This window comes from Mercenaria mercenaria, chromosome 10 (genome assembly GCF_021730395.1).
Source record: "Mercenaria mercenaria strain notata chromosome 10, MADL_Memer_1, whole genome shotgun sequence".
Classification (NCBI taxonomy): Eukaryota; Metazoa; Mollusca; class Bivalvia; order Venerida; family Veneridae; genus Mercenaria; species Mercenaria mercenaria.
In genome coordinates this window covers 28,954,404-29,242,761 of record NC_069370.1, presented here as the reverse complement: position 1 = coordinate 29,242,761, position 288,358 = coordinate 28,954,404, and the positions used below count along the sequence as shown (strand labels likewise).

The following is a 288,358-nucleotide window of genomic DNA, read 5'->3' as shown; positions in this document are numbered from 1 at the left end:
ACAATCATATTTTTGTGTTCTGAATTGAAATTTGACATTGATTTTTACCTTGTACCTACTTTCACATTTCTCAAGCTGAAGCCTCCAGATCTGAAGCACATGCATAGTTTTGTATACCGAAATCAACTTTGACATTGAAATTGATCTTCTGACCTACTTTCACATTTCTCAAGCTACAGCTTTCAAATTTGGACCACATGCACAGTGTTTTGTACTGAAATGAAATTTGACCTTGAGCTAGTCTTGAAATTTGGAACATTCAAAAATGGCTCAATGGTGGGCGCAAAGATCACTGTGATCTCTTGTTGAAGGTACAGGCTTCAAATTTGGACCACAGGCATAGTTTTGTGTTCATAAATGAAATTACCTTGACATTGACCTAGTGACATACTTTCACATTTTTGATGGTACAGGCTTCAAATTTGGACCGCATGCGTAGTTTTGTGTTCTGAAATGAAATTTGACCTTGATTTCAATCTAGTGACCTACTTTCACATTTCTCAAACTACAGCCTTCAGATTTGGACCACATGCATAGTTTTATGTACCAAAATGAACTTTGACCTTGAGATTGACCTAGTGACCTACTTCCACATTTCTCAAGCTACAGTCTTCAAATTTGGACCACATGCATAGTTTTGTGTACCAAAATGCATTTTTGACCTTGAAATTGATGTAGTGACCTACTTTCACATTTCTCAAGCTACAGTCTTCAAATTTAGACCACATGCATAGTTTTGTGTACCAAAATGAACTTTTGACCTTGAAATTGATCTAGTGACCTACTTCCACATTTCTCAAGCTACAGCTTTCAAATCTGGACCACATGCACAGTTTTGTGTACCTAAATGAACTTTGATCTTGATTTTGACTTTGAGCTAGTCTTGAAATTTGGAACATTCAAAAATGGCTCAATGGTGGGTGCCAAGATCACTCTGTGATCTCTTGTTATGATATGAACTTGTGCACCTCCTATTTTTTGTTTGCCTCTGCCCCTTATTTTCAGAGTTATGGCCCCTGAAAATGACAAAAATGCACATTTTCACCCTGTGACGCATCTAACTCAAAAAGTAGTTCATATCAATTGATTAAGCCTTGCATGAGTCTTTATTATGATATGAACTTGGGCACCTCCTATTTTTTGTTTGCCTCTGCCCCCTTATTTTCAGAGTTGTTGCCCCTGAAAATAGTCAAAACTGCACATTTTCACCTTGTGACCCACCTAACTCAAAAAGTATTACATATTAATTGTTTAAACCTTGAATGAGTCTTTATCATGATATGAACTTGCGCACCTCCCATTTTCAGAGTTATGGCTCCTGAAATAGTCAAAAAATGAACATTTTCACCTAATTATGTGTCTAGTTCAAAAAGATTTTGATGTAAATTCATGAAACCTTGCTCGAGTCTTTATTATGATGTGCACTTGGCATTCTTCTTGAGAATCTTAGTGCTTATTACAGAGTTACGGCCCTTGAAATAGCCAAAATAGTGGATTTTTTGTTTGTGATGCTCAGCTGAAAAAGTATATGGCCTAGAAAAATGAATCCTTTTTATAAATGTTTTTTGAGGCTATACCCCTTTAAGACTGCAAACATTTGAATTATTTCCCCTTATTTGTGACAAATGTAACAGTGGGGGGGGGCACACCCTGTGTCCTACAGACACATTCTAGTTCATCTGAATCCGCCCCCTATTTTCAGAGTTACAGTCTTGAAGTAGTAAAATACTCAGGTGAGTTGTGATCGCTGGATGTCAGTCATCTGTCTGTCAACATTTAGCTTGTGTTTGCGATAGAGGCTGTATTTTTCAATTGATCTTCGTGAAATTTGGTCAGAATGACTGCCTTGATGAAATCTAGGCCGATTTCAAATATGGGTCATCTGGGGTCAAAAACTAGGTCAAGTCAAAGAAAACCCTTGTGTATGCGAAAGAAATCAATTGATCTTAATGAATTCCGATCGGAATGATTGCCTTGATGAAATTTAGGTCAAGTTCGAATATGGGTCATATGGGGTCAAAATCTAGGTCACTAGGTCAAATCAAAGGAAAACTTTGTGTATGCAATAGGGACTGCATTTTACACCGGATTTTCATGACTTTTGGTCAGAATGATTGCCTTGATAAAATTTAGGCCAAGTTCAAATATGGGTTATATTGGATTAAAAACTAGGTCAAATCAAAGAAAAACCTTGTGTATGCAGTAGGGACTGCATTTTACACTGGATATTAATAAAATTTAGTTGGAATGGCTGCCTTTGTGAAATCTAGGTCAAGTTGAATATGGGTAATCTGTGGTCAAAAACAGGTCGCAAGGTCAAATCAAAGAAAAACCTTGTCTATGCTTAGTTTTACACTGGATCTTCATGAAGTTTGATAAGAATGTCTTGATGACTTCTAGATCCGTTTTGAAACTGGGTCAAAAACTAGTCATCCAGTCAAATCAAAGGAAAAGCTTGATAACACTAGAGGCCACATTTATTACCATATCTTCATGAAATTTGATCAAAAAATTTATATTGATGATTAAAGTCTTGGATAATTTCGAATGTGGGTCGCCTCGGAATGTTTGTCTTGATGACTTCTAGATAAGTTTTGAATCTGGGTTATGTTTGGTCAAAAACTAGGTCTGTAGGTCAAATTAAAGGAAAAGCTTGTATACACTAGAGGTCACTTTTTTCATTCTTCCTGAAACTGTCGGAATGTTTGTTTTTTTATGGAATCTTGGACAAGCATGAATCTGGGTCATGTGGGGTCAAAAACTAGGTCACTAGGTCAAATCAAAGAAAATGTTTGTTTACCCTGAAGATTTTTGGTCCAATCTAATGCAAATTGGTCAGGATATTTGTTTCTTTGAAATCACTTAGTCTATGGTGTGTTTCTCAGGTGAATGACCTAGGGCCAGCTTGGCTCTCTTGTTTGTACTTTTGTCACTTGATCATTTACACTGGTCAAGATTTTCAGCTCACCTGAGCAGAAAGTGCTATAAAAGGCGGGCTATTATGATCACCCTATTTCTGTCATGCCTTTTCAACAATAAGACTTGAAAACTTGGTTACACCGGGGTAGGTGGTCAAAAACTAGGTCACTGTCAAATCACAGAAAAACATGCTCTAGAGGTCACATTTTTGGTTTGATTTTTGAACTTTATCAGAATGTTTGTCCTTATGGAATCTTGATCAATTTACCAGAGGTCAGAATCTTAGGTCACCAGGTCAAATCGTAGAAAAAGCCATGTTGACACTCTGGAAGTCACATATTCTGTTTAATCTTTTATATTATATCAGATTGTTTCTATGAAATCATAGCAAAAAAAAGCACTCGAAAGGTCGCCTGATCTTCATGAAACTAGGTGGGAATGTTTGTCAAAACCTTGGACATATTTGTAACTGGGTCATGAGGGAAAAACTAGGTCAGATTGTAGAAATATTATGTTAACACTGTAGAGCCGAGGCCAGACTTGATCATCTCTGTCTGTATGAAATCTAGATCAAGTTCAAAAGAGGACACCCCGGGTCAAAAACTGTTGCACAGTCAAATAATTGAAAAACTTGGTTGATGATCTACTTGATTTACATAAAATATGATCAAAAGGTTTGTCTCTTTGAAATCTGGGCCAAATTAAATACTATGTTATCTGGGGTAAGAACTAAGGTGAGGGATACGGGCCCAAAGGGTCCTCTTGTAATTTAGTTCCAAGTGCATAGACCAAGAGAGATAACTCTCAATTTGTCAGACTTTCATTTACCAAAAGCCCCATGTGGTTCTGGGACGATCTATGTATGAAAAGAATTGGAACCACTGCCTTACTCTTGCATGATCGTAAGAGGCGACTAATAGGGTCTTAACACTTGGATTTGCTGTAACTCTGTGATTCCAGCAGGTATGCAAATTTTGATTCCATACCTCATGTTTTTATTTGGATGTAAATGAGATGTGAAACCAAAATTTGTAGTCCTGTTTGGCGCCATATAACCTATACCGTGTTGGTGCGCCGTAAAACCCAAATAAATAAATAAATTCATTTACCAAAAAAAAATGGAATCTTTGGTCCACTTTTTAGCTCACATACCTGTGCTCTTAATATTTTTTTTTTTTTTGAGAAAACATGACGTGTTATGATGGCGCATGTCTGTCCATCATAATTTGTGTCCGGAGCGTAACTTTATAACCATTAAAGGTATTGACTTTAAACTTGGCATATAGGTAGGTGGCAATGAGACGATGTGCAGTGTATGAACCGGCTCTGTAGGCCAAGGTCACAAATTGAGTTAAAAGGTCAAAAATGTCCATCATATTTTGTGTCCAGAGTATAATTAAATAACCATGCTAGATATTTACTTCAAACTTGACATGCAGTTAGGTTGTGTCGAGACACTGTGTAGAGTGCATTGAACCAGGGTGTTAGATCAAAGGTCAAAGTCAAAGCATATTTCTTGTCCAGAGCATATCTTAAAATATATTTGTCTGCCGTATTGTTAGCCATTGTGATCGGTCACCGTCCGTCCGTCTACACTTTTCTTTAAGCAGCATCTCCTCCTAAACCATCAGGCCAATTTTGATGAAACTTCACAGGGATGTTCCTTGGATGGTCTTCTTTAAAAATTGTTCAAAGAATTTAATTCCATATAGAACTCTGGTTGCCATGTCAACCGAAAGGAAAGACTTTAAAAATCTTGTCCAAAACCACAGGTCATAGGGCTTTATATTTGGTATGTAGCATCATCTAGTGGTCCTCTACCAAGTTTGTTCAAATTATTCCCCTAGGGTCAAATATGGCCCCGCCCTGGGGTCACATGGTTTACATAGACTTTATATAGGGAAAAGTTTGAAAATCTTCTTGTCAAAAACCCCAAGGCATAGAGCCTAAAAATTTGGCATGTGACATCATCTAATGGTCTTCTATAAAGATTCAAATTCAAAAGTTCAAATTATGCCCCTGGGGTGAAAAGAGGCCCCGTCCCGTGGGTCCCAAGTTTTACATAAACTTATATAGTAAAAAAACAAATTTAAAAAATCTTCGTGTCTGAAACCAAAAGACCTAGGCCTTTGATATTTGGTATGTAACGTTGCCTTTTGGTTCCCTACCAAAATTTTTCTAATTATGCCCCTGGGGTGAAAAAGAGGCCCTGCCCCGGAGGTCTCAAGTTTTACATAGACTTAAATAGGAATTAAAAAAAAAAGTTTCTTGTCTGAAACCACAAGACCTATGCCTTTGATGTTTGGTTTGTAGCATTGCCTCGTGTTCTCTACCAAGATTGTTCAAATTATGCCCCTGGGGTGAAAAGAGGCCCCGCCCCGGGGGTCTCAAATTTTACATAGACTTACATAGGAAAAAAAATCTTGTCTGAAACTGCAAGGCCTAGGCTTTTAAGCTCACCTGTCACATAGTGACAGGGTGAGCTTTTGTGATCGCCTTTCGTCCGTCCGTCGTCCGTCCACAATTTCCTTGTGAACACGATAGAGACCACATTTTGTACTTGATTTTTATCAAACTTGCACACAACTTGTATGGGCATAATATCTCGGTTCCTTTCGAAACCTGACCAGATCCCATCATGGATTCCAGAGTCATGACCCCTTAAAGGGCCAAAATTTGCTATTTTTGGTTTGTGAACACGATAGAGACCACATAATATCAAATCTGCATAATATATATTGTCATGTCCACAGCTTTTACCACGCTTACATGTCTGTAGAGCCTTTTCATCATTTACCGGTGTAACAATAGGGGTGTGCCCGTTAAAGGGCGTATTATAAGAGTTCTTTGTATGGGAAGCTACGTAATGTTCCACATGGCACTTCCATTCAGCATCAAATTAGGGATCTACCCTTGCGGGTATACAGGTGCATAAAGTATTTTTTCTATTCATTTGTTATGGATTCTGCATCTACGTACGTCTCGCCATTGAATACGATTTAAGATCCGGGGCTTGTGCTTGAAGTTTTATGGCGATTATTCACGATTCGCCAAAATCGTTGATTATCAAGTTCCGTCGTTTTATCGATTTCTTCATCTTGTTCATTCAGATATTTTATCACACGATGCTGTTTAATTTGCTTGTGTAATGTAGTGAGTTGTGGTGTCCAGTATGGTTTAAGGTAGTTTTTAAATTTTCATGGAGGGAAGCAAGAGTGGGAAATATTACCAAGTGTCTCTACCGTGCATGCATATAAACTATCTATTGTCTTTGGACATTGAATGTTTGTTTGATCAATAGAACAGAGCTCTTGGGAAGCATCTACGCACCTTTTATATTCAAGCATTTCACTATCCTTTTCTCCAATTGATAAAAGTATTACTATTATCTTGATTGCTTAAGTTGAAATCATCAGCTGCATGTTCAATGTTCAGGGAACAAACTATAGGTCTATGCCTTGACACATTAAGACAGTGGTCATCAACAATTACTACGTGTTCTGCACAATACATCTATTCAACAGGTGACATTATATAGTCAATTAAGGACTTATGTTTATCATCATAAGATACAAAGGATGTATTTGCACCAATACATTTATCAAGCGTATTGATTGCCACATAACCAATATCACTCAAAAATTGTGATAAATACAAATCTCTACCATGTAATATACTTTTCATACAGTTCGCATTGAGGTCACCAAGAAAGATTATAGTACCACTGTGAATAATATCTCAATAAGTTATACAACTTGTCAATGTAATCTCTATAATACTGTACCGGATAAATACTGCAGGGTTGATAAACTTGGAAAATGAATAAGAGCTGTCCGTAAGACAGCGCGCTCGACTTTTCTCAGTGCTTGACTCTGAATTAGAGCTTTGCCAGTAAAAATATTCTAAGTTAAAACGGGACATAACTCTGTCAAAATTACAATCAGAGTTATGGGAATTGTGTCTCCTGGTGTAGACTTTGATAGTAAATAACTATTTAGAGTTTCAAGTCAGAAGCTTTAATAGTAACAGAAATATTTGACTTTTAACAAAAAAATCTAAGTTAAAAAGGGGCATAATTCTGAAAAAATTCAAATCAGAGTTATGGGGATTGTGTCTCCTGGTGTAGACTGTGATGTTAAATAAGTATTTTGAGTTTCAAGTCAAAAGCTTTGATAGTAACAGAGATATTTGACTTTATCGAAATCTTTAACCAAAAATACTAAGTTAAAAAGTGGCATAATTCTGTCAAAATTCAAATCAGAGTTATGGGAATTGTGTCTCCTGGTGTAGACTTTGATTGTTAACAACTATTTTGAGTTTCAAATAAAAAGCTTTAATAGTAACAGAGATATTTGATTTTATCAACAAAAAAAATCTAAGTTAAAAAGGGGTATAATTCTGTCAAAATCCAAATCAGAGTTATGGGGATTGTTTCTCCTGGTGTAGACTTTGATGGTAAATAAGTATTTTAAGTTTCAAGTCAATAGCTTTGATAGTAACAGAGATATTTGACTTTATCAAAAACTTTAACCAAAATTTCTCAGTTAAAAAGGGGCATAATTCTGTCAAAATTCAAAATAGAGTTATGGGGATTGTTTCTCCTGGTGTAGACTTTGATAGTAGTTTCAAGGCAATAGCTTTGATAGTAACAGAGATATTTGACTTTATCAAAAACTTTAAACAACGGCGACGCCGACGCCGGGGCGAGTGCAATAGCTCTACTTTTTCTTCGAAAAATTGAAATTGGACACCAATAATCTTATCATCGTCTATATTTAACGTTGTGACAAATTTATCGTGTTTCATATGCCACATTAAGGCCACGCCCCTTTTACCAACACGCTTACTGCTAGGCAATTTTAAAGTCTTGTCACATACACCAAACCCTTTATAACTGGTATTAACAGAATTAAGAAAGAACATGTTATGCTTATATAGCCAGTGTTCTGAAATGCCGCAAAAGTCAATGTTCCTCTCATTCAGCGTATCATACAAATAACTACAACTAGACAGAAGACCTGTAACATTCCAACTTAAACAATTTAACTTAATATGCATACTTGAAATATGGAGTACAAGCTGTTACGTGCAATATCTGTTAAACACGTATCAACAGTAGTCTGAACCACTGAGGTTATTTGTTATAATCGGAAAATGACTTTGGTTTCTCATTCCACCAAGTGTTTTCTGACGTTGAATGACTGTTCTGAATATAATTCTCAGCTCTGCGTCTAAGTAGCATATCACGTGATACATTGTCCTACCAAAATGACCTTTGTTCAACTATTAAAGTCACAATTTTCATCAACTTCTAAGTTCAGCCGAATAATTACATTATCTGGTGACCTTTTCGACGGACTATCCGAACCATGGTAACTTCAGGGCCTCGTTTTGAAACGTAAGAGTAAATTTTTGATTGGGTGATCGTGTTTTGAAACCATTAACACAATATCGTCTAGTCTTTTTTCTTACGTATACGCTAAAATCATCCGAATATGAATCAGATGAACGCTGAGACTGTTCACGACTAGTAATACGAACAGGTATTCCATGACGCTTGGGAGACTTCGGTGTTCCAATGTCTGAAATAATATCAGCGAAAGTCACAGATTTATTAGAGTTTGTCGAGTTTGTTACGCCTCCTGGGACCACGATTTCTGTGCTTCGTTTTATGCCTATCAAATGAATCTTAACGGCTTCCGTTCTGCATGGATGAAGCGGTGTAACGATCTGGCGTAGTGTCAACGGGACCGGGATCTCTCTTGATTGACGCTAGGATCTGCTGTATTTTGCTTGACACATAATATATCACACTGAATTCCTACATTTGCAGTGGTGTCAGTAGTAGCTGTTCCCTCAGACATTGAGCTTAAACTCTGGTTTAGCTCGGACTGTGATGGAGAAGGCCGATAGGAAGAGTTCCATTTCAATGTGGAGTCCCGTTGCCTGCTGCGAACACGGGATGTGCTCAACATGTCTTTCATTAAAGAATAATCTTTTCCTTCAATGATAGACAAAAGTGTATGAATGTCACTGCCTGAAGACCATAGGGAAAGTCAACCCCTTCACGTGAATTTTACGAACAACATTGTTCTAGTCTTCAATTTTCGTCTCACATGATGCATAGTCTCTCAGCAGCCTTGTAACAAAAAGATCACTGTGCATATCGCTGTAGAGAGACCGCAAACGGTTGTATTCGATCATTTCTGGGTCAATGTTTTCTTCCCCTATCGGACAAAGTGTATTGACGGGATCTACTCGTGCCGACACCTCTGTATTGTCGTTTAATTGACATGGCTCAAATTCTGTTGAAAGTAATTCGTTAGCGCTGCAGGCCATTGCAATCAAACACTGATCTTTAATCTGTATTAATGTCTAATCGTTCTATCACTTTGAGAGATGTGATATAAGAATATCCCGGGGGCAATAATACAAACCAATATCCAGTGAAAAAAATATGGCGTCACAAAGGAATTTAATGTTTGTGATTGCTCTAAATCTATTGTCAACAATTTTACTCCAAATTTGAATTAATTAACACGAAAAACACAAATCTGAATCAACAAGTAGAAGCACGACAATATTATCTGTCATATGATATAAATATATATCCTCAAATATCCATTAAAGTATATATAATCCACATTTTAAGCGGAGGAGAATTTCACATATCTTCACACTTACATTTATATGTTTTATCAATCTTCTTTAAAAATCTTCTTGTCTAAAGCCTTAGGTATTTGGCATGTAGCTTTGTGTAGTGTCCTTCACCAAGTTCATTCAAATCGTGCCTCTGGGGCCATGGTGGTCACTTGGTCTACATTGACTTACTTAAGGAAAACTGATAATGCAAGTATAGTCATATGTTGTATACTGCTTAAAATTATTCACATTTGTGTTTCATATATCGTGTGCTAAAACCACTGAACGAATTATTACACAGCATGTACCCATGTCAGGTGAGTGATATAGGGCCGTTATGGCCCTCTTGTCTTAAATACTCCAGGAAATATAGCTTTGAAAGTTTATACTCTTGTTCATTATCATTAGATTAGAAAGTAAGTCAATAATAATAGCTTAGCTCTACTTACATTTGTTCAGGGCAAGCTATATGATCAATTGTCCTGCGTCTACATTTTTACTTGAACATCTCTGAAACTAATTGGTTCAGATTACAATAGTATACTGGCATGAGGTTATGTTACTGGCATGGACTGCTCTCAAGGTTGTTCAAATGGTTTAGCTGGGCCTCGTGGGGACTGCCAGAGCTGAAAAAAATCATGAACCACCTAATGGATCTTCACAAGATTTGGTCTGTAGAATCCTTGAAAGGTCCCGACTCAATTTTATTTCAAAATTGCGCTTGGCACCTTTTAGGGACAGCCACACTAAAACAATATCCTTTTTAGGTCCTCTGATATTTGAAAAAAATGTCTACGAGGTATTGGCACTTGATCATTGGCGTTTGTTAAAATTTTTGTTTAGGTCCGCATTTTCTCGAAAACTTTCTAAGAGCTACAGCTTTGAAACTTTGCACACTTGTTTATCATCATTAGATAACTACCTTGGTCAAGAACCATAACTCTGATATACATTTTGTCAGAATTATGGCCCTTTTTTACTTAGAAAATTTGAGTTTCTTCGTTAAAATATTTATTTAGGTCCACTTTTTCCCAAAACCATAAGAGGTACAGCTTTGAAACTTTGCACACTTATTTATCATCAATAAATAAGTAAGTAGACCTAGAACCATAACTGTGACCTGCATTTTTCAGAATATTGGCCCTTTTTATACTTAGATAATCAGAACTGTAACTCTTTTCTTACATATTGTCCAGCACTTGCAGACGAGCGATGGCACCCATAGGCAATGCTCTTGTAAATGACTTCTCGTGAAGCAGACTATGGATCTCTACCAGACATTTATGGTCCTTAAATTTCTTGGCCCTATAATATTAAGGGCTGCCGGAGCTTAATCTAGAAAAAAAAACACTACTTCTCATGAACCACTTGACTGATCTTCACCAAACATGGTCTGTATCATTCGCGTAAGGTTCAAATGGTTCCGCTTGGTCCTTTTTCAAATGAATCTACTTAGCCGCTTTTAAAGACCGCCAGAGCCCAAAATTGAAAAATATTTAAACTAAGTGTGAACTGCTTGATAGATCATTACAAAACTTGGTTTATAGCATCTGTGTATGGTCTTCCTTCAGTTTCATTCAGAGCAAAAGTGGTTAAAGTTTCAACTGACATCTCATGAAACAACTGATGGATTTTCACCATACTTGATCTGTAGCATATGTGTGTGGTCTTTTTAGCTCACCTGAACAATGCTCATGGTGAGCTAATGTAATTACGCGTGCGTCCGTCCGTTGTCAACAATTGTGTTTAAAAGACATCTCCTCCATAACCACTGAACAGATTTTGAGGAAATTTGGCATGGATGTTTCTTCAGCATTATTGGCGAAGTACAGCCAAGGCATCGGGGATATACCTATATGGTAGTTTAATGCTACATGTGATAGCATATAGGCGCTGAGCATCCAGGAGCCAGGGCTATCATATAGAGCTGAGAGGACAGAGGCCGAGCATCTATGCGATTGGACTCGTATGTTGTTGATTCAAAGACATTGTCTGACGGGAACTTCAACAAAAAGACCAGTCAAGTATAGAGTCTCCAGCCTATAGGAGTTTGAGCTAATTGAAAATTGTTAGTTTGAAACATTTAGTAATTTGCCTGATCCTGAAATTGTTTAGCTCATAATTAAATCATTTAAGAATCATTGGTACACGAATCATCTAGGCAAGGTAGCCAGAGGAAAATTCTATACATATGAGATATTTGGTCTCACCAGCTATACGTTTTAACAAAGGACATTCTATTTCGTTTGTCAGCTAGTCTAAGACATAGTCACCTTAGGGATAGGACCCGTTCATTGTTCAAAATACTAAAGGCGTAGGCACTTCCCTGGGTCATATAACCAGTATCCTGACAATTTGGGGGCTCGTCCGGGATCTATATCCAAGGAGGTACAGAGACTAGTGGTTTTAACGTTCTGTTGGAGTAAGGGGGTCTGAGCTACATTGAATCTTGTTCCAGATAGTTCCAGCCTAAAGCTTAAAGATGGACTATGATAAATGGGTTTCGATGGGAGAACGAATGGGCTTTTCAGGCTCTGAGCTTAGTGATTATGTTCATAGAAAAGAGAACGAGTATACTGAACGTGAGGAACGTATGATGAGACGGGACGACGAGAGACAGAGACGAGCTGAGGAAAGGCGGCGTTATGATGAAGAACAACGTAGGTTTGAGGCTCAAGAAACTGAGAAGAAACGACTGTTTGAGCTTGAACAGGCCGAGAAGTTACGGCATTATGAGGAACAACATGCAGAAAAGAAAAGATTGTATGAGTTGGAACGTTTGGAAAAGGAAAGAACTTTAAAGGAGCAAGACTTAGCTTTGAAGGAGCATGAGCTGGAAGTACTTAAAATAAAAGTTGAGGCTGGGGCCTTAGGTGTTGATAAAGGTGCTGAGCAGTAAAACATTGCGGCCAAGGCTACCGAAATTCGAGGAAAGTAAAGATGATATGGATGCATACCTTGAACGATACGAACGATTTGCAAAAAGCCAGGGATGGAAAGAAGAGACATGGTCTGTGAGTCTCAGCTCATTACTCACAGGAAAAGGCCTGGACGTATACACAAGCATGCCTCCAGACCAAGCCAATGACTATACGGCATTGAAGAAAGCAGTTCTGAAGCGTTATCAGTTAACAGAAGAAGGTTTTAGATTGAAGTTCAGGGAATGCAAGCCAGAGCGTGGTAAAACTGTTTTTCAGTTTATGGCAAGGCTGGACAGGTATTTCAGCCGATGGACAGAAGTTGATAATACGTTTGAAATGCTGAAAGACCTTATGATCAGAGAACAATTCATCCAAACATGTTCCACAGACCTTGCTTTGTTATTAAAGGAAAGAGTTGCAAAATCGAGAGCTGAGATCACGCAGTTAGCAGAACAGTACATTGAAGCGCATGATGGTACTATAACCTCAAACAGGGTTTTGAAAAATAATTCCTCATCCAACAGGCCACCACAACGTCTAAGTATGACACCTTCATCTCAGCCCCAACAAAGAGAAAGGCCAGCTTTTAAAAAGCCTGTATGTTTTATATGCAACAAGGAAGGTCATGTAGCTAGAGAATGCAGAGACCTCCCCAAGAGAAAAATAAGCGGTGCTGCTTTAGCTAGTAGGGGATCCTATGAGGAAAGACAGAGAAACAGGCATGGAATGTAAGATTCTACACCTATAGATTGGAGAAAGGAAGGCCAAGCGCAGAAAGACAGACAGTCGGATGACAGAAAAGTTGCAGCCTCAGTTATAGCAATATCATTAGATGATGAACGGTTAAAAGACTGCATAGAAGATGGACGACTTATGTTAGCACATGGAAAATCCATTTTGTTCAAGATACTAAAGACGTAGGCACTTCCCTGGGTCATATAACCAGTATCCTGACAGACAGAGTTCTTTACGCAGATCTCAAACTTTATAGAATGATTGCCCTCGCACAGCGGATAGAGACGTTTTAACTTTTTTTATAAGGGGAAGTTACGAATAATATTAAAATTAGTATTTTAAGTAGGAATTGTTTCCCTTGGCATATGCGTACTCCTAAGACACATTTCCGTCTAATACTATCTTAATGCCGTTTTAAGAAGTAACCATTATTGAAGCCCTCGGGAATAATTAAAATGAACTGATCTGAAGTGATGTTCTTGAAACACGTTACACCTAAGTTTTAACTTTGCCCTAATTAGGCTTCGTGAAACGGGACCTAGTTAAGTACATTTGAGTTTGTCAAGTATTATGTAAAAGGCAAGAAATACCGTTTGTGTAGTCCTTAAAGTGTAGTATATTTGTATCCGAACATACGAATTAACAAGTTACGGATAGAAATATGTGGATTTTCACATTTAGGAAACGCAATAATCTAGTTATGTGATCGTTCTAGCTTTATTGTTATTAATTTTAAAAACGACAATTCGAAGAATATGTATACTCGCCCAATCGTCGACGTCGGCATTCCGATTTGGTTGAGTCTTTGTAAACGTGTATTTCAGAAACCGATTGTGGAAATGGATTGAAAATTCACGCGATGAATTAACATGTAGTAAACATGGTCCATAACTGTTATTTTGCCCCTTTTCGACATAGCAACATTTGGTTGTTTTCGTATGTAAGCTGGTATCTCAGTACCCACTAATGGGAGGTGGATTGAAACTTCATATATTTGTTCACTGTGATGACCTGGCATGCACTGCTCAAGTTCTGTAACTTTATTTTGCATTTTTACAAATTATGCCCCCTTTTCGACTTAGCATTTTTGATTAAGTTTGTGCATATATAAGCTGGTTCCTCAGTAGGCAATCACGGGAATGGACTGAAACTTCACTTTCTTGTTCATTGTGATGATCTGAATTGCATTGTACAGGTTCCACAACTCTGTTCTGTTTTTATTTTACAAATTATGCCCCCTTTTCGACTTTAATATCGAATAATTTTATTTATTTTATTGACAAGGCTGGCAGCTCTTGTTATTACAATAAATCAATTTAATACACATACAAGCAAATTGACGTTTTATCTTGATTTATTTTCATCAGATCTTGATCATTTCAGAGACTGAACAAAATATCTCCGGTTATTTTTACTTTCCCATTATTTTTCATCATGATAATCATATTAAAGTGAACAATGGGAGAGATGCTGCAGACGATATCTTTACCGTTAACAACAAAACCTCCCATACGCTAGGGAACAGGTACAATTTAATTACCAAGACATAAAACAAAATACTCCGTACATGCGCCCAAAGTGGTTAATTTAATTTCACGGAAAAATTGTCGCGGTGTGCGTGCGGCGCGACAGATTTCACACATCTGGAGATGTTTGATGTTGGAACAAGTTCAAAGATTTGGTCAGTTTTAGAGCTGAATTAAAAACAAACAAATGTCCCGTTGTAAGAGTCACGAAAGAGCATACAAGGTGATGTGAAATAAAGAACGAGGCATGTCCTCCTTCACACTCTAGGTGATTACGTCCTGTTTACTCAGTGGTACTCTACCCAACCTTGTTTCCGTGCAGAAAAGAAGAAGAAAGACCAAAGTCATGCACATTTTAACATGAACTTATTTTAAGCGTACTGAAATTATCTCTCCTCAAAAAGACATGTATAAGAAATAAAATGCAGACATACTGTGAATCATTAAAATTTTCTTGCCAAATCCTAGTATAGACCTACATCATTTTTCCTTGGTATAAACAACTGCAACTAATTTTCATAATGTTCTTGATGAAAAGACACAAATTGAACACTTATACACTGATGTAACACTGATGTACTGCATTTTTCCTGTAAACTCTCATCAATCATGAATCATGACTGAATAAAAAAAACTGGAAAAAAAAGAAATAGAAAATAAGTGTTATCTAAAATTCATGAATAAGTATTGATCTTTTCTGGCAACATTCTGACAAAAGACAACACAAGTTTTAGATTTCATCGTCCTTTCATGTTAAAATGGACGAAACTTAAAATCCCCTCTTAATCGTAAATCATAATTATATGAATGATAATTTAATATTTCGCAAATATAGATTGAAATGCTTAAGGCTAATTATAAGAGAATTAGCATGTTAAGGTACCCGCTGGGCCCTAACAGCGCTCTCCCAGACACCTGGAAAACATCAAAAGACGTTTTATATAATTAGGAATTCAATATTACTTCAGTTAAATATAGAAGCATGATCTCCTAGGACAGGACATCTGTCCATACATTTCCTGAATATTCAAGAATTCTGTATTGTTTAACAGTATCTGCATTTTCCTTTTGTAGAAGTAAAGTCTTATATAAAATAGAATATTTCTCTTCTTCAACAGTTATTTTAACAATTGAATTATGTTCGACAGTTACATGAAATTACAGCTTTATGAAAATGGAGCTTTCTCTTTCATGCAGAAACATTTTAGAGAATCAGTTGAAAAGTAACAATTTATACGGAACTGTAACATATATAATTATAACACACAAGAAATACGTTTTCTTAAAAAATATATATTAACTAAAATTACTTAACTACCGCTCACACCAACTCAGATATAAATAAAAATGTAACGGATAAAATTTTAGCAAATACGAAATAGCCACTTTTATTATAAATCAAAAATGAAAATGACACTGTAATAAAAATTCATTTTACAATTATTGAGGGCACATTTGCCTTAATGGAGCAACATTTTACTTATTGAAGCAGCAGTCACCTAACTGAAGCAACATTTTACTTATTGAAGCAACATTTTACTCACTGAAGTAACATTTACCTTATTGAAGCAACATTTTACTTATTGGAGCAACATTTACCTTATTGAAGTAACATTTACCTTATTGAAGTAACATTTACCTTATTGAAGCAACATTTTACTTATTGAAGCAACATTTTACTTATTGAAGCAACATTTTACTCACTGAAGTAACATTTACCTTATTGAAGCAACATTTTACTTATTGGAGCAACATTTACCTTATTGAAGTAACATTTACCTCATTGAAGTAACATTTACCTTATTGAAGCAACATTTTTCTTATTGAAGCAACATATTACTTAACCTTTTAGAAGCAACATTTTACTTATTGAAGTAACATTTACCTTATTGAAGTAACATTTACCTTATTGAAGTACCTTATTGGTGCAACATTTTACTTATTGAAGTAACAATTACCTTATTGAATACCTTATTGAAGCAACATTTTACTTATTGGAGCAACATTTACCTTATTGAAGTAACATTTACCTTATTGAAGTACCTTATTGAAGCAACAGCTTACTTAACCTTATTGAAGCCATATTTACTTATTGAAGCAACATTTTACTTATTGAAGCAACATTTACCTTATTGAAGCAACATTTTATTTATTGAAGCAACATTTTAACTTATTGAAACGGGCAACATTTTACTTATTGATGCAACATTTAACATATTGAAGCAACGTTTACCTTACTGAAGAAACATTTAACTGTTTACCGCCCTGAAGCAGCATTCACTTTATTGAAGCAACATTATTGAAGCACTGTTTTCTTTATTGAAGCAACATTTAATTTATTGAAGCAACATTTAACTGTTTACTTAATTGAAGCAGCATTTACTTTATTGAAGCAAGATTCAGTTTATTAAAGCAACCTTTAATTTATTGAAACAACATTTAACTTATTGAAGCAACGTTTACTTTATTGAAGCAACATTTGACTTTTTAACTCACTGAAGCAACATTCAGTTTATTAAAGCAACCTTTAATTTATTGAAACAACATTTAACTTATTGAAGCAACATTTACTTTATTGAAGCAACATTCAATTTACTGAAGCAACATTTAACTTATTGAAGCAACGTTTACTTTATTAAAGCAACACTTAATTTATTGAAACAAATTTAACTTATTGAAGCAACGTTTACTTTATTAAAGCAACGTAAAATTTATTGAAACAACATTTAACTTATTGAAGCAATGTTTACTTTATTTTAACAACATTTAACTTATTGAAGCAACAGTTACCTTATTGAAGCAACATTTAACTTTTTGCCTCATTTAAGCAGCATTTACTTTATTGAAGCAACGTTTAACTTTTTGCCTCATTTAAGCAGCATTTACTTTATTGAAGCAACGTTTAACTTATTGAAGCATGTACGCGAAGGTATTAGCAGTTCTAGGAGTGTAAGCAATAGGTAATGGTCGGAAACGTGGGACAACGTCAGTGACGTTGCAATTCTCTTTCTCGAATTCAAAATTATGCAATAATCAAATATCTTATATTGAATTAATGTCAGACACAAGTGATGACTTTTTGTTAGACAATATTTTCTTTTTAAATTATGTATTTATTCTTGAAATGTTTCATATTTTAAAAAAGGTCATACTCATGTCACCAATACTTTTCAGATAATACATTCTTGTGTCGTTTTTTATTATTTTTTTGTATCCACGTGATATTAGAATTATTCATGTCCTATTTCTTTGGTTATAGTTCTAGTAAAAAGTTAGTGACTGCAAACATTGGCATCGCAAATACAAAGCTGTAAAACGCAATGTAACGTAGATTTTGTCACAATATAGACCTAAATGTAACGGCTATATATAAATATAACCATAACTGTCAAATACCGGCTAAATATAAAGTAACGTAGATGTCGTCGTGCAAAAAATTTCGGTAACGGTAATAGCTATCAGTTCTAACTTGATTATATTTGTCTGTCGGTTAAACACAGAACAGAGTCAAGCTTTGTATTTTTGCAATAAACAACGTCTGGCGCTCTAACCGGTGAAAGGACCTTGTGTCGTTAACCATGACGTCAAAGGCCGTGTTGCGATCGAAGTAAAATACAACAGAATTACCCAGAATTTGTTATATGCCGCGTAGCCAGACATATAATCTCTTCGTCGTATTTAAAAATGGTTCTGCTACATGTCTCTAATATAACGTAGATACCGTCATATGTCAGATAGCGGCTATATATAAATGTAACTCAGATGCCGTAATAAGTAAAATGTTACGGTATATATGAAAACCGTATTTTTTTCCTATGTATGACGCTTTTCTTCACGTGAGTCATATTTTACAGAGCTGTGTATGTGACAAATTTAAGCCAGGCACTGTGTTCCTATTGTCTCCGGTTAATTGTCCGGTTAATCAAAGTATCGGTGGACAATGGTCAGCTGTAATTAGTTTTCTCCGCGTGACCAGGTGGCTGAAGATCGATAACTGACAACCTCTGACCGATAACTGGACTGGGTAAAGTCAGTGGCCAGAAGTTTGTACTCCTGGGAAATATTGTTTTCTGTTATTTCTAGCTTCGAATGTTCCATTAAAGACTCAAAATTCTTTATTAGGTAACGTAAACATATAAACGTTTATTTTTACATGATACAATAATTTGCTAAACGTAACATACAAACATGACAAATATGTACAAGGACATGGAAAACTACATACAATAACATCTATACATGTATTATTAAACATGCACATGAGGATGGACTGAGTACAATCCTAAGGTTACATGCTATTATGGCTTGTAATGATAAAATAGAAATATTGTATTGCAATTTGTAGCCAACCATTTCAGATAAAAGGACCTGTAAAGGTATGATGTACACTTTTAATCCTCCCTTTAAATACAACGGTATATTTCTACCAAATTTTAAAGAGCATGAAGGACACAGCTATTTTCTAGGAAACTTCTCACCGTACCTTTTTCATAAAAAAGTATTTCTGCCCGCATTGTGTATCTTAAGGCGGTGTTTTAAGAAAAGGTAAATGTACCACATTAGTGTTAGAATACACGAGAATTATAAACATAGCAAGTCATTATCTTAAATGTCGTATCGTAAAAATAGTCAACTAAAGTTCGTGCACATCAATTTATCATATCGTAAATTAGCTACTTGATGATTTTCTTTTGCAAAGGAAAAGTTCAATTCTGTTTACCACAGCATTGTAAATTACATTTTTGTACTCGATATTAGTGATACATGGTAAATATACTCCGACATCGTGTATCCAAATAATTCACACCAATTTGCATACAAGTTTGGTGTAACAAAATACTCTTTTTACCGTTTAGAGATACTCTCAGTTATTCTTGACTGACCCTCGTACTACCAACTGTTACAGTTAATAAATTTACAAACACAAATGATACACTGAACTAGATGAACTAAAAGGGTGACCAAATTCTCCCGTTTTAGTCTTCTACATAAATGTATATAAATGTCACCGAATTACTTAAAGTAATATGCAAATTTACGCAACGTTCATACGAACATAATATATTCAACATAAGTCATATTCTTATGAATATAAGCTTGTGAGAATGCCACTTGATTTCAGGAATCTGGGAATTTTTTTTCATTACAAGATAACGGATATATTACTGGGACAAAAGTAGATAAAACTTTATACGTATTTTTATTCCATCTGAAAAGTTTCAAGAGTACTTATTTTTAAATACGGAAGCACATGTTCCGTGTGCAACACAAGTCCTATTACTCTTTCGATTTTGGCTTTGTTCTTATACAAGTAGCATCCTGGTTCCTAAAAATCCTGTTGTCTATTCGTTTTTTCTTTGAGTTTTGTGTTGTATCATTTAACACCATTTTGTTAAGTGACAACACTTAGCAAACATTAATCTATTGATATAATCAAGGATAAACTTCTTAAGGTAGCTTTCTACTTCATCTTTCCACTTAATTTAAGACTGACCGTTAAGGTATTACAATAAATCCGATTGACTGTGTCCGTGTTTACCGGAAGCAAATGACACGCACGCGACATTATGCAAATTTATTTCAAGCACGTGAGATTATTTGCATAACGGCTTCTGTCCAAATGTAGAAGTGAAGGTCCATTGTTCTTTCTTATTTGATTCGGGAATTAGAAAGAATTATTTCTGAGTGAGCAAACACGTATCTCTTAAGAACGTTTCTGTACTGAAGTATTTTAAATTAATTTGAAAGCGGGCTGACACGGGAGGTTTTAACGAATATAGGGGATATTATTGTTGTAAACGTATATATTTCATTATAAAAAACGTTGTTTTTTTACATTTAAGTGTTATTTTTACGTTTGTCATGTTAATTATAATGGCCCATGGCCAGAATGCACATTATGATAAAAAAAATCGGGTTAATTCAGAATAAAACAATGGCTATATTAGCTGCTTATGTTTATTTTTATTTTTTTTATTGAAGTTCAAAATTTAAGCCATTGCCAAGATACGAACACAATTTTGTATCATGTTGTAATAAATGGGAAAAAATTAATGAGACGATTTTGAATAATCGTATCAAAACTTTTGGGAATCATTCGACCACCTTATATATAAGAATACAGGGAGAACGTATTATAAACTTTTCTACCCAATGGTAGAATAATATATATCAAACCGTGGCTTGAATTCTCTAGAACAAGTGGCTAAATCTCATCTTACGAATAAATTCTATACAAGTTCCACCACATTTCTGCCATAGTAAACATGAGGCACGCTCTAGTAATAATAACAGACAAATCTTATATGAAATTAGTGACCACTTAAATAACGAATGAATGTAAATTAGATGTTTGACTCTTTAAGTTCTCATACAATTTATGCAGCTGATATTTAAGGCAACCCATAATACCTTAGTTAATTGCTTATGATTAATATCCTGGAAATGAAATTGATCAGAAAATGGCAGCAAATTACTACCGTGAAACTCGTGCACGACCGCTTAGGAAATGATTCTGAAAATGTCAAGCGATTACAAGCAATAACTTCCCTGCTTTGTTATAAATACTACCGAGAAAAGGTGTAACTATAGTAAAACAACACGGACTTGTCTTCTTCATAGCGATCAGTATGGGCGTGGAAAAATTTGATACCTTGAAGTTTTCTTTAAAATAATCCGTTAAATGAAGAGCTTGTTCCATTGTTAAATAAATGTTTATGTTCTTGGCGAAAGTTATTGTGGAAGGTTTATTTTCAAATAAAGCGCGCGATCGCCTTTTGTAGCCCGGTGTGCGACAAGGTTTCATTTTGAACAATTACGGGAGATTTATAGCCTTCTATGGACGGCCAAATGTTAACGGCACGACAGTTAATCATAGTAACACGTGAAATTCTTTAAGAGGTAGTATTTAGTTAGAAATAAATGACAATTTCAAGGTTTGTACGGAAGAAGTGATAAAGAAATGTCGTGAAATGATCGCAGTACCCGACATATTTTCTATTTTATTTATTGTAATTATCAGTAAAAATTTAAATGCGACTGTTATTTCAGTTCATTGAATATATCATTATATACTATGATTTATGAATACACAAAAACAAAAAATGTAAACACTGAAAGCATTTCTAGTTTCTGGTAGTTCGGCTTGTTTTTTTTTTTTTTTTTTTTTTTTTTTTCTTTTTTTTTTTTGTTTTTTTTTTCGTTTTGTTTCGTTTTTGCCAAACCTATATGACACTTTTAATGAAGTTTATGTAGTCTGATCATTTGGTGCAGTTGCTTTAACATGGTAACTAAAACATTGTTTAGTAGAAGTGTTAATTGTCCAAACTCCTACACCTATATTTTATTACGAATATACAGATTTAACTCCTTTGCGCAGCGTGACTTTTCGTTTCATTAGGTCTTGTTCAAAACATACAAATATTACACATCGCATTTGATGGATTCTTTTGCATTAATAACATTTCATAAAATATCTGTCTTGTTTGTCCGTGATGAACCTGAAACTCAATCAAAATACCAGCTTCATCGATTGCCAAAATACTGATACCGAAGATTCGTCAGGCATTAATTTCGACAATATTTACATGCGTAAAGAAGACGGGCATCACCCTTAAAACTGTTCACTAGCATCCGGGTTCTTTGTGTCATACTGCGATGTGAGTCACGTGGCAGAATTAAGACGATTGTTTGGAACTCTTTCAGAAATTGACAAATTTATTATTTATTTCACATTTCTATTTTTTTGTCTCTAAGAAGGCTTAATGAGTAGTTTAATCAATAGATTATTGTACGATAGTTGAGCTAATCGTAAGCTTTAGTTTCAGGCTATATATCTTAATAGGATATTTTATTTCTAATAATCTATAAATGAATCGCATCATGTTATACATTACTACATACGGCATACACATATTAGTCCCCTACTGGTTTAAAACCAGTTTCGGGGACTATAGGATTGCGCTTTTCCGTCCGTACGTCATTCCGTCGCAATTTCGTTTCTGGTCCATAACTCTGTCCTAAGACCTGTCGTGCGCAAAACCCGGGCCCCTAGCTGAAAGTTTTAGGTCACACTTAGCGGTCAAAGGTCAACAGGGCTTTTTTCCTGTCCGATATGTAACTCAGTAGTCCATAAAGATATTTTAATATGTACAATATTGTTTATACATCATTGACAGATATCAGATCATTGTTGTCTTCCAGTAGGGGACTATGTATTGCATATATACTTACGAATTTTCTGACCGAAATACAGCTATATTTCACTTATGAATACAAAACCTTGTACTCAACTCCCACCGGATACGGAAACCTATTCAGTGGTCGGAGTATTTGTTTTAGTTCCGACGTTCCGTGTGGCAAAATGCTCATCATTAAACGAGTTAATTAAACACCGCACCACACTTGGCGAATGCACATCGCAGGATCCACTCCAGCCAAATACAACATTGCAGAGCAAGCTACTGTTAAAATAGCCCTACTGTATATACTAAATGCCCCCCACGATCAATAGTCAAAACCACTGCCCAAGGTGTATATATTATTATCATATGTGACCAAAATCTGATGAAATCACTTTTAAGAAGAACAACATGTTTCTGTTTTTATGTTTACTAAGTATTTTCCTTGTTAGACTTATCAAATGAATGAATATTTGGGAAAGCCTCGACTTCTGCTGCGTGGGTTCTTTCATTTTTTATAGATGCTAATGAGCTGCTTCAAGAAGAAGCGCGCAGTAAGCCGTGAAATTATTTCTGCAATTAAAAGATATCCGTCACGTTTCTTAAACGAAAAATTCTTTGTTTTTTCCTCACAAAAATCAAAATCTCACGGGATTAGCCTAGTAATGCAAATTATTGCAGGTTTAAGTGATTATTTTTCCCTTGAAATGATGTGTCTTTTTTCTCATGCTGAAAGAGCTAGAAATGTGACTTAATTGTATATAATATGTCATAAATTTGACTTCACTGTACTGTAGTGAGTTTGGTATAGGTCGCACAATTTTAATACATTTAACTCTTCACTGCGGGTTCGAGAATTCTTTCATTATCTGGATTGAGGGGCGTCCGTGGTTTCTCCTTGTGTTCTCATAGCACTTAAGCTGTCACCTACATATTAACCTGCTTGTATATAATGTAATAACTACGGTGTTCCGTAAGGGCCCTCGCCACCTCTTATTTCGCAGTTTTGCTATCTTGGTCTCACGCTTCGCAATCGCGGACTCACGCTTCGTGTCTGGGAATTGTGATCTCGCGCTTCTTGTTTCATTTTCTCTAGCTATACACAAAGCGCGATATTCCCATGAATTTTAATAGCTATTTCATGCTCCCCCGTAGTGATCTCGTGCTTCGCGTATCGCCTTATAGCAAAGCGCAGGATCACGAATGAGAAGCATGAAATCACAATGGCGAAACGTGAAATAACGAAATTTTCCCAATGTCTTGCTTTGCCATCATGATTTCGCACTTCACCATAGTGATTTCGCGCTTCGCCTTCATGATCTTGCGTTTCGCGTCTCGCCTTGCATGACAGCGAGGCACAAGATCCCGATGGCGAAGCGTAAAATCGCAATGGCAAAGTAATAATTTTTTTAAGCCTTCACGCTTTGCCATCGTGATTTCATGCTTCGCCGTTAACTTATGATCTTGTACTTTGTATGACGAAGCACGAAGAACGAAATCACGATGTCGAATTGCGCGATTAAGAAATGTTCTCACTTTCGCGCTTCAAAGTGATGTCCCGCTTCGCCATTGTGATTTTACTCTTCGCCATTGTTAGTGTACTTTGCCATCATGCAAAGGCGAGATGCGAAGTGGGAGATCACGATGGCGAAGTGCAAGCGAAGCACAAAGCGTGAGATTTCAATTGCCAGACGCGAAGAGCAAGACTGCTATAGATCACGATGGCGGAATTGTGTAATAATTTCACGTTTCACCATTATGATCTCTGGCTTTGCCATCGTGGTCTCGAGCTTCTTCATCGTGACCTCGCGCATCGTCAGCGTGATTTTGCGCTTTGAGCAGAGGAGGCGACCGCCCTTACGTAACAGCGTAAGTTGCTTAGTAATTGTAAGCTAGTTATCCCTTTTGGTTGCGGGTTTATCCCGCTACTAAAGTTAAAGTGTATTTCTGACAATCATAGCATCTTTATTTTATTCCGAATCATATCCAAATGATGTTCATGTGCTACACAAAATAGTCCCATTCATGAACAATGCGGATGAATTGTCAATGAACAAGCAGTTCTTATTCAACCTGTATCCACTTAGATTATATAAGATCTATCAATGATAAGGTATTCCAGCCAATGGTTACATATCACAAGCTGGGTCATGCAGAGTTCGTCTTAGATATGAGGCACATTAAATTTGTATTTGTTTCTCATTCATGTATATTCAGACTGGCATTTAAACAGAAATTAAATCTACCAAAAACACGCAACCATCAGACATTTCAATGCTTTGATTTTACATGCTATACAAGTCGGTTATAAGTCTAGAAACTTTTGAATTTAGTGTTAGACTTTAGTGTTTTGGTATTCTGCCTATGTTTAAAATTTGTTGTACAACGGCCATACTTCAGGCTGTATTATATGCCAATGCACAGTACTCATTTAAAAAGTGCTTTTGCTTATTTCAGTTTGAATTACTGTCAAAGAACAGATATTTTAAAAACAATGATGATTCCCGGGATTCAGAATTTGTCCGTGATAGATCTTATTGTTCCAGTGATTGTTAAGATGGTCTGCCAACAACCTTTCAACAACATTCTTGCATATACTTGAGACCATCCATCCAGACAGACATTTCGATATTTTGATCTGCTTGCATTATAAGCCGAGTCTTAAATACTTTTTGTTATATTTGTTATTCAAAAATTATTATCAATCGAGTTATTCTATACAGAGTCTATCACAAGTCCATCCACTCTTCCGGCGAAAATGATCAGTAATTGACAGGTGTTTGAATACGTCATTAATATGACGTCATAACTTGAGAACGTGCTTTTTGAAAAAATGGCCGACAGAGAACCTACGTACCTAGAAGGTGTGTACATCAAGGTGTTCAGCTGCATTTGTAAAAGTATTTCAATTGATTTTATTATATGTGTATCGGCACGCGCTTTAAACCTGGGCTTGATGTCAGCGCATGACATTGATACCTTGTCTGATTTTTTCTTTGGTTTAGAGACTGGGTACAGTAACTTGTATCGTGTTGCCACAGTATTGTCAGTAAACAATCACTCCCACAAATGGTCACAAACAGCTAAACCAGTTGTAGAAGTGGGTACTTTTACACTTAATTCACAGTTGGTTTTGCTAAAAAAAAACATGTTCGTAAAATGCCTTTAACTTACAATATTTAAGAATTTCTCAGGGGAGAACCCAACCCCTACCTGCACTTCAATTATCAAGGCTAGTGTATGTTTCTACTTTTGAACCGGGCTTGTTCAGATTTTGACGGTTGAAATGGCTTTAAAAATATTTCTGCATACATATAGACTTTCAAACTTTCTCAGGAAGGACCTCACATTCACAACCTAAATTACTACCTGTACACCAATTATCCAAGGTAGTAGTATACTTTTTAACCATAGTTACTCAAATGGCTTAAAATGCACAATTCTTCATGCAGAATTTCAAAATTTCTAGAACCCAACCCCTATCTGTAGATCTACTTTAAATAACTTATTTGCCACGATCTTTGGCTGAAATCGCTCTAAACTCCAGTATTTTGTCTTGTAGAATCTCAAATATCAAGAGGACACTCAATGTTTTAAGATCTGGGCATGGAGACATATGCCCATGAATATAAAGTTGACTTGTCAATCTAAGTTTGTACCTAAGCCCCTGTATTTATTATACCACATTTATATATAACACTCTTCATGCACATGCACACGTCAAAAGTGCTTTACAGAATAAATTGCAAACAATACAAATTAAATACACATTCAACACAAACAAAAAATGCATTATTTATTAATGTAAAACATATAGATAAAACAAGACAAACATATAGACATATTTAAAAGTATCTAAGATAAAATATTATTCTACGCTGTGATATAAAAAAGAAAAGAATGTATTGGTCAGTTTACGAAATGTTGTACAAAGAAGTGGGTTTTAACCAGGCTTTTGAAAGCAGCAAGCGAGTCAGCTTCCCTGATCTTGACAGGAAGGGAGTTCCAAAGCTTGGGAACAGTGACCGAAAAGCTTTGATTGCCATACATCACGGCTTTAGTCATTGGCATAACCAGTGACAGCGATCTTAGGTTTCTGACCGGTTTATACACTTCTAGCATTTCCTTAGGGCTCAACTTTAACTCTGCAGAGCACTTGCCCATAGGGCAACTTCAACTACTAGTATATTTTTACTTGCCCAAACCCAATTTTTGATTGCCCAAATGTAACATGGTGATGTGCTGAGAAACTGCAGTGCAGTATAGCCACAAAAACAATAGTACATGATTTTTTTAGAAGTATTTCTTGGGATCTTTTATACATTTCATTTGTCCAACGGGCAACTAAGTGTGATATTTTGCCTGCCCGCACTCCACTTTTATTTTACAAGGGCAATAGGGTAGTCTTAAAGGTCGAACCCTGTCTTATATAGGCAGGGGACTGATCATAAAGAGCCTTAAAGGTGTGGATCAAAACCTTGTACTGCACCCTGTATTTCACTGGCAACCATTGAAGCTTCTTCAGAACCGGTGTTATATGACTGCGACGGGGCGTCTTAGTGATAACGCGAGCCGCCGTGTTCTGGACATGTTGCAACTTGTCAAGTGTGCTGTTTTGAATACCACTTGACAAGGCATTACAATAGTCTAACCGGGAGGTAACAAGGCTGTTGACAAGGGTATTTGTGGCATCACTGGTAAGATACCGCCTGATGCGACCTATTCTGCGTAGTTGTGCATATCAAGCCCGGCACACAGAGTTGACTTGTTGTTCCATATCCATGTATTGTAAAATACTGCACCAAGATTCCTAACAAATTTTGTGAATTTATCACAGAGTCACCGACCATGAGACGTCCTCGATGTTTTTGGAGTTATGTTTTGATGGGAATAACATTACCTCCGTTTTACAAGCATTCAGCTTGAGCATGTTGCCATGCATTCACGAGACAATTTCGGTCAGTGCATCCACGAGACAATTTCAGCAAGTGCATCAACGAGACAATTTCAGCCAGTACATCCACGAGACAATTTCAGCCAGTGCATCCACGAGACAATTTTAGCCAGTGCCTCCACGAAACAATTTCAGCCAGTGCATCCACGAGACAATTGCAGCCAGACAAACTCTCAATGCGGCGCAAAGCCTTACTTCTTAGTAGCTCCAGATTTAATTCTAATTAAAAAAGACTATCGGCTTAAGGACAAGCATAATTGAGAGTCATCGGCGTAGAAATGATGAAGCAGTCCATGACGTCTGCATATGGCACCCACGGGTTTAGTGTATATGATATAATTCTTTGGACCAAGCACTGATCCCTGGGGCACACTGTTTCATCAACATAGACGTCGACAACTCACCATCAACGCACACAGTTTGATAGCGGTCACTTAGATATGATGACATCCATGCATGGGCTTTGTCTATGACTCCGAAATGATGTTCGAGTCGGTGTAACAGTATTTGGTGGTCAGTCGTGTCGAAAGCTGCAGACAGATCGAGTAGTACGACGACTGTTGGCTGCAGAATTTTGGTCGAGAGATGCGAAGATGCCATTCCGTACCTTGATCAAAGTCGACTCAGTTGAATGAAACTTTCTGTACGCAGACTGCAGTCCCTCGTGTAGTTTTTATCTTTCATTCAAGTGTCGCTCATGACGCGCATCTACTACCTTTTCCAAGATATTTGAAATGAACGGAACATTAGACACAGGCCTGTAGTTTTTGAGAATATTTTGTTCAAGACCTGGTTTCCTATCCTCGCTCTTTTAAACTCTTTTGGTACATAACCTAATTCCATCAATGTATTTATGATATTAGTTATCAACGGCAAGAGCTCATCAAGGCATTTCTTCAAAAGTCATGTTGGTAAATGGTCAAGTTCACAGGATTTGTTTAGAGATGTATGCATCCCTATCCCGAGACTCCCCACCCTGAAGAAAAACAAACTGCCTCGGTGTTTTCAGGTCTTAAGTTACAGCAGTGTTTGTTACTGGTAGCATATTTGTGTACCTGCGTATATTTTACCATGCACAAAATGAGTAGAACCTCTTTCAGTGATCCCATATTTTTTCTAATGATATAATGCGTATGTAAGAATGTTTCTTTGTGAGAATGTTTGTTTGTATGAAATCGAGGTCAAGTTCAAAAGTGGGATACCTGAAGTCAAAAACTATGCCACTATGTCAAATCATTGAAAACATTGGTTAATGATCTACCAGATTTGTATAAAACATGGTCAAAATATATTTGTGTGTGAAATCAAGGCCAAATTAGAAGCTGGGCTATCTGGGGTAAAAACTAGGTCAGTTGAGCGATACAGGGCCTTTCATGACCCTCTTGTTTCTATTGCGCCTTAAAAATTAAATGAGTTGCGCCTTAAAAATTAAATGAAAGTTTGCAGTTAATCACTGATCATTATTTTTATGAAGTTTGAAGAATAGGTCATTCATGGAATTTCCGGCATTCTGTCAAGTGACATCTTTTGTTTATGTGGTGGTGTTAAACAGATAACAAAACTCTAGTCACTAATTTAAAAGTGCAACTGGTGGGTACAATACTGGAGTTAGGGGTAAAATGGCGTAAAGAAAATTCAGTAAAGTACTACGTAATATACGAGAGCAAGGCATACATAGTTATTTAACGCATATTATCTGTATTTTGTGACTAGGAGGAAGGAATTGTGGCGAAAAAACAGTAATGGTGAATTATGGAAGTCACTGAAACAGGTCAGTCATCAAAGATAAGTGTGGTGCTAGGAAAAAAATGAGTTCTTTCATTTTCCATAGCCTGATAACATAGGTCATTCTGTTTTTATGGCATCAGAAAGTTTCAGATAAATGAATTACTAATAATTGCCTAGACTAGTGGATTGACCCAAAAGATATCATTTGTCCCTCCCCCATTTCTACACTGGGGATGCACAGGGGACTAAGTGACGCAGATAGCAGATTGGACCTCAGTGCTAGCGATCTTGTTTCAGTTCCAGCTGCAATGCAACTGACCATGGTGACTGACTTTGTGAGCGCAGTGCGCAGTGTATGTCGTAAATGACGAATTTTTCCTTTCAATTTGAAAAATTTCAAATTTTTATTTTTAATGTCTGATCTGGTCCATAATAATGGCATCAGATACGAGAATAATAAGTTTCACTAGAAAAAATGAAGCAGGAAAGAAATCAAAGACCAGAAAGGAAAGCAGTTTGTGTCTGATACCATGTGGAAAATTCCTTTCGTTTTCAGTTTGATGATTGCGCCAGAAAGGAGGTTACCCTTTTCTTGTGTAATAATTTTATTTTTCATTTTATTTTAAATATTTATTTATTATATTGTAGGCATTGTTATTTACCATATTTATTTCATATGATAGGGGCTATAGGCCTTTTTTCTAACCGAAATTCCGGACACTGCTTTGTAAGGTTAATTAATGCTAATTTAAACCCACTGTATTGTGCTACTTTTATTGGAATGTTTATAAATAAGTTTTATTCTACAATTTCTGTAAAAGCATTTGTTACGGATTGTTGTCCATTTGTTAAAGATTGTTGTATATCGTGTTGTGACTATATCTACTCTTTAGCTCCTTAAAGGAATAAGGCTCTCTCATCTTAATGTAGGCATGGCTATGCCCATTTCTGTTTCGGTAATCAACACCAAACTTTTACACAGAACGTACGTCTGGAACAAACATCCATAATCAGTGTCTTATATTACTAGTTTTATACTTTGATTTTTTTAAGTTAAGTATTTATGTGTGTAATGTTTGATATGCATATACAACTGGAAAATAGTACCTCAGTCACTTCCGGGTTGCGACTTAAGCTCGACTACCCACGATAAATACATGTAGCAATATTTAACATTGCAATTACTTACTATGAAGTAAAACTATTCATGAAATATGTGGCGTGCACACTGTTTGAAGTACATGCTGTACAACTGGACCTATATCATATATAAAACTATACTCAGATCAACAGTATGTCTTTTGAAAGCCTGTTTCTTCTGCGAAAGTAATCCAGTAAAGGTCGACCCAGAGGTAGGCCTATAAGGTGATCTCTTTACATCCGTTGTGGGAATATTACGGGATGACGAGTGATATATAAGTTACATCTTGTTCTGTGTGTTAGGAGTTTAGCGCTGACTTTCAACAGTACTCCAGTTGTGTAACGATAGGCAGGAAGACATTCCAGGATTCTGTCTCAGACTAACCTGTTCTCTGCAATTAAGTGCAAACTTTTCCACATGAATCATTTTATCAAATCGTCATGCAGAACATACGCCTCGCCCGGAGATCAAACTCACGAGCATACTATAAAGGTCCTGCAAAATGAAATCGTAGATCGCGAAAAAAAAACATATTACGGATTTGATCGACCTACCTTTTGAGATACAGGGGCGTAAATAAGAGACGGTTCTTTATAAATAGATGACAGCGTCTGCTGTAAGATATCGTGTTTTTTGTTTTTGTTTTTTTTTTTGTTTTTTTTTCAGTGAATGTACAACATGAGCAGAATCTCCAAGAACCCCGTATACACACAGCTAATATGAAGATTTGTCATTGTTTTAAGGTAGTAGACCCGTAATAACAATCGGCAATTTCCGTTCGTTTACGTAATCTCCGTATGTGATTTTGGCATTCTCCGTATGTGAGTTCGGTATTCTCCGTATGTGATTTTTGCATTCTCCGTATGTGAGTTCGGTATTCTCCGTATGTGATTTTTGCATTCTCCGTATGTGATTTTGGCATTCTCCGTATGTGAGTTCGGTATTCTCCGTATGTGATTTTTGCATTCTCCGTATGTGATTTCGGTTTTCTCCGGTTATGAAAAATGATTTTTTGTTATGGCCGAAGGATGCCAAAATCGTATACGAAAGAAACTTAGTCGCACAGAAATTGCCGAATGCCATTGGGCTTATAGGGTAAGTTATCTCCGTTGCATGGTTTCTTTTATACCATTTCCTGCTAAATGCGATGTTACATTTACTCAGAAAAGAAACCGTTTTCTTTGAAAGGTGGCTTTTCAGATTTTGGTCAAGTAACGGAATTATTACACATATTTGCGTCCACCGAGTGCTTAATTCATAGTATTTGAATTTCATTTTCCTATACTAGTTCCCCATCCAAGATAAGAGTTATTTTATAGTGAGTATTAATTTAATAAACAAACTCTGTTTATATGAGAACTGATATGAATATATAACTATTGTATTACATTTACCAAAGATTTACGTTTAGCAGAAATAATTCTATTATTACCTCCCTTTGTCTGTCTTGGTTGCGCTCGAAAATGCAGGAACTCGGAAGCTACGCGCTTTTTTTAAACTTGCTTTTGGGTCATATTGTTGAAATATCTTAATATCCATTAAAAGCAAATGTAAAACAAAAAATGAAAAATGTCATTTAATGTTGCTTAAAAGGGGTTGACCACTTTTAATTCTTTAAAAACCATATATCAATATTTAGTTATAATGTGATTTTAACAGTCCGGGTTATCCTATATGCGCACGTACAAAATCATATAGCACTCGTGTTGGCCAGACTAGAACGGCATTGCCAGCCATTTATTCCCAAGTATTTAGTTTATTCTACATTTCTAACCAGTTTGTGCACCCAGTTTCACAAATTAAGTTAATATCACCTGAGTAAGCTTCCACAAAATTGTGAAGGCTTGCAAAGCTTGGTAACCCCTTTCTTCAGTCACCGCGTGCATCGAAATTTCACTTGCGTGACGGTACGGAATCTACCTGTCACCATACCTTGCAATAACGAGCCGATAAGAATCCATTATTTGCCAATCTAGCTCCATTAAATGATCAACCTTTCTAGTCAATTGCATTAATGGTAATTGGCTCGTGTGAGCGTAGAAAATTAGCTTTAAAGGATAACCAGATCACGTTAATTAAAAAGCTGCACACCTTTTTCACCTTCGAGGGACAAGACTGATTATGCTAGATAAATCAATTGTCTTACGAGAGTTTGTTATCAAATATATTGATACGGCGACTGCCAAAATATTCGAGCCGTCTTAGGTGACCCCGTACCACAAACAAATAAAATTAATACAACATCTCTCTAATAGGCACCTGGCGGCTGAATAACTACACAATACATGAGTGTCACTCTAACAATACAAGCTTAACTGTTGTTTACGGGATGTTATTGAAATACTTTACAAGGATGCTGAACAGAGCGATTTACAAATAACCTTTTGAGATTTTGATACAGACATACATATATATGTTAAGGTAAAATTTTGTTATGATTAAAAAGTGACATTTAAAAACGTTTAGCGGAAGCTGTCGCCCAGTACTGTAGTGTCATGCGCAATGATATCAGCTCAGGTCGGAATATTTCTCAATTCAATTGAAATGATGGAGGGAGGCAGGTGCGGACGGCGAAAACAGAGGAATCCGAGGAGGAAAAATGGTCAGTAAACTTTCTTTTACTTTCTTTTTATTCCATATATGTCATTTCATATGTCTGTCTTTTAAAATTACCATTTAAGGGCATTTTGTAGCGGTGACGGTAATTTTACGTGGAGTTTACCTACGGCTACCTGCTCGGTACGTCACAAACAATATTTGCTGATGATGCTGTATTATCACGATTTATGGCGGGAAATATTGTCTCTGATATCACTGCACGTATTTTTTTCGATTTTACGCCAGTAATTTCCATTAATTTTCGTTAAACACGTTAAAGGTAAGCCTGGATTAAAGCAAAAATAAATATAGCCTCATTTGGACGTAAACCAAGTTTAGCATTTATGTTAAGTTTTCTCAATGGCGGACGGATGCTGGCTCGTTGAGCGTTTCGCTTAATTCAGGTTATATACTCGAGACCACTGTTGTATACAATTAATAAAAAGTGATTATGAACAAAGAAAGAGTAAAGCTTTATCTGGTGAAGATTAAAGGTTGAAAAAAAAGTGATTGCGGAGTGGCGTAGAGAAAATTGTCCTAATACACTTGCCACTGTTTTATGAAATAATTAACTCCTCGGAATGTGGGACTCGCCGCAAATTAGACATGTAATAATGTTTTATCGTAGACTCATGTGAAATAACAGGTTTTAGCCTGCTTACCTAAGCACAGAGCTAGGTACACATGATTTGACAATTTAGAATTTCTAAAAATTTACAGCATTTACTTTGATTGAAGCCATATGTTGTGGTAGTTTATATTAAATTTCACTTAGACAAGGTTGTAGAAATGTGGGGGCCATTGTGGGTACTTAGAAAGGTGTTCACATTCACCTTGATAATATATCAGTAATATATTTCCATAGTTTATGTAAATAAGCTGTAAGATAGGACATTTGGGCAACCAGAAATTAAGTCAAAGTGGTTTGATTATTTTTTTCTTAAAAGGTCATATTATTTAATAATTATGTTCATCTACCTATATTTTCTTTTTAAGTTTTTGGGTCTTTTTCCATAATGGAATGGACATAAAGATGTTATGCAAATGAAGTGTGTATTGATTTTGTTTATGGTTGTGTTGAGGAATGGAAGATATTATGATAATTTGATGCTTGCCTGGCAGTTTCTCTAGCCAATAACATGGCTGTGGAGTTGCAGGGAAACTTAACAGTGGTATTCATGCTAGCTTTTCATGATTCTATCTTGTATTTATTGTCAGAATGATAAACATATATTTATTGATTATAAAACTAGGGAAAATGGATAATGATTGGGTGACATGATGTTCATTATTGCTTAAATTAGAAGAAAAACTTAGAAGTCCTAAAGGTTGTGTTCATTGACATAATATTGATATAAAAATGATTTTTCATTTCATTGTTTTTATGTGAAAGATCAATAAAAACTGAAAAATCTTCCTGGTTCAACCCAAATGAGAAAGTGTTATTTCCCATAAAACTGTGCAAAACAAAGTACATATAAGGTAGATATTTCAACCTTTGTATGATTGTTCATGATCACGTGAGGCGAGGCTTAAGTGGTTGTATTTCCTGAGTTTAGCTTGTTTTATAAACCATGTAATACTGATGAAAAATGACAAAGTACCTTTTCAAGTATTTCCTATCATTTGATCATTATTAATATTATAATTGCTGTTCTGATGCAAGTTTATATTTAAAAATTACTTTTGAGGAATCCAGTTAATAGTGACTGAATAAAAGTGTGTGACCATCCTTAAATATCAATTTAATTTTAGGTGGAAAAAATCTAGAAGAAATAGATCTATATAACGGACAAGCCTGTATCTGATTTCTGATCTCTGTCTTGGGGGCTTTGTCTCACTCTGTCCCTCTGGTCAGATCGCTCTGTGTCTGTACTAGTAGAGGATGAATTAACCGCCCTGTGTGGCTGCAAAGCGCCTTTGAACGTGAAATTGATCATGAAAAGGGCGCTATATAAATCTGGTATAATAATAATAAAGCTACTGCCTTTTTTCCCAAAGTTGTTTATATTTAAAGAAGAAATGAATACTGATAGTTTTCTTACTTTTATATGGTAACTGTATAGATATTTTAACAATGAAGTAAATGTGTGATCACCTTCATCATCAGCATCATCAGGAGCAGTAGCAACAACATAACCTTAGCTATATATGACTGTTTAGTACTGGATGATTTGAAACTGTGAAATATCCTTACTTTTTGCAGTAATTATAATATCACATATATTTGATTTTACTAAAATATTAATCATTTAACATTTACCACATGTAATATTTCAATACAAAACTGTTATTATTTTATTACATATTCAGCATTTGAACTGTATTTGTTAGAAAAAAAACTATAATATAATAAAATGGTTTAGTCATAATACTATGAATTTTTTGTACCTATTAAACATATCTTTGAAAACTCTAAAAAATTCATAATTTTAACACATCAGCAGTTTTTAAGATTGTAAATTTATGGTATGTTGAAAGCATTTTTCAGGAGAAAATAGTCAATTTCCAGTCCGGTATTTGTAAAAGTGTATTATCTGATTTTTACAGAAGACAATTAGAGTAAAGTGATCTCGTGCATTAAGCACTTTCTGTCCCAATGTAATTATTACAGGGACTGACTCATATCAAGATATTTTGATGGGGTTGTTTTAATGATTTTCATTTCAGAAGTATTTGATAGCATGATTGGATAGTGTGATAAATTATCTTCAGTACTCATTCCATGAATTCACTGGACAGATGTTTAATTTTTCACCACCAACAGCTCTCCACTGTCTGACATTGTCTTCAACAGAAAAAAAGGAAATCAGTGTTTTAGTAAGAATTATTTGGTGGCAACAATGTTTCAGTTTCGAAGATGTTTTAATTCAAAGATTTGATGAAATGATAATTTAAGCTTGATCAATATTTTAGGTGTATGTCTAGTTTATTCCAAGAGAGTGTATGATATGGGATATATATCCATTATTACCTGACATTAATTTGTTTAATTGGATTATATACTTAAACTTAACAACATTGATAATTCCAAGAATCAAGATATTATTCAAAGCATTATATAAATCAGCCTGCATTTAGTAATCTTTTCTATTTTCTAGTGCTTTGAAAAATTCACTTTTGCTTTCGTTCTTTCTGCCCTAACCCCACCCCACTCATAACTTGATGTAATTATACATACAGTTGTTGTTGCTGTCCTGTATTGTGGAGTTATAAAAAAGAATAATTACAGAATGATGATTTATTGACTTAAACAACTGTATAAACTCACCTCAGCTGTTAGGGCACCGGGGCACCAGGAATACCCTGCTGGGCCTTAATGTTTTGTGTCAACCTTGTAATTACCTGTTAATTTTAGTTACTGATGATTGAAGATACCGTCAGTCCGAGTATATTCACCTTATTTATTCTAAAAACATCTCTGATTCAGGGCAGGCATTTTCTAAAATTGATTAGACATACAAACAAATGAAAACAGATTTATTCTTTTTCTCTTGAATATATATATATTTATTGATGTTTAAAGAGATAGAGGGAGTATTGCTATTGTTAAAGAAATGAATTTTTTTTTTTTGGAAGTTCATGTGAAATGAACGACAGAATAGGATCGGCAAATCAACATGAATTGCTGGTTCATTTTGCATGAACTCTGAAAAAAATTTCTTATACATTATATTTCCTTTCCATTTGTAAACAAGATTTTATTATAAATGATACCCATTTTGTTGCATTTAACATCAAAATCAGCTTCAGACAGAACAACTGCGACATACGTCATCGAAGAAAGTTCTCCCTCCGACTATACGCGGACGTTGTCAAAACAGCGAGTGGCTCATTATCACTAAGCAGTGTTGTCGTAACTTTGGCACCTGTCCTTTTGCTGTTCATACAAAAGCGAACATCATAATTTTCAATGGAAAAGAATAGGGTTAATAAGTATTTTTTAGTATAAAAGAAAGGGGCTTCAGCCTGTAAGAAAAAGGGCATTAATTATGATGAATGTATATGCAGGTAAGGAAAAAATATATATGAGTATGATATTATAAAAAAGAATTATGTTATTCATGTGATTAATTCAGATGATGCAAACTTATAATACTGTGAAAAAAATACCTTAGCTGTTTTACATAGAATTAACAAGCCATTTATGTAAGAATTTGTACTCTTAATATAAATTAACAACCAAATTTTCTATGCTATATTTTAGCCCTTCAGGGGCCCCAGCAGTCACCTGTTCTGTACCTGAGTAAACAGTAGATGATAGACAGATCTTGACAGGATAAGGATGTGTTATAGCCCTGATAAGCCTATCTGGCTTTCACATTTGACTCCTGACACAATAGCACATTTGAGTTCATACAGGTAGTCATAACACCTGCAAAATGACTTGTGTTGAAATTATAGGTTTTTATCTTTTCATAATTTCCTTGCAGAAGTAAATCAGATTTGATGTTTGTGGGTGAGGCAACATTTTGATACAGGTATAATTTCTGTGTTAAATAAAGACAAAGATTTGAAAAAGTCTAAAATATTTGAGTTAAGCCATGTCATAAAACCTCGAGAGGGAATTACTATTTTTATATATTAACTACTGTTAAATGGTGGTCAATTGGATTTTGATCATAACAGCCTTTGCCAAATGAACCATTAAAGTTCATGAACTATTCATGATTTGTTCATTGCAAGTTCACATGCACAATTTGTCAAAAATCGTGAAAAATTCATCATTGCTAAATGAGAAAAATCTTGACTTGTTCTTAAAAATAGCCATTCATGAACTGTACAAGAACTGTGATCATGAACTTTTCAAGAACATTTTTTGTCTGAAATAATCTCAAATATTCCTCAACAGTTCATGAACTAGTCAGGCACAACATTTTATGAACAGTTCATTACCTATTCTTGAACTTGTTGTCCTTGAATAGTTCATGAATTTCTTGCTATGTAATTGTATATTCTCATTTAGCAATCATGAACATTCTGAAAAATGTTCTTCAACAGTTCATGAACTAGTCAAGCAAAACTTTTTATATCTACTTCAAGGGCTATTCTTGAACTGGATATATGTTAGTGATTCCATGCTTGTGTCAATCCCAAAAATAAGATTCCACAAAATGTATAAAGGTTCCATTCTTTCAAAAGCTAAAACTTAATGTAGGATTTCACTCAGTGACAAGCTGTTTTAAAATCCTCAGTGTCCATTTATAACATAAGAATAAATTTTGAAAACCTTAGTAACCCATAATGAATGAAATAAATAAATTTAGCATTATAATATTTTTATTTACATCATAATTTTGTCAAACATTTGCAATGAAAAATTTATAAAATTTACAAAGCAGCAATTCAGGAGAAATGTTATAATTATCTCCCTTGTGTTTAAATTGGTTGCACACTCTTATCTTTTGTAGTGCAGGCAAGGTAAATAGAATTCTGAAGCTTACCCTATAATGCAGTATTAGAAAAAGTATTAATATTTGTATTAGCCTAATGCTAATATCTATGGAAGAGTATTAGTGCCAGGTGCATTTTATTTATTAACTCGAAATTTCGAGATAGAAACTCGAAATTTTGAGTTACTAAATTTCGAGTTTAAGTAAGTCGAAATTAAACTTAGTAATACTATCTTGAAATTGTGGGTTAGAACAGACCGACCGGCAGATCCACAGACCGACTGACAAGCTCACTCCTATATACCCACTCTAAAACTTTTTTATAAAGATGGTAAAACATATAATCCTGATGGAATCTTAGCTGACTCTGTGTAAAAGGCCCATTTATTCATTAAATTAGTCTATAAAACTTAAATAGCAGGAATTTTAAATACTAGTTGATTCAGTAGTATTGGCCATTTAATTACTAACAGCTTTAAGCATGCAATCACTGGTAATATCACATGTCCAGGAAAGAGCTGCTTGTTGATAGAAATTATACCTGTAGAGATTTTCAGAGGCTCCTGTGTATGTCAAATGCGAAAAAGGTAGTAAACATGAATGAAAAGGTAGTAAACATGAAAGCTGAAATTAAAACATACAGTAGATAAATAAATTTTCTCTGCTTTTATTTTCATCCTTCATTAAAAACTCATAAAACAGAACTTTTTTTAAATGACAGCATGGAGAAAGTTTTATTTACAGCCAGGAGCCTCTCTGAGAAAAAAGTCTGCTGCTACTGATGAGCACCTGTACTGATAAGGTGTACTTGGTTTTGTAGGTAAACCATTCTTTTAGAATATATTACCTGTGTACTGTTTTCTTGAGATATTCCAGATTCTTAAAGCAATTTATCAGAAATATAACTGTTAAAAAGTGATGTATAATCTAAGAAATAGAAAAACGAGGAAGTTGACAAAACGCTGTGGATATGGATGTAGCTGTGGGGAAATTGGGAAACAAAAACATTCAGGTAAAAATATGCATGCTGCAAAAGCTTGTGTGAGTAATGTGAACAAATCAAAATGGCTACCTGTAATAAATAGAACATAATTTCTTATACAGGCATTTTCGTGTACCTTGAACAACTCTCCTGAAAAAGAAAGCATTTCAACTGTCTGCAGTAGTAGATATATTTTTAGTAACAGAACTGAATGTTTTAACAAGAACATATAATTTATGTCTTGGGATTAGGAGTATGGTGTACTTTTGTTGACAAAATTGACTTGATTACTGTCGAGAACTGTACTTGACATCATTTACCTCTACACTACAGCAGCTTTTATTCAAAACTATTTTTTCGAAACCTAAAATGTGTCTTTTGTGCTTGCTTTTAAATGTTTTCAAGTTCTTTGTTGCATTCACTAGATGGCACCACCAACTAGTGAGTTCTATGTTGCCAACACAAGGACTGACTTATTTAAATTTTATATTACATTGAAGATTAACGGTATTCAAACAAACACAAAATTTATGGTTGTATGGAAACAAAATCACTTCCCTTCAAAAGGCTCAATGGGAAATATTTATAATGGTGTCTAGTGTCTGTGAACCAGTGTTAACTGGTAGCCTTTTATTTATCAGCCAATTTCAACCAGATTTTATGTAACTATATAATTATAACTAAATATATCCTTACTTGGTCAGAAACAGCATTCTTACATTGTTATTTGGAGTCATCATTGTTTTTTTTTTTATGTGAATACGTATTTAAAGACAAGAAAGAACTTAATTACCACTGAGAATGTATATCATTTATGAAATAAATAACTGTCTTGCAAGATTAAGGAGGTATAAGTTTGACTGTGCAATATTTTGCCCCAATTATAAAGTAAATATAATGAGGTCATTTTGTTATTCCAACTTACACTGCTATGTAGAAATGATTCCAGAACTTGGTACATGTAGCCATCACAGAAATAACATTATCTATATAATACATAATTCCTGGAAAACATCCATTTGGGTTATGGTTAATTATACCCGTATTAAAGTAGTAACTCATTGTCTAGATAGTTTAAAAGGTGGTTAATCACATTTTGGTCAACTTACAGATTTTTTTGAAACTTTACTGATCATTTCCCCTGTGAAAAAGGTTCATGAACTTCATGAATTTATTCATGAATTTGTAAGAATTCATGAATTATTTCATGAATTATCAAAAAAAAAACACAAAAAAACCGGTTCATGAACTACAAGGAAAAGTTCACTAACTTAAATTCATGAAGTCTCAAGTTCAAGAATATTACTTTCATTTCATGAACTTGTAAATGTAGTTCATGAACATTTCAGAAAATCCATTAAATAATTTAAGAAATTCATGAACTTGAAAATGAAATTCAGATAATGATTGAAATTGTGATTCAGGAACTACAGGGTAATGACCCTGTAAAAAATGTTCTAGAACTAGTATTAAGTTCTTGAACATTCAAGAACTTCTGAAACTTAAACTGTTCTTGAACCAGCATAACAGTTCTTAGACTGTGTTTCTAGAACAATGATAGTTCTTGAACTTTGGTACAAAAACTGCAAAAGTTCAAGAACTTATAGAACTTTACCAGTTCCTGAACAGTTACTGTTGGTCTAGACTAAGACTAAAAACCAAAATTGTTCATGAACACAGGTTCATTAAAAGTACTAAAATTCAAAACCTTTTTCTAGTTCAGTGTAACCAGTTCTTGAACCCAATTGTGAGTTTCTGAACTGTTCATTCATAATAAACATAAAACTTAGGTTTATTACCTTTTACAATAAATGAATAAATTCATAATGTCACATGATCAGTTTCCATTATTTTGTTGCATGCTGGGAAATTTTTTGCACATGTGATTCAGCAATTTTTTAGAAGTTTGTGCAGCAAATAAGAAGGAAATAAAGATACTACCATTAGGAATGGTTTAAAAGGAACATGAGTATTCTATACTGAAAATCAAATAAGTAATTATGGTGTTGTCATAAATTGTTCATTTAAAAAAAATAAAATCCTTTTAAAATGTCACAAGTTTTCACGACCCTGAAGCAAAGCTGAATTTCAATCTTGAGATTAAAGTAAATTATACATTGTTTAACTTAAAGTTTTTTATGCCCCCAAAGGGAGGCATATTAGTTTTCAACTGTCCGTTCGTTAATTCGTTCGTTCGTCACAATGTTAACTTTTTGCATGAAGGCACTTTACTCGCGAACCACTGCACCCAGGACCTTCAGACTTCACGTGCTGATATTACTTATTGAGTACACGACCCTTACTGACTTTGGGGTCACCAGATCAAATGTGAAGGTCACTAGGTCAAAGGTCAACGTGCCGCGGGGGCATTTGTCACCATTAGTGACAGCTCTTGTTTATTTTATACAGCAATTGTTTACTTCTTATTATGCTCCCAATCCCACTCTAGTTTACTGTTTTACTCAACAATTATGTTTCATGAATTTCAATATTCATGAATTTGTTCATGAATTAAAATTCGTTAATAAATATTCATGAGAATCAAAATTTATGTTTCATGAATTTCAATATTCATGAACTTGTTCATGTATTATTTTTAATTCATGAACAAGTTCATGAATTTCGAAATTCATGAAACATAAATTTTGATTCTCATGAATATTTATTCATGAACTTGTTCATTAACCTTTTTCACAGGGGCTACACTTATGTGTGTTCATCAAGTTCTTAAAACACATCAGATTTTCACTGGAAGAACTTTTAAACTTTGATTTTCCTATCCTGGTTGCCCAACCAAGACAGCATTATTTTAGCATAAGTAATTTAAAAATTTAATGTTTGAGTCAAGGAACAAATTAATTATAAGTAATGTGTGTCTTTTTTTGTGTAGTTTTGGAGTTTTCTCTTACTTGGTTGGAAAAGCTGATTTTACCCAAAGAGTCTTGAGAAACACTAGATAATTTTATTTCAACATTAAAAATGTGCACAAATATTATTTATGGCAGCTATTCTGCAGAAAATACAACAATGTTGTTAATTCAGGTTACCTGCTTTTTGTCTGACATGGTTGCATGAATAAAATATAAAATCATTTTGAAAATACAATTTGTACAGAAATTGTTCATTAAATCACATCATTAAAACATAATTCTGTTAATATCGCATCTTACTTGATATTTTAACAGGAAAGGGGGATAATTACAGAATGCAATATGTCACTAAAATACATTTCTGATAGCAATATATCTCTTTAATAAACCATAAAATTTCATCAATTTATCTCAACATCATGTAGGAAAACAACAAAATGTGAAAAATATTACTGAACATGATTCATCATCTTCAAAGGTTTCAAACCTGCAAACTGGTTAAGGGCCTAGTGAAGTACATGTTTCTCCGTAGCTTGATACAACACAATAGAACACCATTTTGGATGCACTGAGTATAATAATGGAAAGCAATAAAATCAGTTAACATTTGAAAATGCATTGTGGGATTTTTATCTACATCTTCGATCTTTTAAACATTTTGTTATCATGAATTGGCAACATAAGGCAGTTATATAATAATTTTAAAATGAGTGATAATTAAATTAATAATTCTAATTTTTGCAGTATTCTTTAAAAAGCATGCTCTCCTTTGGAAAGGGCAAAAGTTTAACAGTCATGAAATATCACCCTATTTATATTTATTTTCTGCCTATGAAAGTACTGGTGCAATTTGCAACATTTGTGGTATGATATCAGCTTAATCTTAAATGTCGGGTGTTCCAGCCACCTGTCATAATATTTTCTCTATTGTCCTGAAGGTATTATAGCACCTTAATTTGATAACCTTTAAAAGGAATCATTGGGCCTTTTATGGAGAGATGTGGGTTTACTCCAGGGAGCTGTTCTCTTCCCTGTAGTCTGATGATAGTAATCAGGGGAGGTACAGTTAGAAATGTCAACATTTATGTCTCATTAGCAACTGTCTGGGTAATTGTGTGGAAAATGGTCATACACTGCTAAACAAGTCCAAAATACAGATATAACTTCTTGAATAGGGACAAAGTCATAAGCAGACAAAAATGTCTGGTGATCAATTTTTACTGATGCAAACAATGCTAGTCACATTATTAACAAAAGAAAATCACTGTTATATAGCTGGTTATTTTTGGAATCTTCATAGGTCTTCATTAAGTCTTTTCAATTTTTTTTTATTAGCAAAGGGTTTTTGCTTGTTACATAGAATCAAATTTCTATGAGAATTTTATGTTTTATGGAATTTAATCAATTTATGTTATTACCTCCTGTTTAGGTGAATGTTTGGAAATTGGAACTCTTAGTTCTTTTTTTTTCTTCAAATTTTCAGTTTCTTTATTCCATTTGCAAATGATTTGGCAAGTGCAACAATCTGCATTCATAAAAAAATTTGTTATTGTTTTTTGCTTCACACTCAACTGTTGAATTATATTGATAGATAAAAGGGAGGTAAGCAATTTTTTCAAAGTTTTATTCCTTTTTATAAATGTTTCTTTTTGATATCTTCCATTACCCAAAAGTTCAGGGAAATTTGAATGATTTTATAATATTTTCTCACAAAACTATCACATGTCCAAAATATTAGTGACTAAAGTACCTCTAAAGTAACCAGTGGTCTGAGTCTGCATAGACATAATATCAGAGTCAGTCAAAAACAGAAGGAAAGCGATATGATGGTTTCATCAGAAATAAAAATGAAAATGGCGTGTCAAAATACTTATAAAGCAAAAAACTTAAGAAAACAATTTTTACTACTTTTGTTACTTTTTTAAATAAAATAATCTAAATGACATTTTTGTACCAGTAAAACTGCATATATTTCATTCTGTTTTAAACACAATGATAGAAACACTTGAAATTACCCCACCTGGATTCCCATTTTACATGCCTTTATATTTTCTCTTTTTATATTTTCTTCCAAATTGATTTTGTAGACAATGTTCAAAAGGTTGAAGCAGATTTTCTTTCTTTCCAGCACAAATCAAGCAGATTGGCCATTCAAAACGTTTTCATTAAAACGTTTATTTGCATAATTCGGACACAAATTTAAGATGCTACGGTAATTGTTGTTTTAGCATAACAAAAGATTTTTCTGATTTTATTATTGTACCGTTTATTTGAGGTGTGCATGGCTAGAGTGGCGTGTGCACAAATTCTGCGCGCCTCAACTGCATTAGGCTGTCCTCTTGTGATTTATAGAATATTTATTGAGAGGCTGAATTTCTAAAGATGTACAGGGTGCAATTACCACGTTTTAAAGTTTTTGTTCGTAAATGACCCTTAAACCATTTTGTGTCAATAGAAATTATTACAGTAACACTTTAAAACCCTCCTTAATAGTCCAGGGTTGTCCATGGAAGATGAAAGAATATAGGAAACACATTCTGGGTCGCAAATTTGCAAATTCTTAAAAGGCTTTTCAAGCTGCAGGGATTAATTATTCAGAAAAAAAAAGAAGAGGAAAAATCTGCATACTACAGAAGTGTGACAGCTATTATCACTCAGGTATCATTACTTTACAGACATCTTTGAACAATCAAGCTTTGGTAGTGTCTGAAAAAAAATATCTGCTTTTCTCAGCAAGTTGATAATCATAGGAATATTTGAATAATAAATGTTTAATTTTTAATTTTGTCTGAATCTCAGGGTGTGATCTTTTTATTATTTCATGCACTTGAAAGCCAGGAGACTTTCAGACTCCCTGTCTTAATATACGCTAATTGCAAGGAAATCTGAAAAAGGGAAAAGTGATTATAACTGATGATGATAGAATCTGTACCTTATTGCAGATCTAATAACAATTTATTTGTAATATCAGTGAACACCTGTAAGTTGTATAACAAATACATTTACACATAAATTGAATGAATAGGCATAAAAAAATTGTTCCTGGTATCCTGACCTGCCCTTAATTGTTGGCCCGACCCTAAATGTTTTTATGGCCTTGGAGAAATTTTTTTTAACAAAAAGTTGCAAAACTGCACTTTTTATGCTTCAAATATGGTCAGAGATGTTATAAATCTGAACTTATTGATGCTCTAAAGGCATAACCCCCTCATTTGTACTCATTTTTTGACACAAAAATAATTTACAAAAAGTCCCACTTAATAAAAAAAAATAAAAAAAATTTACCAACCTACCTACCCTAATTTTTTTTAGCATGTTACCGGAAACAAATATTTTTTTTATGCCATCGAATTAACTCTGTAATGTATTACATTCTAATACACACAGTTTTACTTAATCAGATTTTCACCTGAAACTGACAGGTAATTACAGTGTCAACACTGTACCATTGATTTAGTGACAGAATCACTTGTCTCTGTGTCTAAACTTTACCTGCACGATTTTTCCCACCTTCTTCAAAAGGTATTGGTTTTGACAGTTCTGCAGAAAGTCAGCAAACTTCTTCAGTTATTTTGGTGATGTGTGGAAATTTTGCTGTAAATAATGACTCAATCTGACTGAAGTACTTGATCTTCTAAACGAAGATCTGAGAACGACCCATTCACATACGTCTTCTGTATATTTTGGATTTCCAGTATTGCTATTTTTATTTTAACCAATCAGACGACTTGTTCGAATGCCAAACAGTAAGAAAAATATGCGGTTATTTCAAGGCTCGAACCCGGGACCCCTCGCTTACAAAGCAAGTGGCCAACCGACTGAGCTAACCGGTCATCTGACACAATACGACATCAGAATTGTAAATATTAAAAGTCAAGGCTACAGGTAGATTTGCAAAATGTTGTAAGCTAGGCTCTGATTGGCTAGCGAAAGGGTCGTCAGAACGAGGCCATGAATAGGTCGTTCTCAGATCCTATGCGTAGCGTAATAGGATATGTACTTTAGTCAGATTGAATAATGACTTTGAATATTTCAGTTTTCACTAATAATAAACTCTCATACAAAAATCATATATAAAATCATATGGACACATAAAGATAAGTTACATGTCATAAATTCCTGTCACTCTTTGATGTACATATATCATAAGCAAAAGGTGCCTGCAAATAACTTCTAGGGTGTCCAGGTGTGCACCAGGAAGTAGCCAATACGCAGAACCCCTACAGAGTCCCATGTTGTGACACTAATCTGTTAATTGGCTCCTGTGACTTACTTTATGCAAATAAGTTATCTACCAATCAGAGAAGACTACCCATTACAGAAGCCTCTTCTTAAATAAAAGTAAAAATGGTTTGATGTCATTTAATTAACTTAAGATAGAGGGGTTCAGTTCTTTAATGAAAGTTATTCATATAAAAGGCAATGGATTACAAGTGCACAATTCCACATTGTACAATAAGCAGCTTCAGTTTAGATGACAACTTACATGTTGTTAGAAGTGATTGCAGAACTCCAAGTTTCTTCATTGAAAATTTATGTGAGTATATACATAATATATATATATATAGAGAGAGAGAGAATTCTGAGGGTGTACTGTTAATAAAAAATAATCACATATTTAACATACTGGCAAATACTACTCCAATGTTTGGAATTTTATCAGTTTAGTACAAAATCAGGTAACAGCATCTACCTTTACAAAATTGTGCAACAAAAAATCTTAATTATTAAAATAAAATATATTTACTAAATTTGAAAACAACAAAAACAACACAGTTAATTGATTTTCTTACATTTAAGAGTTGTTCTGGTACAACATTAGTACTATGTTCAGTGCAAAATGTATGTGTCTGATTTACCTATAATCTTTTCTATCATTCTTAAGTAGAAATAGAAATGTGCAATAACATAATATCTTACATATGGAAATGAATTGCTTTTTGAAATCTATATATATTAACATTAATTCTGTTAGAAAATTCTAGGTGGGCAGGATTTATATACATTCTGTTTACTGACAAATGATTTAATGACTCATAGGTGTACCTCAAATTGTGAAATATTACTGGGACATTTCATAAAGAAATGTTAAAAAGTAATTTAAACAGCACATGTGTGCATGTCATGTTAGCAGTTTCTCAGAATTCCTTGTCTGAATCATAGACCCCAAACACCTAGCTCACAGCAGACAAACAAAGAGAAACTCCCGCCAATCGCTTACATACACCTTTATTCCATCTCCTTGTAGCATTTCATTCTCAAAGTTTGCAGTGAAAGACAATTTTTTGAATCGTGAGAAAATGCTACTGTAAGGTAACCTGACACTATATCGGTAGCAGACAAAAACAGGTGTTAAGGTGCTTCCACACAAATTATCCTTGTGTGAGTAAAGCTAATACCTATTCTAAGAAACTTTTAGTAAAGTTGCATTGCAATGCATGAAGTTGTAGATATCTGTACTTTAAATTAATAACTGATTACATACCGAAGTATTTTAGAAAGTTTGTTTGTAATGAAACAATAAAGAAATTGAGTTCAAAGTGATGCTAATTTCTGTCACTTAATGTAAATATTGTGTATAATTTTGAGAAATCTATGATGCAATGATCTCAGATAATGACAGTTTTATAAATCTTAAAAGTTGGATATGCATGTAAGTCTATTGAAAGAATTGTTTTGGCATGTGACTGTAGTATACAAAAAAGGCAGTGGCTAGGTAGCTGGTTCCGGCTACCTAGACCTTTAGTCTACGTAGCCGGTCTAGGTAGCCGGCTCTATATATACATATCGTATATGAAACATGTAAGTAAAGGCTTTAATAAACTACATATCTATAAAGGATTTTAAGGATCATTATATTAGTTAAACGCACTCATATCATATCGACGGACATTTTATGTTAGAATGTACACGATACATATTCGAGATACAGTGATTCAATCTTAAAAGAAAACAAAACAAACAGTTAAGAAAAGATTAAACAAGGAGCATCATCGTACAGAAAATGATGCGGCTCTACTGAACATAACGGCATTTGATCATTTCCTATGCCTTTTTTAAGTGAAAGTTTTAAGTAATCATCTCTTTCGCACTTCTATATGCGTCTTTAATTAATTAACTAATTACTTATTAATTTCTTCGCCGATTTGTCTATAAGTCAATGATCTTGATTGGTTCTAATTATTTGTTTGAACATTTATTCTAAGGTAGCGTGATAAATGTGAAATGTAAAATTACATGTACATGTTATCAAAGGCATTATCAAAGACTAAATTCTAAAGGATCGCCAGTATCGGCCGATATTATACGAGTGCGTAAATACGGCGAAATAAACAGGTAAATCACAAATTTTTAGTAAATAATAAGTCACAAAAATGTAATTTATTTAACTTATATAATGATCCTTTATAACAAAGTTTATTAAAGCCGGCTACCTTGACTTCCGTGTTCATATATGATGTGTAAATATATAGAACCGGCTACGTAGACCTTTAGTCTAGGTAGCCGGAACCGGCTACGTAGACCTTTGGTCTAGGTAGCAGGAACCGGCTACCTAGCCACTGCCTACAAAAAAATGTAACAGGAGTTGGTTTTGGACACAGCAGAAAAACAGCAGTATGTGCAGAGATACCTTAAAGGGTCCTGTGACTAGGTAGCTTGGGAAGGTAAAGTGTCTACCTAGAGAAAGTGTGAAACTCTGTTTATCAACAAAAATCAGGGACTTATGACAGGTTGCTATGGTAACTCAAATAAGTGCCACTGGGAATTTATGATTTTGAAAAACTTTATATAAGTTTCTTTGTTGATAGAAGTTTCCCTCATTGTGCAAACATGTGTTAGGTAAAAGGGTCTGTGAAAGTTTTTCAAGGAATATAGATTTGAATATGGATGTGTTAAGAAGTTTTGACTATGCTTTACAGCGGTTGTTTGGACGAGAGGGTTTTGAATGTTGGAGCCATTTGGAGAAATTTGAATGTATGTTAATTAGAATTTACTAATTTTTACTCAGTTAATAATTAATAGGATATGGTATAATTTGATACAGGTGTCTTGTTACAAATGTTGCAATGACGGTAAAAGTATTTTTAGATTCATTTTTCATAATGAATACATTTAAATGTGGCAACTTTTTACTGGACACCTGTCCTGAGAAAATAACATTATCTTTGTGCAGAAGCAAAAAAAACAAAAATATCTGATTTTATAATGAAAGGATTGTTTATTTCTGGTATTCATTGAGTGAAATGTTTTCGTATAATAATGTAAAGAGTTAATTCTTTGTATGTATTGATATTACACATGTATATATGTTATACTTCTCTATTTCTGTACTGACAGTATAAGCGCCGGGTAACAGTGAACAGTGGTCAATCAGATTTTGCTGGTATAATTATGATGATGGATTTGAATGTTAATGAATGATCATTTACATTTATTTGTATCTGCAACACATTAATTCATACTGGTAATATTGACTTAAGGAATTTTTGAAATATGATTTTTTTTTAAGCATAAAGTTGATAAACACACTGCCTTAGGAATGTTGCATAATGATATAAGCTTAAGAACAAATTATATTACTTTTGTCAATGATTTGTGTTGATAATTTTTTATGTTTAGCCTAAAATCTTTACAAACACAAGCTTGTTAAATTACTATTATCTCCCTTTTGCTTATATTTGATTGGAAATAAACCAATTACTTAGCTACGCACTAAAACTTGACATTTGGTTTAAATTGCTGAAATATCCCAAAATCTTTCAAATGGAGATGTAAAAACAGAAATTAAAGTAACATCAAAAGAAACACTCAGCTTTTTAACTACTTTCATACTAAAAGGGCGTAATTATATCATTTCATGAAAGTCAATAAATATACATTTTAACACCTATTTCTTTTCACAGAAAACAAGTTAGATAATCGCTGGAAGTATTTTTGAATATGATTTTCTAACCAGGTTGCCCAAGATAAAAGGCTTTAATTTCTTTATTATATACTTGCATGAGAAATTATACAAAATTTAATATTTTATTATATAGTGGCTTTAAAATTTTATGAAAATCACATTTATATAGCAGCAGTTCTACAGAATTACAAGTTTCTAAATTATGTTTATCTCCCTTTTGTTTGTTTTACATATTCAATTCTAAAATTTGTCCATTGTTGAAAAAGTACCATCAAATGGAAATGTGGAACAGGAAATTCTTTCGAAGTCACTGCTGATATTAGAAGTTCACCATAAAGGGAGGTAATTACAAAATAAAATAAACAAACAAAACGGAACATACTTTTCTGACATGGATCATTTAGCTCTAAAATTGCTCTCTAAATCAGCATTAATGAAAAGTGTAAAAAGTCATTAAATGTTGCTGATCTTGAGAGTTCATCATGATCTAAGGTGATAAGCTTAAAGCTTTGACTGTTGATGGCAGGGTACTGAATAAGAACTATGATGGCCGGAGCATAATTATTCACTTCATCTTGACTAAACACAGGAACTTTTCATTGAAATATATGAAGAGAAAACATACAAGTTGTCTAGGATATTGATTGCAATTGTGAATTCAGGGAAAATATATTCAGTTACATTCTGATATACTTCTCTATTTTGATGGTTCATTTGAATCATGGTAGGCCAGCTTTTTGTTGTTATATTTGCGTGTGAGTTGGTTATTAATTTTAGTATTGAATAAAGCCAAGAACATGTTCCAAATTATTATCCTGCACTAACCAGGTCTAATGGCTGAGAGATTTTCATATTACTCTTAGGAATTGCCAGATATGGTAAAAAATTGTGTGTACAGGCATGTAGCTGATCGTTACCATAGTAACAATTCATTACTGTTGTCAGGTAATTTCTTGAAGTATTAGATTGTGTCAGTGTTCTTTAACCATGTTTATTCATAAGGACATGGAAAAATCTTAGGGAAATAAGGCGTTGATTGAATTACCTGAAAATCTGTCTTGTCAATAAAACCGAACATAATTCATTTACATCTTTAAGAACAATTTTAGCCCTTGCAATGCCTAATACTGATATATTTGTAAACCTGGGACTCACTGAGTTCCATTAATTTGGAATTATTTCCATTCATTAAAAAATTTTGTTAAAAACGTATTTTGAAGATGTTGTGCTTTGAAAGACTAGGGCACTAATGTATAATTCAGGGAAACCTAAAGCTATCATACCCAAACTTTTTATCTTTTTAACCCTCAAAAAATTTAACCTGGACTGTTGGTTTTTTTACCACAGGCATTTAAATAATACCAGTAAGTTAGAGAAACAGGATCTCTCAATAACAAAGGATAAATTTGAGAATGTTACAATTTATGAAGAATATGCAGTAAGTACAGCAAAACCCTTTGTTACATCCTAAGTAGTAAGTGTTTCAGTGACACATCCTTGTTAAAGGTTTACCATGCACTTCAAAAGTTTATTTACCTTAAAGATTACTACCATGTCTGATGAAATAAGAGGATTTCACCAAAATCTTTTAACTGACTGTTTTCTGTTGTGTATGAGCAAAAAAAGTCAATTTGATTGCTGTAAAATAAACTAATGATGATTATTAAGTTTTTCTTTTTTTATAATTACATATAGACCTTATGTTTGACATGGGGTAATTTTACTGTTATAAATGACCAGAATCAGGACAAGCAGTGTTTTAAGACAGTCAGAGCAGCAGCGAAAAATATTGTATGAAAAGAATGACAGAGCAAAACAGGGACAAGGTTCACAGCCAGAAAACAACATTTTACCAGATTTTTACTATAAATGATCATTCTTAAAATTGAAGTTTGGTCATATTATGAACACGAGAACATGAGTTTTGTTTCTATTAACTATCTTAAAGATGCCTAATCAAGAAAAAAAACATGCCCGAGTCAGGAATCGATATAAAAGTTTTTCTGCGTTCTTGACCAGTAAACGAAAAAGAAATACATAATTATTTATACACTTAATGGTGGTTGATATAAAGCTTTATAATTCAGGCAGTTTATTTACCTCATGTACCCTGTTTCAAAGGCTTTTCAATTTTAAGTGGAAAAATTAGTTAAAAAAACTAATTCTTATGGTTTCCATAACATATAATCTGTCAGTAACTAAGTTTCAAAGCCTTCTAAAGAAATAAAGCAATAATTTTCAAATTTCTAAAAAAAAATTGTTTAGTTGTGGTAGGAGATCTGGAGTACAATATGTATATGAAAAGACACAAAACAGTAAAAATTCAAGGTAATGAAAAGCTACTTATGAAATATTTATTAACAAAAAGCAACAGAGAGCATTAAATATCTCATTCAGTAACATTTATTAACAAACATCATTATCAATTAGTGACATTATTCCGTACTCAAGCTAAAAGCCACTTAGGGCACTTGAAATGTTTGAGGTAACTTAAAACAAAGTTCATGTACACAGATTTAGATTTATTTTGTCTTGAAAACTTTGTTGTTAAACCATTAATAACACATCTGTGAGTAGTGCTTGTTGTTTGCATTTCATAAGTGCTTATTAATGTAATTCTTGCTATCATAGATTACACATGGGGGACTTATTTCCCAGTTTGTGTCATGTGACATTTTACAGAATCCTGACATGAAACAAAGGCTGTCACTTTGTTGATGCCAATGTCCTTTATAGATTGTCAGGATTATAAGTTTCTGAAAAGAAATAATATAACAATGCTATTGTATAACAAGTTAAATATAGCACAATGTAAATAAAGCAATTACTGATTTAAAGCATTCCCTATAAGCCATCACTTGAGTTGTTCATACATGATCTTGGAAGTGCTAGATTTTTGATATGTATACACAAGTTATTTTTTATAACAGCAAACAAGAGTACTTTGACTGAGTGATATTTAATTTGATGTCCTGTCTTTGTCATTGCCTCTTAAGATGATGGTGGTACATCAACCCCCACCCCCAAGCCCGCCACCTCCCAAACCCAAACCCTACTCACACAGCTCTTACAAATGGTAATTTTTCAATACACAGCATTTTCAGTATATACTGGTGTGTCCAAACATTTTGAGTTTTTTTTTGTTTCATTACAAATTCATGTTATTCTCTTTTTTTCTCATACAAAGTGTTTCCGATTGTTTCTGTGGGATGTACAGTTTTCCATTGATTATTAGTTCAAGACAAAGAGTGGAATTTTTGGAAACCTCTTAAGAATATGAAGAGATCCCTAAAATGGATCAATAGCTGATCCCTACGGTGCCCTTTGTCAGCTTATTTGTGAGATTTTGACATGAATCATCATAGCTTTGTTAAAGTTTATTTGTCTTAATGAATTAAACATTCTATTCTAACTGCTCGTCAACCCAACCAACCAACACTACTGTAGGAAACGAAAACTGTCTAATGAGGGAAATTGTCTGCAGAGAAAAGTTAAATTGAAAAAAATAATAATGGTACATTAAATTTTTACCAGTTTTACATATTTCTTACTTTTATAAGGATCATTTATTTTACTCTGTTAGTATTCACATCAGTGGATGGTTGTTTTTATACTCGTTCAGCATACATACAATTTTGAATTATTCATTTTTTACATTATAAATTGTCTGCTATAGGTCTTGCATTAAAAATTACGAAAGAAAGACGTTTATTTTAATTTTTGATATTATTGTATGTAACTTCATTCAACTTTAACATGTAGTACTGGAAATTATTCGGTATTTCATCTTTTTTAATGGTAAATGCGTAATTCATTTTCATAGAAAGTTTCACTATTAATACTTAGACAGTGAAGCTTGCAGTATTTTTTGTCATCTTTAAGGCATGATATTTGACTGTGGTATTAGAGACTATGTTGATACAGAGACCAATCATATTTGAAGCTCCAGCTTCAGAGAGCTCTATCTGCTGAAGAAATTCTCAGAGAAATCAATAGTACAGATTGTTTGTTTGATAATAACTCTGGATATCTCTCTCCGCTTGTATTCTTTCAACTCTTCATGATGGAGTTCTCACCTAAACATGGGCAAAAATCAATATTTGTCGATACAAGCTCTGCGCGTAAGGTGATAGGTTGTTGCCAGGGAGTGGTGATTAAGCTCCGCCTACGTAAACGCAGGTAATCTCTACTGTCAACTTTGATTTCTCCAGGTAAATTACCTTATTGGATAGGTGAGACGGACCAATGAAATGAATTGAAGATGTTTAATATAATTGGATGACATTTAACGGTCAATAGAGATGATACAGGGATAAAAAGGACTACCTGTGAATGATCAGCATCATTTGTGGTTAAACATTTGTCAATTACCGGAAAATGTCACACAAATTACTGTTTGAATAAGACACGTTTGTGGAAAGACTTTTCTTCAAGCAGTGGAAAGATGTTTTTAAATTTTGAAATTTAAATAAATAGGAAAAATAGTTAAGATGTTGAAATATAATAAAAAGATAAGATTTGATAGAAAACAATGTTTGCTTTTTGTTGGAAAGATACGCGAGGATTTGTTACAAGGTAAGAGCCATAAAGTCTTCTTACAAAAAACATGCCTTAAAAATCTTTATATTAAACGAAAGGTAGAATTGTAGATGAATTCAAAAGTTAAAGTTAATTATGTTTCGGGGGTCTGTTATCATTCAAAATACCAGAGTAATACAGGTATAAGCATTTTAAATGAGGTTTAAATTAGATCAGATACCTTCCTTTGTTGAATATAATTTGCATTATTACCTTACAGACTTTTGACCCATTTCTTTCTTTATTCTTTCATTTGTTAAGGTGGTTTTGTTTAAAACATCAAAGTACTTGACATACTCGAGTGTGGGAAATGGAAAACATAGAAGTATAGGAGAGAAATAAATCACAAACCAAGTTCAGTGTAATTCAGATCAGTTCACCTATAGGCTATGGTGAATATAAGAGATATTTCAATATTAGCAAAATTTAATAAAATAATGAAGACCTCACTAAGAAAAAGAATCATATTTTTTAGATCCATTGATTGATGTGACTGTTATTATGTAATTCAGTGTTTATCGTCCCAGTTGTAGAAATGAAAAGTTTATTTTGTATCACTGTAGTTGTTAATAAATGGATACAAACTGCATGTTGTTTCTTTTGTTTCATGAGCTGTTGAGTGGTTTATTTTAGAGGACATTTAGAGGATCTAGTAGGAATAGTTCTTGACAACATTACCAGCAGATTAAACAGAACTTTTAGAACTTGGAAAGGACCTTTGTGGAACCAGAATGGAAACTATAAGAAACACCGGAAACACTGAAAATCTTCACTAATCTTGTTAACATGATTATCTTCAAGGAAAGGTTAAACATGTAATGTAATTGTTGTTGACAAAAAATACAATCTAGGAAGTTCACAGGAAGAAGTTGTTTTAAGGTTTTTTTAAGAATAGTCCCTGTAATGATGTGTGTTTATTAAGTTGATGTGTATATTTTCAGTGGAGAATGGTGATGAGGGTGATGAAGCAGAGGAGGGAGGTCTGGATGACAACAAGAACAAAATAGAGCAATCTGTCCCCACCACCACTGACAGTAATGATGAGGTGGAGTCATCACGATGTTATGAAGTCACAGAGGGTCATATCCAAATGCCCCAATCAACCAGTAAGCCAACAACACCAGAAGAAAAAGTTGCTGCCATCTTAAGAGGTTGGTGGAGAAAATTAACTTTTTATGTAAATTTTTAAATAGGAAGAGCTTCTAACAACTAGTACCAAGATAATAAATTCTGTTTAAGATTTCTGGGTATGGCATTATATTCTTTGAAATATTAACTATGCTTGTCCAGCTATAACTTATTGGTGTTTGGAAGTTGTGAGTTACTTGTGGGGAACAGTTTAGTATAGTTATGAAACAGTGAAGCAACCACCAAACAAAGATAATGTTAGTTGCGAGTTATATGTTATGTTTTATATATGCTTACATTAAATTCACATAATTGATTTCCCTACATTTCTATAGGTTATAATTCTAAATATTGCAGAAATACAGTCTGCAGCACCAGACTCCACATCTGATGGCCAGAAGATTGGATCTCCTTCAGTAACCTCCCTTACCACACTCGATAAACATCCCATTAAACAAAACGAGGATGCGAGAATTGCCGAGTTACTCAACCGTGGTGACACTGCTGTTATATACCCAGAACCTGTCAGTGACAGTGAAGAGCAGCAAAATGGAGATGGTAATGTTCATTTCATTCTACAGATTTTTTCAACAGAATTTCAATGTGGTCAGTTGGTTTTCAGCCATTTTGCTTGGTTACAAATTTACTACAGAGTGTTGCAAGGTGAATGACTGGAGATGATGTCGTATGTCAAACCAACACTAGGAAACCAGCATCTGACTGTTGATTAGTTATCCTAAAGTTCTCCATGTCTAGCTCCGACAAGTTGATGATGATAATTGTGTATTAACACATCAAAGCATTCAATGAATGTAACATATTGTCACTTTGTAGAAAATCATTTGAAAGAATATAAACTAATATTAAGCTCATTTTTTGAGGAAAGCGTAACAACTTTTGCCTATTGTGTTCATCTTAAACGTCTCCTTCATTCTGTTGCAAAGTTCTCAAAATTCCAAGGGCCCATCATGTTTCAGCAAATGAAACTGGTCTATAATGAGGAATTAATTTTTTAGCTCACCTGAACCAAGTTTCAGGTTGAGCTATTAGCATAGATGGATGGTCGGGCTTTCATCTTCAGTCATCTACAATTAACATAAACGTCTTCTTCTCTGAAACTACTGGGTAGAATTATCCCAAACTTGGTCAGTAGCAAGACCTGGCAAGGTCCTCTGTCAATTTGTTCAAATGGTTCCGCTTGACCCTCTTAAATGGGCAGCTAGAGCTAAAATAGAAAAATCTTAAAACAACTTCTTCCTATGAACCCTTTAGTGGGTCTTAATCAAACTTGGTCGATTGTTTTAAGTTCCTCTCTCAGTTTCGTTTAAATTAGGGTTCTTGGCCCCTTCAAGGTAATTCTAAAGTTAAAAACATTTAAACATTAAACATTAAACTTTGTCTGTTGATAATTAATGTTTTCCAAATTTTCTTCGTTGGGGGCACTTAGCCCCTTTTAGGGGCCACTAGAGTTAAATATAGAAGTAACTTTGAACGACACCTTCTCTTGAACAGCTTGAAGGATTTTCATCAACATTAGTCTGTAGCATTAATGTAACGTCCTCTCCCAAATATGATCAAATGGTGGCACTTGGCCTGTTTAAGGGCTGCTAGTGTATAAAAACAAAAACAAAGTTATTATTGTTCATGACTTAGTGTATCATACATAAAGGTCAGGTGAGTGACTTAGGCCCACTTGATGTGGTTTAAGAAAAGTTATATCTACAGACATTTGTTTGATATTATTGTAATAATAGTTTTATTAATGGTATTCAGTTTCTAAAATTCAGAAATATTTAATGTTACAGAAGCTGCAAGTGAAGAGGAAGAAATTGTCCTCAAATGTATGCACTGTCCACAAACATTCCTCCGAGCCATAGTTCTTCGTGACCATATGAGAGAGATGCACTCTGACAAACCACTCAAATTCATGTGCCCAAAATGTGATGAAACATTCCACCAGAAATCCCAGTTAGATAAACATCTAACATTACATTCTCCAACCTCCCAGATATGTAACGTCTGCAACAAAACTTTCGCAAATGTCTACCGTCTGCAGCGCCATATGATCAGTCATAATGAAAGTACAGATCTACGTAAGTTCAAATGTCCTGAATGTGGCAAGGCATTTAAGTTTAAGCACCACCTCAAAGAGCATGTTCGAATTCACAGTGGTGAAAAACCTTTCGTCTGCAACAATTGTGGAAAAAGATTTTCGCACTCTGGGTCATTTAGCAGTCACACAACTTCAAAAAAATGCTGGGGTCTGTCTGCAACTAATCGTGGTCGGGTGGGCAGTGATGCTGCTCAGGGTATGAACCAAAGTTTGAACCAGGCAGGTCAACCAGGGCAAAAGATGGCAGTGTCGTTCCCAAACAGCAATATGAGTCCGTTTTCACGATCACCTCTACAGTCAGTACCTGTTACCATTCAGCATCAGCAGCAGTTCTTGACTCATCCATTTAACCAACAGAAAGCCATACCACCATTTTATTATCCACCGCAGATGTTTGCAACACCTGATGGATTCCTACATCCTATGTATTCGGCACATCTTCCCACTAGTTTGGCCATAGCAAATCTGACAGGTGTTAAACATGCTAATGAGCAACATAGAGACAGGTCTAGCAATTCCCCACACCCCTCACAGTCCAGTATGTCATCTGCTGGAAGATCAACGAGAAGCATGTCACCTCATAGCCAGTCAACGCGCAGTTTCTCTCCACACAGTTATTCAGGGAGAAGTGTATCACCGTCTAGTGTATTTAGCATGTCTTCACCACCAAACACCCCATTACGTAGAAGCACTACTCCTCTTGTGCAGCCAAAGAGAGAAAATGAAACTCCTGGCAGAGACTGCCCATCCAGCAGTAGTCCAGTATCTGACCAAATCTCACCTGATGTAAATTCTAACACTAAACTGCTGCATAGTAGGGAAAGTGACAAAAACAATGAAATTGATTCCAGCAAAAACTGTATGGAAAAAGAAGTGGAATCAAGAGACAGTGAAGCTGATGCAAATGAGAATGTAGGAAGCATAGAAGTTCAAGAAAAGTGTGATGTTACATCGTGTCAATATTGTGGTGAAGTTTTTGACAGCCCTGTTTCCCAGCATCAACATGAACGATATCTATGTAAACATAATAAAGAGATTGTACATCATCGCACAATGTCCGACACCTGTCAGTCACCTCACAGCACAGTCTCTGACCTAAGTCATGTGGAGTCAACTACTAATGGAAGTGTTGGAAGTGATGAAGAAGATGTTGAAGAGATGTATAGAGACAATGACAGCACTGTAGATGAAAAGAGTATGAGAATACGTACACAGTTCACAGAGGAGCAGCAGAACTATTTGAAAGCTCAGTATCTAATTAACCCTCGCCCCCGAAAGTTTGAACTGATCAGAATGGGTAATAAAATTGGCTTCTCAAAACGAGTAGTGCAAGTGTGGTTCCAGAATATGCGTGCTAGGGAAAGGAAATACGGAAGAGAACCAGCCTTCAGTGTTAATACAGTGCGTCTAGATATCCAAGAAAGAGACACCTCTAAATCCCCAACTTACATTCCAAATGTTCCAAAACCGTTCCCAAACTTTAGGAGTATGATAAACCTTGGAAAGACGGGACAGTCAAATCAGCAAAGTAAACCATGTGCTGGAGAATCACCACTTGATTTAACTGTTCGTAAAACTCCACCGTTAGCTCATGGGGGGAGCGTATCTCGTCATTCAACACCGGAAAGTTCTCATGATAGTGAAGTTCTCAATCTTAGCATCAAGAAAGATAGTTCAGAAGAACGTGAACAGTCAATCGAAAAAGACTCTCCCTCTGAATCAACTGAACGTGAACGGACAATTAACTCTGCAAAGTCTTTCCAAGACTCTCCTATTTTCAAGTATATGCAACAAGAGGGGATGTTTGTGAACAAACAACTTTCGCCAAGTTTAGCTCTCACCATGCAGAATCAGCTTCTGAATACGGTTCTCAAGATGCCGTCGTATAAACCCAATGCAGAACTTAATGTGCCTGAACCAAGTTGTAACTCCAGTATTCTGTTTGAGAATGCTAGCAATGTGTCTGATTGTTTATCCAGTTCTAACAGCCTCCATAGTCAACACCCAGTTTATACATTTAGTCAGTCTTCCAGTAACATGGCTCTCGTCCACAATCAGGTTTCCACCAGTAGCAGGCTACATGAAGATACTCACAACCTGGCTACCCACAACCTCGCAACACTGGCAGAGGCAGCACAACAGGCAGCAGCCTCTATTTTAACGGGCAAACCAAAACGAATGCGCAAGAAGACGTGGAGACAGGTAGATTGCTATGTTCGTATCAGGCTGGTTTTTTCTACTTATTTACACTTACAATATAATGGGAAAATCTCAGTGTCACTAACAATTCAATTATATAAATGGGGTTCACTTGGATACTCCTCCTTCCTAAAGAATAAATCCAGCTATATATATTTATTCCTGATTCTGTACTGTTTTTTTGGGTGAGGAGTGGGAAACAAACAATTTGTATTTATTATGTTCCGAATACACTGAGATGCTCTCTTCATAATCATCTTTCCACATATTCTATAAAAATATTCAAATTCACCATCAAAACTAAATTTATTTAGAGACACTTGCTGCAGTTTCTTGTATGAGAGATGGGGCAAAAATTTCCCAATAATAGAATTTGTTCAACTTTGTATATGAACACAGTTTCATGCTAGAAACCGAAAAATGCAAAAACAATTGTAGGTCACCGTGCTTGTTTAGGAGTTATCTGCCCATAAAACTGGATTTTTCTTCAAATTTGCATATTCAAGGGCAGATAACTCCTGAACAAGCATGGTGACCTTCGATTTTTCATAATTCTGTTTCTAACTTGACACTGTGTTCATATACAAAGTTTGAACAAATTCTATTATTGAGAAATTTTTACACAAAACTGCCGCATGCATCTTTAAGTAAAAAATATAATTCATAGAAATTTAGCTGACTGCTATACTACCTCAAAATTCATCATTTAAAAACAATAAATGGTATTCATTATTAACAGAATAGAAAGTAAAAACAATACTGGTGATCCTGTAGCACATTTCTGAGAAAGATATGTGGAAAGATATTGCTTGATTTTGTTTGACAATGTTACAATGATATTGACTAAACCAGATGATAGGGACTTTTTTGTCATTTTGCTCGAAATTAATAACTCTTTGTTACACTTAAAGAGAATATTACAGAAAAAAAAATCATATAAAAATGTTTGTGTATAAGCACAAAGAATCCTTTTTCATCTGGTTAGTGTTTGTCCGTTTGTTGGTTTGCTTTTGTGTGTTCAGTTCTCCAGTCATTTCCACTTTAAAGTAAATCAAAATACTAATATATAAGGAAATGTCAAAAATATATGTTTTAGAAATATAACAAAATTTAATTCAGATAGTTGAAAGTTCCTGTAATTTGCAAAGCTATACATTAAAAGAATCTGGAATTAAAAACAGTAACATACAATGAACTGCATAAGTGTCTTGATGATATTCAGAAACTATCTTGACTCTTACGTTAGCTTTGGAGTTCTTAAACACAAATTCAGAAATGTTTCTAATATGGTTATAATCCACTATGTTTAGCAGTGAGTTTTTTTAAGTGCATTTAGACATTAATTTAAAATTCTAGTGACTATTTAGTAATAACGTAAAAATTGAAAACGGGAAAATTACTTGCACCATTCACCTCCCCATATTTGTTGTATAAAATGCTTTTTACCTTACAAACCCATCACTTTGTAGTGAAACAACTTTTTACCCATTGCATATTGCTAACCCTTCGTATGACCAAATTCATGGCACCTCTAGTTGAATGTCAGCTCACTTTATAGATGCAAACACACAGATTTTCGCATGGTTATTGTTAAAACAGAATAACACAAAAACGCATTGTTTGTACAATGTGGCCAGCCTATTTGAAAAGTTGCAGTATGTGAGTAGTGTAGAAGAAACATTTGATGTAGTTTGCACCTAAAATATTTTACTAACTCATTGTTCTGTCATCACTAAGGCAATATGGTTAACATTTTAAGTTAGCAGACAGGAGGATTTTACCTTCACAATCTACTAAAACTAGCATACAGTTTCTTTAAATTTTGATATTATGTTCACCTTGGTACGCACCTTGTTTCAATTCCTGGGTCACATATTTACACTTACTTTAAAGTAATGTGAAGCTACTTTAGAAAATTCCTTTACAGGCAACATTCTTCTTTAAGGTAGCTCTGCACTTTCAGATCAAAATTTTTTCTACATTGTAGAATTTGATTAAATCCTGATTTTTCAAAATTTCAGAATATATTTAGAAAAAAGATACAGTTATGTATTTGATTTTTTGCTAGACTGATTTGAAAAATTTGGACCTCACACAATTTTTCATAAGTGGAGTCTATTGGAAAATCGTAAATTTCATAACATTTTTGCGAATAGAAATTTTTCTAAAATGTAGATTTTAATGAAACAGTTGTAAATAAACATATGGCCTATATATGGTAAAATAAAATGTATAGGTCTGTATGCTTATTTTTGAGATATTTGACCATGATTAAATTTCATGCTAATTTTAAGACATTATTTTGAATTATTTAACATGTTAGATGTTTTATTATCATATTTTAACTTTAGAAAGATAGTAACAGTGCCAGTGTAATATTTTACTCACTAGTTGCCATTAATTCATTAAATGATTTTCATTTCCGGTTTATCAAACGTGCAGAACTACCTTAATGTTATTGCGATTGTCCTGAAGTTACTTTGAAAAGGAAAGAGAAAAATACAACAGCAATTTTATGTGGGTCACAATGTTCAGTTTGTAGTCATATTAAAGATATTGTGAGTAATGCTTCACTTAAAACTGTAAAATCTATATTTATGTACAAAACATTCTCTGATCAATATAACTTGTAACATCCTTGATAAATATTGAAATTTGTCAAAAACGGTTGCCATGGAAATCGTGCTATTGATTTACCTCTTGCAGTAATGGTGTATTTACGTAGATGATTTATAACATGTTCAGGACAGCTCTCACTCAAAATGGGCATATTTGTTTCATTTCATGTCCCAGACAATGAAAGATACATTCCTGGTAATTGATTTGGACTAACTAATGGGGGAACCTAAAAAACAGAAAGCCATGATTTCTGGGATATGATAATACCCATAGTTCCATTTTGGTATTTGAATTAGATGATCACAAAACTTTTGTACTGTTTCCTCACTAGGGAAAAGATATGATCCAATTGATTAATGGTTTTCCATTGAGCTGCTGTGCTAACTTGAAACAGTTGATGTAATCTTCTCAAATATGGTTGTGGGAGAGGCAAAAAATAAACCTGAAAAGAAATTGCTGTCAACAGAATTTCTCAATACAGAGCCCACATACAAGTGCATTATTTCAAAAAGATTTAAAGATTTTATGAAAGATTGGATGGTTCCATAACAGAGTTTTGAAATGAAAAAAAAGGCTACAAAATAATCAAATTGAATTAATCAAGAAGTTCAATGTGAAGCGTGATCAGATTTGTTAGTGTTTTTTTTCTTACTTCAGTTTACCAAAGAATTGCTGTTCTAATGAAATAAATCCTAATCTGAGAGTTTACTGGAAATTATGTGTCAGGACTAAATGTAAATGCACTCCCGACATACTTAAAAGTTTATACTTACAGGATATAATATATATTTTGGCTGTCACATTTACATGTTAGCAATACAAGGGCTTACACATGCTAGCAGTAACAAAAATATGACATGTTAGTAATAAAAGTGCAAACACATGCTAGCAGTAACAGAATTTTCATGTAAGCAATAAAAGAACAAACACATGTTAGCAGTATACATGTTAGCGATAAAAGTGCTAACACATGCCAGCATAACAGAATTTAAATGCTACAACTCAATTGTAAATGTTTTAAATGCTAGAAATAAGAATGTGAAAGAGTACAGTTATTTTGAAATGCTGGCAATTGAGGTACTGCAGGGTTCTCCCCAGGTCCTTTCAGTTGGGTGCTGCGCCCGGCTTTAATATCTTGGCGCCCAGCTATAAATTTCAATATATAAATTTTTATGTATACATTTTATCACCTGTAAACAGAACCAGTCAATAATTACCTGTTTTGATCATGCCCGGAAGCAAAATCGATACTGGTATAGTCACGGAACGTCGTCACAGACAGTGTTACAAACAATTGGCTTATTTTACCACCAACTGTCAAATTGTACTCTCGTTTTCGTGCACGACAATTTTTGCAAACCACATTTTATTTTTAGTGGAAATACATCGGGTTCTAAATACTTGTATATATCAAACAAATTTTGATATTTCATGATTGTAATCAATTTTGACATGATATAGAATGAAACCAGCCGGCAGAAATTGATGAATCTGTTCAGTTGCAACCAAATAAAATGGACGCTGGTAGAACATGCCAGACCAATAATATTGTATTTTACATATCAAGCAAGTAATAGCTAGGCTATTTTGATAAAAACTACCCGCAAAACTTGCAAAAGGGAAAAATCTGGAAAAATTAATCATACCTGAAACTGCAGAGTATTTCAGATGACACAAATTCGGATAAGTCAATACATAGTGTTACAAAAGGTAGAAAACATCAATAGTTTGATTAAATTACTTTTTCTTTAAAATTCTTTCATGAAATGAGCTGCCGATTCAACTAAAACACGAAACACAATATTACTGGTTTGTTTAAAAGATAGATTGTGCTTTACAATGTAAAGGACCAAATAGATCAGCATTATTTCCTCTAAAAACTGCCATGTTTCTGTAAAAACCTAATCAATGCAAGAAAAAAGTCACAATGCATATTTTCTTTAAATCCCAACTTTAAAGAAAATCAAGTAGAAAATATTAAATAATGATTCTTGCATTGAATTATTTACTTAAGCTACCTTTGATAAATATGTTAATATATGTTACAGTTTCAGAAGCTGTTCCATATCATTCTTATAACGTAAATGAATAATATTTTTGCAATAAACCGCTAAAAAGTTTACCTGCATGGCCATAATTCCAGAGCCCGACTATAACAAAATCCTGGGGAGAACCCTGATTGGAAACTTAACATGGTTGAAACATAAAATATTTACATGCTGGCAGTTAAAATTTTAACTTTGAAGAATTTACATGCAAAATATGATAATGTGCCTGTATGCTAAAAAAATGATAATTTACGTACTAGCTTATGATTGTTCACATGCTAGTAGTAAAACACTAAAATGTGTATTAAAGCTGGCAAAATGGTTATGATGATCTGCAGGAGAGTCTGTGTTAAAATTTGCATATTTGCTAAAATGTAGAAAACTTTATGTTGATTTCAGATGGAAGCTGAAGAAGTACAGCTAGATTTTGATGATTCGGTCTCGACTGATGATGATCAGCCATCGAAGAAGAAGCGTAAATGTTGGAAAGCTCACAGGGTTGATCGTGATGAGGGAACATATGCATGTGATCAGTGTAACAAAGTTTTCAGCAAACAGTCGTCTCTTGCCCGCCACAAATATGAACATTCGGGTATGTTGATATGAGTTAAATATGATTTGGTTGCATTATGACAGAGGATCTTCTAACAATTTTCATTATAACAGAACCTCGATAAATTGAAATCTATTAGATTTCACACCTGTTGGGCTACGTAAACAATTGCACTATATTTACCTTTGAATACAAAGTATAAATTCAAACACTAAACACTATAGTATTCATTCTGAGCTGCATTAGCTCTCCATTTTGGAAATGTTAGTAATTTGTGGTAAGTAATTGTAACAAAAATTGTTCCAATGTCCGGTTTGCACAGTTGTATATTTTTGCACCTGAAATGATTAAGTCATTTTCTTAAAATACATGTCTGAATGATAAATAAATACCGTCAATAAAATAAGAATGTATTACAGGTGCACGTCCATTTTCCTGTGACAAGTGTTCCAAGTCGTTCAAGCATAAACACCATTTGACTGAGCACAAAAGACTTCATAGTGGCGAAAAACCGTTCCAGTGCAAAAAGTGTGGTAAAAGATTTTCTCATTCCGGATCATTCTCACAACACATGAACCATCGATACAACTTTTGCTCTCCGAATAAAACTAGTGATGGTGATGGAGAACTAAGTTCACAGGAATCTCCGTAATTATACGTTATAAACACAAGACTCATGTTTTTTCTGAGACAATTAATAGTTGAAACAGATAATGGGCAAGTGATGAACCTTGTTTCATACCACATACTGCTGTTTTATGTATTGTGAGGGCTAGAAAATGTTCTATTTTTGAAAGCTGAAAGTTTGTAGTGCTTTACGCATTGATGTGCTGCACATAGTGCTGTGTTATGTCTAGTCTAGTTTGAAGTGCTTCTTGTCACTACTCTTTACAATAATAAATTTTCTATTTTCTACAATCTTCTTACAGAGTAAATTTTGTTGTTATTAAACAGATCATTTCAAAATAAAAGTTTAACCTAATGAAATATAGTAAGAAGTCATTCATTTCAGTACAAACTTAAAACTAATATTAAAATATGTAAACACAGAAAAATTAATGGCAACTTTTTTTTTTGTTTACTTTATTTTGCATACATTCCTTCAACAATCTATTCCTGTTTATTTTAAAAGTTACCTGTAATGTTTCTTTTGATTCCTTCCTTAAGTAGTTTATAAACATGGAAGAGGAAAAGAAATTGTTCTTCTAGCAAACACTGCTTACAGTTAGATGTTGTTCAAAAGGGACCATTGGCGTTTAATAAGACAGGAATATATGTATGTTACATCATGTATATGTTATTTGTGGCACTATGTTTTTTAATGTTTGATGTATATAATTGAAGTCTTGATTTACAGGTTATATGTATATAAGTTAATATTGATACAATGTTTTTGTTTTAAAAAAAGAATGCCTTAGAATTAGTAACAAAAAGACCTGATGCCAAATACTCAGTTGATATACCATAGGGTTTTAGATTAGAAAATAGAAGTACTAATTAGTTATACTTTGTCTGTTGTATCTTGTTTTTGAAAATGGATTTGAGAGGGACATCAGTAAATTTCAATGAACGAGCAGTCCATGACAGACAGCTATAATTGTATGTTGTGTGATAAGTTTCATTTTAAAAACAAGATTTCTTAAATGTCTTCAGTGTACTAAAGCAATAATTAAAGATTTTTTGTTGGTATTTACTTTTGTAAGTACTTCGTTTTTACATTTAATGTCTAGTCCATACCTTGCAATACCATAGTGCATTCAAGTTCTAGTCTTAAGTTAGACAGCTTAGTGCTTAATTATTTACTAAAGGAACCTAGTCTTTTGATGTTTAAGTTATTGTTTGTTGACATGTGCTTTTTGACATAATTCAATAGTGTTTCACTCATTGTTAAGGGACATGTATATTTTTGACAAAATTTGGTAGTGTTAGTATTACTAAACTAAAAACAAGTGTGTTTATCAATGATCCAAGTGCAAAATTTAAACATAAACTTCAAAGATATAAAAATAATCCAAAAGTCATAATTATTTCTTATATGGTTTAACATATTTTTACAAAACTTTGTCAGAATATAGCTTTTTGCCTTTGATTTCCTAGCAAAATTTTAGGAGTGCAGGGACATCATATGTCCAGTTGCAGCAAAATGAATATATTAATATATTTGAGTTTATATCTTCATATTGGAACATTGATGACTGCATCATTTTATATATTTTTTGTACATTTTCATCTTAATTAATCTCTGTGCAAAAGTCTTTTACAAGTCATGCTTTCAATACCAACCATTGTTTTTTCTGAGTATTTGTTACAGTTAATTGTTACATTTTCAGTATTATATTGTTAAAAGTTCATATTTCTAAACAACATGTTCACTGTAGAAAACACAAAAAGAAAACATTTATGTTAAAATGAAACAGACAGTGTACTGGTACCAGACCACAACAACAGTGTACTGGTACCGGACCACAACAACAGTGTACTGGTACCGGGCCACAACAAGGGAAAGTTTTTCACTGACAACAGTAGTCATCAGTTCATTCATTTCTTTTTTTGCTACTCACATCACATTTCAACTAAATTTGCAACATTTTTGATGTGCCTTAGTGAACATGTTGTTTAGTTTATGATGTGCACATTTTATTATAAGAATCTCATCTGACGCGAAGGTTTATGCTCACGTGTAACAGATGAACAACAAAACCCGTTCTTCCAAAACAATCTGTACAGAGCTTCCATTGATGTAGTACTATCTGTTTGTATGCGTAGATTTAGCTTATGGTTTACTGGTGCCATTTCAGTATTTTTACCATATTTCCCTTGTGCCAATTCAGGAACCATGATATTACTTAATATGTTTCTTAATGCCTTTTGAAAACCAAATTTTTTTGTGATGTACAGAACTTGTATTTTGTTATAAGACAGAGATTAGAGTTGGCTTTGCAGAAATTTGCAAACACCATCTCAGAAAGTTGTATTTCCACAGAGTATTATATTCAGAAATCCTTGGGTTTTTAGCTGACCTGAGCACGAAGTTCTCATGGTGAGCTTTTAGGATTGCTGGATGTCTGTCATCCGTCTATCCATCATCTGTTTGTCCACAATTTCTTTAAAGAACATCTCCTTAACTACTATGCCAATTTCAACTAAACTTCACTTGAATGTTCCTTGGATGGTCCCCTTTCAGATTCCTTCAAGAATGGGTTTTCAAATGCTGACTTGATTTGAAAATTATTTCACAGAAATGATCCTTGTGTGACCCTTTACTTGGTTTCTTTTAAAAGTCCTTTATGTCAGAAAACACTGGCCCTGTTTACATATAATTTCACAGTAATTTTCCTCAAGTGACCATCTACCAACTCTGTTCAAGCAAGCTGTTTAACTCATGTGAGTGATCTAGGGCCATCTTGGCCCTCTTGTTTTAATTTTGATATCAGTATTTTCCTTCAGTGCCAACCGCATTTTTGCCAAGAGAACATAAGTCTTCCACCACAATGATCTGTTGTTGCCCCTCCCACACATTATCACTTCTTTGTCTGCCAAATTAAACTACTTCCTATAAAAACTGAATGGTTTGCTGCAAATAGTTTATACATAGTCAAAACTAAAAGATAAGTTTTGATTTTAACATTGTTTTTAGAAGTTATAAAGATGCCAAATTGGAAGTGTCTTCTATTTTGATAATAGAAGTTGAATATTCATCTATAAAAACATATGAAAACATCACTTTTTATGTATTTCAATGAGGAAATAATAAGATAAAATAGAATACAGTAAAGCTAACACCTTTTAGATAAACTTCTGGTGTTGAATTGTGGGTAAATGATCATTTGTTTATACCAGTATATTTAGTTTATCAGATTACCTTTCAGCTGACAGTGATTACTTTGTACATGCACTTTCTGAAATTTCAACTGCAGTTATTTACAATACTGGATCTTCAGCTTATTTACATTTTTAAACTAATATAAAGATGAGTGACTGAAAATTTCTGATCCTATATTTATTACACAGATATGCAATCTCTTAACTTGAATCTTTTTAATGACTATATATTGTATGAAATGCTCATATTTTATCAGACCGTTTTAATACTCAAATGTTACAGCATAATATTTTTACCATAGAAACATACATGTCTGATGTGCCAATTAGTTAGTCTTTGTTTTTATAATTAGAAGTAATTTCATATGTCAAAGGTAACTTTATCATTGTATGTATATATATATATATATATATTTTTTTTTTTTTGTTGTGTATTGTTTGCTTGACCACTTGCTATAGAAATGTGTTCTAAATCTGTCTCTTGCAATAACTAAATATTGTCTATACAATAGTTCTTTCCACACAGGGTTTGTATTCTACACCAATGCTCAACAAATTCATTCAGTTATACAAAACAATTTAATCAGCAATTTTCTACGGTGATGAAATATATTGAAGAGAAAACTAACTTTTTCTTAAGTCACATTAATATTTTGCTTTTCAGCAGAAAAAATTATAGTATACAAATAATTTAAAACCAATAGTTACTAATTTCCGTGTTTATATGCATGAATCTTAAATAAAGACAGCTGAAAGAATGATTTGATTTTGAACACAATAGCATGAAGCTTTTGGGCAACTATAATCAAAAGGCATGATGTTAGAGTAGAATTGATATTCATTTAGATTATAACTTGTAGACACCAAATTAGTAGTTATATCTAAAAACTGAATTTGTGACAATTTTCAGTTTTGAACACACCTAATACACAGGCAGTTTTGTGCTGTGGTGATTTGCCAGTCATATGGCTTTTAAAATCTGAAATCATGCAAATTTTCAACTTGTGTTCTTAAAAGTGTGAAAAAAGAAAATGTCACATTTACAGTCCCTAGTTCATGTATTATATGTTCCAAGTACTCAGATTATTCCAATGTGCCAAAGTACTATCAGTATTCGTATAAACCTGTCCAGGTGAATTCTGTATGTGCCAAACTATGTATATGTGTTGTTTTTTTTCACTTTTAATGTACACTGGTCTGGTTCTCATGTTTTATAAATGAGGATTTTATTTTTCATAGAAGTTTGGATTAACAGTCTGGAGTACCCTGGTTTACATCAGTCATGAAACAAATTTAAGTCTTAACTAATTTCTGGGGGGGGGGGGGGGGGGGGGGGGGGGGATATTGTATTCATTTCATTACAATCTAATTATGACTAGTCCACCTATTTCAAATAATGTTTACCTTTACCTGTTCTACCCAAACTAAAGTTGGAGTGTACAGTCTTGAGTTGTTAATTTTTGTAGCTCTAGAAATAATGGAAAATGTTGAAACTCTTGAGAAAGGAGATGAACTTGACCATGCCAGTGTGCAGTCCTTTCACATGCATGATACTACCGGTATGTAATTTTTGTCTTGTACCATAATATATTATGTAGATCTTTGTCTATTTATTTGTGTATAATTCTTGTCTTTTATTCTTGATAACTGCCTTTTGACATATGAAATAACACATCTGTTTGTTCAGTAGAATTTATTACAATCCTAGATATATTTGAAAGCACTTGAACAAAGTTATCTATTTAGAGACAAATAATTATGAAAATAGTAACTAAATTCCAGGAAAACTAGCCCATCTGATGTCATCAGTGATGTCACGAAAATGTAAATAATGGAACTTGTGAATGTTGTTGGGAATTAGGAAACTTATTTTCCTGGAATTTAGTTGATATGTTGCATGTGTTCACAAATGTCATTTTGTACATATCAATGAAACTGTTTTTCGGTGAAAATGATTTAATCAGATGGTGCAATAGGTTTGTGTGTAAGTAAAATGACTACCAACTATGATGACTGAACTATGAAATTATGCAAGACACCTAGATGTCATGAAATACATTAACACAGCTGCTTTTGTATATTTTTGCAAATTTGATGAAAAGGATTGATTTGAGTGTGACTTCTAGTCATAACTTAGTATGCAATATGATGTGTATAATAGTATATGACATTTGCATTTACATTTTATTCTTTTAAACTTGTAGTTTCTAAGAAAATCTGAATTTTAAGTTTAAACAGTTTATTATTTTTTTTTTTTAAGAAAAATGTTATTAAACTTCTTGCAATTAGTTTATGTAGACTACAGGATGCAGTTAGTTTATGATAAATCATAAAAATAGTTGCTGATCCAAACTGATAAAAAGTTAACATAGTTCAATTATCTTATGTAAATATTAGGAACAAATTCTATATTTTGAAGCTGAAAAAATCCGGTTGACTCCCTTTTGATCTTGTTATCTTGTTATTACTGTGTAGGGACAGGATAGGATTATATGATTGTAAAAGTATTTCATCTGGCATGAGGTATTCAGGCAGACAGAAAACAAATTAGAGAATTTGTTTATAAGTTTGTTACAAGGACCAGAATTTAGAAAGAAAAAATTCAGAATTTTGATTAATAAAAAGGAACATCTCTTAAACCAACTATCACCTATTCTTTCATATTTTTTATGCCAGTATGTTTTTTTACTGTGGAAAGTTCCTCTCCCCATGTTTTTGTTCATACTCAGTTTTGATGTTGTTGCAGGCTATTTAGATATGAAATGATATTTTGGCTGTAGATATTGTGTGAGCTTCCTTTGAAATTTAAATAGTTTTCTCAAGAGTTACAAGGACCAATTTCATATTATAATTCCAACAGTGTTTGTACATATATGTAGATTATTATTTGTTTTAAACAGATAGCTATATAAGGATATTTGTTTTATTAGTGACAAATAATGTGTGTGTATGTGGACATGTCATGTTAAAATGTACCCTCTAGCAGTTGAATATTTCAAGACATTTGACATTTAAAGAAGTAAAGAACAGTATTTTTTTACACTTGTACTTAACTCAATCTGTTTTACAGCATTTTTGTCTCCTTTTTAATCTCAGATTACACATAAGAGCTTTATTGTCTTTAACTAAACATTCTATTTTCAGCATAGCCAAAATTTTGAAATTTGAAAAATTAAAATAAAAAGTTAAACAAGATGGTATATTTTACTGTGACAGCTCACATGTATATCAGCTAATGTCAGATTTCTTGCCAGTTTCTAGTATTTATTATGTTTTATATTAAGATGGTAAGTGCATGCATCACTTGTTAGATCCCTCACTGTGCTTCTTTTATCATGTTTTATGTAGTTTATATAGTGTTCTATTATTTAATGAAAAAAAGCTTCTTTGTTTTGTTGCCCCCTTTTAATTTTGCTCAGATCATTTTAGATATATGTATATTACTATAGAAGAATATGATACAAATAATTTTTATCTTGATGAAAAAAGGTTGATATAGGTCTATTTATATGTGTATTTAGAAATCCATACATGCAGAAGTGACATAGACTGAATCTATAACTTCTGTATTGTTGATTCTGCGAAACAAGTCACTTGTGTAAATTTTTTCATTGATCAGTAACTGATCTGTTAAAATTGACATCAACATTCTTATGGTTATTGTCATAAAATTCCCTGATTGTGAAATAGGCCAATTTCAACCTATAGTATATTTGCTATATGTGTGAATGTGTATGTGAACAGTATAGATATATTTTCATCCATAAGTCTATGCTTCTCATAAGTCTATGTCACTGATAATTCTATAGTGTATATGTGTAAAGAAAGTCTAGTTGAATCAACAGTTTAATATTTTGGCACAATTTGTCTGTTAGTCTAGATAACAGTTTTTAAACCTTTCATAAGAGACATATACAGACTTATGAGTGAAAATATTCGTTAGTGTGCTATGTAACTGGTAAAGTGATGGGACTTTCTGTCTCCAGACATCTAAATAAAGTATTATCGTGTAATATATGACCATCATTTTCTCTCCTATATGTTGTACAAGTGAAATACGTGTTGAATATATCTTGTTAAGATATGTTTTGAGCGTTTACAAAACATGTTATATATGTTGTAGAAGATTTTGACAAAAAAGACAATTATTTCCATTCAGTTTTTAAGTATACAAAATATAGTTGTGTTTTTATTTTGATAATTAGACAAGGACATTTGATAAATAGAAGTAAAGTCTGGATAAAAGAATTGTTCTTGTTGCAAAATACTGTTGGAGAGTTTAAAGTATCAGGAAGATATATAATTATTTCTGTTAAGATTTAGCTACAGCAGCAAGTTTAAAGATGATACATTTAAGTAGAATATTAATTTTAAAAGCTGTTGAAAGATAGATATGAAATATAGGATACAGTAATTAGAACACAAATATTCAAATCAAGAGTGATTTGGTTTTCCTTTTGGTTCATTTGTTGACAAAGTTATATCACTGTAGTTTTGTTTGACATATTATGGCCTAGTATTGTGGTCTAAACATTTGTACACTGAAATGAATGTGAAATATAAATCAAAATGTCAGTTATATGAAATCAATAAACGTATGTGTATTAAAATGTATTGTTTGTTGTCCTTGTAACATGTCATCACCAGAGAATGAACAAAAACTGAAAAAGTATTTCAAGCTGAACCCTCCGCATTACTTCAGTCATTTAACTAGAAAATCCAATCCTTGGAAACGTTTCAGTCATGTTGACATTACTTGGTATAAATAGTCAACACAATGAGACCCTGTCCGTGAACAATTTACATCCGTGCGTACAGACCAGAGCTGTACAGGGACGGGTACCGAACGTCTTGGACAGTACATTAAATTTAATATCGCTCACCCCTTTGGACAGTGTTAGTCAAGATTAGTTGGCTGACAGACAAAGGTTTCCAGGTATAGCTTTCAATATACTTTGTGTGTGAAATAACATTCTAAATTATGAACAATACCACACAGTTGAATTTCCATTAAAGATATTGTTCAAGGTAAAACCTGAAACGTCTCTTTCTGATATAAGCACATGTACACGGCAGTTTGAAGGATATGGTGTCTATATTAAACAGTATATATGCAATCTCAGAAACCCTGTTATCTCTCATACGAACGGAGAAAAGTTCTGTTAGGTTCAATTAAGTTTGACTTAAGAGCAGGGCGCCTAATTTGACAGTAAGGCAATTAAATACGTTTCTATGTGCTAGTTTTAATTCTTGTCTGATTAAACTCCTGCATGTCAAAGACAGACGAACACGAAACACTTGAAATAGTTTTCGAGTACTTAAACAGTTTCCTTATTTGGACGTCTCTGAAATCCTCCAGCAAAAGCGTTTAGTTTGCAAATGTCAGAACGCGCATGTATGCGCGTGACTTCACAGGTCGAACACCGTGCTACTCTATTGTTGTTCCAACCTTATAAATGTTCAATTAATTCCGACTGATCGAGTCGATAATGTTACAATACCTCCATGCCATCTGGGCGATTTTCATTAAAATCTGTGATCATTTTATACCTTTGATACAAAATTGATAATTTATACCGTTTATGATAAAGGCCGCAAAATGGATAATACCGTATCAAATTGAAGAACCAGTAATTAACGTAGAAATTTCCTCTCTATTCCGTGAAAATGGAGATAAAATTATGTCAGGTTTCTATGTGGGTCCATAATTCAGTGCTGGGCTTTTAGCACCTTAGGCATACCAGGTCTGTTCCGACACATGGTTGGCTTTGAGTAATCAGTTGACTAGAGTTACAGCTTTCTTTTTATGCTAAATACGTTACTGTTGAAAGTTTTCTATAACGTAAGTTACTTTTGAGAGTTTCATTTGATTTACAGAATTGTTTACTTTCAGTCTTTTCAACGCATGTTCTGCTTTATTATAACAAATGTTAGAACAAAGAATGGTTTGTTAAGTGTCTTGATTCTTTGTGACATATAAAATGATTAAAAAAAGTTTAAAAATTATATCTACCTATCAGATAAGTCAACTATTTTAGTCGTTCTGTGTGAAATATAAATTGTAATTTCTCCGTTTTTAGGTCATTTACATAATATTATTATTCCCGTATGCAAAATGACAAGTTAAGAAAACGCTACTTGTATGTGTACTTACCAAAATTGCTATTCTTAAAATAGACAAAATCGACATCACACTCACTCAGATGTGCTTATGCCTGTTTTAACGAATTGTTTATATTTTAAGGAAATTACAGAGCATTTAAATTTGTTTATACTTTTGCAATCAGTCGCCGCTTACTTTCCCCGATTTATCGTCTTTGACAGCATAACGAAAATGATTGAAATTCCTGGTTTCATTACCTAGCTAAACGATCTCCAAGATTCCATGGACATGGCCATGACGTTACCTAGCTACACGATCTCCCAGATTTCATGGACATGACCATGACGTTACCTAGCTACACGATCTCCCAGATTCCATGGACATGGTCATGACGTTACCTAACTACACTATCTCCCAGATTCCATGGACATGACCATGACATTCCCTAGCTACACGACCTCCCAGATTCCATGGCCATGACCATCACGTTACCTAGTTACACGATCTCCCAAATTCCATGGACATGACCATGAGATTAATGACTTTGCCTGCTGTTTTTGTAAATAAGCTTTGTATTCCATTCTATTTGCTGCTAACTAACATAGCAAAGACTAGCATGTATCGTTGCAGAAAGCCAGTGATTTTTTGTCTTTATACAAAATAATTAATTTGCAGTATCTAAAATCGTCTGCGTGCAGGGGTACAGTCTGACAGAATATTTAATAAAATTATGTTTCGTTTTTTTTTTTCAAAAAGCTTTCTTCATAATTGACTTCCTATGAAAATTTTGTTAAGACAAATCAAGTTATCTTTCCAAATAGCTTGTCTTCCCTATTTCAAATCAAGAGTAGCGCGTGTCCAAGCCCATTTAGTAATAAACCACATTGTGAACATTTAATGCATGTTACATATCTTCTAAAGGCACAGAAACTACAAAAAAACTAAAGACGACAGATTTTCTCGACCATAAATTGACATATTTTTGTACATCATTTATAATTATCACACGCGAAGCTCGTGCGCGGCAGCACGACCGCATGCTGGTCTGATTTTTGTAGCGGCGGGCGAACAGGTTGTATTGTGACGATAACATTTAAGATAACATTTCCAACTTTCGCTTAAATGATAATTTAGACCTTTATCATCATTCACGGCGGATCATTCAATTTGTATTGGACATGCTGTAGAAACTGAATCATTTTACAGTATAATGTATCATGAAATATTAAATAACCAGGCGAACAAATGCTACCGTATTAGAAACGATCGGTACTAATGCGGTTATACGCTTGCGTCTGTTAATGGCCGATACGTTAAATGATAACTCTCAACAATAAATGTCAATGAATATTCAATAGTTTCACATCGTACAAAAAGAGAAGAAAAAAAAAACTCAACGAACGATGTAGCATTTCTCACTAAAATTGCTTTGGAAACATTAAAAAATACAATGCCACGCATTAAAATTATTTTGTAAACGTTGTGTTCAAATAGACAAACTATACATTTTATTTCAACGTACATGAAAGTATTCATTTTCTATCTTAAATTTATATTCAAAAAAGGAAAACAGAATGATAATAAAACCCGTGAATACGTAACAATTCACGTATTAGCTATTGATTGAAATTATAGTTGCACAAAATATTAAAAATTTGTCGTCTATTGACCTTTAAGCTTATGTATAATATATATATGATATATGATAAATTGTGTGTATAATGTTACGCGCTTCAACTTTCGAAAATTACCGCGATAAGCGGCTTGAAAAGAAAATGCCTTATCATTATTGTAAGATGCTCATAATAACAACAAAAATGACAGTGTCACCAGAAACCATAGTATTCTAGAAGACAGCCCTTGAATCGGTGTTATGTGGCAAAGGTCCCGTTGGAAAATGGTCCTAGACCTGAAGGTCAGCGCTTCGGAAGAAAAGCTCTGTCTAATACCTGATTTTTCATGCAAATTACACACCATTATCATTCACGCGAAGCAATTAAAAGTAACGTTTTCTCCAGATATTATTTAGTTCCTGTGAAAACTTCTGTTCAAACCCAGTCCTACGTGTGATCGCATTACCATTACAAATACTCTCCTTCAAAAAATACTAACATTTTAAACAATGGACAGGTGTGACGGTCCTTTTTACGAGTCATTTCCAATTTTAGGCCCGTATTTCAGCAAAGAGAACTGGTGTTTCGATTTCAACAATAGAATTACATTTCTTAGACAAAGTACTACATGTTTGTCACCGAAAAGGTGAGCGCCGATCGTCATAAGCAGTTTGCTCTCTACAATTAATGAGAACTTAATGACAGATCCCGCTATCTCCTATAAAAGAATATTTCCAGGTGCCCTGTCAGACACCGGGAGAGGGTATTATCCTATGTCGCATAATGTAAGTGTCAAAGTTTTTCTTAAATTTCGGTTTATTTCAGAACATGGACTGTATTCAGAATACATGTAATTACAATAGAGGATGGCAATTTGGCAACGTATGACAAATATTCTAAAGCTCGAACATAGAGTACATGCTGGAAGTATGTGAATATGTATGCTGCAGACACTAAATGTAAATTTATAGCTACTTGGACAATTATTATCTATCATGATCAGGTCTAATGTAATTTTCATCAGGATTAGTTGGGTTTTTTTTTTTAAAAAAATGTTGATCTTTTAGAATTCCAGACTTTTGGGATGTCTGTTTGTGATTTTCCTATCATGTAGTAATTATTTTTCTATATTTATAATTCTATAATTATATTATTATTATTTATAAATTTATATTACTAGTATCCACTAGTAATTTCCCCTCGTGCACTAGACGTGGAGGACAAAGTACTTTGATGCTAAAAACATTAAGCTGGTCAGAGGTTCGAATCCACAGTCCGAGACAGATGGTTTATTGTACGCTAATGGTTACGGCATATTTACATCAGTAATTTAAATGAACGTACTTGGTGGCATAGAAAGTAGTGCAATCAATGGAAATGAACATTCTAATCACATTAACAAATTTATTGTTTGATGTTATCTCTAGTTACCTTTATAGCTGTCATATTGTTTCATTGTCACGTGCGCATCCTCACGTGCAAACATGCTATTTTATAGCCAGGTATCGTCTTGGGAAGTGTTCGAAGAGAATTTTATTACTACGAAAATAAAAAAAAAAAACCATTTTATTCATGAAAGTCTGTGATGATTGTTTGCTTCTGTTAGATAAATTACAGATATAAATACACGTGCAACAAACACTGCTGCAAAAGAAAGTGTCCGGAGTAGTTTTCCCCCAAAGCTCTTTAAAATCAAATTATATCATGTTTGGTATACAATTTTGAAGCTTTTTGTCTTGCAGACTGTAGAATATTTTTGTTATTTCGATATGCAATAATATGATTTTATAATAAAACATCAAAATATGTCGGTGCCGTGAATCGTCGATTGATTTATCCCATGCATCATGCTGCTCGCTATGTCTGCAACAACTACACAGACAGAAGCCCAGGTATTGTCACATCAGTGGTCAACAGTCTTGGCTGGGAATCGCTTCAGCACCGTCGTAGATTCTTACGCCTGACCATGCTATTCAAGATAACACACGGCTTGGTTGAAATCCCTGATGTATCACAGCTTATAAAGTCCAACGGGTAGTCAGAGGCTATTCCTCCCATACACCATGCAATATCACGGTCTACAAGCAGTCTTCATCCGCACGATACAGGACTGGAATAGATTACCAACCTCTGTCACCACTCATCAAGGCTGCTCTCCACGCCACAACAGCAGTCCCGCCTCTATCTTCAGGGTGTATAGGCCTACATATTTTTAACATATACATATTTACTTTAGGACGTTTTAACTGTACAGTCTTGTGAGAGTTGGCTGTGTTGCCCCTCACTCACCGTGGACAATTTACATTCCTATTTGGATTCCTGTCCTGTATACGGATGAAGATGTGTCCGGTGCACAGATTGTCTCGAAAAGTACAAAAAAAACACGCCACATTTACTGTTTTACAATTTTTTTATATAGAGTATGAAATAAGTGTTTTTCCCCATAAATTGCTGAAAAATGCTGTTCTTTTTCTGCAGACATTTTTGATATTCAGAGGACTTTTTGCTTCGCCTTTTAGAAAGATTCTCTACGCCTTTGTCGCTTTTGTATCCTTTGCACGCGACTTCCACGTGCCGATCAATTTCCGGTCTCACGTCATTGGAATTTGAAGAAGACTTCAAGTAAGAAAACCTCACGATCTTAATCTTAAGACATTGTACACTCTGAAAGTTAGAAACGCCTACCAATTTAGGCGTCAATGTCACTTTATAAATCATGACTGTACTCATGCAGGACAAAGAAAACAGTTGAAAACCTCCGATTTTTTGTATTGATTAAGAGAAAAAGGCCCTCGCCACACACTTCAATTTTCTTTCCCAGGGTAGTAAGTAGAGAATTTATTTCTGGTGCGAGTAATGTTTTGATATTTTGCAACTTAGGAGGCTCCCGAATTTTACAGTTTACTTATGTAGTAAATTCCGTCTTCTTTTTGAAAAAAAAAAAAAAAAAAACGTGCGTGTAATATAATGAATTTATCAAAGTTGATAAGAATATGTGCATAACTTTGAACTGTTAAAGTATAGCAGAAATAAGGAAACTCCACAGATCGCCCGCACCCAACAAAACAAAAATGAAAATGTGGCAGGCTTAGTTTGATTGAGCCTGTTCACGGACGGTAGTAGAAGTGCATGTTACCGGCCACGCCATCTGGCCCTTGCTTACTGAGCCTGTTCACGGACGGTAGTGGAGGTGCATGTTACCGGCCACGCCCTCTGGCCCTTGCTGATAGAGCCTGTTCACGGACGGTAGTGGAGGTGCATGTTACCAGCCACGCCATCTGGCCCTTGCTTATTGAGCCTGTTCACGGACGGTAGTGGAGGTGCATGTTACCAGCCACGCCATCTGGCCCTTGCTTATTGAGCCTGTTCACGGACGGTAGTGGAGGTGCATGTTACCTGTCACGCCCTCTGGCCCTTGCTTATTGAGCCTGTTCACGGACGGTAGTGGAGGTGCATGTTACCGGCCACGCCCTCTGGCCCTTGCTTATTGAGGCTGTTCACGGACGGTAGTGGAAGTGCATGTTACCGGCCACGCCCTCTGGCCCTTGCTTATTGAGCCTGTCCACGGACGGTAGTGGAAGTGTATGTTACCGGCCACGCCCTCTGGCCCTTGCTTATTGAGCCTGTTCACGGACGGTAGTGGAAGTGCATGTTACCGGCCACGCCCTCTGGCCCGTGCTTAAGCAGAACTCGACATTTTACACGTAGACGTCGGCAGATGTGTTCAAACGGCGGTGTACATGGAATTTTCAATGAAACACAGAATGCAATGCCATGAAATGCGGCGTATGAACATTATCTTCAAAGAATAGTATATGATACAGACAACGTGCATGCAGATTGCATGGTCCTAAACAGAAGAAGTGATAATGCTTGGAGCAAAGAAATGGATCATCTTAATTAATCAGAGACTGCCCTCTACTTGCCTTTTCATTTCACGTATCTCGAAATCATTTTACAGTGAGTTTGATTAATTTCAACGGTATGTGGTTACTTTTTATTATTAGTTGATGAAGAAGTGCATTGCTTATCGGTAGAAGCTCATGATCTTTAAAAGCGTATACGTGATGTATAGAATACGTGTATGATCTTGATGTATAGAATACGTGTATGATCCTGATGTTTAGAATACGTGTATGATCTTGAACAGTTGCGGACTGAAGATAGGAAGATGTTCATACACATGCAGAAAATATCAGCGAGGTATTTCATTTTAAAATGTGCATACTCCCGAGTAAAAGATGCGCGGAAGTTAACAAGCAAAACGCATCATCTTAAATATTTTGTGCTTGAACTAACGATGTATATATGTCCATTAGCTTATGTACGTAATTCTTTAACTTAATACGTTAACAGACGATGTACATTCCTGAAAAGTTTAAGTACGGAATGAGGCTCAGACCGGTATCCATCTGCATTGCCTTTATACGTTTTCAAACGAACCCGAATAATTCTATGAAAGTGCACATGCTTTTTTCTTAAGAAGTAGCCATTTGAATATGGAGTGTTTCAATAATTACTTGATCATTACTTCTTATTTTTGAGCCGATTTTATTTCTTTTACTTTTAGAATATCTCGCAGACAGAATTATCATGAAAACAGCAATGCTTTTCCTTTAAAGATGCGGGGCAGAACGGTTAACTATCGGGTTGAGCGACCGACACCATTGCCACTTGTAAATACATATTACCTAAAAATTTCTGAGATTCTTTTTAGATGTAGAAGAGAAATTAATGTTCTGAACGTAATTAAGTTCAGCTACAACGTTCAGTTATTAATATAGCGATTTCGACTTACTAATCAGCCGAAATTTGAACCGAATGAGCGGCTACTGTTCACGCGCAAGTCTCGCGCACAAAATTTATTGTCATGCAAGTAAAGGCGACTTCTTCTATTTGGTTAAAAACGCGCGATTAAAAACAAACGAGAAAAAAAAAATTGCAAGGGATTTGTCATTCCGTCTGTCCGGATTAAATCTAGGGATTTGGCACAAATTAAATAAATCTGTCACTAAAAAGTGAACCTGCACATGTTATTGAGACATAACTATTCCATGCCCGGCCATGGCCCCTAAACTTTTTACCGCATGTTGTATATAGAATAATAATAATTTATGCCCTGTCAATATAACTCCTACAGTTTTCAAGGAACTGGACTGAATTAACTATATCACTATGAAGTGAGCTTGTCTATATTGTCAGAGCCCGGTTTAGCAGTTATGGCCCTTTGAAGTTTTACATACCAATACAGTTATCCTTTGCTAATAACTCCTGTAACAGTTTCAGGGGACCAATTCAAAACGAAAAGAAATACATTGCAATGAAGTGAACTAGCGCGTTTTCTCGGGTTATTAATATACTACCGTATACCTCAATATAAACACTCCCTCTAATAAAAGCCATATTTGCCATTACCTTGCATGTTGTCAAGATATACATGTACCGCCATATACTACTGGGTCAGTCACACTACACCGTATAGCGTTAACGGACTCCCAACGTATAGAAAAATTGCGGCAAAATGTTATCCGGTGACGAAAGGCATCCCCCGCTGTTGCTCGTTGCTCTCACGATCGGTGTATGAGGCGCATAAAACGGACAAAACGCACAATGACCGCAAGATCAACGTACATATACAGGACGAACAACGTTCAAATAACGGACATCACCGTACTAGTAACGGACTTGTACCGCGTAAATCGTAAGCACAACGCATGAGGAACTGACAAAACGTTCGAACTTTTGACGAATGTATTGTCAGTTATCGTCCGTTGAACATACGTTACATCCGTTGCATGTCGGGTAGTAGTCCGGCCGTGAATTAGGTCCACCGGACAAGAACGGATGCGAACCGGACAACTACAGAATAAGGAACGCACGAATAACGAACAAAACGCATTCCATCACACTGCTACCGTACATCTAACGGACAACTTTGTCCGGTGGTGTACGTTCCAAATTTTGAACATGCTCAAAACCTTCCACCGGATGGAACGAACATCGCCGGACAAGGAGCGCATGCGCCGCATGAGAAACGGAAAAGAAACGCATGCGAACGGACACGAACGGATTGAAAATTTTGTTATACGTTGGACGTCCGTTAACGTTATACGGTGTAGTGTGACTGACCCATACAGTATAAACTTCCCCGTCAGAAAAAATGCATGTAGTCAAGATAGATATAAATAAAACATGATGTAATGATAGATGCTTAGATCAAAAACCATAACATGCTATCATGTTTATTGGTTATCATTCAATCAAGTCCAGTATGCAAATACTGGCAGACGGATGTGTTTTGGGGAGCATACATAGCTCACTGATACATCTTGTTTGATACAGGAAATTCGCGAGTTGGTGGAGTCCTCAATATAATTATATTCTAGCTTTTTACCAGTTCTAACACAGTTCTCTAAAATGATGAGTAATTCGGTTCCTTTTTTGACTGTGGGGAGAAAAGTTTGCTATCATGCTTATTATCAAAAGAAAAAGAAAAGAGAACAGTGTGTACAGTTCTCTGAGTCTGACACCCGTTCCAAATGTGCCATTTGGTGACTTCAGTCAGGTTTCATTCAGGTATGATAGAAGAATGTAGAAATAGCTATATGTGCATCCTCTTTGAGAAGTATAGATAGATCGATTGATCATATTTCTAATTACATTAGTTTGATTAGGCTAATTCATTACCTGTCTCGATAACCTTATATCCCAGGTGAAATGAAAACAATAGACGTGTCACTTTGATATAAACATTAATCAACGAATACATCGCTCATGTCATTGACACACGAGTTCCACCATGGGAATACTGTTCAGTTTTACTTCTCGAATAGTTAGGTGACAGGAAAATGGCAGAAAAAACGTAAAAACGTAAATGAATGTAAATTAGCATACGATTACATATTAATCAAACGAATTAAGTAATGCGTAATGTATTCAGCATAAAACAATAGTTTGACTTTGAATTTGCTGTCAAAAGGCTTTTATATAGTACACTGTAGTATATGAAAAGAATCAAAGGTTGAATACTCTTCACAAATCCTCTAACTTGCCAATATCTTTAAAATAATGGATATCAAACGTTAACGGCACTGACCGGCAGATCGTACGACAACATAAAAGAAGAAAACTTTTAGATATCAGAAAATTATTGATATATTTCTTAAGATGGCTTTGAAACTTAGTTACTGACAGATTATGTGTGATGAAAACACATAAGAATTAGTTATTTTTACTAATTTTACCCAATCAAAAATGAAAAGCGTTTGTAACGGGGTATCGGAGGTAAACTGTCTTCATTATAAAGTTCGCTACCTAGAACGTAGGAAAAACGTATTGTCAAGGCGGCCCGAGTTCGGTTCCCGACTCGGTCATGTTTTTGTTTTTTACCTTGATTTGGTATTTTTAAGATAGACAATTTAGAAAGATAGATACTTTAGAAACAAAATCTCATTTTCTTTTGTTCATAATATGACCAAACTTCATTTTTAAATAAAGATCATTTTTAGCCAAAAGCCCTTAACCATTACCCTGCTAAACTTCTATAATGAACTTGTCTATCTTTCAATTTGGACAGAACCAGTAACTGTTAAAAAGGGTTGCTTACCAAAAAGATACTGACTGAATGGCAAACAGTGCAGGTCTTGGTCAGCCTGCAAGGATAATGCAGGCTGATTTTGGTCTGCACTGGTCGCAAAGGCAGAATCACTTGCCGCCAGCAGGCTAAAGTAACAGTAAAGTCAAATGATGGAATCATATACATTAACATGTTAATTCATAATATTCTGAGCATTCATAGGAGGAAAAGCTAAATAGGGATTTTGTTGAAGAAAAGAAGACTGCATGTTGAGATGTTGTCGCTACCTAATTGTATTTTGCTTCTTTCTGTTGTTCGCTTTTGTCACTCAGATTTTAGGTTTTATGAAAACTGTTGAATGAAAAGTTATGTTGTAGAGCTTACTGTCCCTAAAAAGATTCAGTCATAATAAGGTTTATGTAATTTCTTTCAGTTGTAAACAGTACTGTTTTCATTATAAGTCGTTTTATTCAATCATTTTACATCTGCGGTTACATGTAGCCCCATGTCTGCTTCATTCCAGTTATATAATCTGCCTCGGCCTTCTGCTTTGTTTCTTTTTTGTCAGACAGCCTGTCGCTTCTGTCGGTTGTATGTAAGTTGTGCCAATTTTGATTATGTCGTATAACTACAGTGTCTCAATGAGATTTAAACTACAGTTACACTGAAGCCATTGCAGATACCTCAATTACGCATTGATAGTTACTACCAATGATGCAAAGTCCAAAGTCTGTAAAACATACATACTATCACTGTTGTCTCTGTCTCGGCACGCGAATAGCAGCAGTCCACAGTGTTATAACATACGATTGAATACTTAAATACACGCTGAAATGTCGTCGGTGCATTTACGTTCTCTCGCTTTATTTTGTTGGTATGCTTTCGTCTGGTATTTTAACATGAGTTGCTTACCCAATGTTACTTTCGTCGGGTATATTAACATGAGTTTCTTGCAGCGTTTATTTTCCCTTGCTTATATCGACATTCCTTCCTGAAACTCTCTACGATAGTAAATTTCTGCTTGTCATACAATCCCTGTACATGTGGGTTATACATCATTAACTGTCTCCGGTTGCTGCCCCGTATTATAGAACTGAGCAATGTAATATGGCGTATCGTTTCAATGCCGGAGACATTATGATCATGTAAAGGTAGAATCAATTACAGCCTGAATTACCTGTGGTGAGTAGCAATTACAATAACAAGCTTTTATTGTAATTAAAGTTGTGTCATGCCGCTTTCTTTATTGCATGCGGTAGAAAATACCTTTTACAGTCGCGTTGTAACTGTCCTCGAGAGATTTGTAACAATGTACACACCAATATAATCAAAAATTTCAAAGACTCTGTAGGTAGAAACTGTAGAATCCATGTGTGACCATGAGTCATCTGTTAACACTATCCAGGAAGAGATTGAACCACATATGCTATCCAATTTACATGGAGACTATAAAACTCACGGTGGGGAAACCACGTGACTAAATCGGATAACGTGCACGCAAAAGTGCTAAAAATAGGCCCGCTTCAGGTATGTTTTTTCACTATAACCTTTTTGATCCGCAATTGTTTTAAACGAGATAACGTGCATAAACCCCGCAATAAAAAGCTCTTTCAGCGGATATATGTAACTTGATGAAACCCCCTCCCGTTTTTACGTAATCCTTGCCCAACCGATTCGAAAGATGCAAAATATTTTGGTAACGTACACGTCTGTTCACAAGTTACGCATCTAGGACAGATTCTGCAGAGAATTTTTGCTGGAATGTAGGTTTAGAATAAAGCTTGTCATTGTCCAAAGTCCTGTACCAAATATTTAACATGACTATTCATGAATATTGAAGATATCGTAAGACAAAGGGTGCGGTAATGTACACGTTGCGGTTTTCAGGAGGTAACGTACACGTCATTTTCCCCAGAGGATAACGTACACGTCAAAGACTATTTATCATGCATGTAGAACATATTTGTCTTTAAATGATTGAACTGTAAACATTTTGATATTGTTAAAAAAAGATGCAGATGCTGGAAATAGGCTGTTTTTCTTTCGATAGGTTAATATATACACAAAAATGCTACAGTGAAAATGAGCAGCGTCATTCCTCACCCTAACTTGGAAATAATTATACGTTTACTGCTCTTTAAACGTTTCTTGTATACCACTTTGTAGCAGGCGACACAAAAACTGTCTAAGTTATCTGTACTTGTTTAAAAATACTCACATTTTTATAAAATCGCAATCCAATACAGCTTAGTTTAGTTTAATAGTTAATTATAATCTCTTTAATGTTTATACATGTACAATAAATTAGGAAAAAAATGAAATAATTATCAATACATATAAGATATTTGATTTTGTGACTTAACCGAGTCTGTTATTTTAAAGCTTTGAATGTAATTGACGCATTTATAGATCTATATTATCAGAATATGTCAGCATTTATAACTTAATCAATCAAGGAATGGCTATAGTCTTTAGATATGCTAAATTTAGGTCAATACTGATATGTTGTTTCAGTAAGGAGGTCTAAATGAATATCTAGCTGACCAGCAAAATGATATGTCACTAACCTCCAGAAAGAATAACATATTACTCCCGCACGATAGTTTAAACGACAACGTGTTTATATTATTGGTTGATTGTTATGGTCCCATGCATAACTGAACTGAAAAATGTTGTCAGTGATACAAATAAAGTGCATGCTGTCATATTATACAAAAAGATTTTCTGTATTGAAATGTTTTAATGAAGAAAATCATGGTTATCAAACATGTTATTCGTTCGAGTTATCGGTCGGAATTTATACTAATTCCAGCATCTTTTAACAATACCAAAAAATGTTTACAGTTCAACGGGTCATCAAAAAGATTTGAACACATGGATTTGATTAAACACCGCTGACAGACAAAACTATATGGTTTATTCCCAGAAACCTAATCGACTTTTGATATTTGGAAAGAAAACAAGTTGACATTTAAAATGGAAACTGCTAACAATGTCTACTTGTCAAAATTACATACACGTTTAGACCATAAAATTCCAACTGCTGCTCATTTTCACTGTAGCATTTCTGTATATAATAGCCTATCGAAAGAAAAACATAAAATTCCAACTGCTTCTCATTTTCACTGTAGCATTTCTGTATATAATAGCCTATCGAAAGAAAAACAGCCTATTCCCAGCATCTGCATCTTTTTAACAATATCAAAATGTTTACAATTCAGTCATTTAAAAACAAAGATGTTCTACATGCGTGATAAATAGTCTTTGACGTGTACGTTACCCTCTGGGGAAAAATGACGTGTACGTTACCTCCTGAAAACCGCAACGTGTACGTTACCGCACCCTTTGTCTTACGATATCTTCAATATTCATGAATAGTCATGTTAAATATTTGGTACAGGACTTTGGACAATGACAAGCTTTATTCTAAACCTACATTCCAGCGAAAATTCTCTGCATAATATGTCCTAGATGCGTAACTTGTGAACAGACGTGTTCGTTACCAAAATATTTTGCATCTTTCGAATCGGTTGGGCAAGGATTACGTAAAAACGGGAGGGGGTTTCATCAAGTTACATATATCCGCTGAAAGAACTTCTTATTGCGGGGTTTATGCACGTTATCTCGTTTAAAACAATTCCGTATCAAAAAAGTTATAGTGAAAAAACATACCTGAAGCGGGCCTATTTTTAGCACTTTTGCGTGCACGTTATCCGATTTAGTCACGTGGTTTCCCCACCGTGTTAACAGGTAATAGGGTAAGGGTTGGTTTTTTTGTTAGGTTTAGCGATAACTTTTAAACGGTTATTAATAAAACCCGGACCGGCCCGGCCCGGCCCATACCACGGAAATAGCCGATTCCGATTGTACGGAAACCACCGGAAATTTACGGACGGAAGGCTAATATAATTACGAATGGTGATACCGTCATCTTAATCAAGGCAAATTTATGTGTATTTTATTTTATTATTACAAAAGTAGAAGCAAAGTATTTAATATTGATGATACGTATGTTTGATGAAGTATTGCACTTGACATAAGCAAAGACCTAAAATAACAAGATATTTGAATCACATTCAATCAAAGAAGTAATACGTTCGGCAGTCGGAACCGTACAGACACGAGATAGCAGTTTGCAGGATACTTTCACTCAACAGAACTTGACAGGCTAGTTAATGGTGCGGCGTTATTTCACACCTAACGATGTGACACTAGGTTGTTTAGTACAGCGAAAGGGTCTATACCGTGCACTGAAAGTATTTATGAAATTTGTTTGCCCGACCAAGATAGCGTTTTAGCATATTAAGTATTAATTTTATAAAAATATATTGCCTTAGGGAACAGATGAATATAAACACTCTTATTTTAAGGTTGTCAAAGATTTGCATTGATAAGTACACATTTTGCGAAAATTAATTAGAAATGTAAGTTTATGAAATTATTATTTTACTCCTTTTGCCTATCTCGGACCAAGATAGATCGAAAATAGATGAACTTCGAAGCTATGCGCTGTTTTCATACTTGCCATTTGTTTCAGGTTGTTGAAGTATTCAAATTTGAATATAAAACTATAAATTATATCAAAAGCTAAAAAAATAGTCCACTTTATATATGTTTTCATATTAAAGGGAGACAATTACAAAATTTCATAAAAAGTATCAAAGTAAACATTTCCAGAAGAGGTATAACTCTATGTAATAGGTCTTTGTTCCTGAAATACAAGAAAACTGAAAAAAATATCATAAAATGTTGCTAAAATGATAAATCATATGATTTAGCTTTAAACAAAACCGGGTGATATGTATGGAGATGATACCCGGAGTTACAGTAAGTTGTAGAAATGAATGAACTGGAGTATAGAATATGAAAGATCGGTCGCAAAGTTTCAAACCCGGACCCCCACCCCCACCCCCTCCACCACGAAACATGCCCGCTCAGTCTGTTTAAAACACAGCAATAAAAAAAGAGGTAAATATGTAATATGGAAATGGGAGGGTAGTGATAGCAATGAACTTTCGTGTTTTAACAATTTACTGCTGACGTTTTTGTTTTGTTTTTAGGTTATTTAATTTTTGATTTCTTTCTTTTATATTTGAAATAATACTAGCATATCTTTTTAACACAGAATTAAAAAGAAAACCCGGTCTGGTCGGACTACGAACTATTTCAGTCTATGCTTATACAACTATTCACATAATGTTAACTTTTTTGTTTTTTAAAATGAACATTTCAAAGCATGGATTACAAATGTGTGCAATTCAGATGTTAAAGTATTATACCCCACACAATGTCCAATGCAATTTTCCCATTAGTTTAACTTGAATAATATATCTTATTTACAAGCGTTTTTATATCTCGTGCGCAAAATCGTTATTTTCAATTTCTGCGCATGTGATATTATACAATAATTGCCTTTTGGTGAGGTCGATATGAGCCGCGCCATGAGAAAACCAACATCCGCGCAGTCTGGTCAGGATCCATGCTGTTTGCTAACGGTTTCTCTAATCGCAATTCACAATGCTGGTTTTCTCATGGCGTGGTTCATATGTGGATTTATCGGCCTGATAAAAGCAACATCAACCTCGGGCGAATTTATCGACTTGATATCGCTTTAACAGGTCGATAAATCCACATATCTACCACACATAGAAGGCGACAATTATTTTATTATTAAATCCAGCCTACTCATAAGTATAAACATTAGATACAAATGTCTGCAATCTTAGGTCATCTTTCGTGGTTAATTGTATCCGACGTCGCATTGTTTTAACGTAATAACGTGTGGACGTCACAGCTGGAGGTCAATACGTGTGTTTGGCTCCGCCTCCGAGAAAATACGACTTTTTATCGTTGAACATGTGACTACATCTAGAACAATGGAAAGAACTATAAATATAGATTTAATGATAAAAAACAATAATTTCATATCGCATGCGCAACAACGCTATTTTGTTTTTCTGCGCATGTGACATTACATTTTCATGTCTCCCTATGTGAAATCGATACTTTCGTACTGATTAAAAGACGATGCGCTTTTTTATACATAGGATTATATTACTTTATCTTGTGTTCATACATGTGTGAACCCGGCCTATTTTTCTTTTCTGCTTTTGAATGATTTGTTCTACATGCAACATTTTGAAAACAATTTTTCATCAAATATTAAACTGAAACTATCATCATCAGATTGGAAATTAACTAACTACTAAATACTAAGAAAATAAGTGCTCTCATTATATGTTCCGTAGTTATTGCCGTTTTTCGAATGTTACTGCTGCTGATTTTCTTGAAGTATACCCATAAATACAGCGTTATGTAACCTCAAGACTATATCTATCAAAAAGTATGTTTATACAGCAAAGTCGCGACAATTTCTAAGTGCTTACTAGTAAAGCCTCCTTAATTCTGTCTTCATTATTTGGTAAGTAATAACTTTTTTAATGTTAAATGAATCATTTCATTATTTTTTCGGTATAATAAAATAAATAATGTATTCCTGAGAGGGTGATCCCTCGAAATAACTCTATCCGTGACTAATGTTTTTCAATGCGACAATTGTAAGTTACTGCAGAGAAAGAGTTTAGTATTTAAAATGTAAATGTATAATAAAATGTTGACGAAAATGGGCTTAAAATCCTAAAAGGCCACAACAGGAAATAATTCTTCCCGGCTAATTCTGACTTTTAAGTTGGTCGGGACTTTGATATGCACAGTCAAAATTTTCCTAGCACCGCAGCATGAAAATGAACCTGGTTGTCATTTTAAAATTTTATTTCATCCAAAAACATTTCAGGAACATTTTCAGAAAATAAAAGATACATACTGAGTGGCGAACGATCAGTAAAATGTTTAATAAAAAGTATTATATTATGTTTTTCATTACGCCGCTTTTGTGTGTAACATGTATTCAGGTATACGCGGGTAACAATAAAGATCGGAAAGAAATCGAAAATGTCTAACAAAATAAGAATATAATTAAAATGAAATTTATGCTGTTGTAAACTTTTTTTGGTGATTAACTTATTTTTCCCTTAGATACAAGCATTTGTATGTAAAATTTGAATGTGCAATAGCTGCGCGTGAAAATAGGGTAAGAGAAGATTAAGACAATACCGCGAAATCGAAGAAGGAGACCCCTGTTTATTTTTCGCTCATATTACAATTCATTTTTTTATCATAATTGTATTTGTGAAAAAAGAACACACTACTTAGTCATTCCGTTTGAAAACATATAGGTTTCAATGGGCCTGGTATACCAAATGAAACATAATTACTTATTGGATATAATGGACAACCCAAAACATAAATTTATCTTAAAAGCAGAAACGTCACAACTATATATATTTAGGGTTGAGCGAAAATGTGATTTCTCCACGCGATTTGCGTAAGAAGTACGAATTTTATCTTTTCAATGCAATGTAATATCGGGTGAAGATCAACTTTTACTATTATTTAAACAAGTTATGAAGGATGCAACTTGTTTTTGGAAAATCCCGCTCATTACACTTTCTTTACCGTAAAGTTGAAAAAGTATGTCGTCATATGAGCGCAAAAACTGGATAACTGACATTTTTTTCAAAAATCACTTTTTTGCATATTTTAGTCCAAAATGATGTCATACATATGCCCACCATTTATCTTTTCAAGTTTTTATTTAAAAAACCCTTTTTTCAGAAGTTTGCAAAAACCTGCTATCTGCAAACCAAGTTTTGATGAGAGCAAAAACAGGACAAGTGCACTTGGGTTGTTTTTGCACTAATAAAATATCATATACGTGCATATATTTTAAATGCAAAAACAAGCTAAGTGCACTTAACTTGTTTTAGCATCAATAATTTGTTTAAAGACAATATAACAGATTGGCAAACAAAATATAAAATTTGCATTTTATTATGATTTTAACATTAAGTGAGTTTGAACACCAATCTGTACTGCTTACTGATCATAATTTGTTTTTTTTTTTTAGCTCAAAATAGTTTTGTTATATAAATATTATTCAAAACTAACAAACGTGATAAAGACGTACATTCTGTATATTGAGTAATTTGCCTAAGTACAAATAAAATAGCTAATTGCAAGTCTCTTTGATTAAAGCATGGTAGTAAACTTCTCTGAGCAAAAAGGATAAAAAAATGATTTTCAGTTTATTTGAATAATAATTGCCTTCCATATACAAGGCACTAGCAGTCTAATGGGTAGAGAAAGGGTGATGAAGCGAAATATCTTGTATAAACTAGAGGACAGTATGTCTGTTTTCTTCACTCTCCTGGATTTCAGCATAATTTATTTTTACTGATACCCGATTTGTGAGTGTAACCAACAGAATTTTCTAAAGAATTGCTCTGGGATCTGAATTCTATGCTTTAAAACATGTATGCTTGCAGCTTTTAGGAACACTGATGCATTGGGGGCATCCCTGACTCAAATGGTATATACACAGTAATATAATTATATGTATACTGAGGTGTAGCAGGGATGGGGAAACTTCTCATTGGGGGACCCCATCCTGCAATATTTTTGTACTTTAAACACAAAATCCTATATTCTGCTGAGTTTTTAAGAGAAACATTTCTGTCATTTATAGAAGTTTCACAGAATTACTGTTTCACTTGAGAAAAGTTTGTATTCTAATGAAATTTTAATCATTAAACAAAGAAAAAATCAAAACAATGTTGGGTGCTGATGATGTTGGAGTGCTAAACGTATTAGACCGTAACAGAGTAACTCCTTTTTGAAGTCAAGAGTATTCAATTCCTACCATATTGACTGCAATTTTCGCGGGGTTGGAGGGAGGGGGGGTGTAGGTTCAAGCCAAAGGGGTACATCACATAAAGTTTTTGGGATGGTCTGGAGTATAGTAACCACTATTCACATAAAGGTTTTGGGATGGTCTATTTATAGTCTATAAATAAGGGTTACTATACCCCAGACCACCCCAAAACTTAAAATTATGTGATGTAGTAGTTCCCTTTGGTTCAAGCCCCACAGGGAGCAAAATTAATATTTTTTTCCTTATTTTCATTTTTTTTTCTTGTAAGTTTTTACTTCTTTCAAGACTTATTATTGATTAATTGTACATATTAATATTTATTGTACTCTGAAATAGAAAGGGAGGAGTTAGACATCTTTAAAAATTTTGAGTTAAATGCGGTAAAAGTTCTCTATTTTACGTTCACTCTTTAGATTGTATATTGTGGAAGAAATATAGCTATATAGTTTTACTTCTGCCTAAAGGCTATTTTTGAATGTAGTGAGCAAAATTCAAAACAAGACCTGCAGGATTCAACTTTAATTTTTCGATGTTGGAGTTAGAATTATGTCTCGTTAACTTCATTTACTTAAGGCACCCTAGGAAAAAGATACGTTGTCAGTTTTATTTTGTGTTTTATACTTCTTAATCAACAGTTTGATGTTTCTTTTCTTTTATCGAAATTAATGGTAAAATGAATTCTCTGCGAACATTTTGGATAGTGGCCATCATTTTGAAATTTGACTCTTAACTTGAGCTTGAGGAAAAATCATGAATTATATAATTGTTTAAAAATTTCATCACAGTGCAAAACACGATCAACTTTAAGAATATACCAAGCAAATGCCATTCTTTCAACAATCAACATTACTATTAGGGGTCCAATACCTTAAGGTCTTGAGTTCTGCTTTGTTCAACAGTGAGAGATATTTTCAGCTACTGCCAGTTCTTGATGACACGTCAGTTAAGATTATTTTCAACTTATTTCCAATGACAACAAATGACAGAATGTTGTAGTTCATAATTTACAGTTCTAAAGCTAATGAAATTTTACACAGAGTTTATAATCAGTTCATCATAGTCTGAGATGAACTACATGTATGTTGTAATTATAAATACTGTTATTCAAATTATTTAGTCTGTATTTGAGGGCTATTCTTAACAAAAGCTGTCCTTGCAAAAGCTCGACTATTTGAATTGTGGAATATTACCATGAATGTTAAAATATCTATATAGTTTCAATCCTGTATCTGCATTAGTTAACTTGAATGCAAAACTTTTAACCAGGATTTTCTTTATGTCCAAAAGGCGGGCATAATTTGGCAAAAATGCATGTGAGAGTTCTGGGACTTGTGCTTTCACCTACATTTATTAGCCTGAAGCCACAAGTGAGGCTTCAATTCAATATATACATTAGTTTTGGAGACAGGAACTTGCATGTAAAATTTTAACTAGGTTTTTCTAAGTCCAAAAGGGGGCACAGTTTGGTCAAAAGCTCTATAAATTATATAATAATTATACTAACCTTATTATGTAATTATAAATTATTAAATCTAATTGCGTTGCAGTTGACACTATCAACCACATTAAATTTTATCAGTCAGGGGTGTAACTGTTTCAAGTTATGTAACCTATTTCAGTTACTTTTTCAAGCTTTTTATAACCTGTATTAGTTATAAAGTATAGTTAACTTAGGTAAGTTATTCAAAAAGTCTTTTTGCTGTTCTCACCAAGTGACCTTTAAAGTGAAATTAGTAGCAAACTGTGGTCAATCAAATTCTCTTTTAGTCTGATTATGACCTGATAAGCATAATGGGATGTTAAGAGTTTTATAGCCTTAACATTTTTGTGTAAGACTTTATCAAATTTTTTATTGCATAGCTGGAAAGATAAAAGTTCAAGGATTCAGGGAATAATTGCATTAGTCTCATTCAAAATGAGGAATTGGCACACGAGGGCTTTGTAATATTTTATGATAACTGAAACAAGTTATGAAAATATAAGCAATAACTCACATGGGTTATAAAAAGCGATAACTTGAAACAGTTACACCCCTGACTGTTTATTTAACTGTAGTCCTGACAGGTAAAATAAAACATTTGCATGTTGATTATGAATAATTTAGAAAATGACAATTACCATCATTCTATTTAACAACTTTTCTGTTGGAGACTGTATTTGTGCTATACTTTAAATTATTGGAGGAATAAAATTATCTATCTATATTATGTTGCAAAGGGGTCCAGCACATGAGTTTTGTGACTTATTATTGTGTCCTAAAGCGCTGCGCCATAATTATATCCTAGGGAGTAGTCATATTAGTACGTTTTGTTTTTTTATACCCTCTAGGACACAAAAATAAGTCACATCACTCAATCCACTCATGTGCTGGACCCCTTTGTTATATTGCGTTAGATTGTTAATTAAGATTATAATATTGAGATTAATAAATAATCAATTTCAGTCACTGGCTTACACTAGTTTTCTACATTTTAAAGTCATTAACATATTAAGTAATTATAATAATTACCGGTAACACCAATTGTAACTGAATGTGGTAAAGTTAACATATCCCACAATACAACACAGCATCTTTAATCATGCAGGTACTCTTTAAACATACTAGTCATGAGTATGAGTCAACTTTGAAATCTATTCTTCTTATTATCTAAGCATATACAAAGCTTTATTTTGAAGTTGGTTGTGCAAATATGCATTAGAAAGTGCACATAGTTACTTTTTGCACACACAAAAATGATGCAAAAGCCAGTTATGAGCATTTAACCTGTTTTTGCACAAAACAATTTCGGAACAAAATCAAGCTATATGCATATTTAACAAAAAACTCTTTTAAAATAATGATTTTATGAAAAATACATCTAAGGTATAAATTCATGCATTTTCAACTGTTGGAAAGTTATACACATATAAAAGGAGCTCAAATTAAAATAGGAGTTATTAGTTTTTTGGCTCTCCTGAAAAATTATGAAAATGTCAGTTATCCAGTTTTTGCGCTCACATGACGATGTAATGTTAAAACTTTTCTGAGATGCTTTATGGATTTGGCCACACATGGGCAGTTTAACAACCCATTTTAGCTGGAGAATTACACTCAGATCCTTCGTAAAAAAACTTCAAACTATCGTACAGTTTCTCTGTATATAAAAAAGCAACAGTTTAATTTGCATAGTTACAATAGGCTTGGTTCTACCAATGAAAAACTCACAAAACGTAGGGTCTCAGAATGCGACAGCATTAAAGCTGCTCAATATAGATCCAAGTACAGTTCACTTCCGGTGTGGTCACGTGACCATAGTAAAGTAAGCAATGTTAGAATAAATCGTCTGCAGTACACTGTGATATTGATAAATTTACAAAAAAAATCTTAATGAAGAAATTTGTGAGATTTGAAGAAACAACATCCATTCAAAGTTTTCTTTTTCTTTTTCCAGACTTATTTGTAAATTATGATTAGCGGGCTCAAACGATTCTTCTGTTGTTATGTATCAAAAATGCCGAGCACTAGCAAACTGACTGAAAGGGTATTCTGTATACAATAATATATCAAATCAACCTAAATAAATTGCAAAGTTTTGCAAGATATGGCTAACCATTGAAGTTTTATCTTGAAGTATCTAAATGCATAATCTGAAAGTGTAGAGCATTGGTAAATATCCAAACGAACCTTAACAAGTTTTTACTTGGTCTTTTTTCACGAAACATTGTGAATCGTTCTATATATTGAGTGCAGTTAAATGGTAATTTTGTTCCCATTTAAAAGATTTCTTCTTCGCGTCGAGTTTTGGTTCACAAACTTATGTGAAATACACTCGATGACTGCTTCCTGGGCACTAACCAGTACTCGCACCGAAAGAAGGGACTGTTGGAGTCACGGTCAAAATCCGCTGACAGGATCCGACCCCGCGACCTCCGGATTACGAGACATCTGTACAAAAATGAAAAAATGGTAAACTTTGTATCTCGATTCTACTCTATATAGTTTTGAACTAATCTGAATATAACTTAAGTAAGTCAGTTTATTCAGAGATTACTTGCAAACTTGAAAAAAAAAAGATGTTAAAACATCATAGCAACCTGCCGAATATGAAATCGAATATTGAAAGTACAAAGACTATGCCAAAAACTGCAGTGTACCACAATATATTCAATGTGTGACTTTCATCGTACGTCAATTCAGTCGACTAAGTTCAAGAGATACTCAGAATACTGCGTGAACAAACCTATCTCAGCATTTGTTTCTATATATTTTTGTTTGTTTGTTTGTTTTGGGTTTAACGCCGTTTTTCAACAGTATTTCAGTCATGTAACGGCGGGCAGTTAACCTAACCTGTGTTCCTGGATTCTGTACCAGTACAAACCTGTTCTCCGCAAGTAACTGCCAACTTCCCCACATGAATCAGAGGTGGAGGACTGATGATTTTAGACACAATGTCGTTTATCAAATAGTCACGGAGAACATACGCCCCACCAGAGGATCGAACTCACGACCCCGCGATCCGTAGACCAACGCTCTTACCTACTGAGCTCTATATATTTATACAGGAATATTTTAAAAATATATTAAGACGTTTTTGCAACCAGAAAGAACACAGTCTTAACCCATTCATCAAAAAAGTTCCTCGCGGGCATTATAAAGTTCTGTGTTTTTTTTTACTAAATTCTAAATATGTAAGTTGATATGGACACGATATCATTCGTAATTATATTAGCCTTCCGTCCGTAAGTTTCCGGTGGTTTCCGTACAATCAGAATCGGCTATTTCCGTGGTTTGGGCCGGGCTGGGCCGGGCCGGGTTTTATTAATAACCGCCCATTTTCCACTGCTTAAATTCGTCAGTTAGTACTGCATGGCCTGCTGCTCTCGGAGAGATCATTACAGTTTACACTATACCAATTCAGTTCCTTCTTTATTTCATATAAACAATGAAATCTTGAGAACTCATTTTCAGTACTTTAGAGCATTTCAATGACATGAAAACCATATACAGTCATTTAGTATAACATGTCTTCTTACCAAAAAATAACAAATATTGAGATGTTTTATTACATATAAGAAAAACACTCTGTTCTGAAAAACACCATCCTCTGAAAACGCTCCCATGAAAATTGCCGTGTGGCGTATGTAGACATTTTCTAAGTGAATAATAAAACCTGGAAATTCACAATGAAAATGGTCCAGATCTTTTCTCAATGTAATCTGAGAATTCACAATGAAATGGTCTAGATCTTTTCTCAATACAATAAGCAATAAAACTAAGCCAAAACTATAACTGCCACGTTCTCAAATGACTCATTATACCAGATTTCATCAACATCTGGCGACAAAACTCATTAGAGAATATGGTAAAACAGCTAAAAATTGTATTTTGTGCAGGCCGTTCTTTCTATGTTTTTACCTATTACTATAGACCTATACTCTGTTCTCACTTCTTACGTAACTGACTGAAATACTTTCATTCAAGTCTCATTGTACATGAAAATATTCATTGCCGGGTTTAATTTTTATTCTTACTCTTCATACTAACATTTCCGACGTGCATTTTGTTCTGCCTGTAACATTGGCGTGAGTGGTTGGTTGTATACATGATAAGTTTTGTGATTTATACAGCCTCTTGAAAGAGTACTTTTACTCTCAGTTGAGTTTTTAGTATATGAAATTTATATCTTGGTCCAGCACATTTTGGTACCAGCAGTTGTGTAACATGACGAATAATCTTGCGAAAGCGAGGGGATATTTAACATAATTAAGAAAAGTTCTACACTTGGAACGAAAAATATTTGTTACGAAAAGAAATGAGAACGAAGCAGTAAAAAGTTAGAACTATCCTTTCCGGTAGTACAGGAAGTAGGAAGTTTTAACCAAGGAATTTCATGAAGCTCAATTGCAAAAGCTGGGTATCTGTAACATTTCGCATCTTTAACGACCATTTCTTTAGGCGTTCTTGAAGTATTTGTTTAATTGCTTTACATGCGTGTTCAGTTCATTACCTAGAACCGATCGTTGTCACCGTAGGCAGGTTGTTGACTACAAAGGATAGTCACAAAAATTTCTGCAGCTTAGTTTCGACTAAGTAAGTGAGTATACCTATTCACAGAACTTTAATTTCTGTTTCATCATAATATAACTAGATTATAGTAGATCTACCAATAAGCTAGGCGCATATAAACAGGTAGATTTAAGGCAATGGCCTAGTCAAAATGATTCCATGTTCAGATTGTTTTATGGAAGTATCTAGGGGTACGGATCCGTACCTCTAGAATCTGAGTCTAGAGGTACGGACCTCTAGACAAGTCTATTAGGGGTTTTCTAGGGGTACAGACCTCCTTTTTCTAGAGATCTATCTATCTATCTATCTATCTATATTCCATATAGTCAAACCCCTGCTGGGGACCTAGACTTTGCGCATGAACTAGCAAGAATGTTAAACGAGTAAAAAAGTAGTAGTAAAAAGCAAGAAGAAGAATGGTTAAAAACAGGGCAGGTGTATTTAAGGTGAGATGTGCTCAATCTGGCTTACAGCCTGACTGAACACTGGCCCAGACGAGTTGACAACATCTGAAGGCAAGGCATTCCAATGATATACTGTACGAGGGAAGAATGAAAATTTATGATAGTTGGATGAGGGTGAAATTCGAACGATTGCCTGGGAATGAGTGGTTCTGGTTCTGGAAGATCTAGTGTTGGGTGTTAGGTAGTCTGGTAGTGGGATGGCGACCTGGTTATGCAAAATGTTATAAAACATAACCAGGCGCTGGTCAATGCGATGCAATGCAAGGCGTCACCAATTTAGGGAAGTCAGCATGTTGTCTACACTGGATGTACGGCCGTAATCACGCTTGGCCCAGCGCGCAGCTCTGCGCTGCTCAGACTCAAGCTGATCAATTAGAGTATCAGAGTGGGGGGACCACACAGTGGAACTGTACTCTAGCTGGGGCCATACAAGTGTTTTGTATGCTTGTGATTTTAACCCTTCTGAGTGCACTTTGATGTTATGTCTTAGGAAACCAAAAATGGTTATTTATATGTTAATCTTTGTTGAAAATGAAATAAGAAATAAGACTTAACCAGTCTTCACTTTAAACTTGGATCTAATTGGTTTACAGATACTAGCTTCCACCCGATTGTGTACCTTCTCTTTCAAAACCGAAATAACCGAGGAACTCCAAATGAATACACTGTTCCGAGCCAATTAGTTCGTAAAATAAATTGTCAATAACAGCTGGATTAATGAATGAATCTATCCTTAAAATAATGAATTCTATTTGAAATTCGGCATAAATAAATAATAAATTAGGCATAATAATACGCACCTATTTATTGTGTTATTTCACAAGGTATAATGATAATCGGCACGGAACTGATTGTTTAATAATCGACGAAGCGACAATAAGTAAAAGAAACTATTTGTGAAAATGTCGCTTGTATCACGTAACGGCTACCAAATGTGTGAAAAATATAACTGCACTAACGGTTATTTGTCAATTAAAATATTTTTTCCCAACATATTTAACATTATTTTGTTGAATCTTTATATCTTTTTTACTGCCAGTTCGAATCTTCGTGATTTATTTGGTGTTCCTCGGTTATTTACATTCTGAAAGAAATACGGGTAACAAATCAGATGAACGTTATCTGTAAACCATTTAGATCGAAGTTTAAGGTAAGTTCTGATAAAGTGATATTTCTTATTTAATTTCAACAAAATTTGAAATGTAAATGACCCTTAATCTCTAGAAAACGGAGGTCCGTACGAATAGAAAACTCCTAACAGGCTTATTGTCGCTTCGTCGATTATTAAAAAATCAGTTCCATGCCAATTATCATTATACCTTGTTGAATAAGACAATAAATAGGTGCGTATTATTATGCCTGCCCTAATTTATTATTTATTTATGCCGAATTTCAAATAGAATTCATTTATTTTAAGGATAGATTCATGCATTAATCTAGCTGTTATTGAAAGTTTATTTTACAAACTAATTGGCACGGAACAGTGTATTCATTTGGAGTTCCTCGGTTATTTCGGTTTTGAAGGAGAAGGTAAACAATCGGGTGAACGTTGGTATCTGTAAACCAATAAGATCCAAGTTTAAAGTGAAGACTGGTTAAGTCTTATTTCTTATTTCATTTTCAACAAAGATTAACATATAAATAACCCTAAATCTCTAGAAAAAGGAGGTCCATACCCCTAGAAAACCCCTAACAGGCTTGTCTAGAGGTACGGATCCGTACCCCTAGACACTTCCTTGTTTTATATTTGTGACAGGGCAATCTAAATGTCAAAACTTTGAAGGACCAAAATAATGGAGGATAAATCACAGTACACAATCATGTAAAGTTATTGGTTTTATCGCTTGCGCATATTGGCGTGTAGACACGGTAAATGTTAAACGTGTAAAGTACATACATAGGTTTAAATCACCAGAAAATTCGTAATTTTGGATATTATTTGATAATTTTTACATAAATCAATGAGGAATTGAATCCCCTTCCAATAAATGTAAGGTTTTTAGCTCATCTGATTTTTTGAAAAAAAATGATGAGTAATTGTCATCACTTGAGCGGTTGTCGGCGTCGGCGTCGGCGTCTGCATCGGCGTTGCCTGGTTAAGTTTTATGTTTAGGTCAGCTTTTCTCCCAAACTATCAAAGCTATTGCTTTGAAACTTGGAATACTTGTTCACCATCATAAGCTGACCCTGTATAGCAAGAAACATAACTCCATCTTGCTTTTTGCAAGATTTATGGCCCCTTTTGTACTTAGAAAATATCAGATTTCTTGGTTAAGTTTTATGTTTAGGTCAACTTTTCTCCTAAACTATCAAAGCTTTTGCTTTGAAACTTGGAATACTTGTTCACCATCATAAGAAGACCCTGTACATCAAGAAACATAACTCCATCTTGCTTTTTGCAAGAATTATTGCCCCTTTTGGACTTAGAAAATCAGTTTTCTTGGTTAAGTTTTATGTTTAGGTCAGCTTTTATCCTAAACTATCAAAGCTTTTGCTTTAAAACTTGCAACACTTGTTCACCATCATAAGCTGACCCTGTACAGCAAGAAACATAACTCCATCCTGCTTTTTGCAAGATTTATGGCCCCTTTTGGACTTAGAAAATATCAGATTTCTTGGTTAAGTTTTATGTTTAGGTCAACTTTTTCTCTTAAACTATCAAAGCTATTGCTTTAAAACTTGCAACTCCTGTTCACCATCATAAGCTGACCCTGTACATCAAGAAACATAACTCTATCCTGCTTTTTGCAATAATTATTGCCCCTTTTGGACTTAGAAAAATCATTTTCTTGGTTGAATATTATGTTTAAGTCAACTTTTCTCATAAACTATCAAAGCTATTGCTTTAAAACTTGCAACAGTTTTTCACCATCATAAGTGGACACTGTACATCAAGAAACATAACTCTATCCTGCTTTTTGCAAGAGTGATGGCCCTTTTTAGACTTAGAAAATCATGGGTAGGACAATATTTCTATTATACAAAAAAAAGCAGATGAGCGTCAGCACCCGCAAGGCGGTGCTCTTGTTTTAATTTATGGCCAATTTGTGACATAATCGGCATTTAAACCTATAGCATGTAAAGCATCTGCAGCAATGAAAATTTCATTGGAAATTGCTTCCACTATTATGGTCTTTCGAGTGTTTGACGCAAGTGGGGATATTGCCCCTATGAAAAAAAATATCTCAATATTTCCTAGCATTGCGTCAAAGACAAATTTTCTGGCCAAAAATAAATTGTGGTTCCATAACATGCAAAATATGGTCTGGAGATTATTCTAAAGAATGTTATAGTATAATTGAACAAATTAAACTGATAATAAAACCAACTCATGTTATTTTCTTTTTATTAGCTTGACTATTCAAAGAATAGTCTAGCTATTCTACTCACCCTGGCGTCGGCGTCGGCGTCACACCTTGGTTAAGTTTTTGCATGCAAGTACATACAGGCATCAATTAAAGGCATATAGCTTTGAAACTTATTTTTTCTTTTTCTAGGTCAATTACCAACCTCTCTGGGTCAAGTCCCATAACTCTGACATGTATTTTGAGCAAATTATGCCCCCTTTTGGACTTAGAAAATTTTGGTTAAAGTTTTACATGCAAGTTACTATCTCCAAAACTAATGAAGATATTGATTTGAAACTTCACATGTGTCTTCGGGGTTATAAAACTAGTTGATAGCAGCAAGTCCCATAACTCTGACTTTCATTTTGGCCAAGTTATGCCCCCTTTTGGACTTAGAAAATTCTGGTTAAAGTTTTGCGTGCAAGTACATACAGCTATTTCTAAAAGGCATATAGATTTGAAACTTATTTTTTCTTTTTCTAGATCAATAACCAACCTCACTGGGTCAAGACCCATAACTCTGACATGTATTTTGAGCAAATTATGCCCCCTTTTAGACTTAGAAAATTCTGGTTAAAGTTTTACATGCAAGTTACTATCTCCAAAACTAATGCAGATATTGATTTGAAACTTCACGTGTGTCTTCGGGGTTATAAATCTAGTTGATAGCAGCAAGTCCCATAACTCTGACCTTCATTTTGGCCAAATTATGCCCCCTTTTGGACTTAGAAAATTCTGGTTAAAGTTTTGCATGGAAGTACATACAGCTATTTCTAAAAGGCATATAGATTTGAAACTTATTTTTCTTTTTCTAGATCAATTACCAACCTCACTGGGTCAAGTCCCATAACTCTGACATGTTTTTTGAGCAAATTATGCCCCCTTTTAGACTTAGAAAATTTTGGTTAAAGTTTTACATGCAAGTTATTATCTCCAAAACTAATGCAGATATTGATTTGAAACTTCACATGTGTCTTTGGGGTTATAAAACTAGTTGATAGCAGCAAGTCCCATAACTCTGACCTTCATTTTGGCCAAATTATGTCCCCTTTTGGACTTAGCAAATTCTGGTTAAAGTTTTGCGTGCAAGTACATACAGCTATTACTAAAAGGCATATAGATTTGAAACTTATTTTTTCTTTTTCTAGATCAATTACTAACCTCACTGGATCAAGTCCCATAACTCTGGCATGTATTTTGGGCAAATTATGCCCCCTTTTGGACTTTAAAAATTCTGGTTAAAGTTTTACATGCAAGTTTCTATCTCCAAAACTAATGCAGATATTGAATTGAAACTTCACATGTGCCTTCGGGGTTATAAAACTAGTTGATAGCAGCAAGTCCCATAACTGATATGCATTTTGGTCAAATTATTCCCCCTTTTGAACTTAAAACTCTTTTGATATTTAACCTTTTTGGGTAATATTTTCCTGCTTCTGGGACAATATTTCGAATAGTCGAGCTTGGCTGTCTTACGGACAGCTCTTGTTTTTTAAAATCTTTTTTACATGTATATATATCATATATATTGGGCGTTCCATGAGAAAACCTGTATTAGTGACAAAAACTCAAAATTGAGATAATATAATATTCATGAAGAACATTCTTTACCTTTCAAATCTGAAAATTTGAAGTAATTATTTTCACTGTTTCAAGAGTTACAATGATTTTAAGTAAGTCACCGAAGGCATTTGAGACGTGACGTTAAGTCTACGGTTAAGAACGTCATGAAAACAATATGACGTTGCCGTGCATGCCGTGTATTTTTCAAGTCATTAATGCAACAAATTTTGCATATCACTTACTAAACATACTTTTGAATATTTAGGAGCAATTTAAAATGATTCTATTGAAAAACTAGAATGTGTCTGTAGGACACAGGGTGTGACCCCCACTGGTACATTTGTCACAAATTAGGGGAAATAATTAAAATGACCCAGTTTTTATGAAACTTGGTCAGAATGTTTATCCTTATGATCTCTAGGTCAAGTTCGAAACTGAGTCATGTGGGATCAAAAACTAGGTCACTAGGCCAGATCAAAGGAAAACCTTGTTAACATTCTAGAGTCCACAGTTTGAGTTTGAAACTCATGAGAATTAGTCAGAATGTTTGTCTTGGTGATCTCTAGGTCAAGTTCGAATCTGGGTCATGTGGGGTCAAAAACTAGGTCATCTGGTCAAATCAAAGTGAAAGCTTGTTATTGTTAACACTCTAGAGGCCACATTTAAGACCTATCTTCATGAAACTTGGTCAGAATGTTTATCTTGATGATCTCTAGGTCAAGTTTGAATCTGGGTCATGTGGGGTCAAAAACTAGGTCACCCGGTCAAATCAAAGGAAAAGATTGTTAACACTCTAGAGGCCACATTTGTGACCATATCTTCATGAAACTTGCTCAGAATGTTTGTCTTGATGATCTATAGGTCAAGTTCGAAACTGGGTCATGAGGGGTCAAAAACTAGGTCACTAGGCCAGTTCAAAGGAAAAACTTGTTGAGGCCACTTTTATGACCATATCTTCATGAAAGGATTTGGTCAGAATGTTTATCTTGATGATTCCTAGGCCAAGATTGAAACTGGGTCATGTGGGGTCTAAAACTAGGTCACCCGCTCAAATCAAAGGAAAAGCTTGTTAACATTCTAGAGACCACAGCTATGAAACTTGGTCAGAATGTTTATCTTGATGATCCCTAGATCAAATTTGAATTTGGGTCTGTATGATCTCTAGGTCAAGTTCAAAACTGGGTCATGTGGGGTCAAAAACTAGGTCACTAGGCCAGATCAAAAGAAAACCTTGTTAACATTCTAGAGTCCACAGTTTGAATTTGAAACTCATGAGAATTGGTCAGAATGTTTGCCTTGATGACCTCTAGGTCAAGTTCAAATCTGGGTCATGTGGGGTCAAAAACTAGGTCACCCGGTCAATCAAAGGAAAAGCTTGTTAACACTCTAGAGGCCACATTTTTGACCCTATCTTCATGAAACTTGGTCAGAATGTTTATCTTGATGATTTCTAGGTCAAGTTTGAAACTGGGTCATGTGGATTCAAAAACTAGGCCACTAGGCCAGATCAAAAGAAAATCTTGTTAACACTCTAGAAACCGAAAATTGGTCAGAATGTTTATCCTAATGATCTCTAGGCCAAGTTGAAAACTGGATCATGTGGGCTCAAAAACTAGGTCACTAGGCCAGTTCAAAGGAAAAACTTGTTGAGGCCACATTTATGACCATACCTTCATGAAATTTGGTCAGAATGTTTATCTTGATGATTCCTAGGCCAAGATTGAAACTGGGTCATGTGGGGTCTAAAACTAGGTCACCCGCTCAAATCAAAGGAAAAGCTTGTTAACATTCTAGAGACCACATCTATGACCCTATCTTCATGAAACTTGGTCAGAATGTTTATCTTGATGATCCCTAGATCAAGTTTGAATTTGGGTCATGTGGGATGAAAAACTAGGTCATGTGCTCAAGTCACATGAAAAGCTTGTTAACACTCTTGAGGCCAGATTTATGATCCTATCTTCATGAAACTTGGTCAGAATGTTTGTCTTGATGATCCCTAGGTCGTATTTGAAACTGGGTCATGTGGGGTTAAAAACTAGGTCAGTAGGCCAGATCAACTCTGGTGAGTGATATAGGGCCATCATGGCCCTCTTGTTTTATCGTTTGGCATAATATATAGTCATGTTTTTCACTATTAAATGGTGAAATGTTGTACATGTACATAAAACCTCACTACATGTATATAGCATTAGGGCTGAACTTCATGTTTTTTACTGAACTGATGCCATCTTCAGTTAAAATGTTCCTATTAATATGATAAGATTTATTTTGAGTCAGCAAGTCTATCTGGTAAAACAAATTAACATAACCTCTTACGAGATTTTAAAAACCAACTAAAATAAACAATAGTCAACAGTTTGTTTGTTTTGGGCTTAACACAGTTTTTCAACAGTATTTCAGTTATGTTCAGCGGGTAGTTAACTTAATTAGTGTTCCTGGGTTCTGTACCAGTAGAAATCTGTTCTCTACAAGTAACTGCCAACTTTCCCACATGAAGCAGGGGCAAAAGTATCAACATAAAAAGTATAATAAACTGTAAAAGAAAATAAGTACAAGAATGATCTAAGTTATAATAGCAGCCAACTGACACTTTGTAAATTTTCAGACACATTAATTCGTATTTGAATGATAATAAAATCATAATATCTACAGAGGTCAACAGGGTTGTTATTGTCCGTTACAAGTATTGACCTGGCACTCATTAATCTTCACCAATATTTTTTGGACATTTTCATTATTTTACGCGACATTTGTGTCCTGAAAATATCTAGATTAATCAAAATAACCAAATTAGTTAACCAGTGGTCTCAGTGGTGTAGTGGTAAGCTCTCTGACTTGGAAGCACGTTACCATGGGTTTGAATTCAGTTCTAACCTCTTTTAGCTCACCTGAGCCTTTCTCTACAATTTTTTTTCAAAGAATTGAATTCCATGCACAACTCTGGTTGCCATGGCAACCGAAAGGAAAAACTTTAAAAATCTTCTTTTCAAAACCCAGAAGCCCTAGAGCTTAGATATTTGGTGTGAAGCATTGCCTAGTGGACCTCTAACAAGTTTGTTCAAAAAATTGACCCCGCCCGAGGGGTCATATGATTTTACATAGGAAAATCTTAAAAAATCTTCTTCTCAAAAACCAGAAGCCCTAGAGCTTAGAATCTAAAACCTTCAAAATTTTTTAAAAAATAAACCAGAAGGCCTAGAGCTTAGATATTTGACATGTAGCATTGCCTAGAGGACCTCTACAAAATTTGTTCAAATTATGACCCCCGGGGTCAAAATTGACCCCACACCAGGGGTCACTTGATTTTACATAGGAAAATCTTCAAAAAATTTCTAAAGATAAACCAGAAGGCCTAGAGCTTAGATATTTAACATGTAGCATTGCCTAGTGGACCTCTACAAAATTTGTTCAAATCATGACCCCGCCCCATGGGGTTACTTGATTGCACATAGAAAAATCTTCAAAATTTTCTAAAAATAAACCAGAAGGCCTAGAGCTTAGATATTTGACGTCATGTAGCATTGCCTAGTGGACCTCTGCAAAATTTGTTCAAATCTTGAACCCCCCCCCCCCTCAGGGTCAAATTGACCCAGTCCTAGTGGTTACTTGATTGTACATAGGGAAATCTTCATAAATTTGCTAAAAATAAACCAGAAGGCCTAGATCTTAGATATTTGATATGTAACATTGCCTAGTAGACTTCTACAAACTTTGTTCAAATCATGACCCGGGGTAAAATTGACCCCGCCCCAGCGGTATCTTAATTGTACATCGGAAAATCTTCAAAAAATTTCTAAAAATAAATCAGAAGGCCTAGAGCTTAGATATTTGACATGTAGCATTGCCTAGAGGACCTCTACAAAATTTGTTCAAATCATGACCCCCGGCTTCAAATTGGCCCCGCCCCAGGGGTTACTTGATTGTACATAGGAAAATCTTCCAAAAAATGTCTAGAAATAAACTAGAAGGCCTAGAGCTTTGATATTTGGTGTGTAGCATTGCCTAGTGGATCTCTACCAAGTTTGTTCAAATCATGACCCCGGGGTCAAGCCTAAATGCAAATCTTCATAGCAACCATTTAACCAGTAGAGCGATATAGGGCCATCATGGCCCTCTTGTTTCAGTATAATTCCGTGTGTTTGTATTTGTATCTATATTACATTATTTTATGAAACATTTCATTTTGTTGTTAACAACAGTTCTTTGAATTGTCCGTTGAATGAATGAATACTTGTCTGGTCCTGAAGATTTTAGACGACATTTTGTAAAACGGTTTAGTGATATGTACGTAGAAGAATGTTAATGGATAGTAGAGTATTTACTTTCAATGTTTATATGCAGAGCCATAAAGGGAGGTAATGAAAAAGAATGGATTCAGTATTTTTTTGTTATGTGTTAATCAAATTTTCGAAACCTATGACAAATATATGAGATAACAATTACCAGAAATAGGAAATGGCTAGAAATTGAAATATTTATGTACATAACAAAAATATGGCCACCATTTTTTAACCAAAGTCATTGATATGAAGCTTTAACAATTGTATGCTTTTCTAGAAATGGTCATTTTGAATGTGTCTATAAGTTTGTCCCCATGTTCATTTACTGTACTGACTTTTCTTCCTGATGAAGTTTTTTTAATGATTTATATCGGTTGGCAGATAATTTCACCACTTATTTAACTTCCTGTATTCATAACTGATATATACAGATAACAGAAATTGAATGGTGTGCTATCATACAGTGCCTTATAATTCTTGTTATACAAGGATATACATGTGTTTGATAATTATAAATTGAAGAACTAATGCATAAATAATAAAACAGGATTGAAAAAAAATTGATACAGAGAGGAAACTGTTGAAAAAGTGTTGAATTTAGTTTATGTATTAAAAGAAAAAGAACCATCAACTTGGAATAATTTTCTACTTTGTTTCAAACAAAAATGACATTTTAGGCATTTTATACATTCAGGCAATTTATACAGTTTTTGCTTTGATGTTTTATAAGGTAACAATGCATTATTGTCATATGCATGTTTAACAGATAAAAGAAATGTATTTTCAAAGTGAAACAAAGTAACTATATAACGAACTTTGGTATTTTCACAAAAACAACTGAACTGGATTTTAAATATTAATATATATCAATTAAAAACACACAACAAAAAGCCTGTATATTTCATTCATGTAAAACAAAGTTTTTGTTTGCAGTAGTTTCAGAAGTTTTTAGCTCACCTGTCACAAAGTGACAAGGTGAGCTTTTGTGATCGCGCGGCGTCCGTCGTCCGTCCGTCAGTGCGTGCGTGCGTGCGTCCGTAAACTTTTGCTTGTGACCACTCTAGAGGTCACATTTTTCATGGGATCTTTATGAAAGTTGGTCAGAATGTTCACCTTGATGATATCTAGGTCAAGTTCGAAACTGGGTCACATGCCTTCAAAAACTAGGTCAGTAGGTCTAAAAATAGAAAAACCTTGTGACCTCTCTAGAGGCCATATATTTCACAAGATCTTCATGAAAATTGGTCAGAATGTTCACCTTGATGATATCTAGGTCAAGTTCGAAACTGGGTCACGTGGGGTCAAAAATTAGGTCAGTAGGTCTAAAAATAGAAAAACCTTGTGACCTCTCTAGAGGCCATATTTTTCATGAGATCTTCATGAATATTGATCAGAATGTTCACCTTGATGATATCTAGGTCTAGTTCGAAACTGGGTCACGTGGGGTTAAAAACTAGGTCATTAGGTCTAAAAATAGAAAAACCTTTTGACCTCTCTAGAGGCCATATTTCTCAATGGATCTTCATGAAAATTGGTGAGAATGTTCACCTTGATGATATCTAGGTCAAGTTCGAAACTGGGTCACGTGGGGATAAAAACTAGGTCAGAAGGTCTAAAAATAGAAAAACCTTGTGACCTCTCTAGAGGCCATATTTTTCATGAGATCTTTATGAATATTGGTCAGAATGTTCACCTTGATGATATCTAGGTCAAGTTTGATACTGGGTCATGTTGGATCAAAAACTAGGTCAGTAGGTCTAAAAATAGAAAAAGCTTGTGACCTCTCTAGAGGCCATATTTCTCAATGGATCTTCATGAAAATTGGTCAGAATGTTCACCTTGATGATATCTAGGTCAAGTTTGAAACTGGGTCACGTGCGGTCAAAAACTAGGTCAGTAGGTCTAAAAATAGAAAAACCTTGTGACCTCTCTAGAGGCCATATTTTTCAATGGATATTCAGGAATATTGGTCAGAATGTTTACCTTGATGATATCTAGATCAAGTTCGAAACTGGGTCACGTGGGGTTAAAAACTAGGTCAGTAGATCTAAAAATAGAAAAACCTTGTGACCTCTCTAGAGGCCATATTTTTCATGAGATCTTCATGAATATTGGTCAGAATGTTCACCTTGATGATATCTAGGTCAGGTTCGAAACTGGGTCACGTGGGGTCAAAAACTAGGTCAGTAGGTCTAAAAATAGAAAAACCTTGTGACCTCTCTAGAGGCCATATTTCTCAATGGATCTTCATGAAAACTGGTGAGAATGTTCAGCTTGATGATATCTAGGTCAGGTTCGCAACTGGGTCATGTGCGGTCAAAAACTAGGTCAGTAGGTCTAAAAATAGAAAAACCTTGTGACCTCTCTAGAGGCCATATTTTTCACGAGATCTTCATGAAAATTGGTGAGAATGTTCACCTTGATGATATCTAGGTCAAGTTTAAAAGTGGGTCACATGCCTTCAAAAACTAGGTCATTAGGTCAAATAATAGAAAAAGCTTGTGACCTCTCTAGAGGCCATATTTTTCAATGGATCTTCATGAAAATTGGTCAGAATTTTTTATCTTGATGATATCTAGGTCACATGTGCTCAAAAACTAGGTCACTATGTCAAATAATAGAAATAACGACGTCATACTCAGTTCAACACTGGGTCATGTGGGGATAGGTGAGCGATTCAGGACCATCATGGTCCTCTTGTTTAAAGTAGAAAGTGGAAGTTCCAAAGTAGAAGCGGTGTCTGCTGCTGCTCCCATTTAGAACTTTATCTGCTACAGGAACAGTAGCCGGAGCAAGCCCGGGAATATTACTGAGTGAAAAATAAACTAAATAAATGTATCTATTTGATACTGGCTTTGAAATATTTGATATCCATTATAAAACATTGCCCTTATTACTTTATTCATATATCTTCACAAGCTAGACAGCAAAGTTGTGTATCTTTATAGACATATTTCTAGGTTGTTATTAAAAGAAGTTAAAGAGATATCATGTAACCACAGAGTCTCAGATGTCATATTTAAAAATGATCATATGTTTAAAAGACACAGTTACATGACACTTTTGAAATACACAGTTACATGACACTTTTGGGAATCTTGTGAAGGTGGACGTGTCTTCAGAATGGTGTACATGTTGTAATAACAGTTTGCAAATAAAAAAGTCAGAAAAATAACTTAACTTTGTCAATAGGACCTTTTAAAAATTGTTGATCCTTCTAAGGGACTGCCAGAGCTAATAAATAGAATACCTTTTTAGATTTAAGACTTCGTCACCTGAATTGTATAACATATCTTCACAAGACCTTGTCTGTAGCATCCTGGCATGGACCACTTACAAGTTTCAAATGGTTCTGCTTAACCTCTTTAAGAGCCAACAGGAACAATGTTTAACGTCTTCTACTCTTGAACAGCTTGATATATATTTACCTAACCTGTGTCTATAGCATCCTTGTTATTGAACCTTTGTCAAATTTGTTCAAATGAACCACTTGTTATATCATCAGGAAACTTAATCTGAAGCATTGCTTGACTTCATTTAAGAGCTGCCAGAAATTAAAACAAAAACTTTTTAAACAACTTCTTTTCATGAACCACTTGATGTTTCTTTACCAAACTTGATCTGTAGCATCCTCACATGTCTGTTTTTGGTGAACTGCTCACCCCATATATACGAGGAATCTTTCAAAATATATGCAATACTTAATTTACCCATGATGATGATCATACAAAACTTTTTTACTATGATAAAACAATAATTAAGTAAAGTAAGAACTGACTTTTAAGATCGGTCGTAGAAATCTAGCAGTGTGCCGTAACCATGGAAACGGCTAAAGAAGCTGGTAATCGCAGAAACTCAAAAAACTTTCTTTTGTCATATTTCAAAAGGTAGTAGTATTAGAAACTTGATTTTTTCAAATTTTCATTAAGTTATAAATATCTATTGTTTGCAGTGATTATATTCTAAATATCTTATTTAATTTCTTAATTGTCGTCAGCACGTGCAATTTTAGTAATAAGCACGTGCATTCAGTTGTAAACTAACAGGGTGTCTTTTTTAATCAGAAAATGTTTTCTGGGCTTAAGCTAGAAAATGTTGTATAATACGCATGCAATTAAAATTCTAAAAATTTTGATATGTCAGTTTAACAGCATTTTATACAATAATGCAGCGGATTGCATTCCATATAGGCTATTAATTCGCTTCCTTTTTCAATACATATGGACAATGAAGTTAATTAATAATGCGTTAAATATCGGCTTGGAATATTTCATAGATATTATATGAAAAACAACAAAGTTTATTTAATTAATTGTTGGAAAACATGTAGATAAATTGTTTTTGTGACATTGCCTTTTGTTAGCTGTCAGTATTGTATAGATACGCTTAATATATTATAATGCAAGCATAAAATTGTTCCCTTATTTGTTGATATTTTTGCTATTGCTGTTACGAAATCAAGTATTTTAGATTTGATACTTCTATTTCTTAATAACTAATCATATTACCGGATTTCTCTCCATAAATCAGCAGAACCATTATGGGAGTAAACTAGGCCTAGAGTAAAGGCTTCCAGTGTGTGTAGAGCGGTTCTACCAAAGTGATGCTAATGTACATATAGAAAGAATGTACGATGAAATTTGCGGAAAAAAATAATAATGTTTTGCGTATTTCTTATTTTCCGGGTGGGTCAGTTATTGTTACTCTGTTGAAATCTGGTATTATGCAATACACTTTCTGGAGATATCAACACCATCAGTATGTTATCAAGTACTATATATTTTGTATATAGACCGGATGGAAAAATAAAAGGAAAATACGATGTTTTTGAAAGAGTATGTCTGTGTTTCTTTCATGCACATTTGTAGTAGCAATATACATCCTCTGCATGCGGTTACAAAGAAAAAATACATATGTTAAAGTGACAGTTTGCAATGTTATCTTTATACATTTTCATTCCGGCTCTGTTGCTTCAATAAGTGGCATATTTCTAGTTATCTTATATACAAAACACTTTACAGTTCATTGACAAATTGAAAAACAAAATGAAATCCAAATGATAGTTTTACTATGATGACTTACATTCTTAACATTGAAAAACATACACATACCATAATCTCGTTTTAAAAAGCAAACAGAACGTAAGTATAGGACTATGTGTAAGGACGAATTTCAAGTATTAATTAATAGCTGCAGATGGCCAAACCCCTGATCCCTTGCCCCACGCACTACCACTTACTCAAATTGAGCAACTTGAATAAATCCTAGAAGTCTCAGTGCTAGGATTTATTAGCCCACCATCATCAGATGGTGGGCTATTCAAATCACTCTGCGTCCGTGGTCTGACGTCCTTCCGTCCATCCGTCCGTCCGTCCGTCCGTCCGTCCGTCCTTCCGTTAACAATTTCTCGTTATCGCATCTCCTCAGAAACTACCAGGGGCATTTTGACCAGACCTTGTCAGAATGATGTATTGGTACTCTAGTTGTGTCCCCCTGAAAATCAGACTGGTTCAACAATTTTAAAGTGAGTTATGGCCCTTTGTTTATTTCTATAATTTACATAGATTTATATAGGGAAAAACTTTGAAAATCTTCTTGTCCAAAACCACAGAGCCTAGGGCTTTGATATTTGGTATGAAGCATCATCTAGTGGTCCTCTACCAAGATGATTCAAATTATTTCCCCGGGGTCTAATATGGCCCCGCCCCGGGGGTCACATGGTTTATATAGACTTATATAGGGAAAAACTTTGAAAAACCTCTTGTTCAAAACCATAGGGCCTAGGGCTTTGATATTTTGTATGTGACATCATTAAGTGGTCTTCTACTAAGCTTTTTCAAATTATCCCCCTAGGGTCAAATATGGCCCCGCCCCGGGGGTCACATGGTTTACATAGACTTATATAGGGAAAAACTTTGAATATCTTCTTGCCGAAACCACAAAACCTAGGGCTTTGATATTTGTTATGTAGCATCATCTAGTGGTTCTCTACCAAGTTTGGTCAAATTATCCCCCTAGGGTCAAATATGGCCCCGCCCTGGGGGTCACATGGTTCATATAGACTTATATAGGGAAAAGCTTTTAAAATCTTCTTGTCAGTAACCTACAATATTCAAATTTGGACCACATGTATGGTTTTGAGTGGCAAGATGAACCTTGACATGAGTTGACCTTGGTATTGACCTAGTGACCTACTTTCACATTTCTGTAGCTACAGCCTTCAAATTTGGACCATGTGCATAGTTTTGAGCACTGAAAAAACTTTGACCTTGACATTGACCTAGTGACCTACTTTCACATTTTTGAAGGTACAAGCTTCAAATTTGGACCACGTGCATAGTTTTGTGTCCCGAAATGAAATTTGACCTTGATTTTGACCTAGTGACCTACTTTCACATTTCTCAAGCTACAGCCTTCAAATTTGGACCACATGCTTAGTTTTGTGTACCGAAACAAACTTTGACCTTTACATTGACCTAGTGACCTACTTTCACATGTTTGAAGGTACAGGCTTCAAATTTGGACCACATGCATAGTTCTGTGTTCCGAAAAAAATTTGACATTGATTTTGACCTAGTGACCTACTTTCACATTTCTCGAGCTACAGCCTTCAAATTTGGACCACTTGCATAGTTTTGTGTACCGAAACAAACTTTGACCTTTACATTGACCTAGTGACCTATTTACACATTTTTGAAGGTACAGGCTTCAAATTTGGACCACATGCATAGTTCTGTGTTCCGAAATAAAATTTGACCTTGATTTTGACCTAGTGACCTACTTTCACATTTCTCAAGCTACAGCCTTCAAATTTAGACCACTTCCTTAGTTTTGTGTACCGAAATGAACTTTGACCTTAAGATTGACCTAGTGACCTACTTTCACATTTCTGTAGCTACAGGCTTCAAATTTAGACCACATGCATAGGATTGTGTACCGAAACAAACTTTGACATTGACCTAGTGACCTACTTTCACATTTCTCAAGATACAGCCTTCAAATTTGGACCACTTGCATAGTTTTTTGTAACAAAATAAACTGTGACCTTAAGATTGACCTAGTGACCTACTTTCACATGTTTGAAGGTACAGGCTTCAAATTTGGACCACATGCATAGTTCTGTGTTCCGAAAAAAATTTGACATTGATTTTGACCTAGTGACCTACTTTCACATTTCTCAAGCTACAGCCTTCAAATTTGGACCACTTGCATAGTTTTGTGTACCGAAACAAACTTTGACCTTTACATTGACCTAGTGACCTACTTTCACATTTTTGAAGGTACAGGCTTCAAATTTGGACCACATGCATAGTTCTGTGTTCCGAAATAAAATTTGACCTTGATTTTGACCTAGTGACCTACTTTCACATTTCTCAAGCTACAGCCTTCAAATTTGGACCACTTGCTTAGTTTTATGTACCAAAATGAACTTTAACCTTAAGATTGACCTAGTGACCTACTTTCACATTTCTGTAGCTACAGGCTTCAAATTTAGACCACATGCATAGGATTGTGTACCGAAACAAACTTTGACATTGACCTAGTGACCTACTTTCACATTTTTCAAGCTACAGCCTTCAAATTTGGACCACTTGCATAGTTTTTTGTACCAAAATAAACTGTGACCTTAAGATTGACCTAGTGACCTACTTTCAAATTTCTCAAACTACAGCCTTCAAACTTGATGCACATGCATAGTTTTGTGTACAAAGAACTTTGTCCTTGAAATTGATCTAGTGACCTACTTTCACATTTCTCAAGCTACAGCTTTTGAATTTGGACCACATGCACAGTGTTGTGTAAGGAAATGAAATTTGACCTTGAGCTAGTCAGTAAGTCTTGAAATTTGGAACACTCAAAAATGGCACATTGGTGGGCGCCAAGATCACTCTGTGATCTCATGTTTTTTATTGCAACTTTCTACGACGTTCCCGGTACTTATCAATATGCACACTGTATTAGAATCAATTTGCTTATAGGGAAAATACCGAAATGGTACAAGGTTACTTTCTTCATTTGTTACATATAAAATGAGAGACCTCATTTTCAGATAGCCATTAAATATAACATGTCTTTTCACCAAAAATGAAATATATATATACATTGAGATGTTAGGTTACATATATTAAAGAAACATTATCTGTCTGAAAAAAAAAAACATCACCATCTGAAAATACTCCCATGAAATTTGTCATTTAGGGATAACCCGTATACATGTAGACATGGAAATTCACAGTGAAAGTGATCTAGATCTTTTCTCCATACAATAAGCAATACAGCTAAGCCAAAGCTATAACTGTCACATCCTTATCTGACTCATATACAAGATCTCATCAACAACATGAAACAACATTTTGAATTGCAAAAACAAATCATCTAACATCATCTTACATGCTTGGCGAACTTCTCTTTTCGTAACACTGGGGCTCATTGTCCCTGCGCAGTTAGCGGGGACCGATGCGCTATGCTAACTGCCAAATGCTAAATAAAAAGTTGTTAATGCTAAATGTCAATAGCTTAATGTTAATGTCACATACTTAATGCTACATACAAAATACTGAATGCGGTATACAAAATGCTAAATGTCATAAAAACTCTACATGCAGCCACAGGAAAACAGTGCAGCAATTACAAGGCAGAGACTGAAGCACTCATAAAGGCTGTCTTAATGGTTGATGACTCCGCAGGAGAAAGCTCCTCAGTCGTCTTTCTCACATATGCACTGTCTGTTATGGAAGTTCTGATCAGCAATAAAGCTCCGCACTAGCCAGGAGAATGCAGAGCCTGAGTATAACCTGCAAAGTAGCACTTCAGTGGATTACATCCATTGTGGACTTGCAGGCAATGAAGAGGCAGACCAGCTGGCTAAGCTAGAAGCTCAGTCAGAAAAACCAACAAAACCTGTGAGTTACAAGAAGAAAGTCACCATCATCAAGGCACTAACGAGACCAGGGATAGAGAAAGATGCTTTTCATCTTCTTGAACAATTAATGTTGGTCAGGCTTCGCTCGGGGCATATCAAGCTCAATGCTCACATTACAAGAAATACAGACTGGCATTATCGCCAACTTGTTCATGCGGTGAGGAAGATCAGGCTGCGGAGCATATACTTCGGAGATGTAAAAAGGCATGACCATGCATGAGCAAGCTGCGACTTGGCCGATAGATACCTCAATGCACCAGAAACTGTATGGGGGCATTGAGGATCTGCGGCAAACCAGAAGTTTCGTCAAGGCTACTGGTCTGACAATATAGTTGCGAACGAGAAGAAGAAGAAGACGAAATCAAATTCTTTTTATCAAATGATAAATGGTAATTCTCAAATTATCAATCTTCTTGATATTGATCTCTTCAACTAATGAATGATATATTCAGCACATTATTTCAATGGAAACTTAGCAGTGAGCATTTTGACATTTGTTGTTTTATCAAAAAAGCATTTATCATTGACAATTACCGTTCGAAAGCCAATATTTGAAATTAAGCAATTCGTAAATAGCATTTTTTCATTTTGCATTAACATTTTTGCTGTTACTGTTGCGCATTGACCTTCCATAGGCATATCGCATTTGGTATGTTACATTTTATATAAAGTATTTGGCATTTTGCATTAAGTGATTGGCATTTAGCATTAAATAATTGTCATTAACATTTGACTATATTCATGGCGCACTGGCCTTCAATACATATCTAATGCCATATGCCATATCCTTTGTGCTAAATGCCTATAATTATTGCCAAATGACAAATACTACTCGTCAAATGCTTTAACTTTGTGAGTTAATAATCTGGCTCTGTGTTCACAAAACATTTTTCGGTCTCAGCTGAGTTTGAGTTTGAAATTTTAATATCAATTTTACTAAAACTTCAAGGTTAAATTCTAGCTGAGACTGACCATCATTACTGAAAAATCGTTTGAAAATTGTTATTAACTTAAAATTTAGTTTTAATCATGCTATTTAGATGTAAATAACAAATAAAGTTTCATTATCAAGCTCAGCTGAGACTGAAAATGTTTTGTGAACACGGGGCCTGTATCCCTTACACTAATGAATGTTACTTTTAATCACGTGAAAACATATGAAGTTCTATCAGCCTGATTTGAAGCAATAACATGTTCTTAGTGTTAATATGAGATGACATGATCGAAACTTTTCATTCTAAAATATTAAGAAATATTTTTAATAGAGACAAAGTTATGTTACAAAGGCCAGTGACTATTTACAGGATGCATTTATACACTGGTATATTCAGCTCTTTATCTGCATAAGTACTTAGCAATACGTATTTGGCATTTATTGCTTCGTATTTGCAATTAACAATTATCATTTACTGTTTGAAAATTACAAATTACCATTTCATAGGCAATATCTGACATTAGGCATATAGCAAATAGCATTTTGCAAAAACTGTTTGTCATTTAGCATTTGGCAATTATAGCATGGCACACCGGCTTTCCATAGCCTTCCATAGCACTTAATAAATGTCATTTCGTTTTCAAAACATTTTGCATAAGGTGTTTGGCATTTAGCATTGTTATCTGTTATTTAGCAATTGACAAATAACATGGCGCACCAGGTTTCCATATAAGCATGTACGTTGGCATCACCTTGGTAGACCCGTTCTACACACACTGGAAGTCTTTACTCTAGGCCTAGTTAACTCCCATTTTGTACTAAATTATGGTGAGAAGTCCGGTAATATGATTAATTATTAAAATGATAGAAGTATTAAATATAAAATACTTGAATTTGTTACAGTAATAATAAAAATATCAACAAAAATAAGACAATTTTATGCATGCATTATATGTTAAGCGTATCTATACAATACTGACAGGTAACAATGTCACAAAAACAAGGGCTGTCAGTGGACAGCGCGCTCGACTATTCTCAGTGCTTGATAGTATAATATAAGCTATGAGTAAAACTTCAACAATACAATAAGCATATTCTAAGTGGAAAAGGGGCCATAATTCAGTCAAAATGCTTGATAGAGTTGCCTCCTCCTGTTTACAGACTGGGGTCATGATGGTAAACAAGTATGCAAAATATGATAGCAATATCTCAATGGACTTTGAAAATATTTGGGGTGGTACGCAAACTTTAACATTATTCTAAGTCGAAAAGGGGCCATAATTCAGTCAAAATGCTTGGTAGAGTTGGCTCCTCCTTTTTACAGACTGGGGTCATGACAGTAAACAACTATCCAACATATGAAAGCAATATCTCAATGGACTTTGAAAATATTTGAGGTGGTTCGCAAACTTTAACATTATTCTAAGTTGAAAAGGGGACATAATTCAGTCAAAATGCTTGATAGAGTTGCCTCCTCCTTTTTACAGACTGGGGTCATGATGGTCAACAAGTATGCAAAATATGAAAGCAATATCTCAATGGACTTTGAAAATATTTGGGGTGGTACGCAAACTTTAACATTTGTGTGACACCCACGCTGACGCCGGGGCGAGTAGGATAGCTCCCCTATTCTTCGAATAGTCGAGCTAAAAAGCAACATAATTTATTCACATGTTTTCCAACAATTAATTTGATAATCATTTTTTTCATATTATATATGTTAAATATTCCAAGCCGAGATTCAACAAGTTTTTCCCTAAGGAAGCGAATGAACAACGTATATGGCATGCAATTGCAATCCGCTGCATTGATATATGAAATGGTGTTAAACTGACGTATCAAAATTTTTAGAAATTTAATTGCATACGTATTATACAACGTTTTCAAGCCAAAAATCAGCCATAGTTGTAATTAAGTCCAGAAAAAAATTTCTGATTAAAAGAGTTACCTTGTTGGTTCACAACTGAATGCACGTGCCAATAACTAAAATTGCACGTGCTGACGACAATTAAGAAATTAAATAAGATATTTAGAATATAATCACTGCAAACAATAGATATTCATAACTTAATAAAAATTTGAAAAAATCAAGTTTCTGATACCATTGCTTTTTGAAATATGACAAAATAAAGTTTTTTAGATTCCGCGATTATCAGCTTCTTTAGCCGTTTCCATGGTTATGGCACACCACTTGTTTCTACGACCGGTCTTAAAACCTCCATTTGTTGCCGAACTGTATTCTTATATAGGTGAAAAAGTTTTGTATGTTGGGTAAATTAAAATCCTTACGGAGGGCCCGTGCACACGAAAGCTTCTTCAGATAATACACACCCCGATATAAGATAAGTTTTGTCAGCATTTGAAACTCCAGTCCTGCAGACAACAATGGTTCCTTCTCCACTGTTTAAAGTGTAATAGAAATTTCAAGTAGACTTCATACCCATTTAAGATGGTTTAACATTATTTTCTGTGACTATATTTCAGTGTAAAGATAGAAGATAAGACAATGACTGGGATAGGCTGGATGACTTTATATTGAAGTATGCCTCCTACCAGTATAGTGTGTATCCCAGATATCTCTGATGAGGTATGTATAGTGTGTATCCCAGATATCTCTGATGAGGTATGTATAGACATAGAACATGTATGTAGATTGGAGGCATTTCATTGGAATTTTAAGAAAAGTTTGAAAGTTTTTTTAATTTTTCTTTACTTTCTTGTGAGTAGAATGGGGAATAGGATGCATTGCCAAGCTTATCTCGAGGGCTCAACGCGAAACTAGTCTTAAGTTTATATAGAAATAGAAGCAGATAGACTAGTTTCGCGTTGAGGGCGCGATCTGTTTTAATTAGTGGCTGTTAGCACCTGTTTAATTTGCTTGTTTGAAGTATAAAAGAAAGGTATATTAATGATATAATATAATAACATACATTTATTATGTCTCCAACATGTAATGGGGGAGACTGGAGACATATTGATTTAGTGCTGTCTGTCTGTCAGTCCATCTGTCCCTCCATATGTACCACCAGTAGAAATTACTCCAAACTTCACAAGATTGATCATAGCCAAGCGTAGTTGTGCATATCATCGGCATGTTCCAGTTTGTTGTTTTTCAACAGAGTTATGGCCCTTAATTCGTCAAATTATATGATATGCTTTAGCCACTTCTTTTATGTGGTAGGGCAGATTTCCACAAAACCTTATAAGTTTGATCAGTGTCAAGTCTTATTATGCATATCATCCGCATGTTCTGCTTCAGCGATTTTCAGCAGAGTTATGACCCTTGATTTGTCATATTAAATGCTGTTTACACTACTTGCTGTCTTCAATTAGGCTGAATTTCACCAAACCTCAGGAGTGATTAGTGTGAAGCATAGTAGTGCATATTATCTTCATGTTCTGATTAAATGATTTAAAGCAAAGTCATGATCGTTGTTTTATCAGATTCTGTGCTACTTCTCCTATACTACTGCTTGGAATTCCACCAAACTTCACACCACTGCCAAGACTAGTTGTATATATCATTGGAATGTGATGGTCCAGTGATTTTTGCTGGAATAATATGGCCCTGAATTTGTGGCATTTTACAATTTCTGCATGGTAAGTGGTGGGAGACATACATTTTTTATGAAAAACAAGCCCTAGTTACTTACACATTTGCCCTGTTGCAGTTTGTTAGCTAGTCTGTTTTTTTTTTAAATCTACGAGGTATTGTCATCACTTGATCATTGACATCGGCATGTTTAAATTTTTGTTTAGGTCCACCTTTTCTCAAAACCTGTAAGAGCTACCGCTTTGAAACTTTGCACACTTATTTATCATCATTAGGGAACTATGTAGGCCCATAACCATACCTCTCATTTGCATTTTGATATAATTATGGCCCTTTTTAGCCCACCATCATCAGATGGTGGGCTATTAAAATCACTCTGCGTCCGTGGTCCGTCCGTCCGTCATTCCGTCCGTCCGTCCGTCAGTCCGTCCGTCCGTCCGTCCGTTAACAATTTCTCGTTATCGCATCTCCTCAGAAACTACTGGGGGGATTTTGACCTAACTTTGTCAGAATGATGTATTGATACCCTAGATTTATATAGGGAAAAACTTTGAAAACCTTCTTGTCCAAAACTACAGAGCCTAGGGCTTTGATATTTGGTATGAAGCATTATCTAGTGGTCCTCTACCAAGATGATTCAAATTATTTCTCTGGGGTCAAATATGGCCCCGCCCTGGGGGTCACATGATTTATATAGACTTGTATAGGGAAAAACTTTGAAAAACCTCTTGTCCAAAACTACAGGGCCTAGGGCTTTGATATTTTGTATGTGACATCATCTAGTGGTCTTCAACTAAGATTATTCAAATTATACCCCTAGGGTCAAATATGGCCCCACCCTGGGGGTCATATGGTTTACATAGACTTATATAGGGAAAAACTTTGAAAATCTTCTTGTCCAAACCACAAAGCCTAGGGCTTTGATACTTGTAATGTAGCATCATCTAGTGGTTCTCTACCAAGTTTGTTCGAATTATCCCCCTAGGGTCAAATATGGCCCCGCCCCGGGGGTCACATGGTTCATATAGACTTATATAGGGAAAAGCTTTTAAAATCTTCTTGTCAATAACTACAACATTAAATTTGGACATGTATATTTTTGAGTGGCAAGATGAACCTTGACATGAGTTGACCTTGATTTTGACCTAGTGACCTACTTTCACATTTCTGTAGCTACAGCCTTCAAATTTGGACCACATGCATAGTTTTGTGCACTTGAAAAAACTTTGACCTTGATTTTGACCTAGTGACCTACTTTCACATTTTTGAAGGTACAGGTATCAAATTTGGCCATATGCATAGTTCCGTGTTTCAAAATGAAATTTGACATTGATTTTGACCTAGTGACCTACTTTCACATTTTTGAAGGTACAGTCTTCAAATTTGGACCACATGCATAGTTTTGTGTTCCGAAATGAAATTTGACCTTGATTTTGACCCAGTGACCTACTTTCTCATTTCTCAAGCTACAGCCTTCAAATTTGGACCACATGCATGGTTCTATGTACCAAAACAAACTTTGACCTTTACATTGACCTAGTGACCTACTTTCACATTTTTGAAGGTACAAGCTTCAAATTTGGACCACATGCATAGTTCTATATTCTGAAATAAAATTTGACCTTGATTTTGACCTAGTGACCTACTTTCACATTTCTCAAGCTACAGCCTTCAAATTCGGACCACATGCATAGTTTTGTGTACCGAAATGAACTTTGACCTTAAGATTGACCTAGTGACCTACTTTCACATTTCTGTAGCTACAGGCTTCAAATTTAGGCCCATGCATAGATTGTGTACCGAAACAAACTTTGACCTTGACATTGACCTAGTGACCTACTTTCACATTTTTGAAGATACAGGCTTCAGATTTGGACCACATGCATAGATTTGTGTTCTGAAGTGAAATTTGACCCTTGATTTTGACCTAGTGACCTACTTACACATTTCTCAAGCTAAGCCTTCAAATTTGGGCCACTTGCATAGTTTTGTGTACCAAATTAAACTTTGACCTTAAGATTGATCTAGTGACCTACTTTCACATTTCTCAAGCTACAGCTTTCGAATTTGGACCACATGCACAATGTTGTGTACGGAAATGAAATTTGACCTTGAGCTAGTCAGTAAGTCTTGAAATTTGGAACACTCCAAAATGGCACATTGGTGGGCGCCAAGATCACTCTGTGATCTCTTGTTGTATTTAAAAATTTGAGTTTCTTGGTTAATTTTTATGCCCCCCTTTGAAGAAGGAGGGGTATATTGTTTTGCAGATGTCGGTCAGTCTGTTGGTCTGTTGGTCAGTATGTAGACCAATCCGTTTCCGGATGATAACTCAAGAACGCTTGGGCCTAGGATCATGAAATTGATAGGGCGGTTGCTCATGACCAGGAGATGACCCCTATTGATTTTGAGATCAGTAGGTCAAAAGGCAAGGTCACAGTGACCCAGAACAGTAAAACGGTTTCCGGATGATAACTCAAGAACGCTTGGGCCTAGGATCATGAAAGTTGATAGGGAGGTTGGTCATGACCAGCAGATGACCTCTATTGATTTTGAGGTCAGTAGGTCAAAGGTCAAGGTCACAGTGACCAGGAACAGTTAAACGGTGTCCGGATTGTAACTCAAGAATGCTTGAGCCTAGGATCAGGAATGTTGATAGGGAGGTTGATCATGGCCAGCAGATGACCCCTATTGATTTTGAGGTCAGTTGGCCAAAGATCAAGGACACAGTGACCCGGAACAGTAAAACAAATTCCAGATGCTAACTTGAGAATGTTTGGGCCTGGGACCACAAAACTTAATAGGGAGGTTGATTATGACCAGCAGATGACCCCTATTGATTTTGAGGTCAATAGGTCAAGGTCACTTTGACCAAGAACAGTAGAACTTTTGTACACAGTAACCAAATCATTTCTGTTTCATGTGCAATTACTGAATGCGTCAAGGGGGGCATTTCGTGTTCTACGAGATCTTGTTTTGTTTAGGTCACCTTTTCTCAAACAATAAGAGCTATAGCTTTGAAACTTTGCATACTTGTTTATCATCATTAGTTGACTATGTAGGCCAATAATCATAACTCTAACCAGCATTTTATCAAATTTATGGCCCTTTTTGTACTTAGAAAATCTGAACTGTAACTCTTTTCTTACATATTGTCCAGCACTTGCAGACGGGTGATGTCCGCGGTAGGTGGTGTTATTGTTTTCAAGTTTACTGACATGTACATGTGTGTCCTTTATTGTAAACACTGATGATGTTACAGGTATCTAAGGAGGGGAGAGTACAGATTGACTTCCTACTTCCTAATGGTATGTTTATACAGCTCATTGTTGACTTCCACAAACCACTCGATCTACTCAAACAGGTTTGTCTTTGTTTTGTTCTTAGAAATCAACTTTAACCTTTGACCCTGGTGTCAATGGAGAAAGTATATCATTGACCTCTCTTTGGTATAAACTCGCAGCAAAATCTCTTTACCCCCTTCACCACTCCTGTTTGTTAGATTACTATGTGTTTCAAAGCAAATAATTTTTGTTACGAAGTTGCAGAAAAATCACAACGAGATAAGCCTTAAATAAGTGCTACTTAAAAAAGTTACATTCTACTTCATTTTATATATACAGCAGTAACACAAAACTTAATGACCTAGCATCCTCATTGAACAATAAGACATTGTATGTTTGTATATTTGTTGCAGTGGTCTGTCCTTTAGTGGTACCTACTTGAAAGCATAGTCAAGTTATCTAGGGATATAAGTAGAATGTATAGTTTGTAAAGGACATGATAAAAAGATTTATGATTATATGATATTGTCACTGATACTGTGAGACAATAGAGTTAACTGTTCCCAAAAAACACCCATGAAATACCTATTTTATAAAGCTACGAGAGGTCATTCAATATAATGCAACTATTGCTTTAAACTCTTTACATGTGATTATATGCTTGATTAATTGTATTCTGATTGTTACATTTGCATGAGTATTTCTTTAATTTTGTGCAGTATTTTTAAGTTGCCCAGCATTGAAAGCATGCCTGTATATCCTATCCGACCATGATACATTCTATGACCATTGTGGAAGTTCCTATATATCCTATCTGGCCATGATACATTCTATGACCATTGTGGGAGCTCCTAAAAATTTTAATAAATAATTTCCTTCAGATTGTTTACATTTTTACAAGAGAATATAGGGTCACTAGAAAAATATGAAGATTTTCAAATTGTTGAGTGTGTTTATATTGCAGTAATTAGTGAAAAAAATATCGTAATTTATAGGTCAAATAACACCAACTGTTGCATATCATTAAACTGCAAAATAAATAGTATTTTTGTGCCCCCAAAAATTTTGTGGGGGCTCTAAGAGTTGCCCTTGTCTATCAGTCAATATTTGTGTTGTGCATATTTCAAAAAGTATTAGACCCAGAGTATCAAACCTCGCAGGATTGTGATTCAGCATGTGAAGTTGTACCCCTGGTCTCTTTCATAGAAAACCAGTTACCATGAAGTCATTAAATTTGGTGGGCATGAAATTTCGTGGTTTTGGTCAAAACGGCAATTTCGTGGGGATATGAATTCATGGATTTCAAGTTTTGAATATAAAATGAATGAAAACTTAAATTGTTCGTTGGGATTAAATTTCGTGGATTGACTCAACCACGGAATCCACAAAAATTAGTCCCCCACGAATATTAATGATTTCACAGTATTAGATTGGGGTATGTCGTCAGGCGGGCGGGCGTCAAACTTGGTTTCTGCACAATAACTTTAGTTTGGAACAAGCTATAGACACCAAACTTGGCCTGTAGATAGCTGATAAGGAGACGAAGCTTGGGATTGCATTTTGGGTCATTTGCATCATGGTCAAGGTCGCTGTTGCTAAAAATAGAAAAATTGGTTTCCGCACAATAGCTTTAGTTTTCATTGATGTATTGAAATTAAACTTGGCCTATAGGTAGCTTATAGAAAAACCAAGGTTGGGATTATATATGGGGTCATTGGGGTCAAGGTCAGGATAACTTATTTAATCTTCACACTTAGAAAATTCCACAGTGGCGCAGTGGTCTAAAGCGTTGGGCCAAAAGCTAGTTTTTAGTCAGTGGGATAGAAGGGCATCGGTTCAAAGACCGACTGAGATCGCACCCCAATTTTTTTATTTTTATGCCCCCGAAGGGAGGCATATAGTTTTTGAACCGTCTGTCAGTCTGTCGGTCAGTCGGTCTGTCAGTCTGTCAGTCTGTCCGCAATTTTCGTGTCCGGTCCATATCTTTGTCATCGATGGATAGATTTTCAAATAACTTGGCATGAATGTGTACCACAGTAAGACGACGTGTCGCGCGCAAGACCCAGGTCCGTAGCTCAAAGATCAAGGTCACACTTAGACATTAAAGGAGAGTGTATTGATGGGCGTGTCCGGTCCATATCTTTGTCATCGATGGATGGATTTTCAAATAACTTGGCATGAATGTGTACCACAGTAAGACGACGTGTCGCGCGCAAGACCCAGGTCCGTAGCTCAAAGGTCAAGGTCACACTTAGACATTAAAGGATAGTGCATTGATGGGCGTGTCCGGTCCATATCTTTGTCAACCATAGATAGATTTTCAAATAACTTGGCATGAATGTGTACCACAGTAAGACGACGTGTCGCGCGCAAGACCCAGGTCCGTAGCTCAAAGGTCAAGGTCACACTTAGACATTAAAGGATAGTGCATTGATGGGCGTGTCTGGTCCATATCTTTGTCAACCATAGATAGATTTTCAAATAACTTGGCATGAATGTGTACCACAGTAAGACTACGTGTCGCGCGCAAGACCCAGGTCCGTAGCTCAAAGGTCAAGGTCACACTTAGACGTTAAAGGTCATTTTTCATGATAGTGCATTGATGGGCGTGTCTGGTCCATATCTTTGTCATTCATGCATGGATTTTAAAATAACTATGCATGAATGTGTGGCACAGTAAGACGACTTGTCGCGCGCAAGACCCAGCTCCGTAGGTCAAAGGTCCTAAACTCTAACATCGGCCATAACTACTCATTCAAAGTGCCATCGGGGGCATATGTTATCCTATGGAGACAGCTCTTGTTTTTATTTTTTTTTGTCATGGTCAAGGTCACTGTTACTAAAGATAGATTTTTTCTCTAAAAATAGATTTTTCTCAGTGTGATTATCAAAAAGGTGGTTTCTGTTTTATGATTTTAGTTTGGACTTACTTACTGCCACCAAACTTTGTGTACAGCAAGCTTATCTGAATGGTATTTGGGGTCACTGTTACTAAAAATAGAATAATGGTTTCCACTCAATATCTTTAGTTTTGGTACACTTATTGTCAGTATACTTGGTGTGTAGATAGCTTTTATCAAACACAAAAGGTTGGGAATGTATTTGAGGTCACTCGGATCAGGGTCAAGGTCAGTGTAGCTAAAAATAGAAAAAGGGGGTCATATTTGAAATAAAAAAAAATAGATTTTTGTGCTTTGGAATGGAAGGGTGTTGGTTCAAATCTCACTGAGATCCAAAAATTTTTTTTCTTTTTTCGTTTTTTTTTTGTGTCAAAAAGGTCATTTTAATGCCATTGGGTAACTCAAAATAGAAAAATATGGTCATAGTTATAATAAAAAAATATATGTATAATAGCATATGACCATTTTTGTAAAGAACCTGTTGGCATGATGCAATTGAAAACCTGGTTTTTGTGGAATTTCCACGTTTCTTGTAATTTAGATTTCACACCAGAGTTATGGCCCTTGACTGAGTAAAAAATATCCTTAAAAGTGCCTAAGAGATTGTGTCGCATGTGTCAAAAAGTATCTGACCTAGGATTATGAAACATTATAGGAATGTTATTCAGCATGTGATTTAGAAAAAGGCATACAAGTTTGTGCCACCTGCATCTTAAAAAGTATTTGACTTAAGAGTTATAAACATTACAGAAATTGTTATATACTGTTGCATGTGAAGTTGTGCACCAGGTGTTATGTTTGGATTTTCACTCAGCCAGACCAGAGTTATGGTCCTTGACTTGACTTTGTGAAAAATGCACATAAAGTGGTTTAAAGTTTGTGTTGCATATATCTTAAAAATATTTTACCTAATGTCGGTGAATTAACAATGATGGAATATTACTCAGCATGTTAGTTTGTGCTTCTTAGTTTTATATTGGATTTCACTCTGCAAGACCAGGGTTATGGCTCTCGACTTACTCAAAAATATGTGTTAAGGGCATAGAAGTTTGTGTCACATGTATCTCAAAAAGTATTTGACCAAGAGTCATAAAAAATTTAGAGGAATGTTACATGTAACCGAGGTTTGTGCACCTGGTGTTCTGTTTTGGATTTCACTTAGCCAGAGTTATGATCCTTACCTAAGTTAAAAATACTAATGAAGTGCTTGAAAGTTTATGTTGCAGTTATCTTAAAAATATTTCATGAAACCATGTACAGTGACGGGGGAGGGGGTGGCACCAGTGCCCTATGGACACACATGTAGTTCCTCCTTAGTTTTTGTACACCAAAAGGAGAATGCTAAGGTTAGCTGTGAAAATCTCATCAGACATGTAGATAATACATACTAGATGGAAAGGAAGCAACTAGGTATTTTTTCCTGCTTCACCGTCAATTATAATTCTGGTAAATAAATAATTACAGACTAGAGGGAAAGAACCAACTTTTTTCCCCCTTCACCATCTATTTAGATTACTTTTTGTCTCTCCTTATTTGTATATAATAAGTTCAGTTGAAAAAAAACAACAGTGGGTGAAGAAAATTGGTCATTTTTTTTCTCTGATATTTGTATACAAAAGCTATGGAGGTGATGGTGGGGGAACTTCCCAATGGAAGAAGAAATGAACAGGTTTGTTCATCTCTCTTTTTTGAGACAGGAAAAAATTTGGGGATAAAAACTAACCAGGGGGCAGGAAACTAACTGGCAGTATTTCCTAAGAAACATCCTGCAATGTTATTTATTCAGTATACTTCAAAATATATTTAGACAGTTGCATTATGTTTTGAAATACCCTCGTACTTAATTTTATAACAAAAGGTGCAATAATTGAGATCTAGTGGTAAAAGAAGCTACAGTAAACCTCGCTTATAAGGAACAGCTTGGGACCTCTAAAAATTGTTCCTTATAACCGAGGTACATTTTATCCGTATAGCGAACTAGTTCCTTGTAACCAAGGTTTGTATAACAAACACTATTTGTATAGCGAACACTATTTGACTGACGTTTGAAAAGGGCTATGTGTTCACACTCCAGGTCGACCATGAATCTTTATGTGAGAAAGTTGTTTATTACCGGTCCTTTCCTGGAGAGATGGTAAGGTAAACTGCCTGCATATGACTGAAAAAAACTTGTGTTGAAACACGGTGTTAAACCTAAACTAAGCCAAAATGTATGTCAGTAAGAATGACCGTAATTTGTGTTTATTTTTTTTCGGTTATTTCTATCTTCTTTTTTAGAGAGCACTACATTGTGACTAAAAGATATGTTGCAGTTACTCCCCTTACCTTGCTCAACTGAATGCAAATGTTATGCGAATAGGCATCAATACTAATGTAAAATAAATGTTCAAATGCTTATTTTGCACACACTAGACAAAGGCGCCGTACATATGGATTAAATTGTAAATTATACCTATAGTTTTGCTATTGTCCATTTTAGCACCTGCTGTAATTTTTACAATTGGAAATTTAGTAAACTGGACTGTTTGCCAGTGTTAATCATGCATAACTAGCACATTTATTTAGGATATTTCCATCGTGACGAAACTAGACTAATAATTACCAATATTAAAATCCCAAGATTTGGTGACCGTGACTGTGACTGCATGATTTTCGTTCACTGTTGTTAACATGAAATACCTAATACATGTAGCTCTTAAACATAATCTTGAGTAAATATAAGTCTACTATCGTCTAGTATTTGGTAAATGTTAATTATGATATAATATATTTTCTTTTTATCTTATCATTAACAAACTAAAGATCATAGAAATGAAATTTTTTGTGCTTTTCTTGTGCATGAAAGCACGTGAAAGTGCCGTCGTTACTTTGACGTCATCAGCGATTCTCCTGTTTATTTCCGGTTTTCAATAAATTTTTTTCTTTATGTCTGTTTGCTATAACCGAGGGGTTTTCCATTGAATTTCGTACTTTGGGACTGGAAAAAGTGTTCCTTATAACCGAGTTCCCTATAACTGAGGATTTTTACATTGAATAAAGAAGGAATTTGATCGGGGAATTGAAAACTGTTCCTTATAAACGAGTGTTCCTTATATCCGAGTTCCTTATAAGTGAGGTTTACTGTATTTGTTTACTGAAACCAAACTAAACCAAACCATTGATAAGAGATATGAGAGGAAGTTGTTCTGTGCATCTCTGCAGCTGTGCCTTAAACATACATTGTAGAGGGCAATAGATACAACTGTTTCACCATGCACCCAAGATTGATAAATTTAGCAAGAAAAATTATGATTTACGGTTAATGTTAAGCTTTATGTAATAATTCAAACTATACAAATTTTTGAAGAGATCATTCCTGCAGATACAGCCTGTAATGTACAAATTATTAATTTTAGTGGGCAGCTGTTCCCATTTGAGTCAAAGGATTAAGAGAGGCATTAAATGAACTGTATATTCATCTGAAACTTGGGCTTGAGAACAGTAAATATTCATGCAGTTTGCCCTAATTAGTCCCCTACTGGTTGAAAACCAGTTTCGGGGACTATAGGAATGCACTTTTCCGTCATTCCGTCCGTCCGTCCGTCCGCAATTTCGTGTCCGGTCCATAACTCTGTCATCCATGAAGGGATTTTAATATTACTTGGCACAAATGTTCCCCATGATGAGACGACATGTCATGCGCAAAACCGGGACCCCTAGCTCAAAGGTCAAGGTCACAATTGGAGGTCAAAGGTCAACAGGGCTTTTTTCCTGTCCGGTCCATAACTCTCCCATCCATGAAGAGATTTTAATATTACTTGGCACAAATGTTCCTCATGATGAGAGGATTTGTCATGCGCAAATCCCGGACCCCTAGCTCAAAGGTCAAGGTCACAATTGGAGGTCAAAGGTCAACAGGGCTTTTTTCCTGTCCTGTCCATAACTCTCCCATCCATGAAGAGATTTTAATATTACTTGGCACAAATGTTCCCCATGAGGAGACGACGTGTCATGCGCAAAACCTGGACCCCTAGCTTAAAGGTCACGGTCACACAATTGGAGGTCAAAGGTCAACAAGGCTTTTTTCCTGTCCGGTCCATAACTCTCCCATCTATGAAGGGATTTTAATATTACTTGGCACAAATGTACCTCATAATAAGACGATGTGTCATGCACAACTTTCAGTCCCCTAGCTCAAAGGTCAAGGACACACTTAGCAATCAAATGTTAACATAGCATGAACAGGGTCTGTTTCGTGTTAGGTCCATATCTCTGACATTCATTAAGGGATTTTAATATCACTTAGCACAAGTGTTCCCCATGATGAGACGACGTGTCGTGCGCAAATCCCGGACCCCTAGCTCAAAGGTCAAGGTCACAATTGGGGGTCAAAGGTCAACAGAGTTTTTTTCCTGTTCCGTCCATAACTCTGCCATCCATGAAGGGATTTTAATATTACTTGGCACAAATGTTCCCCATGATAAGACAACTTGTCATGCGCAAAGTGCAGACCCTTAGCTCAAAGGTCAAGGTCACAATTGGAGGTCAAAGGTCAGTAAGGTGTTTTCCCTGTCGATCCAGAACTCTGTCATCCATCAAGGGATTACAATATTACTTGGCATAAATGTTTCCCATGGTGAGATGACGTGTCATGCGCAACACCCTGTACCCTAGCTTAAAGGTCAAGGTCACACTTTGAGATCAAAGGTCAAGAGGATTTTTTTCCTGTCCGGTCTATAACTTTGTCATGCAAAGCAGGATTTAGATATCAGTTGGCACAAATATTCCCCTGGATGAGACAACATGTCATGCGCAAGAACCAGGTCCCTAGGTCTAAGGTCAAGGTCATATTTAGAGGTCAAAGGTCAAATTCAAGAATGACTTTGTAAGGAACTTTTCTTCTTCTTGCATGGAGGGATTTTGGTGTAACTTGGACCAAATGTTCACCACCATGAGGTACCCTTGTTTTTAGAATTACGTCCCTTTGTTGTTACTATAAATAGATTTTATTGTAACTTTTTTATTACTGGCGGTAGAGAAAAATCGAGACCACTTTTCTGTGGTACAGCATGCATGTTACATCCAATTTTTAGGTGTATTTTGACCTATCTCTACCTGGTAAAGAGTTTTTTGTGGACTTATATTATATAATTTTTTTTTTTTTTTTAAAGATTAATTTCCCTTTGTTGTTACTATAAATAACTTACATGATAACATTTTTATAATCAGCCAAAAAAAATCAATATGAAAACAACTGTGGGTTTTTATATATGCACATTTTAATCCAAGTGTGTTGTTATAACATATTGTATATGTAGTACAATATTGTTTATACAGCATTGACAGATTTCAGTTCATTATGTTATACTGCAGTAGAGAAAATTAGGTGCCTTCCAGTAGGGGACTTTGTATTGCATGGCAATACTTCATTCACTTGTTTTATCAGTAGTATATTCATAGTGCTGATTTTTTGCTGCAGATTTAAGAGTTAAAGTTTGCTTGCAGTTTGTGCATATATGATGATGCCAGAGAGAAAGGAAATTATAACATTTTTTTAAAAGTAAAATGTTTCAGAATGAATATAGGTACATAGCAAAAATTGTTTTCAAGTTAAATGTTCAAACAGTGAATTACTTGCTATATAGAATATGAGAGGGTTACCATTTATCAACATATCTATGACCAGTTTTGTTTCTTCTCCCTTTCAGACATTATGGGAGTCGGCAAGGAAGTTCCCATTGTTTGGAAAATTGAAGGGGAAAGATAACTACTTCTTTGAATACCTCAACAGAAATGGAGAAAGGGTAAATACTTTGTTTAGAATCATTTGCCTCTCATCCCTGTAGAGAAAGGGTGCATAGCTTGTTTATAAATCAATTACCTGTCATATCTGTACAGAAAAGGTATATACGTTTAGAAATTGTTTGCCTCATTCATCTGTATAGAAAGAGTAAATATTTTGCTTAGGATTTAACTGTCTCTCATCACTGTTCAAAAAGGTTACATACATTATTTAGAAATTGTTTGACCCTTGCCTCTGTGAAGACAGGTAACAAACTTTGTTTAGAGATTGTTTGACCCTCACCTCTGTGAAGACAGCTAACAAACTTTGTTTAGAGATTGTTTGACCCTCACCTCTGTGAAGACAGGTAACAAACTTTGTTTAGAGATTGTTTGACCCTCACCTCTGTGAAGACAGGTAACAAACTTTGTTTAGAAATTGTTTGACCCTCACCTATGTGAAGACAGGTAACAAACTTTGTTTAGAGATTGTTTGACCCTCACCTCTGTGAAGACAGGTAACAAACTTTGTTTAGAGATTGTTTGACCCTCACCTCTGTGAAGACAGGTAACAAACTTTGTTTAGATATTGTTTGACCCTCATCTCTGTGAAGACAGCTAACAAACTTTGTTTAGAGATTGTTTGACCCTCATCTCTGTGAAGACAGCTAACAAACTTTGTTTAGAGATTGTTTGACCCTCACCTCTGTGAAGACAGCTAACAAACTTTGTTTAGAGATTGTTTGACCCTCACCTCTGTGAAGACAGCTAACAAACTTTGTTTAGAGATTGTTTGACTCTCACCTCTGTGAAGACAGGTAACAAACTTTGTTTAGAGATTGTTTGACTCTCATCTCTGTGAAGACAGGTAACAAACTTTGTTTAGAGATTGTTTGACCCTCACCTCTGTGAAGACAGGTAACAAACTTTGTTTAGAGATTGTTTGACTCTCGTCTCTGTGAAGACAGGTAACAAACTTTGTTTAGAGATTGTTTGACCCTTATCTCTGTGAAGACAGCTAACAAACTTTGTTTAGAGATTGTTTGACCCTCACCTCTGTGAAGACAGGTAACAAACTTTGTTTAGAGATTGTTTGACTCTCATCTCTGTGAAGACAGCTAACAAACTTTGTTTAGAGATTGTTTGACCCTCACCTCTGTGAAGACAGCTAACAAACTTTGTTTAGAGATTGTTTGACCCTCACCTCTGTGAAGACAGCTAACAAACTTTGTTTAGAGATTGTTTGACTCTCATCTCTGTGAAGACAGGTAACAAACTTTGTTTAGAGATTGTTTGACTCTCATCTCTGTGAAGACAGGTAACAAACTTTGTTTAGAGATTGTTTGACCCTCACCTCTGTGAAGACAGGTAACAAACTTTGTTTAGAGATTGTTTGACCCTCACCTCTGTGAAGACAGCTAACAAACTTTGTTTAGAGATTGTTTGACCCTCACCTTGTGAAGACAGCTAACAAACTTTGTTTAGAGATTGTTTGACCCTCACCTCTGTGAAGACAGGTAACAAACTTTGTTAGAGATTGTTTGACTCTCATCTCTGTGAAGACAGGTAACAAACTTTGTTTAGAGATTGTTTGACCCTCACCTCTGTGAAGACAGCTAACAAACTTTGTTTAGAGATTGTTTGACCCTCACCTCTGTGAAGACAGGTAACAAACTTTGTTTAGAGATTGTTTGACTCTCACCTCTGTGAAGACAGCTAACAAACTTTGTTTAGAGATTGTTTGACCCTCACCTCTGTGAAGACAGCTAACAAACTTTGTTTAGAGATTGTTTGACCCTCACCTCTGTGAAGACAGCTAACAAACTTTGTTTAGAGATTGTTTGACCCTCACCTCTGTGAAGACAGCTAACAAACTTTGTTTAGAGATTGTTTGACCCTCACCTCTGTGAAGACAGCTAACAAACTTTGTTTAGAGATTGTTTGACCCTCACCTCTGTGAAGACAGCTAACAAACTTTGTTTAGAGATTGTTTGACCCTCACCTCTGTGAAGACAGCTAACAAACTTTGTTTAGAGATTGTTTGACCCTCACCTCTGTGAAGACAGCTAACAAACTTTGTTTAGAGATTGTTTGACCCTCACCTCTGTGAAGACAGGTAACAAACTTTGTTTAGAGATTGTTTGACCCTCACCTCTGTGAAGACAGGTAACAAACTTTGTTTAGATATTGTTTGACCCTCACCTCTGTGAAGACAGGTAACAAACTTTGTTTAGAGATTGTTTGACCCTCACCTCTGTGAAGACAGGTGACGAACTTTGTTTAGAGATTGTTTGACCCTCACCTCTGTGAAGACAGCTAACAAACTTTGTTTAGAGATTGTTTGACCCTCACCTCTGTGAAGACAGGTAACAAACTTTGTTTAGAGATTGTTTGACCCTGATCGCTGTGAAGACAGGTAACAAACTTTGTTTAGACATTGTTTGACTCTTATCTCTGTGAAGACAGGTAACAAACTTTGTTTAGACATTGTTTGACCCTCACCTCTGTGAAGACAGCTAACAAACTTTGTTTAGAGATTGTTTGACCCTCACCTCTGTGAAGACAGGTAACAAACTTTGTTTAGAGATTGTTTGACCCTGATCGCTGTGAAGACAGGTAACAAACTTTGTTTAGACATTGTTTGACTCTTATCTCTGTGAAGACAGGTAACAAACTTTGTTTAGACATTGTTTGACCCTCACCTCTGTGAAGACAGGTAACAAACTTTGTTTAGAGATTGTTTGACCCTCACCTCTGTGAAGACAGGTAACAAACTTTGTTTAGAGATTGTTTGACTCTTATCTCTGTGAAGACAGCTAACAAACTTTGTTTAGAGATTGTTTGACCCTTACCTCTGTGAAGACAGCTAACAAACTTTGTTTAGAGATTGTTTGACTCTTATCTCTGTGAAGACAGGTAACAAACTTTGTTTAGAGATTGTTTGACCCTCACCTCTGTGAAGACAGCTAACAAACTTTGTTTAGAGATTGTTTGACTCTCACCTCTGTGAAGACAGGTAACAAACTTTGTTTAGAGATTGTTTGACTCTTATCTCTGGGAAGACAGGTAACAAACTTTGTTTAGAGATTGTTTGACCCTCACCTCTGTGAAGACAGCTAACAAACTTTGTTTAGAGATTGTTTGACCCTCACCTCTGTGAAGACAGCTAACAAACTTTGTTTAGAGATTGTTTGACCCTCACCTCTGTGAATACAGCTAACAAACTTTGTTTAGAGATTGTTTGACCCTCACCTCTGTGAAGACAGGTAACAAACTTTGTTTAGAGATTGTTTGACCCTCACCTCTGTGAAGACAGGTAACAAACTTTGTTTAGAGATTGTTTGACCCTCACCTCTGTGAAGACAGGTAACAAACTTTGTTTAGAGATTGTTTGACCCTCACCTCTGTGAAGACAGGTAACAAACTTTGTTTAGAAATTGTTTGACTCTTATCTCTGGGAAGACAGGTAACAAACTTTGTTTAGAGATTGTTTGACTCTCACCTCTGTGAAGACAGGTAACAAACTTTGTTTAGATATTGTTTGACCCTCACCTCTGTGAAGACAGGTAACAAACTTTGTTTAGAGATTGTTTGACCCTCACCTCTGTGAAGACAGGTAACAAACTTTGTTTAGAAATTGTTTGACCCTCCCCTTTGTGAAGACAGGTAACAAACTTTGTTTAGAGATTGTTTGACTCTCGTTTCTGTGAAGGCAGGTAACAAACTTTTAGAAATTGTTTGACCCTCCCCTCTGTGAAGACAGGTAACAAACTTTGTTTAGAAATTGTTTGACCCTCCCCATTGTGAAGACAGGTAACAAACTTTGCTTAGAGAATGTTTGACTCTCGTTTCTGTGAAGGCAGGTAACAAACTTTTAGAAATTGTTTGACCCTCCCCTTTGTGAAGACAGGTAACAAACTTTGTTTAGAGAATGTTTGACTCTCGTTTCTGTGAAGGCAGGTAACAGACTTTTAGAAATTGTTTGACCCTCATCTCTGTGAAGACAGGTAACAAACTTTGTTTAGAAATTGTTTGACCCTCACCTCTGTGAAGACAGGTAACAAACTTTGTTTAGAGATTGTTTGACTCTCGTCTCTGTGAAGACAGGTAACAAACTTTGTTTAGAAATTGTTTGACCCTCATCTCTGTGAAGGCAGGTAACAAACTTTGTTTAGAGATTGTTTGACCCTCACCTCTGTGAAGACAGGTAACAAACTTTGTTTAGAGATTGTTTGACCCTCACCTCTGTGAAGACAGCTAACAAACTTTGTTTAGAGATTGTTTGACCCTCACCTCTGTGAAGACAGCTAACAAACTTTGTTTAGAGATTGTTTGACCCTCACCTCTGTGAAGACAGGTAACAAACTTTGTTTAGAGATTGTTTGACCCTCACCTCTGTGAAGACAGCTAACAAACTTTGTTTAGATATTGTTTGACTCTCACCTCTGTGAAGACAGGTAACAAACTTTGTTTAGAGATTGTTTGACCCTCATCTCTGTGAAGACAGGTAACAAACTTTGTTTAGAAATCGTTTGACCCTCACCTCTGTGAAGACAGGTAACAAACTTTGTTTAGAGATTGTTTGACCCTCATCTCTGTGAAGACAGGTAACAAACTTTGTTTAGAAACTGTTTGACCCTCACCTCTGTGAAGACAGGTAACAAACTTTAATTAGAGATTGTTTGACTCTCATCTCTGTGAAGACAGGTGACCAACTTTGTTTAGAGATTGTTTGACCCTCACCTCTGTGAAGACAGGTGATGAACTTTGTTTAGATATTGTTTGACCCTCACCTCTGTGAAGACAGGTAACAAACTTTGTTTAGAGATTGTTTGACCCTCACCTCTGTGAAGACAGGTAACAAACTTTGTTTAGAGATTGTTTGACCCTCACCTCTGTGAAGACAGGTGACGAACTTTGTTTAGATATTGTTTGACCCTCACCTCTGTGAAGACAGGTAACAAACTTTGTTTAGAGATTGTTTGACCCTCACCTCTGTGAAGACAGCTAACAAACTTTGTTTAGAGATTGTTTGACTCTTATCTCTGTGAAGACAGGTAACAAACTTTGTTTAGACATTGTTTGACCCTCACCTCTGTGAAGACAGGTAACAAACTTTGTTTAGATATTGTTTGACCCTCACCTCTGTGAAGACAGGTAACAAACTTTGTTTAGAGATTGTTTGACCCTCACCTCTGTGAAGACAGGTGACGAACTTTGTTTAGATATTGTTTGACCCTCACCTCTGTGAAGACAGGTAACAAACTTTGTTTAGAGATTGTTTGACCCTCACCTCTGTGAAGACAGGTAACAAACTTTGTTTAGAGATTGTTTGACCCTGATCGCTGTGAAGACAGGTAACAAACTTTGTTTAGACATTGTTTGACTCTTATCTCTGTGAAGACAGGTAACAAACTTTGTTTAGACATTGTTTGACTCTTATCTCTGTGAAGACAGGTAACAAACTTTGTTTAGAGATTGTTTGACCCTCACCTCTGTGAAGACAGGTAACAAACTTTGTTTAGAGATTGTTTGACCCTCACCTCTGTGAAGACAGGTAACAAACTTTGTTTAGAGATTGTTTGACTCTTATCTCTGTGAAGACAGCTAACAAACTTTGTTTAGAGATTGTTTGACCCTCACCTCTGTGAAGACAGCTAACAAACTTTGTTTAGAGATTGTTCGACCCTCACCTCTGTGAAGACAGCTAACAAACTTTGTTTAGAGTTTGTTTGACTCTTATCTCTGTGAAGACAGGTAACAAACTTTGTTAAGAGATTGTTTGGACCTCATCTCTGTGAAGACAGCTAACAAACTTTGTTTAGGGATTGTTTGACTCTCATCTCTGTGAAGACAGCTAACAAACTTTGTTTAGAGATTGTTTGACTTTTATCTCTGTGAAGACAGGTAATAAACTTTGTTTAGAGATTGTTTGACCCTCACCTCTGTGAAGACAGGTAACAAACTTTGTTTAGATATTGTTTGACTCTTATCTCTGTGAAGACAGGTAACAAACTTTGTTTAGAGATTGTTTGACCCTTTGTTTAGAGATTGTTTGACCCTCATCTCTGTGAAGACAGGTAACAAACTTTGTTTAGAGATTGTTTGACCCTCACCTTTGACCCTCATCTCTGTGAAGGCAGGTAACAAACTTTGTTTAGGGATTGTTTGACCCTCACCTCTGTGAAGACAGGTAACAAACTTTGTTTAGAGATCGTTTGACCCTCAACTCTGTGAAGACAGGTAACAAACTTTGTTTAGAGATCGTTTGACCCTCAACTCTGTGAAGACAGCTAACAAACTTTGTTTAGAGATTGTTTAACCTTCTACTCTGCGAAGACAGCTAACAAACTTTGTTTAGAGTTTGTTTGACCCTCTACTCATTTAAGACAGGTAACAAACTTTGTTTAGGGATTGTTTGACCCTCAACTCTGTGAAGACAGGTAACAAACTTTGTTTAGAGATCGTTTGACCTTCTACTCTGCGAAGACAGGTAACAAACTTTGTTTAGAGATTGTTTGACCCTCTACTCATTTAAGACAGGTTACATACTTTCTTAAGAAGTTGTCTACTTCTCAAAGCTGTGCAAAAAGGGCAAACCTTTACTTAGAAATTGTTTGTCACTCACCATTGTGCAGAAAACGTACATCCTTTGTTTAGAAATTGTTTGTCCTTCACCTCTATAGGTTAGAGCTGTGTGGGGACACTTCAATTTAGCTTTGTTTGTACAGTGTTCATAGACCCCTCAGCCCAAGAGACTTTTCTTAGTCGTGCATTGTCAACAAGTAACATATGACTGTACAATGACAGTGAGTGGGAGCACCAGTGTCCTATTGACACAGTTAGTTGATTTTCAAAGACATGATATGCACAAATGAAGATATAACAAAATAAATATCAATATTTAGGAAGAGGTTATGGATGAAAGTCTCCGCCTTAGTGAAATACGACCAATTGGAAAGTTTCTCCGCCTCCAGGAACGACATGATGATGAAGGACACCAGACCATTGACAGACAGATCTCAAGCCTTTTAGGCAGTAAACGTAAGTCAGTCATGTTTGCTGTTTTCACATAGACTATAGTAAGTGGATATAAAAGTTGATATGAGCTATCACAAATTGTAAAGTCATGGCTAAACATGATTAAAGATGGTGTATGTTGGTTTTAACTTGTTGTTCTGCTAGTCAGCTGGTGCATCAGTTCATAGAACAGTCCTGTTTCTATAACTCCAAATTCATTATTAAGCCAACTGCATTGATAGTAGTTGTTTGGATCAATGTTGTCTTTTTAGCTCACCTGCTCAGGTGAGTTTTTGTGATCGCTCGATGTCTGTCGTCTGTCAACATTTAGCTTGTATATGCGATAGAGGCTGTATTTTTCAACTGATCTTCATGAAATTTTGTCAGAATGATTACCTTGATGAAATCTAGGCCGAGTTCCAAAATGGATCATCTAGGGTAAAAACTAGGTCACTAGGTTAAATGAAAGAAAAACGATGTGTATGCGATAGAGGCTGTATTTTTCAATTAATTTTCATGAATTTTGGTCAGAATGATTACCTTGATGAAATCTAGGCAAAGTTCGAAAATGGGTCATCTGGGGTCAAAAACTACGTCACTAGGTCAAATCAAAGAAAAGCCTTGTATATGCGATAGAGGCTGTATTTTTCAACTGATCTTCATGAAATTTTGTCAGAATGATTACCTTGATGAAATCTAGGCTGAGTTCAAAAATGGGTTATCTGGGATGGAAAACTAGGTCACTAGGTCAAGTCAAAGAAAAAACCTTGTAGAGACTGTATTTTTCAATTGATTTTCATGAAATTTGGTCAGAATGATAACCTGGATGAAGGTCAAGTTTGAATATGGGTCATCTGAGGTCAAAAGCTAGGTCGCTAGGACAAATCAAAGAAAAATGTTTTGTATGTGATAGAGGCTGTATTTTTCCTTTGAGGTTCATGAAATTTGGTCAGAATGATTGCCTTGATCAAATCTAGGTCAAGTTCGAATGTAGGTCATCTGTCTCAAAAACTATCACTAGGTCAAATTGAAGAAAATACTTGTTTACACTTAAGAGACCATATTTTTAGTCCAGTCTTAATGAAAATTGGTCAGAATATTTGTTTCCATGAAATCACTAGGTCAAACATGTTTACATTGTTATGGTGTGTTTCTCAGGTGAGTGACCTAGGGCCATCTTGGCCCTCTTGTTGATTATTTTCAGTACTCTGAATTCATTTCATTTTGTTGGCATGAAATTGAAAGGTTGATGCCAACTTTATGTAGACATAAAAATTGTAGACTTTAACCAGTAAACCTTTAAAAACAAATAAATAGGAACATTATTTTATTGTTTGAGATTTCATATATTGAGACAACCATTTAATCCACAAGAAGTAGTCCCTCACAAAAAATAATGTTTTTATATTTTCACTTGTTCATCCATTGTCTTTTGTTCCATCTGTCTGTCCAATCATCCAACAAAATGTCGTAATACAGTTTACATCCTAGAGTTATGAAACTTTAAAAGAATGAAATTCAGCATGTGAAGATGTGCACCATTGTTTCAGATATTGATTTCACTGACTTGGTAAAAATATGCATAATGAACCTTATAGTTTGTGATACGGAAACTCTGAATGACCATTTATCATCTTGCAGTGGCCAAACAGTGATAGATAAGTTGCAGCATCTGTGTCCTTTAGAAATTGGACACACCTCTACTGTTTAAGCCAACCTCTGTATCCTAGGGATAGAATGCCCCTTTTGAATGTGGGAGGTTGCAGGTACGTTCCCTGGCCGCGTCATACCAAAAATGGTACGAGAAGCTTCCTCTTTTTGCACTCAGCATTAAGAGGATAGTACTAGGACTGGTCATCCCAGTGTCAGTAGAAATAGAACATAGATCTGAAATACTTTCCAATGATTCTTTTCGTAAAGTACAAATAAATTGAAATTGAATGTTTTAAAGATTTTGGTGTGAAAATTGGCTGAAAGACCCCATGAAAACCATTTTTAAAGATAAATTCAAAATTAATCAAGATATTTTGAAATTGTGAAAATCTTCTATTACCGCTGTCAGAGTTGTTTAGAATAATGTATAGAATCAATGGTATTATCATATTTAAAGAGAAATCAGGTAAAAACTTGTTAGAGAAAAGGTTGATCTTACAGTAGTTTTAAATTGAATATGTCAGTTAGGACTAATTTGATGCATATCTGTTCAATTTAATACCCATGGTAACCTTACTGTCTTCTTGTGCCTAAACATACCTGATAGAAATAGGACATCAAGTTTGTTCTCAGACTAAATTTATAAATTTCAGTTACCATGGAAATGCATGCAATGCCACGGATAGAGGTTGATGACTTCAGGAAAAGGATGTTCGATTTTGCACTCAGTAAAGTGCCACAACAAAATGTAAGCTACAAAAACAGAACTGTTAACAATGTTTAATAAACTCAGAATTTATTTTAAACTTGTTGGTAAAGTTGTTTATTGCTAACTTCTTAATGCTCAGTGTAAGAATTACGTTTCTAACTTGGTTGTTGTATTGTTTTAGTGCTGTCTGTCAGTCAGTCTGTCTGTATGTCACAAAGTTTGTCCAAACAAACTGTGATACCAGAAGTGACAATTGCCAAGCCTAGATGTGCATGTCTTTCACATGTTTAGGTTTATTGATTTTCAGTGGAGTTATGGCTTTTGATTCATCAAATTCCATAATATTTCAGTTACTTCTCTTATATTATTGGGTAGATTTCCATGAAACCAGTTAGAATGACCAGTGCCAAGCCTAGTTTTGTATATTGTTCAGTGATTTTTAGTGGATGTACCACCCTTGGTTTGTCAAATTTAATGTTTTGGCAGATTCTTTGACCCCAGGAGGAATTTCACAAAACTTAATAGAAATGATCATTGCAAAGCTTAGTTTTGCATATCATGTGTGTTTTCTGGTTCAATGATTTTCAGTGAAGTTATGGCACTTTATTTGTCATATTGTATGATGTTTATTTTCTATTTCTCTTAAACCTTGAGCCAGATTTTCACCAAATTTTACAGGAGTTACCAGTACCAAGCCTGGTTATGCATGTTGTGGGTATAATCAGGTTCAGTGATGGAGTTATCTCCCTTGATTTGTAGTGTTTTACAGTGTTTACATTACTTGCTGTATACCATTCGGTTGAATCTCACCAAACTGGATACCAAGTTAGACACGCATTTGTGCACATCATCGGCTTGTTCCAGTTTAATGATTTTAAGAGGAGTTATTACCTTTGATTTGTCAAATTCTTTGATGTCTACTACATCTCCTATACCCCTTGTTGGAATTCCACCAAACTCTACAGGAGTGATCAGTGCCAAGCATAGTTGTCTGTTCATTTGGAATGTTATGGTTCAGTGATTTTCACTAGTTACCTTTATGACTCTTTATATTAGCATTTTACAGTGTCTGCATGTTAAGAAGTGGGAGACGTTTTAGGTTGGGAAAACCCTTTGGCAGAAAAACGAAAGGTGGGAGATGTTTTAGGTAGGGAAAACCCACTGGCAGAAAAACAAAGGTGGGAGACGTTTTAGGTAGGGAAAACCCACTGGAAGAAAAACAAGGTGGGAGACGTTTTAGGTAGGGAAAACCCACTGGAAGAAAAACAAGGTGGGAGACGTTTTAGGTAGGGAAAACCTACTGGCAGAAAAACAAAGGTGGGAGACGTTAACAAAGGTGGGAGACGTTTTAGGTAGGGAAAACCCACTGACAGAAAAACAAAGGTGGGAGACGTTTTAGGTAGGGAAAACCCTTTGGCAGAAAAACAAAGGTGGGAGACGTTTTAGGTAGGGAAAACTCTTTGGCAGAAAAACAGAAAAACAAAGGTGGGAGACGTTTTAGGTAGGGAAAACCCACTGGCAGAAAAACAAAGGTGGGAGACGTTTTAGGTAGGGAAAACCCACTGGCAGAAAAACAAAGGTGGGAGACGTTTTAGGTAGGGAAAACCCTTTGGCAGAAAAACAAAGGTGGGAGACGTTTTAGGTAGGGAAAACCCACTGACAGAAAAACAAAGGTGGGAGACGTTTTAGGTAGGGAAAACCCTTTGGCAGAAAAACAAAGGTGGGAGACGTTTTAGGTAGGGAAAACCCACTGGCAGAAAAACAAAAGACTACCCAGTAATGTTGGTGTTTTTTATGCTCAGGTGAGTTTTTGTGATCGCTCGATGTCCGGCGTCCTTCATCTGTCTGTCTGTCCATCTGTCGTCTGTCTGTCAACATTTAGCTTGTGTATGCAATAGAGGCTGTATTTTTCAATTGATCTGCATGAAATTTGGCCAGAATGATTGCCTTGATAAAATTTAGGCTGAGTTCTAATAGTCTCTGTGAAGTTAGCAGAATAGCAGACTAGCAGAATAACTCCAGCAGAATAGCAGAATAACTCCAGCAGAACAGCAGAATAGCAGAATAACTCCAGCAGAATGGCAGAATAGCAGAATAACTCCAGCAGAATGGCAGAATAGCAGAATAACTCCAGCAGAATGGCAGAATAGCAGAATAACTCCAGCAGAATGGCAGGATAGCAGAATAGCAGAAAAACTCCAGCAGAATGGCAGAATAGCAGAATAACTCCAGCAGTATAGCAGTATAGCAGAATAGCAGAATAACTTCAGCAGAATGACAGAATAGCAAAATAGCAGAATAACTCTAGCAGAATGCAGAATAGCAGAATAACTCTAGCAGAATGACAGAATAGCAGAATAACTCTAACAGAATGGTAGAATAGCAGGATAACTTCAGCAGAAAGGCAGAATAGCAGAATAACTTCAGCTGAATGGGAGAATAGCAAAATAACTCTAGCAGAATAACTCCAGCAGAATGGCGGAATAGCAGAATAGCAGAAAAACTCAGCAGAATGGCAGAAAAGCAGAATAGCAGAATAACTCCAGCAGAATGGCAGAATAGCAGAATAACTCCAGCAGTATAGCAGATTAGCAGAATAACTTCAGCAGAATGACAGAATAGCAAAATAGCAGAATAACTCCAGCAGAATGCAGAATAGCAGAATGGTAGAATAGCAGAATAACTTCGGCAGAATGGCAGAATAGTAATTCTGCTGGAGTTATTCTGCTATTATGCCATTCTGCTGGAGTTATTCTGCTATTCTGACATTCTGCTGGAGTTTTTCTGCTCTTCTGCTTTTCTGCCATTCTGTTGCGTTTTTCTGCTATTCTGCTATTCAGCCATTCTGCTTGATTTATTCTGCTATTCTGCTTTTCTACTATTCTGCTGGAGTCATTCTGCTTTTCTAATATTCTGTCATTCTGCTTGAGTTATTCTGCCATTCTGCTGGAGTTTTTCTGCTATTCTGCCATTCTGCTGGAGTAATTCTGCTATTCTGCTTGATTTATTCTGCTATTCTGCTTTTCTACCATTCTGCTGGAGTCATTCTGCTATTTTAATATTCTGCCATTCTGCTTGAGTTATTCTGCTATTCTGCCATTTTGCTTGAGTTATTCTGCTATTCTGCCATTCTGCTGGAGTTCTTCTGCTATTCTGCTGGAGTTATTCTGCTATTCTGCTTTTCTACCATTCTGCTGGAGTCATTTTGTTATTCTGCCATTCTGCTGGAGTTATTCTGCTATTCTGCCATTCTGCTGGAGTTATTCTGCTATTCTGCCATTCTGCTGGAGTTATTCTGCTAGAGTTTTTCTGCTATTCTGCCATTCTACTGGAGTTATTCTGCTATTCTGCCATTCTGCTGGAGTTATTCTGCTATGCTGCCATTCTGCTGGAGTTATTCTGCTTGATTTGTTCTGCTATTCTGCTTTTCTTCCATTCTGCTGGAGTCATTCTGCTATTCTAATATTCTGCCATTCTGCTTGAGTTATTCTGCTGTTCTGCCATTCTGCTTGAGTTATTCTGCTATTCTGCCATTATTCTGCCATTCTGCTGGAGTTATTCTGCTGTTCTGCCATTCTGCTGGAGTTATTCTGCTATTCTGCTTGATTTATTCAGCTATTATGCTTTTCTACCATTCTGCTGGAGTCATTCTGCTATTCTAATATTCTGCCATTCTGCTTGAGTTATTCTGCTATTCTGCCATTCTGCTTGAGTTATTCTTCAATTCTGCCATTCTGCCATTCTGCTGGAGTTATTCTGCTATTCTGCTGGAGTTATTCTGCTTGATTTATTCTGCTATTCTGCTTTTCTACCATTCTGCTGGAGTCATTTTGCTATTCTGTTATTCTGCCATTCTGCTTGAGTTATTCTTCTATTTTGCCATTCTGCTGGAGTTTTTCTGCTATTCTGCTATTCTGCTGGAGTTATTCTGGTATTCTGCTGGAGTTATTCTGGTATTCTGCTGGAGTTATTCTGCTATTCTGCCACTCTGCTAACTACACACAGATTATTGTGCGAGGTAATATGCGAGACGTATAATGTTTAAAGTCGGTCTTAAAGTTGTTCTTTTAACTGACAAAAATGGGTTTTTAACAAATTAGGGTTACATGTTTACCGCAAAAATAGTCTTAGGCTAATTTTAATTGTCATACAGATGCAAGGTAAAATGAAAAAAAAATCATTTAGCATTTTTGTCTTTTTAATGTTGTTCTGCTATTCTGCTGGAGTTGTTCTGCTATTCTGCTGGAGTTATTCTGCTATTCTGCAGTTCTGCTGGAGTTACTCTGCTATTCTGCTGGAGTTATTCTCTTATTGGTGAAATCTAGGTCAAGTTCAAATATGGGTCATCTGGGGTCAAAACTTAGGTCACTAGTTCAAATCAAAGAAAAACCTTTTGTATGCGATAGAGGCTGTATTTTTCAGTTGATCTTCCTGAAATTAAGTCAGAATGATAACCTTAATGAAGTCTAGGCTGAGTTTGAAAATGGGTCACCTGGTATCAAAAACTAGGTCACTAGGTCAAATCAAAGAAAAACTTTGTGTATGCATTAGATGCTATATTTTTCAATTGATCTTCCTGAAATTAAGTCAGAATGATTGCCTTGATGAAATCTAGGTCAAGTTTGAATATGGGTCATCTTGGTCAAAAGTAGGTTACTAGGTCAAATCAAAGAAAAACCTTGTGTATGCGATAGAGGCTGTACTTTTCAATTGATCTTCATGAAATTGGTCAGAATGATTGCCTTTAATGAAATCTAGGTCAAGTTCAAATATGGGTCATTTGGGGTCAAAAAGTAGGTCACTAGGTCAAATCAAAGAAAAACCTTGTGTATGCGATAGAGGCTGTATTTTTCAATTGATCTTCATGAAATTTGGTCAGAATGATTGCTTTGATGAAATCTAGGTCAGTTTCAAATATGGGTCATCTGGGGTCAAAAAGTAGGTCACTAGGTCAAATAAAAGGAAAACCTTGTGTATGCGATAGAGACTGTATTTTTCAAATGATATTCCTGAAATTAAGTCAGAATGATTTCCTTGATGAAATCTAGGTAGAATTTGAATATGGGTCATCTAGGGTCAAAAAGTAGGTCACTAAGTTAAATCAAAGAAAAACCTTGTGTATGTGATAAAGGCTGTATTTTTTTTTTAATTGATCTTCATGAAATTTGACCAGAATGATAGCCTTGATGAAATCTAGGTCACGTTTGAATATGGGTCATCTTGGGTTAAAAACTAGGTCACTAGGTCAAATAAAATAAAATACTTGTTTATACTCAAGATTTTTGCCCCAATTTTAATTAAGATAATTGGTCAGAATATTTTTTTCCATGAAAACACTAGGTCAAACATGTTTACACTGTTATGGTGTGTTATGGTGTGTCTCTCAGGTGAGCGACCTAGGGCCATCTTGGCCCTCTGGTTTTTCTTGACTCAGGATATTATGTCTTTGCTTATTTTATAGGATTTCCAGGCTGTGTTTGAGAACAAGCACCCACTACAACTACGTAGTTCTGATCACCTACCAGATGAGCTGATGAAGAAGTTGAACAATGGTTATCTAGTTGTGTCAGTCAGGATACAAGAAGCAAAGGTGATTTTCTACCATATTCTATCATGTTTTATGGTGGGAATATCAGTTCTATTTTATCCATACTGTGAGTCTTATCTTTTGCTAGTACTGTCAAAACTTACTAGTAATTCTTTGAACACACTTGCTTTGAAATGTAAAATAAGTTCAACATACTGTGAAATCATTGAATGTTTTGGGTATAAAACTTCCTGGTTTGGTCCAAAATGGCTATTTCTCTGGGATATGAATTTATGGATTTCCACCTATCGAGATTAAAGAATAGGAATTTTTCTTGATAAACACATCATGAAAAATGAGTACTCCACAAATATCAATGATTTCACAGTATAGCAACTTTGATTGTGTTGAAAGAAATGGCAATTCATTCCAACAAAATTCATAATTTCAAGAATATTTACACATGTCATGTTTTAACATGTCATGGTAACAACCATCAGAAATCTTACAATAAGTTTTGATCTGAATTTGAATGTTTATTACGTCTCCCACCACACAGTGGTGTGGGAGACATATTGATTTACTCCAGTCTGTGTGTCTGTCTGTCAGTCTGTCTGTCTGTCACAAAGCTTGTCCGCACTCTAAGTCGAACATTTCTCGTCCGATCTTCACCAAACTTGAACAAAATATGTTACCATAAGAGCTCAGCCAAGTTTGATAACTAGCCAAATCCGCCCAGGCACTTTTGAAGTATGGCCCTTTAATTACTGATTGGATCCACTCGTCCAGACTGTCTAATTGGATCCACTCGTCTAGACCATCCAGAGAAACTAAACATTTTTGATAGGAACCATTCGTCTGAACAATCCAGACAAACAAGGCAGTTGTGGGAGACATGCACTTTTCTCAGAAGCATCTCTAGTTTATAGATTGATTTGCCAAGTTGCTTGCTTGATTATGTTTTACACAGATTGCATTATAGATATCATAAAAAGTACACACAGTGAGTGTGCAGTGAGCTTTGCTTGTGTACTAAGCTTAGGTTTAAGCTTGTGTACAAGGCTATTGTGCTGAGTTTGTGCACTAAGTTTGTGAGCTAAGCTTATGTGCCAGATGAGGGAACTAAACTTGGGTACCAAGTGGGTCTACTAATCTTTAGAACTTAGCTGAGCTCCTGTGACATTTGTTCAGAAACCATTTTGTGGATGCGACGCTTTATCTAGCAAGAACATATTTACAATTAGTTATTACAGGGTTATTTACATTATTTATCTACATATGATAATTGATCTATATTCAGCTGAGCACGCTTGATTAAATTATCCAAAGTAATTGCCAGGTAATAAAGCAAATAGCCAATAATTGTGAAAACTTGTGTAGAAGTACAGACTCGCCTTTGGTGTGAAATGATAAAGAAAATATCATGATCATTTCATGATGCTCTAAGCAGGTTGGTTAATAAGGAGGTTAAAGAGTTTCCATCTGAATTGAGAGCGTATTGGCCAAAAGATTCTGATACAGCATGTGTGCCAAAAGCATTTCCCAGCACTGCCAGACTCACTGTCAGAATTAAACATACTGGAGGAATGGCAGTAGTCTGCAATTGTCAAGCAATTTCTTATAAGTGACACTTATCCACATAGTTGTTTTGTTTTCCGCTGATCAGACAATGAGACAGTTTTGAAGAGGAAAAGTTTTGTATGATGATGGAAATTTCCTGTGTCTCCTTGGCATTTTTAGCTCAACTATACAAAGTATACGGAGAGCTATCCTATTTGTCCCGGCGTCGGCGTCCTTCCGCGTCCACACCTTGGTTAAACTTTTACATCAAATTTCAGATTAAAGTTTCGATGCACTTTCGCTCTGTATCTGTTACAGTGTAACTTCCGAAAACCGGACCTTCTGAAAACCGGAAACCTTTGAAAACCGCACAAAACTCAAGGTCCAGTTTTTTTCTGTTCTTATTTCTATATAACATTAACTTCTGAAAACTGGAACTTCTGAATTCTGAAAACCGGACGATTTTTGAATGACATTTTATATTTTAACACTAAAATTGACTTCTGAAAACCGAACAACAAAATATTTGCCAGATTAAAATTGTCACCTGTTAATCCAAAAACGCCGGTGGCAAGTTGTCAGCATTTTATTTTGTTTATCTGTTAGGGGCCCACATGTATTTTGACACGCTTTATTATCACAATGATCATTTGATGCAAAAGTAAGGAAGTAATCAGCGGTTACTTTCATTTGTATTCAATTTATAAAAACGTGATGAATTAAATATCTTACGTGCGAAAAACTTTCTTGATGTTTGAATGAAAGAAAGATCTGTGTTTTAATTGATTTAGATACATCGTTTAAACTATGCATTATCAATGTTAATTAAATATTGACGAACTCGGGACTCCAAAGATGGTAAAATGTAAGTGGAAAATGTTTACGTAAATGCTATTATTAAAGATATTTTATTTTTTTTGCATTTGTAAATTATGTTTTTATTATTCTTCATGTTTGTATTTTTTTAATTAATCAATTAGTTAATTACTTTATATTAACTTGTAAAATTATAAAGGATAATTATCTCCTTCATCCTACATGTAAGAAAACATAACTCTTTTGCAAACATCCACTTTGCCTACCAAATTTCAAACTTCTGAATTCCGGAAACTTCCAAATACCGAACTTTTATACTGATCCGGAGGTCGTTCGGTTTTCGGAAGTTACACTGTATTACCAAATGGATTTGATTCAAACTTAAAACGATTGTTCGACATCATCACCCACATAATTATGACACAAGGGTCATAACTCAGGCAATCAATATTTCATGAATTATGCCCCTTTTTACATGAAATTTCAGGTTAAAGTTTTGATGCACTTTCTATCTATATCTGTTATTACCTAACGGATTTGATTCAAACTTAAAATAGTTGTAGCACATCATCACCCACATCATATGACACAAGGGCTATAACTCTTGCACCAATATTTCATGAATTATGCCCCATTTTTACTTAGAATTTCAGTTTAATGTTGGTGCACTTTCGCTTTATCTTTGTTATTACTTAATAAATTTATACAAATTTAAAATAGTCCTTCCACATTGTCGTCCTCATCATACGACACAAGGTCCATAATTCTGGCACTAATATTTAGTGACTTATGTCCCTTTTTTACTTAGAATTTCTGTTTAATTTTGAAGCTTTTTTACTATATCTCTGTCATTACTAAATTGATTTTATCAAAACTGAAAAGGGTGGTTCCACATGGTTACCCACATCATAGGACACAATGTTCATGATGCTGGCACCAAGATGCTATGAGCTATGCCCCCTGTTTACTAGAATTTGAGGTTCAAGTTGAGATGCACTTCTGTTCTATCTCACTTATTTGATTCAAACTTCAGATAGTTGCTCTACATTATTAGCCACATGATATGACACAATATCCTGGTGCATTACTTTTGCAGAAATTTTCAAGAATTATGTCCCTTTTATACTTATTTAATGTTTTGATACACTTTCCATTCTAGTGTTTGATATAAATTGATGAAACCTTGCATGAGTCTTTATCATGATATGAACTTGCACACCTCCTATTTTTCGTCTGGCAGAGTTATGGCCCCTGAAATAATCAAAAATGCACATTTTCACCTTGTGACACGCCTAGCTCAAAAAGTATTTGATATAGATTCATGAAACCTTGCATGAGTCTCAATCATGATATGAACTTGCGCACCTCCTATTTTTCGCCTGGCTCCGTCCCCTATTTTCTGAGTTATGGCCCCTGAAATAGTCAAAAATGCACATTTTCACCTTGTGACGCGCCTAGCTCAGAAAGTATTTGATATAAATTGATGAAACCTTGCATGAGTCTTTATCCTGATATGAACTTGCGCACCTCCTATTTTTCATCTAGTTCAGCCCCTATTTTTTGAGTTATGGCCCCTGAAATAGTCAAAAATGCACTCATCTTGTGATGCGCCTAGCTCAAAAAGTGTTTGATATGAATTGATGAAACCTTGTATGAGTCTTTATCATGATATGAACTTGAGCACCTCCTATTTTTGGTCTGGCTCGACCTCCTATTTTCAGAGTTATGGCCCCTGAAATAGTCAAAAATGCACATTTTCACCTTGTGACACGCCTAGCTCAAAAAGTGTTTGATATAGATTCATGAAACCTTGCTTGAGTCTTAATCATGATATGAACTTGCGCACCTCCTTTTTTTCATTTTGGTCCGCCCCCTATTTTATGGCCCCTGAAATAGTCAAAAACCCACCTTGTGATGCACCTAATTCAAAAAGTATTTAATATAAATGATTGAAAATTTGCATAGTCTTTATCATGATATAAACTTGCACACCTCTTATTTTTTGGCTGGCTCCACCCCCTATTTTTAGCTCACCTGTCACATAGTGACAAGGTGAGCTTTCGTGATCACCCTTCGTCCGTCGTCAGTCCGTGCGTGCGTCCGTCCGTCAACAATTTCTTGTCTGCACGATAGTGGTTTCATTTATGATTTTATTTTAACCAAACTTGCACACAACTTGTATCACCATAAGATCTCTGTTCCTTTCTTGAACTGGCCAGATCCCATTATGGGTTCCAGAGTTATGGCCCCTGACAGGGCCAAAATTAGCTATTTTGACCTTGTCTGCACAATAGCAGCTTTATTTATGATTTGATTTTTACCAAACTGGCACACAACTTGTATTACCATATGATCTTGGTTCCTTTCTTGAACTGGCCACATTCCTTTATGGGTTCCAGAGTTATGGACCCTGAAAGGCCCAAAATTAGCTATTTTGACCTTGTCTGTACAATAGCAGCTGTGTTTATGATTTGAATTTAATCAAACTTGCACAAAACTTGTGTCACCATAAGATCTTGGTTCCTTTCTTGTACTGGCCAGATCCCATAATGGGTTCTAGAGTTATGGTCCCTGAAAGGGCCAAAATTGGCTATTTTGACCTTGTCTGCACAATAGCAGCTTCATTTATGATTTGATTTTAACAAAACTTGCACACAACTTGTATCACCATAAGATCTCGATTCCTTTTTATACGCCCGTAGGGACGTATTATGTTATTGCCTCGGTGTCCGTCTGTCTGTGTGTTGGTTAGCAATTTCCCTTCCGCTCTGTAACTCTTGAACCCCTTGATGGATTTCAGAGAAACCTGACACAAATATTCACCTCATTAAAACAACATGCAGTGCGCATGTTTCAGATGGCTCACTTCAATGTCAAGGTCACTCTTAGGGGTCAAAGGTCATATGACTTTGTTTTGTGTGAATATTGCTCTGCATTTGCGTTGCATTGCAGTGCTCTTGTTTTTATTTGGCAGATCCTTCTTTTGTTCACTTACAATAATTTTTTTTAAATTACTTCCCTTTTATGTTACTATAAATAGCTTATTTAGTAACTTTTTTATTATTGGCCGTAGGGAAAAACCGAGACCACTTTTCTGTGGTACCTCCAATTTTTAGGTGTATTTTGACATATCTGTACCTTGTAAAAAAAATTTGTTTTTGTTTTTGGTTAAAGCAGTGGTACTCAGGTGAGCAATATAGGGCCATCATGGCCCTCTTGTTAAGGTTATGGCCCCTGAAATAGTAAAAAAAAAGCACATTTTCACCTAATTATGTGCCTAGCTCAAAAAGTATTTGATGTAAATTTATGAAACCTTGCTTGGGTCTTTATCATGATGTGTCCTTGCACACTTGGCAGTCTTCCTGAGAATCTTGGCATTTATTACAAAGTTATGGCCCTTGAAATAGCCAAAATAGTGGATTTTTTGTTTGTGATGCTCATAGCTCAAAAAGTATATGGCCTAGAATAATGAATCCTTTTCATATTAATTTTTGTTCAATGAGGCTATACCCCATTAAGAATGCAAACATTTGAATTATTTCCCCTTATTTGTGACAAATGTACCAGTGTATGTTGGGGGTGGGGGGGGGGGGGGGGGGGCACTCCCTGTGTCCTACAGACACATTCTAGTTTAAATATTATTTGATGAAATTTCATGCATCCATTAGCTTGTGTGCTAGACTTGTGCTTTAAGCACGTGTCCTGAGGTTGTGTACTTAGCTTGTGTACTTAGCACGTATACAAATCTAGTATGCTAAAAGTATGTACTAAGCTTGTGTTCTGAGCTTGTGTACTTAGCTTGTGTACTTAGCATGTATACTAAGCTTGTGTGCTTAAATGGTGTACAAATTTAGTATGCTAAGAGTGTATACTAAGCTTGTGTGCTCAAATGGTGTACAAATTTAGTATGCTAAGAGTGTATACTAAGCTTGTGTGCTCAAATGGTGTACAAATTTAGTATGCTAAGAGTGTATACTAAGCTTGTGTGCTCAAATGGTGTACAAATTTAGTATGCTAAGAGTGTGTACTAAGGTTGTGTGCTAAGCTTCTGCACTAAGCTGATATGTTAGGCTTCTCCTCTAAGACTTTATTAACAGAAAAGTCAGTCATATCATATTTTCCTAGATCTTTGAAAATTAGAAAATGTTTTGACCATAATAAAATTAGAATAAACTTCAAGCAGTTTTGCTTTCATTGCCACATAATGCAAAATGGCCTTTATACTTCAGTTTTTAGCACTTTATCTGTCCTAACTGGAACTAAGCAGTTGGTGAGACAGTGAAAGCGAAAATTTTAGATAGTTATTTATTTTTTGATCTCATTTTAGCACTTTTTTACTTACACAGACAAAGTTCCTGATCCAGTCCCATGTAAAGGAGAGTCCAGAGATGATTATAGACAATGCTGTATGCAAGTGGCATAATCGGTCTGTGAGAAACTTTTACGATTATGTACTCAAAGTTGTTGGTCAAGAAGACTACTTGTATGGTAAAACTGCTCTACAACAATTCAAGGTAAAGATTTGTAGGTTTATACATGCTTGTAAGTAAAACCTACTGATATTTCAGAATTATGTCATGTCAGCTCTGATTGTAATGAACTATTATGATAAGGACTATTTCCTTTGTAGGGTGGGGTTGGAAAGTGGGGCAGGATTCCTCATCGACTCTGGTTATCATGTGAGGAATCCAAATTGCTTGTGGAAAGTTGCTTGTTCCACCAGGTGTCTGCCTGTGCTTAAAGTAATGCCCCTAGGGGCCTATGGACTTGTCATGTACCATCAAAACTAGAGTCACGTTTCACCTTAAATGTATTGGTGTTGAGCTAAACTAAACAGAACAAAAAGTTTTCTTTCCCTTATTTTTTTTAGCTCGGCTTTTCGAAGAAAAAGTAGAGCTATTGTACTCGCCCCGGTGTCAGCGTCGCCGTTGGTTAAAGTTTTTGATAAAGTCAAATGTCTCTGTTACTATCAAAGTTATTGACTTGAAACTTAAAATAGTTATTAACTATCGAAGTCTACACCAGGAGAAACAATCACCATTACTCTGGTTTGACTTTTGACAGAGTTATGCCCCTTTTAAACGTAGAATTTTTGGTTAAAGTTTTTGATAATGTCAAATATCTCTGTTACTATCAAAGCTATTGACTTGAAACTTAAAATACTTATTTACCATCAAATCCTACAACAGGAGAAACAATCCCCATAACTCTGATTTGAATTTTGACAGAATTTATAATGCCCCTTTTTAACTTAGAATTTTTGTTAAAATTTTTGATAAAGTCAAATATCTCTGTTACTATTAAAGCTTTTGACTTGAAACTCAAAATAGTTATTAACTATCAAAGTCTACACCAGGAGAAACAATCCCCGTAACTCTGATTTGAATTTTGACAGAATTTGTAATGCCCCTTTTAACTTAGAATTTTTGTTAAATTTTTGATAAAGTCAAATATCTCTGTTACTATTAAAGCTTTTGACTTGAAACTCAAAATAGTTATTTGCTTTCAAAGTCTACACCAGGAGACACAATTCCAATAACTCTGATTTGAATTTTAACGAAGTTATATCCCTTTTTAAATTGGATTTTTTTTTTTAATGGCAAAGCTCTAATTCAGAGTCAAGCACTGAGAAAAGTCGAGCGCGCTGTCTGTAGCGCTGTCTTACAGACAGCTCTTGTTATTATTAGGTGTTGCTAGGGCTGAAAATAAAGATACCTTTTATGGCTGCTTATCATGAATCAATGGATCTTCATCAAACCTGGTCTGTAGCATTCTTTAGAAGGTCCTCTCATAAATTTATTCAGCTCGGGGTGTTTGGCCCCTTAAAGGGTCAGATGGTTTAGGTCCTCTTCAGGTAAGTGACTTGTCCCATTTGGGCCTGTTGTTACAGGGCTCTCGCGAGTGGGCGACTTGAGCGAAATAGGCGCTCTAGAACTTCAAACTTCGCTCAAATCTAACCTCAAAGCGAAATGCAAGTCGCCCGATTTTCTTTGATTTCCGCACTCACTAATTAGTGCTACCCGGACTGTTGACAATTTGCACGGTGTCATATCGAGTGCCGAATACACAAACACACGCCGGGAGCATAATTTAAGCTCCGCCTACTTCAGGTACTTGCGAGATTTTCCCCGAGAAGTGTGAAAGTGAATCAAATTATCCGATACACCTCGTTGATTGTGTTCAGCCAATTAGCGTCGCGTTTACATCTTTGACACTTCGTTCTTAATTGTCAACATGTTTGAGTGCAAAAAGCAAAGTTTTTTTAAAGAATCTGCTGATTAACCATGCGATTAATTGGAATTTGGTACACAATTATTTGTTATCTATGATAAAAGAACGACATGTAATGTATAAACTATGTTTAAATTGACTTCCATCGATGAATTTATTTGAATATGTATTTCTAGATTACTCAGTTTACTTTCAGTTTTATTCGAGTGAGATACTGACATTCCTCGGTGAATGACTCGGTGTTAATAATAAACACTTCATACAAGATATAACCAAAATTCGGCGGTTTACATTTACAGAATCGGCTTGAATTTTGAAAACGACTGTTTTCAGAATTTTTTAACGAAACAATAACCACTGTATGGGAAATGATCTAACTAAGAAAATGAATGGTCACATCAATACTTTTTATCAAGAACATTACAGCCACCTTTCAAATCACTCAACATCATTGCAGTAGGAAAAGTCTTCCCACTTCTCCCTAAAGTCTCCTCACTTCTCCCTAAATCAGCTTGAGGGAGAAGTGACTTCTCCCAAAAAATTGGACCTAGCTAGACCCCTGTGTTACTTAGAATTTCAGTTTGATTTTTATGCCTTTTCACTATATCTCTGTTGTTACTAAGTGAATTTAATTCAAACTTAAAACAGTTGTTCTGCATGGTCACCCACATCATATGACACAATGTTCATGAGGCTGGCATGGAAATGCTGAGTTTTTTTCTAGAATTTCAGGTTTAAGTTGTGATGCACTTCTGTTCTATCTCACTTATTTGATTCAAACTTTAAATAATTGTTCCACATTATTAGCCACTTTCCTATTTTTGAACAAAACATGTAAGTGTAAGCATTCAATTTCTTAGTTAGAACATTTTCTATCCAATGATTATGGTTTTGGTTAAAATTTCATGAAAAGTTGTTTTCGAATTTTTTGGCACTGAGAGTTAATGCTGGAAAATTAATGATGTATGTGTTATGAGAAAAGAACATATTAAATTAATGTATGTTGTTATACCCCTACCAAACCTGTTTTGAGGGGGTATATAGGAGGCAGTTTTGTCCTGTCACATTGCATCCTGTTGCATCTCGTTGCGAAATCTATTATCTCAGTTATTACTGAATGGATTTAATTCAAACTTGAAATAGATTTTCCATCTTATCACCCACATCATGTGAAACAAGGTGCATAACTCTGACACCAACTTTTCATGAATTATGCCCCCTTTTACTTAGAATCTAAGGTTAATTTTTATGCAAGTAAAATTTTTCTTTAAGTAATAAGTTTTATTTTGCGTTTTATATTATTGTAGTATTTTTAAAATTTCTTATGGTTGCCATTCTTCTGTGACAAGACCGTATGGCGGGTGTATAAATCACTCCTGTGACAGTTCTAGTTGTTTCTGAATTTTTGTTTTTTTACATCCATCATTTTTAATGGTGTGAAATAAAGACATTGTTGAGTACAATTATATTAACTGAATTCAGTTGGACTCTTACACAGCAGTAATAACTCATATTTGGCCTCAGCATTTGCCTCATCTAAATATGGATTATAACTGCTGTGTACCTAGTGGTCCTCTACCAAAATTGTTCAAATTATACCCCCGCCCTGGAGTTACATGATTTATATAGACTTATATAAGGAAAAACTTTACCACAGGGCCTACAGCTTTAATATTTGATATGTAGCATCATCTAGTGGGCTTGTACCAAGATTATTCAAATTATATCACTTGGGTTATAAATATGACCCCGCCCTGGGGGTCACATGGTTTATATAGACTTATATGGGGAAAAACTTTGAACATCTTCTTGTACAAAACCACTTGGTTGTAGCATCATTTAGTGATTCTCTACCAAGATTGTTCAAATTATCAACCTAGGATTAAATATAGTCAAAATTTTCTTGTCTAAAACCACAGGGCCTAGGGCCTTGAGGCCAGTATTTTTTTATTATTAGTTTTACCGATTTTTTTGGAAAAAAGATAGGGTCGGCGGCGGGAAAAAAATTAAAAATAAAATCCTCGATTGTAAAGTATTTTTGCAAAATCTCGACCTAAACTGAAACTACTAATAAGACAACACTCTTACCAATTTATTTGACGATTATTGAATCAAACTTGTGAAACAAGTTGGCGGATAAAAGTTAAAGACAGTCGTTATAGTTTTATTTTTCTCACTTTTAATTTTCTTTGGTTTACAGTACGTCCAAAATGAAAAGTCCCAATGGACACCCAGCGTGTCCAGACACGGTGCTCGCCAACCACGCTGTTTCGCCGTGAAATCGCGGTGAATCGCAGTTTTCAAGATTGTTTTAAAATATGCTATTTTCCATTTTATTTTATCCAAAAATGAAAGGAAATATATATATGTATGATAACATTAAATAACATCGTAATTTTTCAGTTTCAATGTTCGTCTGCTAGTTGATTTTGGAGACTTTTCGTATTTTGCAGGTAGAGCACTTGACAAGAAGCGTATACGATGAGACTGTGCTTAATAAACAATAAAACCTGTGAATTCAGTTGTTTTATTTAGAGTTCACTTTTCAGTTTTATATGTTCGTTGCAAACTTCTGTTGTTATACTAACAAAAATTTTAATACGATAACGTTATTTAACCCCCTAACAATTAATCTTCGTTCACAGTTTGCATGGAATTTGATAATTATTTAAGAGGTAAGTTACCAGTTAAAATCAATAATTTTTAAATAACTTGTTAATTTGTTACGAATTTATTTGCTAATGTAACTATCAAAAAGAATTTTGAAATATAATTTTAGTACAATATAGAATATCAGAATTAAAAGTTTTTGCTCAGGAAACAGTGGTATTCACTTTTATATAAACAAAGCAATCATCCATTTAAACATTTCGATGCACGTCTACATGTCTGAAATAACAATCGAATTCTATCACATGACATGTCGAATTTCAAGAAACTATTAATGTGTAACATACATCTGTATTAAAAATATAAATTTTATCTGCTTTTTTTTCAGGTCAAGAAGAAAGCTGTACACGAGCCTTGGAAGCAAGAACTTACAATTTAATGTTTTTTTTGTTAATAACATAATTTTATTAGCATTAAATGTCATAATATATCTATAGCATCATATAATACAAAGACCTGTGTATTGATAGTGCTAACAGATTATTTTGTGTTCATCATATAATTCATATATGACAAAAATTGTTTATTCTCCATTCTGTATTATTTTCGGCAAAATTAAGATATTTGCATATTTGTAAAAAACATGTCAAGGGTTCAACGCAACAAGGGCGTATCTACATATAATTATTATATGTAGATTACGCCCTTATTGCGTTGAACCCTCGATATGTGATCTTTTTCATAAAGTTTGGTCTGTGTAATAGGCTAAGGGAACAGCAGCAAAAAATAAATACAATACACTGTTTTGTTTTAACAACTGAAGGTATATTTGTCACATAATATCTGTAATTATCACATGACGGTTTATAGAATATGTATGCCTGTCTGTCTGTATTTTATATAAATAAACTTCAATTGTTGGTATCGTTTAAATCTATGTACATCTTATGAATAAGAAATAAAGAAATGAAATTAAATGGAAGCATTATAATTTTTATGAGAACGCAACATAACAAATGTTTTTTTCTGTCTATTGCAAAGCATTCTTGGCTTTTTTTGTTTAAATTGTTTGTGCTTCCTAATAAATGTTATATTCCGTTAAATTTTGTATAGAATAAAAGGGAAATAAAAAAGATATAGAAGGCCGATTTTTGTTTTCTGCTCCTTCCCTCCTCTGGTGTTGTGCTGTAATTTTCACTCTTGTTGAAAGTTTCTTCCCGTAAGCATAGATAACAACTATTTTACGCTTTCATTATTTATTATAAACCATGTGGAAATACATATTTATAAGTGGCTTTAAAACATCCTTTAGTGAACGGTCCCGCACGACGGCCAAAAATCTAGTAGTATGTGATTATCACTGTTTGAAAATAAACTTCTTTTTATACAGTTATTTGAAATCAAAAACATTATCAAAACTACTCATATAGTCCAAACACGACGGTCTAGCTGAACGTGCCTCACGTATGACTAGCTTTAGTACCGTGCGGGACCGTATTACTAGCCACTAACGCGTCATGCTCCGAAACTTTACTTCTTGTTTCTTTCTAATTTTATGTACTAGTAGTTTGTGACTGTACCTGAAATAGAATACAATAATTGCTTCGTTACATTTCATTTATCCCTTAATTCATTGTAAACATTACGATAATAATAATACGGTACCGTAATCGTAGCCACTGCCTTACGATAATAAATCAGTGCAAAATAAAAATAAACGGGCTACAAGTAAAAATGAAATTGATTTAAATATCGAACAACTTTTACGAGTTGAAGTTAATATTAACTGTTTTGAAACTGCAAATAAGTTTTTACTCGAAAACAGTCAAAAATTTAATTACTCTTTATTGATAACAAACGTATGGGCCGTATTGAACGGGCACCGACAAATTATTATCTAATTAGCACTTATTAACCAACATGAACTTATTAATTATAAGTAACTTACCAAATAGTTTTGCAACATGTGAAAATGGGCAAACATGCTAAACGAAAGAAAGAATTATGCAGTTTAATTGCAACGGAGGTGAGTAAAACATTTATTCCAACATGTAATGTTAGTAGTAATTGTTAGTGGACGTTTTAACAATTTTACATAGAATTATAAACATAACAAAGGAAACTAAAAGGTTTATAATTACACATCTTATAAGCTTGGTATTTACCTGAAAACAGAAAACAAAATATGGGAGCAAAATTATCTTTCTACAATGAAAAACGGGGTTAATTTAATTAGACGTTATATACACAGAGAATCACCGCGATTGCACACCACGACACAACGTGTCCGCCGATCGCTGGGCGCGGATAAACGGACACGGTGTTCGTATCGATGTGCTTTTTGTTGCACGAAAAATTGACATCTCTTTTTGGACGTACTGTTGGTATAAAAGCCGCACGTTTAACGTTCAGTTACCGTTTTAATTATGGTCAGTTGGCGGATCACTCGTGTGTGCATCAGTTTTTGACACTTCGATTTTTTTCTGAATTTTTTTTTTTTTTTTTCACTTTCCCAAATTTTAGGGTCGGCGGGTCGGTAAAACTAAAGATAAAAAAATACTGGCCTGAGCTTTGATATTTGTTATGTAGCATCATCTAGTGGGCTTCTACCAAGATTGTTCAAATTATATCACTAGGGTCAAGTATGGTCCCACCCTGGTGTTAAAAATGGCCCCACCCTGGAGGAATAATTATGGTTTAAATAGATTTATCTTCAAACAACATCTCCTCAAAAACCATTGGGTGGAAGTTGATGAAACTTGGCCTTGATGTTTCTTTCGTGGTCCTCTTTCAAAACCACTTGGTTGCACATAGGAGCTAAAAATATAGAAATTTATAGTAACAACATCTTCTCTTAAAGTGATTTCAAAATAATTTTACAGAAATAATACTAACATAACCCTCTGTCAAAGTGGTTCAAAATGTTACGATTCATCAAATAACATGGCTGCTAGAGGGTGTGGTCTTTTTTCGTTATATGAATATAGTGGAAACATTATGAAAGTGCTTGCCCAGTTTTTAAATAAATCTAGTTTTATACAAATGGTCCTTGTGTGACCATCTACCAACATTGTTTGAATTATTAAGATTGTAAAATGCATGGCAACCAGTGGGTGTGGTCACTTTCCCTATATGTTCTTGTATGAAACTGCTGGCCCAAGTTTGAAATAATTTCACACAAATGATCTTTGAGTGACTCTCTATGAAGCTTGTACAAACTATCTTGTTTTGGCAAAAACATGGTCTCCAGGGGGTGTGGCCACTTTTTCCTTGTATGTATATATGGAAACATTAAAAATATTCTTGTCAAAACAGCAGGCCCAGTTTTAAAACAGTGTTACACAAATGTTTCTTGGGTGACCCTTTATGAAGATAGTAAAAATGTTCTATTTCATCAAAAAGCAGTTTGTTTGATAGGAAAACAAATCAGTTTGTGTTAGAATAAAGAATTTGTTATTGTATTTCAGTATGTATATAGCTGTATTCAACGTAACATGGCCCCAGAGTTCTGGTTAGTCAACAGAAAAAGTATCCTCTCTGTTGGTGAGTAAAACTGTTGTTTCTGTATTACCTAAATGAAGGCAAGTACACTCATTGTAAGAGAGTATAGCTATTTTTATGCCCCCGAAGGCGGGCATGTTAAAATTGCACTGTCTGTCCATGCGTCAGAGGGTGCGTGCATCCCGTTTATTCTTGTCCGGGCTGTAACTCTTTCATCCATCAAGGGTTTTTGAAATTACATGGTATAAACGTTCATTATAATGAGACAACGTGTCGTGCGCAAGACCCAGACCTGTAGCTTCAATGTCAAGGTCACACTTAGAGGTCAAAGGTTATCATGGTCTGTTTCATGTCTGGTCCATAACTCTGTCATCCATGAAGGGATTTTCAAATAACTTGGCATAAATGTTAACCATAATGAGACGACTTGTCATGCACAAGATCCAGACTCTACCTCCAAGGTCAAGGTCACACGTAGAAGTCAAAGGTTAACTGGGTCTGTTTTGTGTCCGGTCCATAACTCTGCCATTCATCAAGGGATTTTGAAATTACTTGGCATAAATGTTTTTCATAATGAGACGACATGTCCAGACCCATAGTTCTAAGGTTAAGGTCACACTTAAAGGTTAAAGGTTAACAAGGACCCTTGCTTGTACGGGCCACAACTCTGCCATCAATGAAGGGATTTTGAAATTACTTGGCATAAATGTTCCATAATGAGATGAGGTGTCATGTACAAGACCCAGACCCCTTGCTCCAGACCCATAGTTCTAAGGTTAAGGTCACACTTTGAGGTTAACAGGGTCCCTTGCTTGTACGGGCCACAACTCTGCCATCAATGAAGGGATTTTGAAATTACTTGGCATAAATGTTCCTGATAATGAGATGAGGTGTCATGCACAAGACCCAGACCCCTTGCTCCAAGGTCAAGGTCACACTGAGAAGTCAATGGTTTTCTTGTCTGGTTCATAATTCTGCCATTTATCACGAGATTTGAAAATGATTTTAAACAAATGTTAACCATATTGAGAATGTCCTTCATGCTTATGACTCAGGTCTCTTAGGTCACGGTCAAGGTCACGAAATGATGTGTGATTTTTTACGCATACAGCTGTATCATTCTTGGGCATGCTTCGGGGGCATTTGTCAACAACAGTGACAGCTATTGTTTTTGTATTGTCAAAGTTGTGAAGGCTAGTGAGGAAAGTTTACCATTGATTATAGAATAGGCGGATTGTCCAGCATCATGCCTTCTTCCTCCTGCATCCTTTGTCAACATTTTTGTCAAGCCCGCTTGCGGAAGCGAAGACATAGTTGTCCAAATGTCTGTTCAGTGTATGTGCGTGCGTGCGTGCGTCCGTGTGTCCGTCCAGATTTGTTTGTCCAGACCATAACTTTGACATGCATGGAGCAATCTTGTTAATCCTCCGCCATGGCGGAGGGATTATAGGAATGGTCTGCGTCCGTCCTTCCATCCGTAACAAAATCGTGTCTGGTCCATATCTCCTAAACCCCTTGAAGGATTTTCATGAAACTTGGGTCAAATGATCACCTCATCAAGACGATGTGCAGATCCCAAGAGTCAGCCTTATGGGTTCAAGGTCAAGGTCACAAATCAAGGTCAAAGGTTTGAGCCTGCCATTTTGTGTCCGCTCTATATCTCATAAACCCCTTGAAGAAATTTTATAAAACTTGGGTCAAATGATCACCTCATCAAGAGGATGTGCAAAACCCATGAGTCAGCCATGCTGGCTCATGGTCAAGGTCACAACTCAAGGTCAAAAGTTTGAGCCTTCCATTTTGTGTCCGCTCTATATCTCCTAAACTTTGAAGGAATTTTATGAAACTTGGGTCAAATGATCACCTCATCAAGACGATGTGCAGAACCCATGAGTCAGTCATGCCGGCTCAAGGTCAAGGTCACAACTTAGGGTCAAAGGTTTGAGCCTTCCATTTTGTGTCCGCTCTATATCTCCTAAACTCCTTGAAGTATTTTCATCAAACTTGGGTCAAACGATCACCTCATCAAGGCGATGTGCAGAACTTATGAGTCAGCCATGTCGGCTCAAGGTCAAGGTCACAACTGAAGGTCAAAGGTTTGAGCCTTCCATTTCGTGTCCGCTCTATATCTCCTAAACCCCTTGAAGGAATTTTATAAAACTTGGGTAAAATGATTACCTCATCAAAATGATGTGCAGAAATTATGAGTCAACAATGCCAGCTCAAGGTCAAGGTCACAACTAAGGGTCGAAGGTTTGAGCCTTCCATTTTGTGTCCACTCTGTATCTTAGGTCCTAAACCCCTTGAAGGATTTTCATCAAACTTGGGTCAAATGATCACCTCATCAAGAACTCATGAGTCAGCCATGTCAACCCAAGGTCAAGGTCACAACTGAAGGTCAAAGGTTTCAGCTCTGTATATCCTAAACCCCTTGAAGGATTTTCATGAAACTTGGGTCAAATGATCACCTCATCAAGACGTTGGGCAGAATTCATCAGTCAGCCATGTCAGTTCAAGGTCAAGGTCACAGCTAAAATCAAAGGTTTACCCTTTCACTATCCATAGCAGTGGCGGGGGATTTAGCTGTCTTTCAGACTGCCTTGTTTATATTTGGTATGAATGTTAACCTCAGTGAGACGGAGTGTCATGCGCAAAGCCCAGGTTCCTATCTCAAAGGTCAAAGTCACACTTACAGGTCAAAGGTCAAATTCAAAAATGACTGTCCGGAGCATTTCTTCTTCATGCATGGAGGGATTTTGATGTAACTTGGCACAATTGTTCACCATCATGAGACGGAGTGTCATACACAAGAACCAGGTCCCTAGGTCTAAGGTCAAGGTCACACTTAGAGGTCAAATGATACAAGAATGAAAACTTTGTCCGGAGCATTTCTTCTTCATGCATGGAGGGATTTTGATGTAACTTGGCACAAATGTTCACCACCATGAGACGGAGTGTCATGCGCAAGAACCAGGTCCCTAGGTCTAAGGTCAAGGTCACACTTAGAGGTCAAATGTCAGATACAAGAATGACTTTGTCTGGAGCATTTGTTTTTGATGCATAGAGGGATTTTGATGTAACTTGGCACAATTGTTCATCTTCAGGCGATGGAGTGTCATGCGTAAACTCCTAGAATTACTTCCCTTTGTTGTTACTATAAATAGCTTATATTTGTAACTTTTTTATTACTGGTCGTAGTGAAAAATCAAGACCACTTTTCTGTAGTACAACATGCATGTTACATCCAATTTTCAGGTGTATTTTGACCTATCTCTACTGGTGTTGATTTCTGTGTGGACTTAGAATTTTTAAATTTTTTTTTTTTTTTTTTTTTTTTTTTTTCTTTTTTTCTTTTTTTTTTTTAGATTTACGTTCCTTTGTTGTTACTTCAAATAACTTATATTGTAACTTTTTGCAATCTCTTTTTTATTTGGCATAAATGTTTGCCTCAATGAGATAAGGAGTGTCATGTATAACTCCCAGTCCTTTTGACAGCTGGCGGGCTCGACATATTGCCCGTAGGCATCTAGTTCACCTAAACATGTTCTCTGATATTACTGGTCAGAATACAACAAACTTGGTCAGGAGCATCCTGGCTTGGATCTCCTTCAAAACCTTGTTCAAATGGATCACTTTGACCCCCTTTTAGGGGCCACCAGAGCTAAAAATGGAAAAACCTTTAAACAACTTTTTGTCATGAACCACTTAATGTATCTTCATCAAACTTGGTATGTAGCACTATTAACAGAGTATTAATTCCTATTTTTGGTATCTACTGATGTATCACAAAGTATTTACTTTTATTGCCCAATTTTCTTTCTAAAAATATCTGATTTATAAACTGTTCTCTGTAAACTTACTCTTAACCCTTTACCACACCGATAAGTCTGTGTCTCTCAGTTACCAAACAGATGCGTATTTACCTGTGGTTATCAATTACCGGAATGATTACTATATATTTCCGTCTATTGGTCTTTTGAACAAATACATACTTTTCCATGTCTAATATAATCAATCGCTTTGTTGTTATTTTTTCCTAAAGAAATGAATTCCGGATGTTTACTAATGCAAAGTATGGGATTTCACCATCAATATTTGCGTAAAACATCATGTGGTTACTATTAAAATTTTTCAAATAATTTGCAATCAAAGACCCTGGAGGTTTTTTCCTACCTATGCATGATGCTGTGTCATGGAAAATTACTAGGTAAACTACTACAACTGGTGAATGCTTTGGACTTACCTAATTCTAAAAATAGCAGCCATTAAACATCTAAATATTATTAAAGATGTATGGTCATGAAGGTCATACATGATTTTTGCGGATTTCCCCTTAACAACAATTTGTTGCTTGGACTTAATGTCCTTATATAACAAGATTTAATGAAAACAGAAGGACTGTGGCTTCCAAATATTTAATGACACTGCAAGAGTTAATTGCAGCGGAAGTCACCCATGATATGCTGACAGTTGATCAGCCAAAATTACGTAATACAAATGTATTATCTATAAGTATTTTAATCTTTAGCCCAAGTACAGGTCAGCAATGTTTTTGTACTTTTAATAATGAAACAGTTCTTTATTTAGGTAATGTTATTCAGTATGATAGTCATTTTTAGCTCACCTGAGCCAAAGGCTCATGGTGAGCTTTTGTGACCACTCAGTGTCAGTCGGGAGTCGGATGCCCATCAACGTTTTCTAAAAAAATCTTTCTTGAAAACCACTCTGCAGAACTATACCAAACCTCACAGGAATGATCCTTGGGTGGCCACCTTTCAAAATTGTTCAAACATTTGAATTCCATGCAGAACTCTGGTTGCCATTACAACCAAAAGCAAAAATCTTCTTGTCCAAAACTGCAAGGCATAGAGCCTTGATATTTGGCATGTGACATCATCTAATGGTCCTCTATGAAGATCTTTCACATTATGCCCCTTAGGGTCCCAAGTTCTACATAGACTTATATAAGAAAAACTTTGAAAATCGTCTTGTCTTAAACCACAAGACCTGGGCCTTTGATATTTGGTATGTAGCATTGCCTTTTGTTTAAATTGTGCCCCTTGGTTGAAAAGAGGCCTTGCCCTAATGGTCCCATGTTTTACATAGACTTATGTAGGAAAAAACTTCTGAAAATCTTCTTGTCTGATGCCACAAGACCTAGGCCTTTGATATTTGGTGTGTTGCATTGCCTGGTGGTTCCCTACCAAGATTATTCAATTATGTCTTTGATATTTGTTATGTAGCATATTGCCTTGCGGCCCTCTATGAAGATTGTTCAAATTATGCCTCTGGGGTGAAAAGAGGCCCTACTCCGGGTGTCTCACATTGAAACATTGAAAATCTTCTTGTCTGAAACCGCAAGACCTAGGCCTTTGATATTTGGTATGTAGCATTGCCTTGTGGTCCTCTACGAAGGTTGTACAAATCATGCCACTGAGGTGAAAAGAGGCCCTGCCCCAGGGGTGCCAAGTTTTACATAGACTTATATAGGAAAAAAAAACTTTGAAAATCTTCTTGTCTGAAACCACAAGACCCAGGCCTTTGATATTTGGTGTGTTGCATTGCGTAGTGGTTCTCTACGAAGATTATTCAGATTATGCCCCTGAGTTAAAAAGAGGCCCCACCCGGGGGTCCCAAGTTTTACATTGACTTATACAATAAAAAAACTTTAGAAATGTTCTTGCCTAAAACTGCAAGGCATAGACTTATGATATTTTGTATGTTGCATAGCCTAGTGTTCCTCTACCAAATTATGCCCCTGGATCGAAAAGATTTACAGTATAGATATTTGGATGACCTGTGTAATTTTGTCAGTAGACATAATCTTGTGCACACCAACTCTCCTCATCCCCCTTAACTCAATTTAATGAAACTTCACACAAGTGATCAGTATCAACCCTAGATGTTCATGGAGCATGTTTGGTTCTTTCAGAAAAAAAATTGCAGAGTTATGGGACTTTGTTTTTTGTTACTATACTATATACCTAGAGTCTGCATATGCAATCTTGTGTGCACCTAATCTCCTGAACCCATGCACACAATTGAATGAAACTTCACATAAGTGATCGGTACAATTCCTTGTTGTGCATAGTGCATATAATGTTGTGAAAAATACACATAAAGTACATAAAGTTTCTGTTGCATATATCTTAAAAGATATTTCACCTGGAGTCATGAAACCATGTACAGTAGTGACAAAAGTAGGGGGCACCTGTGTCCTATGGGAACACATAAAGTTTTAAATACCAGATAGATTCCCCTTCTTTTGATGTGACCTTCTCTGATTTTGATTGATAGTGTTTAAAGAAGTCATTTTGATTGATCTTATTTCGCAAATAGTATTTTACAAGTGTTTTTTGTAACAATTTGTTGGTTCCCTTTAAACAGTTGTATATAGCATAATGTGTTACCAGTATACTGGGATCCAGCTGTAACTGTAATTAACCCAAAATCTTATAATTATGAATATAGCAATTGTAAGACGTAAATGGAATCAGGCACAAGCTGTGCTTACACATCATTGCATTGAAAAATAGAACTTGGGAATTACAAAATGTGTATTACATAAAAATTATATAGGTTAAGTTCAAAAAGTGTAATATATATAATGTTATGTTTATTGCAGATCCAAGTTCAAGACAAAGACCACTACCAAAATTACCTCAATACCACATGTTGAACAAACACCAGGACGCCCTGGTCTGGGACATTGAGGACTGCTTCGAGTTCCAGGTGAAGGGTATACAAAATGTGGAAATCACTTCTGACCAAGTTAGAGATAACATTGATAAGGTAAATACTGCATAGGAATGCTCGTCTTGTTGGTAAGATGTCTGATACCCAGGTGCCAGGGCTCACACTCTGGTCCTGTTGGTAATGTCTGATACCCAGGTGCCAGGACTCACACTCTGGTCCTGTTGGTAATGTCTGATACCCAGGTGCCAGGGCTCACATTCTGGTCCTGTTGGTTAGGTGTCTGATACCCAGGTGCCAGGGCTTACACTCTGATACAGTGCCTGATTCCTCCACCATTAAAAGCTGGAAAAGTTTCTGTATGACTTACAACAATGAAATGTTCATGAAATGTAGATGTTTATGACTTTTCTGTTTAGCTTGACTATTAGAAGAATAGTCTAGCTATTCTACTCACCCTGGCGTCGGCGTCACACCTTTCTTGAAGTTTTGCATGCAAGTACATATGGCTATCATTTAAGGCATATAGCTGTTAAACTTATTTCTCCATTTTCTAGGTCAGTTACCAACCTCACTGGGCCAAGTCCCATAACTCTGACATATATTTTGGCCAAATTATGCCCCCTTTTGGACTTAAAAAATTCTGGTTAAAGTGACATAGAAAATCCTGGTTAAAGTTTTACATGCATGTTACTTTCTCCACAACTAATGCAGATATTGAATTGAAACTTCACTTGTGTCTTTGGAGTTATAAATGTTGATGATAGCATCAAGCCCCATAACTCTGACATGCATTTTGGCCAAATTATGCCCACTTTTGGATTTCGAAAGTCCTGGTTAAAGTTTTGCGTGCAAGAACATATAGCTATTACTAGTGATGTTCCAATTGTTGCCTATAGATGTTTGATTAATCATCACCAAAACTTCAAAGTCGGCGACATCGATTCTGACCACAAAGAGTCGATTCTAGTCGCTGATTTTGTTGTAAAATTAAAATAAAACTTTCAAGACTTTTCAGATATCTCTTGCTGTTTAGCGTAAATACTTTTGCGCTTTTATAATCTTTGGGTTAGTATTTCAAAATATCTGCTCTTTAAAATGGAGAATGCTGTCAGGCCAGTTCATGATCGTAACAATAGTGAAAAATTCATTCTTCTGGCAGCACAGAATCAGACGCCTGGAAATATTTTGGGTTCTGCATGAAGCCTGAATCCCGGAGGTTGGCTCTTTTTAAGGAAAACCTTGATACTACTAGAGATATTTACAAAATATGCTTTAAAGCATACATTAATGAAGGTATCCCACCCACTTCTTATTTAATTGGAAACGATTTTCAGATTTCGGGGACTTTAGGAATGCGCTTTTCCGTACTTCCATTCGTGCGCAATTTCATGTCTGGTCCTTAACTCTTTCATTTATTAAGGGATTACAATATTACTTGGCATAAATGTTCCCCAGGATGAGACGATGTGTCATGCGCAACACCCAGAACCCTAGCTGAAAGGTCAAGGTCACACTTGGAGATCAAAGGACAATAGGATTTTTTTCCTGTCCAATCTTTAACTTTGTTACGCAAAACAGGATTTAAATACCAGTTCCCACAAATATTCCCTTGCATGAGACAATGTGTCATGCGCAAAACCCAGGCCCTTAGCTGAAAGGTCAAGGTCTCACTTGGAAGTCATAGGCCAAAAGGGCTTTTTTCCTGTCCAGTCTGTAACTCAACAATCCTTAAAGGGATTTTAATCTTACTTGGCACAAATGTTCCCCACCATAAGACGGAGTGTCTTGTGCAAGAACAAGGTCCCTAGGTCTAAGGTCAAGGTCACATTTGGAGGCCAAAGGTCAGATATAGGAACCACTTTGTCCGGAACATTTGGAAGGGTTTTGATGTAACTTGGAACAAATGTTCACCACCAGGAGACGGATTGTGCAAGAACCAGGTCCCTAGGTCTAAGGTCAAGGTCACACTTAGAGGTCAAAGGTCAGATACAAGAATGACTTTTTCTTGCCTACCTAGCGGGGAAAGTATACATTTATCCGAGCACGGGCCGGGGATAGATATTCCTGTCTTTCCCTAGGGAAAAACCTTGTCTAAAATAGCGTGCACTAAGGTGACGTCACACAGTACTGGTACCATTGTGACGTCATAAACTTTATAAATAATGTCAGGAAATATCCAAACCTATTTGTCTCCACGATCTATTTTGAACATGATAGGCAAGAAAAATGATCTAACATGTCTGCCTGTGTAAGACAGCAGTTTTCCCTACCCTCGGGACAGCATGGATAAAAAATCTCGCAAACGCTTGGTTTTCCATTCCACACTATCCCTCGGGTAGGGAAAACCCCGTCTTACACAGGCAGGCATGTAAGATCCTTATAGTCTGGAGCATTTCTTCTTCATGCATGGAGGGATTTTGATGTAACTTGGCACAAAAGTTCACCACCATGAGGCACCCGTGTTTTTAGCTCACCTGTCACAAAGTGACAAGGTGAGCTTTTGTGATCACGCGGCGTCCGTTGTCCGTTGTCCGTCCGTGCGTGCGTCCGTAAACTTTTGCTTGTGACCACTCTAGAGGTCACATTTTTCATGGGATCTTTATGAAAGTTGGTCAGAATGTTCAACTTGATGATATCTAGGTCAAGTTCGAAACTGGGTCACGTGCCTTCAAAAACTAGGTCAGTAGGTCTAAAAATAGAAAAACCTTGTGACCTCTCTAGAGGCTGTACTTTTCAATGGATCTTCATGAAAATTGGTCAGAATGTTTATCTTGATGATATCTAGGCCAAGTTCGAAACTGGGTCATGTGCCTTCAAAAACTAGGTCAGTAGGTCAAATAATAGAGAAACCTTGTGACCTCTCTAGAGGCCATATTTTTCATGGGATCTATATGAAAATTGGTCTGAATGTTCATCTTGATGATATCTAGGTCAAGTACGAAACTGGGTCACGTGTGGTCAAAAACTAGGTCAGTAGGTCTAAAAATAGAAAAACCTTGTGACCTCTCTAGAGGCTATACTTTTCAATGAATGTTCATGAAAATTGGTCAGAATGTTCACCTTGATGATATCTAGGTCAGGTTCGAAACTGGGTCACATGCCATCAAAAACTAGGTCAGTAGGTCAAATAATAGAAAAACCTTGTGACCTCTCTAGAGGCCATATTTTTCATGGGATCTGTATGAAAGTTGGTTTGAATGTTCATCTTGATGATATCTAGGTCAAGTTTGAAACTGGGTCAACTGCGGTCAAAAACTAGGTCAGTAGGTCTAAAAATAGAAAAACCTTGTGACCTCTCTAGAGGCCATACTTTTCAATGGATCTTCATGAAAATTGGTCAGAATGTACATCTTGATGATATTTAGGTCAAGTTTGAAACTGGGTCACGTGCCATCAAAAACTAGGTCAGTAGGTCAAATAATAGAAAAACCTTGTGACCTCTCTAGAGGCCATATTTTTCAATGGATCTTTATGAAAATTGGTCAGAATGTTCACCTTGATGATATCTAGGTCAAGTTCGAAACTTGGTCACGTGTAATCAAAAACTAGGTCAGTAGGTGAAATAATAAAAAACCTTGTGACCTCTCTAGAGGCTATATTTTTCAATGGATCTGTATGAACGATGGTCTGAATATTCATCTTGATGATATCTAGATCAAATTTGAAACTGGGTCAACTGCGGTCAAAAACTAGGTCAGTAGGACTAAAAATAGAAAAACCTTTTGACCACTTTAGAGGCCATATTTTTCAATGGATCTTCATGAAAATTTGTCTGAATGTTCACCTTGATGATATCTAGATAAAATTTGAAACTGGGTCACGTGTGGTCAAAACTAGGTCAGTAGGTATAAAAATAGAAAAACCTTGTGACCTCTCTAGAGGCAATACTCTTCATGAGATCTTCATGAAAATTGGTGAGAATGTTCACCTTGATAATATCTAGGTCAAGTTCAAAACTGGGTCATGTGCCTTTAAAAACTAGGTCATTAGGTCAAATAATAGAAAAACCTTGTGACCTCTCTAGAAGCCATATTTTTCAATGGATCTTCATGAAAATTGGGTCATGTGGAGAAGGTGAGCGATTCAGGACCATCATGGTCCTCTTGTTAGAATTACTTCCCTTTGTTGTTGCTAAAATAGCTTAACTACTTTATTATTACTGGCCTTAGGGAAAAATCGAGACACTTTTCTGTGGTACAACATGCATGTTGCATCCATTTTTATACACCCATATGAAGAATGGGACTAATTATGGGAACTCTTCTGGCAGGCGGGCGGATGGGCAGTTGGGCGGGCGGGCTTTTGTCCACAGACTTTGTCTGGAGCATATCTTCTTCATGCATGGAGGGATTTTGATGAAACTTGGCCAAGTTGTTCATCATCATGAGACGGAGTGTCATGTGCAAGAACCAGGTCCCTAGGTCTAAGGTAAAGGTCACACTTAGAGGTCAAAGGTCAAATTCAAGAATAACTTTGTCCGGAACATATCTTCTTCATGCATGGAGGGATTTTGAAGTAACTTGGCACAATTGTTCACCATCATGAGACAGAGTGTCATGCACAGGTCCCTTCTTTAGAATAACTTCCCTTTGTTGTTACTATAAATACTTTTATTATAGCTTATATTGTAACTTTTTCACTACTAGTCATAGGGAAAAATCGAGACCACTTTTCTGTAGTACAACATGCATGTTACATCCAATTTTGAGGTTATTTTGACCCATCTCTACCTGGTAAAGAATTTTGTGTGGACTTACAATTTTTTGGGGGGGGGATTTTTTTTTTTAAGATTAACTTCCCTTAGTTGTTACTATAAATAACTTATTTTGTAACTTTTTTATAATTGACTGTAGGGAAAAACCACTTTTCTGTGGTACAACATAGATGTTACTTTCAAATTTTAGGTGTATTTTAAGGTATGAGTTTTTTGTGGACTTAGAAAAACAAAAGAATTACAATAATTACTAAACAACCACAAAATTAAAATTCCATTTGCAAATACAAGTGCTAGTGTAAAGAAATTTGCTGTGACGGGCGTATATTGCGACATTCTGGCACTCTTGTTTAGGTGTATTTTGACCTATCCCTACCTGGTAGAGAGATTTGTGTGGACTTATGTTAAAAAGAATTTTTTTTTTAAGATTTACTTCCCTTTGTTGTTACTATAAATAACTTATATTATAGCTTTTTTATAATTGGCCAAAAAAATTCCATATGAAAATACAGGTGCTAGTGTAAAGAAATTTGCTATGACAGGCGTATATTGTGACATTCTGGCACTCCTGTTTATAGGGAATGATCCTACCAATTTTCGTCATTTGGGAAATTCAGGATTGATCCCTCTACGGTAACATGCGCTATACCGATTGAGATATATACTATCGAATTAAAAAATGTGTACTTCCGGCACATGCACTGAGCGCCTGACTTAGGATTTTTTGGAAGAATACGCTTTTTCCTTGTGCCTAATAAGCGTCCACATAACTTATCCGAACCACAACATCTTGCACATAAGTACACATTATAGACACGTAATGTTCACTTGTAAATAAAAGCACCTAGTGAGCACAGTTCATATAAATAAATATACCTCTCTGGAGGGTGCCCTATCCAGGAGGTAGAAATTGCATTTAATACAATACAATATGGGCAGTGTTGTTTTTATTCCAAGATCTACTTTTAAATTGATAGGGAATCGATCCTACGCGTAGCGACGAAAATCGGGATCGATCCCTTTACGGTAACATGCGGTATACCGAATGAGATATTTAATATTGAATTTAAAAAATGTGTCCTTCCTTGCTGTCATTAGACAGCTCTTTTCAAATGTTATGGGATGAGTTGAAGTCGGATCAATTCCTGATTGAGGCAGTGCCTTATTTCTTATTAGATGTGATGAAACAATCAACAACTGTAGGTTTTTGTATATGCAAATTTTAATCCAAGTGTTTTGTTATAACATATTGTGTATATTATACAATACTGCAGTAGAGAAAATTAGGTGCCTTTCAGTAGGGGACTTTCTGTTGCATGGCAATACTTAATTCACTTGTTTGACAAGCTTTTATTATTCCTACAATACAAAATAGTGGATGTTAATTCAAAAAAAGATGATAGAACTAATTCAAGGTCAGCCAGGAATGTCCCCAAGTTATTTCCATGTCAAATTTGGCAGTGTATCTAGCATGACTTGAATGCCAGGTCTTTCAGTCATGGAGAAAAAATAAATTCCAGTTAGTTTTCCATTTGGTCCAATAGTTCCTCCTAGATCACAGTTTGGACTGTGTTGTTTGAAACTTTAAACAGCCGGTTAAGCTAACAGTTCGTTAACTTTTAAGGCTATATGTAGACATTTTAGAACTTTGAAAAACAAATGTATGAGTTAAAGACTATGAACAATAAAAAGCCTTCACAGTAAAATAAAAACTAGATGCCCACGGGCAACATGTCGAGCCCGCCAGCTGTCAAAAGGACTGGGAGTTGCACATGACACTCCCTGTTTCATAGAGGTAAACATTTATGCCAAATAAAAAAGAGATTGCAAAAAGTTACAATACAAGTTATTTAAAGTAACAACTAAGGGACGTCATCTTAAAAAAAAAAAAAAAAAAAAAGAAAAAAAAAATTCTAAGTCCACACAAAAATCCTCACCAGTAGAGATAGGTCAAAATTCACCTGAAAATTGGATGTAACATGCATGTTGTACTACAGAAAAGTGGTCTTGATTTTTCCCTACGACCAGTAATAAAAAAGTTACAAATATAAGCTATTTATAGTAACAACAAAGGGAAGTAATTCTAGGATTTTGCGCACAACACTCCGTCTCATGATGATAAACAATTGTGCCAAGTTACATCAAAATCCCTCTAGGCATCAAAAAGAAAAGCTCCAGACAAAGTCATTCTTGTATCAGACTTTTGACCTCTAAGTGTGACCTTGACCTTAGACCTAGGGACCTGGTTCTTGCGCATGACACTCCGTCTCATGGTGGTGAACATTTGTGCCAAGTTACATCAAAATCCCTCCATGCATGAAGAAGAAATGCTCCGGATAAAGTTGTCATTCTTGTATCCTTTGACCTCTAAGTGTGACCTTGACCTTAGACCTAGGGACCTGGTTCTTGCGCATGACACTCTGTCTCATGATGGTGAACAATTGTGCCAAGTTGCATCAAAATCCCTCCATGCATGAAGAAGAAATGCTCCGGACAAAGTCATTTTTGAATTTGACCTTTGACCTGTAAGTGTGACCTTGACCTTTGAGATAGGAACCTGCGGTTTGTGCATGACACTCCATCTAACTGAGGTTAACATTCATGTCAAATATAAACAAGATTGCTCCATGCATGTCAAAGTTACGGTCTGGACAAAGAAATCCGGATGCACGCACGCACGCATGGACAGACGCACGCACATACACCGAAGAGCCATTTGGACAACTATGTCTTGGCATCGGCAAGCGGGCTCGACAAAAATCATACTAATATTTCCCATCAAGACAAATATTTTGAATCAAAATCTAACCAGCAATTAGTTTAACAGCTGGTTAAAGATTCAAACAACTTGGCCCTGATTGCCCGACAGTTGCTAAAGGCTGCACACTACAGCAGCTGTGTCATAGAATTCTTCATCATCAAAAGTCATACAGTAATGTGAAAGTCTTGAGAAAGTTTTGCTGGTACTACCATATTGCTACATTACAATAGTATATTTTGGTCTTTCGGTTCCGATTCATTCGGACTGATTAATCGATTCTGCTTCTGCTGTCCAGTTCTCATCACTAGCTATTACTCAAAGGCATGTAGCTTTGAAACTTATTTTATTTTTCTAGGTAAAATTACAACCTCACTTGGTCAAGTCCTATAACTCTGACATGTATTTTGGGCAAATTATGCCCCCTTCTAGACTTAGAAAATTCTGGTTAAAGTTTTGCATGCAAGTTACTATCCCCAAAACTAATGCAGATATTGTATTGAAACTTCACATGTGTCTTTGTGGTTATCAAACTAGTTTGATAGCATCAAGTCCCATAACTCTGACATATATTTTGGCCAAATTATGTCCCCTTTTTTGGACTTAAAAAAATCCTGGTTAAAGTTTTGCATGCAAGTACATATAGCTATTGCTTAAAGCCATATAGCTTTGAAAACTTATTTTTTCTTTTTCTAGGTCAATTGCCAACCTCACTGGGTCAAGTTTGCATTTGGCTAAATTATGCCCCCTTTTGAACTTGAAACTTCTGGTTTAAGTTTTGCATGCATCTCCGAAACTAATGCAGATACTGGATTGAAACTCTTTAGATATTTTAACATTTAGGGTAATATTCCTGCTTCTGGGACAACAATTCAAATAGTAGAGCATTGGCTGGCTTATGGACAGCTGTTGTTGAATTATCTCCTCATATGTGAAAAGAGCTTGTTCAGAGCATAACCTGAAAACTATGTGAGGGATTAAGTTAATACTTTACATATTGGTAGAAATCAACTGTCAAAGAACAATAACTATATCTTACCCTGTTTTTGAATTATCTCCCTTTATGTTTGAAAACTTTACGGTGTATTACTTGAAAATTATATAAATGATTGACTCAATACTTAACACATTTATAGAGGTTAGTGAGAGGAAGTGCAGTAACTGAGAACCATAACTCTTGCTGGCCTCATTTTTTTTAATTTCCTCTCTTTGTTATACAAACTTTGTCTCCTTAACTATAAGAGATACTGTCTTAAAATTTTAAATTATTATAGAACACATTGATGGGGAGTGCAGTACATATGAACAATAACTCTAGATTACCCTATTTTTATTATTTCCCTTATGTTAAAAGATTGTCCGGAGAATAATTTGAAAACTATATAAAGGATTGACTTTATACTAAACACATTTATTAAGGTCTTTGAGAGGAAGTGCAGTAACTAAGAACCACAACTCTACCTGACCCTAGTTTTTTTGATATTGGCTTCGGGGAGCATCCATTGATATTACCGATTGCCTTGTTTGACTTAGCAGTTTTTGGTTAAGTTTTTGTATGTAAGCTGGTATCTCAGTACCCACTAATGGGAATGGATTGAAACTTCACACACTTCCACTGTCATGACAATTCATACACTTGTTCAGTGTGATAATCTGACATTCAGTACACAGATTCCATAACTCTACTTTACATGTTTACAAAATTATGTCCCTTTAACTACTTAGCAAATTTTGGTTAAGTTTTTGTATGTAAGCTGGTATCTCAGTACTCACTTATGGAAATGGATTGAAACTTCACATACTTGTCCACTTTGATGACCTGACATGCGTTGTACAGGTTCCATAACTTTGATTTGCAGATTTACAAAATAATGCCCGATTTTCAACTTTTATATTCATTCAATTTACTGTAAAAGCAGAAATGTTCGCGAGGGTTTAATTTTCGCTATATTGGCGAGGCCCTACATCTTGTAAAAATTAATCCTCGTGTAAATATTCACCATAAGTATACTTTTTAGCTCGACTATTCATAGAATAGTAGAGCTATTGGACTCGCCCATGCGTCGGCGTCCGCGTCGGCGTCCGCGTCTGCGTCCCGATTTGGTTAAGTTTTTGTATGTAAGCTGGTATCTCAGAAACCACTTGTGGGAATGGATTGAAACTTCACACACTTATTCACTGTGATAAACTGACTTACATTGCACAGGTTCCATAACTCTGTTTTGCTTTTTTACAAAATTATGCCCCTTTTTTGACTTAGAAATTTTTGGTTAAGGTTTTGTATGTAAGCTGGTATCTCAGTAACCACTTGTAGGAATGGATTGAAACTTCACACACTTATTTACTGTGATAAACTGACTTACATTTCACAGGTTCCATAACTATATTTTGCTTTTTTACAAAATTATGCCCCTTTTTCAACTTAGATTTTTTTGGTTAAGGTTTTGTATGTAAGCTGGTATCTCAGTACTCACTAATGGGAATGGATTGAAACTTCACACACTTGTTCACTGTCATGATCTGACATGCCCAAAGCAGGTCCCATAACTTTATTTTGCTTTTTTACAAAATTATGCCCCTTTTTCAACATAGAAATTTTTGGTTAATTTTTTGTATGTAAGCTGGTATCTCAGTATCCACTAATGGGAAAGGATTGAAACTTCACACACTAGTTCACTGTCATGAGCTGATAAGCACCATGCAGGTTCCATAACCCTATTTTACTTTTTAGCTCACCTGTCACAAAGTGACAAGGTGAGCTTTTGTGAATGCGTGGCGTCCGTCGTCCGTCGTCCGTCCGTCCGTTCGTGCGTGCGTGCGTGCGTAAACTTTAGCTTGTGACCACTCTAGAGGTCACATTTTTCATGGGATCTTTATGAAAGTTGATCAGAATGTTCATCTTGATGATATCTAGGTCAAGTTCGAAACTGGGTCACGTGCGGTCAAAAACCAGGTCAGTAGGCCTAAAAATAGAAAAAACTTGTGACCTCTCTAGAGGCCATATTTTTCATGAGATCTTCATGAAGATTGGTCAGAATGTTCAACTTGATGATATCTAGGTCAAGTTTGAAACTGGGTCATGAGCGGTCAAAAACTAGGTCAGTAGGTCTAAAAATAGAAAAACTTTGTGACCTCTCTAGAGGCCATATTTCTCAATGGAACTTCATGAAAATTGGTCAGAATTTTCACCTTGATGATATCTAGGTCAAGTTCGAAACTGGGTCATGTGGGATCAAAAACTAGGTCAGTAGATCTAAAAATAGAAAAACCTTGTGACCTCTCTATAGGCCATATTTCTCAATGGATCTTCATGAAAATTGGTCAGAATGTTCATCTTGATGATATCTAGGTCAAGTTCGAAAATGGGTCACGTGCGGTCAAAAACTAGGTCAGTAGGTCTGAAAATAGAAAAACTTTGTGACCTCTCTAGAGGCCATATTTTTCATGGGATCTTTATGAAAATTAGTCAGAATGTTCACCTTGATGATATCTAGATCAAGTTCGAAACTGGGTCACATGCGGTCAATATCTAGGTCAGTAGATCTAAAAATAGAAAAACCTTGTGACCTCTCTAGAGGCCATATTTTTCATGGGATCTTTATGAAAATTAGTCAGAATGTTTACCTTGATGATATCTAGGTCAAGTTCGAAACTGGGTCATATGCGGTCAAAAACTAGGTCAGTAGATCTAAAAATAGAAAAACCTTGTGACGTCTCTAGAGGCCATATTTCTCAATGGATCTTCATGAAAATTAGTGAGAGTGTTCAACTTGATGATATCTAGGTCAAGTTCGAAACTGGGTCTCGTACGGTCAAAAACTAGGTCAGTAAGTCTAAAAATAGAAAAACCTTGTGACCTCTCTAGAGGCCATATTTTTCAATGGATCTTCATGAAAATTGATCAGAATGTTCATCTTAATGATATCTAGGTCAGGTTTGAAACTGGGTCACGTATGGTCAAAAACTAGGTCAGTAGGTCTAAAAATAGAAAAGCCTTGTGACATCTCTAGAGGCCATATTTCTCAATGGATCTTCATGAAGATTGGTCAGAATGTTCAACTTGATGATATCTAGGTCAAGTTCGAAACTGGGTCATGAGCGGTCAAAAACTAGGTCAGTAGGTCTAAAAATAGAAAAACTTTGTGACCTCTCTAGAGGCCATATTTCTCAATGGATCTTCATGAAAATTGGTCAGAATGTTCACCTTGATGATATCTATGTCAAGTTCAAAACTGGGTCACGTGGGATCAAAAACTAGGTCAGTAGATCTAAAAATAGAAAAACCTTGTGACCTCTCTATAGGCCATATTTCACAATGGATCTTCATGAAAATTGGTCAGAATGTTCATCTTGATGATATCTAGGTCAAGTTCGAAAATGGGTCACGTGCGGTCAAAAACTAGGTCAGTAGGTCTGAAAATAGAAAAACTTTGTGACCTCTCTAGAGGCCATATTTTTCATGGGATCTTTATGAAAATTAGTCAGAATCTTCATCTTGATGATATCTAGAACAAGTTCGAAACTGGGTCACATGCGGTCAATATCTAGGTCAGTAGATCTAAAAATAGAAAAACCTTGTGACCTCACTAGAGGCCATATTTTTCATGGGATCTTTATGAAAATTAGTCAGAATGTTCACCTTGATGATATCTAGGTCAAGTTCGAAACTGGGTTATATGCGGTCAAAAACTAGGTCAGTAGATCTAAAAATAGAAAAACCTTGTGACGTCTCTAAAGGCCATATTTCTCAATGGATCTTCATGAAAATTGGTGAGAGTGTTCAACTTGATGATATCTAGGTCAAGTTCGAAACTGGGTCTCGTACGGTCAAAAACTAGGTCAGTAAGTCTAAAAATAGAAAAACCTTGTGACCTGTCTAGAGGCCATATTTCTCAATGGATCTTCATGAAAATTGATCAGAATGTTCATCTTGATGATATCTAGGTCAGGTTTGAAACTGGGTCACGTATGGTCAAAAACTAGGTCAGTAGGTCTAAAAATAGAAAAGCCTTGTGACATCTCTAGAGGCCATATTTCTCAATGGATCTTCATGAAGATTGGTCAGAATGTTCAACTTGATGATATCTAGGTCAAGTTCGTAACTGGGTCATGAGTGGTCAAAAACTAGGTCAGTAGGTCTAAAAATAGAAAAACTTTGTGACCTCTCTAGAGGCCATATTTCTCAATGGATCTTCATGAAAATTGGTCAGAATGTTCACCTTGATGATATCTAGGTCAAGTTCAAAACTGGGTCATGTGGGATCAAAAACTAGGTCAGTAGATCTAAAAATAGACAAACCTTGTGACCTCTCTATAGGCCATATTTCTCAATGGATCTTCATGAAAATTGGTCAGAATGTTCATCTTGATGATATCTAGGTCAAGGTCGAAAATGGGTCACGTGCGGTCAAAAACTAGGTCAGTAGGTCTGAAAATAGAAAAACTTTGTGACCTCTCTAGAGGCCATATTTTTCATGGGATCTTTATGAAAATTAGTCAGAATGTTCACCTTGATGATATCTAGATCAAGTTCGAAACTGGGTCACATGCGGTCAATATCTAGGTCAGTAGATCTAAAAATAGAAAAACCTTGTGACCTCTCTAGAGGCCATATTTTTCATGGGATCTTTATGAAAATTAGTCAGAATGTTTACCTTGATGATATCTAGGTCAAGTTCGAAACTGGGTCATATGCGGTCAAAAACTAGGTCAGTAGATCTAAAAATAGAAAAACCTTGTGACGTCTCTAGAGGCCATATTTCTCAATGGATCTTCATGAAAATTGGTGAGAGTGTTCAACTTGATGATATCTAGGTCAAGTTCGAAACTGGGTCTCGTACGGTCAAAAACTAGGTCAGTAAGTCTAAAAATAGAAAAACCTTGTGACCTCTCTAGAGGCCATATTTTTCAATGGATCTTCATGAAAATTGATCAGAATGTTCATCTTGATGATATCTAGGTCAGGTTTGAAACTGGGTCACGTATGGTCAAAAACTAGGTCAGTAGGTCTAAAAATAGAAAAGCCTTGTGACATCTCTAGAGGCCATATTTCTCAATGGATCTTCATGAAGATTGGTCAGAATGTTCAACTTGATGATATCTAGGTCAAGTTCGAAACTGGGTCATGAGCGGTCAAAAACTAGGTCAGTAGGTCTAAAAATAGAAAAACTTTGTGACCTCTCTAGAGGCCATATTTCTCAATGGATCTTCATGAAAATTGGTCAGAATGTTCACCTTGATGATATCTATGTCAAGTTCAAAACTGGGTCACGTGGGATCAAAAACTAGGTCAGTAGATCTAAAAATAGAAAAACCTTGTGACCTCTCTATAGGCCATATTTCACAATGGATCTTCATGAAAATTGGTCAGAATGTTCATCTTGATGATATCTAGGTCAAGTTCGAAAATGGGTCACGTGCGGTCAAAAACTAGGTCAGTAGGTCTGAAAATAGAAAAACTTTGTGACCTCTCTAGAGGCCATATTTTTCATGGGATCTTTATGAAAATTAGTCAGAATGTTCATCTCGATGATATCTAGAACAAGTTCGAAACTGGGTCACATGCGGTCAATATCTAGGTCAGTAGATCTAAAAATAGAAAAACCTTGTGACCTCACTAGAGGCCATATTTTTCATGGGATCTTTATGAAAATTAGTCAGAATGTTCACCTTGATGATATCTAGGTCAAGTTCGAAACTGGGTTATATGCGGTCAAAAACTAGGTCAGTAGATCTAAAAATAGAAAAACCTTGTGACGTCTCTAAAGGCCATATTTCTCAATGGATCTTCATGAAAATTGGTGAGAGTGTTCAACTTGATGATATCTAGGTCAAGTTCGAAACTGGGTCTCGTACGGTCAAAAACTAGGTCAGTAAGTCTAAAAATAGAAAAACCTTGTGACCTGTCTAGAGGCCATATTTCTCAATGGATCTTCATGAAAATTGATCAGAATGTTCATCTTGATGATATCTAGGTCAGGTTTGAAACTGGGTCACGTATGGTCAAAAACTAGGTCAGTAGGTCTAAAAATAGAAAAGCCTTGTGACATCTCTAGAGGCCATATTTCTCAATGGATCTTCATGAAGATTGGTCAGAATGTTCAACTTGATGATATCTAGGTCAAGTTCGTAACTGGGTCATGAGTGGTCAAAAACTAGGTCAGTAGGTCTAAAAATAGAAAAACTTTGTGACCTCTCTAGAGGCCATATTTCTCAATGGATCTTCATGAAAATTGGTCAGAATGTTCACCTTGATGATATCTAGGTCAAGTTCAAAACTGGGTCATGTGGGATCAAAAACTAGGTCAGTAGATCTAAAAATAGACAAACCTTGTGACCTCTCTATAGGCCATATTTCTCAATGGATCTTCATGAAAATTGGTCAGAATGTTCATCTTGATGATATCTAGGTCAAGTTCGAAAATGGGTCACGTGCAGTCAAAAACTAGCTCAGTAGGTCTGAAAATAGAAAAACTTTGTGACCTCTCTAGAGGCCATATTTTTCATGGGATCTTTATGAAAATTAGTCAGAATGTTCACCTTGATGATATCTAGATCAAGTTCGAAACTGGGTCACATGCGGTCAATATCTAGGTCAGTAGATCTAAAAATAGAAAAACCTTGTGACCTCTCTAGAGGCCATATTTTTCATGGGATCTTTATGAAAACTAGTCAGAATGTTCACCTTGATGATATCTAGGTCAAGTTCAAAACTGGGTCATATGCGGTCAAAAACTAGGTCAGTAGATCTAAAAATAGAAAAACCTTGTGACGTCTCTAGAGGCCATATTTCTCAATGGATCTTCATGAAAATTGGTGAGAGTGTTCAACTTGATGATATCTAGGTCAAGTTCGAAACTGGGTCTCGTACGGTCAAAAACTAGGTCAGTAAGTCTAAAAATAGAAAAACCTTGTGACCTCTCTAGAGGCCATATTTTTCAAGAGATCTTCATGAAAATTGATCAGAATGTTCATCTTGATGATATCTAGGTCAGGTTTGAAACTGGGTCACGTATGGTCAAAAACTAGGTCAGTAGATCTAAAAATAGAAAAGCCTTGTAACATCTCTAGAGGCCATATTTCTCAATGGATCTTCATGAAAATTGGTGAGAGTGTTCAGCTTGATGATATCTAAGTCAAGTTCGTAACTGGGTCATGTGCGGTCAAAAACTAGGTCAGTAGGTCGAAAAATAGAAAAACCTTGTGACCTCTCTAGAGGCCATATTTTTCATGAGATCTTCATGAAAATTGGTGAGAATGTTCACCTTGATGATACCTAGGTCAAATTCAAAAGTGGGTCACGGGCCTTTAAAAACTAGGTCATTAGGTCAAATAATAGAAAAACCTTGTGACCTCTCTAGAGGTCATATTTTTCAATGGATCTTCATGAAAATTGGTCAGAATTTTTTATCTTGATGATATCTAGGTCACATGTGCTCAAAAACTAGGTCACTATGTCAAATAATAGAAATAACGACGTCATACTCAGTTCAACACTGGGTCATGTGGGGATAGGTGAGCGATTCAGGACCATCATGGTCCTCTTGTTTACTAAATTATGTCCCTTTTTCGACTTTCTTATTCATTCAAGCAACAAGGCTGTTAAATAGTCGAGCGTTGCTGTCCTCCGACAGCTCTTGTTGTAATTCTAATTCAAGTAGGATACCATTTTTACAATTTCGCGAATATTGAAACTCGTGAACATACTCAAAACTTCAAATTCGCGAAATTTTGACCCAGCGAAAATATGTGCTTTTACAGTACAATTCTGTTGAATAGTCGAGCATTGCTGTCCTGTGACAGCTGTTGTTGAGATGTATGAAGGTAAGGGCTCCAATACTCCACAATTTTCTTCACTTGTTATGTCTCCCCCAGGAGACATATTGTTTTTGCCCTGTCCGTCCGTCCGTCCGTCCGTACGTCACACTTCATTTCCGAGCAGTAACTGGAGAACCATTTGACCTAGAACCTTCAAACTTCATTGGGTTGTAGGGCTGCTGGAGTAGACGACCCCTATTGTTTTTGGGGTCACTCCGTCAAAGGTCAAGGTCACGGGCCCAAACATTGAAAACCATTTCCGATTAATAACTAGAGAACCACTTGACCCAGGATGTTGAAACTTCATAGGATGATTGGTCATAAAGAGTAGATGACCCCTTTTGATTTTGGGGTCACTCCATCAAAGGTCAAGGTCACAGGGGCCCGAACATTGAAAACCATTTCCGATCAATAACTAGAGAACCACTTGACCCAGAATGTTGAAACTTCATAGGATGATTGTACATGCAAAGTAGATGACCCCTTTCGATTTTGGGGTCACTCCATTAAAGGTCAAGGTCACAGGGGCCTGAACATTGAAAACCATTTCCGGTCAGTAACTTGAGAACCACTTGACCCAGAATGTTGAAACTTCATAGGATGATTGGTTATGAAGAGTAGATGACCCCCATTGATTTTGGGGTCACTCTGTGAAAGGTCAAGGTCACAGGGGCCTGATCATTGAAAACCATTTCCGATCAATAACTAGAGAACCACTTGACCCAGAATATTGAAACTTCATAGGATGATTGATCATGAAGAGTAGATGACCCCTATTGATTTTGGGGTCACTCTGTCAAAGGTCAAGGTCACAGGGGCCTGATCATTGAAAACCATTTCCGATCAATAACCAGAGAACCACTTGACCCAGAATCTTGAAACTTCATAGGATGATTGATCATGAAGAGTAGATGACCCCTATTGATTTTGGGGTCACTCCGTCAAAGGTCAAGGTCACAGGGGCCTGAACATTGAAAACCATTTCTGATCAATAACCCGAGAACCACTTGACCCAGAATGTTGAAACTTCATAGGATGATTGGTCATAAAGAGTAGATGACCCCTATTGATTTTGGGGTCACTCCATCAAAGGTCAAGGTCACAGGGGCCTGAACATGGAAAACCATTTCCGATCAATAACTAGAGAACCACTTGACCCAGAATGTTGAAACTTCATAGGATGATTGTACATACAGAGTAGATGACCCCTATCGATTTTGGGGTCACTCCATTAAAGGTCAAGGTCACAGGGGCCTGAACATTGAAAACCATTTCCAGTCAGTAACTTGAGAACCACTTGACCCAGAATGTTGAAACTTAATAGGATGATTGTTCATGCCGAGTAGATGACCCCTAACGATTTTGGGGACACTCTGTGAAAGGTCAAGGTCACAGGGGCCTGAACATTGAAAACCATTTCCGGTCAGTAACTTGAGAACCACTTGACCCAGAATGATGAAACTTCATAGGATGATTGGTCATGCAGAGTAGATGACCCCTAACGATTTTAGGGTCACTCTGTCAAAGGTCAAGGCCACAGGGGCCTGAACATGGAAAACCATTTCCAATCAATAACTTGAGAACCTCTCGACCCAGAATGTTGAAACTTCATAGGATGATTGTTCATGCAGAGTAAATGACCCCTATTATTTTTGGGGTCACTCCGTTAAAGGTCAAGGTCACAGGGGCCTGAACATTGATAACCAGTTCCGATCAATAACTTGAGAACCACTTGACCCAGAATGTTGAAACTTCATAGGATGATTGAACATGCAGAGTAGATGACCCCTATTGATTTTGGGGTCAGTCGTTAAAGGTCAAGGTCACAGTGGCCTGTTCATGTAAAATCATTTTTTGGAAATAACTTGAGAACCACTTGACCTACAATGTTAAAACTTAATAGGATGATTGGACATGCAGAGTAGATGACCCCTATTTATTTTGAGGTCAGTTGATCAAAGGTCAAGGTCACAGAAGCCTGAACAGTGACGTGAGAACCACTAGGCCAAGAGTGTTGAAATTTAGCGGGATGATTGGACATGCCAAGTAGATGATCCCTATTGCAGCCAACCATCAGTGTCTCTTTGACTTTCGCTCCTGACCCCTATTGACTTCTTTCCTATAGGACTTTGCATTGGGGGAGACATGCGCTTTTTTACAAAAGCATTTTCTAGTTTGAATTTGTTTTGTCAGTTCAGAAACTTTAAACATAAAATGTTTTGTTTCCTCTGTCAAAGCAGTTTTGCGGAGATATTTATAACTGCAGTGGTAGCTCCAGTTTCCTCAGATATGTTGTAGTAAACCCAAATAGTGGAGCATGCTTTCTCGTCAGACTGTTCTCATTTTGGTTTGCAAGTGTCAATTATTATTTTAGGTGAAACTGTTTGTTGGGTTATACCATGGCAGTGATGTACTTGGTGATGTGAAAACAACAGCAGAAATGCCTGTTATATATGGTAACTGTAACATCGGTGCAACATTGACCTTTGACCTCCAGGTGAAAGATGTTCAGACTGCAAGCAGACTATGTTTTACCCTACACGGACGGATGAGAGGGGCCAAGGTATGTCGGTACACATTTTGCTTTTCTAGAAATTGGGAAGTGAATATAGGTAAGGTCTAGTTTACAGTAAGTACAGTAATGGTTGGAGAACGTCATTTATAGTTGAACACCTTTTCAAGAAAGTACTGAGAAAGGCTTGGGACTATTCTGATTGGTGAATACACTTGATAAACCTGAAGAGTGAGGATTTATGTGACACTTCCTTGTACCCAGGCATTTCAGAACAGAATATTTTGGCAAAGTATGTCAGCATGTAGCTTTGTATGTATCAATAGTGGTATACTACGTGATGGTCCCATTTGTTGTTGAGGTAAACAGTGGGTTGTATCATTCATAGATGCAAAAATGTCTCAACAGTGGCTGTTCATGTGTTGTGTTTTTTCTGCCAGTTATTCCACTGTGAAACTAAGACTGTTGTTATGTGTGGAAACAAATATCATGATTTTGGGTGTTTGCACATCAGAAGTTTATAATTTGAGTCTTTAAGCGATCTGACGATATCTTAAGTTTACTTAAAATGTTGACAGATGTGTCACCTGCATCATGAGAAGTCTTTTGCCAAAGAGCTTGTTTTAGCATAAAGTCAATCTTTTGAAATGTAATAGTTTTTAGCTCACCAGAGCCAAAGGCTCATGGTGTGCTATTAGGATGGGTTACTGTCCGGCGTCCGTCGTACGTCTGTAAACTTTTTACTTTAAATGACATCTCGGGTGAAGCTCTACAAAAATTGTTCAAAGAATTGAATTCCATGCAGAACTATATTTGGTGTGAAGCATTGCCTAGTGGACCTCTACCAAGTTTGTTCAACTCATGACCCCCGGGGTCAAAATTGACCCCGCCCCAGGGGTCACTTGATTTTACATAGGAAAATCTTCAAAAAATTTCTAAAAATAAACCAGAAGGCCTAGAGCTTAGATATTTGACATGTAGCATTGCCTAGTAGACTTCTACAAAATTTGTTCAATCATGACCCCCGGGGTCAAATTGACCCCGCCCCATGGGGTTACTTGATTGTACATAGAAAAATCTTTAAAATTTTCTAAAAATAAACCAGAAGGCCTAGAGCTTAGATCTTTGACCTGTAGCATTGCCTAGGGGACCTCTACAAATTTATTCAAATCATGACCCCCGGGGTCAAAATTGACCCCGCCCCAGGGGTCACTTGATTTTACATAGGAAAATCTTTAAAAAATTTCTAAAAATAAACCAGAAGGCCTAGAGCTTAGATATTTCACCTGTAGCATTGCCTATTGGACCTATACTAAAGTTATTCAAATCATGACCCCGATGTCAAAATTGACCCCGCCCCAGGGGTCACTTGATTTTAACATAGGAAAATCTTCAAAAATTTTCTTAAAATAAACCAGAAGGCCTAGAGCTCAGATATTTGACATGTAGCATTGCCTAGTGGACCTCTACAAAATTTGTTCAAATCATGAACCCCGGGGTCAAAATTGACTCCGTCCCAGGGGTCACTTGATTTTACATAGGAAAATCTTCAAAATTTTCTAAAAATAAACCAGAAGGCCTAGATCTTAGATATTTGACATGTGGCATTTCCTAGTAGACTTCTACAAAATTTGTTCAAATCATGACCCCCAGGGTCAAATTGACCCCGCCCCATGGGGTTACTTGATTGTACATAGAAAAATCTTCAAAATTTTCTAAAAAAAAAAATCAACAGAAGGCCTAGAGCTTAGATATTTGACATGAAGCATTGCCTAGGGGACCTCTACAAAAGTTGTTCAAATCTTGACCACCAGGGTCAAATTGACCCAGCCCCAGGGGTTACTTGATTGTACATAGGGAAATCTTCATAAATTTGCTAAAAATAAACCAGAAGGCTTAGATCTTAGATATTTGATATGTAACATTGCCTAGTAGACTGCTACAAACTTTGTTCAAATCATGACCCTCAGGGTAAATGTGCCCCCCACTCCCAGGGGTTACTTGATTGTACATAGGAAAATCTTCCAAAAAATTTCTAAAAATCATCAGTTTGACATTTGAAACATGTAGCTCATATTAATCTGGTGAGCGATCCAGGGTCATCATGACCCTCTTGTTGAGATAGTTGCATGTTCACTTGAATAGAATATTTTTTGTTGAAATACTTGATGTCATCATAATGGTAAAATTCCACCATTTTACTTCATTGATGCTAGTATGGTTAGACTTCATTCTACTGTACAGAAATTTGCAACAGAGTATTTTTAACTCACTTGAGCACAGAGTGCTCAATATTGTAATTGGTTGCGGCATTTTCAGAGCATGACCATTAACATTCTAGAGGTCACAGTTGTTGTCCAGTCTCAATAAAACTTGGTCAGGATGTTTGCCTCAATAAAATCTTAGCATGTTTGATTTTGGATCATCTGGATTTACATAAAACATTGTCAGACAGTTTGTTTTAATAAGATCTAGGTGAATTCTGGCTAATTTTGCAGTGATGATATAGAGCCTTTGTGTGCCTCCTGTTTCCATATAGCATTTGCAGCATAAAACTTACTGTAGTAATATGAGAAAAACAAATATGAACTTTTGACCTAGCAAAATTTCTTATGTTTCACATCAATATATTTTCAGAGTTTGAATCCAATAGCTTGGGTAAACATTCCAGTATTTGACTTCCGATCTCGACTGTTAGTAGGAGAACATAAGTTAGCTATGTGGCCTGTCACAGCGGAGTTACAACTTGAAGAAACAGGATGCTATCCACTAGGTAAACTTGCTAAGAGTTTGTGGAATCTTTGTAAATGTATTATTATATCATCTTCATTAAAACTAATGCAGTCCCAAACATGCACTTACAGAACATGTATGTTGTATGTATACCATGTAGAAGATAACTTATTACACTTGTTCAGTTTATCCAGTGCTTGATGAAAATTTTATTTGTTTTGCTACATAATCTGTCACTGAGCAATTTATGTATTTTTTGTTAGAATTTAAAAGTCTATAAATGCTTGATATCTGACCAAATATGCTTTCCACAGAAACAAAGCAATGACTGATGGCTGAATATTTACAGTGAATGTTTTTTACAGGAAGTGTGTCATTGAACCCTCATAACACGATCATGCTAACTGTCTACTTCTCCGATTATAACAGAAATCCACCTATTGTGTTCCCCTCTGATGAAAAGGTACTTACAGATTGCTTTAGTTTATATAAAATATATTCATTTATGTCTTCTCTACTCTAAAGAAATTTAAAAACACAAGTTACATCTAACCATTTAAAGAATTTGTTTCAGTAATACTTTCATAAAGTGACTATTTATCTTATTTGCATGATAAATCATTGGTCTTTTTTCTGTGCTAATTGAAGCATGACTACTGCACATGAAACTTGTGTTTGAATTAATTTTATTTGGATATACAGATATTTGAAGGAATATCTAATATTGGTTGAATTGTGGAAACATATTGTTGTGTTTATGTCACATTTGCATGACAAATGGTTAGTTTTACTTTCGATGACTACCCTGTTCCAACATTATATGTGGTGACTGGTTTTTCTGGCGTAATAACACTTCAGCAAAAGGTTCTGTAGGTATCCCTACTTTTGACAAGAATAAGGTCGATAACAATTTTATTGTCGAGCCCGCTTGCCAATGCGAAGACATAGTTGTCCAAATGGCTGTTCGGTGTATGTGCGTGCGTGCATCCGTCCGTCAGGATTTGTTTGTCGGGACCATAACTTTGACATGCATGGAGCAATCTTATTTATATTTGGCATGAATGTTAACCTCAGTGAGACGGAGTGTCATGCGCAAACCCCAGGTTCCTATCTCAAAGGTCAAGGTCACACTTACAGGTCAAAGGTCAAATTCAAAAATGACTTTGTCCGGAGCATTTCTTCTTCATGCATGGAGGGATTTTGATGCAACTTGGCACAATTGTTCACCATCATGAGACTGAGTGTGTGCACAAGAACCAGGTCACTAGGTCTAAGGTCAAGGTCACACTTAGAAGTCAAAGGATACAAGAATGACAACTTTGTCCGGAGAATTTCTTCTTCATGCATGGAGGGATTTTGATGTAACTTGGCACAAATGTTCACCACCATGAGACGGAGTGTCAAGCGCAAGAACCAGGTCCCTAGGTCTAAGGTCAAGGTCACACTTAGAGGTCAAAAGTCAGATACAAGAATGACCTTGTCTGGAGCATTTCTGCATAGAGGGATTTTTATGTAACTTGGCACAATTGTTCATCATCATGAGACGGAGTGTCATGCGCGAGATCCTAGAATTACTTCCCTTTGTTGTTACTATAAATAGCTTATATTTGTAACTTTTTTATTACTGGTCGTAGGGAAAAATCAAGACCAGTTTTCTGTAGTACAACATGCATGTTACATCCAGTTTTAGGTGAATTTTGACCTATCTCTACTGGTAAGGATTTTTGTGTGGACTTAATTTTTTTTTTTTTTTTTTTTTTTTTTAAGATTTACGTCTCTTAGTTGTTACTTTAAATAAATTATATTGTAACTTTTTGCAATCTCTTTTTTATTTGGCATAAATGTTTGCCTCAATGAGACAGGGAGTGTCATGTGCAACTCCCAGTCCTTTAGACAGCTGGCGGGCTCGACATGTTGCCCGTGGGCATCTAGTTATCATACATTTGCTAAATGTTAGGAAAGTCAAGTTTGAAGGAATTGTGGTTCATGAGTTTGTAGTTGACTAGCTTTATGTAACATTTCACTTTTTCAAATACATACTTTGGATTTGGTATGACATGAATTACAACGCAGACTCAATGTGCACATGCAATGGTCATGCTTCAGGTATCACAAATGAAATCACCATATTATATAATCAGATTTAATGAAAAAAAATAATTGTATATAAAACATTTGTGTTGCATGCAGGAATGAAGTATTTGCCATAAATGAATTTTGCATTTTTAATTGTTTTATGTGTAGAGATACCTCCCTATGGCAGGATTCAAACTCATGATCTCTCAGTCATAGACTGAAACTATCCAAGCATGACTGGAATGAAATCATAAATGATACTTTTGACTTTATCAGGTTTTAAATCTAGCATAAGATTCTTTATTAAATCAGTCCTGAAGTGGTTGTCTTTGCTGATGGATCAGTGCTAACAGTTTAATATAATTGATATTTTATTATCTGAGAGTATGAATACAATCATAGTTTTTTCTTGACAGATCAATGAATGTGCTGCTGAGAATATGGAGATGCCTGCTGCACCAGGACATCCTGTAAGTCCCTCTAGCTCCTGTAGCTTTTACAGATCTGTTTAAACCTGATTGTTAAGAAAGCTCAAAACTTTATTGAATTTCTGTTTTGTCAACTTCTTAGAGAAACCTGCTTCTGTTTTGACATGAGCAAGCACTGTTGTGTCACCAGGTCAAATTCATTGACATAAATATCACACTTCAGGCTCTTGTCCATACAGTAACTTAAATATCTCACTTCAGGCTCTTGTCCATACAGTAACTTAAATATCTCACTTCAGGCTCTTGACCATGTATAAACTAAAGAATTGCACTTCAGGCTCTTGTCAGTGCATTAAAATAAATATCACACTTCAGGCTCTTGTCCATACAGTAACTTAAATATCTCACTTCAGGCTCTTGTCAATGCATTATCATAGATGTCACACTTCAGGCTCTTGTCAATGCATTATCATACATATCACACTTCAGGCTCTTGTCCATACAGTAACTTAAATATCTCACTTCAGGCTCTTGACCATGTATAAACTAAAGTATTGCACTTCAGGCTCTTGTCAGTGCATTAACATAAATATCACACTTCAGGCTCTTGTCCATACAGTAACTTAAATATCTCACTTCAGACTCTTGTCATTGCATTATCATAAATATCACACTTCAGGCTCTTGTCCATACAGTAACTTAAATATCTCACTTCAGGCTCTTGTCAATGCATTATCATAAATATCACACTTCAGGCTCTTGTCCATACAGTAACTTAAATATCTCACTTCAGGCTCTTGACCATGTATAAACTAAAGTATTGCACTTCAGGCTCTTGTCAGTGCATTAACATAAATATCACACTTCAGGCTCTTGTCCATGCAGTAACTTAAATATCTCACTTCAGACTCGTGTCAATGCATTATCATAACTATCACACTTCAGGCTCTTCTCCATACAGTAACTTAAATATCTCACTTCAGGCACTTGACCATGTATAACCTAAAGTATTGCACTTCAGGCTCTTGTTTATGCATTAGTTTGAATATCACATATCAGGTTCTTGTCCATGGTTAAATATTGCTTTTTAGGCTCTTTTCCATGCATTAACTTAAGTATCATACCTCAGGATCTTGTCCATGTATTAACTTAAATATTACAGTTCAGGCTCTTGCCCTTGCATTAAAGTAAATATCTATCTTTAAGGCTGTTGTCCATGCATTAAATTAAGTATTGAATTACAGGGTTTCGTCCATGCATTCAGTTAAATATTGCACTTAAAAGCTGTTGTCCATGTATTAGGTTAAATACAGTGTGTTGCAGCTGAAGCCGTTATGCCTCCATATACTTATATATTGCACTTCAGGCCCATATTCATGCATTGACATAAAATTTACCTTTCATGCAGTTTTCCTTGCATTAACTTAAATATTGCACTTTAGACTCTTGTCTCTGCATTAATTCAGATATTGCGCTGCAGGCTCTTGTTGGTGTATTAATTTTAATATTACACTTCAGGTTCTTGTCCATTATTAACTTTAATATTGCATTTCAGACTCTTGTCTGTGTATTAATTTTAATATTACACTTCAGGTTCTTGTCCATTATTAAGTTTAATATTGCATTTCAGACTCTTGTCTGTGTATTAATTTTAATATTACACTTTAGGTTCTTGTCCATTATTAAGTTTAATATTGCATTTCAGACTCTTGTCTGTGTATTAATTTTAATATTACACTTCAGGTTCTTGTCCATTATTAAGTTTAATATTGCATTTCAGACTCTTGTCTGTGTATTAATTAGCTCGACTATTCATAGAATAGTAGAGCTATTGGACTCACCCATGCGTCGGCGTCTGCGTCGGCGTCTGCGTCGGCGTCCGCGTCCCGATTTGGTTAAGTTTTTGTATGTAAGCTGGTATCTCAGCAACCACTTGTGGGAATGGATTGAAACTTCACACACTTATTCACTGTGATAAACTGACTTACATTGCACAGGTTCCATAACTCTGTTTTGCTTTTTTACAAAATTATGCCCCTTTTTTGACTTAGAAATTTTTGGTTAAGGTTTTGTATGTAAGCTGGTATCTCAGTAACCACTTGTGGGAATGGATTGAAACTTCACACACTTGTTTACTGTCATGATCTGACATGCACAAAGCAGGTCCCATAACTTTATTTTGCTTTTTTACAAAATTATGCCCCTTTTTCAACATAGAAATTTTTGGTTAAGTTTTTGTATGTAAGCTGGTATCTCAGTATCCACTAATGGGAAAGGATTGAAACTTCACACACTAGTTCACTGTCATGATATAACATGCAGTGCAAAGGGTCAATAACTCAACTTTGCATTTTACAGAATTATGCCCGTTTTTCAACTTAGGAGTTTTTGGGTTAAATTCTTATATGTAAGCTGGTATTTCAGTACCCACTAATGGGAATGGATTGAAACTTCATACACTTGTCCACTGTCATGAGCTGATAAGCACTATGCAGGTTCCATAACCCTATTTTACTTTTTTTACTAAATTATGCCCCTTTTTCGACTTTCTTATTCATTCAAGCGACAAGGCTGTTAAATAGTCGAGCATTGCTGTCCTCCGACAGCTCTTGTTTTAATATTACACTTCAGGTTCTTGTCCATTATTAAGTTTAATATTGCATTTCAGACTCTTGTCTGTGTATTAATTTTAATATTACACTTCAGGCTCTTGTCCATGTTTTAACTTTAATATTGAAAATCAGGTTTTTGTCCATGCATTAAGTTTAATATTGCATTTCAGACTCTTGTCCACATACTTACTTTAATTTTGAACTTCAGGCTCTTGTCTGTACATTGACTTAAATAGTGAACTTGAGGGTCATGTCCATGCATTAAGTTAAATATTGCAATTCAGGCTCTTATCCATGCTTTGACTTTGCTACTATTATTCTGGTTTTATTCGATTTTGACAAAAGGATTTTTACAATATTGCAGTGTGAAAATCAGTGCTGTCATGACTGACATTGTGGTCAAGTTGTCAGTATGATCTATATAAGCCAAAGATTATAACCTGATGTCTAAATGGTCATTTAGATTTTGTAATATTGTCTTTTAAACTACAGACAGAAATGTGCTTAAGACCAATGTGTGACAAAAGACCACTAACCCTAAAGACCATTAGTTTCATTTCTGATGTAAACATTTGTTAAGTATTTCAAACTGTGAATGAAGACCAACTTCAAATAAGAATCACTTGTTTGCTCACTCAGTTATGGTCCTCATATACAGGTGTTACTGTATTAGTATAAATAGATATATATATTCTACAGGACTGGCACCCACCAAGGAAAATGGTAGAACAGCTAGATGATATACTGAACTCGCGACAGTGGGACTGTCTGCATGAACAGGATAAGGAACTGGTGTGGATAATGAGGGTAGAGATACGTGAGAAAAATGCCCATGCCTTGCCGCTTGTCTTGAAGTCTGTGAAATGGAATAATCACATAGATGTTGCAAAGGTAACGAGTTTTCCGCTTACTTCAATAAGGAGAGCGCAGATCTATGGAACGCAGGGTGGTGAGTTCAATCCTTGGGTGAGGTGTATGTTCTCCATGACAATTTGTTAAAACACATTGTGTCTGAAATCATTCATTCTCATTGGGGAAGTTGGAAGTTACTTGTGCAGAGCAGGTTTGTACTGATACAGAATCCAGGAACACTGGTTAGTTTAACTGCCCGCCATTACGTAACTGAAATGCTGTTGAAAAACGGTGTTAAACCTAACACAAACACACACCTAAAACAAACACACAAACTTATTTTTCTGTGTTGTAAAACAAGGAATCATATTTAACTGGTTTCCATAAAGTATGTACCCCTTACTAGTTCCCTACCTGTGTAACACTGGACGGGACTATAGAAATGCCCTCCGTCCATCTGTCTGTCCATCCATCTGTCAGTCTGCAAATCTGGATCCTGCAATAACTCAAAAAGTATTCAAGCTACGTTCATAAAACTTGGTGTGTGAATAGAGGGCAATATGTAGATTATGCACATACATGATTTATGCTTCTGAAGGTCAAGTAAAAATTGTTTCTGCTCCATAACTTTTCTAGTGCTACACACAAACGTTCCCCATGATGAGACAATGTGTCAGTGCATGATCTATGCTTGTCGGTGTAAGGTCAAGGTTACTGTTCAAGGCCAAGTAAAAATTTGTTTCTGCTCCATTACTTTTAATTGCATTGGACGATATTTCTAGCTCACCTGAGCACAAAGTGCTCATGGTGAGGTATTGTGATCACGCTGTGTCAGTCGTCCGTCATGTGTGCATCCGTTCGTCCGTCAGTCCGTCCATCGTCAACAATTGTGTTTAAAAGACATCTCCTCCAAAACCAATGAATGAATTTTGATGAAACCTGGCATGGATGTTCCTTGGATGGTCCTCTACCAAAGTTGTTCAAATGGTTCCGCTTGGATGCACATAGGGGCCGCCAGAGCTAAAAATAGAAAAATCTTTAAACGACACCTCCTCCAAAACCGATGGTCCAATTTTGAAATAATTTATCACAAATGGTCATTACTTGACCCTCTACCAAGATTATTCAATATATACTGATTCGTCAAGAAACATGGCCACCAGGGGCCGTGGTCACTTTTCCCTTTATGTATATAGTGGAAATCTAAAAAATCTTCTTTTGTGAAACTGCTGGGCCGATTTTAAAATAATTTTACACAAATGGTTCTTGTGTGACCCTCTACCAAGATTGTTCAAATTATTTTGATTCGTCAAAAAACATGGCCACCAGAGGGCATGGTTACTTTTCCCTATATGTATATGGTGGAAACTTTAAAAATCTTCTTGTGTGAAACTGCTAGCCTGATTTTAAGATAATTTTACACAAATGGTCCTTGTGTGACCCTCTACCAAGATTGTTCAGATTATTTTGATTCGTCAAAAAACATGGCCGCCAGAGGGTGTGGTCACTTTTCCCTATAATGTATAAAGTTGAAACTTTAAAAATCTTCTTGTGTGAAACTGCTAGCCCAATTTTAAAATAATTTTACACAAATGGTTCTTTTGTGACCCTCTACCAAGATTATTCAAATTATTCCGATTTGTCAAAAAAACATGGCTGCCAGGGGGCATGGTCACTTTTGGTTTTAAAATAATTTCACACAAATTGTCCTTGTATGACCTTCTACAAATATTATTCAAATTTTTCTGATTTGCCAGTGTACAGTTGCACATAGGGGCCGCCAGAGCTAAAAATAAAAAAATCTTCAAACAACATCTTCTCCTAAACCAATGGTCTGATTTTGAAATAACTTTGATTCCATACCTCATGTTTTTTTTTTCGATGTAAATGAGATGTGGAACCAAAATTTGTAGTCCTGTTTGGCGCCATATAGCCTATACTGTGTTGGTGCGCCGTAAAACCCAAATAAATAAATAAATAAATAAATTTGAAATAATTTCACACAAATGGTCCTTATATCACTCTCTACCAAGATTGTTCAAATTATAGTGTGATCAATTCGTAACAGAAAATGCCAAAATACTTCAGAAAATGGGAAAAGCACCAAAATTGGCACAGCTTTTTACCGAAGCATTAAAAACATTTTTTTCATGGGACCCATTTGATATCTGTCAAGATGGCCGATACGGCGGCCATTTTCCAAAATGGCCGCCAAAACTCAATATTTACCTTATAAGATTCTAATGAAAGGTCATTATATTTACATTCATCCTCAAAAATGCACTAAATATAAATGTATATAATAAAACAAATCCTAAATTTGCATCAAATGCAAAAATAACAATTCAAATGTTAGTTTCTTTTTGTTTCCATGGTAACGGCTAAAATGTAACCTTTAAAACTTAGTTTAATATTATCATTGTGTAGTTTTCATATTTTAAAGGATATTTTGTTTTACTACTATATGTAATTTATATTATTTCACTTGCATTCCCTCCACAGCAGCACACTGAAACATTGTTGTTATTCCCTTACCAGTGTTTAGCCAGAGGGGGCTTATGGGTTGCCCCTATATGCATGTCAATATGTCAGCCATGCAGAGTGTGATACTGCAATAACTTTAAAACTACAGCAGATTTTTTTCATGATACGTGGTACATGGATAAATGGCAACGTAGAGAATGCCAATGCCATTTAAATTTTTTCCTATGGCAACAAATGTTGTTGCTATTGCAACAAATAGTGCACGAATATGACAAAAAGTGTCATCCTGCATTTTTTCAAAACAAGGAGAGATTCTTGAGAAATTTTACATAGAGAAACAAACTGAAAACATGCTTTTATCTTATTTTCTCCTTTTGTATATCATTTTGTCCGTCTGTATGTATGTCGGTCCATCATTAGCAAATGGCGGATTCTTCATGACAACTACCCCTTTCAGTTTGAAACTTCGAAATACAAGAATAGATTATAGCGACGGGCTATTGGATCAAATGAAACAATGTTCCTTATTATGCACCCACAGTCACAATGTCTGCATGATAAATTGCTAACTGTATAACACAGAAGAGTAAGGCAGAAAATATAAAAGTTGCTTTCATGGACAACACATAGTAACTATTCTGTGAAATATATTACTCTGAACAGTGAGCTGAAATCTGAAATAAGGTACATAACAGACACTCTTGTCAGTACACACAAGCACGAGATTGTCGACAACTTTAGTTAACTTGCATAAGGCAGTGCAGAGCATTTCAGCACTTTTAACAAATAACATCTTCCTCGACAGCCTTTATCGAGGTTGCAAATGCACTTGAGGAGCTATTGGTACAAGACTCAGGTACTTGAGGCAAAACTATTGGAAAGGTTCCAATATATCAAATATATCTGGTCAGCCTTATTTATCTTGACTTGGAATTTTAGGAAAGTGATAGAACACCTGACCCCCATATGTGTCCGACCTAATGGGCAACCTTTTTTAGTATGTTCAAGAGGTGTAGCAGACGATGCAGGAATGCACATTATAGCCCTAATCTTTGTGTGAACAGATGGTTGATCAGCTACTTGACATGTTTTGCTGTAAAGAAGAGTATCGAAAGCCTCCATTTATACCACAGAAATATTATATGAATAGGTTGTTTGTAGGAAGGTGTAGAAAATGCATTTAAAAGCTTGATTCACCGGTAAGCGTGAGCTGTACTGGTTAGTTTTGTTTGACAAGACAGTGTTATTCTTACATTGGACTGCTTAACTGGAAGTAGAATAGCCTTACAAATGGTAAATAGATAATATTTGTTGTCTTAAAACTAGTAATTTAAATTGGTATTAAAATTGTGTTTCGAATACATGTGCTCAATAGAAAATCCTCAAGTACTCACAATTAATTTAATTTTAATTTCAGTAAAATATCCAGAAATAGATATTAGAGCACATTTTTTGTAGAAATGATAGATTCTGCTCTTAATTTATACCCCCGTTACACTCAGCCACGTTCCCACTTCGTCGTATAAACTAGCAGGACGCAGTAAGAACTTGTACAATGTAGAAGAAATACAGCAGACACCGATAAGAACATGATAATTATGGTCTCCATGAGTGTAGAGGACGCGGTCGAACTTTGGATATGTTCAAAACAAAAGTAGTGAGGACGTGGTCTAATCAGGAAGCAGGAGGAACTAAATAAGGACGTAGTAATGATGTAACTAAAACCTAGTAGGACATAGTACAAGCGTGGGAAAGACGGGAAAGACTGCATGGCGTGCTCATTGCGCTGTTATTGGGTTGTCATTGCGTTCTTGCTACGTCAATGGAGTTCTCACTACAACTTATCTACGCTTATGTGCTATGACCATGCTACCTGCATGCCACGTTGTAGAATACCGCATAATGTTATCAATACGTTCTTTCGGTGCTTAACACATCTATGTCATGTTTGCAGCAGGCTCTCACCATGATTGGTTCAGATTCTGAGAATTGAGTATGAATACTTGATCCAATTCCCCATCACTTCGTTTTCAACCGGCAATGGGTATCGAACATCATCAGGAATTGCCACATAATCATGGACTCAGCAGCACTGGTAGCTTGTAGTGGACTTCTGGACCTTCGTATACCCTTCACGCTACTTTTGCTTTTTCCACAACGGCCTCTCTATAAGACTGCTCTTATTTCTTCGTTGGGGTGGGGGTGGGGACGCAGTGTGGTCTTCATGGTCTTTGTCTGAGAGTGATCAGGGCATAAGTGACTGCACATTATATGCTTATGACATTAAACTATAAAACTATTGTTATGGCACAATGTGCTACAATTTGACAAAAACAGAATATTACAGGAACATGCAAATGTAAATTTGATTACGCTGATCAACTGGCAATGACTTTTTCCCAAAGAAATCATGATGGTCTGACAGGCCAGGGATGTTCACATGGTCTATCGCACTAACATAGTTAATGAATTATATAGTTTTATTAAGTGTTATTAGTTCTCTTAGTGTAAATAAATTGAAATGAATACAGCAACACTAACAAATTGTAAGTCGCAAAAACTAATGACAAAGTGAAACACATGTCATTTATTTACTAATTTGAAACACATTACAGACAAACTTCGTTTGCTCAAACTCTGATAATTCGGACACCATTCTTCACTTGAACCTATCGTCAGGTCCCAACCAAATTCCTTTATAATATATTCTTCGATCACTCAAACTACCGATAATTTGAATAAATGTTTGAATTTATTCAGACAGGTGCTTTTAACTTATTATACTGATGACTGTTTAGTGTCTACAGAAGTTTTATATATAATATTAAGTATTTTTGAAAATATATATATGCATGGCGGCCATCTTGGATTTTTCGGCCATATTGGATTTTTCGGACTGGGTCTCATGCTCATTTTTAGTATTTTGCCCTAAAGTAGTTATGTACCAAGTTTTATGCTTTTCCCATTTTCTGAAGTATTTTAACACCATTTTACTGGACTATTATATTGATTCGTCAAAAAGCATGGCCACCAGATGGCATGGTCACTTTTCATCAACAATTTCTTTATACAATATCTCCTCCAAAACCACTGAATGGATTTTGATGAAACTTTACATAAATGACCCCTAGGTAGCCCTCTTTCAGTTGTTCAAATGGTTCTGGTTCATTGAACATACATGTCTTTTTGGTTAAAAATAGGTTTTCAGCTATCAGACTTAAAAAATCTTTTTCTCTAGAGCTTTGATATTTGGCATGTGATATAAGAGTTTGACTCTCTATCATACTTGTCCAAATTATTGCCCTAAGGTGAAAAAAATGGCCACGCCGCTGTGTATGACATGTACTTACTATAGGCTAATATTATAAGAAACTTTGAAAATCTTCTGCTCTGAATCAATAATAGCTAGATCATGATATTTGGCACGTAATATCATTGTTGTACTGTCTACCGTAATTGTTCAAATTATTGCCCTAGGTTCAAAAATGTGTGTGACATGTACAGTAAAGTTCCGATTAACGACCGATCCGAAAATGAGACCATGTGTTAATACATGCTGTTTTTTAAAGAACCGATTTTTTTCCTCTATAATTTAATGGTCGCAAGATCCGAAAATGCGACCGTTCCACTATTACGTAATACGACCACTTTTTAAGAAAAGTCTCTTTAAAGAACCAAACTGTCAAATTGTGTTGTTTTTGGTCTCTTTAATGTGACCGCTCAACAGTTATCAAGTGTCAACTAATTAGCGGTTTCATTTTGCAACATTACCTAAGGACGGTTTACGACATGATGCAGAGACGTGTGAAAAACAAAATAAGTGACCGAGTAATGGTAATTTGATTGTTTATTGTTTGTTTATATCATGTGGCATTACTGATTGTCCATTTAGTTAAAACTATGAAACGAAACTGAAGTGTATTGATTCGGTACATATATAAATTATTTAGGCCAACATTTTTTTATTTTCTGGTTTACGGTAGATTTTTCAAAAAATTTGGGTCGGGGGGGACAAATAAAAATAAAAGTCCCAATTTTGAGCAGTCGACCAAATAAATAAAAATAAAACGTCCAAAAGGATACAATTTTTTTATTTTTTGTAAACCACAGAAAACAAGCTTGCAAGCTTAAATTGCATATACACTCACAAATTAACTATTCTGAAGTGGTTTATATCTCATCATCTCAGTATACTGTTGTTTTCTTTATGTGTAGCTTGTATGAATAATGCCATTTTCAAAGTGATCAAGGATACCACTATTTGTGTTTCTGTAGTAAAAATAGACATGTGGAAACATCTTTTATAATAAAATATACATATGCCACACTGTGACAGTTGACATTGTCATATCATAAGAACACTGCATAATGTTTATTATAAAACATGAATAAAAAATGCTACTAAAATGGGGATATGCAATGACTACTGTAGGTCTGCATCCTGCATACATGCATATTAACTGGATGGAGATGCAGTCTTAAAAGACAGGAACTGTTCTACTAGAAATGAAAAGTTACGAATTGATAAATATTATGCACACTGACTTTAAAATTAAATTGCTTTGGTTAAGTTTCAGTGGCTTGAATATTGTTTTATATTTTACCGACTGTCAGTGCCACCTATATTGTACGACAAGCCAAAACAATCTGAATTCTGGTTCAGCTAAAATGTGTACAAAATAACAACCTTAGCAGCTGATGTTCAAACAACATTATCTGAGATTTATAAGACTCTTCATTGAGATGGGACTTGGAATTAGTAAGTTATGAGTCCGAAAAAAACGTTTATTACTGGATATGTCATTATGTGTTCCTCAGTGTCAAAGGCACATGTGGCATATAGTGTCTGAATGTTTGTCCCAAACATACTTTCAAAGGCTCTTCTTACAGATTTTATCAGTATACTTAAGTGAACATGAGAATATTGCTGGGAGTTTCATGTTTGATAATTATCTATTGAGTTACAGTAGCTGGCTAGAACTTAAGTCAAACTAATTTTACGCAGTCCTAGGAAATATTGAGATAATCTTTTCATATGGCCAATATTTCCACTCCGATTAGATTGCCCGTCACAAATATTAAACAACCATTAATCTGACTGTCCCAATTATTTTGACTACAGTTTGAATCTTTTATCACATTTATCATTGTCAAGCATTTGCAGGTACATGTGTCATTTTACATTGAAATTGCACTTTATATAGAACAGAACTACTGAAAATTGTGGCATTAGTTATTTTTTTTCTTCTCCAACCCTCAAGACTTCAAAGTTAAAAAAAATGTGTTTAAATAGCAAGTTGATACTCACTTTGCTCTTCCATTTTGCCATTTCTTTGGTTTCTTTCCTTTTTTATCAATTGTGGTATTTTTCTGACAGTCCCACATGAATTTGATCGTTGTCCAATTATAATATACAGACAACAAATCTCGTACATGTGATACGCCAGATTTTTCAACATCCGACAGCGTTGACAGTGAAGGTTTTTTTTCGTAGGTGATTACTCCTTATGTTGAGCTTTAGGTGCTGTTTTTTTCTACTCAGATCCATTTGTTTACAATACTTGTTATCTCTGCCAACTTATTCCAAAGATTATTTTCTGTAAACTTGTATATTTTTCCTATTTAATTTCACACAATTTACATTCATGGAGGCCGCCATTTTTCATGCGTCTACTGATCTAGATTAAAAACCTCTACCATACGGTTAAACTTTTATTTTTGGCAGCAGCAGTTACTGACGGTCGGCGGGTAAAATGAAAATAAAAATACTGAAAATGACTTTTATTTTTATTTTGTTTTGTCAAAAAATAGGGTCGGCGCTCCCGTAAACCAGAAAATTAAAAAATGCTGGCCTTAGATAATTGGAATTGCAGCAAGTGGTAATTGTACCCGATTTTCGGATGAGCAAGCAATTAAACTAATTATGTTTTGAGCGAAGTTTTACTTTAATGGGATTTGAATGTTTCAAAATCATTGCATTATTGCATCTTACAAAACTCAATGTTTTAATAAAATTTAATTGTGAATGATAAAAATTGAAAAACATAGTCAAAATTTTATTAGAGTAAATGTCTGTGCTGTGTTAGGAGGGATGGGGGGGGGGGGGGGGGTTGCGTAAGAGCGGGTAATTAGACATTTTATTTTAGTGCAATGTATTAGAGATTAACTGACAAACATAGGTTTATTCTATAACATGGATTTTTATTGTAGAGGTTTTAAATTAGTATTTTCTGTTATTCTAGCCAAGATTGATTTATTGTCTTTGCTAGTCTGTTAAAAAGTTGCAACATTTAATTAAAATGTTTACTGTATTTGCAATAGTAAGAATGGAATTATATACAGACATCCCAACTCTCCCGATCCGATCGGGTTTCTCCCGATTTTGGTTGTAAAACCTGACCACCCCGATCAGAAGTCTCAATCTCCCGATTAAAAAACAAACAACAACAAAACAACATAAATAAACAAAAATTATGAAATAATCCACTTCTTTGCGCCTATCTGATACTGTACGTATCACTGCTGAGTCTGTAAACAACACCTTTCAGATATTTTCGCACATTATTCTACCCCTGCTGATTATTGTTTATTACACGATTCAACAAAGCCAGGTGTTGATGAATGTGTCACAATTGAAATTAAAATCCAGACATTAGATATGTAATTAAATTCAATCAAATTCAGATTAGAAATTATACTGGCTTTACCTTTTTCTGTAACTTTTTGAAATCGAAAGTAGATGGTCGCCGAGTCAACCTGCTAGGTTTTAAAAAACATTTCTCTTAAAATCATTTTGATAAGAGGAAATGTCATGGTAAATTTTAGTATCACTTACCATCAAATGCTGTTAAACTGTCTTTGCATCATAACAATTTGTCAAACACATCCTTTTACTGGAGATTTAGGCAAATCTACCAAAGTGTAACAATACCCGGCCATTCAATTTTGGATAACAGACTTTTGATCAATAAAAGTATTTGAGCGAGGGGTTTTAAATACTGGTTGACAGGGATGAGAATCAAACAGTAAATCCATTGCTTGAACTTTTATTCTTTAAGCTATATACATTTTGTTTTTACAGTTCTAACAGCTGCACTGTTTGTCATGTAAAATTCACCTGGGGAGTCTTCTTTCCAACAAAAGAAATAAAAGTGCAGGTTTAATTCTCAGTGGTGTTTTGAATTTAGACATACTGCTTAAAGTGCCATAACTATTTAATTTTGCACAGAAGGCTTCATGTATTATTGTTCCAAAACATTAAAAATGCATGAATAATAAGATATAGAAAAGTGAATTTTTTAAGACTAGTGATTTTATAAGGGCAAGTAAGTTTATATGATCATTAGATTTGTTAAAAGCTTCGTTATCATGAACATAATTACCGCTGTATAAAATCTCCCACTTGAACACCTCAATCTCCCACTTTGGAAAGCAAAAACTCCCATTAGGCATTCAGAAAAAGTTGGGATGTCTGTATATAAAACTACATCATGTACGATTTATAACTTGTTATTTATTATACACTTTGTCATTTGCTTAACGCTTACACTTCAGAGCTTTAATGCATTAATGCCTTATCTGAGTATCATTTTGTAGGGTCTCCATAATAAGACCGACTCGATAATAAGACCATAATGGATATAATATGGAATTTTATTTTTTATTTTTAAAACAACTGTATGCAGGGGTTACACTTGACCCAGTAGGGCTTTTGACTCTTAAAAATAGCAAAATGTACATACAGACTCCTAGGATTTCAGCTGAAGGGTCCTTTTTATCAACATGAGATATATTTCAGTTTTAACTGACAAAATCAAGCCTTTTATATTCAAAATGACAGCTATCTATATATAAATTGAACCCCTGAGTACAAGTCAAGACAAACGGCAAACAGAATAAAGTAAAAACAAACACACATAATTTAGTAGCTGGATCAACCTGCGTTTGTGATGAACCAACTTTAGATCGACCAACAAACGCTTGATGATTTGCCACGATCATTCGGCGCTTTATGATCTAGACTGCCCAAAATAAAGTCATTGTATAGGTCCAATAACTAATTAACAACGGAATAATTGCACCCAAACCAGTCTTTGAGAGTTATTATGTCTCCCCCCCTCTGGGGGAGACATATTGTTTTTTGCCCTGTCCATCCGTCCGTCCATCCTTCCGTGCGTCTGTCCGTCCGTCGTCCGTACGTCACACTTCATTTCCGAGCAATAACTGGAGAACCATTTGACCTAGAACCTTCAAACTTTATTGGTTGTAGGGCTGCTGGAGTAGACGACCCCTATTGTTTTTGGGGTCACTCCGTCAAAGGTCAAGGTCACAGGGGCCTTAACATTGAAAACCATTTCCGATCAATAACTAGAGAACCACTTGACCCAGAATGTTGAAACTTCATAGGATGATTGGTCATGAAGAGTAGATGACCCCTATTGATCTTTGGGTCACTCCGTCATAGGTCAAGGTCACAGGGGCCTGAACATTGAAAACCATTTCCGATCAATAACTAGAGAACCACTTGACCCAGAATGTTGAAACTTCATAGGATGATTGATCATGAAGAGTAGATGACCCCTATTGACTTTGGGGTCACTCCGTCAAAGGTAAAGGTCACAGGGGCCTGAACATTGAAAACCATTTCCGATCAATAACTAGAGAACCACTTGACCCAGAATGTTGAAACTTCATAGGATGATTGATCATGAAGAGTAGATGACCCCTTTTGATTTTGGGGTCACTCCATCTAAGGTCAAGGTCACAGGGGCCTGAACATTGAAAACCATTTCCGATCAATAACTAGAGAACCACTTGACCCAGAATGTTGAAACTTCATAGGATGATTGATCATGAAGAGTAGATGGCCCCTATCAATTTTGGGGTCACTCTGTCAAAGGTCAAGGTCACAGGGGCCTGAACATGGAAAACCATTTCCAATCAATAACTTGAGAACCTCTCGACCCAGAATGTTGAAACTTCATAGGATGATTGATCATGCAGAGTAAATGACCCCTATTGTTTTTGGGGTCACTCCGTTAAAGGTCAAGGTCACAGGGGCCTGAACATTGATAACCAGTTCCCATCAATATCTTGAGAACCACTTGACCCAGAATGTTGAAACTTCATAGGATGATTGAACATGCAGAGTAGATGACCCCTATTGATTTTGGGGTCAGTCTATTAAAGGTCAAGGTCACAGGGGCCTGGTCATGTAAAATCATTTTTTGGAAATAACTTGAGAACCACTTGGACTAGAATGTTGAAACTTAATAGGATGATTGGACATGCAGAGTAGATGACCCTATTTATTTTGAGGTCACTTGATCAAAGGTCAAGGTCACAGGAGCCTGAACAGTGACTTGAGAACCACTAGGCTAAGAGTGTTGAAATTTAGCGGGATGACTGGACATGCCAAGTAGATGATCCCTATTGCAGCCAACCGTCAGTGTCTCTTTGACTTTCACTCCTGACCCATATTGACTTCTTGCCTATAGGACTTTGCATTGGGGGAGACATGCGCTTTTTACAAAATCAATTTCTAGTTTCACATTGAAAAACTACGATTATGAAAATCATAGTGAAAGTTGTTGTGCCCCTCCATGAGTGGTGGGGGCATATAGATTTGCTCTTGTCCATGCGTCCGTCCGTCTGTGCATCCGTCCGAGCTCACATTTGCATACTTAGGTGGCTATAGGAACAATAGGTAACTGTACTTTTTAGCTCACCAGAGCTAAAGGCTCAGGGTGAGCTATAGGATCAGTCACCGTCCGTTGTCAAACGTCTGTCGTCCGTCCGTAAACTTTTACTTTAAACGACATCTCCTCATAAACCACTAGGCCAATTTCATCCAAACTTCACTGGACTGTTCCTTGGGTGAAGCTCTACAAAAGTTTTTCAGAGAATTGAATTCCATGCAGAACTCTGGTTGCCATGGTTCATACATGTTTGGTTCCATTTTTATGCTCCTGAAGGGAGGCATATTAGTTTTCAACTGTCTGTCCGTTCGTTAGTTCATTAGTTTGTTCGTTCGTTTGTCACAACGTTAACTTTTTGCATGAAGGCACTTTACTCGCGAACCACTGCACCCAGGACCTTCAAACTTCACATGCTAATAGTACTTATTGAGGAACAACCCCTATTGACTTTGGGGTCACCAGGTCAAAGGTCAAGGTCAAAGGTTAAGGCACTGCGGGGGCATTTGTCACCATTAGTGACAACTCTATTTGATTTTTTTTGTGGGGGAAATAAAAAAAGGTCAGGCGGCATAAAAATGAGGGGGGACAGGCAGGGAAGATAATCTAGGAATTAATTTATTATCACCTTAGCCTGAGTGATTGAATATTTAAATATCAGAATGATTAGCTGCTGTAAATAAGACAGTAAACTATAAGTAAGGCCTTCCCATTGTTTATTTATCAAATAATCAGGGCTTTTCTATGGTTTGCTTGTTTTATCATGGTTCTGAGGTCAGATGCACAGGAATTGAACAATAAAGGTGTTAGCCCTTGTGGCGAAATATCTAAGCATCTTGAAACTGAAACTGAATAATTTGATTAAACGCCTATTTTTATACAATGATAATATACTCAATGGCGTTGTACATAATAATGATAATAATAATTATAACAATATTAATAATGACAATAATAATAATAACAGCCTTATTGTAATAAACAGTTCTGATCACACCCCTCCCCTTGAGGTCATTTTACCCCTATTGCCAATACCAGTGCTTAAAGCATCTAGTACATTACAGTTTCAGTTTCAGCTATTTGACATCAAAATTGACTTCTCAAAATGTTCTCTTACTGGTCTGCATGTCAACTGTTACTTATTGCCTTTATTTAACTGACAGACAAGTCAAGAATATTCTCCTAAACTTTTCTTCTCCTTTTCTGTGGAGAGCAATCTTAATATCTCTGTGTAATCTTTTGACATTGTGTTGCTATAAAATTACTTACCATGGCATATGTTCAGAGCATTTCTGAAGATGACATTTATTATTTACTATAGATGCAGATATTGTTGAGCTCGTGGAGACAGAAGATTCCTGTAGATCATGCTTTAGAGTTACTAGACTTCAATTTCCCAGATAAAAATGTTCGAAGATATGCAGTGGATTGTTTACAAGATCTCAGGTAACTGTGCTTCCTTTAGTATATCATTTTATATGTAGTGTTTGTTAGTTCCTTTCTGATGTATCACTGAAAGGAACTTGTGTTTTGTACCCAGTTAGTCTGCCCAGTCTGACAGTTAGTGTATGTACCCAGTCTGTTAGTCTGTTGTGCCCAGTCTGTCAGTTAGTGTATCCAGTCTGTCAGCTAGTGTGCCTAGTCTGTCAGTTTTTGTACCCAGTCTGTCAGTTAGTGTATCCAGTATGTTAGTTAGTGTTCCCAGTCTTTCAGTTAGTGTGCCCAGTCTGTCAAGTAATGTGCCCAGTTTGTCAGTTAGTGTGCCCAGTCCATCAGTTAGTGTGCCCAGTCTGTCAGTAAGTATGCCCAGTCTGTCAGTTAGTGTACCCAGTCTGTCAGTTAGTGTGCCCAGTCTGTCAGTTAGTGTGCCCAGTCTGTCAGTCAGTGTGCCCAGTCTGTCAGTTAGTGTGCCCAGTCTGACTGTCAGTTAGTGTACCCAGTCTGTCAGTTAGTATGTCCAGTCTGTCAGTTAGTGTGCATAGTCTGACTGTCAGTTAGTGTACCCAGTCTGTCAGTTAGTGTGCCCAGTCTGACTGTCAGTTAGTGTACCCAGTATGTCAGTAAGTGTATCCAGTCTGTCAATTAGTGTACCCAGTCTGTCAGTTAATGTACCCAGTCTGTCAGTTAGTGTGCCCGGTCTGTCAGTTAGTGTGCCCAGTCTGTCAGGTAGTGTGCCCAGTCTGTCAGTTAGTGTGTCCAGTCTGTCAGTTAGTGTGCCTAGTCTGACTGTCAGTTAGTGTACCCAGTCTGTCAGTTAGTGTGCCCAGTTTGTCAGTTTAATGAGTTAGTGTGCCCATTCCATCAGTTAGTGTGCCCAGTCTGTCAGTTAGAGTGCCCAGTCTGTCAGTTAGTGTACCCAATCTGTCAGTTAGTGTTCCCAGTCTGACTGTCAGTTAGTGTACCCAGTCTGTCAGTTAGTGTGCCCAGTCTGTCAGTTAGTGCCCAGGCCAAAATAAAAATTAGGTTTGTTTGCTGTCCGCGAAAATCAACGCGATCCAAATTTTTTTATTGGCCCACTGAGCAGAATATATTTTAGCTCACCTGAGCACAAAGTGCTCAGGGTGAGGTATTGTGATTGTTCACCGTCCGGCGTTCGTCCGTCCGTCCGTCCGTTGTACGTCCGTCCGTCCGTCGTCAGACCACACTTTCCTTTAAACAACATCTCCTCCTAAACCAACAGGCCAATTTTGATGGAACTTCACAGGGATGTTTCTTGGATGGTCTTCTTTAAAAATTGTTCAAAGAGTTGAATTCCATGCAGAACTCTGGTTGTCATGGCAACCGAAAGGAAAAACTTTAAAAATCTTCTTCTCAAAAACCAGGAGCCCTAGAGCTTAGGTATTTGGTGTGAAGCATTGCCTAGTGGACCTCTACCAAATTTATTCAAATCATGACCCCGGGCACAAAATTGACCCCGCCCCAGGGGTCACTTGATTTTACATAGAAAAATCTTGAAAACCAGAAGCCCTAGACCTTAGATATTTGACATGTAGCATTGCCTAGTGGACCTCTACTAAAATTGTTCAAATCATGACCCCGGGGTCAAAATTGACCCCGCCCCAGGGGTCACTTGATTTTACATATGAAAATCTTCAAAAAAATTCTAAAAATAAACCAGAAGGCCTAGAGCTTAGATATTTAACATGTAGCATTGCCTAGTGGACCTCTTCAAAATTTGTTCAAATCATGACCCCCGGGGTCAAAATTGACCCCGCCCCAGGGGTCAATTGATTTTACATAGGAAAATCTTAAAAAATCTTCTTCTCAAAAAGCAGAAGATTTAGAGCTTAGATATTTGACATGTAGCATTGCCTAGTGGATTTATACTAAATTTATTAAAATCATGACCCCGGGGTCAAAATTGACCCTGCCCTGGGGGTCACTTGATTTTACATATGAAAATCTTCAAAAATTTTCTTAAAATAAACCAGAAGGCCTAGAGCTAAGATATTTGACATGTAGCATTGCCTAGTGGACCTCTACAACATTTGTTCAAATCATGACCCCCAGGGTCAAAATTGACCCCGCCCAAGGGGTCACTTGATTTTACATAGGAAAATCTTCAAAAGTTTTCTAAAAATAAACCAAAAGGCCTAGATCTTAGATATTTGACATGTAGCATTGCCTAGTAGACTTTAAAAATTTCTTCAAATCATGACCCTTGGGGTAAAATTGGCCCCGCCCCAGGGGTTACTTGATTGTACATCAGAAAATTTTCCAAAAAATTTCTAAAAATCATCAGTTTGACATTTGAAACATGTAGCTCATATTACTCTGGTGAGCGATTTAGGGTCATCATGACCCTCTTGTTTTTAGCTTGACTATACGAAGTATAAGGAGAGCTATCCTACTCGCCCCGGCGTCGGCGTCGGCGTCTTTCCGCGTCCCCACCTTGGTTAAAGTTTTGGTGCACTTTCTCTTTTTTCAACATATCTCTGTAATTACTTGATGGATTTGATTCAAACTTGAAATACTTATTCCTCATTATCATCCACATCATCTGACATAAGGGCCATAACTCTGGCACCAATATTTCATGAATTATCCCCCCTTTTCACTTAGATTTTCAGGTTAAAGTTTTGATGCACTTTCACTCTATCTCTGTTATGACTGAACGGATTTGATTCAAACTTAAAATGGTTGTTCAACATCATCACCCACATCATATCACACAAGGTGCATAACTCTGGCACCATTTTTTCATGATTTATTCCCCCTTTTTACTTAGAATTTCAGGTTAAAGTTTTGGTGCACTTCCACTCTACCTCTGTTATTACTGAATGGATTTGATTCAAACTTAAAATAGTTGTTCAGCATCATCACCCACATCATATGACACAAGATGCATAACTTTGGCACCATTCTTTCATGAATTATTCCACCTTTTTACTTAGAATTTCAGGTTAAAGTTTTGGTGCACTTTCACTCTACCTCTGTTATTACTGAATGGATTTGATTCAAACTTAAAATAGTTGTTCAGCATCATCACCCACATCATATGACACAAGATGCATAACTCTGGCACAATTTTTCATGAATTATTCCCCTTTTTACTTAGAATTTCAGGTTAAAGTTTTATGCACTTTCACTCTATCTCTGTTATTACTGAATGGATCTGATTCAGACTTAAAATAGTTCTTCAGCATCATCACCCACAACATATGACACAAGGTGCATAACTCTGGCACCAATTTTTTATTAATTATTCCCCCTTTTTACTTAGAATTTTAGGTTAAAGTTTTGATGCACTTTCACTCTTTCTTTGTTATTACTGAATGGATTTGATTCAAACTTAAAATAGTTGTTCAACATCATCACCCACACTATATGACACAAGCTGCACAACTCTGGCACCAATATTTAATGAACTATGCCCCTTTTTGCTTAGGATATACTTATATAGTGTTTTGATACATTTTACTTTAATTTGATATTTTTGACATAGACTCAGGCTATTGTGCAATATCTTCATCCACAATTGGAGTCATTAAACACTCCAGTGACGGCTCTAGTTTCCTCAGATGTGCCCAGTTTCACTATCCAGCATCGAAATAGTCGAGCGCGCTGTCTCCTGTGACAGCTCTTGTTATAAGTTCCGATCAGCTGCAGAACATTAACCCAAACTGCATTCATGTGACAGAGCAGCACTTTCAATTAACCCCCGAACGTCTATCACTTTCAATTAACCCCCGAATTTCTATCACTGGCAGATAATTACACCAGCCAGTGTGTTTGCATCACAAGGTGTGAAAAATATATTAGATGACTGACGATTGCTGCATTGACAAGCTTACAAAATTTGTTTCATGTTGCCGACGAGTGCAAAAAGCTAATTTTCAAAGCGCGAAATACCATACTTACATCAGACTGTTAAAATACTTTTCTAGATGTAAAATGCTATTTTCCCCAGTGAAAATGATCAGTGAAATTTCACTGATATTTCAATGAAATTTCAATAAAATATCAGTGAAATAACAGTGAAAGATTTTGGCAAATTATCAGTAAAATTTTGTTGAAATTTCATTAAAATTTCGCCAAAATAACAGTAAAATTTTGGTGAAATTTCACCAAATTTCAGAAATATTTTGCCAAATTCTTTCAGTGAATTTTGATGAAATTTCATTGATATTTCTGTGAAATTTCACCAAATTTCATAAATATTTTGCCAAATTCTTTCGGTGAATTTTGGTGAAATTTCATTGATATTTCTGTGAAATTTCACCAAATTTCATCAGTATTATGCCAAATTCTTTCGGTGAATTTTGGTAAAATTCTATCGATATTTCTGTGAAATTTCACCAAATTTCATCAATATTTTGCCAAATTCTTTCAGAGAAATTTTGTCAAAATTTCGCCAAAATTTCACAGAAATATCAATGAAATGTCATGTAAAGAATCTGGCAAAATTTCAAGGCTGTATTCTAATAAGCAAGAAAGTTACTAAGGTCAAGGTCAAAGTCAAGTGACCCCAAATTACTTGGGGTCATCAGTTAAATGTCTAGGAAAAAAGATCAGAAAATGTTTGAAGTATTTTTTCCTATGTAATTCATATAACAAGTGACCCCCAGGCTGGGGCCTCTTTTCATTCCAGAGGCATAATTTGACCAAATTTGTAAGAGAACCACTAGGCAATGCTACATACCAAGACTCAAAGGCATAGGCCTTGAACTTTCAGACATGAACATTTTTAAAAACAAACGCCTATATAAGTATATATGTAAAACTTGGGACCCCCGTGGTGGGTCCTCTTTTCACCCCTGGGTAATTATTTGAACAATCTTGGTAGAGGGCCATAAGGCAATATTACATACCAAATATCAAAGGCCTAAGTCTTGTTACATTTCAGGAAAGAAGATTTTTAAAGTCTTTTCCTTTATAAGTCTATGTAAAACTTGGGACCCCGAGGATGGGCCTCTTCTCACTCCAGCGACATAATTTGAAAAGTCTTTAATTGGTAGTAGACCTCTAGATAACGTTGCATATGGTACCAAATATCAAAGCCCTAGGCCGTGTGGTTTTTGACAAGAAGATTTTCAAAGTTTTTCCCTATATAAGTCTATAAACCAAGTGACCCCAGGGCGGGGCCATATTTGACCCTAGGGGAATAATTTGAGTTATCTTGGTAAAGAACCACTAGATGATGCTACATAATAAATATCAAAGCCCTACTGGTTGAGGACCACCAAATCCGGACGACCACCAAACCGGACAGTTTCGTAGCTGCTAAATTTTGCTGTATTTTTAGCAATCTTTTATAAGTCAAACACACATTTGATTTTTTAACAATGATGTGAAATTATATCTGACAAAAATAACTTATTAAAGAGGAAATTTCATTTTTTGATTTCGTCATTCATACTGAAGCATGAAACTATCATGGGGGGATTTGGAAATCTGCACTGCATTTCTTACTATCATATAGAAGTTTTCCACACAAAAAAAAATCTGAACAAAATTAATATCTTTCAGGCCAATAATGAATACCGGTACATTGACTCGTTTTCACATTACATAGCAAAATGGCATCAGTACAAAGGTTCCCATAAGTTGTAAAAAAACTGTCCAGATATATGGTACTGCCAAGCAATGAAAGTAAGTAGTTTAGTTGACCCTACATTCGGCCCTGGAAAGGGCATTAATCATTCGTTAGGGGTAAACAAATTAAATCTTCTTCTTGAGGGTGCACCTAACTATGTTCATGTGAAATTTCACAATTGTAATGAAGGAAATGAAAGAGAAAATGGCGAAAAACCTCTAAATGTCCGGTTGGTGGCCCCCGACCAGTAGGACCTTTGGTTTTTGGCAAGAACTTCAACAAGATTTTCAAAGTTGTACCTATATGGAAAAATGACTTGTATATATATGTCTATGTGACCCCCAGCGTGGGGCCATATTTGACCCTAGGTGAATATTTTGAACTATCGTGGTAGAGGACCACTAGATGATGCTACATGCCAAATATAAAAGCCCTATGAACTGAGGTTTTGGACAAGAAGATTTTTAAGTTTTTCCTTTTGGTTGCCATGGCAACCAGAGATCTACTTGAATTTCAATTCTTTGAATAATTTTGAAAGGGGGCTACCTAAGGATCATTCCTGTGATGTTTATGTTAGTCTCACACTTGTCTTCTTTTTTTTCTACATTTCCCCACCCACTTGTTTACATCAATGTTTTCTAAATTTTTAGCATTGTTTCAAAAGCTTTAAACACTTATTTACTGTAGAACTATCTATTTTTAATTATTCTGCAATTTTTCTTCCACTATAACCATGTTCATGTAATGAAAATATGGTATTTTTCACAGATGGAATCAAATCTATCAATGTGACTTTGCAGACGAAATATGTAATCACCAGTTATTTCCCTTGGTGCTAATATAGATTGTAACCCTGAAAAATTATCCTACCCTAATTGCATTTCAATTGGAAGAAAACACACTTTGAATTTGCTGTCCCTTGTTAATTTATAACTTGATGGCCATTTTAGGACATTAATTTGGCACATGAGTGTACACAGTAAGGCTTTATTTCTTAATAATGATGTATAACTTCATCAGATTTTCTCACAAAAATTTTGCTCACAAAAATTTGACAATCAAAATTTCACTGAAAAATAAATTTTGGTGAGAAATGAATTGCACCAAATTTCATTGAAATTTCACCAAATTTTTATCATTTTGTTAAATTTCACCCATTTCAATGAAATTTCAATGAAATTTGGTGAAATTTCGTTGAGATTTTGGTGACATTTTCACTGGGCTTTGCTCATACATTTCAATAATTATGTTGCAAATAAGAATCAGTCTTTTATAGAAAGCGTCGTAAAAAAGAAACAACTATTCACGTGCACAAAGTCGTCTGCTGCAATATTGCTGTCCGTTCTAAAAAAAACTTATTAAACCGCAAAAAAAAAACTATGTACAAAACTGTAAGAACCTCTAGTTCAACATCTTAGAATACTTTTGGTAAATTTGAAATGAGATCAGTTGTGCATGCTTGTGAAAATATTTAGTCCGTTCTAAAAAAAACTTATTAAACCGCAAAAAAAACTATGTACAAAACTGTAAGAACCTCTAGTTCAGCATCTTAGAATACTTTTGGTAAATTTGAAATGAGATCAATTGTGCATGCTTGTGAAAATATTTAGTCCGTTCTAAAAAAAACTTATTAAACCGCAAAAAAAAAAAACTATGTACAAAACTGTAAGAACCTCTAGTTCAACATCTTAGAATACTTTTGGTAAATTTGAAATGAGATCAATTGTGCATGCTTGTGAAAATATTTAGTCCGTTCTAAAAAAAACTTATTAAACCGCAAAAAAAAAAACTATGTACAAAACTGTAAGAACCTCTAGTTCAACATCTTAGAATACTTTTGGTAAATTTGAAATGAGATCAATTGTGCATGCTTGCGAAAATATTTACTTCGTGGGTACGTAATTATAATTTTGGCGGGAAAGAAGCACGTGAGTTTCATGACTGATACTGTTTTGCAGAAGGGTTAATCCAGTCTCTTTTTCAGGTCAATATGAATCAAAAGAGTATTTACAGCGGGAACTATTATTTTCTGTCCATTTCTGGTTCTGAGAAGGGTTACCTGTCTTATTCAATTTATACACCTCTCCCAATTAAATTCGTAGGCGCTGCCACCAAAAACGTTATGGATGCCGCCATTTTTAGCTCGACTATTCATAGAATAGTAGAGCTATTGGACTTGCCCATGCGTCAGCGTCCGCGTCCTGATTTGATTAAGTTTTTGTATGTAAGCTGGTATCTCAGCAACCACTTGTGGGAATGAATTGAAACTTCACACACTTATTTATTGTTATAAACTGACTTACATTGCATAGGTTCCATAACTCTATTTTGCTTTTTTACAAAATTATGCCCCTTTTTTGACTTAGAATTTTTTGGTTAAGGTTTTGTATGTAAGTTGGTATCTCAGTACTCACTAATTGGAATGGATTGAAACTTGTTTACTGTCATGATCTGACATGCACAAAGCAGGTCCCATAACTTTATTTTGCTTTTTTACAAAATTATGCCCCTTTTTCAACATAGAAATTTTTGGCTAAGTTTTTGTATGTAATATTATGACATGCAGTGCAAAGGGTCAATGACTCAACTTCGCATTTTACAAAATTATGCCCCCTTTTCAACTTAGGAGTTTTGGGTTAAATTCTTATAATGTAAGCTGGTATCTCAGTACCCACTAATGGGAATGTATTGAAACTTCACACACTTGTCAACTGTCATGAGCTGATAAGCACTATGCAGGTTCCATAACCCTATTTTGCTTTTTTACTAAATTATGCCCCTTTTTCGACTTTCGTATTTATTCAATCAACAAGGCTGTTGAATAGTCGAGCGTTGCTGTCCTCCGACAGCTCTTGTTATTCGATGTCGCGGCGCAAAATTCATCAATTTATTGGATGTTAATATGAAAATAGCTCAGAATCTCACGTTTCACGATTTGAAATACAGACGGTAAACAAAAATCCTGAACTCTGAGCACTAAAATGAATTTATTGCTGAAGCACTCCATATAATATTTTGTCGGGAAAACAATACACGTGCGTTTCATGTCGTAAGTTTTCTGCTAATTAAATGTGTGCATAATTTCCTCGTAACATATGCAAATAGATTTCAACATTTAGAGGCTTATGTAAATTACTTTAAGTAAAGTTTCAGAAATGTAGATTGTCTTAGCACACAGTATTTACGGAAGGAAATATTTAGATTGACGTCTGGAGACTGGGAGTGTGACTTTTTTCTGTGAATCCTTTTAAACTACATTACCATGGATCCGTACCCTCATCAGATATCACTCTCTTTGCCCATACATTAAGCTGGTCTGTTAAAAACACACATTAGCAAAATTAAATTATCCAAAAAAAATCAACCCTACGAAATGAAATACGTTTTACACCACCACACATCCTACCTAGACTGAGGTCCACCTCTTCCAAATAAAATGATAACAACAATTTAAAATTTCAGTCATTGTTGTAAAGAGCAGAAAGAAGTTTAATTGTGTCTTTTAAAAAAAAATTTTTTAATATTCGCAGAAGTATCGGCAAATCAGATATAAAATGACATAAGATATGTTTTCATATTTTATTCATTTATCTTATGAGAAATATAAAATAATTAGTTATAAGTTGCACTGGAATAAAAAAAAAAATTGCCTACCTGCCTACCCAATTTCACAGAGTAGGCTCGGGAGACAGCAAACAAAGACTTTTTTAAATGTGGCCCCAATCTGTCAGTCAGTGTGCTCAGTTTGTCAGTTAGTGTGCCCAGTCTGTCAGTTAGTGTGCCCGGTCTGTCAGTTAGTGTGCCCAGTCCATCAGTTAGTCCACCGCGTAAGTTGATCCTGCAAAAACTTTAAAACTGCTAGATCTTTTTCCATGACACTTGATACATGGTTAGAGGGAAGTATGGAGAATATGTATGTCCTTGTAATTGTATTTTTGCTTAGAAAAAATTGGTTGTGCCAGCAAGTACTTAAAATATGAAAATAAGGAACTTTTGGTAACTAAAGAAGTGAAAGAGATTGTTTTTTTTAGCTCACCTGAGCCAAAGGCTCATGGTGAGCTTTTGTGACGCTCAATGTCCATCGTCCGTCGTGCCTTGTCAGTCGTGCCTCGTGCGTCGGTCAACATTTTATAAAAAAATCTTCTTCTTGAAAACCACTGGGCAGAATAACACCAACCTTCACAGGAATGATCCTTGGGTGCCTCCCTTTCAAAATTGTTCAAAGAATTGAATTCCATGCAGAACTCTGGTTGCCATGGCAACCGAAAGGAAAAACTTTAAAAATCTTCTTGTCCAAAACCTTGGGTCATAGGTTTTTTATATTTGGTTTGTAATATAAGTATTAAAAGTAGTCAAAACTACAAAAACTTTTTAAAAACAAGTCACTTTATTTTTAACCAACGTTTCGGCTACATCAGCCTTCTTCAGGGTTCAAAATAAACATAACAAAGGAAGTGACGTCAACGTCAAATGACGTCGATGACGACAATGTCAAAATTGAACAAAGAGTTTGGCGTAAAAATCATAAACAGGATCATAGTATGATACATAAAAACTGGTGAAAAAATGCAGTATAAGTGCAATGATTAAGGAATGGCACCAGTAAAAACTGATTATGGAATACATACAAGTAATAAAATATACATATATAACAAGTATTTCAGAAAGGCATTAATACAGAATTTTTGAATTCATTCCTTGTGGAGACACAGTGCCCAAACGGTACATCCAGGAAGTCTCTTTTAAAAGCCTTTTCCAAGGATTAGTTACTTTATCAATGGGCATAAAAGAGAAATCCTGGATAGTATGTCCTTGAGAATTAAAATGTTCAGAAACATTAGTAGTAGTTTCTGGATAATGACTGATATCAAATCTATGACTATTCATTCTTTGTGAACATTGCTGGTGCGTTTGTCCAACATACTGTTTAAAACATTTATTACATGTTATTAAGTAAATAACATCAGTTGAATTGCATGACAGATCATGTCTAACATTATAACAAGATGAATTGGTGGAACTAGAAAATGAATTATCTTCATTAATATTTAAACAGTGTGTACAGCGACGTCTATAACATTTACTTACACTATAATTTTTGTCTTTCTTACTCAGCCTAGAATGAACTAAAACATCTTGAATATTCTTGGGTCTTTTGTAAGCAACAATAGGTTTATAGTCATATAATTGTCTAACACTTTCATGTTGAGAATACTTTAAAAGATTCCAATATTGGTTTATTATTTTACCAATATTGGGCAAAGATGGATTGTAGGTACATACAAAAGGAATGACTTTATCCGTATTTTTGCTACTGCACGAATTAAGAGCATCTTGCATTGATAGAGAAGAGGCCTTCTTTAATGCCTCATTTATAACACATTCAGGGTAGTTACGTGCTTGAAAGTATTCTCTGAGCTTGTCCATTTCCTTGTCAAAAATGGTATTATCCGAAGTAATACGCCTAAAGCGCTTAGCCTGGCTAAAGGGAATACCCTTTTTACATGAAACTGGGTGACATGATGAAAATTCTATATACTGATGACTGTTAGTGTCTTTTTCATGAACACTAGTGTGCAGGATACCATTTTCATCTTTTTCTATGTTAACATCTAAAAACATTGCAGTATCTTTAGTGTAACAATATGTAAATATTATAGTATCATGAAAACTGTTCAATCTGTCAAAAAAGTCTAATAAGTCCTCTTCTGAATGATTCCAGATGAAAAAAATATCATCTAAAAAACGTAACCAGATAAGTGGTTTCTTATCACAGGAGTCTATAAATTCTTTTTCAAGTTTACCCATAAATAGAGAGGCAAAACAAGGAGCCATTTTTGTTCCCATAGCAGTTCCAAATCTTTGAATGTAATTAATTTCATTGAACTGGAAGTGGTTTTTTGTAAGTATTAATTCTATGATTTTAGAAATGGAGTTAATAGAATCCTGTGATCTACTACCATTTTCCATAAAATATTTGCAAGCATCTATGCCCTCACCATGAGGAATATTACTGTATAAAGATGTTACATCTAGTGTTACAAGATATGCATCTTTATCTATGCTAGAGAGGTTTTGTAACTTTTTGATGAAATCTGTAGTGTCTTTTACATAGGAAGGTAAAGATTCCATGTATGGTTTCAAGATTGTATCAACATATGCAGACATATTTTCAGTTAAAGCTCCACAACCTGAAATAATAGGTCTCCCTGGGTAACCTAGGGGTAAATCTGGGTCAAACGTTTTATGAATTTTAGGTAATATATAAAATTGTGGGACTCTGTCTACGTTTGAGGGGTATAGATTTTCTAAAGTTGATTCTCTAATATTTTCTAAATTGTTAAGACTATCATGTATGTCTTTACTGAACACTTCCTGGGGGTTTTCATCAAGTCTCTTATAATATTTGTTGTTTTCTAGCTGTCTATAAGCGTCGGAAATATAATCCTTTCTGTTCATTATAACAACACTGGAACCTTTGTCTGCTTTCTTCACGACAATCGTTTCATCTTGACTCAGATGTTTTAACGCTTCTTGTTCTTCTTTTGATAAATTTGATCTGTATTTGTACTTTTTGTCACTAAGTAAAATTTCATTAGTAACTGCCTCTATATAAAAATCAAGGGTTGAATCTCTACCAGACTGGGGTATAAAAGTAGATTTAGAATTATCTCTCTTATTAAAGTTATTATCTGAAGAGTTATTTATAATTTCAGAGTCAGTAAAAGAGGCAAAGTATTCTTTAAGGCGTAATTTTCTTGTGAATTCAAAAACATCTTGCTTCAGCTGAATAATATTATGATGTTTTGGTTTCAGACAATATTTTAAACCTTTACCTAGCAGTCTATATTCTGTGCCGGTTAATTTTCTGTTCGAAAGGTTAATTACTGTTTTCTTACCCCTTTCGATTTCCTTCTGAATTTTCTTTTGTTGTCTCCATTTCCGTTTGTTAGTAATTCTAATGAATCTTCTGTTCTTTGAAGTTTTAGAAGAACTTTCGTCAGCTGTTGCAAAGTTTCTGTCAGTTGATTTTGTTGTTGTTTATTTGGTTTGTAGCATCATCTAGTGGTCCTCTACAAAGATTGTTCAAATTATCCCCCTAGGGTCAAATTTGGCCCCGCCCTGAGCGTCACATGATTTACATATACTTAATAGGGAAAACTTTGAAAATCTTCTTGTCCAAAACCACAAGATGTAGAGCCTCAATATTTGGCATGATATCATCTAATGATCCTCTATAAAGATTGTTCAAATTATGCCCCTGGGGTGAAAAGAGGCCCCGCCCCATGGGTCCTAAGTTTCACATAGATTTATATAGGAAAAATCTTAAAAAATCTTCTTGTCCGAAACCATAAGACCTAGGCCTTTGATATTTGGTATGTAGCATTGCCTTGAGGTCCTCTACCAAAATTTTTCAAATTATGCCCCTGGGGTGAAAAGAGGCCATGCCACGGGGGTCCCAAGGTTTACATAAACTTACATAGGAAAAAAAACTTTAAAAATCTTCTTGTCTGAAACCACAAGACCAAGGCCTTTGATGTTTGGTATGTAAGCATTGCCTTGTGGTCTTCTACCAAGATTGTTCAAATTATGCCCACGGGGTTCCAAGTTTTACATAGACTTATATAGGAAAATATTTAAAAAAATTTCTTGTCTGAAACTGCAAGGCCTAGGCTTTTGATATTTGGTATGTAGCATTGCCTGGTGGATCTCTAACAAGATTATTCAAATTATGCCCCTGGGGTGAAAAGAGGCCCCGCCCGAGGGTCACTTAGTTTTTTAGCTCACCTGTCACAAAGTGACAAGGTGAGCTATTGTGACCGCTTGATGTCCGTCGTGTGTCGTCCGTCGTCCATCAACAATTTGTAAAAAAATCTTCTTCATGAAAACCACTGGGCAGAATTTAACCAAACTTCACAGGAATGATCCTTGGGTGGCCCCCTTTCAAAATTGTTCAAAGAATTGAATTCCATGCAGAACTCTGGTTGTCATGGCAACCGAAAGGAAATTTTTTAAAAATCTTCTCCTCAAAAACCAGAAGCCCTAGAGCTTAGATATGTGGTGTGAAGCATTGCCTAGTGGACCTCTACCAAATTTGTTCAAATCATGACCCCGAGGTCAAAATTGAACCCGCCCCAGGGGTCACTTGATTTTACATAAGAAAATCTAAAAAAAAATCTTCTTCTCAAAGACCAGAAGCTCTAGAACTTAGATATTTGGTGTGAAGCATTGCTGAAAGGACCTCTATGAAATTTGTTCATATCATGACCCCGGGGTAAAAATTGACCCCGCCCCAGGGGTCACTTGATTTTACATAGGAAAATCTTCAAAAAATTTCTAAAAATAAACCAGAAAGCCTAGAGCTTAGATATTTCACATGTAGCATTGCCTAGTGGACTTCTACAAAATTTGTTCAAATCATGACCCCCGGGGTCAAAATTGACCCCGCCCCAGGGGTCACTTGATTTTACATAGGAAAATCTTAAAAAATCTTCTTCTCAAAAACCAGAAGCCCTAGAGCTTAGATATTTGACATGTAACATTGCCTAGTGGACCTCTACTAAAGTTGTTCAAATCGGGATCACTTGATTTTACATAGGAAAATCTTCAAAAAAATTCTAAAAATAAACCAGAAGTCCTAGAGCTTAGATATTTCACATGTAGCATTGCCTAATAGACCTCTACAAAATTTTTCAAATCTTGACCCCTGGGGTCAAATTGACCCCTCCGCAGGGGTCACTTGAATTTACATAGGAAAATCTTCAAAAATTTTCTAAAAATAAACCAGAAGGCCTAGAGCTTAGATATTTCACTTGTAGCATTGCCTAGTGGACCTCTTCAAAATTTGTTCAAATCATGTCCCCTGGGGTTAAAATTGACCCCCCCCCGAGGGGTCACTTGATTTTACATAGGAAAATCTTAACAAAAATTTTCTGAAAATAAACCAGAAAGTCTAGGTCTTAGATATTTGACATGTAGCATTGCCTAGTAGATTTCTACAAAATTTGTTCAAATCATGACCCCTGGGGTCAAATTGACCCCGCCCCATGGGGTTACTTGATTGTACATAGAAAAATCTTCAAAATTTTCTAAAAATAAACCAGAAGAGCTTAGATATTTGACATGTAGCATTGCCTAGTGAACCTCTACAAAATTTTTTCAAATCTTGACCCCCCCCAGGGTCAAATTGACCCAGCCCCAGGGGTGACTTTATTTTATGTTACTATAAATAGCTTATTTAGTAACTTCTTTATTATTGGCCGTAGGGAAAAACTGAGACCACTTTTCTGTGATACAACATGGATGGTACCTCCAATTTTTAGGTGTATTTTGACATATCTGTACCTTTAAGAAAATTTCAACCATATTTACTCATGATTCTTTTGATTGATCTTGATTATGATTTTTTGACCTTCCTGTCCTGAAGTGCAATGATAACAGGTGAGCGATATAGGGCTATTATGGCCCTCTTGTTTATGAGTTATATAGGAAAAAATACTTCAAAAATTATCTGATCATATTTCCTAGACTGTTTAATTAAATTACCTGATGATCCCAAGTAATTAAGGGTCATTTGACTGTGACCTTGACCTACTGACCTACTTTCTTGTTTCTTAAGATACAGCCTTAAACCCCCAACTGCCATATAAAAGCCAGAAGATGGCGCTGGGGCAGGTTTTTATATAAATTATGCATGTTTCACATCAGAGAGCCCTTTTTCAAAATTTTAAATAAACTACTGAATAAAAAGTTATGAAAAATTGCATAAATACACATTGAAACATTCTTTATCAATTGGTGTTTTTATTTTTTAAAACAAAAAATTGTGAAGTATAGTTTCAAAAAATTATTTAAACCTAACTGCCAAAAATTTGACTTTGCCGGGAGGAGCTAATGAGGTCATGAACCCTAGAGAAACAGAGAATGTAAACAATTCCCACGTGGTTAATTTTATCAACAAACTTGATCAGCAGAAGGCTTGATGTATCAATGGAATTAACACATAGAGTGCATTGTAAAACTTTTCCAGAAAAATAATTTTGAATTTTTAAACTGAATAGAATATCATATTCAATCATTTCTGCAGTTATATCTTTATGTGTTATTTAAAAAATGTTTTAAAGATATAGGGAACTAAATAACAGACATAGAGTGATAAATTATTTCAAACAGCTTATCATTTTTATTAGACCTTATCACAGCAACACTTGCTAATTTGTGTGCATTGTGCTACATCTCAGACTTAAATAGTTTATTATTTCTGCATTTATTGCTACATTATCTCAATTAATGGACCTGCCAGCAACAGAAAAGTTAAGAATGTTTGATTTCAAGTTTCACTGTTCAATTTACATTAATAAGAAGTTTAAAAATCAGGAATGCTAGTCTCAATTCAATTTTTCATTACAATGATATTGATATGGATGCACAAAATATGTATAATAATAATTTGTAATCATCAAAACATGTAAGTTCATATTTCTTCTTCAACTGACCATTGTTTACATTTGCTTGTGAATCATTGAAAGTGAGCTATTTTTAGCTGACAGACAGCCTAGAGTAGCCTTGTTATTTGATAGGCTCCTCCTACAAAACTTACTGCCAGGGTAGTAAAAGTTGGGGCTTTAAAATTTGAATGACATATACAGTTTTGCACACGGATCTTAAAACTGACTTTAGTGACCATGAATGTGACCTACTGACCTACTTTCTTAATATTTTAGCATCAGTTTTACATTTGAAACATGTAGCTCATATAACTCTGGTGAGCGATCCAGGGTCATCATGACCCTCTTATTATTAAATACTTAGATAGAAGGCAATATAGAGATTATGCACTGTATTGTACTTTATCCATATGTTTGACTGTTCTCCAGTGAGTTTGATCCTTAAATAACTGTAACAGTCCAAGAGATTTTTATGAACCTTGAAAAATAGATAGCTGTCAGTATAGATTATATGCAGGCCATTGTTTGCTACAACTAATACTCTGGTTTCTATGGAAACAAAACAAAAACTTATATATATTTTGTTGTTCTGGTAGTGGATATTGCTGCTAGGAACAGATGAAGAGCATACAGTATCAGTGGGTCTTTTAATCAGATAATGTATGTAATGATGTTAAATTGTGTTTTCTATATTTGTAATTGTTTGTTGACTTATTGTTGCTGACATTGTATTTCAGTGATGATGAAGTGTCTCTGTATTTACTGCAACTCGTACAAGCCCTCAAATACGAGAACTACCTGTACTGCCCGCTAGCAGAGTTTCTTCTTGAACGAGCACTCAGAAATCAACATATCGGCCAACAGCTGTTCTGGCTGTTAAAGTGAGTACATTCCATGTGTTTTGAGGTTGATTTAATACTAAAATATTCTTATTTGTGAGTCTCATGTATTGAAACTCTGATTGAAATTAAGTTATGCATTTTAACACCTTAAAGTTTTTGGACATAAGCATTAAAATGGGTCGAATAATCCTAGATTTCCCTGTATAATATGCTTCAAGTATTTTTGTAGCTGACACAGTTTCTTTTAAATGGATTTCTACAATCCCATTAAAGAAATCTCAGAAAAGAGTCTAGATCTTTTTCTGGCCTGTATAATTCCTTAAAGTAAAATTCAAGTACAGAAAGAATATTTCAGTTGTCTAGTATTTTTATCTGTTGAGCAACTTCAGGCTAGTTTTACTGTCTTGTTATGTTATAAGCTTATATAATTAGTCATATTTCAGGTCAGAATTGCACAACCCAATAGTTACAGTGAGATTTGGTTTATTGCTGGAGACGTACCTGAAGGCCAGTCCAGATCATCTCAATGTGTTATACAAGCAGTTTGATGCACTCAATAAACTGAACGCTTTAAGCCAGCTCATCAAATCAGAGAGCAAAAGTGTCTCCAAAGATGAGGTAGGTCCAATATATATTTGTCTGTTCAGATCCTACTGATTGATCAAGGTTGCAAGGAGATGTGCAAAATGCTCAGGTTATCCAGGGTTTTGTGCCACATAGAAAATGTATTAAAATTATAATTGCTTGGTACTTCACAAATTGCTCCACTCAGACTGGATACTCAGATGAGCAATGTTTCATTGTATAATGTTTTTGTGCCCCCCCATGAGTGGTGGGGGCATATAGATTTGGTCTTGTCCGTGCATCCGTGCGTGCGTCCGTCCGAAGTTCGTGATGCGCCTAGCTCGAAAAGTATTTGATATAAATTGATGAAACCTTGCGTGAGTCTTTATCATGATATGAACTTGTGCACCTTCTATTTTTCGTCTGGCTCTGCCCCCTATTTTCAGAGTTATGGCCCCTGAAATAGTCAAAAATGCACATTTTTACCTTGTGACACGCCTAGCTCAAAAAGTATTTGATATAGGTTCATGAAACCTTGCATGAGTCTTAATCATGATATGAACTTGCGCACCTCCTATTTTTCATCTGGCTCTGCCCCCTATTTTCAGAGTTAAGGCCCCTGAAATAGTCAAAAATGAACATTTTCACCTTGTGACATGCCTAGCTCAAAAAGTATTTGATATAGATTCATGAAACCTTGCAACAGTCTTAATCATGATATGAACTTGCCGCCTCCTATTTTTCATCTGGCTCCGCCCCCTATTTTCAGAGTTATGGCCCCTGAAATAGTAAAAATTGAACGTTTACACCTTGTGACATGCCTAGCTCAAAAAGTATTTGATATAGATTCATGAAACCTTGCATGAGTCTTTATCATGATATGAACTTGGGCATCTCCAATTTTTCATTTGGGTCCGCCCCCTATTTTTAGAGTTATGGCCCCTGAAATAGTCAAAATTGCACATTTTCACCTTGTGACACGCCTAGCTCAAAAAGTATTTGATATAGATTCATGAAACCTTGCATGAGTCTTAATCATGATACGAACTTGCGCACCTCCTATTTTTTATTTGGGTCTGCCCCCTATTTTCAGAGTTATGGCCCCTGAAATATTCAACAATGCACATTTTCACCTTGTGATATGCCTAGCTCAAAAAGTATTTGATATAGATTCATGAAACCTTGCATGAGTCTTAATCATGATAGGAACTTGCGCACCTTCTATTTTTCATTTGGGGCCACCCCCTATTTTTCTTTTTGAGAATCTTAGCTCTATTACAGAGTTATGGCCCTTGAAATGGCCAAAATAGTGGATTTTTTGTTTATGATGCTCATAGCTCAAAAAGTATAGGGCCTAGAATAATGAATCCTTTTCATAAAATGTTTGTTGAGGCTATACCCCATTAAGACTGCAAACATTTGAATTATTGCCCCTTATTTTTGACAAATGTACCAGTGGGGGGCACACCCTGTGTCCTACAGACACATTCTAGTTTAAAATTGTATATAACTAAAAATAGTCAGGTACACAGTTCATAATGTAGAGCTTGCAAATTACCTGACATATTTCTCTGCTCTTATTATCTCCCGATATCTGTTGGACTATGCAATCATAAGCTTTAATCTTCCTTTACATTTTCAATTAACCACTGAAAAACATTCATTGTAGAAAGTCATGGAGCAAGCTCGTGTGAACATGAGGATAATTTTAGCACAGAAATCCTACCAGGAGAAATTGTCTTTTCTAAATAGTCCACTGACACCTCTATATAGACTCAAAGATTTAAGGTTGGTATTGATATTATAAAAATATATCACTGGTAGTATATATGCATAAGAACATCTGGCTTGAGGGTAACCTTTTAGTAGGTAACAAGGCTTGGCCACGTTACTGCCAATGAGGTTGATATTCTGGTTCCCATTTACGATCAGTTTTAGATTCTATTTCTTGCTTACTGTGTTCCACACTCAATGAGAAGAAAGTTCTTCCTATGCTAACTACTGAATTTACATATTGATTCATAAATGTGTGAGTTTTGACCTGTAGAACCTGTGAGAACATCTGAAACTTCTGAAACTTTGCATGAACATCTTGTAATTGATCTGCATTGCTGAAATTTTAGATAGTTTTGGCATGGTAGAAAATGCAACTATTTTGCCATAACGTACCTGAAAGTAAAAGATTGGATGAACCAAAATTAGGCTTGATATAATACTTTATTGTAGAGTAGTTTAAATGTTTTTGTTTTTTCTTGTTTAAATAAAATCTTTCAAACCATGCCTGTGCCTAGTCCTGCCAAGCCAGTATTTCAATCAGAAAAAAATTCCCTCTTTGGTTATTAGGAAAATCAGTTGGTATATGGATTTTACTACAATTTAATTCTTCTATAATTGTCAACGAGGATTAGGCCATTTCTTGGTTTTATTTAGCTAGCTGTAAATAATTTTTCACTTGTAACTGAAACCAGTGATTATTTGGATATGCACACAATTGTCTCATTCATTGAATACTTTGCAAAAATTTTAGGGAACAGAAATGGCATAATAAAGAATGACACTTGCATCAAACATAATTATGTATGAACGTTGTAACATTTCAGCACAGAGCAATGTAAATTTATGGACTCTAAGAAGCGCCCTCTATATCTTGTGTGGTCAAATGAAGATGAGGAAGGTCAAGAAATCCACATTATCTACAAAAATGGTGATGGTAAGGGTTGTTGGTTTTTAGCTTGACTATACGAAGTATATGGAGAGCTATCCTACTCACCGTGGCGTCAGTGTCTTTCCGCATCCCCACCTTGGTTAAAGTTTTTTTTTTTACACTTTCTCTTTTTTCTCCTTGTCTCTTTAATTACTAGAAGGATTTGCTTTAAACTTAAAATAGTTATTCCTCATCATCACCCACATCATATGGCACAAGGGCCATAACTCTCACACCAATATTTTCTGAATTATCCCCCTTTTTACTTTGAATTTTAGGTTAAAGTTTTGATGCACATTCACTCTATCTGAGTTATTCCAAAATAGATTTAATTCAAACTGAAAGTAGTTGTTCCACATCATCACCCGCATCATATGGCACAGGGGCCATAACTCTCACACCAATATTTTCTGAATTATCCCCCTTTTTACTTTGAATTTTAGGTTAAAGTTTTGATGCACATTCACTCTGAGTTATTCCAAAATAGATTCAATTCAAACTGAAAGTAGTTGTTCCACATCATCTCCCACATCAAATGACACAAGGCCCATAACTCTGGTACCAATATTTAATGAGTTATCCCCCTTTTACTTAGAATTTCAGGTTAAAGTTTTGATGCACTTTCACTATATCTCAGTTATTACTTAACTCATTAATACCTGCAGCTATATCGCTGCTTAATTACTGGTATCAATTTTCCGGTACATTCCTGAGCCACTTATCAATTTATCTGCTTTGTATGCCTGTGGATTTTCACTGATAATCAATAATCGATAAGATCTAGGCATCATTTGATCAATATTAGGGACAAACATCTGTTTAAAACAGATGAATAAAACTGAAATTTTCACATCTGATACTACAATTTATGATCTGTTCAATAATCTAAAATTTACTGTTAATTTAATTTGTAAAATTGTTTCACAGGCCTACTGAAGTAACATGAATATGGAAAACTGCAATATTCAAGAAAGATTTGACATAGAAAAACAGCCATTATTTGATTATTTTATATTTATTCAAATATCATTTATTGCTAAACTTTAAAGCAAATGACATTATGAAAGAACAGAATTATGCTTTATTTAATAAAATTAAAAATACTGAATCAAAAAGAAAGACTCTGCAGTATAGTAGAATGAGAAGATAAAACAGGCAATACCTAGAAATAACTTTCTAGTTTCGATATTTAGTGACGAGTATAATTGAAAATACATGCTTAAATAATAAACATTTTGATTGTTTCGATCGCTTCAAGGTTTTGTAAATCTTCAGTGTAAAATATTTCATTGGTTGACTTTGAAAGCAGTCCAATCGTTAGTACTCTTACAAACGTAAAATCACGTCACGCGGCATACAGTACTATCAGGCAGATAGCGCATTTATGCGATCCTCGGCATACATGCCTGTTATCTTTTGACAGATAAATACGACATGCGGTACTCGATAAGAGTTAAAATGAACGCATAAATGCGATCTGTGTCCTTAATGAGTTAAAGGGCAAGGAAAGTCTGACAATAAGTTAATTTTATATGAAAGCCATCCTCAAGCCCTTCATAACGCTGGAAGAATTTTGAAAATCTGATAAATATTGAAAAAGATAATTTATGGCAGTTTGAAATTTAAGAAAATAGCTGATCATGGAGGCAGCCATTTTAGTGTGTTTATGACGTCATTTGCACACTGCTAAATTCTTTATTTAGCAAATAACCTTTTAAATAGATTAATTTCTTATGTTTCTTGAGAGCAAGATGTAAAACATGGTAATTTCTTTCATTATAGCTTGAAAAGGTAGAAAAATTGATTTACAGAAATAACTAAATACAGTTCAGATATGTATCTAGAAATTTAATAAATCCGCCATTTTGTTTTTTGTTGCCATGGAAACAAAATGGCTGACATTTTGATCAAATATTTAAATGCTCATAACTTTCTCATCTTTTTAAGCCGATTTTGAAAATTCTTTCACGTATTTAAATGATTCAAGAAATTCTAGCAGATGGAATAAACAGAAGAATAACATTGCCTTTCCCTTTAATGGATTTGATTCAAACTTAAAATAGTTGTTCAACATGATCACTTACATCATATGACACAAGGGCATAACTCTTGCATCAATATTTCATGAATTATCCCCACATTTTACTTAGAATTTCAGGTTAAAGTTTTGATTATTACACTCTGTCTCAGTTATTACTAAATGGATTTGATTCAAACTTAAAATAGTTGTTCCACCTTATCACCCACATCATATGACACAAGGTGCATAACTCTGGCACCAATTTTTGAGTCGGCTAAAGGCTGAAAGCCTTTTGACGAGTCCTTGCTGTTCAGCGATTCTCTAAATGGACCGAATAACACGTGAAGGGATGTAGTTCCATTAGATTTCTCAAATTTCAAACAGTTCACTGCATGAATGAAGTTAAGTTGTGTCAATTCCCTTTGCTATAACCAATATACGATGTAATCTGTCATATTTATGACTTGTAATTGTGCAATACTCGAATGTAACTCATTAAGCATAAATGTGCATTTTAAGAATTGCGCAGGCTTACAAAGCTTGCGTAACATCCAGCGAAAGACAAAAAATAGTTCCACAGGGCTCCAGATAAGATGTGTATTAGCATAAATTACGTATAGAAATAATGCAAATATGCATGTCTAATAATTTCTAAGCGTATAAAAACGTATATAAAATTACAGAAACGCACACAATGCTTTTTTAAAAACAAAATCTGAATCGTCTTGGATGCATTAGGTAACATAGCCTATCAGCCTTAATTCTCCCACATTGAACGTATACACGCATCGTATGATTTCTATAAACTTTGCGTGGGTTGAATTTTGCAGTCAGTAAACGGATAAATTATCGGAAGAAGAAGCTCTTACTGGTTTGTTTAGTTACTACTGATATTAAAAATGATTTTAATTCTTATTTTTCGAGAAATAAACGAATTGGCGAAACATTAAATTGTATTTTCTTGTAGTTTTTGAAATCGAAAGTAGATCGTCTATGTTTGGCTGCTTTCACGAAACGAAACAACTTTTTTATGAAAAGATTTAAATAAGGGGTAATTTAACCGTAAACTTCAATGTCAGATACTGCCAATTGCTGCTAAATGTCTCCGTATCATCACAATTTGTAAAATATATTGTTGAAACTGGAGAAAAGTGTAATCGTATCCGGATATAATATTTTGGGTAAATATCGAGCTGTGTTATGAAATTTTAAGAAAAAAACTAAAAACAAACTGAAACTGGTAGACTATACTGTCAGTACATCAATCATTAGCCGACTCAGGCCCTTCAGGCCTTTGATTCATGAATTATACCCCCTTTTCCTTAGAATTTTAGGTTAATTTTGATACATTTTCACTATATCTCAGTTATTATGAAATGTATTTAATTCAAACTTGAAGTAGTTGTTCGACATCATCACCCACATCATATGACACAAGGTGCATAACTCTTGCACCAATATTCTATGAATTATGCCCCCTTTTTGCTTAGAATTATACTTGCATAGTGTTTTGATACACTTTATTTTTACCACTCTTATTATCCCCCAACGAAAGTCGGAGGGATATAGTTTTGGCGTTGTCCGTCCCTCCGTCCGTCTGTCCGGAGCCATATCTAGGAAATGGTGGGAATATTTATATAAAACTTCATATACATGTTCACCACTATGAGTTCTTGCGGCCCGTCTAGTTTCAGTCAGATTGACCTAGTAACACCAGAGTTTTGGCCCTTAGAAGTTTCTAGTGTTAACTATATAGGGTACTATAAATATGGCAATTTCTGCATCATAACTTTTGATATATTTGACCTAGAACTATGAAACTTAAACAGAATTTAGATCACTATAATGTGGTTGTGTACACACATTTCCTTCGGATTTATTTGTAAATTAAGAGTTATTGCCCTTTAATTGTATAAAAACCCACATATTTGTACATAACAAACTTACCATTTGGTAGAAATTCATTTAATTTCTTTCATTCTTTTCCATGAACATTTATTGTAAACTTGTGAAGTTGTGTACCCACACCTGGTCACCCCCTTACCTTGATCCCCCCCCCCCCCCCCCCAAAATCATTCCTTATTTTAGATTTTTTTCAAACAAACTTCATATACATGTTCACCACTATGAGGTTACAGGGCCCATCAAGTTTCAGTCAGATTGCCCAAGTAACATCAGAGTTATGGCCCTTAGAAGTTTCAAGTGTTAACTATATAGGGTACTATAGATCTATAGATATGGCAAATTCTGCATCATAACTTTTGATATATTTGACCTTGAACTATGAAAAATTCAAACAGAATTTAGAGCACTATAATGTGGTTGTGCACACACAATTTCGTACGGATTTCTTTTGTAACTTCAGAGTTATTGCCCTTTAATTGTCTAAAAATCCACATATTTGTACATAACAAACTTACCATTTGGCAGAATTTCATTAAATTTCTTTCACATTCTTTTCTATGAACATTTATTATAAACATGTGAAGTTGCGCACCCACTCTTGGTCACCCACTTACCTTGGTCACACCCCCTCCCCCCCCCCCCCCCCACCCCCCAGACAAAAAAAAAATTTTTTTTTTTCATTCCTTATTTTAGATTTTTTTTCAAACCTTCCATGAATATTTAGCAACATGCAGGTTGTACCATTCCTCCACCTCACTCCGCCACCCAGTCATGCACCCCACCAACTTCACCCTTTTTTATTTTCATTTTTAATTTTCCATCAATATTTATAATCAACATGTGAAATTTTGTTTCCTCTCCCGTTCCCCCGCAGTCCCACCCCCTAAAAAAATAAATATATACATATATATATTTCCATTCCTTTTTTATTTTTATAAAAAATGTTCAAACCTTCAACATGTTAAGTTGTGACTGCACAAACCTTGCCCTCAGCCATGTTCAAGATATCTTACTTGATTGTGTTCTCTTAATAGCCAGGGAGCCAAAAGTGTGAAAAGTGCCTAGAAACAGGATTTACCTGTCCGGTCATGCTATAGTCAGTTTCTATATATATTATGAAAGTGCAAAGTCTCGCGGGTCAGAAAAATCGGGCCTGCAAAACAAAAGCTCTTGCGAAATTTGAGAATATTAAGGGGAGATAACTCTGCATATTTGCAGTTTTTTAAGATTCAAAAGGCTTTTTGCTAACAAAACATGGCATCATGTTTCTAAAATCAGTTCAAATATATATATTTCAACATTGCTTTTACGCATAAGGCTTATGGTTGAAAAGTACGCAAAATGTACTCATTTTATGTACATTTTATTATAAGATTTGCCACCTAAAATACCAGAGAATAAAATAAAAATATTTAACCTAAAATTTACAGTATGAAGAAGTAACCTTTAAAATGGTCTTTTTTCTCAAAGTCATTAATTAATACCGCTGCAAAACAGTCTGTTAGAATAGAAAATCATCTAGATACTCTAGTTCAGGTTTGGCTAAGAAATACGCAAATCCGGGGTATTTTATTTACCCCACCCACTGTATATAAGGCAAAAAATGTATAATAAAAATATTCGACCAACAACCAAGAAGATCTATTCTTTTTATCACGTATACAATATAATCTATATTTTTGACCATATAAAGCTGGATGAGGGGTATTTAAAAGATTTTAAACAGAAAAAGGGGGTATGAAAAGCTATGTATTTTACAACCGATAATTAGAATAAACAACCCGTTATTAAATAAGAGCAACACTAATGGAAGTCGAAAAAACCTTTACTTGCAAACTATTCATTTGGAAAGTAATTTATTTAGATACACTATAATGCAATCTAGTTCAGGTTTGGCTAGAAAATACGCAAATCCTGGGTATTTTATGTACCCCACCCACTATATATATAATGCAAAAAATATATATAATAGAAATATTTGACAAAAATCAATGAGATATATTCTTTTTATCACGTATACAATATAATCTATGTTTTTGACCATATAAAGCTGGATGATGGGTATTTAAAAGATTTTAAGTAGAAAAAGGGGGTACCCCACCCACCTTATATATTTGTATAATGCAAAAAATTTATAACAAAAATATTCGACCGAAATAAAGGAGATTTTTTATCACGCATACAATGAAATGCATATTCTTGACAATTTAAAGATGGATGAGGGGTATTTAAAAGATTATTTTAATAGAAAATAGGGATATGAAAATGATGTCTTTTACAACCGATAATTAGTTAACAACCTGTTATTTACTATTTGATAAATACGAGCAAGACTTATGAAAGGGATGAAACCATTACCTGCAAACTATTCATCTGAAAAGAAATTCATTTTAATACTCTTTCGTGCAATCTAGTTTAGGGTTGGCGACAAAAAGCGCAAATCCGTGGTATTTTATGTACCCATCCACTTTATATAATACAAAAAAAATGTATAATAAAAATATTCGACCATCAATCAAGGAGAGATATTCTTTTTGTCACGTATACAATATAATCTATATTTTGACAACTTAAAGATAGATTCGGAGTATTTAAGAGATTTTAGATTAAAAACAGTAGCCAATAATTAGAATTAACAACCTGTTCATTGTGATATGATAAAATGCAAGCGACACTACCGAAAAGTACTGAAACCTTTACATTCAAACTTTAATTTTTTACTATCTCATTTGAATTATTAGTAACTTTCATTTGCAAGTTTGTCAAATCCAAAAAAAGAAAAACAGAAGTTATTTATTCACCAACCCACCTTGAATAAGGCAAATGATTATACCATAGGGGCAAAAATAGCGAAAATGCACGGGAAACGATATTGCTAGTCCGTTGTTCTCTTCAAATGATTATAGTTAAATGCTGATTTATTTGGAAAGTTCGTGACTGCAAAACTTATCCAACTGAAAAATGAAAAGTCAAGGGCAGTTACTCTTCACTAATTTTAAAACATATCTTAGAATAATTATTAAGGTGATTTGCACTAAATATGAGCCACGCCATGAGAAAACCAACATAGTGCATTTGCGACCAGCATCGATCCAGACCAGACTGCGCATCTGCACAGTCTGGTCAGGACCCATGCTATTCGCTAACGGTTTCTCTAATTGCAGTAGGCTTTGAAAGCGAACAGCGTGGGTCCATCCGCGCAGTCTGGTCTGGATCGATGTTGGTCGCAAATGCACTATGTTTGTTTTCTGGATCTATACTGGTCACAAATACACTACGTTTGTTTTCTCATGGTGCGGCTCATATAACTTATCTGAAAGTATTTAAAATATGATATAAAGAAGGGGTGTTTGTAAAAAACATATGCCCCCATGATGGTTTGTTGAAGGCAAAGGGGAGTGTAAGTTCTAATTTTATAACATTGACCTTATTAACATCAGGTGTCTTCTACAGACTACAATCATAACATTTTAAGGGATCGACAGACAAAACGTTCCTTATTTACTGAGTGGTAATCATATTAGATTGAACTAGGTAATTATGACCTTTTTCCTTGATCAATTGTCGCAAAACAATATTGCTCATTTACTGACTGCAGAAAATAATTCTTTTAAATTCAATGATAGCTGATTTTTAACGTCATTGAGCTGAAACCAGACTTTATTCTGTAAAGGCACGAATGGAAAATGCTTAAGATATTGTATCTGCGCCAAATCTAATATAAAATACACTGTATCCTGCTGGTGTAATGCAATGCCTCTAAAGTGTCGCAGAATAAAACACAGTCTATTTGACACAGAATTAGATGAATTTGATTAATACTAGTGTATAAGTTGCGAAAAAGATATACTGAACTGTTGCAGTCTAAAATCACATATTTAAAGTTAAAACAATATAACGCATTACCATTTACACTGCCAGTGCAAGTTATAGTACGAGATAAAATAATTTTTGTGGTGTAGCTGATACAAGTATTTCTATATACAGATCGAAAAATAGTTACGCATGATATTATGAAGTATTGTGTTAATGTCTACTTAAATTGCACGTACAGGCGTAACTATTTGTCGTTAGTACTGCAGGAATCTGTAACTAAAATTGTGCTCCAGATGGACCGCATATAAATAAAATTCTAATTACTATTATAGCCTTTAGTGCCATACCAGTAAATGTTATCTAAAATGATATGACTCTGTATAAATACTATGTTCATGGCACTTTGTTGATCAATTCGTGAAAAAATACAACAAATGTTTAATTCTAATGTAATGTATAAAAAATTAAAAACACTAATTGAAGGGCTTGCCTATCAATAGTCTAAACTATTTGTTGTTTGTCATCCAGACATAGAGCTATATACAAGGTAATTTATAAGTAATGACAAACAAGCCATTCAATAAGTTTATAGTTTAGATTATTTAAGATTTATACTAGCATTTTTGAGAAAAAAGGGTCATGTATATCGTTCACCTGTTACATTTGGCCTAGGGATCATCAAGATAAATATTTTGACCAAGTTTTATGAAGAGAGGGTAATTAATACGACCTCAAGAATGTTAACAGACTTTTCGTTTGATTTTAGCGGGTGACCTAGTTTTTAATCACATATGACCCAGTTTCTAACATGGCATAGGAATCATCAAGACAAACATTCTGACCAAATTTCATGAAGATAGCGTCATTAGTGTGGCCTCTACGGTGCTATCAAGCTTTTCCTTTTATTTGACCTGGTAACCTAGTTTTTGACCCCACATAATCCTGTTTCAAACTTGGTCTAAATATTATCAAGTTTCCAAGTTTGTGTCAGATCAAAGCATAAATGAAACCTCTTTATGGCTAAAAGGTCAATCAAATCAGTTTTCGAACTGAACTGAGATCGTATCGTGACTTAAGTCGTAAGTGTGGTTAAAGTCAAACATAACATGTCATTTCTAGTGTGTTCATAATGTAACAATTAACAAATTTTGGGACTTTCGGGGTTGAAATAGGGGTAGTTATTCTGGAACCTATGATTTGATCTGATGAAGTCATCATGGAATGCAAGATTTATTGCTGTTAAAGATATTTCGCAAGTTTGTTTCAAATCAAACTATAAGTGAAGTGCCTGTATGGCTACAAAAGCCAACATGGCAAAATTTGGCCCTTTATTGGGCCATCACTCTAGAACACATTATGGGATCTCGCCAGTTTTTGACAGGAACCGAGATATTATGCCAATAGAATATATGTGCAAGCTTGATTAAAATCAATTGCAATGTGGTCTCTACCCTGTTCACAAGCCAAAACAGAAACCAGTTTTGGCTCTTTAAGGGACCCTAACTCTGGAACCCATTATGAGATTTGGCCAGTTTTTAAAGCGAGATTTTATACCAGTACATGTTGCTATGTTGTTTCTCATCAGTGTTAGGATTCCTCCCTTGCTCCTACCCAACCTGTCACAACGGAAGCACTGGTGGCCTCTTAACATTGAAGGATTTATCCTCGCTAAGGTGAATCTCTTCGATGCAGCAGACCTGAATGTCCTTATCAAACAATATGTTCCCTAATTCATTTTCTTATTGAGGAGTCCTTCTGCATTCCAATGCATAACCTTGAAAGGTTGCATTGACTTCTTTTTTTTTTGTTCCTGGTGGCCAGCAGATTTCCTCCATCATATCCTAGCTCTTATACAAGTTTCGCACAAGTTTGATTAAAATCAATAGTAAAATGTGGTTTCTACCGTGTTCACAAACGTATGGACGGACGAAGGCGATCACAAAAACTTCCCTTGTGTCACTACGTGACAGGTGAGCTAAAGCTCTGACAGAATCTATTTGAATTATATATGTTTGGGGGATATAATTACGACTTTTTTGTACGATTTGTAAAATTTCTTTCATTACATTAATTAGTTTTAAAATCTTCTGAATAGTAAAGATTATTCAAAATGTCTCATTTTATAAACATTAAAGTTACACATTATGTCAAATTTCTACTCTACATTACATTCAGACTACATTCCATCAATCTGTTTATCATGAGAAAGGTAAAAACAGATGTGTACAACCCCGAAGCAAGCATGTATACTTTGTTAATTTGTAAAAACTGTATTGATCGATCAATCACATTTTATACATAGTTTTAGATGGGTGGGGTAATGTTCATACCCCTACAATTTCACAGTTTTGACAAAATTGCACAAAAGAGTATTTAAATTATTTACTTTCAAACGAACAGTTAGCAAGTAAAGATTTCGTCGCCTTTTATTATTGATGTTTGTATTTATTAAATGGTAAATAACGGGTTGTTTGTTCTAATTATCGGTTGTAAAATACATAGGTTTTCCTACCCCCTACCCCCTTTTTCTATTCAAAATCTTTTAAATACCCCTCATCCATCTTTAAATTGTCATAAATATAAATTATATTGTATATGTGATAAAAAGAATATATCTCATTGATTTTTCGTCGAATATTTTTATTATACATTTTTTTGCATTATATAAAGTGGGTGGGGCACATAAAATACCTCGGTTTTGCGTATTTCTTAGCCACGCCTGGAGTAGATTGCACGAAAGAGTATTTAATTAAAGCACTTTCCAGCTGAACAGTTTGTAAGTAAAGGTTTCATCGCCTTTAATTAGTGTTGCTCTTATTTAATAACGGGTTGTTAATTCTAATTATTGGTTGTAAAATACATAGGTTTTCCTACCCCCTTTTTCTATTTAAAATCTTTTAAATACCCCTCATCCAGCTTTATATGGTCAAAAACATAGATTATATTGTATGCGTGATAAAAAAATATATCTTCTTAGTTGTTGGTTGAATATTTTTTATTATACATTTTTTGAATTATATAAAGTGGGTGGGGTACATAGAATACCTCGTATTAGCGTATTTCTTAGCCAAAACCGAACTAGATTGCACGAAACTGTATTTAAATAAATTATTTTCCAAATGAATAGTTTGCAAGAAAAGGTTTCATCGCCTTTCATTTGTGTTGCTCTTATTTAATAACGGGTTGTTTATTCTAATTATCGGTTGTAAAATACATAGGTTTTCCCACCCCCTTTTTCTGTTTAAAATCTTTTAAATACCCCTCATCCAGCTTTATATGGTCAAAAATATAGATTATATTGTATACGTGATAAAAAGAATATATCTTCTTGGTTGTTGGTCGAATATTTTTATTATACATTTTTTGCCTTATATAAAGTGGGTGGGGTACATGAAATACCCCGGATTTGTGTATTTCTTAGCCAAACCTGAACTAGAGTATCTAGATGATTTTCTGTTCTAACAGACTGTTTCGCAGCGGTATTAATAAATGACTTTGAGAAATAAGACCATTTTAAAGGTTACTTCTTCTTACTGTAAATTTTAGGTTAAATATTTTTATTTTATTCTCTGGTATTTTAGGTGCCAAATCTTACAATAAAATGTATATAAAATGAGTACATTTTGCGTATTTTTCAAGCGTAAGCCTTATGCGTAAAAGCAATGTTAAAAGATATATATTTGAACTGATTTTAGAAACATGGTGACATGTTTTGTTAGTAATAACACGAATTGAATCTTAAAAAACTGCAAATATACAGAGTTATCTCCCCTTGATATTCTCAAATTTTGCAAGAGCTTTTGTTTTGCAGGCCCAATTTTTCTGATCCGCGAGACTTTGTACTTTCATAATATGTATAGAAACTGACTATAGCATGACCGGACAGGTAAATCCATTTTTTCATGCCTTGGCTCCCCGGCTATAAGGACATCAGATCTGTTCTTTTAAGTTTAAATGAACTTGTTAAACAGCAACACCTGGTGCCAAACCACTCAAAGACAATATTTCATTCCAGTTAAACTTCAAGCTCAGATTTCAATTAACTGCATATAATTTTAAAAGCTAAGCTTATTACAGTAAGCATATCCCATTCAAAATAAATTCTTTAGTCAGGATCAATGTATCATACATTTATTATGTACTCTTTAATTAAACATTTGTTTTCTGTTAAATTGATTTTGACTAATAAATGAAATTATTTGCTTCTTATTAACATCCTTTTTGCCGAATATATTTTTTTGCCATTCCTCACCACAAACCCTTTCGGCGGGGGATACCAATTCATCGAATTTGCTTGTTACTTAATATTTTTGACACAGATTCAAGCTATTATGCAATATCTTCATCCACCACTGGAGTCATTATACACTCCAGTGACAGCTCCAGCTTCCTCAGATGTGCCCAGTTTTACTATCCATCATCGAAATAGTCGAGTGTGCTGTCTCCTGTGACAGCTGTTGTTATTCACCCACTCCTTCAAGGAAGAATGGTATATAGGTCACATTTACCTTGAGACTGAAAATGGTTTCCAGTCAATAAATAGAAGACACTTCAGCCTGAAGAAATGCTTGAAGCTTTTATCATAGCATAGTTGCCTATGATCAGTAGATGGACTGTATTGTTTTGGGTGTTTGGAGGTAAATGATGGTTACTCTGTCTCCTTGTTTCTCATCAATATCTTGAGTATGTTTGGCCTGTAAAAACTTCATGAGATGCATGCTGACAAAACCCCATTCGCTTTAAGCTCACCTGTCATGAAGTGACAAGGTGAGCTTTTGTGACCGCTTGATGTCCGTCGTCCGTCGTGCGTAGTACGTCGTCCATCGTCCGTCAACAGTTTCTAAAAAAATCTTCTTCTTGAAAACCACTGGGCAGAATTAGACCAAACTTCACAGGAATGATCCTTAGGTGGCCCACTTTCAGAATTGTTCAAAGAATTGAATTCCATGCAGAACTCTGGTTGCCATGGCAACCGAAAGGAAAAACTTTAAAAATCTTCTTGTCCAAAACCACAGGGCCTAGGGCTTTGATATCTGGTATGTAGCATCATCTAGTGGTACTCTACCATAGTTATTCAAATTATCCCCCAAGGGTCAAATATGGCCCTGCCCCGGGGGTCACATGGTTTATATAGACTTATATAGGGAAAACTTTGAAAATCTTCTTGTACAAAACCACATGGCCTAGGGCTTTGATATTTGGTATGTAGCATCATCTAGTGGTCCTCTACCAAGATTGTTCAAATTATCCCCCTAGGGTCAAATATAGACTTATATAGGAAAATGCTTTAAAAATCTTCTTGTCTGAAACCATACGACCTAGGCTTTTGATATTTGGTATGATGCATTGTGTAGTAGTCCTCTACCAAAATTGTTCAAATTATGCCCCTGGGGTCACTTAGTTATTATGTGAGTTATATGGGGCATGTTAGGTTCTTTTAGAAAAAAAATTTGCAGAGTTATGGGACTTTGTTTTTTTTAGCTCACCTGTCACATAGTGACAAGGTGAGCTTTTGTGATCACGCAGCATCCGTCGTCCGTCCGTCCGTCTCTAGAGGCCATATATTTCACAAAATCTTCATGAAAATTGGTCAGAATGTTCACCTTGATGATATCTAGATCAAGTTCGTAACTGGGTCATGTGCGATCAAAAACTAGGTCAGTAGGTCTAAAAATAGAAAAACCTTGTGACCTCTCTAGAGGCCATATATTTCATGAGATCTTCATGAAAATTGGTCAGAATGTTCACCTTTATGATATCTAGATCAAGTTCGAAAGTGGGTCACGTGCCATCAAAAATTAGGTCAGTAGGTCAAATAATAGAAAAACCTTGTGACCTCTCAAGAGGCCATATTTTTCATGGGATCTGTATGAAAGTTGGTCTGAATGTTCATCTTGATGATATCTAGGTCAGGTTCGAAACAGGGTCATGTGTGATCAAAAACTAGGTCAGTAGGTCAAATAATAGAAAAACCTTGTGACCTCTCTAAAGGCCATATTTTTCATACGATCTGTATGAAAGTTGGTCAGAATGTTCATCTTGATGATATCTAGGTCAAGTACGAAACAGGGTCATGTGCGGTCAAAAACTAGGTCAGTAGTTCTAAAAATAGAAAAACCTTGTGACCTCTCTAGAGGCCATACTTGTGAATGGATCTCCATAAAAATTGGTCAGAATGTTCATCTTGATGATTTCTAGGTCAAGTTCGAAAGTGGGTCACGTGCCTTCAAAAATTAGGTCAGTAGGTCAAATAATGAAAAAACGTTGTTACCTCTCTAGAGGCCATATTTTTCATGGGATCTGTATGAAAGTTGGTCTGAATGTTTATCTTGATGATATATAGGTTAAGTTTGAAACTGGGTCAACTGTGATCAAAAACTAGGTCAGTAGGTCTTGAAATAGAAAAACCTTGTGACCTCTCTAGAGGCCATACCTATGAATGGATCTTCATGAAAATTGGTGAGAATGTTCACCTTGATGATATCTAGGTCAAGTTTGAAACTGGGTCACATGCCCTAAAAAACTAGGTCAGTAGGTCAAATAATGAAAAAAACCTTGTGACCTCTCTAGAGGCCATACTTTTCATGGGATCTGTGTGAAATTTGGTCTGAATGTTTATCTTAAGTAGGTCAGTAGGTCGAAAATTAGACAAATCTTTTGACCTCTCTTGAGGCCATATTTTTCAATGGATCTTTATGAAAATTGATCTGAATGTTCACCTTGATGATATCTAGGTCAGTATCGACTGGGTCATCTGCGGTCAAAAACTAGGCCAGTAGGTATAAAAATAGAAAAACCTTGTGACCTCTCTAGAGGCCATTATTTTCATGAGATCTTCATGAAAATTAGTGAGAATGTTCAACTTGATGATATCTAGGTAAAATTCAAAACAGGGTCACGTACCTTAGAAAACTAGGTCAATAGGTCAAATAATAGAAAAACCTTGTGACCTCTCTAGAGACCATATTTTTCAATGGATCTTCATGAAAATTGGTCAGAATTTTTATCTTGATAATATCTAGGTCAAGTTCAAAACTGGGTCACATGAGCTTAAAAACTAGGTCACTATGTCAAATAATAGAAAAAACGACGTCATACTCAAAACTGGGTCATGTGGAAAGACGTGAGCGATTCAGGACCATCATGGTCCTCTTGTGTCACTATACTATATACATAGACACAATCTTGTGCACACCATCTCTCCTCATCCCCTTGACACAATTTAATGAAACTTCACACAAGTGATCAGTACCAACAGTAGTTGTGCATGGGGCATGTTAGGTTCTTTCAGCGACAAAAATTGCAGAGTTATGGGACTTTGTTTCTTGTTAACATACTATGTACATACAGTCTGCATATGCAAACTTGTGTGTGCCTAATCTACCAAACCCTTGCACACAATTTAATGAAACTCCACACAAATGATCAGTACCAACCTTAGTTGTGCATGGTGCATGTTACATTCTTTTAGTTAAATATTCTGCATAGTTATGGGACTTTGTTTTTATGCCCCCAAAGGGAGGCATATAGTTTTTTAACCGTCTGTCAGTCTGTCAATCTGTCAGTCCGTCAGTCTGTCAGTCTGTCGGTCTGTCGGTCTGTCAGTCTGTCCGCAATTTTCGTGTCCGGTCCATATCTTTGTCATCGATGGATGGATTTTCAAATAACTTGGCATGAATGTGTACCACAGTAAGACAACGTGTCGCGTGCAAGACCCAGGTCCGTAGCTCAAAGGTCAAGGTCACACTTAGACGTTAAAGGATAGTGCATTGATGGGCGTGTCCGGTCCATATCTTTGTCATCCGTGGATGGATTTTCAAATAACTTGGCATGAATGTGTACCACAGTAAGACTACGTGTCACAAGCAAGACTCAGGTCTGTAGCTCAAAGGTCAAGGTCACACTTAGGCGTTAAAGGTCATTTTTCATGATAGTGCATTGATGGGCATGTCCGGTCCATATCTTTGTCATTCATGCATGGATTTTAAAATAACTACGCATGAATGTGTGACACAGTAAGACGACGTGTCGTGCGCAGGACCCAGCTCCATAGGTCAAAGGTCCTAAACTCTAACATCGGCCATAACTATTCATTCAAAGTGCCACCGGGGGCATGTGTCATCCTATGGAGACAGCTCTTGTTTGTTACTGTACTGAATACATACAGTCTATATACATACAGTCCACATAATTATGCAATCTTGTGTGCGTCAAATTGCAATGTACTGTGTCAGTGCATGCGGGGGGGTACATTCATCACCTTTAGTGATAGCTCTAGTTACAAATTGAAATTACCTGGGCTTTAGTACAGCATGTCAGCTTTTAATCTATGAAAAAGTATTTGAGCTCTGGATAAACACAAATCCCACAGGGGTCCGTAACGGACCAAGGGTACATTGATAATTTTGGAACTTCATCAAATCGCTCAAAATGTGATTTTTGATGTTGTCTGAGAGTGTCAGTATATGCCTCAGATGTAAGATATAACCATATTTGAGAGCTGCAGACCTAGACATTTCAGAAATATTTTCAAAATAAGTTTCGTGTAATAAATGTTGTTTCTACGGAAGCGTGAAAGGGCCATCAGACGCTAATACGTTTTAGTACGTTAAGGCTGCAGAAAGGATATAGGAAAAATACTTAAAAAATCATCTGATCATATTTCCAACTGTTTTATTATAATTACCTGATGACCCCAAGTAATATGATTTCATTTGACTGTGACCTTGACCTACTGACCTACTTTCTTGTTTTTTAAGATACAGCCTTGTAATTTTGATGACATACACATTTTTGCACACAGATCGTAAAACTGAATTTCATTGACCATGAATGTGACCTACTGACTTTCTTAATATTTTATCATCAGTTTGACATTTGAAACATGTAGCTCATATTACTCAGGTGAGCGATCCAGGGTCATCATGACCCTCTTGTTTCACAAGGCGGACAAAACCCCCTTCGCGTTTTTTTACAAGGAGGACAAAACCCCTTTTACAATTTATGTACTATATTTACAGTGTTGATTGAAATTTAGTCCACATTGTTTTAATTGATCCAGAGTTTCTTAGTTTTCAAGTTACCTCTGAAAGACAAAGTGGACACTTGTTGCAACAGCAAACATTCTGACAATGTAATACAGTGCACACTTTCTATGACAAACTTTTGTCATCAGTAAAATACACCAGACAGTGAGTGAGTATGGGATTTTGTTTTCAGATCTACGACAAGATATGTTAACTTTACAGATGCTTCAAGTCATGGATAGTATTTGGCAGGCAGAGGGTTTAGATCTAAGGTATGTAACTGATAAAATTGTTGTAAGAATCAAAAATTGGTTCTGATTTGTGTATATCGTAGGTTTCTGAATATTAAGATATTTTTTACATGAATAAAAGATAATACATGTATTAACGAAATGTTTTTCTACCTATTTGATTTTGGTGTCGAGCCCGCTTGCGGATATGAAGACATAGTTTTCCAAAATGGCCTTTGGTGTAAGTGCGTGCATAGTGTGCACGTGAGTCTGTGCGTCAGTTGGGATTTTTTTTGTTCCGACCATAACTTTGACATGCATGGAGCAATCTTGCTTATATTTGGCATGAATGTTAGCCTCAGTGAGACGGAGTGTCGTGTGCAAACCCCAGGTTCCTATCTCAAAGGTCAAGGTCAGACTTAAGAGGTCAAAGGTAAAATTCAGTAATGACTGTCTGGAGCATTTCTTCTTCATGCATGGAGGGATTTTGATGTAACTTGGCACAATTGATCACCATCATGTGACGGAGTGTCATGCGCAAGAACCAGGTCCCTAGGTCTAAGGTCAAGGTCACAATTAGAGGTCAAAGGATACAAGAATGACAACTTTGTCCGGAGCAGTTCTTCTTTATGCACAGAGGGATTTTGATGTAACTTGGCACAATTGTTCACCACCATGAGACAGAGTGTCTTGCGCAAGAACCAGGTCCCTGGGTCTAAGGTCAAGGTCACACTTAGAGGTCAAAGGTCAGATACAAGAATGACTTTGTCTGGAGCATTTCTTCTTCATGCATGGAGGGATTTTGATGTAACTTGGGACAATTGTTCACCATCAGGAGGCGGAGTGTCATGCGCAAGAACCAGATCCCTAGTTTAGAATTACTTCCCTTTGTTGTTACTATAAATAACTTATATTGTAACTTTTTTATTACTTCCTGTAGAGAAAAATCAAGACCACTTTTCTGTAGTACAACATGCATGTAATATCCAATTTTGAGGTGTATTTTGACCTATCTCTACCTGGTAAGGATTTTTGTGTGGACTTAGTTTTTTTTTTAGGATTTACTTCCCTTTGTTGTTACTATAAATAACTTATATTGTAACGTTTTTTATAATTGACCGTAGGAAAAAACCAGGACCACTTTTCTGTGGTACAACATAGATGTTACTTTCAAAATTTTAGGTGTAACTTGACATGTTGCCCGTGGGCATCTAGGACTGTGATAAACATTTGCATAATTAAATAATTCTTACATTTTATGTAACAGGACAAATTTCTACCTATTGTTTTAACTTAATTTGTTCAATTGTTAAAACAGGATAAATGCCTAAGTATGATGGATGTTATTAGTATACCTAGAATACTCAGTACTCTTAAATCTTTATTTCTGAACTTAAGTTGCTGAAATTTCAAAATGTGATAAAATAGAACAAATAAAATTTTGTGAGCATTATTTATCATTATTCTGGTATTATTCCTGCCACTTTTCCAGTCCAGCTGTATGTGAAGAAATATAGTTGACAGCTACCAGTGATTCACCAGAGATTCTATATTGCCTGCTGTCTACATCTTCCATTCAAACAAAATAAAAACCTGGCATCATCCCTGTGTTATTTAGTTTTTCTGTACTGTAATGTGCTGATAGTTTTCAAAGAAAGCTTTTAAGTAATGATTTACAGGTCACAGTCAGTGCCGAATAGGAAAAGGGACAAAATTTTATAGCTGTTACCTGATATTGCCATGTGGATTAGTATTTGTCAAAAAAAAGTACATGTATTTTCAGATATCAGCTTAAATTCCCTTTTCTACAGTTTAAAACAAAGGTATTAATTTCTGATGATAATTGAACAAATGAGAGCACTTTCAAGGTATTTATTGAACATCCCTCGTGTTATGTGATTGTTATAACAGTAAAGAGTCTGCAAAATGTCTGTTGTAACAGGATAAATGCATACGGATGTGTAGCTACTGGATTTGAACAAGGTATGATAGAGGTTGTGCGTCGTTCAGCCACTCTTGCCAAGATACAAAAGCTTGGAAATAAAGGTGCATTTGACAAGAAGACCCTGTATGACTGGTTGAAAGACAAAAACAGGAAGGATACAGAGTAAGTACAGTCACTGTTGTATAACCCAAGTTTGGAGACCAGTCTGAGAATGGAATCTTGTTATTGGTTAGATTCAAGATTGATCACAAAAACAACCTGTGAGAAACATGCAAAGTTTCTACCTACCGCATTGAAGATCATATATATGTATGAAAATATTGAAACATGAAATAATTTTTTAAACAATGTCATAAACGTCCGCTTGACATTTGCAGATCTCTATTATCATGGACAAAAGGAAAGATAAAAAGCATGCAAATCTTTTCATTTTATTAGCTCATCTGATTTTTTGAAAAAAAAATGATGAGTTATTGTCATCACTTGAGCGGTTGTCGGCGTCGGCGTCGGCATCTGCATCGGCGTTGCCTGGTTAAGTTTTATGTTTAGGTCAGCTTTTCTCCTAAACTATCAAAGCTATTGCTTTCAAACTTGGAATACTTGTTCACCATCATAAGCTGACCCTGTATAGCAAGAAACATAACTCCATCTTGCTTTTTGCAAGATTTTTGGCCCCTTTTGTACTTAGAAAATATCAGATTTCTTGGTTAAGTTTTATGTTTAGGTCAACTTTTCTCCTAAACTATCAAAGCTATTGCTTTGAAACTTGGAATACTTGTTCACCATCATAAGCAGACCCTGTACATCAAGAAACATAACTCCATCTTGCTTTTTGCAAGATTTATTGCCCCTTTTGGACTTAGAAAATCAGTTTTCTTGGTTAAGTTTTATGTTTAGGTCAGCTTTTATCCTAAACTATCAAAGCTATTGCTTTAAAACTTGCCACACTTGTTCACCATCATAAGTTGACCCTGTACAGCAAGAAACATAACTCCGTCCTGCTTTTTGCAAGATTTATGGCCCCTTTTGGACTTAGAAAATATCAGATTTCTTGGTTAAGTTTTATGTTTAGGTCAACTTTTTCTCTTAAACTATCAAAGCTATTGCTTTGAAACTTGCAACACTTGTTCACCATCATAAGCTGACCCTGTACAGCAAGCAACATAACTCCATCCTGCTTTTTGCAATAATTATTGCCCCTTTTGGACTTAGAAAATCATTTTCTTGGTTGAGTATTATGTTTAAGTCAACTTTTCTCATAAACTATCAAAGCTATTGCTTTAAAACTTGCAACAGTTTTTCACCATCATAAGTGGACACTGTACATCAAGAAACATAACTCTATCCTGCTTTTTGCAAGAATGATGGCCCTTTTTAGACTTAGAAAATCATGGGTAGGACAATATTTCTATTACACAAAAAAAATTAGATGAGCGTCAGCACCCGCAAGGCAGTGCTCTTGTTTGACCATATTATAAAACATACATGAGAACAGAAGGTTCACTAAAATTTGTCCAAAAATGGCCTAAAAACTGAATGTCTCTAAATGGAGTAAAGAGCATGTTTTCTTTCATCGAGAAGTATTGTTTTATCAAACTGCACAAAATATTTTACAATTTATTCATCATCAAAGAAAATATCTGACGTAAATGAAAATACATTTAACATTAAGGGTATGGGAAAACTTCGGTTCTTAACCAAATTTTGAAACAAATCTGAAATTTTCATTATGAGCACAGCTGTCCACCACAATAAAAAAATGACCATAAATTCTGTGAAAGAAGCTGGACCTATGATCAAAAAATGTGTGTGGTCCTTGAGTGTGCTCAGTACTAAGAACATTCCCATGTGACCTTAATATGGAAAAAAGTGTTCATTTTCTCAAAAATCTGTGATTTCAGCAATATTCAGTGGCATGTTTTGAACAAAATAATAAAATTGTTTACAAAAAACTGAATTCATTATAGTAGGTAAACATTCTGGTTGCAAACAATGTATATTTTTAGCTCACCTGAGCACAAAGTGCTCAAAGGTGAGCTTTTGTGATTGCCCTGTGTCTGTTGTCCGTATGTCCGTCAGTCGTCGTCGTCCGTCGTCAACAATTTGACTGTTAACACTTTAGAGGTCACAATTTTGGCCCAATCTTAATGAAACTTGGTCAGAATGTTACCCTCAATAAAATCTTTGACGAGTTTGATATTGGGTTATCTAGGATCAAAAACTAGGTCACCAGGTCAAATCAGAGGAGAAGCTTGTTAACACTGTAGAGGTCACAATTTTGACCCAATCTTAGTGAAACTTAGTCAGAATGCAACTCTCAATAAAATCTTGAACGAGTTCAATATTGGGTCATCTGGGGTCAAAAACTAGGTCACCAGGTCAAATCGAAGGAAAAGCTTGTTAACACTCTAGAGGTCACAATTTTGGCCCAATCTTAATGAAACTTAGTCAGAATGTTACCTTCAATAAAATCTTGGACAACTTCGCTATTGGGTCATCTGGGGTCAAAAACTAGGGCACCAGGTCAAATCAAAGGAAAAGCTTGTTAATACTCTAGAGGTCACAATTTTGGCTCAATCTTAATGAAACTTGGTCAGAATTTTTACCCTCAATAAAATCTTGGACGAGTTTGATATTGGGTCATCTGGGGTCAAAAACTAAGTCACCAGGTCAAATCAAAGGAAAAGCTTGTTAACACTGTAGAGGTCACAATTTTGGCCCAATCTTAGTAAAACTTGGTCAGAATGTTACTCTCAATAAAATCTCGGACGCTTCAATATTAGGTCATCTGGGGTCAAAAACTAGGTCACCAGGTCAAATCAAAGGAATAACTTGTTAACACTGTAGAGGTCACAATTTTGGCCTGGTCTTAATGAAACTTAGTCAGAATGATACCCTCAATAAAATCTTGGACGAGTTTGATATTGGGTCATCTGGGGTCAAAACCTAGGTCACCAGGTCAAATCAAAGGAAAAGCTTGTTAACACTGTAGAGGCCACATTTATGACCATATCTTAATGAAACTTGGTCAGAATGTTGATCTTGATGATTTATAGGTCAAGTTCAAATCTGGGTCAGGTGGGTCAAAAACTAGGTCAAATCAAAGGAAAAGCTTGTTAACACTCTAGAGGCCACATTTATGACTGTATCTTCATGAAACTTAGTCAGAATATTGATCTTGATGATCGTTAGGTCAAGTTCGGATTTGGGTCATGTGGGGTCAAAAACCAGGTCACCGGGTCAAATCAAAGGAAAAGCTAGTTAACACTTTAGAGACCACATTTATGACAATATCTTAATGAAACTTGGTCAGAATGTTAATCTTGATGATCTTTAGGTCAGTAGGTCAGGTGAGCGATACAGGGCCTTCTTGGCCCTCTTGTTTTCTTAAGGTAGTGGACCCGTTATAGTAATGTTTAAAAAATTGAAAAATTGCATTAACTTGATACTGTCTTAAAGTTAACATTGTTTCACACTTTTATCATGTTTTTTTTTTTAAATTTTGTATAATGTATGATATTTCCTTCAGCTAAAATAAAGACAAACTTCAAAGTGAAAACCACTGTACAAAACGTTTGCAGAGAATTCATTTTACCAATAATTTTGATAAAAGAAACCTCAAAATATTGGTAAACAATTATAAAACATAAAATGAAACTGTCAAGAACATTTTTTCTAGGGAGCCTCAAGTAAAAGGATTTAATCGGGACAGAAATTTAGCTCCAGCACTGAAAAATTATGGCCGAGTCTTGTGAGACTGTTTTAAGTTTTGCTCTCTACATTCAAAAATAGCCATGAGGCAGAAGTAAAATCTACCTACATTTCTTCCACATTATGTAAACTAAAGAGTAAAGGTGAAATAAAGAACTTTTACCATATGTAACTCAGTATTTTCAAAGATGTCTAACCCTGCACCCTTCTGTATCAGAGGTAAAATTCACTTTAAACAGCAAGAAATGGCTTATCAAATGAAAGAAAATCCGCTTTTGTACAAAAAGTCAAATAATAAGTCTTGAAAAACAGTTTAACTTACTAGAAAAAAGAAAATAAAGAAAAAAAAGTTTGGTCCCAGTGGTGCTTGAACCTACGCCCTCCTGAAAAATTAGTCAAAAGTATGTTTATGGTATAGAAATTGAATACTCTTCAAAAGGAGGTACACTATTATGGGTCCAATACCTTTAGTACATCATGCTACTTTGAAAACGCATTGTTAAATATATTATTATTTTTATTATTATACCAAATTTATATAGCGCCCTTTTCATGATAAACACGTTCAAAGGCGCTTTACATATAGCGAATGCAGCCACACAGGGCGTGAAATTCATCCTCTACTAGTACAGACACAGAGCGATCTGACCAGAGGGACAGATTGAGATAAAGCCCCCAGAACAGATAGAAATCCTTTGTAGATACAGGCCTGTCCGGCTAACTTAGCCTAGCTCTTTGCGAATAGACAGTCTGGTTCTTTAACGTGCCCGGTGTATAGCATCGATACATGCGAAGCTGTCTTTCCTGGGAAGAACCAGTACAGGCCTCTAGTTAGGTGGGAGACACTCAAGACCGTCTCAGAAATTTCCAGTGCCCGGACCGGGATTCGAACCCCAGACCTCTGGATTGACAGTCAAGCTTGTTACCACTAGACCACCGGCCCACCTTCTGATATATTCTGAAAATGTTTAGAATATTTATTTTCAGATGTGCAGAATTACGAAATCACAGTAGCAAGACGAGGACTGCTTACCCAGAGGTCATGCATTCAATCCCTGGGTGAAGTAGATCTTGTTAGTGATGTTTTCACAGAAGACAGTATTATGTACAGTCATACATTCACCTCTTAAGGGCAGGTTGACAGTAGTGCAAGCTTTAGGAACAGTTTTGCCAATTCAAACCCAGTTTAAACCCTGACATGAGCAGTAGGTTTGGTAGCAACTTGTCCTGCATCAGTGTTTGGTGAAATTTTGCCAGATATTGAATTCTTGATAAATTTCTGTTGTACAGTTGATTCAGAAGGTGATTTGTTGTACCAGTTTTGTAATGTCCAGAAATTTACTTGCATTCTTCTGCCAGGAACAGTTGATGTTCTGATGGAAATGTTATGTAATAAGGAAACCATACATAACTTGAAACTGTGAAAAGTTATGACATGTATTGTCAGTTTGTTTCTGTCCATTTCAGGTTAGAAACAGCCATAGAGGAATTCACATTATCTTGTGCTGGGTACACGGTGGCTACATACGTACTTGGTATTGGCGACAGACACAATGATAATATTATGCTCAAAGAAACAGGACAGGTATTGGTGTTTACAGTGAGACATTGGTCACAAATTACATGGTCCCCATCATTTTTAGCTCACCTGAACATGAAGTGCTCCTGGTGAGCTATTGTGATCAGGCTGTGTCCGTTGCATGTGTATGTGTGCATGCGTTCATCTGTCATCAACAATTTCTTTAAACAACATCTCCTCGAAAACCACTGAATGGATTTAAATGAAACTTGGCCTGGATGTTCCTTGGATGATCCTCTACTAAATTTGTTCAAATTGTTCTGCTTGTTTACACTTGGGGGCCGCAAGAGCTAAAAATAGAAAAATCTTCAAAAGACATGTCCTCCTAAACCGCAGGTCTGATTTTGAAATAATTTCACACAAATGGTCCATATGTAATCTTCTACCATGAATATTCAAATTATTCCGATTCATTTAAAAACATGGCCACCGGAGGGCATGGTCACTTTCCCTATATATATATCTAGTGGAAACTTTAAAAATCTTCTTGTATGACACTGCTGGCCCGATTTTGAAATAATTTCACACAAATGGTCTTTTTGTGACCTTCTACCAAGATTGTTCAAATTATTTTGATTTGTCATAAAACATGGCCACCAGGGGGAATTGTCACTTTTTCCCTACATGTGTTTACTGGAAACTTTAAAACTGTTCTTGTCAGAAACAGCAGGCCAAATTTTAAAACAATTTTACACTAATGTTGCTTGGATATTTGGCGTGTGATATCAGGGTTTGACTTTCTACCGTAATTGTTCAAATTATTGCCCTACATTAAAAAAAATGGCCATGCCCATGTGTGTAACATGCATATAATACAGGCTAATATAAAAGAGACTTTGAATATCTTCTTCTTTGAATCCATAATTATAGCTAGAGCCACGATATTTATATAAATCTAACACTGAACTTGTACCATTGCATTATACAAACACACTTGAAACATTTTTACACAGGTGAGTGCTTTAGGGTCAATGACCCACTTGTTCTAATATTGGCTTATGTTTGGATTACTTGAAAAGCCTGGAAATCTCTAGTATTTTGCTCATTCCCATGCAACTTTGAGGGAGAGGTGTATTGCATAACTCACATAAAGTACATCCTTGAATAAACATCTTTTCTTTGAAACTAAAGTTTGTGAGGGATTTTGTTCTCAGTTGAATTTTTATGCCCCCGAAGGGAGGCATATAGTTTTTGAACTGTCTGTCGGTCTGTCAGTCTGTCGGTCTGTCAGTCTGTCAGTCTGTCAGTCTGTCCACAATTTTTGTGTCCGGTCCATATCTTTGTCATCGATGGATGGATTTTCAAATAACTTGGCGTGAATATGTACCACAGTAAGACGACGTGTCGCGCGCAAGACCCAGGTCCGTAGCTCAAAGGTCAAGGTCACACTTAGACATTAAAGGATAGTGCATGGATGGGCGTGTCCGGTCCATATCTTTGTCATCGATGGATGGATTTTCAAATAACTTAGCATGAATGTGTACCACAGTAAGACGACGTGTCGCGCGCAAGACCCAGGTCCGTAGCTCAAAGGTCAAGGTCACACTTAGACTTTAAAGTATAGTGCATTGATGGGCTTGTCCGGTCCATATCTTTGTCATCGATAGATGGATTTTCAAATAACTTGGCATGAATATGTACCACAGTAAGACGACGTGTCGTGCGCAAGACCCAGGTCCATAGCTCAAAGGTCAAGGTCGCACTTAGACGTTAAAGGATAGTGCATTGATGGGCGTGTCCGGTCCATATCATTTTCATCCATGGATGGATTTTCAAATAACTTGGCATGAATGTGTACCACAGTAAGACGACGTGTCGTGCGCAAGACCCAGGTCCGTAGCTCAAAGGTCAAGGTCACACTTAGACGTTAAAGGTCATTTTTCATGATTGTGCATTGATGGGCGTATCCGGTCCATATCTTTGTCATTCATGCATGGATTTCAAAATAACTACGCATGAATGTGTGACACAGTAAGACGAGGTGTCGCACGCAAGACCCAGCTCGTAGGTCAAAGGTCCTAAACTCTAACATCGGCCATAACTATTCATTCAAAGTGCCATCGGGGGCATGTGTCATCCTATGGAGACAGCTCTTGTTACAATATAAATTGTATACCAGTAAGCAAAAAAATAATGATCAACCAAAATACTGGTACTTGCTTTTCTTACTCTTGCTTTATAGATCAGTATGTTTGTTTCCTTTAAAATCCATGTCATTTTGATATTTATTTACCTGTTGACTTTTATATATAAAAGACAGATACAAGACCTATGGACTTCAAAATAGAGGAAAAGTAGCCTATCCTGCTTTAGGATAACTACTGTAATTATAAACAATACAGGGTATAATCATGTACTTTTCAGTTATTCCATATAGATTTTGGCCATTTTCTTGGAAACTTCAAGTCAAAGTTTGGTTTCAAAAGAGAACGTGTACCATTTGTACTCACTCCACATTTCCAGTATGTGATAACCAAAGGGGAATCAGAGAAAGAGAATTACAAAAAGTAAGTTCATCCTAATATCTATAAAAGAAAACAGATCTGAAACTCTTGTAGGAACATACAGCCAAATCTTGCAAAATTTTGTGATACCTGATCTATATGATATCTCATTCCCATATATTTTTGCTTATAAGATGCATTTTTAGGAGTCATATTTCCAGTTCAAAGAGGGGGACTGTATTATAAGTGGGTACTATAAGGGAATTGAAAGAATATTTTAAAAAATCTTGAATTTATAGCTCAGTACATCTATTTCTCTCACTGCAAACCATTACTCTTTTTTTTCAGCAGCCATTTGCATAGTGGTGATAAAATCTGTACAGGCATGTACCTTATTTTGGTCCGCTGTAAAGATTGATTTTAATTGATTTTATGTATATTTATTTCATAAACGTATTTTTCCTTTTAAAACACCGGATATATTGGCTTTAGATTAGTTTGTAAATTATGGACATTAACTTGGCATAAAAAAATACTTTCACAGCCCGCAAACCAAATAATCAAAAGTTAATCAGTGCCAATAGCATTAACTGTTTCAGAGTGTTAGTTGTTAAAACGCATTTAATATGAATTGTTTGATGCTTTAAATCGGCAAATAAACACTTGCATAGAAATAGATTTCTGATTGATGTCAAACTGCGGCAACTTCAAAGAATTGCCGACAGCAGTTATTTTGGATTTGTCTTCTTACTAAATGATGGACCAGTAGAGATGGCTAGCTACTCTAAACTTGAACTTGATTGGGTAATTTATCCAAGTGGGCATACCTGTATTTGACTGGCATTTGTAATAGCTATATTTGATTGACATGTGTCATATCATTTGACAGCCATAAAATAGGCGAATATCGTCAAAATTTTGGCCATTATATAGACGTAATTTTGCTGTTTCCAAGTAGCTTAAATGTAATTTATTACATACAAAAAAGGATTTTAAAATATTGTGTTTAGTTTTACGTTTTATAAAACAGTCTGCAAAGTCTTGAATAATCTCGAAGAATATATCACTCCAATCTTTTCTAGACATATTTTTGCCATTTCTTAGTAATTCAGATGCATTTTATTATACATAAAATGTATTTTGAAATACTTTATTCTATTTCGTTGAGTAACATTGACAAATATCGTCAAAATTTCGGCTGTTTTGCAGACATAAATTCACCGTTTCTAATTCATTTAAATGCATTTATTAAAGAAAATTGTACTTCAAGTATAAGCTGATTATATATTTTAACATTTACAGTAATGAATGAAGTCTGCATTTATTTTGACAAAAAAATTGGTGATTTCTACCATTTTGTTTTCACAAAACACAGAATAATAATGAATTTCTACAAGTTTATGACATTGTTGATAACAAACAGTGGCCACGTCTTATACAAGGGTCAGTGCAAAAAAACCAGATTGCTACATCCAATTTTGAGGTGTATTTTAACCAATCTCTACCTGGTTAAGATTTTTGTGTGGACTTACAATTTTTTTTTTTTTTTTTTTAAAGATTTACTTCCCTTAGTTGTTACTATAAATAACTTATATTGTAACATTTTTATAATTGACCTTAGGGAAAAAACAAGACCACTTTTCTGTGGTACAACATGGATGTTACTTTCCAATTTTAGGTGTATTTTAAGATATCTCTACCTGGTAAGGAGTTTTTTTGTGGACTTAGAAAAATAAAAGAATCACAATAATTTCTAAAAAAAAATCATTGTAAACAACTACAAAATTAAAATTCCATTTGCAAATACAGGTGCTAGTGTAAAGAAATTTGCTGTGACGGGCGTATATTGTGACATTTTGGCACTCTTGTTGGACTTAGAAAGTCCTGGTTTAAATTTTTTGTGCAAGTAGGGCCTACATATAGCTATTACTTATAGATCTGAAACTTATTTTTTCTTTTTCTAGATCAATTACCAACCTCACTAGGTCAAATACCATAACTCTGACATGTGTTTTGGACAAATTATGCCCCCTTTTGGACTTAAAAATTCAGGTTAAAGTTTTGCAAAACAAAAGACTTACAATGATTACTAAACAACCACAAAATTGAAATTCCATTTGCGAATACAGCTGCTAGAGTAAAGAAATTTGCTCTGACGGGCATCTATTGTGACATTCTGGCACTCTTGTTCCCTGTTAGCTTTCCATTCCTTCTTTTTACAGTAGCCATATAGAAAAACATCGTAGCTATACTGTTCATGAAAATTAATAAAATTTAGCAGTAAACCACCTCACCACTGAATAATTCTTTCTTCCACATCTTTAAAACCCCTGATGTGGACCACGACTAAACGGTTCTTCAAAGCTTTCCCCAAAATGAATACTTTCAGACACTAACTTGCCAGGAACTTTAGCCTTCAATTATAGTATGCCCGGCGGGGGGAATAGGCCATGGCTCTTGTTGTATTAATTTTTGTGAGTTATTTAGATTTATTTGAACAATTGTTGTTTGTTCACCTTCGGGATGAACTATAGTACTCACCATCTGGCATCCATCCACACTTTTCTTCAAACAACATCTTCTCTGAAACCATCATTGTGGTGGAAGTTGATGAAACTTGGCCTGGATGTTCCATAGGTGGTCTCCTTCAAAAATTGTCCAAACTTTTCTGCTTGGTTGCTCATATGGGCCACCAAAACTAAATCTTCAAACAGCATCTCCTCCTAAACCGCTTGTCCTATTTTGAAATTACTTCACACAAACGGTCCTTATGTAACCCTCTACCAGGAGTTCAAATTATTTTTATTCATCAAAAAATATGGCCTCCAGGGGACGTGGTCACCTTTCCCTATATGTATAGTGAAAACTTTTTCTTATATTAAACTGCTGGCCAGATTTTAAAATAATTTCACACAAATGGTCCTTGTATGACGTTCTACCAAGACTGTTCAAATTTATCCAATTCTTCAAAAAACAGGGTATGGTCACTTTTCCTTATAAGTTTTATAGTGGAAACTTTAAAAATGTTCTTGTATGACACTGTTGGCCCGATTTTAAAGTAACTTCACACAAATGGTCCTTGTGTGACCCTCTGGGAAGATTATTCATATTTTTGAGATTTGTAAAAAAAATATGGACGCCATGGGGGGGGCATGATTATTTTCCCCTATACAGTATAACCTCCCAAAACGACGGCACCTCCGATGAGCAGCTACCTCCGATGAGCAGCAGTTTTATTCTCCCCCATCATTTTTAGTTCATTTAACCTCTGGTAAGTGGTTACTCTCTACAAAGGTAAAGGGCAGTTAAAATATGTTCCCTGTCATTATTTTTACCTCGAGAAGCGACAATGGAAATCCAGAGGGCTTTATATAGAACAGCTTAATTGACTGATGACACGTCTAAAAATAACATTTACATACATAGGACTGTTTCCCTGACAGGACAACTATTAAACCAATGTTAAACCAAACTCTAACCTTTTGTCAGTATATTGTATATGCCAAAATGATTGATACTTTTTTGTCTGAGGAAGTGTACATAAAGATTCATCATGATGACACAGGGACTTTTTGAAGAAAATTGTATATAAATTTTGTGATTAAAGTTCATTTGACTTCAAAATTATGTTCAGTTACCGAAGATATACAAGAAAAACAATATTAGCTTACTAAAGATGTCACTCTTCAGTGAAATTTTGTACTTTTGATATAGCCTTTGTTACTTTACAATTCTCATTTGAATCTACAGGTTTGAAAACTACTGTGTGATGGCATACTTAGCTTTGCGACGTCGTGGACATCTTATGATCCGATTGTTCATGATGATGCTGATGTCTGGAATACCGCAGTTAACCTCTGTCAATGATCTGGACTACCTAAAAGAAACTTTAGCACTTGACCTCAAGGATGATGCTGCAATAAAACAGTTTAAGAGTAAAATGAATGAAGCTCTCAATTCACGATCTACTCAGTTTAACTGGATGGTTCATTTAATGGCCCACTAGTAACAGGTCCACAGTAAATTGAACAAAGTTCTCAAATCAAGATCAGCCAAGTTAAACTTGATTGTGTACAAGAATAGATAGAAAAGTGAACTAAATGTTATATTCAGTAGCCCATAAGGTACAGCAGTAATGTTTGATAGATTCACTATTGTAGGTCATATCCATGATGATTATTACCTTATTATGACACGTAAATATGAGCCGTGCCATGAGAAAACCAACATAGTTGGTTTGCGACCAGCATGAATCCAGACCAGCCTGCGCATCCACGCAGTCTGGTCAGGATCCATGCTGTTCGCTAACAGTTTCTCTAATTGTAAGAGGCTTTGAAAGCGAACAGCATGGATCCTGACCAGACTGCGCGGATGCGCAGGCTGGTCTGGATCCATGCTGGTCGCAAACCCACTATGTTGGTTTTCCCATGGCGCGGCTCAATTATAACTTAATTGCAAGTATTTATCAAAGTGATCTACAAAATTGTTGCATTTGGTAACATGCAAATTCCTTACAATAATAGTATGGCTTGTGATTACTGCATGGGTATATACACAGATATAAATGGCTGGTCATTAGTTTGGGACATTGACTGATCTGTAGCTCAGCGCATGTTTGCTAGGCTAAAAGAAAAACTTGTGAGAACAAAAAATTGAAATTTATTTTTGAAATCATATCATAAAACACTTACTGTATGACTTGCAGGTCAATATTCGAAAGTATTTGCACTTGGTGTACTAGACCTTGAATGGAAGTTTTGACTTTTGATCGGCAAGTAAGTGGCATGTCTCATGATAATGCCCTTTAAACAGCAATAGATTACTATATCAATACAGATTCTAACTCGATGAATCTGTGTAATTTAGAAAATCCTACAGCACAGTCATTGCTTATGGCATTTTCAAAAAAACTGGTTATTTCTACCTTAAATTCAAGTGTTTGATATTCAGAGCAATGTAAAATGTCTTCCAAGAGACACTTAATTTTTATTACAATACTGTAATCGCAAGCTGATAGACATGCACAAAATGACTTCTTGGTAATGCCACTGTAGTGCAGTTGTATTGTGTAGCTATGTTCAGTTGTATAAATGATTTCCAGTTTGTGAAGGTATGTTTGAATTGCTGTAAGTACAGCATTCTCACAGGCCTGGACAGGTCATTGAACTTTTTTTCTGGACAAATCATAGAATTTGATAAACTGATAGAAAAAATCAGGGAAATTTACATAGAAGTCTGTAAACCTAAGGCCAAAATTAAAAATATGTTTGTTTGCTGTCTCCCTACCTACTGACTTAAAATGCTGCGCCCCAAAAGTTTTTTGTGGAAAATGCTGATCAGATTTTTTTTTAAGTTGCGATATGACAAGTGCCACAATTATATTTCAACAAAATAATAATTAAGAAAGTTTAAATTGTATTATTTAAGGTAGTAGAGGTGTAATAGCAATGTTTACAAAATGGCAATTGCTTGGTATATTCTTAAAAATGACCGTGTTTTGCACTGTATTGCAAATTTTAAACAACTTTTACCATGCCGTTTTTTCTAAATTTTGTATAACTTGTGGTATCTCCTCTAGCTCAAGTAGAGAAACATTTCAAAGTGATGGCCGCTATATAAAATGTTTGCAGAGAACTCATTTTACCATTAATTTTAATAAAAGAATCATCAAACTATTGTTAAACAATTATTAAACACAAAATAAAAATGTGGATATCATTTTATATAGTGTTCCTCAAGTAAACAGATTTAATGATACAGAATTCTAATTTCAACGTTGAAAAAATAAGGTCGAATCCTTTGTTTCTGTTTTAATTTTGCTTACTTCATTCAAAAATTACCTTGGGACAGATGTAAAACCTACCTAAATTCCTTCTACGATATGTAATCTAAAGAGTGGAAGCAAAATAGAGAACTTTTACCACATGTAACTCAATATTTTTACAAATGTGTAACTCTACCCCTTCTGTTTAAGTCGACTCTAGTATGTAAAGGCAGCTGTGATAGGATACCTCTAATGTTCTTACGCCAGATGTGTCTGATATGATCTTAGTTTATTTGTCTTCTGAAACAAAATATCATATGTAAGTATTGATGTCAAAAATATAATTTTAACTCGAAAATTTTTTACATACGTGTTAGGTCACTTGGTCATTAATGGTATGTAAAACATCTTATTGTGATGTAGCATTCTATAATGGTCTTAATGGTGATTGTCATATCATATCTTAATGTATTTGTTGTTCTGTGTCTGTACATATATGATCATATTTGTTTCATGTACATATGTTGTGCTCTTCAGTATTGGAGGAATTAAAAGTTATCTATCTATCTAGTAAATTCACTTTGAACAGCAAGAAATCGCTTAGCAATTTTTTTTTTCATTTTTATACAATAAATCTATCATAAGTCTTGAAAGAAGTAAAAACTTACTAGAAAAAATCGAAAATAAGGGGAAAAAAAATTTGGTCCCAGTAGGGCTTGAACCCACGCCCCCCTGAGAATTGCAGTAGATGTGGGTTTATTGTAGGAATTGAATACTCTTCAAAAAGGAGGTACTCTATTACACATCAACTACCTTAATTTCATTCTTTTATACAACATATATAGATTTGTCTTATTTTTACAGAAGAAATATTCTATAAGAAATGGTCATATATCTACTGGTAAAAGTATAATCCACCAACCAAAAAAAAAAAAAAGAATTAAATTGCCTACCCAACTTTAAAAAGTAGGGTTGGGAGACAGCAAACAAAGACTTTTTTAAATGTGGCCTAAGTCTGTAAACTCTGACTTATTAAAATGAAGTATTTTACTGTATGCTGAAAGTCCGAATCTTTAAAAAAGTTGAAGTTCAAGGGCAATTTTGCAGTCTGTGCATGAATATCCAGTTGTATAACCATTTTTATTTTCATTCATGAATTAATATGCAATAGAGACTTACCGGTGCAGTACGGACCTCATTTTGCAGTGTTTGTGCCATAATACCTGTTTATTTTAGCTCATCTGTCACTACGCGACAGGTGAGCTTTTGTTGTCGCCCTTCGTCCACAATTTTTTGTGAACACGATAGAGACCACATTTTGCAATCGATTTTAATCAAACTTGCACACAACTTGTATTGGCATGTTATCTCAGTTCCTTTCTAAAATTGGCCAGATCCCTTCATGGGTTTCAGAGTTATGGCCCCTTAAAGGGTCAAAATTTGCTATTTATGGTTCATTTATGGTTTGATTTGATACAAACTTGCAAAATATCTTTAACAACAATAGATCTTAGATTCCATGATGAATCCATCAGATCTAATCATAGGTTCAAGAGTTACGGCCCCTGAAAGAGCCAAAATTTGATAATTTTTACCTTGTGAATAACAAGAAGCGACATTCTACATTCGATTTTAACCACACTTACACACAACTTAAGTCACAATAAGATCTCGGTTCCTTTTGAAAACCAGCTAGATTCCATCATAGGTTCTAGTGTTACTGTCCCTGAAATTGGCAAAATTTTCTATTTTGGCTCTTTCAGCCATATAGAGGTTTCATTTATGCTTTGATTTGATACAAACTTGCACAGAATGTTTATCTTGATGATCTCTAGGCCAAGTTCAAAACTGGGTCATGTGGGGTCAAAAACTAGGTCACCAGGTCAAATCAAAGGAAAAGCTTGTTAACACTCTTGAGGCTACATTTATGACCTATCTTTTATGAAACTTGGTCAGAATGTTTATCTTGACGATTCCTAGTCCAGGTTCGAAACTGGGTCCTGTTGGGTCAAAAACTAGGTCACCCATTCAAATCAAAGGAAAAGCTTGTTAACACTGATCTTGAGGCCACATTTATGACCCTATCTTCATGAAACTTGGTCAGAATGTTTGTCTTGATGATTCCAAGGCCAAGTTAAACAGGTGAGCAATATAGGGTCATCATGACCCGCTTGTTCACAAGAGGGAGGTATACTAGAGTATTAAGTCTTATCAGTGATACTATTAAGTATTTGATAAAAATGCTCATCATGCTATGACAGCCTGGGAATCCAGTCTGAATTTTTAGTTCACCTGTCACAAAGTGACAAGGTGAGCTTTTGTGATCGTGCGGTGTCCGTCGTCCGTCCGTGCGTCCGTAAACTTTTGCTTGTGACCACTCTAGAGGTCACATTTTTTGTGGGATCTTTATGAAAGTTGGTCAGAATGTTCATCTTGATGATATCTAGGTCAAGTTCGAAACTGGGTCACGTCCCTTCAAAAACTAGGTCAGTAGGTCTAAAAATAGAAAAACCTTGTGACCTCTCTAGAGGCCATATATTTCACAAGATCTTCATGAAAATAGGTCAGAATGTTCACCTTGATGATATCTAGGTCAAGTTCGAAACTGTGTCACGTGCCATCAAAAACTAGGTCAGTAGGTCTAAAAATAGAAAAACCTTGTGACCTCTCTAGAGGCCATATATTTCACAAGATCTTCATGAAAATTGGTCAGAACATTCACCTTGATGATATCTAGGTCAAGTTCGAAACTGGGTCACGTGCCTTCAAAAACTAGGTCAGTAGGTCAAATAATAGAGAAACCTTGTGACCTCTCTAAAGGCCATATTTTTTATGGGATCTGTATGAAAGTTGGTCTGAATGTTCATCTTGATGATATCTAGGTCAGTTTTGAAACTGGGTCACATGCGTTCAAAAACTAGGTCAGTAGGTATAAAAATAGAAAAACCTTGTGACATCTCTAGAGGCAATATATTTCATGAGATCTTCATGAAAATTGGTCAGAATGTTCACCTTCATGATATCTAGTTCAAGTTCGAAAGTGGGTCACGTGCCTTCAAAAACTAGGTCAGTAGGTCAGATAATAGAAAAACCTTGTTACCTCTCTAGAGGCCATATTTTTCATGGGATCTATATGAAAGTTGGTCTGAATGTTCATCTTGATGATATCTAGGTCAGGTTCGAAAGTGGTTTACGTGCCTTCAAAAACTAGGTCAGTAGGTCAAATAATAGAAAAACCTTATGACCTCTCTAAAGGCCATATTTTTCATTGGATCTGTATGAAAGTTGGTCTGAATGTTCATCTTGATGATATCTAGGTCAAGTTCGAAACAGGGTCATGTGCGGTCAAAAACTAGGTCAGTAGGTCTAAAAATAGAAAAACCTTGTGACCTCTCTAGAGGCCATACTTGTGAATGGATCTCCATAAAAATTGGTCAGAATGTTTATCTTGATGATACCTAGGTCAAGTTTGAAAGTGGGTTACGTGCCCACAAAAAGTAGGTCAGTAGGTCAAATAATGGAAAAACCTTGTAACCTCTCTAGAGGCCATATTTTTCATGGGATCTGTATGAAAGTCGGTCTGAATGTTGATCTTGATGATATATAGGTCAGGTTTGAAACTGGGTCAACTGCGATCAAAAACTAGGTCAGTAGGTCTTGAAATAGAAAAACCTTGTGACCTCTCTAGAGGCCATACCCTTGAATGGATCTTCATGAAAATTGGTCAGAATGTTCACCTTGATGATATCTAGGTCAAGTTTGAAATGGGTCACGTGCCTGAGAAAACTAGGTCAGTAGGTCAGATAATAAAAAAACCTTGTGACCTCTCTAGAGGCCATACTTTTCATGGGATCTGTATGAAAGTTGGTCTGAATGTTCATCTTGATGATATCTAGGTCAAGTTTGAAATTGGGTCAACTGCGGTCAAAAACTAGGTCAGTAGGTCTAAAATTATAAAATCTTTTGACCTCTCTAGAGGCCATATTTTTCAATGGATCTTTATAACAATTGATCTGAATGTTCACCTTGATGATATCTAGGTCAGTTTAGAAACTGGGTCACGTGCAGTCAAAAACTAGGCCAGTAGGTATAAAAATAGAAAAACCTTGTGACCTCTCTAGAGGCCATATTTTTCATGAGATCTTCATGAAAATTAGTGAGAATGTTCACCTTGATGATATCTAGATAAAGTTCAAAACAGGGTCATGTACCTTCGAAAACTAGGTCAATAGGTCAAATAATAGAAAAACCTGGTGACCTCTCTAGAGACCATATTTTTCAATGGATCTTCATGAAAATTGGTCAGCATTTTTATCTTGATAATATCTAGGTCAAGTTCAAAACTGGGTCACATGAGCTCAAAAACTAGGTCACTATGTCAAATAATAGAAAAAACGACGTCATACTCAAAATTGGGTCATGTGGGAAGAGGTGAGCGATTCAGGACCATCATGGTCCTCTTGTTTTAGCTTAATCAAGTGTAATGTCATTTATCTGTAAAACGTAGGATAAAGCCTGGATTTGACGTACAGCAACGGAAATCATTTTATTAATTAATTGCAACAGGGGAGTAAATTTATTACAAGGGGTTTGTGTTACTATCTTTCAAAAGTAAAAATATTATATTAACACATCTGACATGTTAATTCCAAAAAATGTTTGAAAATCAGCTCAAAATATGCAGATCTCTTTCATCATGGGCAAATATCTTAAAAACAAGCACAGACCTATACATTTTATTTCACCATATTATAGGTCATATGTTTATTTACGACTGAGAAGTTTCCTTACCTTGTAAAAAAAAATGTTATCAAATTTGTGATTTTCCCATACACTTCCGTTATGAAATCTTGTGTTAGGTCGTATTTTTTCAAATCAGACTAGCAAACAACCGAGCACAAGGCCCTACCTTTTTTTTTAGCTCGACTTTTCGAAGAAAAAGTAGAGCTATTGCACTCACCAGGCGTCAGCGTCACCGTTGGTTTAAGTTTTTGATAAAAGTAAAATATCTCTGTTACTATCAAAGCTTTTGACTTGAAACTTAAAATAGTTATTTACTATCAAAGTCTACACAAAGAGAAACAATCCCCGTAACTCTGATCTGAATTTTGACAGAGTTATGCCCTTTTTTAACTTAGAATTATATCTCCCTCATAGGTGGAGGGGTGGGGAGACATATTGTTTTTGCCTTCTCCGTCCGTCCGCATTAAGCTTGTCTGGCTTTCACAGGTCAAACTGATGGCTTGATTTCGACGAAACTTCACAAGATTGATCAGTACCAAGCCTAGTTGTGCATATCATCAACACATTCCACTTCACTGCACAAAATGGCCGCCAGAGCTTAGGATAGAAAAATCTTGTCCGGCTTTCACAGGTCAAACTGCTGGCTGGATTTCGCCGAAACTTTACTGGAGTGATCAGTACCAAGCCTAGTTATGCACGTCGCTGGCACATTCCACTTCACTGCACAAAATGGCCACGAGAGCTAAAAATAGAAAAATCTTGTACGGCTTTCACAGGTAAAACTTCTGGAAACATATTGACGAAACTTCACAGGAGTGATCAGTACCAACGCTAGCTGTGCATATCGCTGACACGTTCCGCTTCGCTGCACAAAATGGCCGCCAGAGCTAAATGTATACATAGTGGGGAGACATGTTTTTGTGACAAAAACACATTCTAGTTTTTTGGTTAACGTTTTATAAAGTTTTTACTGGCAAAGCTGCAATTCAGAGTCAAGCACTGAGAAAAGTCGAGTGTGCTGTCTTACAGACAGCTCTTATTATTTACCAAGTTTTCTAAGTATATTCTGAAGTTGGTTTAATCAAAATCTACATTGTAGAAAATTTTGCTCCAAACATGCAGAACTACCTTTACAAGGTCTGAGATATTATTTTTACCCTAAAAAATAAGAAGTTACTTGGTTATTTTTTGGGTACAATACAAACAGGAGCAAAAGACCTTTTTTGGCCCTGTCCATACGAGATGTGCTATTTCTTCAATATTTTTATAGCAAGTTTTCTGATGTATTTTTAACCAATATGTTTTATATTATTCTACAAGTGTCTCTGACTTTTTGGAGGCATTTTGATTAGTCTGAAAAGATGTGTATGTATTTCTCGTTCCCACAGGCTATACTTAAAGCGATCCTTCAGACAGGTGGTAGTCAGTACAGGATGTTGGAGGATAGTGCATCAAGACAAACATAATCCTATCAAAAAATATTTCTCAATCTTTTTCTTAAAATAAAAGTCTTTTTTTCTTTCTTTATACCCCCAAAAAACGAAGTTTGGGGGGGTATATAGGAGTGAGCTTGGTGGTCGGTCGGTCTGTTGGTTTTGCATGGTTTCCGGATGATAACTCAAGAAAGGCTTGACCAATTTAAATAATTTTTGGTACATAGGTGTATCATCAGAAAATACAGGTCAAGTTCGAATTTGGGGTCAGTAGGTCAAAGGTCAAGGTCACAGTGACCCTGAAAAGTTAAACGGTTTCCGGATGATAACTTGAGAACGCTTGGGCCTAGGATCATAAATTTTGGTGTACAGGTGTAACATCATAAAATGCAGGTCAAGTTTGACTTTGAGGTCTGTAGGTCAAAGGTCAAGGTCACAGGGACTCGGAACAGTTAAATGGTTTCCGGATGATAACTTGAGAATGCTTGGGCCTAGGATCATGGATTTTGGTACACAGGTGTAACATCATGAAATGCAGGTCAAGTTCGACTTTGAGATCTGTAGGTCAAAGGTCAAGGTCACAGGGACTCGGAGCAGTTAAATGGTTTCCAAATGATAACTTGAGAATGCTTGGGCCTAGGATCATAAATTTTGTTACACAGATGTAACATCATGAAATGCAGGTCAAGTTCGACTTTGAGGTCTGTAGGTCAAAGGTCAAGGTCACAGTGACTCGGAACAGTTAAATGGTTTCCGGATGGTAACTTGAGAATGCTTGAGCCTAGGATCATAAATTTTGGTACACAGGTGTAACATCATGAAATACAGGTCAAGTTCTACTTTGAGGTCAGTAGATCAAAGATCAAGGTCACAGTGACTTGGAACAGTTAAACGGTTTCCGGATGATAACTTGAGAATGCTTGGGCCTAGGATCATGAAAATTGATAGGATGGTTGGTTATGACCAGCAGATGACCCCTAATGATTTTGAGATCAGTAGGTCACAGGTCAAGGTCACAGTGACCCGGAACATTTAAACAGTTTTCGGACAATAACTTGAGAATGCTTGGGACTAGGATCAGGAAACTTAATCTGGAGGTTGGTCATGTCAGGCAGATGACCCATATTAATTTTGAGTTCCAAAGGTCAGAGGTCATTTAAACCTTTTACGGACAATAACTGGAGAACACTTGGGCGGAGGATCATGAAGCTTCATAGGGAGGTTGATCATGACTAGCAGATGACCTCTATTGATTTTGAGGTCAGTAGGTCAAAGGTCAAGCAAGTTCGGCTTTGACATTGGCTTAGTCGTGTGACAAGGCCATATTGTGGGGGTATAATTCATCACTCCTGTGACAACTCTAGTTTTTTTTGCCAGTGTGTTGGCTTTGTGCGCATCCTTCGTAAGATATCAGCTTGACAACGATAAAAAATATCACTTATGTAACATGTATCTAATAGAGGTGACTATGTACAAAACTAAGGGATGTCCAAACACAACAGCAGACTTTGTGGTCCGCTGATAAGATAATGTACTACAAAATCCTGGGTTGTGAGTTTGATCCCAGCTACTCCAAAACATTGTAATTACATTCTTACTAATAACAGTCCGCTGCTTCACTAAACTTCAGCAAATGAAACATCTCCAGTATCTTGCACTATCCCTCTAAATCTAACCCAACCAGTTTTCTTCTGGAGGAGACACTGCTCCTAACTATAAACACATACACATACCGACTTGAAAAAAAGGAAAGAAGCTGTTACCAGATTTAGAATCTAAGTTGTTGAATATATTGTTACAATGGTATGTTACATTTTATATAAGTTTGTATATTTATATGAGAAACAAATGTTACAGCTTATGATTACCAAAGTCTATTATTGTTGAATGTCTGTTGTTGATCATTCCAAGAGAAGCATTTTGTGTAATTATTTTGTATATGGTTGATTTGCTGCCATATTTTAATATTGTTATTATATAAATAAATGCATTTTTGCAATCTTTTTCTACTTCCTGTTTCTTGTTTTTATAAATGTCCTACCACTCTGAATGACTTAATAAAACTTGCACATGTACGAGGGTTGTCCCAGAAAATCATAGACTTTTTTTATTATTTCTGAAGTAAGCGACGCATGAAATAATCATTTTAACTGATGGTATTTCAATGTATACTCGACAAGACTATATAGTTTAAAATTAAATACCTCTCATATTATTTGAGTATTCTTTAAATAATGGACGACAGTCAGTGCTAGTCTGCGCACGCTCATTTTTCCACCGACAAAAAGAAGCTTCCATTTAAAATAACTTACTCGATATACATCTCATAGGATTAAAATTTATATCGACGTTAATTGCAGTGTGTCACTGTGTGGCACGTAATCATGTTGAGTTTCAAGTTGCTTTAAAATGGTGATGTAACGGTCGCACAAACGTTCAGAAATTATGACGTCAGAAAAGTTTGCAGCGCAGGAAGTATTAATAAAATATTGTGTAGGTCGCGTTTTGACTCCTTCACAAACATAACGGGAAGTGGAAAATTCTGGAAGTCAGGCAAATATAAGCAGGACACTTGTCTTTACGTGGTACAAACGTTTTAAGGAAAGTTGGGCGAGTGATTCAAAGAGAGGGCGACAAAATGATTTTAAAACTTTCTGCGCCGCAAACTTATCTGATGTAGTCATTTCTGAAAGTGCGTGCGACCGTGACTTTAAGAGTTGTATCACTATTTTAAGGTATGTGATGCCAAAGACTTGAAACGCAACTTAATTATGCGCCACACGTTACCATTAACGAGGATATAAATTTTAATCGTTTTAAATGTATATCGGGAAAGTTACATGAATTTGAAAAGGAAGCCACTTCTTTTTGTAGGAGGAAAACTGAGTGTGCACCAACTAGCACTGACTGACGTCCATTATTTAAAAAATATGACAGATACTTTATAGTCCTAGAGTTGAAATAATTATTTGATGCGTGGCTTATTTTCGAAATAATAAACAAAGTTCATGATTTTCTGGGACAACCCTTGTACACTACAGTTTACATGTAGGTCCTTAATCCCTCACAGCTGACCATTTATTTATTTATTTGGGTTTTACGGCGCACCAACACAGTATAGGTGATATGGCACCAAACAGGACTTCAAATTTTGGTTTCACATCTCATTTACATCGAAATAAAAACATGAGGTATGGAATCAAAATTTGCATACCTGCTGGAATCACAGAGTTACAGCAAAACCAAGTGTTAAGACCCTATTAGTCGCCTCGTATGATCATGCAAGGGTAAGGCAGTGGTTCCAATTCTTTTCATACACAGATCATCCCAGAACCACATGGGGCTCACAGCTGACCAACACAGAGATTATAATATACTTGTGTGAAGTAGGATTACAACAAATCCATTCAGTTGTGTGCTTAAGGCATGGCATACAATAAGAAATACTACATTTACTTTTATTTTATTTTATTTTAATAAGCAAAAACTGACACAAATCCAATACCAAAGCAAAGCATGACAGTATGTCAATAAAAAGTAAAAACAACTTTTATAAAAGTTCAGAGCTCCAGTCTCTTGTAGTAAGGACAACAATTATACAGTCTGGTACTCTAATTTTTTAAGTTCAATGAAAAAAAGTCCCATAGAGGTATCTCCAACCTTTAAATAGAATTTATATTTCAGAAAAATGTATTGAGTTCTGGATCAATTCTTTAGTTGCAGAGTTACAAGTATGATGTACAGCTGATTTCTTTCTATTTCACATCACATCTATTGCCATTAATGCGTCTCTATTTCTGTTTTTTTTTTTACATGTCCCTTGATCATCTTTTTCATTTTGCTACAAAATAACTCAGAATTTATATGCCTTTGCTTAAGTTTATTGATTTAAGCAAAGGCATATAAATTCTGAGTTATTTCACAACCTAGTATAGAACAATGGTCAAAATTATATCAGGATATCAATTAAGTCTATGGTTAAAATCATTTTCTTATGTAACTAATTAATTTTTGTTTGTAATGCATATCAATAATATTGCCAACAGAAAGCTTGCATTTCCTCTAACACATAGGTAGAGAGGTGTCAATATATAGCTTTGATACAAATATTCATGAAAGAACTAGACCCTGAAGCAATATTCTTCGAGGCTATTCTCTCTTCAAGTTAGATATCTCTCATCTTCAGTACTTCAGGCACATTTTGGAAACATTTGATTACTAATGTGGAAAACTAAATCAAATGGCTATAACACTAACAAAACTGACCACTTCAAAGTTTAAAGAATAAGAAAAAAGTTTAAACATCCAACTAAGCAGTGCTCCTAACGGTACATACAGTGACACGAGCAGGTAGACGGACCTGGAAAACAGTAAAACTTGAATCTCCATCAAACCACTGATAACATACAAAACAATAATTGTAAATAAAAAGTACATTTATGTAAAAACAAGCATGTAAATAGAACAAAATATAAATATAATACTATAAATATTCAACTAAATACATAACAATAATAATCATAAAACTAAATATGGCTTTCTTGACAAACAATAAAGGGATTAAAAGATAACACAAATAAATAAAAGGTTAATGTAAAAAAAAAACCATCTTACAAAAGTTAACTAATTAGTGGAAAGTAGCCAATCAGTGGAAGGGTCAACCAGTTAATGGCAAGATCACCCACCAGTGGAAAGATTGGCAAATCTGTAGAATGGTCAACCAATCAATGTAAAGGTCAACCAATCTGCAGAATGGTTAACCAATTGGTGGAAAGGTCATCAAATTAACTTTCAAAATGTATGGTGAACTATACATTAATTGTTGAAGATTCTTAGAGTTATACTTCTGGTAAACAAAGATCTGCTTTTCATGATATATTTTGATCAAATGTTTTGATTAGTTTTATTATTTGACTAGTGAGACGCAGAACTTTGAAAGCTGCATTTGGATATGTTATACTGAAAATCATTGCCTGTTCCTTCATGCTTTAAATGCTTTAAAAAATGTCACTTTAAAATATATAACAATATTTATTGGGAAAATATACCTACAAATAAACAGAAAAATATCTACAACATAAATAAACAGAGGAAAAAAAGCAACAAGAACAATATGCTAACATTTATGACAACTTTAAGGTAAGATTGCAAAAATTTCTCGTTACTGCATAAATATTCAAGGCAGAGGACCTGTCATGACAACTGGTAATTTCTGTGCAATTACGTATTCTTGTATGAAATTTCGGCTTTCTTCAGACTACAACGTAGCTCATACAAGAACCTGGTTCTTTCTGTTCAAACTGAAGAATGCTGAAATTGCAAACGGAGAATATGTAATCAAATGTAAAGTTTGTTTTTACGATGTCCTTTTATAAACTGTCCTTTTTCATAATAAAACCGGTTTACTAACAGCTGAATTATAGTCTTTTAACGGTGTTAATATGTCTTACTTGTTTTTTTTTCTTTGTTTCTAACACGCTATAAACCAATCAAACTATAGACAAAATGTTGCTAACATGCCATTAACCAATCAAACTAATAATGTAGACAAAATGTTTCTGACATGCCATCAACTAATCAACTATTAAACAAGAGGGACCCTATATTGCTCACCTGTTGAAGCTGGCCTTGGAATCGTCAAACATTCTGACCAAGTTTCATGAAAAAGGGGTCATAAATGTGGCCTCTACAGTGTTGACAAGCTTTTCCTTTGATTTGAGAGGTAATTCTGGTAAAATGAAGTCTATGGCTGCAAAAGCCATAAATAGTAAATTGTGGCCCTTTAAGGGGCCATAACTCTGGGACCCATTATGGGATCTGGCCAGTTTTCAACAGGAACCAAGATATTATGCCAATACAAGTTGTGTGCAAGTTTGATTAAAATCAATGGCACAATCTCTGACTTCTGACATGCCATTAACCAATCAAACTATAGAACAAGAGGCTCATGATGACCATGGATTGCTCACCTGAGTAATATGAGCTACACGTTTCAAATGTCAAACTGATGCTAAAATATTACAAAAGTAGGTCGATAGGTCACATTTATGGTCACTGAAAGTCAGTTTAAGATCGGCGTGCAAACTGTGCACGTCATCCAAATTTCAAGGCTGTATCTTAAAAAACAAGAAAGTAGGTCAGCAGGTCAAGGTCACAATCAGGTGACCCCCTAATCACTTGGGGTCATCAGGTAATTATAATTAAATAGTCTAGGAAATATGACCTGATAATTTTTTAAGTATTTTTTCCATTATAACTCATATAACAAGTGACCCCCAGGGTGTGGCCCCTTTTCACCCCAGGGGCATAATTTGAACAATCTTGTTAGAGATCCACTAGGCAATGCTACATACCAAATGTCAAAGGCCTAGGCCTTGAACTTTCAGACAAGAAGATTTAAAAAAAAAAAATCCTATATAAGTCCATGTAAAACTTGGGACCCCTTGGGTGGTCGTCGTACTTTGACAGAACTAAATATTTTGATTTTGCAAATACAATGAACTTGGGACCCCCTGGGTGGGGCCTCTTTTCAACTCAGGGGCATAATTTGAACAATCTTGTTAGAGATCCACTAGGCAATGCTACATACCAAATGTCAAAGGCCTAGGCCTTGAACTTTCAGACAAGAAGATTAAAAAAAAAAATTCCTATACAAGTCCATGTAAAACTTGAGACCCCCCTGGGTGGTCGTCGTCGTACTTTGACAGAACTAAATATTTTGATTTTGCAAATACAATGAACTTGGGACCCCCTGGTTGGGGCCTCTTTTCAACTCAGGGGCATAATTTGAACAATTTTTGTAGAGGACCACTAGGCAATGCAACATACCAAATACCAAAAGCCTAGGCCTTGCAGTTTCAGACAAGATGATTTTTCCTATATACGTCTATGTAAAAATTGGGACCCCCACGGCAGGGCCTTTTTCACCCCCCAGGTAATAATTTGAACAATCTTGGTAGAAGACCACAAGGCAATGATACATACCAAATATCAAAGGCCTAGGCCTTGCAGTTTCAGACAAGAAGATTTTTAAAGTTTTTTCCTATATAAGTCTATGTAAAATTTGGGACCCACAGGGTGGGGCCTCTTTTCGCCCCAGGGGCATAATTTGAACACCATTAGATGATGTTACATGCCAAATATTGAGGCTCTACGCCTTACGGTTTTGGACAAGAAGATTTTTGAAGTTTTTAATTTCGGTTGCCATGGCAACCAGAGTTCTGTGTGGAATTAAATACTTTGAACAATTTTGAAAGGGGACCATCCAAGGATCATTCCTGTGAAGTTTCATCAAAACTGAACTGTTGTTTTAGGAGGAGATGTTGTTTAAAGGACGGTGTGGACAGACGGACACCGGACAGTGAGTGATCACAACAGCTCACTGTGAGCCTTTGGCTCAGGTGAGCTAAAAACAGTTTCTAACATGCCATTAACCTATGAAAATATAGAAAAAAAGTTTCTAACAAGCCATTAACCAATGAAAATACAGAAAAAAGTTTCTAACATGCCATTAACCAATGAAAATATAGAAAAAATTTATAGAGGTAGAGCAAACTAAATACCATATTGCACATAATCTACATGTATTCTATATATTCTTTTAACTGAAGTAAAACCTTGTGGCGTGTTATTTTCAATGAAATAAATAATTTCATACTACTGACATAAAATTCATTTTGAAAAGAAGCAATGACGAAATCTGAAAGCTAAAATTCTCTTTCTGTTTTTATAGTTAATGAACTTATCACAGTGATCCTACAGCCTTCTCCAACAAAATACAATTTCATTGAATTTGGTCAATCAATGGATTTATTTATTTATTTTGTTGGGTTTAATGTCGCACCAACACATTTATTGGTCATATGACGAATTTCTGGCTCTGATGGCTTAGGAAGACCCAAGGTGCCTCTCCATGCATTATTTCATCATGAGCGGGCATGGACCTTCCGTAAGCCAGCAGGATGGCTTCCTCAAATGAGGAATTCAACGTCCTGAGTGAGGCTTGAACCCACACAGATAAGGAGCAAGTGATTTTAAGTCAGCGACCTTAACCACTCCGCCTCGGAGGTCCCCGGTCAATTAAAGAAATGGATCTATAAATTTGCCATCATATTAACATAAAGACCTACTGAGGAATCACTCGTATTCATGGGGATGAATTTTTGTGGCCTTTAACTCTGTGTCAATCCATGATTTAATCAAATCAAGTAGACTGCCCATTTATTTTGTACTAGCATGTAAAACTTAAAGTTTAAAAATTCAAATTTCAACAAATAGCCATTTTGGCCAACATCATATCATTCATTTAATTAATGCAAACAAAACAAGAGCTGTTCGTAAGAAAACAAATACTTCACTATTCGAACTGTTGTCCCATAAACAGGAATGCTAAAATATATATGGAGTTTCAATCCAGTATCTGCATTAGTTTTGGAGATAGTAACTTGCATGCAAAGGTTTAACCTGAAGTTTTTAAAGTGCAAAAGGGGACATAATTTTGCAAAATACAAGTCAATTGTTATGGGACTTGATGCTATGAACTAGTTTTATAAATCTGAAGAAATGTGTGAAGTCTCAATTCAATATTACATTAGTTCTTGAGATTGTAACTTGCATGCAAAAGTTCAACCAGGATTTTCTAAGTCCAAAATAAATGTCAGTGTTATGGGACTTGATGCTATCACCTACCGTAGATACCCATGTATAATGCGCACCCCTGTATAATGCGCACCCCCGATTTTGGCATAAAGTCCTGGGAAAAAAACATTTTTGGTCAATTTTGAGGTGGATGGAAAACGAAAAGTTGAGTTTACATCGACACCGGTAATAAATTTTATCTCCGCGGTGGAAAGCAGCATCGGTCTCGCGGTATTATCGATTTTTGTTTTCTCAAAATAAAACCAGTAAAATATTGTTTTATTTGTTGTTTTACCTTTTTAATTAACTATTTTGAATAAATAAACAGCAGCTGATTCAATATTTCGGAATGGTATCTTTCAAAATGACATGAGCTTCTCAATTCAAACCAATAACAAAGGTGTGATAGTCTTTTTGTCACGATCAAATAGCCAGTAATTACTGGCAATTAACGTGTCATCTCGTGTCAATTATGTTGTTCACAGTTTGATCACGGTTAAAGATAATTCTCGATCTTTAATTAGTATCATAATTTTTGTGATTTATTAACATTTCTTTCATCAAAATACTTTTAAATTTATATGAAATTAATTTTGTTTGAAAGAAAAATAAACCATTCGATCTTTTACCGAACGTAACGCAATCTTAGATGTTAGTGGTGACAGTAAGCGTGGGGAGTAGTTTCCCTTTACCAAAATGGCGAACATCAGTAACAAACTTGTTTTGAAGTTGGAAAATTGTCTATACCTGTGTATTATGCACAACCACGATTAGGGGGTGGTCCCGGGGGTCAAAAAACTGTGCATTATACATAGGTATCTACGGTAGTTTTATAACCCCAAAGACACATGTGGTTTCAATTCAATATCTGCACTGGTTTTGTACATAGTAACTTGCATGCAAAACTTTAACAAGGATTTTTTAAGTCCAAAAGGGGGCATAATTTGGCCAAAATACAGGTCAGAGTTATGGAACTTGACCCAGTGAGGTTGGTTATTGACCTAGAAAAAGAAAAAATAAGTTGCACTTGCACGCAAAACTTTAACCAGGATTTTCTGAGTCCAAAATGGTGCATAATATAGCCAAAACACATGTCAGAGTTATAGGACTTGACCCAGTGAGGTTGGTAATTGACCTAGAAAAAGAAAAAAACAGGAGCTGTCGGAGGACAGCAACGCTCGACTATTCAAGAGCCTTGTCAATGTAATGTAAGACGAAAGTCAAACAAGAGGGTCATGATGACCCTGAATCGCTCACCTGAGTAATATGAGCCACATGTTTCAAATGGCAAACTGACGCTAAAATATAAGCAAGTGGGTCAGTAGGTCACATTCATGGTCACTGAAAATCAGTTTTAAAATTGGTGTTATTTCCCCTATGTAAGTCTATGTTAAATTTGAGACCCCCAGGGCAGGGCCTCTTTTCAGCCCTGGGGCATAATTTGAACAATTTTGGTAGAGGACCACAAGGCAATAAAAACATACCAAATATCAGAAGCCTAGGCCTTGCAGTTTCAGACAAGAAGATTTTTAAAGTTTTTTCCTATATAAGTCTATGTAAAACTTGAGACCCCCGGGGCAGGGCCTCAATTTATCCCAGGGGCATAATTTGAACAATCTTGGTAGAGGACCACAAGGCAATCCTTCATAACAAATATTAAAGGCCTGGGTCTTGCGACTTCAGACAAGAAGATTTTTAAAGCTTTTCCTTTTGGCTGCCATGGCAACCAGAGTTCTGCATGGAATTCAATTCTTTGAACAATTTTGAAAGGGGGCCATCCAAGGATCATTCCTGTGAAGTTTGGTGTAATTCTGTCTAGTGGTTTTCAAGAAGAAGATTTTTTTCTAAAATGTTGACGGACACATGACTGACGACACACGACAGATGACTGACATTGAGCGGTCACAAAAGCTGACCATGAGCCTTTGGCTCAGGTGAGCTAAAAAGGGGCATAAACTTGTAAAAATGCAAAACAGGGTTATAGAACCTGCACAGTGCATATCAGCTTATAACAGTGGACAAGTGTGTGAAGTTTCAATCCATTCCCATTAGTGGGTATTGAGATACCACCTTACATATAAGAATTTAACCAAAAACTGCTAAGTTGAAAAAGGGGCATAATTTTGTAAAAATGCAAAGTAGAGTTATAGAACCTTTGCAATTCATGTTACATCATGACAGTGAACAAGTGTGTTAAGTTTCAATCCATTCCCATTAGTGAGTACCGAGATACCAGCTTACATACAAAACCTTAACCAAAAATTTCTAAGTCGAAAAAGGGGCATCATTTTGTAAAAATGCAAAGTAGAGATATGGGACCTGTGCATAACATGTCAGATCATGACAGTGAACAAGTATGTGAAGTTTCAATCCATTCCCATTAGTGGATACTGAGATACCAGCTTACATAAACTTAACCAAAAAATGCTAAGTGGAAAAAGGGGCATAATTTTAAAGAAAAAAAAACAAAGTAGAGTTATGGGACCTGCTTAGTGCATGTCAGATCATGACAGTGAACAAGTCTGTGAAGTTTAAATCCATTCCCATTAGTGAGTACTGAGATACCAGCTTACATACAAAACCTTAACCAAAAATTTCTAAGTTGAAAAAGGGGCATAATTTTGTAAAAAAGCAAAATAGAGTTATGGAACCTGTGCAATGTAAGACAGTTTATCACACAGTGAATAAGTGTGTGAAGTTTCAATCCATTCCCACAAGTGGTTACTGAGATACCAGCTTACATACAAAAACTTAACCAAATTGGGACGCCGATGCAGACACACAGGCGAGTCCAATAGCTCTACTATTCTTTGAATAGTCAAGCTAAAAATATGTTTCAAAGCTATATGCCTTTAAATGATAGTTATATGTACTTGCATGCAAAACTTTAACCAAGTGTGAAGCCGACGCCATGGTGAGTAGAATAGCTCGGACTGTTCTTTGAATAGTTGCGCTAATAAAATGATTTAACAGTATATTTGTAACCTGCCTGTTTCAAACATGATCAGTAGAAAAGCTTGTTTTGTCACCAAAGTTTTTGTTTCTTTCTCTATTACCTGTCCTCCATCATATTCACTGAAGAAATTTACAGATCAATTTTCTGGATATATTTCCAATGTTTGGCAAGTAGTTGTAAGCACAGAATAATTGTGAGGAATGTTTGATATATAAATCACAAAATCTACAACAAACAGACTAGAACAACATGTCTTTTACAATATAAAGTGATATGTACTTGATATATGTGAATAATGAAAACAACAAAAATTATCTATCTTTATATTTAACACATAAATCAATTAGGTTAATGTTTAGGATAATTTGCAGTGAAGAAAAAGCACACTAACCATCGCTTTCCATAATTAAACAAGAGGGCCATGATGGCCCTATATCACTCACCTAAGTACCATTGCTTTAACCAAAAACAAAAAGAAAAAATTGTTACAAGGTACAGATATGTCAAAATACACCTAAAAATTGGAGGTACCATCCATGTTGTACCACAGAAAAGTGGTCTTGGTTTTTCCCTACGGCCAATAATAAAAAGTTACTAAATAAGCTATTTATAGTAACATAAAAGGGAAGTAATTAAAAATTTTTATTGTAAGCGAACAAAAGAAGGATCTGCCAAATAAAAACAAGAGCACTGCAATGCAATGCAAATGCAGAGCAATATTCACACAAAACAAAGTCATATGACCTTTGACCCATAAGTTGACCTTGACATTGAAGTGAGCCATCCGAAACATGCCCTCTGCATGTCGTTTCAATGAGGTGAACATTTGTGTCAGGTTTCTCTGAAATCCATCAAGGGGTTCAAGAGTTACAGAGCGGAAGGGAAATTGCTAACCAACACACAGACAGACAGACGGACACCGAGGCGATAACATAATACGTCCCTGCGGGCGTATGAAAAGGAATCGAGATCTTATGGTGGTACAAGTTGTGTGCAAGTCTGGATAAAAATCAAATCATAAATGAAGCTGCTATTGTGCAGACAAGGTCAAAATAGCCAATTTTGGCTCTTTCAGGGGCTCTGGAACCCATTATGGGATCTGGCCGGTTCAAGAAAGGAACCAAGATCTTATGGTGACACAAGTTTTGTGCAAGTTTGATTAAATTCAAATCATAAATGAAGCTGCTATTGTACAGACAAGGTCAAGGCCATAACTCTGGAACCCATTATGGGATCTGGCCGGTTCAAGAAAGGAACCAAGATCTTATGGTGACATAAGTTTTGTGCAAGTTTGGTTAAAATCAAATCATAAATGAAGCTGTTATTGTGCAGACAAGGTCAAAATAGCTAATTTTGACCCCTTCAGGGGCCATAACTCTGGAACCCATAATGGAAACTGGCCAGTTCCAGAAAGGACGCAAGATCTTATGGTGATACAAGTTGTGTGCAAGTTGGGTAAAAATCAAATCATAAACAAAGCTGCTATTGTGCAGACAAGGTCAAAATAACTAATTTTGGGCCTTTCAGGGGCCGTAACTCTCGAACCCATAATGGAATCTGGCCAGTTCAAGAAAGGAACCAAGATCTTATAGTGATACAAGTTGTGTGCAAGTTTGGTAAAAATCAAATCATAAATAAAGCTGCTATTGTGCAGACAAGGTCAAAATAGCTAATTTTGGCCCTTTCAGGGGCCATAACTCTGGAACCCATAATGGAATCTGGCCAGTTCAAGAAAGGAACCAAGATCTTATGGTGATACAAGTTGTGTGCAAGTTTGGTTAAAATAAAATCATAAATGAAACCAATATCGTGCAGAAAAGAAATTGTTGACGGACGACGGACGCACAGACTGAAGACGGACGAAGAGTGATCACAAAAGCTCACCTTGTCACTATGTGACAGGTGAGCTAAAAACCTCTTGAAGTATCTTTCCTTTTAAGTTCTAAAAACTTACAGCCAAGTTTTCTAACAAGTTATTTCTAAGCCTCTTGAAATTTTAAGTATCCTAGAGGTAATTGTATATCCCTATGTTATGAAATACAAAAGAAGTACAAAAGCAAATAACCTCCCTACATGTCAAACCCCAAGATTATTGTTCTAACAAGAAACCCTGTATTTCCTTAATAAACCCTACCATACAGCATGAAAATACTGCTATCTACTTTGTATGTCATTTTATTAGGTTTATTTTTTTTACAATTGGAGTAAAGTAAATCTTGCATTTTTGCTGTGAAAATGTATGTTGGTATTACGGCATGATTAAACAAAAATGATGGCAACAATGCATGACACACGACCCCCTAAAATGCTTGACAGAATAATAAATAAAATTCACAACAGAGCAATAACTCAAAATAACAAGAGGGTCATTGACCCTAAAGCACTCACCTGTGTTCAAGGCTTCAAGTGTGTTTTTATAAGTACAGAGTTAGGTTTCTTCTATGTTAGCCTATATTATATACATGTCACACATACTTTAAACCCTAGGGCAATAATTTGAACAATTATGGTAGACATTACAAATCTGATATCACCCGCCAAATATCAAGGCTCTAGCTATTATTGATTCAGAGAAGAAAAGTGACCACGCCCCCTGGCAGCCATGTTTTTTGACGAATCGGAATAACTTGAACAATCTTGGTAGAGGGTCACACAAGAACCATTTGTATGTGTAAAATTATTTTTAAATCGGGCTTGCAGTTTCAAACAAGATTTTCAAAGTTTCCATTATATACATGGAGGGAAAAGTGACCACGCCCTCTGGCAGCCATGTTTTTTGACAAATCAAAATAATTTGAACAATCTTGGTAGAGGGTCACACAAGGACCATTTGTGTAAAATTATTCTAAAATAGGGCCATTAGTTTCACACAAGAAGATTTTTAAAGTTTCCACTATATACATATAGGGAAAAGTGACCACGCCCTCTGGTGGTCATGTTTTTTGATGAATCAAAATAATCTGAACAATCTTGGTAGAGGGTCACACAAGGACCATTTGTGTAAAATTATTCTAAAATCGGGCCAGCAGTTTCACACAAGAAGATTTTTAAAGTTTCCACTATATACATATAGGGAAAAATGACCACGCCCCCTGGTGGCCATGTTTTCTGACGAATCAAAATAATTTGAACAATCTTAGTAGAGGGTCAAACAACGACCATTTGTGTAAAATTTTTCTTAAATCGGGCAAGCAGTTTCATACAAAAAGATTTTTAAAGTTTCATCTATATACATATAGGGAAAAGTGACCACGCCCTCTAGCGGCCATGTTTTTTTGACGAATCGGTATAATTTGAACAATCTTGGTACAGAGTGACATAAGGGCCATTTGTGTGAAATTATTTCAAAATCGGACCATCGGTTTAGGAGATGTTGTTTGAAGTTTTTACTATCTTTAGCTCTGGCAGCCCCTATTGTGCAACCAAGCGGAACCGTTTGAACAACTTTGGTAGAGGACCACCCAAGGAACATCATGGCAAAGATTCATCAAAGTCCATTGATTGGTTTTGGAGGAGATGTCGTTTAAACACAAATGTTGATGACGGACGACTTGACGGATGGATGGACGGGCGCACGACGGACACAGCGTGATCACAATAGCTCACCATGAGCACTTTGTGCTCAGGTGAGCTAAAAAAAAATGGACATGAAGGTCCAAACAATATGCACATTTCACTTCATGCTGATGATATATACAAAGTTTCATTTTAAATGGATGGAAACTAGGAGTAGAGTGCACAATGTAATAATGTACTTGTTGCAAAATTTCAAAATCCAAAAAAGATATCATTAGGTATGATACAGCCTACAACAGCAAGATAAGACATAACTTTCTGCAGCAACGTATGATACAGCCTACAGCAGCAAGGTATGATACAGCCTACAGTTGCAAGGTATGACATAACTTTCTGCAGCAGTGTATGATACAGCCTACATCAGCAATGTATGATACAGCATACAGCAGCAAGGCATAACATAACTTTCTGCAGCAGTGTATGATACAGCCTACAGCAGCAAGGTATGACATAACTTTCTGCAGCAGCGTATGATACAGCCTACAGCAGCAAGGTATACATGGCTTTCTGCAACAAGGTATGATACAGCCTACAGCAGCAAGGTATGACATAGCTTTCTGCAGCAGCGTATGATACAGCCTACAGCAGCAATGTATGACATAGCTTTCAGCAGCAAGGTATGATACAGCCTACAGCAGCAAGGTATGACATAGCTTTCTGCAGCAGCGTATGATACAGCCTACAGCAGCAATGTATGACATAGCTTTCAGCAGCAAGGTATGATACAGCCTACAACAGCAATGTCTCATACAGCCTACAGCAGCAAAGTATGACATAACTTTCTGCAGCAGTGTATGATACAGCCTACATCAGCAAGGTATGACATAACTTTCTGCAGCAGCGTATGATACATCCTACAGCAGCAAGGTATAACATGGCTTTCTGCTGCAAGGTATGGTACAGCCTACAATTGCAAGGTATGACATAGCTTTCTGCAGCAGTGTATGATACAGCCTACAATTACAAGGTATGACATAGCTTTCTGCAGCAGTGTATGATACAGCCTACAGCAGCAAGGTATGACATAGCTTTCTGCAGCAAGGTATGATACAGCCTACAATTGCAAGGTATGACATAGCTTTCTGCAGCAGTGCATGATACAGCCTACAACAGTTAGGTATGACATAGCTTTCAGCAGCAAGGTATGATACAGCCTACAGCAGCAAGTTAAGACAAAACTTTCTGCAGCAGTGTATGATACAGCCTACAACTGCAAGGTATGATACAGCCTACAGAAGCAAGGTATGGTATAGCTTTCTGCAGCAAGATATGATACAGCCTACAGCAGCAAGGTATGACATAACTTTCTGCAGCAGTGTATGATACAGCCTACAACTGCAAGGTATGATACTGCCTACAGAAGCAAGGTATGATACAGCCTACAGCAGCAAGGCATGGCATAGCTTTCTGCAGCAAGATATGATACAGCCTACAGCAGCAAGGTATGAGTCAGCTTTCTGTAGCAAGGTATGACATGGCTTATAGTAAAAGGTATTATACAGCCTACAGCAGCAAGGTATGACATGGCTTATAGTAAAAGGTACAATACAGCCTACAGCAGCAAGGTATGACATGGCTTATAGTAAAAGGTATGATACAGCCTACAGCAGCAGGGTATCAGACAACTTACAACAGAGATGAAAGATCCAGCTAAGTGCTGCAGTGCAATACCGCTTACAACTTGTGCAACAAGAGCTGTCAGAAAACAGCAATGCTCAACTTTTCATCAGCTTTGTCAACTGAATGAATATTAAAGTCAAAAAAGGGGCATAACTTGGTAAAATTGCAAAACAGGGTTATGGAACCTGTACAATGCAATCCATATCAGCTCATGACAACGGACAAGTGTGTGAAGTTTCAAATAAGGTGATACCATACATTCATAGGTTGGATCACATGACAAAATATGCAAACAACATACACATACACATGTTTTGAAAGTAAATGAATAAATGCATATTGAATTATACAAATAAGTTACATAAATAAGTCCCCCCCACCTGCTTCTGTTGGGGAACACGAGACAGTTATCCATACATATTATACTAATACAACAACGAACAAGCATAAAATCACAAATGGTTTTGTTATAAGCACTTTCACAATGAATAAACATTGCGAATAACATTTCACAAGGTTACCAACATTGGCATAAAAGTCCCATGTATGGGTGCGCAACACCATGCACACTATAGAACCAAGGAAGCTTCCGCAATTGGAGCGTAATCTGTATTTTGCACTAATCCTTCCACTGACATTACTAACAGTCTTCTGGATGAGTCACTCATAGCTGTTACATAA

The 288,358-nt window shown here is 35.6% G+C and overlaps 2 protein-coding genes and 1 long non-coding RNA gene across 11 annotated transcripts; all 3 read left to right on the top strand.

Moving 5' to 3' along the window:
- Positions 1-33,090: 33,090 nt before the first annotated feature.
- On the top strand, positions 33,091-74,165 carry LOC123560854 (zinc finger E-box-binding homeobox 1-like). Of its 4 annotated transcripts, none has more exons than XM_045351505.2 (6): positions 33,091-33,348; positions 56,015-56,224; positions 56,559-56,759; positions 58,007-60,516; positions 65,580-65,772; positions 66,153-74,165. In XM_045351505.2, the coding sequence occupies exons 1-6, from the start codon at positions 33,249-33,251 to the stop codon at positions 66,383-66,385; spliced, it is 3,447 nt and encodes a 1,148-aa protein (XP_045207440.2). In that variant the 5' UTR covers positions 33,091-33,248; the 3' UTR covers positions 66,386-74,165. The 4 variants fall into 4 exon arrangements, with proteins under 4 accessions (XP_045207440.2, XP_053408542.1, XP_045207441.2 ...); XM_053552567.1 differs by having other exon boundaries at positions 33,093-33,348; positions 58,007-60,528; XM_045351506.2 differs by lacking the exon at positions 33,091-33,348 and adding an exon at positions 39,388-39,749 and having other exon boundaries at positions 58,007-60,528.
- LOC128559846 (uncharacterized) lies at positions 33,368-38,204 on the top strand. The gene is made up of 2 exons (XR_008372680.1): positions 33,368-35,549; positions 36,015-38,204. It is a non-coding gene; the product is annotated as an uncharacterized LOC128559846 (long non-coding RNA).
- A 25,281-nt stretch (positions 74,166-99,446) lies between the features above and the next one.
- LOC123559573 (phosphatidylinositol 4,5-bisphosphate 3-kinase catalytic subunit beta isoform-like) lies at positions 99,447-263,181 on the top strand. 6 transcript variants are annotated; one of them, XM_045351509.2, is made up of 25 exons: positions 99,447-99,687; positions 121,662-121,800; positions 125,993-126,094; positions 134,602-134,697; positions 141,583-141,718; positions 144,001-144,095; positions 149,518-149,646; positions 156,306-156,473; positions 164,268-164,343; positions 170,927-171,093; positions 189,661-189,849; positions 192,436-192,571; positions 192,897-192,994; positions 195,024-195,077; positions 198,347-198,538; positions 212,000-212,124; positions 228,900-229,043; positions 229,448-229,622; positions 231,238-231,356; positions 232,169-232,278; positions 249,233-249,311; positions 251,212-251,376; positions 256,393-256,510; positions 258,869-259,011; positions 262,699-263,181. In XM_045351509.2, exons 2-25 carry the CDS (start codon positions 121,720-121,722, stop codon positions 262,952-262,954), a joined length of 3,153 nt encoding a protein of 1,050 aa, XP_045207444.2. In that variant the 5' UTR covers positions 99,447-99,687; positions 121,662-121,719; the 3' UTR covers positions 262,955-263,181. The 6 variants fall into 6 exon arrangements, with proteins under 6 accessions (XP_045207444.2, XP_045207443.2, XP_045207447.2 ...); XM_045351508.2 differs by having other exon boundaries at positions 99,447-99,691; XM_045351512.2 differs by having other exon boundaries at positions 121,662-121,764; positions 262,699-263,180.
- Positions 263,182-288,358: the final 25,177 nt, after the last annotated feature.

Coding starts and splice junctions, on each gene's coding strand:
- LOC123560854 (XM_053552567.1), top strand. CDS start 33,249: ATGATATCAGCTCAGGTCGGAATATTTCTCAATTCAATTGAAATGATG. Junction 33,349..56,014: donor GAATCCGAGGAGGAAAAATG/GTCAGTAAACTT, acceptor GTATATTTTCAG/TGGAGAATGGTGATGAGGGT. Junction 56,760..58,006: donor AGAGCAGCAAAATGGAGATG/GTAATGTTCATT, acceptor TTAATGTTACAG/AAGCTGCAAGTGAAGAGGAA.
- LOC123559573 (XM_045351509.2), top strand. CDS start 121,720: ATGCCTCCTACCAGTATAGTGTGTATCCCAGATATCTCTGATGAGGTA. Junction 251,377..256,392: donor AAAAACAGGAAGGATACAGA/GTAAGTACAGTC, acceptor TGTCCATTTCAG/GTTAGAAACAGCCATAGAGG. Junction 256,511..258,868: donor TGCTCAAAGAAACAGGACAG/GTATTGGTGTTT, acceptor TGTACTTTTCAG/TTATTCCATATAGATTTTGG.